At 39.9% G+C, this 263,098-nt stretch overlaps 3 protein-coding genes across 4 annotated transcripts; 1 reads left to right on the top strand and 2 right to left on the bottom strand.

The window, feature by feature from the left end:
* Window positions 1–85,932: 85,932 nt before the first annotated feature.
* On the bottom strand, window positions 85,933–222,259 carry LOC134625825 (carbonic anhydrase-related protein 10-like). Of its 2 annotated transcripts, XM_063471140.1 has the most exons (9): window positions 221,808–222,259; window positions 214,691–214,765; window positions 147,911–148,053; window positions 118,062–118,247; window positions 110,394–110,489; window positions 109,141–109,213; window positions 106,052–106,206; window positions 99,368–99,542; window positions 85,933–91,345 (listed from the first exon to the last, which is right to left on the bottom strand). In XM_063471140.1, the coding sequence occupies exons 1-9, from the start codon at window positions 221,866–221,868 to the stop codon at window positions 91,323–91,325; spliced, it is 987 nt and encodes a 328-aa protein (XP_063327210.1). In that variant the 5' UTR covers window positions 221,869–222,259; the 3' UTR covers window positions 85,933–91,322. The 2 variants fall into 2 exon arrangements, with proteins under 2 accessions (XP_063327210.1, XP_063327211.1); XM_063471141.1 differs by lacking the exon at window positions 99,368–99,542.
* Window positions 222,260–223,832: 1,573 nt separating this feature from the next.
* Window positions 223,833–234,600, bottom strand: LOC134625809 (cytosolic phospholipase A2 gamma-like). The gene is made up of 14 exons (XM_063471110.1): window positions 234,403–234,600; window positions 233,714–233,824; window positions 231,612–231,754; window positions 230,735–230,924; window positions 230,515–230,620; window positions 230,300–230,440; window positions 228,637–228,702; window positions 228,402–228,542; window positions 227,807–227,953; window positions 227,622–227,705; window positions 226,058–226,212; window positions 224,884–225,055; window positions 224,205–224,416; window positions 223,833–223,969 (listed from the first exon to the last, which is right to left on the bottom strand). The coding sequence occupies exons 1-13, from the start codon at window positions 234,514–234,516 to the stop codon at window positions 224,238–224,240; spliced, it is 1,749 nt and encodes a 582-aa protein (XP_063327180.1). The 5' UTR covers window positions 234,517–234,600; the 3' UTR covers window positions 223,833–223,969; window positions 224,205–224,237.
* A 2,149-nt stretch (window positions 234,601–236,749) lies between these two features.
* On the top strand, window positions 236,750–246,334 carry LOC134625687 (cytosolic phospholipase A2 gamma-like). The gene is made up of 14 exons (XM_063470942.1): window positions 236,750–236,836; window positions 237,254–237,364; window positions 237,708–237,850; window positions 237,973–238,159; window positions 239,244–239,346; window positions 239,454–239,594; window positions 240,277–240,342; window positions 240,437–240,496; window positions 241,303–241,449; window positions 243,709–243,792; window positions 243,918–244,072; window positions 244,155–244,326; window positions 244,415–244,599; window positions 246,048–246,334. Exons 1-14 carry the CDS (start codon window positions 236,750–236,752, stop codon window positions 246,135–246,137), a joined length of 1,731 nt encoding a protein of 576 aa, XP_063327012.1. The 3' UTR covers window positions 246,138–246,334.
* The last annotated feature ends 16,764 nt before the right edge of the window (window positions 246,335–263,098 follow it).

The following is a 263,098-nucleotide window of genomic DNA, read 5'->3' as shown; positions in this document are numbered from 1 at the left end:
CAGTTTGAAATTATTCACATGTTAAGTTGCATTTTTATAGAAATGTATCTATTTACATAAAAAGTGAATTAAAACTTGTAATAAAAAGTTGTTAGTTAGTTATATTACTCTTTATTCTCGCCTAAATTTACAGCTCTTGCACTGAAGTATTGTATTCAAGTTGCAGGTGTGTTGCACAATTGTCTTAACATTTTGCATATGACTGGGAAACATTAGCAATTTATATTAGCAATTTACACCTATAAGCCTGTGTTGTTTATGACAGTTTAAAAAAAACAAACATTTCCAAGCAAATATGTCACTTTCTCTTGTTTTTTGATTAGAGTGCAGATTTAAGATGGCTTTCTGACTTTTCTTGACCTTGGGGATAGCTACTCTTTAATGTTCTATGTATACAATTTGGACCTGTGTGAACAACAGTCCCATAATGCACGGTGTTGGTGACGTCTTGATCCCCAGTCCTATATCAGGATATTTCCACTCCTCCCACTCCAGTCGCCTTTACTGCTGAACAAATCACGAGACAGCTGATGAAACTCCACTTGAGCAAGGCTGTGGGCCCTGATGCTATGAGTCACAGGGCTCTCATCATGTCTTCAAGATAACAGTACAGGGACTCCAAATGGTCCCTGTACTTTGTAAGAAGTCCTACCTCATGTCTGTGGTAAAGCTGTCATGTCTGTGTGTACTCCAACCTGAACAAACAAGCACTGAATGATTTGTATGGCCGACTCCTTGGTTTTTACTTTTGGAAAGTATTACTATGAAATGTAGTGGGAAAAGGTAATTATTATACCTCTGGAAGTTGATTTTAATCTACTATTAACTTAAAATTAAAAACAAGTAGATTCAAATTTTGCAGCTTGATCGTTCACTGAAACATACAGAAACTACCAACATTGTTTCCAGGTACAAAACCACAACAATAACTATCACATGTTTACCTTGAATTTATATTTACCAAGTTATATTTCAGATAATTGTTTTCTAATTTTTTTTCTAATTTTGAAGGCCTCATGATAACCAACATGAATGTCTACATGTTTTATTTAAAATCTCAGATATTACAAAGATTTTACAGTTTTGTTGTTAACAGATACTATGTTCGTACCAAAACTGTTTTGTAGGATAGACTTCATTTTAATATTTACACAATAACTATATATTATATTTAATTGATTATTCTGTCATGTAAAATCATGACCCCACCATTGCCATATTATTACCAAATACTCATATTCTCAAATGATATATTCAGGAGATATTCAGTCTAATGAGTGATAGAAAGCAATACAGTGCAAAAGTCGTGCTGTAGTATAATATGTATGAGTGATATACTTTTCTCTATGCATTGATGAGTCATGCCAGCTTGGATGCTGGCAAACTAAACTACGGTGTCCTAAACTATACAATACTAAGCTGGATAATCAAAATCTATATTTTAATGGTGCATGTCTCCTCTTCCTTGTACTCTTCATTCTTCTTGTTGAAGATCGTTCCATCAGGCTGGTTTACCCAGTTCGGTTTCACATATCCAGCTATGTTTTGCTCCTTCAGTTTCTGAATAAGCTGTGAATCACAAACAGTTTTTATTATTCTCTCAGCGACTGAAATTTGTGTTTTATTAATTTTCACTATTTTCTGATTGAGAACAATCTGTAGCAGATTGATACATTAGTGGTCAGAAGTTTATGTACAATGATGCTACGTCCAGATAGTCACATGTTACATTATATGAAAAGTGCCAGTGCCATATGCTGAAAAACACCACAATGTTCCCACCTCCAGACTTCACTGACTTAACAGCCTACACTGTATCACTCTGTACCAGGGGACATTTTTGGCACACTGTTTTTTTGGGGTTTGAAAGCCACAGAGAAGTTTAGAGAAAATGCATCTCAGCTGTTCCCATACTCCTGTAACATAAAAGATCACTAAGGGTTCTCGCTTAGGCAGCAGTTGTCCTTCCTCTTTCCTGCATTGCCTGGAGCTTTCTTTAGGTGCCTTCCCAGCTTTAACAAATGTCCAGCTGAGATAACTGCATTTACTCAGGGCTTTCTTGATATGTTTTTCTGCTTCCCTAGCTGCTGTATCGCCAAGGATGGTATTCGCTCTATGCTGTAGTCTATGCTGATACCTGGTTTGTGCATTGAGAGTGTGTTGAGAGTTAAGCCTTTTAGTACTGATCCATATGCATTGGTTTATGGTACAAATCAGCTTTTAAATGCCCTCCATTACTGATGGAAATCTCGCAGTCTAAAAAGGCTATCCTGTCATTTTTTGCTGTAGTTCCCCAACTCTCTGTGAATGGTACTCATGGCCATTGACCAAGTGTAATACATACTAATTCTGGGTTTCCAGAGACCACCTCCATGATTGGAGTCCAATCCAGAAATAGTTGAGAGTCTTTGTGAACTTTCTTATTCTGAGCATGTCTTGGTCCATCTCTATTGTTGCCAGGTCTGTATATATGGTCTGGCACTGTCCCTGCTCTTGATTTGGAATGTATGTCCTTTTATATCAGCATGAAGGTTTTGTCCTAGTGAAGAACAGCATGACCTTTTGGTGGAGGTCAGCCATATTTGTTTACAAAAATAAGAAAATATTTGAATAATTACATCCTTCTAACCATTTTATAGAGATACAGTGAAAATTATATGTAAATATGACAACACTGTACCGAAAACATAATAGATAATGCAAATTTTTTGTGTTTTTGTGTTTTTTCCACTGTACATGTAAAACTTTAGTACTATTGACTGCTTATTTGAATATAACTACATGTTCAGATGGGGTTAATCATCATCATCATCATAATCTGTGTAGCACCTATTAGGAAACCCAAGGGTGAAGTTTGAGGACTGTTTGGTAATTGTTAAAGTTGTCAGGGTCCAGACTCCTGACTCCAGGGAAGACTTGGTGATGTCAACTGTAGGGGGACACTGAGCGGGTAGACATGCTTTGACCAATGCTGTCTGCATCGGAGAAGAGTGCACGTAGAGTCTTTGGCCTTGGTTATTCATATGAGAATAAGAGAGACCTGAGAATGTTATGTTAGTTAGGGCACACAACGGTAATTAAAAAAAATGGCATAAAAGCTAACAGAGCAACGAGAGCATAAGTGTTTTTGGAAAGATAATAACATGACAGAACACCTGTGGGAGTGAGAAGCTAACAGTAAAGTAAGTTTTTGAATTTGATGTTAGAAAAAAAAGTTGGGGTAGGGCAATGTCTGTCACTGACTAGCAAAGGAAATATAAAAATGATTTTACAGTAAGTTGGCTTTATTTAAAAAAAAATACAGTAGCTTTCTCTAAACATTAATGCATTGTGGCAGATTCTTTGACCATTAAATCAAATACACAGCCTATGTGGCCTAAAATGCAACTTTACAGATGCATTGTGGATTTTCTAATGTTGGGAGAGGTTTCAGCTGTGAGTGGTGGGATTTTCAATGTGGGAAGCCTTAATTGATTCAAATGTTATTTCAGTATTTATCAGTATGTGTGTACGACAGGAACCGCTAAAATTTGTTAATGGCAGCTTAAATACATAAACTGTGATCATTTTCATTTAAATTGAAGTTTGAAGTTAATTGGAATTAAATAAGTTGCTTGAAAATACATCTTTGTGTTTCACATGGTATATGTGTATATTAAAGTAAGTATACCAATAAGCTGGTCCTAGCTGGACGCTAAAATCCTACATGAAGCTGAAAAGAAAACAGCCCACATATCTTAAGTTCACTTGATAGCTAGCTAGAGCTAGAGCTATAGACAGGGTCATGGTCTTGGGTTTAGGACCCAGTGTTCTGAGTTTTAAGTCCTTTTATAGCACTTACTGTTTTTCATTATATTGAGCTTTATTGAGTCTGTTCTTGGTTTCAGTTTATATTGTATATCATTAGTTTCTATGCAATCCTAAGTCTCCTCCTGTGAATTTATCCCCTCAGTTTGCTTCTGTTCTTTGTCACATCTTCCTTCTCGCTGTCCTTTGTGTATCCAAGGTAATACGTTCCCAGTTCCTTCCCAGCCTGAGTTCAATTTTATTTTGCTTCCTGACTCCTGTAACTTCAGCAATAAAGCTGTGATTTGAGTTGAATTCTGCTTCCGAGTTATATCCACTGATAATCAAATTCAAACAATGTTTTTGAGTATTTTCTAAAATTAAAGGGACTTTTATTTTATGTATTAATAAATAACACAACAGAAAGACACCTGAAAGGTAATTTCATGACACAAATCAGTGGTGAGGATTTAAAGCACATTTATTCTGTATGTAAAATGTATAAAGCAAAAAAGCAAACTGTTCTGTATTGTAGCATCGTGACATTGCTTATAAAGTCTCTGCTTATGTATATTTGCTCACTAAAGTTTTTCCCCTCTGATAAACACGGCCGAATTCTCAACATATTGTTGGATGTTAACATGTGAATCTAGGTTTAGTCTGACAACACTGAGGTCACAAAACTGGCAAATCAGTTTAGATCTTTATGCAGATTACAGATGTTTGACCATTTTTAATCTGGTTTTCAATATCAGCACTCCACTGAAACTGCTTTTTAAAATATCCGCATTGATCTTCTATTGATATCTGATGCAGAAATGTTTTCATTACTCATATTCTTTGACCTCAGTTGTCCCTTTGATACCGTTGACCATAATATCTTTCTTAATAGGCTCGAGGTTTAGGCGGGTATCTCTGGCCCATCACTAGACTGGTTTTCCTCATGTTCGGATCTGTTACAATGAGCAAGTTCTCTTTTTACACTGCTTCTTAATGAGAGGGTTCCACGGATTGTTTGTGCATCTGTGTGGTGTTGTTGGGATTGCAGGAAGCCTTCTAAGAACTTTGGAATGTCCTTCAAGAAAACTGGAGATGCCTAAAAGAAATTACAGAAAAACCTTGAAAAGAGAGTTCTGATTGTGTTAAAGAGAAAGGAAAAAAAACCCTCAATTTTTATATGCTGTATTTACATTTATGTTTGCATATGTCAATGAACCACTTCATGAACATGCAAACTCCAGGACCTTCTTGCTGTGAAACAACAGCGCTAACTACTGTACTGTCCCATAATTAATTCTTATAGGAATTATGTAATAATATCTCTATATAACTATATAAAGTCAAGCCAAAGCATCCAATTAATGTATTACAACAGTTATATTCAGTAAAGTGTAATAGCATACATGACCTACCTACAAGTTATTTATAGGTGGCTTTCAAAAGCCTTTAAAAGATAACCTTACATTAGTACAGCAATTTAAAAACAAATACAGAATTAAATAAAATAAATGAAACAAATAAAACTGCAAAACCACAGAACAAAACTATCAAAACTGATCAACGTAACAATAGATTAAGGCCATGTCATAATGAAGAGATGGTTGCAATGTCTAAAGATATGGGTTTTGAGATCTAAAAAAGAGTGCACTGTAAGGAGAGCTGGTGAAAGTACATGCCAAAGTGTTGGGACAGTACAACTAAAGGCTCTAAGTCTCATGGTAGTGAGGCAGCAGTGATACGCGATACCACTGATTTCTATCCTGATCTGACACCAAGTAAAGTTCAGGCTGGTATCGGTACAAATACTTTGTATAAAAACTAAAAAAAAAAGTCAAAATCAAAAGTTGTGTATATCAGATTATAACTTCATGATGAAAGAAGACATCAAGTTACATGTTCTTATTGTTTAATTAACAAGTATTATCATACAAGAAATAAAAAAATCTGCAAGTCAATACCTACATTTTAAAATATTCAGTTAACAGTGACTCAAAACAAATGTGACTGACTGAATAAAATTAATACAGCTGAGAAACATTTTACAGATACATATTAGTATTTCTCTATGTATGAGGTATTTTGAGTTGTAGTTTCATTTTTGTACAATTGCACAATTGTTGTTTTACTACAAGTACCCTGTGTATTTAATGGTGCCTAGCCTATATAATCCACTTTAAATGCTCTACTCTAAAACCTTTGGATTTAGAATATTTGACTGTTAAATGCAGACCCATCTACATAACTCGTGATTTTACTGTCGTCCTGGTAACAGCTGTATGTACCACCAGATGCTAATGCTAACTCGGCCATGGATGAGCTGCACAAGGCAAAAAGCAGTCAGCAAAACTCCTGTCGCGACACAGTGGATGTCATAGCTGGGGACTTTATCCATGCTGACTTAAGTTCAATATACCCCAGATTTGAACTGCATTATTAAGGGGGAAAAACACACTGGACAAAGCCTACAGCAACATCCAAAAAGCTACAGAGCAACCCCACTACCACACCTAGGTTTGTCAAACCACATATCCATGCTACTGACACCTGCATACTCCCGTCAGGAGGAGAGCACGGTCAGCCACATAGACTGTGAAAACCTGGCCGGAAGGTGCATCACGACTGTTTTGAAAACACAGACTGGAGTGTGTTTGAACACCAGGACCTGGAGGAGCATAATACATCTGTGCTCGCCTACATCGACTTCTGTGTCGACAGTGTCACTGTGGACAAACGTCTCCAGGTGTATTCCAACCAGAAACCTTGGATGACTAAAGAGGTCCAGGTCCTGCTGAAGCAACGTGACGCCGCTTTCAGATCTGGTGACAGTATGCAGTACAGTGCAAAAAGATCTGAAAAGAGGTATCAGAGAGGCCAAGGCAGCGCACAAGAGGAAGGATGAACACCACTTCAGCAACAACAATTCATGACAGGTATGGCAGGGAGTTTAGCACCTAACCAACTAAGCCTGGCAATACCATGGTGACTGAGGGCCAGAGCGACGACCACTTCTTTGCAACTTCGAAGTGAAGGGACCAGAGGCAGCCACAGCTCAAACATCAGACAGCAGCATGGTGCTGGAATTTGAGAAGAGATGCACACTGAGGGCAGTAAGCCCCAGGAAGGCTGCCGGTCCAGACAGGGTGACCGGGAGGGTCCTAAAAGAATGTGTAGACCAGCTGGCCAGGGTCTTCATTAAGATCTTCAACGCTCCACTGTCCCAGTCCTGCATCCTTCCATGCCTAAAGTTGGCCACAGTCTAACACCTGTTATAATGAGGTCTTTTGAGAAACTAGTCTGACGCCACATCATGTCCTGCCTGCCACCAACACTCCACCCGCTCCAGTTCGCATACAGAGCTAACAGATCAACTGAAGACACCATTGTTATAACACTCCACACCACCATCTCCCACCTGGAACAACAGGGACATTACGCCAGGCTGCTCTTCGTTGACTTTAGCTCTGCTTTTAATACGATACCTCTGGACAGACTGCGGAATTTCAGACTCCTTTTGCCACCTGCTGCTGCGTACAGAGAGTTATAGTGGGTCCTCATCTTTCCTCAGCCTTAACACAGATTCTCCACAAGTCCCCTACTGTACACTCTGTACACACATGACTATGTCAGTACTCAGACAATGCAGTCATTAAGTTTTCGGATGATACCACCATGGTGGGGCTCATCTCTGGGGGCAACAAGATGGCATGCAGAGCTGAGGTTCAGAAACTGTCAGATTGGTGTCAGACAACAACTTGGACCTTAATGCCACTAAGACGGAAGAGCTGGTAGTTAACTTCAGAAGGAGGAATTCCGAGCTGCAGCCCATCTGCATCAACACGGAGTGCGTGGAAAGGGTGTCCAGCTTCAGGTTACTGGGAGTGCACATAGACACAGACCTCCAATGGAGCTCAAACACCTTTAATGTTGTAAAGAAGGCCCAACAGCGTCTCCATTTTCTGAGACTCCTCAGAAAAATGGACCTGAAGAGGGAGCTGCTGACTGTCTTCTGTTGCTGCATTGAAAGTGTGCTGACATATCCCATCTCTATGTGGTTCTCCAGCTGCACCGTGGCACACTACAAAGGGTCATTAATATGGCTCAAAAAATCATTGGTCATCCTTTTTCCTCCCAGATCTGCATTTATAGAGCTGTATATTACATAGCACTGTGACAGGCGAAAGAAGTAGTTCCTACCTATCATTTGGAGTATCACAATATTATTGTTGCTTTCCACTGTGTTGCTGTTAATGACAAACTAAAAATGAACCCCAAATTAATAAAATATCAATATTTCAATATGAGAATTGATTGTAGAACATAAATATCTGGTCTCGGAAGAATCAATATTTCAGTATTGATTCGCACCCCACAACTACACAGACTTCCTGGATCTGTTACAGCAGTCACTCTCAAACTGTGGTACACATACCACTGGTGGTACGTGGGTTCCCTCTAGTGGTACGCGAGAAGTTTCCCCCCAAAGTTTTAGGGACAAATAATATACCATGTTCTGACTGAGGGATTTCTTAAAAAATATAAAACGTACAGCTCTGTTATCACTTCCGACATAAATGAAGACAGTAGGGTTACTGAAGCTGAGCTAGCTGGTATGATGTGCTACGTCGTGGCTAGCTACACAACTATGGTTAGCATAACATAATCACATTAGAAGAGTGAAGCTGGAGAATGAACTTTTTTCCACTCGATAAAAGTTAACGTGAGGGTTCCCGATGGTTAGGGACAAATGCAGTCGCATGGTGGGATGCTGTAAACGGACCCAACTTCAGTCAGGAGAACAACTGACATAATTCATCCACAATACGAGGTTAGTCATTAATTTAGTGCTGCATGGGCTGGGCTGTAGTTATATCATAAGGTTTTAAAAACTGAGCTTTAAAATGAATAGTGATGATAAAAACCGAGAGAGGCCGACAGTGATCACTGACTGTTTTTAGGGGCTTGTTTAGATTAAATAAAACAAGAAACACAACAGCCTTAATAAACACAGAGTAGTTTGGACCCGGAAGCAGGGCTCATACGACATCACTTAAAGACCGGATATCCCACCTGCTGTGAATGTTTTAATGCAGTACAGTTGTTATTATTATCACTTGACACATCCTGTTTATGACAGTTAAAATAAATAATATTACATATTATTATAACATTCATATAAGAAATAAAATTGTCTCAAGTAAACTGTATATGGTGTCAAATAGGCCTATACTACTGTACTTTAATGTTGGTCATAAGGGTGGTACTTCAAGAGCCATATATTTTATGAGGTGGTACTCATTGTGAGAAGTTTGAGAACCACTGTGTTACAGAACTTACAAAGACACACAGAGGCACTGCAGCCTAAACACAAATATTAGGTTCAGTTTATGGATAGACTTTTTGTAAACTACTGAACTTATCTTCAGTGAATAGAGTCCCAAGGGTGTGTCACCATTGTCATACTGAATTCCCTAGACTCTGAGACATTCAGCTAATCCAGCTAAAGAACATTTTGACCCACCAAAATGTGTACATTGGTTTAACATAAGAAAACTAAATACATGTTGGGGGTTTATTTTTTATCTTTAAGGCTAATATCTCATAATTAGCATCACATGTTTGTTTTATACTTTATTACACACAGTAAGAATTGTAGAGTAGTATTAGAAGTAGATTGCTATAATCAAATACTAACAGACATAAACAGAGAGGAGCCCCCTTCTCTAAGAATTTGAGGGGGAGGGTGAGTCTCACTAGTGAAGGCACCAGAAGGTACAAACTTTAAGCCTGACTGCGCTAGAGGAAACATGGTCATAAATTTCTGGGGTTGGAGAAGCTCTCTTTATGTTTTCATGACATGCAATAAAAAAGTGTTTACTTCCTGGGTGCAGCAGCCTTTTGTCTCTGAGCCAGAGAGAGGAGGTGCATGGCGCCATGTAAAACTAATTCTAACCATTTTGCTAATAAATTGTTAAAAGTTATAATTGGAGCGTATTTGTCTTCTCTCTTATGGCATAAAAGTATAATCATAAACAACCATTTTGTGTTACATTATCATGAGATAGCTGTAAAGACTTTACAGGAACAAAAAACATAAAAGTAACATCAAAATCATGTTCATTTAACATATAAAAGTGTAGAGTTATAAAACAGAAAATTAAGGCTGACTAAACATAACTTTATTGCTTGCAATCGATGCAGGTTATTTTTTTCATTGAACAGGACAGAGAGATAGGACACACCACAGTTAACTGAAGTTGATGGCAGAACAGAAGAATGTACAATATTAGTTATAAGTGAACCAAGACAGTAAAAGCTGGGAAATGCTGGAAAATCAAAGTATCAGTGTGACAGCACAGATCTCCTCTTCAGTCTCCTCTTTCTCCTCCTCTTGTTCCTTTTTGTGGAAGATGTTTCCATCAAGCTGCTTCACCCATCTCAGCGTGAATTCACTCAGACCGTTCTCCATCAGCCTCTGATTAAACTGTGAAACATATTTATTATTCTCACAGAGTGCATTTTTTAACAGCTGTTTATCAGTAAATATCCATTAACAATTTCACAATCGGTTGTGGGAGAGTGACAGAAGTTTTGATATTATGTTGACTGACACATTACTTAAGGCTGCTGCTAGTGGGGAAAAACTATGAGGATCCATCTTTTGTTTGTTTGTTTGTTTTGTCTGTTTTGGTTTGTTGATATAAAATGGTATTCTATTTTAACTAGTTAGTTACCTTTTCCAAGATGTCGTTCTGCAGCACCTCCATGTCCACAGAGGCATCTGTTGTCTTCAGCTCCACCTTGAACAGTCTCTGGTCCTTGACATCTGTTATACAAAATGCTGTGTTATAAGAATTAAACTGCAGAATAAAAGATTGTACAAGAATTTCTGTAAATGTTAAATTGTAGCCAAAACAAATGAGAGCTCACCAGTGTAACAGAGGAAGTAATTGTAGCCATTACATGCACTGTTGTGCCACTTCTCTAAATATGTGGTGCCACAGGAGTAGTTGTCTTTACTCAGTGGCTCATTGGGAGCCCAGTTGGGGAATGAATATGCGCTCCCATCTGACCACATCCATGAATTTCTATAAAGACCGATCCACGTGGGGGAACTGTTCAACATCATCTTCAGCTGTTCATTCTCAGACTGGTTCCTCACACTGGCCAGATCTGTGTGCTTCACTCTGCAGTAGCTCTGAGCGTTCTCCCAGGTCTCACTCACATTCACATAGATGAAGCTCGATGTGTCTGGAAATATGTGACAATGTTTCAGTCAGTCAGTCTCCAAGAATATATCAATATCTGTATAACATTTGTGTAGCATGTAAATGTATTTGTTTTTTTTGGACTCTCGGTATTTGGGAAAATAACTGCGTTACCTGTCACAGACATATACGTACAGAAGTTTTGGTAGTAGTCTAATACAACAGATTGGACTGGTAACTACAAGATATGTAGCATTCATGTTGAAATAATCTGGTTACTAAATATATACAAATAGATCATTTATTTATTGCAACCACAGGAGAACCTGATATAGTAATATGGTAACTTCTTTTGTAATTTAAATTAAGTGTAATGCCATCTTTCTGACCAGATTTTATTCTGATAAAAGATTTAGTAATAAGGACTAACTCCTCCATCCTTAGTAAGATCTTCTCTTCAATCTCTTAAATCCTCATTCCTTCCTCTACAAAACTAAAGGTTGTAAAATCCTTGAACAAACCTTATAAATGAAAGATCAGAGTAACTACTAATAAAACAACATGGAATATGTTGAGGACCTGACCTGTACCAATGGCCGTTTTTTAATAAAATAGAAAGCTGACTAGATTTTAATATTAGCTTTAAGCTACGTATAATTACAGATATTCAAAGATCATAAAGCTAAAGTCTTAATAACGACATAACTCTTTTTCATTACTTTTGTAGTAGCAGATGAATGGGTATGTGTCACCGCATGCCTGATCTGCCCATTCCCCACTTGGGAGCATTGCCACACATGCTTTGTAGTATCCTGGACCAACATTGGGTTCATTACTAGCCCACATTCTGAACTCAGCCCCTCCTTCAACAAAGTAATTCTGGTATTCCAGAGACCACCTCCATGCTTCAGTGTCAGGTTGGAGTCCAATCCAAACGCTGTAAAGTCCCTTTGTAAGTTTATTGACCATTGCCAGGTCTTTCTCATTATGCACACAGGCCAGGTCAGTGTACTTATTCCTACAGAACTGTTTAGCGCTGCTCCAGTCTTTTGCCTGTGAAACAAGTATGTAGAGTCGAGGAAAACAGGCAGGCAGGAAACACAGTCCTGTGGTAAGAATAAAGAAACTCACTTTGAAGCATTTCATGACAAATGCAAATCAGACAGTTTCTGGATCCTCATAAGCTATTGAATATGAGACATTATATAGTAGATTGTTAATGTATGTTCATAGTGGCAAAATTAGGAGAGGCTTGTATAATATTGAACAAAGACTTTGTTTCACACTTTAGACCTCAACAAAAGTTACTCATTGATGTACTAACCCATTTTTAACAAATTTTTATTTCATAGAATTTTGGAAATAAATGATTCACACTGACCTGACAGGACCATCATCAGCACTGCATTCTGTTTCATGATGTACTGTTGGATGGTTCACATATACAATGAGTTGATAAGTGTTTGTTGGTGATTTTCTGTGGCAGAAAAAGTGTTTAGAGCAAGATACAAGACCACAGACATTACTCATTAAGTAATAAACTTTAAATGAAATCAATGAAAGTTGGTAGTAAAACTTAATTTTTTTATTTAAAAAAGGACAAGTTATTTTTTTCTTCTAAATAACACACAGTAGGTGAAGTTAAATTATAAATAAACAGGGCTGCACTCCACAACAGCAGTGTGGGCCAGCAGGAAGGAGGCAAGACACCTATGTAAGCTGATGCAAACATCAGACTCCAGCAAGATGTAAACATAACATTAAATGAACATTACACAATTACATATTATCAAAAAGCCCACAGAAGACCTCTGATGTTTGTTACATTTGTACTTACCTGGAATAAGTCAAATATGTGAGGTCCAGCATCTAGCAAACAGCTGAAACACGCTTTAAGCCTCGTCCCTTGTCATGTGTTTGGAACTGTGTTTATATTACCACGTGTCTTCTGTCCTAGAAAGGGATGACATGAAGAGGTGGAGAATGAGCCAGGTAGTTTTTGAATTACATTTGAATACTTTAAGCATTATTCCAGCCACTTTAAATGCATGTCACAGGAGTGAAATGGTGAAAAAATGTTTGTACTCTTTTTTTTTTCCCTGAACCCACCCTGTCTGGCAGTTTTAGCAAGCAGAATCATCATCTGCAACCTTTGTTGAGCCAAACACAATTGCTTTGCCAAGAGGAGCAGTATAGACTCTCTGTAGGGTCCTCTTGGTAATCTTTTTGTTTTATTTATTTAATTGAATTTATTATTCACATTATTGTCAGTATTGTGCCAGAGTGGACAGAGGGGGAAGGCCAAGTTGGTGAAAGACAGGAGAAGCCAGTGAAGGAAAAAAAAGAAAAGAAAAGGAAAGGAATGGAAAGAGAGAGAGTGAGAGAACAGAAGGGGGGTGGGAGGAAAAAAAGTTTAGGATGAAGCCTATGTAAGCTGATGCAAATATCAGACTCCAGTGAGATTTAAACATAGCATTAAATTAACATTACACAATTTCATATTACCAGAAAGCCCACAGAATACCTCTGATGTTTGTTAAATTTGTGCTTACCAGAGGCAGGGGGCAGCCAACCCCATCAGAGGCTGGCCATTCCAGGACAAGCCAAGGACAGGACCCCAGAACCAAAGACAAGTGGGGAGGGGCAGGAAGGAGAGCCCCCGTACCCTCAAGAACGATGTCCTACAGGAGCAAAGTCTTGAGAGCTGTTTGGTCTCGCCCGTGGTGGTGGAGAGGTGCAGTTTATATATATTATGATTTGTAATTAAATGATTGAGTTCTTTCCGGGGTGTAAGTGATTAAATACTATATGAATGCTAATCAATTTATAACTTTTATGTGACTCTATATTATATGTCCCTCTCCATTAAAATGACAGAATGATTAAAATTAAAACTACCATAAAATTTAGAGACTGTTCATTTCTTTGTGACTGAGCAAACTTACAATTCACCAGAGAATAAAAGAATTACTTCCACCACTGTTACTGTAAGCACAGGAAAACATGCGAAGCATTATGTTTCAGTCTGGTTACTTGTGTCATTGGTGTTGTAAATGGATGGATTGCTCATTAACATAAAGATGAAGAAAGAGGATGCTCGGTGTTGTTTTTCTTGCCACTACATCTTATAATAATTATTTCACCATGACCGTCAGCAGTGTTGGTACAAAACAAAAAACAAATAATCAAAGCATACTGTTTGTACTATAGTTCTTCATATTTGATTTAGTGTATGAAGTTTCAATGTTCCATGCTAAACAAGCAGTGGAAATAAGTAATTTGTCATTTGTGTATGTAAAGGTTTTATATTCTTATTGTTTTTTGTTGGGTTTTTTTCAAGGTATCTGGGGAAGGTAAAGGAATTAAGTCAACCAAATTAATTTGTTTAGGAAAATATATCCCCCTTTAGGTAAGGCCAATATTTAAATAAATAGATCCCACTTGAAACCCACATTTGAAAGCGCAGTCATGACATCTGTTGAACCATGTTGAACCCTGTTTAGATAGTGCTGCTGCTAAACTCATGTCAAATAAAATCTCAGTTCACCCTTTTTTTGAAAATCTTTTCTGCTTGTGGCAGCTGGAATAATAATTCAGATTACATTGCATGCGCATGGCTGCTTTATATCTTTTCTAGTTCGTGTTTGATTTTCTGTAGGGGAGATGTATGGTTGTAACACGGAGAGAGTTGTAACATCACCAATCACACCAATCAGGCATGATATAGGAGTAATATTATCATTTAAGTGTTTACTCACTTTCATTCCTGATTTCACATGGTGGTTGTCATGGCTACAAGCAACTGCATGTTGATTTCATTGAGAAAAAAATAATTTTGACGACAGAACTAAACTGTTACACAACTGCAGATAAAAAATTATGACTTAACAGTATATTAATTTTTAGTTTCTTAGACAAACTGTGATGGCCTGCTAATTTTAACCCACTATGCAGTTAGTGAAACAATGACTTACAAGGCTGGGGTGTGTTATAACATATGTTTTAAAAGTGTTAAAACCATCCCCTTGCTCAAAGTGTGAATAGTTTTTTGATGTTACATATACTCATACATATACTTTTACAGCATCATGGCTAGATAGTGGAAGAGAAAGACTGATAGAGGTGTGCCTGCTGATATAAAAGAAAAAAGCATCTGATGGGGTCTCAAAGAAGGGCAAGTGGGCTACCAACATTCGTCAACACTGTGAATGTGATTAAGAATATACATGCACGCTGCTATTGTTTGTTTGTTTTTTGATACAAATAGTATATATATGCTTTAAATGAGACTGTGGCAAGTATGACCCAAGCTCAGCTAGCGGTCTCCTCCTCGGGTCCCTCAGGTAACTACTGCAAGAATATTGGATGCATGATGATAGGACCCAGTTGTGCCAGCCAGCCTCCCACAACTAGGGATGGGTACCGGTGTCCGGTGCCATGATGGCACCGGTTCTGACATAAACGGTAGTAACCAGACCGAAAAGCAGCGCACATTTCGGTGCTTTATTTCGGTGCTTTTTTTTTCCTGAGCCAGTTCTAGCCAATCATTTTACGTTTCCGAGGATAGTAGGCGGGGCCAGGTACGTACGTTCTTTTAGAGCAGCGCTACAGATTAAAAATGCCCAAGGCGAAGCGATCAAAAGTCTGGCTGTACTTCACAGCAAAAGATGCAAACTCAGCAGCCTGCAACAAGTGCTTTAAGGTGATACTGTGATACTGTCAAAGGAGGTAACACCTCAAATCTGATGAAACACCTGGCGACGCATAGCGGGTTTTTTTGTGTTCTCCATTCTTTAAGCACCGGTTTGAGCACCGTTTAAGCACCGGCACCGTTTCAAAAGTACCGGTTTGGCACCGGTATCGGATAAAACCTAAACGATACCCACCCCTACCCACAACACGTCACCCTGAATCCACTGGTCCACAGATCCCACACCCCCACCACACAGACCTATATTTTTTTCATACAGGTGTATTGTACTAACATGTTTATTAAGTAGTCATAGTGTTATGAAAGTGTCTAAACTACACACCCTCACACACCAGAGTGCATCTGTCACGGTTCTGGGTCAGTTTTGACCCAGTATTTTGAATTCTTATGTTTTGGTTTATTTTTGAATGATGGATTGTTTTCTATTTCTGTGGATTATGATTTATGTTCTGATTACTTAGTGATACTGTGTTGTTGGTCATTATAATAGTAGGTTTAGTTCAGTGTCAAGTCTGTCTCTCTGTGTCTAGTCCGTGCCTTAGTAAAGCGTGTCTTGTTTCCTGTTTTACTTTGAAGGGTCATGTTCATGTGTGATGTCAGCGTGTTCATTTTACTTCTCCCCTTGTCTCGTTAGCCCTTATTACTTCCAGCTGTGTTCCCCACCTGTGTGTAATCCCCTTGTGTTCTCTGTATGTATTTAAGTCGTGTCTTCTGTTGCTGTAGTTGCTGGTCCGTCTGTGAATTTACCGTGCTTCAGTCTGTGTGTTCTCCCTGCTATCAACCTCCATATGCCTCTGCTGACTCTCCTTCATGTCCATGTTCATGTTTGCTGTTCTATAGTTTAGTTTGTCTCAGTATAGATTAGTTTTGTACCGTTTTGCCATTTCCACCTTTGTTCTATAATAAACCACATTCACACCTTCAGCGAATGCCTGCGCGTGGATCCTCATTTATCTTTCCCCACACGGCTCACTCTATTCGCCGTGACAGCATCTGAGTTATGGTCAGAAATAGAGACACAGACTGTTCTTTCATTCCAATACATTTTTGAAGCATGTTGTCTGATGTGGACTCCACACTTTTGTCTAATTGTTACAATTCTCCCCAACATGAGTTACAGTGGAGTAGGTTGTAACAAGAAACACAGCCATGTATTTAACATTAACACACAAGGTCTGTGTTATTCTTCCAGGGTTTTGAATAGATGCCATTTATAAGATGTAAAAGTGGGAACTCTAGTCAAAAAATTGAGTTACAGGTGCGGAAGCAAAAAGTGTTACAAACATAGTCAGTCTCTCCTATACTGCAGTAGTAATTTTAGTATTTTATTTTGAGGTAGGGTTTGCTAAACATAATGATCTGTGCTCGCTTGCTTGTCCCCAAATAAATACTACTGTCAAATTAATAAGTGGGTTTATAATCATTATAAAAGCTACTGTAAATTTTCAGAATCGTGTTTATTGACCATGTATATGCGCAAACACATACAAGGAATTTGGTTCTGGTAGATGGTGACGCTCAAGCACAGCAATGTATGGACTGGTTCTTATATAGCACTTTTCTACTCTTCTGAGCACTTAACACAACTTTTGCATTCACCCGAGCACATTTTCTTAGTGCTTTCTAACTAACATTCATTCACACACTCATACTCCAATAGAATTTGGGGTTAGTATCTTGCCCAAGTATATTTGGCAGACTAGGGGAAGCCAGGAATTGAACCACCAACCTTCCGATCAGTAGATGACCTGCTCTACCACCTGAGCTACAGCCACCCCAAAGTAAAATTGTGTCGTTTACACAACAATATGTAAATGACGCAATACACACATACACACACACATATACACACACATATATGTGTGTGTATATGTATATATATTTATGTTTATATACATATATGTACAAATGCACATATGCACACATACATACACAAAGGCGTATAAACCAACCATAAATAACCAATCTAAATCTTATATACATAAAATACAGGATTACAGAAATGAAATGTAATGAACACCACAGAATGTACATAAGGTGCAGCTGCAGTCTAGCAGTGCGAGCAGTGTGACAGTTCAACCGTTTAGGAAGGAGATGGCGAGGGGAAAGCATAGACTTTCATATTAACTGTACATAGAAATATTGTACTTTTTATATATTAATGTGTTATAGTGTTAATTGTTATTACCGTAAATTACAGATTGTGCCATTATACATTGGTTGTTCAGATATTATTTTACATAACGAGTTGCAATATTAAATTTACTTTTTACAAAGTGAGATCAGAGCAAAAACAAAATGTGCTGCCTCATTACCAGCTGCGATACACTGTGTATTCTGACACCTGTCTGCCACAACCAGCATTACATTTTTCAGCAGTTTGAGCTACAGTAGCTCATCTCCTGTATCAGACCACATGGGCCAGCCTTCGCTTCCCATCACTGAGGCTTTGCTGTCCATGACCCTATTGCAAGTTCACCACTGTTCCTTCCTTGGACCACTTTTGATAGATACTGAACACTGCAGACTGAGAACAGCAGATCTACAGTTTCGGAGATGCTCTAGCCCAGTCATTGAGCGTTCACAATTTTACCCTTGTAAGACTTGCTGAAATCCTTATGCTTGCCCATTTTCCTGCTTCTAACACACCAACTTTAAGGCCAAAATATTCACTTGCTCTCTGTTATATCAGACCCACTAACAGGTGGAATAATAAAGAGATAATCAATATGATTCCCTTCAGCTATAATGGAAAATATTATGACAGATGTATGACTGGGCAAATCCAAGTTACACTTGATATGATTACAAATTAACAGTAGCTTCTTAAAAATTACTAGTTTGACGGCATTATTTATTCAGGGACAAGCAAGGGTGATGGCATCAGTAAAGAACAGCTCACTATGTTGCAAACATTATGTTGCATGCATAAACATACGCAAACTATACTTTATTTTCCATTAAGTTGCCAAAACTCCACTGTACAGAAAAAAGTAACAAGATTCAGAAAATGCAGATGCAATATAATCTGAATTATTATTCCAGCTGCCATAAGCAGAAAAGATTTAAAAAGGGTGAAATTAGATTTTTTTTTTTTTACATAAGTTTAGTAGTATCTCTTTCAACAAAGAGTTCAACACAGTTTTAGAGTCAAAAACAGATAACTGCACTTTTAAATGAGGATATCAAGTGAGATCTATTAGTTTAAATATTGGCCTTACTAATAAAAGGATATATTTTACTAAACAAATTAACTAGCTTAAATAAATTTGTATTTGATTGATAATTAACTGTAATAATGTTAAAAAAAAATATTTCCTAGACACTTTTCAAACAATAAAGCCATTATAAACCCTACAACAGTATGTATTCAGGGACAAGCAAGAGTGATGACATCAGTAGATTATGGACTATTATGTTTAGATCAGCCTACTTCAGACCAACATGCCAAATCTACAACAGCAATATACTGAAAATAAATTATGATGTAGAAAACATACAAGCAGCCTTGCACATGGCTTGTTATTCCACCTGCCACAAAGAGCTGGAATAATGGAGAAAATTGTTAACTGAGATTTTATTTTATCTCAGTTTAGCAGTGACATTTTCAAAACAACACAGTTCAAAGCAACACAGAGTCAAAAACACATGTCATGACTGCGCTTTCAAATGAGGATTTCAAATGGGATCTGTTTATTTAAATATTGGCCTTCCCAAAGAAAAAGGGATTTATTTTACTAAACAAATTAAGCTGGAACACTCATATTCAGACTGGATTCAGGGGAAACAAACTAACTAGGCTGAGAATGCACAACCTTTACACACACACACACACACACACACACACACACACACACACACACACACACACACACACACACACACAGACACAGACTAAGTACTGTGTACAAAGAGTTTCCTCTTCCATTTTTGATTTGGAACAATTTAAAGTGAAGTAAAAATTGTCCAACAAACAAATTTGCTAAATTGAATGTGGAGCACTACAGCACATACCATCCAGGCTATGAATCTTTTGTGTTTTATTTTACTGTAATAAAAAACAAAACAAAAACAATTATTTACAATCATGGTTTTACACCTTCATCTTAATAAGCAATCCATTAATTTAGAGCACCAAAGTTACAAGTACATAATGCTTTAGCATTTTGTTGTGTCTGTCTTTCCTGTGCTGCCAGGATACAGTGGGAGAAATACTCATTTGATCCCTGCTGAATTTGAATGAAATTAACTGTCTCGAATTTTAACGTTCATTTGATTTTAACGGAGACAGAATATAAACTAAAAATCAAGGAAAAAACACATTACTTAAAAGTTAGAAATTGATTTACTTGTCATTAATTGAAATCAGTATTTGATTCCTTACAACCCTGCCAGAATTCTGTCTCTCACAGAATGACTGTGTGCGTATGTTGCACACAGATTACAATTTATTTAATCAATTACACATAATCCTGATCACAACTTATTATGCGTATAAACCCTAAAATACCTATCCAAAGAATCAGTTGCTTCTATTCCAATCTCTCCACCACCACTGGAAGGATCAAGGAGCTCTGAACAAGGCTGGAATGGGCTACAAGACCATCAGCCAGAAGTTTGGTGAGTATGTGACTCTTGGCAACTGTTGGTGCGATTATTCGGAAATGGAAAAATATGAAATGACCATCAGTTGCCTTTGATTTGGAGCTACATACAACGTCTTGCCTCATGGAGTGAGCATGACCATGAGAAAGGTGTGTGGCAGGGGCGATTCTAGGATCAGAGCTTTGGGGGTGCTGAGCACCCAGAGAGCTGCCCAGCCAGGCAAAATAAACTTTACACGTCACAATGAGACTTCTTCCCTGTCTCTGTCAGTCCCTGCATCCTTAAATGCCTCCAGTTGTCCCGAGTTCTCTCTGACTGTCTCCTTGGTGCATTCAACCCCACCTCTCAATTTTAAATCCATGTAGACATTGAGGGTTCTCGGGAGGGGCCGTGCTAACACCTGCTGCTCTCTGGCAGCAGCACCATGCCCTCCCTTGTTTTAAATGCACTTTAGAACAACACGCAGCAACACTACACATGAGCGGGAGGAGGGAGGTATGGGGTCTTCACACACCCCTGTTCTCTACTAGCCATCGGGGCGGGGGACTGGGAGGAGGTGTTGGCTGTCCGATTGGCCTCCCTGCTGCTGCGGAGCCTGGGGCGGTCTGCTTGCCTCCACCCCGGGGGAAAGGGTCACATCTCTTGGGTCTGGGTGCCGTTTCCCCCTCTGGGGGTGAGGGTACCTGGACCCGGGGTATAGAGTATGTTTGGGGAGTGTGATTGTGTGTACATGTCCATGTATGTCTATCCCTACGTTGGGTGAGTGCTGAGTGTTTGTATATGTGTGCATGAGGGTGGGAATGCATGTTTGTGTCTGTGTGTGCCTGTTTGTCTGTGTCTATATGTCAGGTCGGGTCTTAGACTCCACCTCCCTTGGAACTCCCAGGCCCTCCAAAGTGTGGAGGCCTATCTCCCCTCACCACACTCCCTGCCGGTAACTGATGCCCTCAGGGGTTGGTGCATTGGTGGTTCTTGGTGTCCGGGGCTGGGCGCTCAGGTATGCACCAGCTCACTCCCGGTGGCTACTTGGCGGGGCCTGGTGCCTGTCGCTCGGTCAGGCCTCTTCCAGGGCAAAGGGGGCCCTCGGGCCTCCGGCCTCGGGGCCTGCGACTCGGTTCACTCTGGCACAGCTGACTGCCGGCAGAGCCGGCGGGCACGCCGGTGCAGCCCCCTCTGGCTTCTGCTCCGTGGCTACTGGGTGACCCCTCGTCTGGGGATCTCCTCAGCCCTTCCCAGGAGGGTGGCACGGATGCCCCTCCGGTGGTCCTCCTTGGGCTCTCGCACTCTGGGGCCTCTGGATGTCTGGAGCCTGGATCTCCTCCATGCCTGCTTCATGCCCTGGGGGACGGGGCTATGGCCCTCCACACCCTCTAGCAGACCGTTACATGGAGAAACCTTTTGTATACAAGCGCGCTGATCCACACAGGTGTGCACACGGGTGTTCACTGTTTATAGACATAAACTACACCTTTCTTAGCTGCTACTTCAAAGCACATTGTGCGCTGTCTGTCCTGCGTGCTGCACAACAACATTCAATATTTAGTATTTACTGCTGTTCACACTTAGCTAGATTAACGTGATGGTGTTGTGTTTAGTATGTTGCTTTGTTGTTGGTTTTTTTGCTTGTTTTCTCTTCTTTTTCTCTCAACAGGTGATCCAGGAGATTTTTTTTTCTCTTTGTCTTTGTAAGTGCCCTTTCTCACTGTCCCTTTTCCCTTCTGTTTTTCTTTTCCTTCCTCTCTTTCTTTCTCCCTTTCCTATCCCCCAGTCATGTCTGTCCCATCTGTAACAACTGAAAATAAAATAAATAATAACAACAAAGTTTGATCAAATGGACCAATACGGCAATGCCATGATGATCCATTTGGCAAAATAAATCCATTTGGTATCCTTGTTGGTCTTCAGACAACAATTCTGACGGCTAAAGAACCAAATGGGACAGACAAAAAAAAAAAAATAGATATTTAGGCAGAATTTTGCAAATATCTATTTTTCATTTTTCAGCAGCATAGTGCTTTTTTTCCAGTTATTTTTTAAAAGTCAGGTCAAGGCTCCAAAAGCCTAAGGGCGATATAAGGGTGGCAGCTCACAGCAGTTTTTGTTTGCTACATGGATCATTTTAGTTCAGCTGGGTGTCTTTCCTTTTGTTATATTTCTTTAAGAGTTCAAAATGTGTTAATTACATAAATAAAATGTAATTTTCTCTGTAGCACTTCATGGATTTAAGCAACACACCTTAGTGGTTTACACAAAGCATAAAGGTAAAAAAAAACAATATATACAGTGTTATCTTCATTTTAGATGTCAAAAAGTATTTGCGGCTCCCAGTGTTTTCTTTTGCGTGGAAACCGGGTCCAAATGGCTCTTTGGGTCTTAAAGGTTGCCAACCCCTGGTTTAACAGTTTCTGTTTTGCCCGTCACTGTTTCCTGTCTGTTTTCTTACCTGGTTCTTCCTGACCTCGTACTTTCTCCTCACATTCCCCTCTTTCCTCCTCTCTCCCTCTTTGGACTGACAATCATACACAAATAGATTGTATTCAATTAGATGAAAAAATTACATTAATATGAAAAAAGTACTATTAAGATCACTAATGAAAAGTCCTCTCTCAGTGTACTTTCAATCAAAAGGCAACTAACCAAACCACATGAACATCTAATAAAAGATATAAATATTGAAACAGTATTGATCCAACATAATCCTTTATTGACGGATCATTTGTTCTTACACTTTTACCTGAATGTTGCTCCTTTTTTTGAAAAAAAAACTTCCTTATATCCATTATGAACCTGGCTGTCTCTCTGTACACAAACACACACACACACACACAACAGGAGTTATAAGGTTAATGGGCATCCAGTCAGCATTCAGTTAGCTAGTTAGTATCCATTTCAAACAGGACAGTGGTAACAACAGCAGGCTACGGACAATTTTAAGTTTTAGATTTTAAATAGGCTATATACATTTCAAAGGGAGCAACAGGACGGTCAAATGTCGCTGAATTTACTACAGAGTAGGATGGATTGTAGGGTAGCAAACATCGTCGGAAAACAAGTTTTCAACACTGCAGGTTACCTGGGTGTAATGTTTTTCGGCTAAAAAGAAACATGGTCTGACTCCTACCTAACTATATAAAGAGTAACTGCAGGTTAAATGCAGCTAACATGTCCTGTTTTCAGCCAGGCACTTATACCTCCGCTCCGCTGCGTCTCAGAGTAGGGGAGAGGCGAGCTGGAACAAACCATTTTGGGAGGGGGGGGGGGGGGGTATCTATTGTTTTGTTGTTAAAATGTTACGTCTCAACCAAGTACTGTATGCTTTTTATATTTTTAGTAGTGTGTCACAAAAACAGCAAATATTGTCAAAAAAGTTAGAAATCTTTGGGGGTGCTTTGATTCATTTTGTGTAAATGTGCAAATCTCCATTGTATTTTGTGTAAATGGGCTAAAATCGCCCCTGGTGTGTGGATAAGTCCAAAACTACACGGGAGGAACAATAGAGATTGAAAATGTGACGTCATTCAGGGGTAAAACCGCAAAGGATTCTGGGAAGTAGTGGCAAGAGGTACTAGCGGGCACAGGCTTTCAATTGAAATCAGTTACACAGCGATAAAAAGAAACAAAAAATGTCAAGAAGCTGTTGTATTATTAACTGCACAAGCCGGGCGAACGACAGCCGCGTGAAGTCGACGGGAAATGCGATTGGTTTTTATCGGATTCCGGCGTGGAAGAGAAATTGTCCAAGCCATGTCTCCGAAGTCACGAAGAGGCGACGGATGGCCTGGATTGCCGCTATCAGAAGACCTAATATAACGTTCGAAAACACTCCACCTCACATGTTAGTCTGCTCCAAGCATTTCCACAAAGGTAAGTGTTTTGTGGTAGTTAATACGTCTTAATTGGTGCTGAACAGAAATCATCGCGCTATGCTCCTTTGTTTATTGTGGCTGTGTGTAATGTTTGCTGTCTTTTGTAGGCAAACCAGCCTACGAAATGCTGGAATGCGATCCAGACTGGGCATATAATATATTATATATAATAATTGCCATGTACGATTACAGCATACAATATTATTGTCACTGCTACATTTCTGTAATGCTACCAGAAATTCTTTTCACTACTAATTAATTACCGTTGAGCTCAAAGGTCCTATTAATAAACGGTTAACGAATGTGTATTTATGAAGACGATTTGTGAGACTGGTAAACTTACCTTTGTTTGTATGATGGTCTTTCGTTCTACACGGTGCATTTCAAGGTCCTGTACCCATCCGTCGGTAAACTGTACCTGGGCTTGTTGCAGTGACCTGAAGTTACTAAAAACTTCATGAGTGTATGCACTCACTCCAAGAACCATATAATTATAAATCTGAGCGTGGTGAAAGTTGGGCAGCACGCTGACGTCTTTTGTCCACTCTGTGTGCTCGTAAGGGTCTGACCCTTTCACTCCTTTGATTTTTTCCTCGTATCTTTTCTTTGCCTTTTCGTCTGTCTTTGTACGGTCCAGCATTGTTCTCCTTCGTTTTGTACATTACTTTTTTGGTGAGGAAAGAAAAAGCAAGACGGTATTGGAACCAGAGAATAAACGTTTTGCGGTGCTGCAAATGCTTGCATTTAATGCGGTACTTTGAATGTTTTGCCACTACCTCCCGGCATGCAATGCGCAAAAGTCACGTGGTCTGTCAATCTCTATTGTTAGAAGGCAGTTGGTCCAACTGTCACCAAGAACACCACTAGTAACACGCTACAGCTCAACAGATTGAAATAAAAGGTTTGGGAGAAAATGCTGTGCTTTGATAAAAGAACTTTGATAAAAGTTTTTTGGCATCAACGTGAGCTGCCATGTTTGGAGGAAGAGAAATGCTGAGTATGACCCAAAGAACACAATCCCCAAAGTAAAGCATGGTGTTGGAAACATTATGCTTTGGAGCTGTTTTTCTGCTAAAGGTACAGGATGACTTCACTGGCTTGAAAGGACAGTGAATGGGGCCATGTAACATATAATCTCTGATGAGAACCTCCTTCCACTACCAAGGAAACTAAAGGTGGGTCGTGGATGGATCGTCCAGCATGACAATGACCCCTCAAAATATTGTCAAGGCAACAAAGGAGTAGCTAAAGAACAAGAATATTTAGGTCATGGAGTAGCCATTTACTTTTACTTTTTCTGTTGTGAATGTCATTTGTTGTGAATCATTACTCGTGAATGAAGCGAGGTGGGATTTAGAAATCGATCCTGTAGGTGTTTCTAATAAAAGTCTCTCATGAGTTTAAATCCTGGTGATTTATGTAAATTTACACTATGTGCATGACACAGTGGTGACTGCATCAACAACTTGCAGTTCAATTTAACTCAGTTTAATATCATTTTTTATAGCACAAACATCACAGTAACACAGTGGTTCCCAAACTTTTTTTGCTAGGCCCCCCTTTGTTTTATAAGAAAAATGTTCGCGCGCGCACGCACAAACACATCCTCCAACCACACACACCCATATTTTGCTCCATTGCGGTTTATTTCACACCTCAAACATTTAGTAAACAATTAAGCAAATACAAGTAATCTGCAATAAATTACAGGTAGTAATAAAATAAACTACTAACTCTTTTACGCTACGTCCGCACCTACACGGGTAATTTTGAAAACGCAGCTGTTTCGTCCACACGTAAACGGCGTTTCGAATCACCGAAAACGGAGATTTTTTAAAACTCCTTTTTTGCATTTACGTGTGGACGAGGAATACAGAGTTCGTCACACAACGTCAAAGGTATGTGCCTTTTTTCACGTCATGCTGTGCGCCACGTTATTGTTTACGTGAGATGAATTGCAGAATGGCAGATAGAGACAAAATACTGTTAATCTGACTATCTGTAGGTTTTACACGCTTACATACACACACGCAGTTACTGTCCCTCCATTTAGAAAGGCAGAGGCGTCACGGTGTAATTATTTTACATGTAGTTGTTTTTTTCCTGTGTAATAATATTCAACATTGCTATCAATACATTTTTCAAAAAATGCCTCTCTGTGCAAAATGGGTTCAAAAACATAAACAGCTGTGGGATACTGTTTGTCCGTGATTTGAACCGGGGGAACAAATCGTGGCAGGATCAGCCTGATGTTATTTGTATCCCGCTGTAACTTTACTGTATAAAGAGCTAACATCTCCAAAATGTCAGGAGTAGTTAGTCATTACAACAAGTGTTTGTGAACTAAAAATCAAGAATGTGGGATACTGTTTGTCCGTGATTTGAAGAGCCCAGCGTGTGCTCCCGACGCAGGGAAAACCAATTCTGCAGGGGAGAGCTACCTTGGCACTTGTGCAGGTGAAACCAAAGGGCAGATATGCTTCACCATATTTTCTAGTCTTTGGCTTAGAAGGAAGTTGGTTTGGAAACATATTCAGCGATGCTTCATCTCCTGCTTTGCGTTAGTGTGGGAGCCCCGTGCTAGCAGTGTCCAAGCCTTTTTTTTCCCCTTTTCACACCGCACCCCCCCGCACCCCTGCAATCAGTGTTGCCAACTCCTCAGTAAGGAAAATCGCTATTGGCTGTCCTAAAAGTCGCTAGAAATCGCTAAATGATGTCATCGCCTAATTTGCATAATTGGTCATGCTAATATAATTGTAACCTACATTGTTGGCGAGAGAAATAACATCGTGGAAGAGACATAAAGTGAGTAAAAAATGTCCTAAATGCATTTAGAATTTATTTAGAACTACAAATTAAATTTATTTTAGCAATTATTGTTTTTTTTAATGTCACAATTCCAACCCTGCTCCTTTATCCGGGCTTGGACCGGCAAAAGTGACCCGAAATAGGCAGTCTGGTGGAGTTACTTTGTGTGTGTGTGTTTATAAGTAGTTTTAAACCTCGTGATTCACAAAACAGCATAACAGTAAAAAAAGAACTGACTGCGTTACAGTCAGTGCGGGAGCAGCGGCTTCGCTCATGCACGATTCATTTGCATTTCGGACGCATAGGTGTGAACATCTCCTGATAGCAGCTGGGGGAGGACTATCCTCCGCCCGTGAGCGCTTTGGAACGGGCGAGGTGCCCACGGCAGCACCCGCTGCTTGTTGAGAGTAAAAGCGATACGCGCTTTCACGTCAAAAAGTCGTCATGAATAAGTCTCCAATAACACCAGAAAAAGTCGCCAGATTTGTCGCTAGTCGCTAAGGGGGTCTGAAAACTCGCTAAGTTGGCAACACTGCCTGCAATGGCTCTGCCCCCCAGGGGGCGGGCCCCACACTTTGGGAAGCTCTGCAATAACAGTTGCCTTTTTATTGCAAAGTAAAAACAATCCCCTAAAATCTTATGACACCCTATAAGCACTTTGGTGACAGTGGGAAGGAAAAACTCTCTTTTAACAAAAAGAAAACTTCTGCAGAACCAGGCTGAGTGAGTGACAGCCATCTGCCCTGAGTGGTTGGGGTGATGCGAGGAAGACAGGATAAAAGACACTAAAATAAAAGACACTGAAGAAGAACGTCAGATATTAGTTAAGTAGCCATACCATACCATATTGTCACTGCCATTATATTATGCTACTATTATTATGCTGCTATTCATACTGTCATACTGTCATTATATTAATGCTGCTATCCTGTAAATATCATACTTACTTTTGTTTGAGTACTTATGTTTGTTTTATTGTACCTTTTATATCTTACTATTTTTTTATTATATTTATTATTGCATTTTGCACCAAGGGAGTGGCACTCCAATTTCTTTGTACCCTGTACAATGACAATAAAGGCTATTCTATTCTATTCTATTCTATTCTATTCTAAGTATTAATTAGTAATTAAAGGCTTAGTGATGTATAAACACACAGTGAGTGAAAATATTATGAGTAAAGAACTTTGAAATAATTACAATCAGAAAACAGTCCCTGTGGTTTTCAGTAACATTACAGGACATTGTATTTGCCAACCAGAGTGCTATATTGTTATGTTTTTCTTGTTTTGTTTTGTTTTTAGAAAACTTAAGCCTAAGTCAGAGTCCTAATTTGAGCATTAATGTGGAATGTCATTGTCCAGTGTGTGCTTTCCAGCAACTATTTGCTGAGAGGTACATATTTGTTCATTTGAGTAAGCATTTAAGAATGAAGGAAATGGTGCTCTGTCCATTTAGGGGGTGCAATTTTAAGACAAATGTTTATTACACATAATACATACAAATGCAGAAAAAATTAAAAGGCATCTGACCATAATGTCATAGTTGCAGTGCAAGATCTCAAATATTTCCCAGGACAGTGACATTAAACATTATCTAGCAGAGAGTTCTGATGATAATGAAACTGCCTCAGTAGCAGGCAACCACACTGATGAAGAAACACTCAATCCCCCAGCAGCTTAAACCTATTGCAGCGTAATTAAAGGAGGATTCAGGGTCACCTGATCCAACTATATGCTTTAGCAAAAGGAAAGTTTTAAGTCTAATTTTAAAAGTAGAGATAGTGTCTGTCTCCTGAATCCAAACTGGAAGCTGGTTCCACAGAAGAGGGGCCTGAAAACTGAAGGCTCTGCCTCCCATTCTACTTTTAAATACTCTAGGAACAACAAGTAAGCCTGCAGTGTGAGAGCAAAGTGCTCTAATAGGGTGATATGGTACTACAAGGTCATTAAGATAAGATGGGGCCTGATTATTAAGACTTTGTATTTGAGGAGCAAGATTTTAAATTCTGGATTTAACAGGAAGCCAATGAAGGGAAGCCAATACAGGAGAAATCTGCTCTCTCTTTCTAGTCCCTGTCAGTACTCTTGCTGCAGCATTTTGGATGAACTGAAGGCTTTTCAGGGAGTTTTTAGGACATCCTGATAATAATGAATTGCAGTAGTCCAGCCTGGAAGTTATCAATGCATGAACTAGTTTTTCATCATTACTCTGAGACAGGATATTTTTAATTTTAGAGATATTGCACAAATGAAAGAAAGCAAATTTGTTTAATTTGCACATTGAAGGACATTTCAACCACTCCAAGGCTCCTCACAGTGTTACTGGAGTCCAAGGTAATCCCATACTATATTTCTATGAATTTTAGCTCCGAGTACAATAATCTCAGTTTTATCTGAATTTAAAAGCAGAAAATTCGAGGTCGTCCAGGTCTTTATGGCTTTAGGACATTCCTGCAGTTTAACTTATTGGTGTGTGTTATCTGGCTTCATGGACAGATAAAGTTGTGTGTTATAAAAGATGTATGTTATGCTTTGTAATGATACTGCCTAAGGGAAGCATGCATAATGTAAACAGAATTCGTCTTAGCACTGAACCCTGTGGAACTCCATAAAGAACCTTAGTGTGTGAAGAGGACTCTCCATTTACATGAACAAATTAGATGGATATAAGTCTAATCTGACTCTAATTGTTGTGATAAAATATTATGCTCAACAGTATAGAACTGTGCACTGAGTTCTAGCAGGACTAGCAGGACAAGGACAAAGATGGCCTACATATATATATATATCCAGTGTTGGGGAGTAACGGAATACATGTACCGCCGTTACGTATTTAGAATACAAAATATGAGTAACTGTATTCCGTTACAGTTACCGTTTAAAAAGGTGGTATTCAGAATACAGTTACTTTGTTGAAATAAATGGATTACACGGCGGTACTTTCCTGTTTCATATTGTCGCCGGTCAGGACTGTTTGGGTTTGTTTGACAGCTACGCTCTGTTGTTCCAGGCGGCAGCGTTACGGTTGCCATGGTTACAGGGTGACGCTCTCTCTCTCTCTCTGCGTGTTTCCTGGGTGAGAGAGCGCTTTGTTGTTGTTGTTGTTGTTGTGCTAAGCTAAAAGGCAGAATGCTACAGGCATGGCCCTAAAGAATGTAGCCTCATGGGCAGTGTAGTCCGTGCTGCAGGGAGAATGGACTACCATACACGTTATGTGTCTGTGAGCGAGGGAGGGAGAAAAAGGAAAAGTCCGAGCTGTCACGGAGCAGAAACGGGAGCTGGAAGCATGTAAATATAATAATAACCACTGCAGCCAAGAAGAGTGCCTGACGAGCCCATTTGTAAGTAAGCTATTAAGACTCAACTGTACACTGTGTTCGTGTTTTCCTCCGGAAAAAATAAGTTCCGTTGGAGCAGCCTTTCAATGCCTGTCTCTCGCTAGCAAAGTTGACCCAGACAACAAAGTAAAGCTAGTTTTCAGCTACGAGCCCAACATGGAACCCACCGTATTAGCCAGAGGTCCCTTTACTACGGTTCGGAGCCGCGGACCTTCAGTAACAGTAATAAATCACAGCAATAGTACATTCACGTAGTTGTAAACAGCATGATAATATATTAAGTAATCCAAAGTATTCAGAATACGTTACCCTCATTGAGTAACGTAACGGAATACGTTACAGAATACATTTTGGGGCATGTATTCGGTATTCTGTAATGGAATACATTTTAAAAGTAACCTTCCCAACACTGTATATATCTAGAGAGAGATGTGAGATGTGGCATTGGAGAGGCCAGACTTTACACTACTGTAATTTTTTAAAGTACACACAATATTATAATAATTAATAAACCTAATGAAGTGCAGCTGTTTGGGCTTTTGTTTTGTTCTGGGAAATTTGCAGCAGGACTGAGCACAACCTTCCATAAAATATGACATTAAAAGACTACGAATGAAATGGCGTCTAGAATGCTATGTGAATTCCATAAATTTAAGGTTTTCCTACTTGATATTCAGTTTGTTAAAACAAATTGTGTGTGTCAATTTCTTGTGAGGAGAGTACACTCCCTCACAATTCTTACTATTGACATCATGCTGCAATAACATACAGCTTTTCATCAAGGTGTTATCTCTCTAAATACATGTTTATTAGTTTGTTTAAAGAAGTGTATTTAATAATCACAGTTTAGTTTGCATTACATCCATCGCTGTATTGTCAGCCTTTAGTGCTATCACCGATTCATTTTACTTGTGCTCGGTTGTAAAGGCTCGGGGCCCTGACCCTAGTTTGAATGAGTGAAAGCTGGAAAGACATTTACTTGAAACAGAATTTTTTTTTTTTGACTTATATACGTTCTTCTTTCCTTAGAATTCAAACATTTGTGAATTCAAACATGCTGCTAATTTATATGAGCTGCATGAAACAACACTGAACGCATACCAAAGTAATGTGTGAATTTTCTAGTCAATTTTTTGTACATTTTCAACACAGCAGATGTGACATTTTGTGGACTATTCTTCTTCTTCTTTTCCCATGTCCTTCTAAATTGTACCTCACACCTTTCATGTTTTTCATTAATGTCAAGGTAAAGTGATTAGGACAAGGATATAGGATGAACTCTACTATTGGACTATTTGACTAAATAGATAGAGTGACACACATTCACTGTTCACACTATCACGTCTTTCATGAGAGACTACATGGACAATGGACTGTTAATGCTCTTCCACCCTCATGTGGCTGTCTTGTAATACTACAAAAACATTTGCATGCAATAAAAACAGTAACAAACAGCACATCTAAAAAATTTGACAATCCTCATTTTGTGTAAGAAAAATATAAAAGAGGGAACTTTCACAAGGAAGAATTGTTTAAAAGCTGAGTCTCTATTATCTTTGTATAAACAATTGTTAGAGTTACTCAAGTCAAGCCTAAGGAGCCTAAGACATCATCATCTTTAGAATATAATCGAAATGACAAAAAAAGGAAAACCGGTAACAGTAAAAACTGAGATAGTATGAACTTACATGTGACTTAAGCCAAAATATCAGTTCTCAGAGCTTCATCTGTTTTAGCAGAGCTGTTATTTAATTTTACACAAAGGAGAAAAAATTTGAAGTGGCACTCTGCATGAGTCTCAGGGTGTGTGTGGCTCAAACAACAGCTTTTAGTTTTTACAGTTATAGGATACAAAAATAAAGAAGATAAGGGCCTTAAGAACAAACTGCTTAGTGACAGTGCTAGGACTTAATATAAAATACAAACTATATTATTCGTCACATGAAGGGTGTCAGATTCACTTTCAGTACGGGCCACAAAATGAGAATCATATGAATCACTTCAGGGTTCATACAGTTGTAGTTATATATACATTAATTTGAATGTGAAAAGCATGTACCAAGCAAACTTTTCACATGTAATTTTGTCCACATAAAAAATAGCTTTAAGCATGTGAAACGTGCTCATTCATCTAAAGAAGTTTACATCTTTGTAAACTGATTAAATATTATTTTCTTGTTATTTTTATGCCCTTTTAAACACAGCCAATCTAAATTATAAGTACACAGTTTAGATCACTGGGCATTTTGAATGCATTATCATATAAAAATAAAATCCAAGTCAGTGACTCTCTGGAAAATAAGACGGCAATCAGGCTGTCAGCCAGTTCTCCTCTACAAACACTGCAAGAGCTTAGTCCGCATGGCTGGGAATAAGTCAGACATACATGCCAACCCTCCTGATTTTTCCGGGAGAATCCCGAATTTCAGTGCCCCTCCCGAAAAGCCACCATTCTCCCGAATTCCACCTTATTTTCCACCCGGACAAGAAAATTAAAAAACCACATCCCTGATTTCATAGCGCGGCCCAGCCAATTCCAGTTTCCAACAATGATGGCAGCTACTTAGTTTTAATATTACTTGTATTACTCTTTCTTGGTCGTAAAATAAACTTTTAACATATTTTCAGGCGAGAATGTAGCTGTGTAAACTTCAACTATCTGAACTGGCAAGAACAGCGAAGTCTCAGCACATCGTTTTCAAACCCCCGTGGTCTTGCATTACTCAGGTTAAACATGATATATAAGTCACTTAGATAACCTAAAAACGTTATAGTTTGGCTTTTTTCAGTGTTTTATTTGTTTGTGAGTGAATCGGTTTGGCTGAGATCTAAAATTATTAGTTTAGATTAAATTTAACTTTATTAATCCCTCGGGAGGATTCCTCCGGGGGTTTTCACACAGCTGAATAAACATCAAACAAAAAACTGATTAAACAGAAGTGTGAGATGGTCGAGAATTTACAGCAGCGTACAGTCATATTTTAGATAGCAAGGAGCAGACGGCAGAGAGAAAGAGCTCGGGACGTAATTCTGAAGGCTAGACCGTCCAATTTCACAGTCGCTCACTTCCAGCCTGAATGCAGGATGCAGCCTGAATCTGGACATCCCCACTGTTTCCGGTTGGACAGTAATAACGGCGACATTTAACTTATTTTATCCGATAAATAAACACTGTAAAATAGTGTAAATATATGAAACACCCCCCCCCCCCCCCCCCCCCCCCCCCCCCCAATGTTTCCCTAATTCTGAGGTCTTAAGGTTGGCAAGTAGGTCCTATGAAGTATTCTTTTGGGGTGGGTGTTGGACTTTGGGCTCTTTTTTGTCACAAATTTTGTTCATAATTTTAATGGAATTTCTGATGGAACTAATTGGCAAAAGGCTTCCACTTTGATGGCCTCTGAATTTTATCTCTGGTAAATGGATTGATTCTTCTATAACACTTTTCTACTCTCCCGGAGCACTTGAAGCGCTTTATATAACCTGCCACATTTGCACAAGTGCTTTCTTCTATGCTTTTTCTAAGTGTTCTCTAGCTAACATTCTCACACATTCATTCACATTCATACTCTGATGGAGCAACTTGGGGTTAGTATCTTGCCCAAGGATATTTAACATGTAGACTGGGGGAGCCAGAAACAGCTTCCTTACTTTTGTTTGTTTTCAATCAGTTCAATTTTATTTATACAGCGCCAAATCACAACAACAGTCGCCTCAACATGCTTTATATTGTAAGGTAGACTGTACCATATTACACAGATGTTTGTACCACTCTCTCCAAACCATCCATCACAGCAGTTCTCAGTGCCATCTTGTAACCACCCCTTTGACTCTTACTGCTATCCTTCTGTTACAGCTCACCCCAACACTCCTCTCCACACTCATCTAGCTTTGCATGGTTGACCGCATATATTTAAACCCAACTTCCGTTACTACCTCTGCTTCTTGCAGTTTCACTATTGCACCTGTCTCCTTCTCATTTGCACAAATTTATTCTGTCTTGCTTCGACTGACTTTCATTCATTCTACCTGTCCATGAAGACTATTGCTTGACCTCCTCTGTCTACCTGTCAATCACCACGGCAAAAAAGAAGGGGCTCAGAGCTTATCCCTAGTGTAATCCAGCTTAAAACCATTTCTCACTCCTATTGTACACCCTTTTACATCAGTGTTCTCATACAGGCCCTGCACCATCTTGAGTTCAATTCATCATCATGGGAAGCCTTAGGGGGAAATTTAGGGTTACCTGATCCAGCTCTGATTATATGCTTAGTAAGAAAATACATTTCATGAGTTTTAAATGCACTTAAGAACAACACGCAACAACACTACATATGAGCAGGCGGAGGGAGGTATGGGGTCTTGGGCCGTCTGGGTGGGGTCTGGGATGCGGAGCCTCCCTGCTACTGCAGAGCCGGGGGCGGTCTGCTTGTCTCCACCAAAGGAAAAAGGGTAACATACACACAGGTTAGCAAATTTATTATGAAAACTATGAAGTTTCTTAAGACACAGCTGTCAAGCTATACAAAAAAAGGATTTGTGTACAGCTGAGCAGAACCTATTCAACTATGAATGATTTTTTACCTGTTCCAGAGGCCAAATTTAAACAAACAGTCAAGTACCCATTAGAGCACAAAGGCAGCACTGTGAAATTATAATGCTGTTTAATTAAAATGTTAAACAGTGAAGTGGTAGCTCATAAAAAAAATTCAACCATTGCCTTTATCTAGGCTCGCTGTCAGACTTGGTTGCATACGGTCTGCTGCTGATCCTGACCAGAACTCTTGTCTAATTCTTTCTCGTCATCCTTGTTGAAGGTCTTCCCATCAGGCTCCTTCAACCATCTTAGCTTGAATTCTTCATTCGGGCTGTGCTCATTTAATCTCTGACTGAACTGTGAAACACAAACACCTCACTTTAGTCAACCATAGCTGTAAATATTGGGAGAAATGTAATAGAAATAAACAGAAATAGAAATAACAGAACTAGATGTAGCATTTTTTATTATAATGGTGAAGTATTGCTTCACACTCAGATATAATTACCTTTTCCAAGATGTTCTCTTTTAGTCCCTCCATATCCACAGCAGTGTTAGTTGTCTTCAGCTGCACTTTCAACACCTTCCTCATAGACACAGCTGTTTCATTAGCAAAACAAATTAAAACTGAATTGTATCAATTAAGGATTAACGAGTTCTGTGAAGATTGCTTTCAAAAACTGAGAGGAGAACTCACCAGTGAAACAGGCAAAGTTACGGGTATATATACAATTAGAGTTGACCCAGTTCACAGAGGATGAAGCACCACAAGAAGATGTCACTAACGTGGACGGTGAACTGGAAAACCAATTGGTAAATGAAAGTGTGCTCCCATCTGACCACTTCCAGGAGTTTCTGTAAAGACCGATCCAAGCAGTGGAAGCTGCAATTGCCTTCAGCTGTTGACTCTCAGATTGGTTCCTCACACTGGCCAGGTCAGTGTAGTGGTCCCTGCAGTAGCTTTGAGCATCCCTCCAGGACTTACTCACACCCACAAAGATGAAACTTGATGTGTCTGAAAACATTTGAATAGTGTTTTACTCCAAAGTCATTACAAATATCCAAACAAGTAATAGAAACCATGTTGTCATTTCTCAGCATGGTGTAAAACTGCAATTATTTATGTGTGTCATTTAAACCAGGACTATAGCAGAATTAAAATATAATTTCAAATGATCTGGCTCTGTTACAAATAGAATCACTTATGGTGATTCTGAAAATGAATACCATGTGCATTTTTCCTTCTTTTCATCTTTTCTTTGTATTTTAGTCCCTTCCTTTGAAGATGTGAAAAGAGACACATTTATGAGCTCTAAGAGACTTTTAAGGTTAATTTTTGTTTGGATCATTGATAACATATAAAATGGCCAAAGAAGTTCAGCAACGATTTCCTTTACGGCTGCAAACACAACCTTAAAGGGAATAATTGATAGTAATAATAATAATAACACTCATAATTTGGTTTTCATTACTTTTGTTGTAGCAGTAGAATGGTAACAGGTTTTCACACAACTGGTCATCCCAGTTCCCATTTTGAAGCATTGCCACACAAGCCATGTAGCTGCTTATTCCATAACTGGGTTCCCCATTATTCCACATCCTGAAGTCAGCCTCTCCTTCATCATATTGATCCTGGTTCTCCAGAGACCATTTCCATGCTTCTGTGTCAGGTTGAAGTCCAAACCATACATAACTTGATGATCCAATGACTTCCCTGAGTCCGGCAAGGTCCTGAGCATTATGTACAGTCGCCAGGTCGGTGTATGTCTTCCTGCAGTAATTTTGAGCTTGAATCCAGTTCATTGGAATTTTAACAAGGTGATAGATGTGAGGTAAACATGCAGGTAGGAAACACAGTCCTGTGTTAACAATAAAGATATTTTACAGCTCACTTCATACAGTATTTGACATATGTCAAAACAGAGGTTGATTAATTCATCAGCATTTTCAATTCACATATACAGTTTACACATTACACATTACATTATAATTTTTTTTTTAATTTAATTTTTTAAATGCTGTCTCTCCCAGACATGGATTCATACCAAAATACATGTGGAGTTTAGAGATTTATACAAAAAAAATAACACTGACCTGATAGGACTATCATAACTGCAATGCCTTTCATCATTTTGGACGCCTCACTTGCACCAAGAATTAAGTGTCAGCATATCAGTGTTATTTTCAGTGTTCAGGGACAAAGAGTTGAAATGCTCTACTGTAAAAAATGACCGATACAATAAGTGCTGCAATGAAAATAAGAGCAAAGTAAAATAAATCTAAGTAATTACAAAATATTAAAGAAAAGCACTTCAGTTCAGTATTTATATCCCAATGGTTATTCATTTAAAATTAAATACTATATATAATACTGCCTAAGTGTGCAAGATAATATATATATATATGTAAAAAAGTTTAATGTTTAGAAACCATATGAAATCCCATAGAAACATACCCCACTAAGGTAATGACACAACATTACATCAATATATAAACACTTTTTACTCGGTATTAAAATGACTTTACCAACAAGAGATTTAACATTTTGAATAAATAAATGCAATACATTAAATACAAAAAATATCTGTAGCTACGTGTGTGTTTTTTAAAAGCAAATGTCCTGTTGTGTTTGTGCTTACCCGAAATAAATCCAGTTGCTATTATCTAACAAACGGCTGCGTAAACGTATTCTCAGTGCAGTCAGTTGTTTGATTAGTGCAGTCCTCTGACTATAAAGAAATGCTCTCAGTTTGGAAGTGTGCGTGTTACTAAATTACCATGTGCTTCATGTCTATATTCTTAAATGAGGGGCACGGGATCAGTCAACCAAATTTTGTTCATCACTCCAGCAAAATATTTGCATAATTCAATCTCTTTTCCAACAAGCTTTGTAGAAATGAGAGTGACTAGGCCTGTTGGGCTCAGTTGGTCACACCTGTAAACTTTTAAGGCACATGTTTTTGTGATTTGGTGCTATATAAATTAAACTGAATTTGGCTAAACTGAATAAAATTTTTGTGGCTATTACACGGGATTTAGTTTAATTATTAACCAAAATAAAGTGTCCTGGAGTTTGGCGAGGACCTGTTATAAGAAGTCTGTACTTCCAGACGTCATGATAATGATATTAATAATAATAATGATAATAATAATAATAATAGTAATAATTTTGTACTTACACTAAGCCTATGTTTTTTATATTTAATCTTTATTCTCAAACTCTTAAACGCTACCAAAACAATACCTGAGAGAATAGACACTACTGAGAGCAGATAATGTCCCCAACTGACCTAAGTTTCAGTTTAAAATCGCATGTTTTAAGAACAATATTGGTTCTTTGCTTAGGGATTATGTTTTAAAAGTGCAGTTTGTTAAACCACTGAATAAACCACAAACTGTCCATCTCTTTATATTGGGCCAAATCCAACATATTCTCATCCCAAAACTTAACATGCCAATGCTATGTGACAAATCATCGTATGTTACGTTTTCGGCCACCCAACCCACCCATATGTCACACGTTTGGAAACATGAGAACCGTTTGGAATGACTCTACACATGTACATTTATTTTACTTTCTCATCATCAATCACTTTGGAAAACACTATGTAATACAATTAAGGTGAGGTTAGGGCTGGAATTTAAGGCTGGAACGTGTGTTATCGCCGGGAGCATCATTCTATTGGATTCCATCCACAATCTGGTGCGTATCTTAGGGACGCGAAAGGTTACCTTTCACGTTCCTCTGTGACGCCTCAAGAAATGACAAATCGTCTGTATGTTACGCGTTGGAATGGGAACGGTCTGGCCAAATCACAACAACAGTTGCCTCAAGGTGCTTTAAATTATAAGACCCTAAAAAATACAAAAAACATAATCAGACAATCATCTATGAGCATTTTATGGGTAATTGAAACCAATAATATATCCTGGTTTTCGTTTAGTTGAAAATCACTTTTAATGCCCTATTCAAATGCAGTTGATGTTAGTTTGATTGAAGTGCACTATATTGCAAAATGTATTCGCCTTCACATACATATAAACTTGAGTGACATCCCATGAATTATTCTGTTAGGTTTAATTCTATTAGCTGCACCCTCTGCAGCTATAGAAGCTTCAACTCTTATAGGAATGCTTTCTACAAGCATCCCAAAGGGGTTCTATCAAGTTGAGATCAGGCTTCTGTGCAGGCCAGTCATGGTCTTCCACACCAAACCTGTTGGAACAGTAAGGGGCCAAACTGTCCTCCATGAAATTGTCCAAAATATCTTGGTATACTGAAGCATTAAGCATTCCTTTCACAGAAACTTAGGGGCCAAGATCCATTCCTGAACACTAACCCCACGCCATAATCCCCCCCGTGCTCTGCATAATGCAGTCAGATCCAATCTAATCCAGGACACAAGAAATGCCTCCACCTGCATCGCTGTCAGCTATTTCACCCTGGAGGTCCGGCCTGATGGTATTGAATGCACTGGAAAAGTCCAAAAAGTATAGTCAGGCCTCATCAGGAGATGTGGTCTTAATATAGGTCAGAGCTTGTCAAGGATGAGTCTTCCCAGGGTCTTCACGAGGTGGGAAGTCAGTGCCACAGGCCTGTAATTCTGGGGAACACTGGGATGTGGCATCTTTGGTACAGGAATGAGGCGTGTATCTTCCACATCATTGGGACCCTCTGTAGACTCAATCTCAATATGAACAGTTTATGAGAGACTCCACAAAGCTGGGGAAGACAGTCCTTGAGGACATGGGGAAGACAGTCCTTGAAGACATGGGGACTCACCCCTTCTAGTCCAGCAGACTTGCCTGAGTAGAGTCTTCTGATTTATCGGTAGGTCTAAAATTCTCTGCTCCCTGGTGGGACAGACCATATACTGTGTGAACGTTGGCAGTGGAGTGAGGGTGACATGACTGAAGTCACCCAAGATAGCCATGAAGGTACTTGGGTGCTGAGTCTGTAACCGGGCTATAGCAGAGTGAATAATGTTACATACAGCTGTGGCCTTAGCAGAGGGAGGACCATCACAAGGGTAAATTCCGTGGGCAAATAATACGGCCAACAGTGCAAGTTCAGTGTCGGGTCTTTAATTGTTATGTGAGCAGGGTTACACCACCGGTTGTTAACAAGAACGGCAAGCCCCCCCACTGACCCAAAACAGTGGAAGCCTTCCACAGTTGTATTGTCATCAGGAATATAGTGGTGCGTCTATGATTCGGTAAAGCACATCAATCCACACGCCAGATATTCCCTCTGACTCTGTGCTAGCACTGTTAGCTTGTCCATCTTGTTTGCTAGCACCCGAAAATTCCCCATTTATAATAGATGGCAGCTTGTACCTCCTTCTTTCTTTAAGCCTTCGCTGTCTCACCTTTTCCTTCCTTCTCCCTGTCTGTCCTCCACCTTTGCATCCATGGTGTGTTTTCCTCCAGATTTCAGCTGGTACTTCTGTGACAGACAGTGTTGGGTGTAATGCGTTACTAAGTAACGCGTTACTGTAATTAAATTACTTTTCCACTGAAAAAGTAGAGTAACTAATTACTGTTCATTTTTAGGTATTTTAATTACAGTTACTTACAATGTACTTGCTTTACATTGTAAAATAATTAAACTCGCTGAATATCATTATTTAATTTCAATAATTTATCTTCTAAACGTAGAAGTAAACTCTGCCGCTTTAACATCGCTGTAGTGCAGGTGCACGTCATTTCGCGCCAGTTTGCTGCATAGTCGTATTCTAAAGCGGAAGATGTAGGACTCGGCTGAAGCGTGTGGCTGTTTTATGAAATGGACATATTCCCGTCTCTTCACTTTTCTGAAACACGCAGACAAGAATATGTAAGCTATGTACTGGGGAGAAAAAACTATCAGCCACTGTTAATAGCGAGAGCACGAGAGCATAGACGAACACTTCTGAGTGATCCTTGTTCATCATCCATGGATAACACCGCGGCAACTCCTGCTAAGCAGGCAAACCTTGATTTTACTTCAGCAGCACAGAACAAAGTATCTGAAGGTGAGCTTAAAAAAATGTTTGCAGGCTACATTGTGGAAGACATGCTACCGCTGCGTACTGTAGAGTCTCTGTCTTTAAAAAAATTTATTTATTATTTATAGAGTTTAATTTCTATTGTTTGCCCACTCAAGGTTTATAGGGATTTTAAGAAGTATTTAGTTAAATTACTTATTTAGTAATTAAGTTACTTTTCTGACACAGTAATTAGATAAGTATTTTAAATACAATATTGACTAAGTAATTAGTAATTAATTACTTTTTTAAAGTAACTTACCCAACACTGGTGACAGATGAGCCAGCTGGCATCAGGGTGATCAGCTGATCTCTGGAGTAAACAACGCTGCTGTGTGCACCGCGGTCCCATTCCGCGGTGGCAACAAGGAGAAAAAAAACTTTCTCGATCCACATGTTTGAAGTACTTAGTAAAGGCCAAAGGAATAAGTAAAAAAAAAAGTTAAAGTAAAGAGAAAAAGCAGGAGCAACTGAAACAGGGTGCATGCTGGTCGACGCATGCGCACTTACTCTGAAACCTTTGGGTCTTAGCATCAGTAGCATTGTTGGATTCTCCTCTCACAAGGTCTAAAGTCCAGGACCTTGGTAAGCTAAATGTGATAGCCTCAAGAGCTTACTTACATGGAAAAAAGTTTAAAACATTAAATTGCCAATCTATAAACGTATACTGAAAAATTCAAAATGTCACACTTTTTTTTATATCTTGCAGCTGGATCAGACAAAGCAGTGAAACCATAGTGAACACATTTAACTAATGCCCATTATGTCAGTTGAATGGCTCAAAATTCTTTTTTAGGTTGATTGGGGGGAACTCTACTTACAGTTAGCAAATGCTTGTATATTTGCAAGAACTAAAGCAAAATTTGTTAGACATAACAGCCTTGGGTCAACATAAGATGAGTTTATAGATATAGATGCATAGATATATATGCAGGGGAGCAAAACACCAGCTACTAGCAGACAGATAAGTCACTCTAAACTGCAAGACCAAACTGACCAACCTGTCCACTGCCTAGATTCATTACAAAAAAACTATGACTAGATGCCTCACACCTGGATCCTGGAATGCTTAGAACTGTACAAGATCAAGGAAGCAATCATCAGCCACCTCCTCTACATGAATGACATCAAGCTAAGAGTAAATGAGACATCGATTCATTGATTCACACCACCAGGATATACAAAAATGACATCAGAATGTCATTCGCACTGTTGTTTCAGTTTTATTTGTCATATGCAAGTTAGCACAGGGTCAACATTGCAATGAAATGTGTTTGACGAGCAGAAGACAGTCACTCAACAGCATGGTACAGTAGAAGAAAAAACTAAATAAAATAAAATAAAAATAAATACAAAAATAGTAAGAGCAAAATATTAGAGAGACGTAGTAAAAGACAAAAGATGACTAAATATATATGTATATATAAATATATGTACACTAGTGATTAAATAAAGGAAATCTTGAAAAGGAATATGACGGGGGGGGGGGGGGGGGGGGGGCAGATGGGATATTGCACAGGAATGAGCAGCAGTACAAACTGAACAGTACAAAGTTTTTTAGTGGTAGTAAATTATTACAGTATTGCACTTTTTAAATATAAATATCAATAAAGTGGAGTAACCAGTGCAGATTAAACAGAGTACTTGTGAAGCTGCAGGGTAGCTTCTGAGTGCGTCCTGTGGACTGTGCTGTGTGTGTTTAAGTGTTGTGGTTGAGGTGTCGTATGGCTTGGTGGTAAAAACTGTTTTTAAGTCTTGTAGTCCGAGCAGACAGACTCCTGTGACGTCTGCCAGATGGTAACAAGGAGAACAGCTGATGTGCTGGGTGGCTGTGGTCCTTGATGATGCTGTGTGCTTTACGGAGGCATCGCTGAAGATAAATGTCCTGAATGGCAGGAAGCCTCATGCCAGTGATGTGCTCTGCTGCCTTCACCACCCTCTGTAGTGATTTACGGCTGCTGGCAGAGCAGCTTCCGTACCAAACTGTAATGCAGCTCGTCAGCAAGCTCTCGATTGCACACCTGTAGAAGTTTGAGGTGATGTTGGCGTTCATGCCAAACTTCCTCAGCCTCCTCAGGAAATAAAGCCGCTGGCGAGCTTTCCTGATAGCAGTGTCTGTGTGAAGGGTCCAGGAGAAGTCCTCGGTGATGTTGACTCCAAGGAATTTGAAGCTGCTGACCCTTTCGACCTTGACACCGTTGATGTTGATGGGCTGGTGTTCACTGACTGGTCGCTTCCGGTAGTCCACTATCATTTCTCTAGTTTTGCTGATGTTGAGAGTCAGGTTATTTTCCAGACACCACTCATACAGTGCCATCACCTCCTCTCTGTAGGCCGTCTCATCGTTGTCTGTGATGAGGCCTATGATGGTTGTGTCATCCGCAAACTTGATGATGATGCTGGACTCGTGTTTAGCAACACAGTCGTGTGTGAACAGGGAATAAAGGAGGGGGCTAAGCACACAACCCTGTGGCGTACCTGTGTTTAGGATGAGTGATGAGGAGGTGTGCTTACCAACTCTCACCACCTGGGGCCTGTTTGTGAGGAAGTTTAGAATCCATCTGCAGATTGGTGTTCCCAGCCCAAGGTCGATGAGCTTCGTGGCAAGTTTTGAGGGGATGATGGTGTTAAATGCCGAGCTGTAGTCGATGAAGAGCATCCTTGCATATGTATTCCCTTTCTCCAGGTGAGTGAGGGTGGTGTGCGTTGCCAGGGCGATGGCATCCTCTGTGGCTCTGTTTGTCCGATAGGCAAACTGAAGAGTGTCCAGTGTGTCAGGGAGGGAGGAGCAGATGTGACCTTTGACCAGCCGCTCCAGGCACTTCATTGTCACGGTTTGGCATGGCAGACCGTGGGGATGTGGGGAAGGAAGGACCCAGTCGCGGTGCTCTATGTACAAGCAGTGCGTTTATTTACAGTGTGTGGTACCAAACAACAATAAATCCCCGTGTTCTCCCCAGACTCCCGTGTCGTGTCCTCCTTGTGCTCTCTGCTCCCGTGTCTGCACTCCCGGTGCTCGCTGCTCTTCAGGCCTTCCACGCTCCTTCTGCGGGAAACAATAGCAGCAGCTGTCAGGACACTAAACAATAGCAGGCATGCACTAAACGACTAGACCTAAACTGGGTGACTAACGTGGAGTCTCACGAAATGATCCCGCGCCGGTGGGAGCTCCAAGACTCTCTTAAGTAGCTCCCCCGACGAAGCCTGATCAGTAGCAGGTGTGTGGCTTCGGGTGTGGCCAGTCCCCTAGCAGGGCCACACCCACCAGGCCTGAAGGCGCCTATAAACGAGTGCTCAGACACACACACATACACATACAAGCAGGGAGAACGAGGGACAGCAATACAAAATATATATTATAATATTAGTCCATAACTGCTCAGGGATCCTGGGTCGCTCAGACTCAGGACCCTGACACTTCATGATGACGGATGTCAGTGCAACAGGACGGTAGTCATTCAGACAGGAGACCACTGATTTTTTGGGAACAGGAATGATGGTGGATGCTTTGAGGGACGTGGGGACCACTGACTGCCTCAGGGAGAGGTTGAAGATGTTGGTGAACACCTCTGCCAGCTCGTCTGCACACACCCTGGGATGCCGTCCGGTCCTGGAGCTTTGTGAGGATTGACCTTTTTGAAAGTCCATCTCACAGCTTCTGTTTTCAGAGTTAAGGTTACAGCCTCACTGTCCTCCTGAGGGTAGAGGATCTGCTCTTTGTTGTCTGCGTCAAAACGAGCATAGAAGTTGTTAAGCTCGTCTGCGAGAGATGCAGTGGGCTGAACACTGACAGTGTTGTCCTTCTTGTAGTCAGTGATGCAGCGCAGTCCATTCCACAGTCGCCTGGTGTCAAAGCTGTGGTAGCTGGACTCCATTTTGTCCCTGTAGTCCTTTCTGGCCTTTTTTATGGACTTTCGGAGGTCATACCTGGCTGCTTTATATGCATCAGCATCCCCGGAGTTAAAGGCAGAGGTCCGCACTTTTAGCTTGGCATGAACGTCTTTATTTACCCAGGGTTTCTGATTTGGATATATGCGGACAGTGGTTTTTGTGATGATATCATCCATGCACTTTCCAATATATCCAATGACAGAGTCTGTGAGTTCATTGACGTTGCCATCAGCTGCATCCACAAATATCTGCCAGTTAGTTGTCTCAAAGCAGTCCTGCAGGACCTCCTCAGCCTCACTGTCCCATTTGTAGATGACCCTGGAAGCTGGTTTTTCCTGTTTTAGTCTTTGTCTGTATGCAGGCAGCAGCAGTATGGAACAATGGTCTGCCTTACCAAAAGCTGGGCGGGGGAGGGGTTTGTAGCACTCTTTGAATGGAGTGTAACAGTGGTCCAATGTTTGATCACCTCTTGTGGGGAAGGAGATGTGCTGATAGTATTTGGGGAGAACCTTCTTCATGTTGGCTCTGTTGAAGTCTCCCAGCACAATAAAGGCAGCTTCTGGATTTTTGTTCTCGAGTCCAGTAATGATGTCATACAGTTCGTCCATAGCCATAGCTTTATCAGCATGTGGGGGAATGTAAACAGCTGAGAGGAGAACTGAGCTGAACTCCCTCGGGAGGTAAAAAGGCCTGACTTTAATGGTCAGTAGCTCGAGGCTCTGAGAGCAGTAAGTTTTTAAGATACACACATCTCTAGCCCACAAAGAGTTAACCATAAAGCACACCCCTCCTCCCCTTTTCTTGCCTGAGTCCTTCGTTCGATCTCCCCGGTAAACAGTGAATCCATCCGGCGTGATGGCGCAGTCGGGGACGCTGGGCTCCAGCCATGTCTCTGTGAAGGCCAGAACGCAGCAGTTCCTGATGTCTTGTTGGTGTTTAATCCGTGCACGCAGCTCATCAAGTTTGTTGTCAAGAGACTGGAGATTCGCGAGCAGGATGCTGGGGAGAGGTGGCTTGCTGTTTCTCTGTCGCGTTCGGCACAAAACTCCGGCGCGTTTCCCCCTCTTTGTTTTCCCTCGACGTCGCGGAAGTAAACAAAGGATCCCAGGCAGCAGAGCGTCCACGGAGTCGAAACCCGCTGTAAAGTCCGAACTGGCTGACGAACATAGCTCTAAAAGCGTTTGTCCAAAAGCAGTACAAAATAAATAATAACATTTTTGCTGCGATGACTGGGAGCTCTCGTCGGTGCAGCCATCTTACGGCGCAACCGGAACCGGGTCATATGGAGAAGTATAGTCGGATGGTAACAAAGAGAGGGAAGGTAGTCAAAACTGAGAGGATCGAACTACCAGAAGGCAACATTGTGGACAATAAGGACAGCTACAGGCAAATGGGAACCATGAAGAGGCCGCTTAGAAAGCTGCAACCACCAAATACTTACAGAGGGTCAGACAAGTCATGAGGAGTTAGATCCAAGCTATCAACATCTACGCCCTTCCGGTGATCAGTTAACCTGCTGGGATAATAAGCTGGCCAGGGGCTAGTGAGTATCAGAACCACTGTCCACCAAATCCAGCACCCTGTATGCTAAACGGAAAGAAGGGCACTGAAGACTACTCCTGATCTACAGCTAATCATGTGTTTAGTGAATAGCTAAAATAAATAAGAACAGGAAATATCATGGATGGAAAGGCTCCTGAACGACATGTACACCCAGCAGATACATGTAGAAGACGTGGCTGATATCAAGAAATCCTACCAATGGATAGAGAAAGCTGGACTGAAAGACAGCACAGAGGCACTAATCATGGCAGCACAGAAACAAGGCTGGGGCCTACCCCACCAGGCAAGACCCCAGGTGCAGGCTGTGTAAACCTACCCCTGAGACAATCCAGCACATAACAGCAGGTTGCAAGATGCTAGCAGGCAGGGCATACATGGAACACCATAACCAAGTGGCTGGCATAGTATACAGGAACATCTGTGCCTAGTATGGCCTGTCCAAGGTCAAAATGGGAGACGCCCCTAGGGTGGTTGAGAATGACCAAGCTGATGTAGCCGGAGGAGCTACTCGCTTTTCCTCTCTCTCTCTCTCTTTCTCTCTCCTGTGCTTGCTCCCACTGTGCGCTTACGTCAACTAGGAGCCCACCTGTATATTGATTACAGGGCGGCGTTTACCTGTATAAAGGGAAGCCGGGTTTTCTCGTTGGATTATTTCCTCCCGAGCTTCTGGTACGCTATAGCGGTAGACGCTGGCTGTTGGTTAAATTACTGAGGCGATCAGGTCGTGCGATTGCTACAGCGCGGCTGTTTTTCTTTCCTTTGCTCCAGCCGTGGTGAGGAGACGCGTGAGTGCATCCGCCGTGCAGTACAGTGCCTCCAAGTTCTGGGGGTTTGATTGCTGCCGTGCCCTCTCGGGGACCAACCGCCTGCTTTGATTATGCAGAGAGTCGGGCACCTGCCCTGCTGCTGTCTTGTCTTGTTGACTTTGTTATATTACGGTTAATCTGCGGCGGCCCAGTTTTCCCTTGTAGCTTGCTTTGCCACGCCCTTTTGGACTATTGTTCGCTCCAGCTTTCGTGGCTGGCCGGGGCGATTCTCGGCCGTATATTGGGCCGGTTATATGAACTGGTACTGCCTTTCCCCTTTCTTCCAGCTGTGGGAAGTTGTGTGAGACCGAGCAGACCAAGGACAATCGGACCCAGCACCAGCTGTGGGCTGGTTCGCCGAGCGAAAGTATTTTTAATCAGTGCTCTGTGGTGTATAACTGGGTGTGTTGTATCACCGACTTTTGTTTTCTTTTAATTGTTTCTTTCTTTTGTTTTGTAGGTTGAGAGCCTGTTGATGTCCCATGTTTTTATCCTTTTTAATGTGTTATCTTGTGCTTTTATTTTAGCGAACTGTGGATCTACCAGCGGCCGTGGGACCTTAGGTGGCGGGTCGTTTTCCACACTTCTTTTGTTGTACAGCACCAGGTGAATAGACTATAGTAGGTTTTTTTGTGTGGTTTTCTTTTGGTCCACCGCTGCTGGTAAGTCCCAGTTGTATTTATTTTTATTGTAATTTGGGACACCGTTTTAGATATTCAGTGCGCTGTTGTTTTGTTTTTCATTTTACATTAATAAATAAAATTGTGTTCATATTTGAGTTGGCCTCAGTGTGCATCCTTGAACCTGTGCGAGCGTTGTTTTAGTTACATTTTATTTTTTATAGTTCATATTTCCTGGGGGCTAGAATTTCCCCCCAGGTGGCGTTGTCATTTTTATTATTTCTTTTAGAACCCCGCCGACCACTTGGTCACATACTTGCCGTTGGTCGACAGGATGCACATTTGAGGTAGATTTTTGGTTTGGTAAAGTGTTTTTTTTGTTTAAGGGCTCTATTTTTTGTGTGTGATTGTAGACAAGACAGCAGCATTCAGGTTGAGGAGCAAGGGTAATTAGCCCCCTTACTGATTTTAATTTTCCCTGTTTGGCTTTAAAATTAGTATGGAGGAGGAACTGCAGCAACTTAGAGATGTGGTAGCGCAGTTAAGAGCAGACAATGAGCGATTGCGCCGGGATGGAGGCGCTGCGCTGGAGTCTGATGGAGGCGCTGCGCTGGAGTCTGGTGGGGGCGCCGCGGTGGCCTCCTTCGCACCAGCTGGTTGCATACCAAATGTTGGTAGCCAGGCCGCCGTTACAGAGCGTTTTGTTGTGGTGCCTAGGGACCGTAAATGTCCCATGTTTAATGGCAGAACGGGCATCAATATATCTGAATGGGTTGAAGAGGTCCAAGCGTGCATGCGCGCCCGCCACTTGTCTGTTGCTGATCAGGCATTTTTTATTTTTGACCATTTAGAGGGAGAAGCGAGGGAGGAGATCAAATTTCGTCCTAGTGCAGAGCGAGGGGATCCTGCTCGGGTGTTGACTATTTTGGAGGAGCTGTATGGTAATGCGCAGTCCTATGTCACCCTGCAGCAGGCTTTCTTTTCCAGGAGACAGCGGGAGGGAGAGACTTTGCAGGAGTTTTCCTTAGCGCTGATGGCCCTGATGGAGAAGGTAAAATAAAGTGCACCTGATGGCATGCATAACGCAGAGGCGCTGCTTCGAGACCAGTTTGTGGAACATGTTGTTGACAGTGCTCTCCGTAGAGAGCTTAAACAATATGTTCGCCGTGTGCCTACTGCCACTTTGTTAGAGGTGCGCGGAGAAGCCCTTAGATGGGAAAGAGAAGGGTTTTCAGGTGGTGTTCGCGACCGTGGCTATTCCCACCCATCAGCGTATGGTTTCCAGTGTGGGGTGCACACTAGCACTAGGTCTGCCCCTGTGGGTGCACCTGAGTCCGAGTGGCGTGAACTAAAGGAACTCTTACAGCGCCAACAAGAACAGCTGAATCAGCTTACCGCGACAGTGGCTTCTTTACAGAATCCCCGAGGAGGTGTCCGGCCTTTACGGGTTGGCTCGGTAATTTGTCGCCGGTGCCAGCAGCCAGGACACTTCGCTAGAGAGTGCACTGGGGGGCAGGCTTCACGCCGCACCAGAGTGGGTTCTGCTTCAGGCCCAGCTCATACTGCAACCGGCAGTCATTTTCCTGCTACTCAGCCGGAAAACTAACACCCTCTGAGCTGCAGAGTCACAGTTCAGGTGGGGAGACTATTGGCTCACCGGAAGATCAGATGGGCAGGCTAATTTCGTCGTGCCCAAGGATGGATGTGTTGATTAGTGGGGTGACGGTTCCTTGCCTGGTGGATACCGGCTCCATGGTTTCCACCATTACGGAGAGCTTCTTTCTGGAGCATTTTGCATCCTGGGGACAAGAACGCCTTCAGTCATGCCATTGGCTACAGCTTCGGGCTGCCAATGGGCTTGCCATTCCTTACATTGGCTATTTGGAGCTCAGTGTACTCCTGTGTGGCAAGGAAATGCCCTCTTGTGGGATCCTCATAGTGAAGGACCCTCCTGGTGCCACGCCCTCTGTTCCTGGTATTTTAGGAATGAATGTCATCCGTCGCTGTTATCAAGAGCTGTTTGGGGCTTTCGGTGGCTCCTTGTTTAATTCTCCTTCTGTGTCACAGGCACCGAGACCAGTTTTGGAGGCCTTACATCAGTGTCACCAGTCTGCAGCCCAAGCCCCAGAGGACCGTGTTGGTACCGTCAAGGTACAGGGCCCGCGGGCCGTGCGGATACCTGGTGGTGTCATGCAGCTGGTGGCCACCACCTGTTCACAGCAGTTGTCAGGCCAGTCTGTGCTTTTCGAACCTCCTGAGTCCGGGCTGCCAGTTGGGTTGCTGGCCTCTCCATGTTTGGTCCAGGTGGATAAGGGTGTTGCCTATGTTCCAGTCACTAATGTGGGAACAGCTGAAGCTGTCCTCCACCCACGGACCCATTTAGGAGTGATAAGCCAAGCTACTGTTGTTAGCCTCCCTGCTGGTGTTAGCGAGGAACACTCTTTTCCCATTACAGTTTCCTCCCATACAACCAGCAGCCCTGCTCAAGACATGGTGGATGCGATTGACCTGTCCGCTCTCGCTGAGTCAGAGCAACATGAGGTACGGTTACTTTTGCAGAAGTACCGCTCTGTTTTCTCCACTCATGAGGGAGACTTGGGCTGCACAAACCTCATTTCGCATGACATACCGCTGCTTGATGACGCACCTGTCCGGCAGAGGTACAGGCGGATTCCTCCTTCTGATTATGAGGCCGTCAGGGTCCATATTAATCAGTTATTGGAGGCCCAGGTAATTAGGGAGAGCAGCAGTCCGTATGCCTCCCCCATCGTGTTGGTCCGCAAGAAGGATGGAAGTCTCCGTTTGTGCGTTGACTATCGTTTGCTGAATAGCAAAACGAGGAAGGACGCCTTCCTGCTACCTCGCATTGAGGAGAGTCTGGATGCCCTTGCTGGCGCACGCTGGTTTTCTACCATCGATCTGGCCAGTGGGTATAACCAGGTGCCAGTCTCTGAGCAGGATAAGCCTAAGACCGCTTTTTGCACGCCGTTTGGCTTGTTCGAATGGAATCGAATGCCATTCGGGCTGTGCAATGCTCCTGGTACCTTTCAGCGCCTAATGCAGCGGATGTTCGGGGATCAGCAGTGTCAGTCGCTACTGCTATACCTGGACGACATCATTGTGTTTTCCTCGTCCGTTTCTCAGCATCTGCAGCGGCTAGAGATGGTGATGAAAAGGCTGCAGCAAGAGGGGCTTAAGGCTAAGTTAGAAAAGTGTACCTTTTTCCAGCCAAAGGTCAACTACTTGGGTCATGTCATCTCTTGTGAGGGCGTCTCCACTGATCCAGCTAAGGTTGACGCAGTAGCCAAGTGGCGGTGTCCTCGTTCTGTGTCGGAGCTGCGATCCTTTTTGGGTTTCGCTAGCTATTACCGGCGTTTTGTGGAGGGGTTTGCCACGTTGGCGGCCCCCCTGCATCAAGTGGTGGCTAAATTGGCTGGCACTAAGACAAAGAAGGGCTCCGGGCAGAGTTTGAGTGCTATCTGGACACCTCAGTGTGAGGAGAGTTTTGAGGCCCTGAAAGCCAAACTTGTGTCTGCCCCTGTGCTGGCGTATGTTGATTTCACACGTCCATTCATCTTGGAGATTGACGCCAGTCACAGTGGTTTGGGTGCAGTCCTCTCCCAAGACGTAGAGGGTGTTGTCCGGCCAGTGGCTTATGCCAGTCGAGGTCTACGGCCCCATGAGCGCAATATGGACAATTACAGCTCTATGAAGCTGGAGTTTCTTGCGCTCAAGTGGGCCATGGCCGAGAAGTTCCGGGAGTACCTGTTGGGGCATAAGTGTGTGGTTTACACCGACAACAATCCACTCAGTTATCTCTCTTCAGCTAAGCTGGGTGCCACCGAGCAGAGGTGGGCCTCCCAGCTGGCGGCATTCGATTTTGAGATTAAGTATCGCTCAGGCCGCAGTAATAGGAATGCTGATGCGCTCTCCCGACAGTATGAGACGAGCTCTAGCCTGGTCGAGGGCGTGTCACTTGGGACTCCCATCCCGGCCTCGCTTCAGCAGGCTCAGTGTCCAGTGGTACGGCCCGCCGTTACTCAGTTAAAGATTGGGGCTTTCCCGTCTCATTCTCCGGGGGATATCCGTGCTTTACAGGAGGCTGACCCCCTCCTGAAAGGTTTCCTGGTATACTGGAGGAGGCAGTCCCCGCCCTCTTCAGAGGAAAGGAGTCAGGTCCCCAAACCAGTCATGGCTCTGGTGCGTCAGTGGGATCGTCTGGTGGAGAAGGATGGCATCCTCTATCGCCGCATTTTGCGTCCGGGTGGAGGTGAGGAGGCCATCCAACTTGTGCTTCCAGAGGCTCTGAAGCCGGAGACCTTGAGGCAGCTGCACCAGGACCATGGGCACCAAGGTATTGAGCGTACCACTGAACTAGTCCGGCAGCGTTGCTATTGGCCCGGGATGTCCTCTGACATCAAACAATGGGTTCAGCGTTGTGAACGCTGTCAGGTCACGAAGGACTCAGAGTTGGGGCCTCATAGTTATATGGGCCATCTGTTGGCATCCAGGCCGAATGAAATTCTGGCCATAGATTTCACACTGTTGGAACCTTCTCGTAGTGGAGTCGAAAACGTCCTGGTCATGACTGACGTTTTCAGCAAATACACTGTTGCAGTCCCTACCCGGGACCAGCGGGCCTCTACTGTGGCCCAGGTCCTATTGACGGAGTGGTTTTTTAAGTTTGGCGTTCCTAGCCGCCTCCACTCTGACCAGGGTAGAAATTTTGAGAGTCTGGTGATGCAACAGTTATGTGAGTTGTATCGGGTAGCTAAGTCCCGTACAACCCCCTACCATCCAGCAGGTAATGGGCAGTGTGAACGATTTAATCGGACCCTCCACAACCTCCTGCGGACCCTGCCGTCATCTCGGAAACGCGACTGGGCTGCATGCTTACCACACCTGCTCTTTTGCTATAATAGCACGCCCCATCAGGGCACGGGAGAGTCGCCCTTTTTCCTGATGTTTGGCAGGGATCCTAGGCTGCCCATTGATTTTCTTTTAGGTCGTGTTCAGGACCCAGTGCCTGGAGAGGTCCACGACTGGGTGGTTGAGCATCAAGCCAGGTTAATGGTGGCTTTTGAGGGAGCTCGGGCACGGTTGCTGCTGGCCGCTGACCGTCGCAAGGCGCGGCATGACCAAAGGGTCCACCCTGTTCCTTTCAAAGTCAGTCAGTTGGTGTATCTTCGTGATCACAGCGCCCGGGGCCGGCACAAGATTCAGGACCTATGGAGCTCAGTCGTCTATCAGGTGTTGAGAGCACCCCAAGACAATGGGGCTGTTTATACCATTGCCCCTGTGGGAGACTTGGAGAAGGTTCGACATGTCCATCGTGACATGTTAAAGGCACAGGTCAGCCTAGGGCCTCCTACACCTGGTCCACAGGTTCCACCCCCACCTGTGCCTGCTGACTCAGAGCGGACCTCTCTGAGCGACGACGAGTTGTGGCTCCTTGTTCCTGAGGTATCCTCACACCCTGTAGCACCCGTGGCGTCACTTTCCGATGCCTCTAGAGTTCCATCGGTGGAGCTCAGGTCTACTCCCAGTGTGATTGTAGCACCCTCGACCTCTGCTCCCCCAGGTTCTTCCTCAGGCTCTGTTGAACAGTCTGAGGTGAGTGGGCCACACTTGCGGAGAACAGCACATTCGACAGCTGGTCAGCACTCGAATGTACATCACTTGCCACGTCCTGTTGAATCTGTCCCAGTCGCCAATGCTCAGCTTGCCATATTCAGGCCATGGTGTTAGCTCCCTCGAGTTATTGTCGGGGCGCCAATACAAAAAGGGGGGGTAGATGTAGCCGGAGGGGCTACTCGCTTTTCCTCTCTCTCTCTCTCTCTTTCTCTCTCCTGTGCTTGCTCCCGCTGTGCGCTTACGTCAACTAGGAGCCCACCTGTATATTGATTACAGGGCGGCGTTTACCTGTATAAAGGGAAGCCGGGTTTTCTCGTTGGATTATTTCCTCCCGAGCTTCTGGTACGCTATAGCGGTAGACGCTGGCTGTTGGTTAAATTACTGAGGCGATCAGGTCGTGCGATTGCTACAGCGCGGCTGTTTTTCTTTCCTTTGCTCCAGCCGTGGTGAGGAGACGCGTGAGTGCATCCGCCGTGCAGTACAGTGCCTCCAAGTTCTGGGGGTTTGATTGCTGCCGTGCCCTCTCGGGGACCAACCGCCTGCTTTGATTACGCAGAGAGTCGGGCACCTGCCCTGCTGCTGTCTTGTCTTGTTGACTTTGTTATATTACGGTTAATCTGCGGCGGCCCAGTTTTCCCTTGTAGCTTGCTTTGCCACGCCCTTTTGGACTATTGTTCGCTCCAGCTTTCGTGGCTGGCCGGGGCGATTCTCGGCCGTATATTGGGCCGGTTATATGAACTGGTACTGCCTTTCCCCTTTCTTCCAGCTGTGGGAAGTTGTGTGAGACCGAGCAGACCAAGGACAATCGGACCCAGCACCAGCTGTGGGCTGGTTCGCCGAGCGAAAGTATTTTTAATCAGTGCTCTGTGGTGTATAACTGGGTGTGTTGTATCACCGACTTTTGTTTTCTTTTAATTGTTTCTTTCTTTTGTTTTGTAGGTTGAGAGCCTGTTGATGTCCCATGTTTTTATCCTTTTTAATGTGTTATCTTGTGCTTTTATTTTAGCGAACTGAGGATCTACCAGCGGCCGTGGGACCTTAGGTGGCGGGTCGTTTTCCACACTTCTTTTGTTGTACAGCACCAGGTGAATAGACTATAGTAGGTTTTTTTGTGTGGTTTTCTTTTGGTCCACCGCTGCTGGTAAGTCCCAGTTGTATTTATTTTTATTGTAATTTGGGACACCGTTTTAGATATTCAGTGCGCTGTTGTTTTGTTTTTCATTTTACATTAATAAATAAAATTGTGTTCATATTTGAGTTGGCCTCAGTGTGCATCCTTGAACCTGTGCGAGCGTTGTTTTAGTTACATTTTATTTTTTATAGTTCATATTTCCTGGGGGCTAGAATTTCCCCCCAGGTGGCGTTGTCATTTTTATTATTTCTTTTAGAACCCCGCCGACCACTTGGTCACACTAAGATTCTGCTTCCAGACTTCCAGATACAGACCTCAGGTGGTGGTGGTGGTGGCCAACCAACCAGACATAGTAGTGGTCGACAAGCAGAGGTAGCGATATGGAATGACAGCAACATCAGGAAGAAGGAACACAAGAAGCTCGAGAAGATGTGGAGGGTGAAGGTAACAGTGGTCCCCGTGGTAAAAGGAGCACTCGGTGCAGTGACCCCTAAACTAGGCGCGTGGCTCCAGCAGATCTCAGGAGCAACGTCCGAGGTCTCTGCCCAGAAGAGCACAGTCCTAGGATCAGCCTGGGACCCTCACGTCTTGTTATGCTGTGTGGCAGGCAGGATGTTAGACCCAAGTGCAGCACTTGAATGAAGAGGGTTAACTGAGAGAGGCAGCTTTATTTAGGCTGTACAAAAACACGAACATTAAACCAGAAAGAAGAAACAATGAACTAAAGTAGGAACTGAGAAACTAGAACTAAGAATTTCAAGGTTACACTGAGGAAACACAGCTACAAAGGGCACGGAGGAAAATACACAGCACAGAGAGGGTACGGCACAACGACAGGGAGAGGAAAACACAGAGCTTAAATACACAAGGTAGTAATGAGGGAATGAGACACAGCAGGAGAGCACAGCTGGGAATAATGAAAGATAACAAGATGTGGAGGAAGCAAAACTGAGTGTGACTAGACATGACACGTGGAACACGGGGAAGGCAAAGTAACAGAAACCTAGAGACTAGAAACTAAGAATATAACATAAGCAGAAAACAAGAACCAAAACCATGAATAACAAATAATCAAGGAATATAAATTAACAAAACACTGGGTCACAGATCCAGTACCGTGACACCTCAAGCTATATTATTTCTTTTACGTTTACTTTCAGTTTACTTTGAATAATTAAAAATGGAGCAAGATTTCAAAAACATGAAAAGCAACAACATGTTAAATGAATCTAAATTAATCTCAACTGCATTAATCTAGGTGCTTCTGGAAGAGTTGCAGAATTTAAAAAAAAAAATAACTGAGCTTTATTTGAAAACACACATGTGATAATCTCTGATGGTATAAGTTTAAAAGCAGAATTTTCTGAGCAGAATTAAATATTTGTGTTGTGTGAACAATTTTTCAGAACTGTGCTTACAAGCAGGGATTTTAAATGTGTCCTGTTTATTTCAATATTCTCCTAGCAACAAGAGAAGGACTTGTTTTACTAAACAAATAAACTGGATGACCTAACTTCTTTGCATTCTTGGAAAAATGATGACACTCACACAAAGCACACAAACAACAGAAGAACTTGTTTTACTAAACAAATGAACTTAGATTACTTAATGTCTTTACTTACCCAGAAAACAGCATTTAACACAAAACATCCTTGTGCCACTAAGAACACACAAATTTATAAAATGCAAACAAAGTCCTTGTTTCTGCTAGCTGTTTGATTTAAAACGAGTAAATGTAATTGGAAAAAAGAACAATTATAAAATATTAAATTATTTAGTACTGACACTGTTGTGTCAGTGTACAATAATTTAAAATGCAGTGGTGTGCAGTGACTTTTTATATACCCAAAGGAAAAGCTACCCACCATCCCCATTCAGTTACCATCTTAATAAGTCTTGCTGATTACAACAGTAATGACACAAATGGACATGATCTAACATACCATTAATTTTGTCCTTTTTTTGTTTGTTTGTTTTTTTTGTGCTGACATCTCTCGCTACACCCTGTCAGCAAGACTGATACTTCAATTTTCTGCCATTTGTCATGGCCGTGTGTATGTATTTGTGTGTGTTTCCATAATATATAAAAACTGGTGTCAGTTCTAATTGACATCGGTTTGATTTTGTTGAAGACGCTATTAGCAAACCAAGGTTCTTGAAATAGTTCAAGTAAAGAGACATGAACTGACATGTTTGCCCACCTTTAATGTCACTGGAACTGTGTTAAGGGTTTAATTGTCTTCATGAAAACCAACAAGTGCCTGACTGAGTTTTGAATTTATCACCACAATGATAAAACAGTAACAGTTAAAACATTTAATAACACATATGAGCAGGCATTGCTAACTAGCTTAGGCTATAAATGCTGTATGTTCTTGTAACATACTTGTGCCTATGTAATAATAAACTAAAAATGTCTTTTGTGGCAAAACAAAAGTCAGATATCACTTGCTTACCTAGTAAGTATATCAAGCGGCACATGCTCTGGATGAAGACTCTAAGGCACTGCCACCTTGATTTCCTGCTAAAAGTACTTTATTTTCTTCCTCCCTCTAAAACAGCCTTTTAAAAGATTTTTTTTTGAATACATGTTTTTTTTTGTTTCTCTACAAAGTTATGGATAATTGAACATTTAACATAAATTATTCTGTTGTGTACTAGGGTTGTCACAATGCTAGTATTTTAAATTCAATACCAATACCATTTTTGATACCATAGGGAAGATTTTGATCCCATCCTCTTAACAACAGAAGTAGTTGCTAAGAAGTCATAGCTTGAGAAATGTCTTGAGAACGTGTTAATTTTCAACCAGTATTTTCGAATTTGAAGATTTCTTTGTTACAAAATAAGTGGTAAGGTTAAATATAGAGGCTCTATTTGTGTATGTATGGAAATGTCATAGTTTATACAGATGTGGGCACATCTTTTTAATCATTTATTGATTAGATAAAGGCATATACTTCACAAATGGCCACAGACACAACCAAGGGGTTAATTTCACAAAATGTCACTCTTCACACTGGGACTAGGCAAGGATGTCTTCTCTTTCCGTTCTCTTTTTGCTCTACTGATAGAATCAATTACTAAAAGCGGTATAAGATTATTTGAATTGCTGGTCCAACCTCCCTATCTCACTTAGTTACATTATTATGAACTGATTGCTTTAATAAAAATTTCAGTCTTTCCTAGATTTAATAATTTATTTTCCATGATCCCAATTTGTCTAAACAAAATCAGGTTCAAATCCCTCCCTTCCGCTCTGTCAAAAAACCTAAATCTCCCTGTCAAATCTCCTACAAGAATTTAAATCTCAGGAAGGATTAGAAGCACCAAGGTTTGAATTTCATTATCTTGCAAATCAGCTCGCATAGATCGCCCAGTGATTCACCACTTATTCCAATGTCACTTCAACCCATAGGTCATCAATCTGGAATAAGCCAGACCTTACAATCCATAAATGTAATCAATAAACTGAATATAACAAAATGAAAAGACAAAGAAATTACCCATCTTCTACATTAATTTCAAGATGACTTTTCAACATTTAATTCTCAATTCCTAGAATAAAAATCATTAATATTATAGAAATATTAATTATAATCTAAACTAAAAATAACTCCCAAAAGGTCATATTTTTATATCTCAGTGGAGAACATTCTGAAACTCACAGGTATTAGGAAAATTACACACACACACACACACACACACACACACACACACACACACACACACACACACACACACACACACACACAATGTAATAATGTATACTTTATTGATTCCCATGGGGAAATTCCTCTCTGCATTTACCCCATTCACTTGGTGAAGCAGTGAGCAGCCATTGGGCTGGCCACCGGGGTTCCCATCGGGGAGCAGTGTGTGGGGATGGTACCTTGCTCAGGGGTACCTCAGGATAGCCGTTCAGTAAATTCGAAACCCTGACCTTCTGGTCACCACTCTACCTACTAAGCTATCTCTACTCCCCCATATATCCTCATATGTCCTTGATAAGACTATATAGCCTTAATAAAAGCATGGTTTTGTGCAAACTGTGGAAAAAGGAGTTTGCATACCACCGAAGCACTTTAACCTTATGGTACCATCTAAATGCAAAACATGTCGAAGCGAGCACAGAAACTGTGGGAGCTGTTAGCGCTAGCTATATATAATGTGTGTATACATATATATATGTGTATATATGTGTGTGCGTGTGTGTGTGTGTGTGTGTATCATGCATACACATATTTCTGTATAGATTTAATTTGAAACAGGTTTTAATCAGGTTGTTTTGGGGTTAGTTCTTAGGTCTTCATTTTACATGAAACCTTGAATCTCTCACTGCTAGCAGCAGCAACCTCCTGTGACTGTGAGGCCTGGTTACTAGTCGTTGCTGGTACTACTGATCACGATGCAGCAGCCCCGACAGCTAACACGTTGGTTAATTTGACACATTTTGCTTCATCTATTTTTTAGTCTGTTTTTATTGTTGTCTCTTAGCTTTCCATTTCCACCTTTTCACCACTTCTTCCACACTAAAGTTGAGTATTATTCCAAAAGCTGCATCAGTGCACAGTGGAGGTAGGGGAGGGGCTGGTCGCCTTAAGAGATTTGATTGGGCAATTCAGTGTCAGTGATGAAAATTAAAGAATGGGCTGCTGTCAGTCCTTGTAAGGCTGGTAAGCAGCAGCCCTTTGGGCTGGCCTATCAGCCCAAAAGTGCCCACCAGGAAAATGCCCAGTATGCCAGTTTACCAGTGCAGCCCTGTCCCTGAGTGCTCCAGTCCATAGTCCAAATATCCTTGAGCAACGTACTAACCCTAAGTTGCTCTCTGATGTATTCATTGGAGTGCAAATGTGTGTGAATATTAGAAATGAGAGAAAACACTTATGTAGATAAATGTGTATGAATGAGGTTATACAAAGTGTTGCTCGAGTATAAAAGCGCTGTATAAAAAAGAGTCCATTTACCAAAAAGATAATCCTCTGGAAATCAAAAACTTAAAAAAAAATAAAGCAAAACTCTGAATTGACTATATACCTCTAGATAAACTGTCAACTTCTGTTAAAAAGAAAAACACTGAATTAAACCTTGACTGGTCATTAGTCATCAGTAAACTAACCCATGATGTTGCTGCCTGGTTCCAGGTCTTTGACCATGCTTTTATTAGTTATTTTGGATTTATGATTCTTTGCATGAAGTTGATTTAATTTCAACTTTATTTGGTTTAGTCTTGATTGTTTCGGTCTCTTGAGGATTTTTTGTAAGTTCTGGCTTATGTTCTCTTGTCTGTCAGGTTCCTTCGGTGCCTTTGTCTTCATTTACATGTCTCCTGTGTGAGTCTGTCTTGTCGTGTGAGTTTACATTTCCGTGTGCTCCCTCGCCCTCTGTGTGTCCTAGTCATCTCCATGTTCTCCTCATTTAAACGAGCTCCCTCCCCAAGGCCTGGAGGTTGTTTTTCCTGGTGGTCAAACTCTGAGTCAGTTCCCTCTGATGAGGTCTGGGTGCAACTCAGCGCTATATGGAAACAGTCTAAGGACAATAAAGATGGTGTCAACCAGCCACGTGGACTGTTTCTACCTCCTCTTTGTCTTCCCTTCCTTTTTTGTGAGTCATTTCTTTTTTCAAACTCAGCCAACATGTTTTTACCCCTTTTGTTCTTTTCTTTGCTAATATTGGTATTTAATCACTTTATCTCATTTAACTAATTATGCAACTACATGCATACCCATTCATTTATTTTATTTCTATTTTGATATCTTCAGTTTACACATATGTTTGTATGATTACATGTGTGTGTTTATGTGTGTGCACAGGCATATACATATGTATATATTTGTGAATGTACCTATCTGTATACATATTAATGTAGATGTGTGTGAATTTGTCCACATTTGTGAGTTTGTATGTCTGCAGATGAACACATATATCTGTTGTGTCTTAATTTAAATAAAATAAATAAACACACAGTGTGTGTCAGGTGACAGTCTGGGTTGACCGATACCAGCTATGTCACGATCCTGGGTTTCTGACCCAGCGTTTTCAGTTTACGTTTTGAGTTCTTAAGTTATCCCTTTATATGTTGAGTAAATTGGGTTATCTTTTGGTTGCCTTAAGTTTAGTTATGTTTCACTTAGGTCTTCTGTGTTAGTCTGTCATGTTTCTTGTCTTCTTGTCCATGTTGTCAAGTTCGTGTTGTCATGTCCGCGTTCCATGCATGTTTCCTGTTTTATTTTGAAGGTCTGTGTCCTATATCAGTGTAGTCGGCTTTGCTTCCTTTGTCTCGTTATTTCAGATTAGTGTCAGCTGTTTCCCGATGTGTTTCCACTTCCCCTAATCACCCTTGTGTGTTTTTAGTCTGTGTGTTTCTGTTCATTCTTTATCAGGTCGTCTGTTTTTCTTCGTCATGTCTCCATGTTGCCAGGATTTTCCACGTTTAAGGTTTTGCTCTTTGTGTTTTGTGTTCAGCATTTAGTTTTCCCAGTTTAGTTCTAGTTAGTTTCCCCCCAGTGTCCGTGTGCCTTTTGTTTTGTAATGTTTTTTATCACCCTTATTAAACTGCTTGCTTTTTGTTAACATTCAAGTTTTGTTCCACGTTCCTTGGTGTCTGCATTTTGGCTCCTCTTCACAAATTCATACAATGTGCTGCTGCACACTGTGACAGGCTAGATCTGATGTCAGCGCACACAGTCTGTTTTAACATTCAGATTAACTGTTCAGTACTTCACTGACCTTGAAATTCTTCATAAAGTGTTATTTAGTGAATATTAACTGCTTCAGCTGTTAATAAAGGGAGTAGCTGTGTGCCTGTCTGTTTGCAGCAGTGCTGTGTGAAGTTGTGAGTCAGCTGAGGGAGGCACTGTTGGCACAGACACTGTTGCGAATGAGTATCTTTATTCAATATTAATTTTAGTATGGATTAATATTTGAGTATCATATTACCTACTACTGAGACTCACTGCAGTTTCCCACCCCAATATCCCGAGCAGTCTGTCAGACAATCGTGCATTGTTCAAAGCCTCCATTTTATCCTTTTTTTTTTCCCTCTTATGTAGATCAATCTGCACCCACACAACTGCTGTTTTATTCTGGTCCACTTTGCATGGTTCTTCTGCTTTAACTTCTCTATGATCCCCTGATTGTTTCCAACTATGACTCCTCCTCACCTGGCTCCATCCTTTGTGATTATCTGCCGTACCTTAAGGGGTTGAATTAAGAACCAGTGAAGCTAACAGGTGGTCTGAAATTATTAATTTTATTATTGCTAATTTGTGAAACTGTAAATATACACATTTATTTAAACAGTTTCAGTTTCAACACATCACTCCTAGACTAAGATTTCACCAGTTTCATCTCCATAAAAGATGCAAAGCATCATGTTGAATTGTTGGACATGAACACACTGATTTCAGAACTTTTATACAGTTATACAAGACATTCAAAGCTGAAGAACCTGGTGCTAATTTGTTTACGTATGCTATACTGATGCTATCACTATCCAGTTGTGAGTGTGTAGGCATCTGCGCTATTTACTTCAGGGTAAAGAGGAAATGATGTCCTTCATGAAGCCTCCTGATTGGCAGAGCTAACTCAAAATTTCGACTTATTAGCTTAAAATTATGAGATACCTAACTCAAAGAGAAACAAGCTTCCATATTTATGGAACTGAATGAGTCCCCAGCATCAACACTTTGGAAAACTTGTCTTGTGTTGTCTTTTGTCAACTTTGCTGTTTTAAATAGGAAATGATTAACATAAATATGGCACAAATTAATTAATTTTCAACAAAGCCAGAGCTGAACTATAGACCTTATGCTGCTGTAATATGCAATATAATATGTCTTTCTAAAGAAATATTTCAAGTTATAATATTTCAAAGTTTTTTAGAGTCCATTATAGTTCAGTTTGGATTATGCCTATTGTTGTATTGCCAGCTTTTATGATTGTTATTCATTCATTTTTACTTCAGTTTGAAAAACTGAAGTAAACTTTCAGTTTTACTTTCAGTTTGAAAAACTGCAGCCAATGCATGCTTTTAACAGCATTGACAATGTGTTTGGGATTATTGTCATACTGAAAAATTAAGTAGTTGCCAGTCAAATATTTATATAACTTTTCTGCGTTCATAACTCCTTTAATTTTGACAACATCCCCAACACCACTCGCTGAAATCCTCCCCCAAACTATGACAGAGGCTCTACTGTGTTTTACAGATGGTTGTAGGCACTCTCTCTTTTTAAGGGCAGTTATGGTAGGTTGTTAGCTATCAATTTTTGTGAAGGAATAAACTTGTTGATATAAAATTTCAATTTGGTACCTGTCCAATAAATTTAGCTTATGAATTGGGAACGAATTGTGTATTTATTTTTTTTTCAAGAAAGCCCCTACTGACCCTATTTAAAATTGTTTTTTTGTTATTTCTTGAGTCAGGTGCGTTTTTCCTGCTTAAATCATTCATAGGTCAGTCTTAAGTGCTTTTAAAACATCCCCTGAAAATGGATAGAGGATAGACTGAGCTGGAAATAAATGAAAAAGTAATCAATGTCCAAAGACAAGATGTTGTTAAGGAGTTCAGAAAGCCTGGAAAGCCTGGAAACTATTGTTCAAGACCACGTTATAAAGTGCAAGAAATTCTGACTCCTTGGAACAGACTAGTGCACAGTACTACGACAGTAAAAGAGTGAAAAGAACAGCAATACTATGCATTGACTACACACTGCATAGAAAACTGCATAAAAAACGTTTAGCACATAAACCTTCAGATAAGGCAATGTTCTTCCATGCTCATCTGGCTGTCTTGTAATTGTACAGGAAGGTGTAAATGCCATAAAAAACTGCAACTAATCTCCTGTGCCCTGTCAACTTTTACATACAAATAATAGGAAAAAAATAAGAACAGTGTATAAACACAGGCATGGGCTGCTCAAGTCATCTTTGAAGGTTCTTTGAAGGAAAAGAGATCAAAGGATCTTTGTCTGTTTTAGATGAGTTTTTATTTCACTTTACACAGAGGAGAAAAGTGACAATACACAACTGGCTCAAACAAAGGCTGACAGTTTTACAAGTACGGGATAGAAAAATTGAGAACATCAGAACCATAGAAAGAAACCTAAGCTTCCTTTTATACTTGATGTGTCTGTGTTAACAGACGGAGCTGTTACCGAGACAGTGAGCTCAGGTTGAATCAAAGAAAACCTGTTTCTAGCATCTAAAACAGCAGCACTGTTCCTGTAACCACCATTAAAACCTTTAAAAGCTAGTCCGTCATCAAACACACTGCTGCTCTATCCACCACTCTTTGTGTTACACAGCAAAAAAAACCTGAAGTTGTATTACAATATGCAGATGTACAGTTAACTTATTCTGATAATATGTTTAAATTATACAGCTTGGTGAAGGCTGGCGGCAGCTGTTTACGTGATGCACACCTGCAGCAAACAGGGGTGAGTCTAAATCAGGGCATGAGGTGTACTAGACCAGATTTATTTCAAGGTGTTTCATAACATTTAACAGATTGAAAGTGAAATAACAGAAATCACTGCCTCAATTAAAGTGTGTTAATATTTAAAATATACAAATGAATGAATTTTTTTACAAGCCAATAAAAATGTACATGGGCTTGTAAAACTCTGAACCACTGACCTGAGGGATTTTAGGTTGGACACAGGAATTATATAATATAATAACATCTAAACCATCATAACATCTTGTGTTCAGCAGCACAAAATCTTTGGATCAAAGCACAGGGCAAGGCTCACTTCTCTTCATTGTAGCCACCACATTCTCATTTAAAGGCTTACAGACACAAACTAACACATTCACTCATTCACACATTCACTTAAACATGCAGAAACACATGTACAAAAACTCATGAAGCCTTCCGAGAAGACAGAGTGATGATTATTTTTATGCCTTAGTTTGGATTGTATATTTATCTTTCAGTAGACTCTGAGTCTACTGGAGAGGATTTATATATTTTTGCATTTAAAAAATAAAATTAAATATGGCACAAGTTTTGATTTTTTTTTTTTCTGACAAATGAAGCAGATGGTAAACAACCTTCCTTGAACAGGGCACAGACAAAGAGGCCAGGTTCACCTTAGGAAGGCTCACACTACCTTGGGTGAGCCTTTTCCCTTATTGTGTCTCTGTGTTGCTTTTCAGGTTTGTGGTAGGCAGAGGTAATCAGTGCAGCTGGACAGTCTCCCAGGAGAGCTGACTATCTCAATCTTTGCTCTCTCTCCTCCCACCTAGCACTGTGCTATTTGTTCACTAGACTTCAGCCTGGTTATTTAAGGTTTTAGTGTAGCAGCAGCATACACTAAACATTTATCCAACTGCTGACATGATGAGCAACACAACTCGTAAAGTTAATTATAGTTTTGATTCTTTTTGGTTAATGAAATTTTGTATTTTGGGTTAAATTTAATTTTTCCCATTAGCTGTGACTTATGAGCCATGACCATGAGTGAGATAAAGAGAAGGAAGTGACTTGGTAATTTATATCAAATTATAGAGCAGTGTGTGATTGGTTGATTCATCAGCAGCTTTTAACTTGGGTTACACATTGCTAATATAGGAAATTCCCCTTTTACCAGTAGCGAGAATGTTTAATAATTACTCCCTAAAGTCACAAAAGATGTCTTGTGATCGTGTGTTATTACCTTATACAAATTATTTTCTGGATGATCAACAATCAGCTGATGATAAATAATTAATGAATTTCATCTACTAGAAAGATAGCAACAAAACAAACAACAGACATCAAATTTTCAATGTTTACGTCCTATGGGTCTGATGGCTGATGCCTCCTTTCAGAGAGCATGTTTGTAATGACTTCATGTTCCACTAGATGGCAGCAGACTACCATTAGAGTTTGTTGCTCTCCTGTTCCATCTCAGAACTATAAGTACTAAATACCAAATCAGCTGTTTCTTTAAAAGTCTTCCTGACCCAACATTTACATGCATTGTGAGTTTTTTGTCTTTTTTAGAGCAGTACTGAGGATCATATATGGTATGTGTGGTATTGATGATAGTACGCTGCATGACAAATACACTGGACTGAGATTGAGTTTGGGTTGAGTTTGCTTTCTTTCATTCAGAATTAAGGCAATGGTGTCATAAGGCTTTGATGCAGCAGTTTTGATCTCTGGTAGCAGAAAGAAGTACGCTGTTTTTTATATGTTCTGATGAATTTTTAATGTTTGAAAACTATGTCATCCATTCTAAACTAAATCTGCTACAGAAATGTTATCCAACTCCATCAATCTACAACTGGATGTGTAAATAGAAGTTGACATTATCCAACAGAATTCTTTTACAGCCAAAATAAGAATTTGTTGATGTATTTTCTACACTTGTAAGTAAGAAAAAGTTTCATTTTGGGATGTTTTGTTAATGTCGGGAGTCTATAACAATTTACATGTGTAACAATTTTGTGTGGTGCCCACAGAAACACTAATCGGCCACCTGTGGGTTAATGCAGGAAAGCCCAACAGTGTTTTTTTACCCCATTGGGCCCCCGTGATGCTTTTCTGTGGACAGCCCACAGTCAAAACGCAATGGGGTTTGCCCACAGGGCCTTAATTTGGGCCTCACAGTGTGAGCCCCACAGTGCAGGGCCCATATGTGCTCTACGTTGCATGCTGGTATTGTGGCCCACAGAGAGCTGTGCCCCAAACACAGGCCCCAAGGGGCAGTTTTGGCTCCTAATGTCGTCAAAACTTGTTAAAAGGGGGTCATATGATTGTTGGGGTTTCTCTGATTTCTCTGTATTATTGTGGGATCTTTACTTTACAATATAAAGTGCAGCTGTTGTTGTGATTTGGCGCTATATAAATAAAATTAAATTGAAATGATCAATTGCTTCCTCATAATCTGTGTACCACATGGGCACACAGCCAATCTGTAAAAGTAAATGTTTTTTATGGAATCTTTGGTTGATATTCTCTCTCTGGCTATTAAAATATAAATCTTTCAGGAAAGTTTTTACATGACTATATGCAGTCCTGCAGACAACTAAGTACACCACATGAGTACACAGTAGGGTAGGAACCTTGTAGAATCACCTTCGCTAGCAATAACTTAAAGTAATTGTTTGTTCATGTTTCTGTATGACTTTATTGGTCTGTCATATTGCTGTGGATTCTTTTTGGCTCGTGTGAAAACAAGGTTTGAGACCTGGAGTGTTTAAGTTGGGTTGAAGTCTGGACATTGGCAGAGCCATTGCAACCCCATGATGCTTTTCCTTTTCAGCTGTTGAAGATTTGTTGGTGTGCCTGAGATAATTTTCTTGTTGAATGTCCTAATTTTGGGTCACAGTCTGACCAGCTGTTGGACAGATGGCCTCCCAATGCGTTTTTGACCTTAGGGTGAGCCCTGCTAGAGACTGGCAGCCTGTCCAAGTTATATCCTACCTCACACCCTATAACAACTGGTATAGGCAGTCACAGTTAGGCATATAAAGTAAGGCAAGTCTGTAAGGTATATGTGCACAATCAACGCCTACAGTCTGCCCTGCTCATCATACCCTGCTGGGATAATAAGCTGGCCAAAGGAGGAGATAGAAGTCACTGACATCAAGACAAGAAATCTTCTTACCAGGTGTGGGGGGTTTCACACCAAATCCAGCACCCTGCATGCTAAACAGAAAGAAGGAGGCTGAAAACAACTGCTGATCTAGAGCTGATCACGTGTTTAGTGAATACCTAAGATAGGAGAAACTCAAGAAAGAAGAGTAGTAAGAATGGGGAATCATGGAGCGAAAGGCCACTTTACGGCATGTACCCCCAGCAGATCAAGTCAAGTCAAATGGCTTTAATGTAATTTGAACCATGTGCAGTGGTACAGTACACTGCACAACGTTCTTCCAAGATCATGGTGCTACATATAACATATAACAGACAATCAACACTCTCATGAACCAGTGGTTCATGGCTATGGAGCATGGAAACAAGAGTAGGAAACACTTGCCCTAGGAGGATGGGTCACAGAGGGAGTCGAGGTGAGGAACAATGGGACGAGGGGAATTCTGCAACAGAGGGAGAAGAGGTTACTGGTTGGGTAAGGAGCAGGTAACTGTGGTGAGTACGTGGGAGAGTATGTTTTCCTTATTTGCAGGTCAAGGCTAAAAGGCTCCGGGGAGGGTGTCCATGGGAGTGTCCAGTGTGAGAATTGTAATGGCAGAGGGTGAGGAACTGTTGCCAGTGTGTCTGGGGGTGTTATGGTGGGCTGGAGGGCAGCCAAGCAGTCAAAGAGGCGAGATGAGAGAACCAGTGCTGAGGAGTGAGAACACGACCGTAGGTGAGTCCAGTCAGTGGTATGTAAACAACCTCTAAACACAAGGAGAACGAGTTTAAACAGAGGGAAATTTTGACAGGAGAGGTGAAAAAACCCAGCCCCTCCCATGGACCATGACAAGCACAGGATTACACAAAGTGCAAGAGTGTAAAAATTGCAAAAGAAAACTAAACAAAGACAGTGCAACACCAGACAGAACAGACACAATACAAACACAAGACAGTGCAATAAAAAAATGTAACAATGACAGTGGGTTGCGCAAAAGAGTGAGCATTGTGCAAAAAGTTTGATGTATAAAGGTTTGTGTGTTTGTGTGTATGAGATTGTGCAGATAAGTGCTTGGTAGTGACATGTATGAAGGTGTGTGTGTGTGTGTCGGTCCAGTCACTGAGTGTTCAGGAGTCTAACAGCTTGGGGGAAGAAACTTTTTTGCAGTCTGGCAGTGAGGGCCCGAATGCCCCGGTACCTCTTCCCAGAAGGCAGCAGGGTGAAGAGTGTGTGTGAGGGGTGCATGGGGTCTTCCATAATGCTGCTGGGTTTGTGGTTCACTTTTACACTCAGCTCTCTCTTCACCACAACAGACTGGGACAGCGTCTGCATCACTGCTGCCGCAGCACCAATCCGTCTGTCGATCTCCCGCTCCCTTCTCCCATCACTTGTGAAAAAGACCCCGAGATACAAGAACTCGTCCCTGACCTGGAGTGGGCACTCCACCCTTTTCTGGTTTAGGACTATAGTCTCAGATTTGGAGGTGCTGTTCTCATTCCCACCGCTTCACACTCAGCTGTGAACCGTTGCAAGGCGAGCTGGAGGCCATCACCCGATGAAGCCAACAGAACCACATCATTCGCAAAAAGCAAAAATGAGATTCTGAGACCACCCAAGTGAAAGCCTTCCGCCAGTTGGCTACACCTAGAAATTCTGTCCATAAAAATTATGAACAGAATTGGTGACAAAGGGCAGCCTTGGCGGAGCCCATTACCCACCGGGAAAGAGTCCGACTTATTGCCAGGTATGAGGACCAAGCTCTTGCAACGGTCGTATAAGGATGGAATGGCTCATAGCAATAGGCCAGACACCCCATACTCCTGGAGCACCCCCACAGGACACCCTCGGGGACACGGTCGAATGCCTTCTCCAAGTCCACAAAACACATGTAGACTGTTTGGGCAAACTCCCATGCACCCTCGAGTATCCTTGAGAGGATGAAGAGCTGATCCAGTGTTCCACGGCCAGGACAAAAACCGCATTGTTCTTCCTGTATCCGAGGTTCGACCAACGGACGGACTCTCCTCTCCAGCACCCTGGTATAGACCTTTCCCGGAAGGCTGAGGAGTGTGATTCCTCTGTACCTGGAACACACCCTCCAGTCCCCTTTCTTAAAGATGGGAACCACCACCCAGGTCTGCCAATCCAGGGGTACTGCCCCTGATCTCCACGCAACATTGTAGAAGCGTGTCAACCAAGACAGCCCTACAACATCCAGAGACTTCAGGAACTCGGACATCATCCACCCAAGGGGCTCTGCCACCAAGGAGTTCTTTAACTGGCGGGTCATCCCCTTTGTCCTCAGACTCTGCTTCCTCCACGAAAGACATGCCAGTGGGATTAAGGAGGTCCTCGAAATATTCCTTCCACTGCCAAAGTTCCCTCTAAGCTGCGCGCGTGCGCAATTGCGCACTGCTGGCACGGTCTCTGCGCACAGAAAATCTGCGTTGCGCACAAAAAAAATCTAACCTGAATTGAAATTAAAATTAAAACTTTAACAATTCTGTTTTGCAGTGTTAGTCAGTAAGTGACTGGCTGCTCCCGTATGGGATTACAACGATGCCACCTTATCCCACAGTCCAGCCAATGATGCGATTCACATTCGTACATGCGCAGCTAATCAACGTCGCTGACAGGCTATGACAGCATCCTTAGCGTGCCGACACCGGTGTTTTAGCTAGCAAAGCGGCGTGGCTGATGTGGAGTGAAGCCACGTTAATGACAACGTGTACAACCATTGGAGATGTGAGCAGGACAGACGGAACAATTGACGGAAAAAGTGTGGACTTTATACCAGTTTTTAAATTGTGTTGATCGGCCACGTAAAACCAGAGTTATGATAAAAATATTTGCAATGTTTGGTTTTCTTCCTGAATACTATTGTTGTTTATATTTACTGCGGGAAGAAACGGTAAAAACGGCGTTTTATAAGGAAAACACTTGAAAGCGCTCTCCACCTGTGAGAAAAGCCAAAACCAAACAACCCCCCACCCTTTCCTATTGGTGGAAAAATGAACCATGTCGACCAATCAAAAAGTGATATGGCAACATGGCATTTAGTTGTTTAGGAAGGGGGAAGTTTTAGGAGTGACGGCGGTGTTTTGAGATGTGAGACATTTGCGAGGTTTAGCGCAAATCTTGTGTAGTTAGTGTGTAGTTAGTGTGTAGTGTAGTCAATAGTTTTGTTGTGTGTGTCAGAACAATGAGGCGACTGCTGAATGTTACAGGTGTTACAGGAGTGATACATCTCCTGCTGTCAGGCCTGCAGGTATCAGGCTGTTGTTCTCCTTTATCTCATAGTGGACAGAAATTATTTTTTGGAGCGGCACAAATAATTTGTGTGGAATCAGATTTGATGCAGAACAGCTGATTGTTCTGTAAATAGTTTGAAATGTTTATTTAAAAAAACGCCTTGGCTGCATTTTTAGGTAAACAGCTGCAAAAAACTTTGTTGTTTGCATAACTCATTTACTTTTTTGAAGAACTAACTATATAATTAATTGCCCAACATTGGTCATTATATACTGTATTTTGCAGACAGAGAGTTACAGGACTCTCTCCCAGACCACAGACTCATAATACAAGTCAGAGCTTTATTTAAAAAAGAAAGAAAGAAAGAAAGAAAGAAAGTTGTGTTTTCAAAATTGGAGTTCAAGTTATTTTTACTTCCAATAGTGTTAACATCCTACACAGGTCATGAACAAGATTTTTTTAAGTTTTCATTGTAAGTGGGCTAAAGCAGTTAATTAAAAGTAGTCTAACATAAATGTAAATGCTGTAATTTGATTATTTTAATAAACCATGTAACTTGGATGGATTCGATGCTGGCGTGACCACAGTGCACACGTCTACTGTTGGTCACAGTGGTCCAAGGGATCGCTCAGGGAGTTTGTGTGTTCGCTCAGACACATGAAAAATTAGAGGGAACATTGTCCACCGCCAATCAATTTTCTCAGTTGAAGTCAGCAGCGCTCCACCAGCACTATACACAGTGCAGGTAGAACACTGTTTTCCCCTCCTGAGTCGCCTGACGGTTTGCCAGACTCTCTTTGAGGCAGTCCGAAAGTCTTTTTCCATGGCCTCCCACACCCGAGGTTTTGCTTCAGCCACTGCCTGCGCCGCATTCCGCTTGGCCTGTCAGTACCTATCAGCTGCCTCCAAAGTCCCACAGGCTAACCAAGCCCGATTACCAATATTACCACACCAGACAGTGATGCAGCTGCTCAGTACACTCTTGATAGTCCCTCTGCAGAAGCTAGTGAGAATGGATGATGGGAGATGGGCTTTTCTCAGCTTCTGCAGGAAGTAGAGAAGCTGAGGGGCTTTCTTAATTATGGAGCTGGTGTTGAGGGACCAGGAGAGGTTCTCTGCCAGGTGAAAACCAAGGAATTTGATGCTCTTGACGACCTCCACAGAGGATCCATCAATGTTAATTAGACAGTGATCTCTCAGTCCTCTACTGAAGTCAACAATCATCTCTTTTGTTTCGGCAACGTTCAGAGACAAGTTGTTGACTCTACACCAGTCCGTTAGCTGTTGCACCTCCTCTCTGTATGCTGATTCATCGTACTTGCTGATGAGACCCACTACAGTCGTGTTATCGCCGAACTTGATGATGTGGTTCAAACTGTGCATTGTGGCAAAGTTGTAAGTCAGCAGGATGAAGAGCACTGGGCTGAGCACACAGCCCTGAGGGGCTCCAGTGCACAGTTCTAGCAACTTTGATCTAATCCACCTTTTCTTTGCGTTTCGCTGGCACTGCAATACAGCTGCAATGAACTCCTGAAAATCATTTGGAAGCCACACCAACTTTCAGCAGCTACACTGATCCTTCTTGAAGTCATCAGACCACTCAGACAATCGTTGGCACAAACAAGGCAGCAAAGAAGACATTGTGAGCAGAGTCAGAAAAGAAGCCAATGGACCGACAAATGCAGTTGGCTAAAGAGTAATACATTTAAACCTCCACTCCCCTTAATCTTTATAGCTAATGCCTGTTCATTCCAGAAGCTAGAGGGACGAAAATAGACTCTGACTCACCTTACGGAGGATGTTGACCAGGTGCTGTGACATGATTTTAATGGAAAACAGCTAGACGGCACCTCATTGCCTTCACTGTTTGTACTGCATGCTCTGTACACCTGACCCGATAAGGAAAAATCAAAAACTGCTCCTCTCCTCTACCTTTCTGCACTACCTCATTCCACCTCAAAGTCTCATTCGTCTTTCCAGTGGATACATCAAACACCTTCTTTAAAATTTACCTCACCAGAACTTTGGAAATTCTTCTTCAATTTTCACAATTTAATCATTGCTTCTGCCTTCACTTGCTTCCTATTGCAGATTTCTAAAGTTATTCTACAGACTAACATTTGATGCTGTCTAGCTACATTCTCCCCTGACACCACCTTGCAGTTTCCTATCTCTTTCAGATTGCACCCTCTGCACAAGACATAGCCTGACTGGTGAACCTTTTCTCTATTTTCATATGTCACCCTATGTACACTCCCTTTTCTTGAAGTGAGTGTTCATCACAGCCATTTCCATCCTTTTTGCAAAATCCACTACCAACTGCCTCCTTACCATTTCTCTCCTTAACATCACACCGACCCAACACTTCCTTATCACCTCTGTACATGTCTATTGAAGTACGCTCCTAGTGTGCTTTCTAACTAACATTCACACTCCAATAGAAGCTTGGGGTTAGTGTCTTGCCCAAGGGTATTTGGCATGCAGCCAAGTATCAAACTACCAACCTTTTGATTAAGTAGTTGACCTGCTCTACTTCATGAGCTATAGCCATTCTTCTTCTGGAACATGTGTTGCAAAGTAGGTTATGTTCACAGTATGTGTTACCATTGCGATATTACCTTGTAAGAAGTGAACCAACTTCATCCTAAAAGGTTGATTCTGTTCATCTGGACGGAGGAGCAGTTTTCGATTTTTCCTTATCGAGTCAGTGTACAGAGCTGGTGGTCCAGATGAACAGAATCTTAATTTGAGTTAACTCAAAAGTTACCTGGATAGGATGTCATTCTGCTTCATAGTATAGGCTTCTGGAGCTGTGATAGCTAGACAATGATGTTGACATTTATTTAGGAAAAAATATTCCCTTTAAGGTTAGCAGTATGACCTAGGTTGCCTTCTTTTTGAGAAAAGCTACAGTTAGGTTAGAATTTGAATTTTGTAGGATGCAGCACTCAGAAAAAGGCATCTATAATTTATAACAGACTAAGATTTACCATCTTAAATTGCATATAAATGCACACACTGCTTTTAAAGGTTCTCTGTATTAGTAAAATACTTTAATTGTTTATACAACTTTGCCCTCTCTAGGATGAGTACAAGCAGTGAGACAGAAGATATTTGAGGTCACAAAAATAAGGTGTTTGACACTAAACAATGATTTAGTGTATGGAGAAAGAGATTATATTATTTTGAGGGTGAAAGCCCTATATTTTCAAAGGTAAGCATGAAATATTGTGTTTTTGTCCTTGTAATAACAAAAAATGTAGTAATACATTTAAAATCCATCCATCCAAATGTGAACCTGAATACTGATATTTAATACTGACCTGTCAGCCTGCTTTCCTTTAGCCTGCAACTTTCTGCTCCTTGTTTTCTTTCAACAGTTAAGGAGTTGTTTAAGCTATGATTTTGCTTTGTTTTTCTCAATCATTTGGGAGTCTAGGGCAAATGTGTGCCTTTATTTTAATAGTTATCAGGGCTTTCTTTTCATTTTTTTGTGTTGCCAAGTGTATTTCATTTATTGAGCACCTTTCAGGGTTCCCAAGATGCCTTACACATCATGCTAAAATAATTCTAAACACATGAAATGCATGATGATGTGAGAGTGATGCATCTTCACACACCCACTAAGCATACCCTGAATTACTGCTTGTCTCAGTTGGAGGCCATTTCTGGTAATTAAAGCTCAAAAAATCTTCCCAGAATCCACAGATCTTATTTTGTGTAAAGCTGGAGGAGGGATTATGTGTTCTAATTCTGATGACGCTTAATTCCAGTGTTTAAATAATACAATGTTCAGCCTGGTTGAGGCGTTACAATTTGCTGAGAAAAAAATGCCAAAACTTGAATGGAATATGCTTGAATCAAAGCTGTGTATCATACATCTTGGATGATGTGTTCATAAAAATATTTAAAAGATGCTGCAATAAAAACTTGAATTCAGAGAATATAACTTTCTTACTGCTTGAACGAACTGGATTATTTATTTATTTATTAATTTATTCCTATTATTAATAGCAATGCTATTGATCTGCACAAATTCAAATGCAAAGTGCAGAATATCCAAGCGAGTTGATGGGAGATGCCAGACTGATGTTACTACTACTACTAAAGTTAGGTTGCTAGGATACAATGACAGACTGGAATGAGAGGAAGGGGTGCTGGATGCTAGTGCGTGTTGGGGGCTGGGGACTGGGGGTGTGAGACTGAATCAGATGGTACTTCCACTGAATTCTTATTACAAATCAAGGACAGACAAAAGGAGGTAGGTAATATTTAAAAAATGAGTCTCAAAGCAACAGAGAGACTGATAGAAAGGAAGAGGGTGGAAGCTTGTGAAGGTTTCTCCTGACAGTGGAAAGGGGAGTATAGGTGAGAAAAGAAGGAGGCAGAGGAGAGAAAATGTGTGCATGTGTGTGAATCTGAAGGTGTGTGGGAAAACTCCAGGGAATGAAGAAGGAAGAGAAATGTAGGCGGAGAAGAAATGTGAAATCAAGATGCAACTGTGTATAAGAGAGAGTGGGATACAGTACGTGGTTAAGAGTATATTACACCCAATCACCGATGTGATTGATGAGCACGTCCTATCAAAAGGCATCCCATGCAGCCACGAGTGCTTTCAAGAGCAAGTAGTTTGAAATTGGATGACTCAGCAAATCCACAGACTATATTGGATTGCTACAGTTTTGAATCCTTAATGTCAGGGGTTTTCCCCTAACAATATCAGTTTATATGTTTTTGCAGGGACTTGGCTGTAACGACTGATACTGATATAATATCAGCATATGTACAACTAGCAGCCATTTAGCTGAGATTAGCTATTTCTCTCTTGATTTTGTCTAACTCTTCTTTACTTGAGGATAAAAAAATTATATCCTTTTTATTTAATACAATTTCATCTTCATGCTACTTTATGGGCTTTGTGGTCAGAGATATTAATAAATAAACAGCTAAATTTTTTAATCTAATCTTCATTAGAGAAGGTTGTAGATACAAAGGCAAACAATTAGGTTTTTATTAATGCCTTTAAACACATTTACAAGAAAGCACAGGACACTGCATGTCTTCCATGATCACACTGGAGTTTTAAAAAATTAATATCTGAATTAAGTGTTGCAGTGACTGTTGCCAGCAACCTCTATATTCAGGAGACCTTAAAGCCAACAAGTGGTCCCATCGTGTCTTTGGTGTTGTGCAGTTCCATATTTTAGGAGATGCCTTCAGTTCTGAAGCCTACAATAGTTACAATGTAGCCCTTAATAGATATAAATCAACCGTTATTTCCCATAAAGAAAGGATTCCTACTTGTACTTCCTGCTGTGGCAAGAGATATTGATATTGGACATAAATCATCCAGGTGTGTTTTCAACACTGGGTCACACTGAAGAACTTTTGCTCAGTGCATTTACCCCTGTTATTCAAAACCAAAAACCTTCAGGGGTTAGTAAGCTCCAAACAAAATGCAGGGTTGTCAGAGACCCTTTTTGCCCACTGTCAGCTTCCAACCACAGTGTGACACACTTGCCGCACTTCTCACACAGACTGGCCAGATACACAAAGGGAAAAGTGGGTAGCTTCTTGTTTTGTTTTGTTTTTACAGATTTTTTTTTTTTCATGATTACTTCCTTAGTTTTTCACACATACAATCAGTTTAACACCATGGATACCTTCAAGGAGAGTCTATACACAAGTGTATCTATTATCCCCACTTGTGGGATTCATTATGCTGAGACTACAAAGGCATGAAAAAGCCTCTGGACCCTTGGGGAGAGATCACAGAGGCAGTGTGATGCAGCCTAGAGGAGGCTACAGTGGTTGGGTCATTTGGGACATTCAGGCGTTATGCAATGACACAGACATGCTGCTTTGTTTTAAGAACCCCCTAGCTTACTATACCTACATTTACATCAATGTCCAGTACAGAATTTTGGTGACTGAAGCAAACAGAAATGTCTACAATCATCCCACAGGACCTGGATATAAAGAAAAGTATCCTGAAAATTGAAGAGCAAGGCATTTATTGTGTTTGGCAAATAAATGATATACTGTATATAAAACAGGTCAGTTTGCTTTGAGCTGATAGGGAGACAACCGTAACATTAAAAAAACACTCCTTACAACCAAGATATGCAGAGGAGAATCTCACACAACACATCAATCCCGGAAGCAGATAAACTACCACAGCAGAAGACTGCACAAAGTTCCACTGCTGTGAGTTAGCAACAAAAAAATAAGACTACAGTTTGCACAACACAAGATTGGAAAAATGTTGTCTGTTGTGATGAGTCTCAATTTCTGTTGCAGCAATCACATGGTAAGGTCAGAATTTGAAAGCACGTTGGCTCTATCAAGCTGCATGGGGCTTGCCCTACCTTTAGCCTTGTGAAAACTGCGATGGGCTCCAAGTGCTCCAATAGAAGATGGTTGGTCTTCCTTTTGATTCATTTTGACATAAATGTTTTACCATGTCTGTGTTGTTCTGGACCTATCAGTATAAATGATAAATTGTTTGCACTGTACTCTCTTTTTGGTTGTGATGTCATTTTCATAGTCATATAATCATCCATCCATTCGCTTCCGCATATCCTTCTCTGGGGGGCTGGAGCCTATCCCAGCTGTCTTATGGCGAGAGGCAGGGTACACCCTAGAGAGGTCACCAGTCTGTCGTAGGGCTAACACATAGAAACAGCCAACCATTTGCACTCACATTCACACCTATGGGCAAGTTAGAGTTTCCAATTAACCTATCAACGCTAACTGCATGTCTTTGGACTGTGGGAGGGAACCCGGAGAGAGCTCACACGAACACGGGGAGAACATGCAAACTCCACACAGAAAGACCTGGGTCTGATGGTAGAATTGAGCTCAGGACCTTCTTGCTGTGAGGCAACAGTGCTAACCACCGTGTCACATAATCATCTCTGTATGTATGTAGCAGGGCAGTGCTAAAAGAAAAACAAAAACAGGTACTAAAACAGCAGTTGCTTTTTTATTATGATTAAAAAAAGACCAGCAACTGTCCTTGAGGGCAGCTTACCTGTGACTGCCACTGGCGAGCCTGATGCTGGTGTTTGAATAACTCCTGCAGTCTCCAACAAAAAGACTGATTCATGATTGTTGTACATGTGTCACCATTTCAGTGCTGCATCTCTAAAACTACTTTTCCTCATGATTTAGGAGCAAGGAGGCAGACATGATAACTTTACAGTTACTTCAGTGCAGAGCTGACTAACATTACAGAAATCTATTATGTTGCAGCATTAACAGTAAGAATAAAATGTTTGAGTTTAGCTTTTACAAGTTAGTGAAAACTAAACAGGTGTGCAGCCTACTGTACATTTACCTCTAAGTGCACTGTCATTATCTTCGTACAGTAGTATCTGTAGCGTCTCCTCCACTATGTAACCAGCAGGAATCCTTATTTTCAGATAAGGATTTAACTGAGTAGTTTATTTGACATTATTGGCCTCACCATGGATTTTGTGGAGCTCTCCATAAGTTTATGTCATAACCTGGCTACACCCTATAGCATTCACCGTTTCCTTAATTTGACAATATAAGATCTCCATTAAAGAAATAAATGTATAAATCTGCACCAGACCAAAGGTACAAAAGATTATATCAGGCTATCTGCGTATTTTTAGCTCTGCTGTTGGAGATCTGAGCTGATATCTACATTACTGCACAGTATTTTGTCAAAAAGAAACAAAACTGAAAGAGATACACTGGTTTGCCAGAAAGAGAGTGTGATAAATAGACCCAAGACAGAGCAGAGAGCGAGTGAATTAAGCAAAGTAGCAGCATGCCTCTAACCTGAGGGCAGAGCAGAGTGCGATATTCCCATGGCTACTATTGTGATAGACACTGAAACCAAACCAGACAGGGGGCTGCTTAACACTCAGCATCAGACCCTCTTTAATCTGACAAAATACAGCCTAGCCAAGAGCTCGATGGATGGATAAGAGTGCACACACATACACGCACAGACGCACAAAAATCAGGATGGCACATGTTCGTACACACACTCGCAGACTCCTCTTCACAGATACAGCTCTGAATCCAAAATGAGGATAAATATTTGATAAGGAATGCCTTGTGAGCTGAATTTGCAGACAAATCACGTTGCTTTCTGTGTCCATGGAAAGAAAAAAGAAGCTCCATACTCTTTAAGAGAGGATCTAGGTCAAATACACTGTAGCTTCTCTAGGCCTCTCTGTCTGGTTCCAGACCTTCACGCTGGGACTACTCAATCATTCAGGAAAAACACCTTTCATTCTTTTTTAGAAGCAGGGGCACCAATATTCTTTGACACTGCATGTCAAAAGTTGTTCTTTATTAGTTTATATATTACACTTGCTGCATACATGAATATTTGATTTGCAGCGGAAATGTTATTTGATTTAGTATTGCTAGTTCCAAAAGGGAAGCGAAGAGAAACAGATCTGAAAAAAAAAATCACATTGTAGCAGCAGAGAAATTCCAACTTCAAGTTCCAAAAATGCTGGATGTAGCATTTCTCAGACATCAAACTGTAGTAAATTCTTGTTACTGCTAGACTCATTATACTGTCTTTGTAAAGGGGTGACTACCAGTTTCAACTAAAGTCTTTCTTTAAGACTTTTATAGAATGGGAAAGATGAGTTATGTGGGAATGGAATCTGTTACACCACAGGATGCAGAACCTTCTTCGTGACAACTAAACAGTCTTAAAACTATTCATAACTTTATAGTAAAGTTGAGGCATAGCCATGCCTCATCAAGTGACCTTCCACTAAAATATTTAGCTACCTTACCTGTTATCTTGCTAGCAATGGTAAAGTTATGAAGAATCTGAGATGTTCTTATTAATAATGTCTGGACGCATGCTCGGTCATCCATGTTCTCATCCATCAATTCTAAGCCTTATTATCTAAGCCTGGGACGTTCTGTTTGGACTCCCTCGGCCCAGAAAATATCACCCTGACTTGGCCAGTTATGATGTGTAAGCATGTTTGCAAAAATCCCTTCTGCGCTCTACATGTCAATCACAAGAATTCAATTCAGTCATAGCGCTGAATCAAAGCTTTTGACCCTTATTACATTGAGTGCCAACTCTTTAATGATAGCACATAGCAATTTCATAAAAAAATGTTTTTATTTAATCATTTGATTCCTAACAAAGGAAATCCCAAGAAGTTGATTCTGTTCATCTGGACGTATCGTTTTCAGTGGAAGAAACGTTTCATCACTCATCCTTTTTCAGTCTTATTATATCAATAATGGTTATAAAGTTGATTATAGTTTATTAAAAAGGATTAATCACAACTCACATATTTTCAGTGAGAGCCTCATAATACCATAGCAACGCAGCACTTGCTAATGCTAAGCTAATGTTGCAGCAGAGGTAAATGAGGTAATGTTCCCTAAATATGAAGTTATGTCCAGCAGTGGGATGACTTATCATGTCTTGAATGTCATTTATGCAGTAAAATGCTTTGACCGATCCAACACACCATTTCATATATAGGTCACAGATGTTTACATGTTGGGTAGCCTATCTAAGGAGGAGCATAAATCTGCCATTACAAAGTGTCACAGTGCTGGTACCGACCCTTATAGTTTTTGGTTTTTTTAGCTGCATTGAGCCTCAAATCTATCCTTGCCAACAAAAGCATTTATCAGTCACTTGTAAAGCACAGTTCATATGTACTACATAGATTAAGTTTGAGTGATTTGTTACAAGTAGACCCATGAAACTCAAACACTGAATGCAAATACAACAAAAGGCTTTGTGTTCTCATCATAATTTTCTGAAATCGCAAAGCTTCTCTCAAGCAAAAGGGCACTTTTAAAAAACAGTTTTCCCAGAGTGAGCAGTGCCTGTGATTATTAAAATAAGCTTTAGCTACAAAATCAAATTGGATCTACAAATTTCATTTTGACTTTTCATCAAGACTACAGGCAATCAGTTCTAACAATTCGATGAACATCACTGTTGTGATGCCATTATGTTATAAACTCTCTCACATCCAGACATACAAATAATTGCCATAGTATTATCATGCAGGTGTCTTCAAGACCATGTTTTGCTGTAATAATATATAACTACACAAAAAAACTTACAAGGTAAAAACAATACAAGTCCAGCTGTTAAGACTATAATCACAAGGAAACAAAACTGAATGGTGAAATGTCTCAACTGAACCCTTCAGAAAAGGCCATTTCCAATATGCTTCATAACCTCTTAACCACAAACACTAAAGTGGAAAGACAGATGTTCTATTAAATTCTGAAATAGAAAAAAAAGTGGCCCTAATCCTTTTCTGTAGCAATGGCATCACTTATATCCAGACAAAATATTACAGCAGCTGGATGAGATGAGACAAATGGATTAGTATTCAATTTTTTCCCCTTTGTTTGTTTTATAACAATTATTCATAGATATTGTTTATTTGATTCTGACTGAAAGCCTGTAAAAGATGGTGGCTCGAGAATGCAACAATGGTGGCTCTTGGAATCTTTCCTTCGTGATGTATTCTGATAGGGTGATGGCATGCCATTTGTTACAAAGTATCTTTTGGCGTGAGAGAAAGAAAGTCTGTAAAAGAAACTGGATTGATAGAATTTCAGTTTAGTCATGCTGTGATGTTTCTCCCTCCGTTGGTTTGACTTACTCTGAAAAAGCATCGCTTCTCTGCAACTTTTCTATCCTCGTGCCATTCAAGAATTACAGCAACAATGATGTGCTTGTTACATCATCCCAGCATACACAATCACACAGAGTGAGACCTCTTCACCCAAACATGTAACTGAACTTGGATGCATTCTTTACTTTTACTGGTAGTCAGCCCAGCCTGACAACCCATCAACATTACTCAACAGCAGAGCAGGGGCCTGTGCAGCTTAAGAAAGCTTCACTGTTTTATGTACTTTAACTAAATTCTGTTTCAGTATTGCCATGCCTGTCATGCATTAAGAAATGAAATTACACTAGGAACAAACAAAACATAGAAATAATCAGATTTGTGTATATCACTTGTGTGTTCCACTGTATCATGCTTTATTCTAATGGCGTACAGGTTCTGTTTTGTAATACCTCTGAATGTGACTCACACAGAGTCTGAGTACTGAAGCTATCAGTTACATAATGTGGGTTTTCCTCTGGGTTTATATAGGTAGCCTTCCAGAGCAGCAGTTCTCACCTGGTGTAATGGGACATGCTTATGTAACCTAGACAAAACTTGCTCTGGCTTTGATATATAGGAGCAGATGTGGCCTTGAGCTAAGAGCAGCAGTCTTGCAACAAGAAATTTTCTATTGCTTTTTTGTTTTTCATTTTCTTTTATTTTAGAGTTTTGTGCCTTTTATTTCCTGGGCACTCTCAAAGCAATGTTTCTACAGATGAAAGGAGGATGACGTTTGCACTGCCCTACACACCGTGCTAACTTACCTTTAGCTTAATTTTTAAACTGTAGTTCCAAAACAGGAAATTCAGAACCTATCTTCACTTGACATATGTGCTCAAACCAGCAACAATTATATCATATGTGGAACCCACCATAATCAGTCACTGTCAATAACGAGTCAGCCTACAAGCAGAGTTGCAGCAAATGTTGTGCTCATTGCATCACACCTAAACACAGAACTGACCATCAGTATAATTAGACACAATTTACTAGAGCATATCTAACGACAGTATTTTTATACATTGGATTTATTAGACTAAGGATTAACAATCCATGTATATCATCAAGTGCAAACAAGTTGTTTAGGTGATTTCTTGATGATTTGTTAAGTCTAAATAAATCATCAGCAAAGTATTTAGATGGATGCTTACAAATACACAGATTATGATATGAGCCAGTTGTTTGTGTGTGAATGGAGGTTTTAAAACGACTTATTTCATTATGTAATTCTTGTTTAATTGACACAGTAATTATTTGTTAATGTGTAGGAGAGGTTTGAGACAGATAGACATTTACATTAATCAGACTGGCCAGGGTGTACCCTGCCTCTTGCCCTGTGACTAATTTACTATAGATTAGTGAAGATAAGATAACGAATAAATTGTGAGCATCTCTGTATGTACAATAAAAAAAAACTAGTTACAAGGTTTTGAAGGTTGGGAATGGAGAGAATGACTTGTGTCATTGGAAACTAATAATGACAATGCATATTTTGCTAATGCTGACAAAGATATTTTAAAAATCATTTTTACCATTACCAGTAACTGTTTTAGTAAGTTTAATGTTTCAGCACTATGGGAATGCCACTAATAGTTAGGCTATGAAAGGGAAATTCACAGAGCACGTTGTAAAGTGGATTTAAAACAAAAAACAAACAAAACAAAACAAAAAAAACAACAAAACAACTGGGGTTAGAGTAATGGCTAGTAGGGTCACAACAAAGCCAGTCTGTATACCCTTCTATTTGGCCCTGACTGTGCAGCTGGTTACTTATGTGTTGCATATACCGCGTAGAGCCACAACTAAAGTTGACATACTGGAAAGAGTCTGGAAAGAGTCATAAGGGTATTTATCTTTGAGAAGATGTGAAACAAACAGCATAGTTAACCTCAGAACACAAAAGAGACCTCATCTTCTGATGTAAAAAAGTGAAGATCACCAAGGATTTGCTGGTGACCTTTTGCAGGTGCCCTATTAAGAACATATGGATACACTGCATTCTTTTAATACTGCATCACCAACACTGCTGCCAAAAGCATTTGGTTAGGTGTACCATTAAAAATACTTGTACCTAGCTGTCTTCTAAAGCTCCAGTTTCCACCCTAAGGCAAAAGCATTAGCTACAGATCTGAATACTATAGCCACCCCTTGTTTGCGCTCACCCACTGCTGAATTTGTAAGTTTGTTCACTTACAAAGAAATGAACAGTCAGCAGCATCGGTGGAGCGGCGGGGGGGCGGGCTTACTGGGCTTAAGCCCGGGTTGTTTTTTCAGAACCCCGGGGTCTTTTGCAGTGTCATTTGTTATTTGTTTCATAGTTAGATGCCTGAATGACAAGTGTATAAAAAACACAAAACTACACACATTATTCATAGCGCACAGTCATAAATTCCCCCTAATTTTGGTATGATCCAAGCTCAGGCACTAGGCGACTGAGCACAGCACATGTGAGCGAGGGGGGGGAAAGCAGTGCAAAAAGGCAGACAGAGGTACCAGCTACCAAAGCAAATCATTCATACTGTACAAATAATGTAAATATGACGGTGTATCACAAAAGATTGATATCAAACTGATCACTTGACCCATATTACGTTACTTGCTCTTCAAGTGAATCAACAAATGGCGAAATGAAAAGCCGAACAACAACAATGCTGTTTCTTTAGAGAGTCTTAGCTTACATGTGTGTTTATTTCATATTTTCAGTTGTTTCCCTCCACGGCTAAATAAAGCACTCTAAATCGGTTTCAGTTATGTACTGATGAACACAACAATGGACATAAGGGGCTTCTTTCAAAGAAAAAACTCAGGTAGATGTTATTTTATATATTATGCTTTGTATGTTGTTCAGTATATTTCTATGCAAAACAAGAGGAACTTCAATACACAGCAGTATATTCACAGTTGAAACCAGATATTTACATACACTTTAGGGAAAAAAACAATAACTTTTTTTTTACTGTTAAACATGAATTTAGAGTAAACTTTTTTGTTTTAGATAAATAAATATTGAAATATCTTTTGAATTAATTAAATGTCAGAATAAAGAGAGCGAGAGCTGTCTATTTTTTGTCACTTTCATCAAATTTAGGAGTACATATACACTAAGTTTATTGTTCATTAATAAGAAAACTCCAGACGATTCCATTCTGAGCTTATGAAGCTTCTGATAGGTTAGTAGAGTCCATGTGAGTAAACTGGTGGCACACCTGTGGATGCATATAAGGCAAAACACAGAGCCTGTTTCTTTGACATGGGAAAATCAAGAGATATCAACCAAAACACCAGGAAAAGAATTGTGGAGCTCCATAAGTGTGGCTCAATTTTGAATACAATTTGGTGCCATTTGCAATTAAGAAATACAGACAATTTCTCTCTTTACTCTTAAATTTAACAAATATGTTTTTTATATTTATCAATCTAAAAAAAATAAACATTTAGTCTGATTTGATGTTTTACAATTAAAAAATTGTTTGTGTTTTTATCTGAAGAGTATGTAAATATCTGGTTTCAACTGTATATTTGGTGATGTTGGTGTTTGCCTTGATTGTCAGCACAAAGAGGGAGAGAGAGGAACAGAGAGGGAACAAGAGCAGGTGAGACAGACAAGTTAGTCAAATGATGATTTTTAGTGCTACTATCATCTAGTTTTGATTCTGGTTCTGTCTTGATTAAGTCCTAAGTAGTCCTGATTGTGAACTGTTGTAGTCCTGTTTTAATTCCATATCAGTTCTGGGTCTGGTTGAATTGGGGTTTAGTCCTCGTGTCTTGATACAGCCCTGATTTTGTTCTGCCTTGCTGCTTAATTAAAAAACTATTTTAAGGTGTCCTGCACATGTGTGATATATATTTTTTTCTTATATGAAGTCATTCTTTTTCGAACAAAACTCAAAACACCCCCCCCCCGCCCCCCCTCCAAATCCCACATGCATACTACTCTTATATCAACCAAAATTCCAGAAAAAACACAAATTATGAATTTATTTGTGTGTAATGTAATAAGATTAGCATTTGATTCCCAAGTAAAACATAAATTAGAGGTGCTGCAGTCAGCTGGGTACGAGTCTGGCCTGTAGCCCTTTACTGCATGTCTTCCCCACTCTTTATCCCCAATTTCTTGTCAATCTCTCCTTACTATCCAATAAAAAAACAGAAACCAAAGAACCTTTTTAAAAAAAAAAAAAAAAAGATGACTTAGCACTTGATGAAGACATGCAGACCTTTCTTGTAGCAGTTCTTCAGGTCTGCACACATCTCAAGAGTGATTTTGGGTCACTCATCTTTACAGAAAGTTTTGGCTCCCTCCATGGACTTTCTATAGCTTCGAGGTCTGGAAACTGCCTAGGCCACTCCATAATATTAATGTGCTTCTTTTTTAGTCGCTACTTTGTTACCTTGACAGTATATTTTAAGTCACTGGCATCCTGGAAGACCCATTCACAACCACCTGGCTTGGGTTGACATTCTTCGTTTTATTCCTTTAAATATCCACTTCATGACCCTGATCAGGAATGACTGCCATGTTGAAAGCCAATAGTCATTCATTCTCAATGCTCCGAAAAACATACGACAAACTTTTAAACTGGGAGTGCTAGTTGTTACACACTAGCTGTGCTGGGGTGATAACTTAACAGAAAATGGTAGACAGCAAAATAACTGTAAAAAAATAACAGCAGCAAGCTTGTTGGATTTAACCAACAATTTTTACAACTTTGAATAATTTAATTCATTTATTATTATTATTAGTATCATTATTTATTATTTGATGTAGTAGTGCACTTTTTTTGTACTGTACTTGTATAATGGCAATAAAAGAATTAAACCTTAAACACTAAACGCTTCCCAGCCAAGAAGTCTCATAACCTTCTGTGAGACTACAACACTTTATTTAAGACAAATAAACAAAACAAAAATGACCAATCACGTGGCAGCAACTCAATTCATTTATGCATATGGACTTGGTCAAGAAGACCTCCTGTGAACCAAACATCAAAATGGGGAACAAAGGGGATTTTAGCAACTTTGAACTTTGGCATGGTTGTTGGTTTAGCTTGTCTCAGTATTTGCAAAAAATCTGCTGGGATTTTCCAACATAGCTATCTAAAGAGTTTACAGAAACTAGTAAGCAACACAGAAAATATCCAGCGAGTGGCAGTTCATTTAATAGTTGGTAATAAGAAGGCAATGGTAACTGAAATAACTGCTTGTTACAACCAAGGCATGCAGAGAGCCTCATCTCTGAACTCACCACATGTTAAAGCAAATGTGCTATAGAAGCAAAAGACCAGATAAGGGGTCACTCCTTGGTGGTGGTAGTGGTGGTGGTACGGGGATGGAGAGTTTCTTGTTACACTTTGTGCCACTCAACTGAGCATCATTTAAATGCCAAAGCCTACCTGAATATCATTGCTCACCTCGTCCATCCCTTTATGACAACAGTGAGCATATAAACACCATGTCACTGCTTTTTTGAACATGAAAATGCACTTCGCTGTTCTCCAATGGCCTCCACAGTCACCAGATCTTGGTCTAATAAGGTACCTTTGGGATGCGGGGTAACAGGTGATTTGCATCATGGATGTGCGTCATACAAATCTGCATCTACTGCATAATACTGCATTGTTAAATCTATGTATAACAGAATTAAGTCAGTTCTGAAGGCAAAAGAGATTCCAACAGAGTATTAGCAAAGTGCACTGTACCTAATAAAGTGCCTGGAGCATGCATGTTTACAGGAAAGTGCATTATTTATCACATTGTTGTTTTCCATAGTCCCTGCTTTTAGTTTGCCCTACAACACTGGTACTCTCAATTTCCAGCAGAACAGACTCTGGAAACCTTTAAATGTTGTTCCCACAAAGGTTCTAGACTGTGTATACTCACTGTCTATATTTTTCAGCATCATTCAAACAGTCTGGATCTTACTATTCTCTATGCCTGTTTTCATTTCCTATTAAATCCAGACAGTCACCGCTGCTCATTCTCATTAAACGCTTTGTTACACTGTTAGTAGTTTATGACAAAGACACTCAATGAAGCTTCTACTAATTTCAAAATAGATGAACTAATTAATTATATGAGTTCCACAATCTTTAAACATAAAACAATAGCATTTATTTTGTCCAAAAAGGTAATAATCTCCACTGTAATCCATCTTAAACAAAACTCATATTTACATTCAACGTACATGAGTATAATTTCAAGTTACCTCAAATGAAATATAGCTTTTATAATTGTAAATTCCTTTTCCAGATGTTGTAGCACATAGCTTCCATAGCTCATCACAGTTCTTTTTTTTTTTCATTACAGTTACATATTAAAACTAAACAAACATAAAGAGTCAGTTTTTTTTCTTTCATGAGATACATCATCACAGCAGACTGAAAGGTAAAAATGAAAAAACAATCCCACGAGTTGACCAGTTCGGTTAGTGTCAATCCATGATGGGAAACCATTACATAAATTGTCTCTATGATGGGAATCTTTATCCAACAGTTTTAAGATCTACAACCATCAATGCATGTTAAACCTGAATGAAACAAAGAAAGTCTTTTTGATTTGATGGTTTTGATCAGGCCTTGAACCCATGAAGATCTTTAATGTGAACAGTTGTTGCTACCTTATTACTCTGTGGTGTTTTATTTATAGAGCAGCTGTTCAATGACTTTGTTCTAGTTTTATCATATTGTTGTAGTTACAATATGATTCTCAGTCCTGCCAGTGTTGTCACACAATTGTACTGATCTACAGGTGGTGCTTGAACAATCAGCTATCTGCATCTTGAGAAGGATGGAAACATATGAAAAGCTTAAATGTAAAAACACAAATCAAAAAAAAAATAATAATTTAAATGCCACAGAGAAAATTGAATATTTCAGACATTAGTGTCTGTATCTTGAATATATTATTGGAGACGGTCGTACTTTCCCACTTTAATAACAACATGATCAGTAATGTCATTTACACTTGATAATAATTATCAACAACATGATTTCACTGGCAGAAATGTTGAATGTGGAGAAATGTAATCTTGTTGTATCTCTCTGTGTTACTCTGGATAAATTTGACCCTTTCTTCTCCAACTAACCCCAATCGCCCAGTTATCTTTGTTTTCATTTCTCTCATGGCACATAAACAAATTACAATAACTACTTTTCATTTTGAGAAATGCAGATTAGTTGGCTGTAATGGTTACAGCCTAACAACTTTATTAGGTAGGTAGCATCAACTAATGTTTACCGTAAAACATGCTGGTTGAAAACCTCTGAAATCCAGTATTTAGCATTACCAACTTTCTGTATTGAAGGTACTTTGTAAAATGATTTGCAAAAAGGTCAAAGCTAATACTGTGTTTAAATAATATTGGAGTTGCAATAACTGCCATCGTCTGAAAATAAATGTCAAATGTGAGAATTATAGCTGGGAAATTTGTCTTTTTCTGATATATCTGAGCCGGCAAAAAAGGGAAATGACAGGAAATGTAACGACAGTTAAATATAATTATGCCATAAAATGTGACCGATTTTTTTCATGGATTGAAAAATAATACTGTATATTTAAGAAAAAATTATCATCACTCAGTCATTACTCTTCAGACTGGTTCTGTACAGTATCATTCATGTTTTTAGTTAAGATTTCGCTATAGACTGCGGGAAATCTTAAGTGAAATGGCACCAGAATACTGACAGTTGCCACTTTGAGTCGTCTAATGATGTGAATGTGGGACTCTTTAACTTAAATATCAAAATCCCCACATACTGTGAAAGTGATACAATGCTTACAAATTCAAGTCAAATAGTCACTATCCTGATTCTTGGTGAAGAAAATAAGGAAATAGCATTTTTTGTACTGTTACAGCAGTATTAGTAAGCTAGGTACTTGAATAACAAGAATGAACCTTTGGTGTCACGGTTAACGCTGACTATCAGCTTTGTCCTGTGTTCAAGACTAATATATTTTTTGACCCATTCATCTCTTCTCTGTGTTTTTCCTACACTGATTTAGTGTTTTTCCAACATCATCACACTGTTCTTTGTTCTCCTTTTAGCTGCTCCCTTTAGGAGTCATCACAGCAGATCATTTCCCTCCGTCTCACTCTATCTCTAGCATCCTCTTCTGTCACACCATCTGTGTGCATGTCCTCGTTTACTATATCCATGAATCAACTCTGTGGTCTTCCTCTATCCCTCCTGCCTGGAATCTCCATATTCAACATCTGTTGTGCAATATACCCACCGTCCCTCCTCTGCACATGTCCAAACCTCTCAGCCTTGTCTCTTTAATTTTGTTTCCAAACAACTCAACCTGAGCTTTCCCTTTGATGTCCTCATTTCTAATCCTGTTTATTCTTCTCACTCGAAATGAAAACCTTAACATCTTCAGCCCTACCACCTCCAGCTCGACCTCCTGTCTTTTAGTTAGTGCGACTGTCTCCTAACCATACATCATAGCGCATCTCACTAGCATCATGTAAGCCATCCCTGCTCATAAATCACCCAATACGCTCGTTTCCATCTACTCTTCTTCACCTCTCTTGTGTACTGCTCATTGCTTTAGATGGCTGAGCCCGGGTATTTAAGCACATCTAACCTCCTTGTCTCTGCTTCTTGGCCGTTTACCTTTCCATCTGTCTCCCTCTCCTTCACACACATATTCCATCTTACTTCTGCTTGCTTTTATTCTTCTTCTCCTCACCAAAGCATACCTCCACCTGTCCAGACTCCCTTCCACCTGCTCCTTACTCTCACTATAGATCAGGTAGTCTGAAAAGGTCACAGTTCATGGACACTTGACTGGCCTTACCTCATCTGTCAACCTGTCTGTCTATCTCCACTGCGAAATGGAAGAGACTCAGAGCTGATCCCTAATGTAATTCTAGCCACACCTTGACCAATCTGTGACTCCTACCCCACACCTTACCACTGTCCTGCTGTCCAGTACCAGACTTACATACTTCTTTGCCACTCCTGACTCCATAATGCAGTTCCAGAGTTCCTCTCTTAGTACCCTTCCAAATGTTTTCTTTAGATCCACAACTGCATCTGACCTTCTTTATACTTCTCGAATCACTTTCTTTCCCCAAATCCTAATTACAATGACTGCAAAGTGGTGCTTTTACTTCAGTTACAACTGTACAAGAAAAACCTTTTGTTATTTTGTTTTGTTTTCTCCCCCACACTCCTTCTACACCAATTTGGGTGGGGGACAAATCCAAAGCCAGACAGGCTTGACATATCTCATTACAGTTGCTAGGCTGATTGAAGAGCTTCTATTTAATGCAGGGATTACTAAATGGTTAATTTGCACAGGGCAAGCTTTGCAGAGTAAACTTTGGTGAAAACAGTCTTGACTGTGTGTGTATCTGTTTGCTCTTGGAGTAATGGAAGGAAGGTCAGCTCTTAATACATCGCTGTGAAAAGCAGGGACTTGATGTGAGATGAACTCTGACTCCACTTTTTAATTAAATACCATGAAGACGAGTGAACATTTTCAAAATCATGCAAATTGAGTGACCTATCTCTTTCCAATCTCCAGTGGCTCCATCTGTTCAGGTCTGTAAACTGTCAGAGATCCAGCTTCTACCTCCCTTTAGCTATGTAACCTCATTTCACAAGTTCTGCATTCTCTTTTCAAAATGATCATCTTTAGTCATTATTTGATATCAGGATAGGCATATTATCGTGTCTCATCATAACAAAGCTGAGGGTTTCTTTAATGGCAGGGGTATCGATCATCATTGGGAATGCAAAATGAACTGAAGAAGCTTGTTGGATGAGAGGTGACATGTCTTCAAGACCAAGCTCCTTAGACTACCATGACCTGGATGACTGAAAACTCTGGTGAATCAATGAGGTTTTTTTTATAATTGCTTTCTGTACCAGATTTGATAAGTGACTATCACAGCCAAACCCCAGGAACTGGCATTTTTAGCTGCATCCACACATCTATAAATTAGCCATAAAATGTTTGGATCATTGCAACTTCAATCGTCGTGACGTCACAAAACAAATAAACAGACAGTACACAGTAGACATCAGAGTCCTTATGGGCTATTTCACACTTTGTATTGATTCGTACCATCGCTGCAGGCCCCGATGAGTATTGTTAGACAGTGGAAGAGTAGGAGGCCAGCGTAGCAGTTAGAGTTTTGTCATTTGAGCTTAGCTAATATCAGTTTGCTTAAGCTGTCTTTAGTGATGTGCAGCTTTTGTGCTTTTTATTGAGTGCATGTCCCATTTGTTCTTCTCAGTTTGGTTCGGCAGTGGGAAAAGGGCGCCAGTGATTCCTGCCTCTCCTGCTGTGGTACTGCAGCTTCACCTCTACTTCAGGAGCCACTGGTTCACTGGAGAAGAGGAGAGAAGAAAAACCAGAATTTATTTTTTTTTTGCATATTTCTCATTTATGTGTTTCGGATCATCAAAGAAAAGATAGTCTGAGTAAATACAGAAGGGAGTTTTTAAATGATGATGTCAAACCTTCTTGGGCCTATGTGAAAGCGTAACAGTTCTAAACTGGTTCCACAACCTGTTGCAGAGTTACTGCTTCTGCAACAGTAACTCAAAAAACCCTCATTACAATCAAGTATGCAATAGAGCATCTCTGAACTCACATTCATCACACATTGAACCTTGGAGCAAATGGATTACAGTAGCAAAAGACCAGGCCAGGAGTCACTCCTGTCAGCTTAGAACAGGAAAACGAGGCCTTAATTTGCACAGCCTCACTAGAATTACAACACAGAATATTTCAAAAACAAAGAGTCCAAATTTCTGCGGTAACATTTAATAGGTAGTGTCAGAATTTGGCAACGTTTGGAAACGTTTTGGCATGAAAGCACAGATCCATGCTGCTTGGCACATTATTTCAGTTCAATTCAATTCAGTTTTAGTTATACAGCACCAAATCAATACAGCTGCCCTATTTTATAAGGTAATGATTCGACAGTATACAGTATTATTTATACATTACTGTTTAAACATCACAGCTTACCTATTGTTGTTGACCAACCCAGTCTCACATGCAGTCATGACCTTTAACCTATTAATTCATGTTGCTGAATCAATACATCGATCTATGACCTTTAATCTATTGATTCATGTTGTTGGACACAAATTTCTTTAAATTCTCTTCAACACAAATTTCCCATTTTGTATCCCTGAACACAAACGTTTATCAGGCCGCTATGGTATGTCCAAGTCCACAGCTAGAAGTTATCTGGACTTTCAGTGACCCAAGTCTGACTCATGCACATCATGTTTTTTTTCTACACATACTTTGCATGACTTTTAAATAAATGATTACAAATATCTTGTTGCATCAAATTTAAACATTAAAAATTACTGAGTTGGGCTTAGAACAGTATGATGCTTTGGGTTAAAATGCACTGCTTGCCATATCTTTTCAAATACTGTTGTCCTGGTTGCCATGGTGACACCCCCCTGCTTTTTCTGCAAGTATAGTTCCTCAAACAAAATATATTTCCTAATGAAAAGCATTACTCACAAATTCATGCTCACTGACACGAAAACACTGAACAATTCGTGTCCATGAACATGAGAAGATGCATTCATTTATCGTGACTATTTCACAAACTGCCTGAAGACCAGGCTGTACCATCCCTCCCCCATCAGCCGCAGTGTACCGATCCTCTGATAGCTGCTTTTAGCAAGATAACAATAAAGTCAAAAACATGACTTTTGCCTTTCTTCAGAATAATAATGAACTGGCTCCACTCAAATAGGCTCCACATTTACTAAGTTCTCAGTTCCATAGAGAACCATTTAAAATGTGATTTTTGCAACTACATCCCAACAGCCAACAAATCTGCAACAAGGGTGTTGCTGTCATGCTAACATGGACCAAAATGTCTGAGGCACCTTTGCGGCACCTTGTTGTGTCAGGAAGAGGACTATAACAGTATATGCTTATTGATTGTTGAGGAAAGAAATCTCATGCACAAAACTATCTCCCCACCTGTGTAATACATCTGACATGACAACCCCCTATCCTCCTACAAATCACCTGGTTACAATTCAGCTCAATTTTATTTGTAGAGTGTACAGTGTTCCACTAACAGTCTTCCCAAGGTGGTCTATATTCTTAGGTAAAAACCAGACAATATAGGAGAAAAACAACCATCAACAATCATTCTTCTGCGAGCAGCCACTTGGAGACAGTGGAAAGGAAGAATCCCCTGTTATCGGAAACAAGAGAACCAGGTTCAAGTGGGCACATCCATCAGTCCAACCCAAGTGAGTTGTGTGGAGATAAAAAGGAGAAAAAGCCTATTAATCTACTAAATTACATTTAGGAGATAAACTGTTTAATAATCCAATTAATGTCACGCAAACTGCTTTCTTTTAAAAGTTGCACCTCTCACCGATGCTTTAAAACATCCGTCATTTTTCTATAATTCCAATTTACAAAACTGACCAATCAAATTCAAAGGTTACTTGAACTGCACAGTTAAATTTCTCACTTATTTGCAGTTGCAGTTGATCAAAGGTATTTAGCGTTTGTGTTAGTTTGCGTTACTGTTTTGCAGTTTCAAGCAATGTTTTGGTTAGCCCTATTTAGCATGAAAACCAAGAAAGCCAAATAAGATGAATACTGTATATATTGTATACTTGTGCTGAGCTGTGCATAGTCAAATTAACTTTGTAACAAGGACAGTAAACAGACACAACTAAACAAAAGTCCGCTGGAGTGCTGAATACACTCCTCACAGGTTTCCAGTGGATTGCCAGCTATATTTTCTATCACCTCAAAAATCCTGCTAAAGCTGTCTCAATGCATCTTGTCTCTTCTCTTTCCTGTTATCTTAGACTGACTCCATGATGTTAAGATCAGGGCTCTGTTAGAGCCATATGATGCAGAATTTCAGAATTGCTTGCTCTTCTTGGCTGGAGTGCATTTTGTCATGTTACAGAATAAATATGGATGACATAAGACATTTTTCTGATTTTACTGCATGATAGATTAAAAAAAAATCTACAATCTTGTTTTGTTGTTTTTGTATTCTGAGCACATGAAAAGTCAAGCGAAATGTAAAACTGGTATAAGTGGGGTATGAGTGGGGAAAGGTATTTTTATTTTCACTTTGGGATAGATGTACATGCTGGTTGGCAAAAGGCCATAGATTATAATCAAATGTAACTTTTTTAATGCGAGTTGCAAAACAACATAAAGCTTTTCATCAGCAAAAGGCAATCGCTGACATCTGCTTGGTACGTCAAGCAGATGTCAGCCTAAAAACCTAGCTGCTATCAATGAAAAAAGGGGGGAACAAGATAGTACTAAAAAGATGTAAAGTGCAGGGAGGAAATCAGTGGGTATGAGTAAGTGCAGTTAACTGAAAGAGGGAATTTCAAAGTGAATTAGTCTGTGGAGGAGAAAAAGAGATAACTCCTGCCAAAAGCAAAATCCATTCGTTTATTTCCCACCAGGATCCTCTCATTGGCAGAGTGCACTGTGTTTCTATACTTTCACTGGATGTTGGGGAAAGTACAGAAGCTTTTTTTTTTTGCAATATTATCTCAGCCTTCTTGCCTGTTACTGGATCACCTGACTTTATATTTTCTACAGAGAAAGAGATCATGTTTGATAGCTTTCAGAATTAGCAACTGCAAGTATAGGTCAGGGCTTCTACATAGTTTATTTCAGAAGATGCAGTATTCACAGTGCAGAGCATGTTAACCTCATCTTTCAAGGAAGGACATCCAACTCTAAGCAAAGTTTTTACTCCAACTGAAAGCCAGTTTTTCTGTCACTACAGTGCAAGGAAAATGCATTTAAATCATTTTCATTTTCTCTTTGGATCTTTTACTAAACAGTCAGATTTTGAAATCAAATTTAACATAAAGTAAAGATCTCCTGATTTAAAAACTAAATAAAATGTTCAACTGATGAAAAGGTTTTCCAATACCGAATCACCAAAGTACTGCCTCTCCTGACCTTCGTTCAGTAACAACAGCTGCAACCAAACATTTTCAAAACCTGGAGCGCAGTCTCTCACATTACTGTGGAGGAATTTTGGCTCACTCTTATTTACATAATGGCTTCAGCAAAACCTTACTGATGGGTTTGCAAACGTGAACTGTTCTTTTCAGGTCCCACCACAGCGTCTCAGCGCCATGACTATTCCACTGCAAAATTTATATTTTATTCCTTTTGAGCCATTCAGAGTTGGACTTAACACTAAAGGGACAAACCTAAAGGCAGAGGCTTGCATGGATTTTCCTGTCAGAATGTTGGTATGTCAATGAAATCTGCCAACCAGCAATGACTTTTCTAGCACTTTTCTACTCAAGCACTCAAAGCACTTTATACAACACGGCTCGTTCAGCCAAGCACTTTTTTAACATTCACACCTAATGCAACCAACGCCTGGAAAGTCTGCTTGTAAACTGCTGACTGTCTGAATAATTCAGATTCATAATTCAGATTATGACTTCAAGGTCTTCTGTGTGAGACCAGAATCGTGCAACTAATCAATAAAGCCACATCTGTGCTGTAGGTATAATGTTCCTTTTTTTGAATTCGAGTTTGCCTTTTGACGTATCTAAAATTTTAGATTGTCAGTTTTGTTTTGGATTAATTCTTTAACATGAAGGCTGTTTGAGGTGGGAAAGCTTGAGCATGAGTTCCTAGATGACTTGCCCCGTGTGCTTGAGGGAATTTTAGAAAGTCAGCTTCAGTGTTGGTATGTGGAGTCCCAGAGCTGTGTATCTAATAGGGATTACCAAACTGCTGGTGCTGTGTCTCTTAGCATTTTTAGATGCAACTTATTTCCTCTTAATAATAATATTTCATTTACTTTCCTTTCAGGTCACTCAAAGCAAAAGTACCTCAGAGTGCAGAGGTTAAACCTTTAAAACCTGAACCATCAAATAGTTGCCAGAAATCTTTAATTTTTTGACAATGGACTGTTTGTTGAACCTTTAGACAAAATATATATAAAATATATCAAATTTTAATCTGCATATATGAGTTTTAATTTGTATCAAATTTGCTACATTAGCCATATTTTTGCAATTTAGTCATTAAAAATGTGTCATGCAATTTATATCATTTTTTGAGGGTAAAAAAAAAGGTCACGCTGATGAAATAGAAGTCTCAAAAACTCACAAAAACACATGTATCAAATATGATAAGCTGGGCTTTAAAAAAATGTAAAAATAGCTTTAGAGTGACACTGGGTCCCTGACCAAATAAGAATAACACATGAACAGTTGTTTACATTGAAAAAAGTCTGCATTATGCATTAGTTGATTTTTTCTATCATTACTTACTATGGCTTTATATCAAAATGTTCATCATGTTCATGATGATCATCATATGTTCATCAAAAAAAAATGTTGTAGTAAATTATAAGTGCTTTTCAAATAAAGAGTAGAAATGGAAGCTGCAAAGCAAAAGAGAAGACAAAAAACCCCACTGAACAAAAGTTTGTGGAAAAAAAGACTTTTACGATGACCTTGTTAAGAGATCTGAACTGTGTTGCAATTTAGTTCAACGATTAAAGTTAAAATTCTTGGGAAATTAGGTTATAATGGCTTGAAAAAGACAATTTTTAACATTTCACTTTTCAACCAAAAGGGACATCCACGTAAACAACCATTACCAGAAAACCAGATTCAGACTAGAAAATAACACTGATGCATGTCTGATGCTTGAGAGGAAAACGTTTGTAAGGAACCAAAGGTCAGAAAACAAAGACTAAAGCCAGAGTGAGCCTTCTTGACTACAGCACTTCACTGATGCAGCCCTGTCCTTTCACACAAAGCAATTTATCCTAATAATGTGATAATACTTGATCCTGGTAGTACTGCCATTTCTGTGGCAAGCAGAAAAACACTTAGAAGAAGTGATAGTGTACTAAAACCTTTTTTTTTCATTTACGCATTTGTTTTTTGTTTTGTATTTGTTTTTTATGATGATGATGATGAAAAATACAGGAGCCACAACAGCTGGAAAACACTAGGGGTAAACTGGTGGAGAAGTGGTTCACTAAAAATTTAGGAGCCGAGTGCCTCAGTCTCACACAGTGGAAGTGGAACGCATTTAATAAAAGATCATTGGAGACAGTTTTTGAAGTTTAACCTTGAGTTAAAAAAAAAAAAAAGCACAGAAACTGAGATATTTTGTCTTGTTTGATAGCAATTACTGGCAACCTGGCAAGTCTAAAAAAATACTATATTCCCACATACCCCCAAAACAAAGAGCAGCCATTCTGAGTGTTTCTGGTTTCTGGAGATCACCTAAACAGTCTTCCAGGGGACTTCAATTGCTTCAAATGCATTGCCAGAGAAAGACAAGGACCTGGCTGCAGCGTATAAAATTGCCAGTTGAATTTTGCTGAGGCTACTGTTGATCATATTTTCTCTACTTTGTGAGAGCATTAAAGCACTGAAGCATACCATCTTTCTTTTGGACAAAATTAATTAAAGGAGAACAGAATTCCATCTGGGAAATCTTATAATCCTTCCACATGGCCAGATGGGCCCGGAGAACTGGGAAACAGACCTCTGACACAGGAATTCCTAACTGTGAAGCCCAGTTCTGTAACACTGAGAAGAAAAGGCAGGAAGACAATTAGATATGGAGAATTTCTGGTGTCCATCTTTTGTCAGACTAAAGTGTGGAGAAAAATCACATCTGACAGCATTTGCTGGAGAGGAAAGGTTGTCAGCGCTTCTTTACTGGGCAATCAAGAAAGTTTATTCTTGATAAATCGCAGAGACATTACAGACATTTCTTAGAAAATGACCGACAGAAAGCTGCTGTGAATATAACCATGAATTCAACAAAGATTTAATCCACTATAAAAGCTTCATTTGTCCTCCTCTTTTTATTTTTGAGCACCTATCTTCTCAAAGGTATCTCAACAATCCAATCGCTTCCATTGGTTGGACTAACACTGTTGTCAAGGTGTTACCATTGGAATTTCTAAAAGCTCCTCTAGGGAGTGATTAGGGAAAAATCAAATGCCCACACGGTTCACAGTTAAGATGATGTCAAATTCAAGATGGAACCCATTTAATCTGATAGAAAATACTTTCAGGATTTTCTCTTGGAGACTGACGCTCATTATTTGACCTCATTTCAGAGATGCTTTGGTTTACATGTAGTTTGGGAGTTGATCACTTTTTGACAAAAAAGGGGGGACAGACTTGTTCAAAGGAAACTTCTGACATTCAGCGTAAATGAAAAAAAAATACTTATAAAAGTTAAATGAATGTGATCATTGGGCCCACCTGTCATTTCTCTATATGTGCTTATTCAGTCTGCTGGTCTACTGCTTTGTGTTTTTTACTCTGTGCCTACAATCTGGCTGTTTGTGTTTTTTTGCTCTTTGACCTTGAGTGTTTCGGTTCTATATTCCAACAAGCCAATATCAAAGGGGTAGTAGAGAACATGACATTGGTTTTAGTTGTGGAGAGTATCGTGAACTTCACTGGATTCACAAAAAAGAGAAGCTGTCAGCTGTTATTATTCCTGAAGGATGCAAGGACATACTTCCAAGTTTGGTGTATATTTCTTGGTTGGACCAGTTTTAATTTAATTTAATGCTTCCAGTGTTACATTGGTACAGACAACACATTTGCACTTTTTCACACATACACATTAATTTTGATGTCCTTTCTTTTTGCTCCTGTTTTTTACCTATTGTTTATATTCTCACAAAGCACTGTCTGATTTTCTCAAATTAATTTGTATAAACAGACCAGTGCATATTATGCACTGCATGTGTGCCTTGGACTCAGATAATAAGAATAAAAAAGTGCAGGTGCACTGCTGTCTTAGCTATTTTGCTACAGTACAACACCCTGTTGTAATTTGTTGTGCCACCACTTTATCATGTAACTAATTATCACATTTAATGGGATTGTTTTCACTACATTAATTAATGTATCCCCCTGTGAAAAGCACCAACAACCACAGAAATCATGCAGATCCTCATTTTTTATCATGATGTTTAAGCTTATAACAAATTTAGCCATCATTGCTGCTTTTATAGTATGTTGTTTATATAGTACGCTGTTTTTATAGTAGGTTATTCTTCATTTCAGTACACTACACTGGCTGAAATGTGTCTAGATCATCTATGTGTAATTTTCAAAACCACCTCTATTACTACCCATGATCCACAGGGTTTAAAAGGTTTCCCAGATAAGTGAATGAGTGGGGCCTGATGAGCTTCAATGACCTAAGCGACCTAAATATATCCCCAGTCTTGGCACAAGCTTGCGATAGCTGCCTTGATTAGCTTAAGAGGCTGAAAAGGAGGAGCACAATCATACTTGGCATTTTCTTCATGCAGAAACAAAACCACCGCTCCCTCTTTCTGTACCCTGTGAGTTACCTCTGTATTGTGGGCGAAGGGCACGGTTGTTGGGGCAGTCACGGCCCTGCTTGCTAAAGTTGATATTGGTACGGATGCAGCGTTGCAGCAAAGGCTGGGTGGGCCGGGTGTTGTCGCTCATACTAAGGAATATCTTGTAGGGCTCATTCTGGCTGAGGAGGCGCAGGGAGTGCATCTGTGGGGGACACAAGATCAGCTTCGCTTAGTTCAAGAGCTAGCTAAAATGTCCTGAATTCATCTTTAGCTTCTCTAGTGGCACTATGCTAGTCTATCCACCCATCTTCTGCTTATTTGTAGGTGGTGGGGACAGCTACCTAAGCAGGAACTGCTGCTGCTCCCCAGCAGTCCCATTCTCAATACTTCACCCCAGACCTTAAACTTGGCCATAGAGAAGGGACAAGAGCTTCATTTTGAAAGAGTGTGGAGAATCATCGCTGGTGATAAGAACTAGTATCAGTGAGGAGTTTCAGTGGAAGCAGTGCCCCAGCTCAAAACATTTAAAAGAAAAAAAAGTGTCCCACATGTTGAAGTGAAAATGCATACGTTTTTTGGCCACGCCTACATCACATTTCAAAAGGACAACCTGCATTTGGGAGAGATCATCAAAAACATAATTCAGAGTATTATTTGTGGAACACACTAAACCTTGAATGATTTATAGACTATGATTTCGATCTAGTCAATATATAATTGGAAAAGAAAATCAGTCAGTCAACACCACAAGACTAGAACAACACGAGTGAGCACACATGTAGAACCACACAGGGCTGAGTGGAAGGAGACATACACTGTTCCATCTCATTCTTTGTATCTTGTACCACAAATCTTTTTCTGTTTTTCACCTGCCTCCTCAGTTCTTTTCTCCCTTATTTCCACATCGTGCTCTTCTTCTCTACCTCAAGCATTCTGAACTGAGGTCAGAGCTCTAACATAAAGAAAAGAGCACGAGCATGCACAGATTATTTAGTCACAACGGTGAGTGGTGCTTCGTTGACTCATCAACCTTGAGCATTTTAAGTGGCTAGGAGAAAAAATGCAAATATTGTTAAATATTTCATTGATACATATTTGTTTTAATCCAGATTTATGTCAGTATTATTCACATCCATAAATATAACATATAGTATATAGAAAAAAGAATTCTAATGCAGACAGTATTTGAAACTGGCAGATCATAGGTGAGTTTTTTCTTTTTATTCTTATTGACCTGCTCTCAAAACTTTTTTTAAACACCTTAAAAAAATCACTTTTTAAACCACAAGTTTTTGTCATTAAGCTAAAGATATGACGAATTTGATACAATTTTCACGTACCTACATCAAAATAAGCCTCAAATATTGCTCAACATATTTAAAAGAATCAGAGGCCAAAAAAATGAAAAGTGCCAAATAACTTTGGTGCAACAAATGAGTTGTGAAGCAATCTTGTAGTATTTTTCTGGTGGTGGCAGCTCATTAAATGGTGCAAACACTCAAACCCAGCCACGGGAAGGCCACAAGCCAGTTTATTCCTACTGCTGGTCCCAAACCGGGAATGGGGAGGTTCGCTTCAGGAAGGATCATTCACCCTAAAATCTATGAACATCATAAAGAATTAAATTCTCGTGCAGATCCGGTGCTGCTGGTCTTCAGGATCACCCTCCAGGGTGATTTGTGGCATAAGGAGAGCAGCAAAAGTGATTCGTGAGACCTGGTATGATGAATGGTTTGGAGACAGTGATGCCAACAAAAAGACGGAGCTGGAGGTGGCTCACAACCAGTGAATGCGACACCGTGAGGTAATTTTGCTGTTGCGGGTTTTGTTGCTGTCAGTATTATATATACAGGGTAGGATTATAATGCAGACCAGCCCAAAAAGATTTTTCCCCACACAGAAATAAAATCCTGCATCATAGTTCTGACTGCATGACTTTTATGAAACCATCACTGGAAATGGTATGGTTATAAAGGAAGGGGCTGTTATGTGAGAGTTTGTGTGTGTGTGTGTGTGTGTGTGTGTGTGTGTGTGTGTGTGTGTGTGTCAAAATGAGTCAGGTCTAGCAACAAAAAGCAAGCTTTAATTACGCTGCTAAGAAAAGCCCGAAAGGCTGGCCCAAAAAAACAGGAAACCAAGAATAAAAGGAGGGCAAACTGATGGAGACACAAAATGGCACACAGGGCTGATTGAACACAGAGATGAATAGATGAACACATCTGCAAAAGCAAACCGCACCAAGGGGGACGAACCAGCACAGGTGTGAAAACACCCTAAGTGTTAGCGTGTCACCTTTTCCCCTCTCACTGTTGTTCCTTTTCCTGTTTAAGCCAACTTTTCCACAAATCAGCATTCTACCTACGCTAAACATCACTGCCATCAGCCTACATGTGGTAAGAAAGGATGCTTCTGTACCCTTGTCAGTTCCAACAATCCCGCCTCTCTGTGGTTCCCTATGCAGGACAATCAATCCCACATAACACATTAGCCAAATCTCCCATAGGTGTTCACTTTCCTAATCACCTTGGAAAAGACCACATGAAAACAAAGCGATCACACAGAACAGCTTGGATTTGCAGTGAGCCTTCCCTCTCATGAAAAGACTACAGCAAAGGGTTCCCAGCCAAAGTGATTTCTTCAGTATAGAGCTCAATGGTTCAAATCTTTCTGTTCATGCTTTAATTTTTCACCAGCCTTTTAATGATCAAATTATACATTTAGTGTTTATACTGAATGTATCATTCCCTTGAATCGTATGTTGTTGATATTTTAATCTGAGCCTACTATTCAATTCAGTTCAATTCAATTCAATGTAATTCAGTCCAATTCAGTTGTATTTATATAGCCCCAAATCACAACAACAGTCGACTCAAGGCGCTTTATATTTCAAGGTAGATCCTACAATAATACATACAGAGAAAACCCAACAATCATATGACCTCCTATGAGCAAGCACTTCGGCGACAGTGGGAAGGAAAAACTCCCTTTTAACAGGAAGAAACCTCCAGCAGAACCAGGCTCAGGGAGGGGCGGGGCCATCTGCTGCAACCGGTTGGGGTGGGTTGTGGTTGGGGGCTGTTACTAAGGTAACAGTGTTGGCTGTGACACAAAGGTTATTGTTCATGAACTTTGCCACTTCAGTTGTTATTTAGATTTTTTTTTACATACTTCTATGATAATTCTGGTAAAGAATTATCAAAAGGATTTCATGATTTTATTCAAGTTTGCCGGCAGTGCCACTGTCAAAACCACTGGCTTCATCTCTAATTGTTTAAATACGCTATTTGAATGATTAATCATTAGAATTCATATTTTTGCTGATCTCTCTCAACTTTTTACTCAACAAATTTGGACTTGTCACGTTGTCTTTCCCTTTGGGGAGCACTCACTTAGTTTTTTCACTGTCATGGCTCACTGGGTCACCTAATTAAACGGAGCCGTCGTTAATACATTTGTTCTTTCTCTATTGTGTCAAATCAAAACGTCCACTATATTACTAATATCCCTGTTAATCATACAAGAAACACAATCTTCTGGTAGTTGAAGAGCATGAACAATTTTAACAACTGTTCAATAATAAGATTTTGGCTCCTTTAACTTGATGATATTTTTAATACTACCTTAAAATACTTTTTAATACTTACCTTGTATACTTTAAATTTTAATTTCACAAATTGGTGTAAAGTAATTAGTTCATTACAGTTTTACACATACTGATGATTAACAATCTTTGTCCCCAAAGGAGTGGTTGTGTTAAAAAGCCCCCAAACTATAGCTATGCAGGCAGTGCTAAACTACAAAACAAAATGGTCTCAGAGACACTGGATGGGTTCAGATGAAGACTATTATCACACTGAAACGGGAACAAAGTGTTCTTGGAGGTTTCTGCCGAACATCACATCTTTTTCAACAGCAATCTTCCCCTGTGCTGCCCCTGCACAGACATATCTCTGAGTCCAACCTGCTTGCCTCACACAAGGTTACAAAAATCAGGAGATGCACAATAAGAAAAAAAATGACACAACTTCAGCATGTGCCACCAATCGAGGAGTCACTTTTGCCACATGCCACAATTCACAATGACAATGGTGAGCCTGAACTGAGTCAGCTTAAAGGAGTCTCCCCAATTACCCCCTGCAGCCTACACTGAAGCGATGGAAAGGAGTAAGTGCTCACAAATGAAAGTCTGTATGTATTACTGAAGACTGTGCAGAACACGTGTCAAACTCAGCATCCATGAGACAAATCCAGCCTTTCGTAAATTTTAATCCAGCAGCATGTCAGTTTTGGTCCGCTTGGTTGTTACAGCAGTGTGCACGGTGACTGCTCAGCTACTCTTAATATGTTTTTAATGATATTTCCTACACCACCACTAAGTTGTCATGTTCAGGCGTGTGAAACATTCGATTTAAGACCCATAGAGATATGTGAAACGAAAAACTTAAAGATTCATTATTATGCTTTACCATCAATGTGTATTTGTTTTTTCCAACCAAATCACTGCCAGTAGTTGTTATGTTGGGCAGACGAATGAGGTTGTTATACACTGGCTGTATGATAGCCTACTTGTAAAACTGTAATCAGGATGCATTATTAAATGTGTGATTCACATTTTCTACTGTGGGCCTTAGTGAAACTGAGTGCGAGAGGCATGATGTGGAAAGATGGATGAGTGGAGAGGGAAGATGGATGGACGGGGGGTAAAAATGCATAAGAGAAAAAAAAGGAGAAGATATTGGAGAGAGGGAAAAGAAAAAGCAAGTGAAAATAAAGATAAAAGGCAGAGAGATTAAAAGTGGATGACAGGTAAGTGAGAAGACAGGACAGGTGAGTGAGAACAGGGGGAATGCAGTAAGAATAAATGGCACATAGTGTGTGGGATTTCACTGATGCATGCAGGCGCTTGCTGTGCTGGACTGTAATGTGCTGCACTCTGACACAGAGCTTCTTGGTCTACAGATTGCATATTTGATTTGAGCTACAGTATAGGGCAACTATTCTGACCAAGCAGAAAAGGTCAATGTATTTAATTCATATAGTTTGACCCTGTAAATCTGAATCATCATTGATTATGACTCTAAGCTTGCACTGTCATAATATATCATTTTTCATGTGATTTGATTTTAATTAATCTCTTGACAAGTCTTGACATTTGTGAGACAAAAAAACAACAACTTGTTTTTGCTTTCCTGATAAACATAGGCTTAGACTTCATAGCTAGGGCTGGTTTAACCTCACAGGTTAAAGTTACTTTTTGTAATTATTGTGTGTAATTAAAATTGTTTTACCAAATATTTTTGTTTTGCTGCCCAGCTCTGTAGTATAATGCAAAAAGGAAACAGGTGATCATAGGTGTTGATGTGAGAGTGTCTCTCTCTATTAGCCCTGTGAGCTATTCACAGTGTGTTCAAGGTGACTATCAATGATCCCACAGTTTACAGCTTAGCACCTGGATATAAAGCACTAATCACATACAGTAATTATATTTGTCCCACAGCATTAATAAAAAGCTAACCAAGAAAACATCTCAGCACTGTCGGTAACAGTTGGCTCCATTTATCAGGGTTCATCGCTTTTACCTTACCAGTCTAGCAGAAATGTTGTAACTTGAGTGCCAACACTCTTTCCAGCAGTGAAATGATTCTGCTGGAAATGATCAATTCAATTCAATTTTATTTATACATCGACAAATCACAACAACAGTCGCCTCAAGGTGCTTTATATTGTAAGGTAGATCCTGCAATAATACATACAGAGAAAAACCCAACAATCTGATGACCCCCTATGAGCGAGCACTTTGGCGACAGTGAGAAGGAAAAACTTCCTTTTAACAGGAAGAAACCTCTGGCAGAACCAGGCTCAGGGAGGGGCGGGGCCATCTGCTGCGACCAGTTGGGGTGAGAGAAGGAGGACAGGATAAAGCTATGCTGTGGAAGAGAGACAGAGATTAATTTTTACCATTTTCTTTCTCAGCATAGTTTCTTTTTGGGATGTGGTGCTTGTGGTGATACGCGTCACTTTCCAGGTGCTTTAGCCATTGTTTGCTTTTATATTAACTAGAATAGCATAGGGCATCCTGGATTCTGCATTGACAAACATCTTGTAGGACAAATTCATTTTGCAATATATCTCATCCCTGGTTTATCTTGCATTGATGTCTCTGTAACAAAACTGATTTTTTTCTTCTTTTATTATCTGATCAAGAGCAGACGTGGTTGAAAAAGTACTGCTACAGTGAAGCAATGAATAGAAGAATTGGAGTTGTGCAGCTGTTGATTTCATTGCGTACGGACTTTGTGGACATGAAGTCATGGTGTGTTTTTCCGTTACATTGTGTTTACAGCTTTAGTTAATTTTTGAAGGTTTTACTCTGTTTTTAAACAAAAGGATTTTCAATGACTTGAGGACCTTGTAAAAAAAAACAGCACAGTTGAATGGAGCTTTTATTTTAGACCTTAAGATAAAGAAAGTGGATTTGTTTGTTTTCTGTCGTTTCATTATGTTACTGTTACAACAGCCTGCTTTATCTAAACCACTTAGGGAAAAACAGACGGTTTGAAAATTGCAGGTTATGAAGGTGTAATTTGCAGTTGAGGCATGTTTGTACCCCATGCCAGCAAGAAAATTAGAAATCAAGTTTCTTCCCTGATCAACACAATACAAGTCATTTTTTTCCGCCAGACGCCGGATACCTGTGCTACACTTTCATACCTGCATCTGTGTCACGTAGACTGGCTTGTTGATGAGTATCCACGTGGATGTCTCATAGCAGGGAGGAATGGTGATGGAGCCCTCGTAGGTGATATAACGTGTGGTGTCGGGGTAGAGGTCAGCTATGTTCAGACCCATCAATAAGAAGGCATCGTCTAGAGAAAAGAGAAAAATGGCAGGGGGAGCCCGTTAGGCTGTGTGTGCAAGTTCGCTTATGTTCCAACCTATTAACAGAGACACCAGTCAAATGAAAAACAGAAAAATGTGCATCTTTTAGTGCATTCGTCATATTACCACAGTTAAATTAGAACTTTAAAAATACAAGTGCTGATGAGATACATCTTTACATTTTAATATAAAGACTCATGCTTTTCCAGTTGCATATGTCTATACCAAAACTCCACTATTTTGAATGTGCAAGTGCTCTGAGTACCCAGGTGGTGTATTCATAGCACTCAAAATGCTAAGTGCACACTTGTGTTGGCCATGTAATAGAAAGAGAAGGACCAACAAACAACTTCACCCGGCAGAAGGAGGCTATATGTCAACCTAACATCTGCACATTTTTAGCAGGTATTGTTGGTACAAATAATGTGCTGAGGCATATTTTATGCATGTTAAATTATCAGCTTCACTGTGTGCTCAGAGGCACTATAACTTACAAATCTCATATTATATAAAAGCAAGTATGACAATCATGGTCAAACATTGCAAACCTAAGTATGCGGTATACATAGAGTACTACATGAAAGTGAATCAGCAGAAGTATCCATACTCAGACTCCTGGTGTAAAGTTGGAATAAAGTAAGGGTTAGGGTTGGGTAAGAAATGGTTAGGGTAACTCCTCACTACATCATTAAACCCTCACTGAATTTAAATAAAGTGTTGACTGGCAAACATGGCCTACAATTGGAGGGTTGCCGCATGGCCCACACCGGCACTTTTTGGGCAGCCGGCCAATCTGCAGCAACTGTGTGGTGCTATCATGTCAATATGGATCAAACATTTGAGGAATATTTCCAGCAACGCAAGAACCACATAAAAGGGAATCAAACCCAGCATTGGCGAGCTCTAACTAATAAAGAAGCTGGTGAGTGTAAGTCAGTGTAAAACCTTTCTGAACTGACTGATCCATGATGTCTCTGCTTGCACAGGGTTATTTCAGGACCATTATTAGCTTTTAAAAGAAGTAAAGCAATTGCTGGTCTTTTCTTTCTGAGTCACCTTCAAAGGTTTGTTTTAAAGTATTAGGGTTAGGGTTAAATGAGAATAAGGTTTGGTTTAGGTTATGGACTTTGATGTTAATAGCCAGGGTGGGTAAAAAGCTCAGGAATGCATTTATCAAAGGTTAGGATCGTGGTGTGAATGTACAGCTCAGATCTATCACATGGCCAGATTACCATGCAACTTCTAAATTTTGGAATAGCCTTTCTAAGACCATCAGGTTGGCTGAATCGATACTCATACTGTTTCCTTTTCCTTCATTTGCTCAGTTTTTGGGGAGGTATATGACACCATATGTTTGAAAGCATGTCTGCATCCTGGGACATGTACACAAATTTTTAATGTTTGTTTTTGTCCAAACAACTGTGCTTTTTATGAAGTGCTATTCAAATGTAGTTATTGTTCTTATTATCAGTTACATTAGTCACATCTAATTTAAGAACTCACTGCTGGTTCCCACAGGTAGTCCTCAACATTAACTTGAATTGGATCTTGGTTTAGATTAGTATAACCTAAGTTTACGGAGAATAAGGATATGCATATGGATGTCTTGTGGTTGGTCTGTGTGGTTGTTATGTAGCTCTGCTATGTTTAGCCTCATTAACAGGAAGACAGTTCATCAGAGGACTGTACATCTTCACAGCAGAGGCTGGAAAACAGATTTTGGGCAATATAGCACTGATTCATATGTAATTAATGAAGCTTTCTTTCTGAAGACAGATTTAACTATTAGGGAGTATTGTTATGTAAAACAAGATGTAGACTGATTTTGTAGTGTCAGAATGAACTGTTGTGTAGCAGCTTTAGAGGTTCAAGACAGGCTCCTAAGTCTGTCGTGGTGTATTCAGACCAAACAGTAGTGAAGCTTTGCTTCATGTTACTTTCATGAATATAATTAGTGGACTGTTTCCAGACCGTTTCACTTTCACCCAGGACAATGAAAGAACAATTACCTTTACTTACTCCGACCAATAGCTGGAATAAAGAATGAAGTAAGAGGCTAAACTGAAGTTGAAGCATTTTCAAAATTTACCTCTAGAGTGCAGTGAAAAAGTATTCGTCTTCCTGATTTTATCACTTTTTGTATATTTACTTAAATGTTTCAGATCACTGAAAAAATGTAAGTATTAGACAAAGATAAATAAATACAAAATGCAGTATTTAAATGTTTATTGCATTTATTCAGAGAAAGAAGTCCAAACCTACGCACCGTCCACCTGTTAAATCATTCATAAACTGTGAATAACCTCTTTTTTTTGGAAAACTAAGTTCAAATTCATTAGCCACAGCCAAGAGTTATTGTCAAAAGACCTGATGAATCAAGAAATCACTTACACTGAATTTGTCTATCAAAGTGAAGAAAGTTAAAAGATTAAAAAGCAAAACATATTATGCCACAATCTAAAGAAACTGCAGAGAAACAAAGTCATTTGCTGTTTATCTACATATATGTACAAATGTACAAACTGCAATGTAGACTCAAGTCCTCAGCTGGACATAAACTTCAAATCCAAGATCTGCTCGCAAAAGAAGCAAAAGTCCTAACCACTACATTGTGCCACTTGTTAACACTCTGCTCAAAAACTTTGCCTTGGTCTGAACACAGCATAAGATTTGGTGCAAGTAGAATGATGATAACCTAAAGTAAAGTGAGGCCCTATGTTTCTGTTTATATGGTTATATAGAGACGAAAATTCAAGAAGCAAACATCATAGAAGGTTATATACAGTACATATAAAGATTTCAAGATTTTATTTAGTCCAAGAACCAGAGGTTTGTAAATGTTCTGAACTGAATTAGCTCATCTAAAGACAAAAAGAATAAGTGTGTATATGTGTGTGTCAGATAAAGACTGTGCATCTTACGTTTGTAGTTAATTCTGGTGATGGTGTCTCTATTGAGCATACGGTTGAGGAAGGCGTTGGAATTTTCAGAGAGCTGAAAAGGAGAATCACAGACAATCACAGACAATCACAAACCACACATAATGCTATAAAACATGTAGCAAATGCAAGGTTTTTTTTCTTCCATGCACTATGACTATTTCATTTAGATAATGACAATAAATAATCCACAACTGAGAGGTTTTAAAACTGTATGTTAGAGAGTACATGGTAAAAGCTCTTCTGCAAGTTTAATTCAATTCAGTGTTATACATACATAGATACATACAGAGGGATATAGATGATAGTCTGATTCTCTGACCAAATGCTCAGTGTCAGGATAAAAGCTCACAGTCATAAATTGTTCTTCTGATTTGGCCAAGATTCATGAGCAATTACACCATTAAGTCAAAACAGCCATCTTTCATCTGTGTGATGTCACTGGAAAAGAAGTGGATGAAGATGCAAAGAAACACTCTTGGTTGTTTTGTTTTTTCAGAACTTCATGATGCATCCCATCAGATTGTGTCAGGTATAAAATACTACATATGACAAACTAATTTGTCGTTATGACAGAAGCTGCAAATCAAGTGGTTAGCTAGCACAGAATAAAACAAAAAGGAAAGTTGAAAGCAGATTTCAGCTGAGACGGGAGACTGAGGAGTCAGACACTCAGTGAGTTGCCATGTTTAAGCCTGTGAAAGAAGCTAGGACAGACTTGCATAAATGTGTGCAACAACAAAATTAAAGATTTATTACTTTGCTTTTACATCAGGACACATCTCGTGTTATTACGTGCACCGTACTAGTAAGAGCTGTCAGGCTGGAAGAAGCTGTTGTGAGCCGGCTGAATGGAATGCATCTTGTAGAACTGTAGTCAGAATACATTATTCTGCATGACTAATGTTATAAAGACTAATAAGCCTGTTCTGTGGACTAGTTATGAGGGCTATATGTTGATCAAACTCTGAAAGGTTATATAACACACACACACACACACACACACACACACACACACACTTTCAATTAAGTTAAAGCATGTCAATAAACTCTATACTGTATATCTGGCTCTTAATGAGATTCTCTCTGTGTGGCCCTTAGTGAAACTGAGTTTATCACCCCTGCACTACACCTCTGTATTCTGGCTGTTTTTTGTATGAGTCTTGGGGTGTCTGAGACCAGCATTAATTGCTTTTTTACTCTATTGCCCTGTATTCCCAGAAGAACAAGCAGACCTTTATGAAGATGGAAACAACAGCAATTCCATGAGGGCTCTTAGCTGCCTCGCTGTAGTTGGCATACAGATCTTGATTATAATGGATCAGCTGGACCTGAAAGGAAAAAACAAATTTACAGCAATTTATAGAATATTTCTAGCAAAGATGCAGCTTTTACAGCTTAAATTTCACCATAATACAAAAAAAATACTTTTTTGCATACTTTCCTTGTTTGAAGAAGGTGCTTGACTGACTGAAGGAAGGGGAAAAGAATTCTGAGGTTTGTAGCATTAGCAACAGCCTTCTAACATATGTTTTGGAAAACTTTTAATTTGACAGAGGACATGGTAGGACATGGATGACTGAGAACCTTCACAGACATACTGACAGAGGACGTTAAAGTATAATGATCGTGCCACTAGTCTTCAAAAGTCAGGGCTATCTAGTCATAGTCAATTTTCACAAACTTTTAAATGCAGGTATAACAAGGAAGAAACAAACACAAAAAAAGAGGGAAGGCGCTGTGCAATAAATTAAGCAGACATATTTATTTCCTAAAACAAAAGAGGTATATCTATCAAGGTCTCCTGGGAGCAGAGTGAAAAATGAGAAGCAAAGAATGCGTCATAACATTTATTTAATTTTATTAGGAAAATAGCATATCCAAGCTACAACTTACAGTATACATTGTGATTTTACTAAAGTTTCAAAGCTTGCTGGAGAATCTTTCAGTTAGTGTTTTTCTGCTGTCTGATAACGAGGCAGCTTGCTAACCTGGCTTGCAAGACTCTAAAAACCAACAGAGTTTCAACAAAGATGCTATTATTAAAAAATAATAATTTAAAAAATGACAGCAATGCCCATGTTTTATGCAATCTATGCTTCCTTTCCTTTTTAATTCCAGTTTTGATGTAATTCCTCGAGAGACTCTTGGGTTGGTCCAAATGTCTGAAAAAACTACAAAGAAAGGCTTCTGGGGGCCAAACAATATCTGATGTGTGTCCACTCAGCCACCCTGTAAAAGCCATTTGACCGCCTGTATTTGTGCTGCCATTTGTTTGGCCCTGACCCGAAAATAATGATCAAAAGTGAAGACTGGAACATAAGCTGACTGATAAATCAAGAACTGCGCCTTCAGGCTGAGCTCCAGTTCAATCCCCAGTTAATACTGCCTGACCGATTCGATTTTTGACTCACAAACAAGAATCGGAAAAACTTTTTTTTTTTTTTAAAGTATCTGGGGGTGTGTTACTCTTCACTCCTAAGGCAGAGTAAGCAGGTTCTAAATTATGATCAAAACTTGATATTGATATGCTTTAAAAGTATATCAATATATGTAACTCTGACAAGTTAATGGAAAGCACTTCAAATCACGACCTCCACAGTTACACCTTCCCTCCGATAAACCATAGGGAACAACATCAGATTGTATAAGCGATGAACTAAATTCATTTTAACCAAATAGAAAGACAAAGGAATTACTCATCTTCTTTGTTTATTTTAAAATAATGCTTTTGTTGTTTTTCAACATTTAATTCAAAAGTTTAGCATTTGAAATTCTTTTTTGGAATTCTGAATTTCTGGAATAATAAATCAAATAAAATCAGTCATATTATCCAAACTTATAAGAACTCCTGTTAAATTCAGTTTTTCAGTTATAGTAGAGAACACTGTGGAACTTAAAGGTCTTTGGAAAATTGCATCAAATATTTATAGAATTCTACCAACACAGAAACTCATTTTCTCTTTCTCTCTATTTTAGACCTTTCTATCGGTACCGATGCTAACTTCTTAACTCAAATTTGCATTAACATCTCTTCAACACACATTTACATTTTATACAGCTTACAAGTTCTAGATAGAACACACTACACAGGTGATAGATAACATATTAGTGAATTAAACAAATCTACACACTGCTTTCAGTACACCCCTGACAAGTACTGGCATGTTATTTGTCACTGTTTCAGATCACCTCTCACACTTATTGGGCTGCTGCATCCCCACAACTCTGCATGTCAGGCGACTTATTATCCATCCAATTCCAAGCTTCGTCTGCTTAGGTTCTCCTTACAGTTCTAAGTATTGCCGTGAATGTTTTTTTAAACAAACGAGGCATGATCATTAGTTATTGATAAATCAGCCTACTGTGTGATGTTGCCTGATTCTTAGTGCCAATTAGAAACAATTATCTTTCATTTTTACTAGCATCTCTAATTTCATTGTTACTATTATTATATAGTTATTATTACAAGTACAATTTACATGTTCTTGTCATCATCAGTATTAGTATATCCTAATCCTTCTATTTGCCATCTTCGCACTACATGAATATTGTGTCTTGACTACTAAAACCTGTTGTTCGTAGGTTGTATAAACACTGGCTTTTCTCCTGAACAGTACTTACAGTTATTTAGAAAGAATAGTAGTAGCTCTTTTGCTCCGAGTTTTGATTTAGTGAGTGAGATTACTGATTCTTCCAGAACATCTCTGACAGAAGTGAAATCACAAATAAAATTTGCATAACAGAACCGAGAAGTGTCTCAGAAGTGTACACTTTCATCTCTGTGGACAGGGTGGATTTACAAAACAAATGCACCATTGTTATTACTGTTTGGTTAAAGACAGACAAGCTTGGGGTCTCTCCACAGAGCCCCAAACTGAACATTTTCAATTTTGGCAACAAGGTTTGAATTTCCACTGAGATGGATTACTGGCTCAGTGTTCAAGTCTAAGGTTTTATGTATCATGCTGTATCATGTTCTATGTATCAAACATAGAAGATAGTAGGGCTGCACGATTTTGCATAAAATGAGAATCACGATTTTTTTGCTTAGAATTGAGATCACGATTCTCTCACGATTTTCTTTATTTATATATATATTTTATATTTATATTTTATATTTATATATATATATATATTATATTTTTCCATATATTATATATATTTATTGCACTTATTAACTGCACATCAACTTCGTAACAGTTGAAACTGAACATAAAAACAATAAATAAACATAAAAACAATAAATGCCTCACATTTTGTGGTTGCCGCAAAATGTTGTACTGCTTGAAATTCCTCCTCCACCGTTGCTCGACACTGCGTGTATAGAGCAGGTAGTGCAACAATAGAAAAATAGTTGCGGGACGGCACTGTGTAGCGTTTGTCTAGGGTGTTGATCATTTTCCTAAATCCCTCGTTTTGCACAGTGTTGATATATCTTTGGTCAGGTGATAAGTAATAGCCTCCGTAATTTCTTTGTGCCTGCGGGAGTTCGACAGGTATGGGGAAGCGCTGTATAAGGTTCCCGTTATTGATGTTTGGGTGGTTGACCGGGACGAATTTTCTCCTGTCACTTTCTCGTCATCCCTGACGTGTTCACCGTTGTTTTTTCCCTGCCAATTTGAGCATCACGGCACAGCTTGTGTATCACGTGGTATAAGGCTCCGCCCTTGTCATTTGTTGAGCAGGAAGAGTGAGCGCTTGTTTTCATGCAGATTACGTCCCGGATCAAAATGCGGTACAATCGTCGTCGTCTATTTTTTTTTTTTTTTTTTTTGAAATCGTTGTCATTTGGAAATGAGATCGCACATAAGTATGAATCGAGATCGCGATTTTCTAACGATTAATCGTGCAGCCCTAGAAGATAGCCTTCTTTTAATCAGTTTAATACGTTTATTATTACAGAAACATCATCTCAAGTGAAAGTCCACCCAGGTCAAAAAGAACTTTACAAAAAATGTTGCCAGTCTAATATAATAAAAGTTACAATAGTAATATTCTATTCAAATTAATAACGAGAAGGATAAAAACAACATGTTTAAAATGCTTAATAGTTTACATTTAATGTGTAAACACTAACTCTCCAAAAGTTGATTCTGTTCATCTGGACGTAGCGTTTTCAGTGGGAGAAACGTTTCATCACTCATCCAAGTGACTTCTTCAGTCTCAGCTGACTGCAGGTTTCCCCAATCCTATAAACAAAACATCACATCAAGAAGGCCCTGAGTAAATGTGGTTATCCCAGCTGGACTTTTGTCAAAGCTGGGAAGGCGCCAAAAGAAAGCTCCAGCCGATCCAAGAGAGAAGGACAACCGCTGACTATGCAAAAACCTGTAGTGATCCCATATGTGTCAGGAGTATCGGAGCGGTTGAGATGCATTTTTTCTAAACACCGTGTCTCTGTGGCTTTTAAATCCCAAAACACGCTGCGCCAAAAACTGGTCCACCCCAAGGATCGGGTCCCCCGACACAAACAGAGTAACATAGTGTACGCTGTTAGGTGCCAGGAGGATTGCCAGATTTTATACATCGGGGAAACCAAACAACCTCTGGCGAAGCGGATGGCACAACACAGAAGAGCTACCTCGTCAGGCCAGGACTCTGCAGTCTATTCACACCTACAGGCCAGTGGACACTCTTTCAATGATGAGGATGTACACATCCTGGACAGTGAGGAACGCTGGTTTGAGCGCGGAGTCAAGGAGGCCATTTACGTGAAAAGGGAAAGACCATCTCTGAATCAAGGAGGGGGCCTAAGGGTACATCTGTCACCATCTTACAATGCTGTGATTGCAGCCATTCCCCAACTCTCTGTGAATGGTACTCATGGCCATTGATCAGTGGTCTTTGATCAGTGGTTGTTGATCAATGGTCATGAGAATTTGCATAATTATGAAGGTGACCTCCCAGCCCATTGTTCCTTCAGTGGGCTGGTTTCAGTCATTATGCAAATGTACTGTTTATAAGATTGAAACCTGCAGTCAGCTGAGACTGAAGAAGATCTGATAGTGTTACCTGTGTGTCGTACAATAAGATAGCTATAGAACAACCCTGCATCTAAGAGGTGTGATAACATCACTTTTAATGGAAACTCATGCAAACTTCAAAGTGTAAATTACAAAGTCGACTGCATACAGGCCTACAATCTTATATTCTTTATTTATAGGCATATTTCACTAAAGCAGTATATTTACATTTTACAGCATTTACACAAGTACTGGGAGAAAACACAAAGCAAATATGTTTAACAAGTTGACAGGTGCAAAGTGCGACAGGCAGACAGGAGAGACATGTTCTGATAAAAGCGATGCATTATCACTGAGACACATGATCCCTTTAATAAGGAAACAATACAATAAAGGGATAGTAGTCTGAATTCTAGACTGAAACTGCGAAATCAGTTAAACAATCCTATCAGTTATAGCTTTTATAGTTCATATAACAGTAGGCACACCTGGACATTGGCTTCAGGCAGACCAGGTGTCATCTGAGAGAGCCCATGTTGCAGCATCAGTGTCTTAGAGATTTCCAGAGTTGGAAGCTGCCATAAGCTATCCTCACCTCGGAAAATGTCCAAAGCCACAGTGAGTGGTTTTATCAGCAATATTAGTAAAGGAACCAATACACAGTGATGGAGTCAACGGCTAGTCGGCTACAGAGATTGTTCAAAGCTTGCGTGGGAATGTCTGTAACGTAGGATGGGGCATCATGACATCTGATTTCCATCTCGTTGTTGTCGGCACAGTGAGTTTTTATCCAGTCCAAAGGCCAGAGTATTTTCCTGTTGCACTTCTGTACACTGATATGGACTCTGATATGTGTTTGCTGTAAGCCATTCGTCAACATCATTACTTGAAATTAAGTTTAGTGTGTATCTCAGGTAAAGGGGGAGAGAAAAATGTCCTTGGTCAGTGTCAGTGGAGCGCACGTTTCCAACATCTGTGAATGTCACAGCTTGTTCTTCATCCTCTTCATCAGAACCTGACGCTGTGGGCTCATACGTCTTGAAAGCCTTCAAAAAATTTGTTCCATTGTCAGTGACAGTTGCCGTGTCTTTGCGTAACAATCCACAAGCTGAATGAATCAGTTCAATTTCACTAGCTATAACATCGTATGTGTGTCGTTCTTTCAGTTGCTTGCAGACAGTTGCAGCTTTGTCATAGTGAAAGTTATTTGTGTTAATCCAGTCACAGGAAGCTTTTATTGTGGCAAGTCCAAATGTCAACAGTCATAGACACACATGCAGAGCTCTGAAATGTTTTCTTTAACTCAGTTTCCATTGCTAGTCGATACATCTGGAGAAACCTTTCCTGTCTGAGACTGGTCTTTTTCCTGTTTTTGGTCATTTGCTAAATAGCTTTCTGAAAGATGGCCATTCCATCATAAAATATTTCCTCCACTATGTATGATGCCACCGGCCTGTTCATCTCTGCTTGGGTTACCTGCTGAAAATCAAGCTTTGGTTGCTACTTGGGGTCACCATACACAGTCTGAGTGTCACTCTCCCTCCTGCTGTGGGACTCTTTGATACCAGCTTAGTGTTAGTGTAAGTGCTTGGAGAGATCGGAAGTCATGTTTGCAGCAGTGGAGAGTTGCTTCTTACCAGGGCACAGTTTACATCTTGTCCTTTCAAGCAATAAATTATAAAGAGTAGTGTGCATATCTCCCTCCATCAATCTCAGCCATTTTGGGCTCCCAGGAATCTGTTCAAGATATTGTTGCACAAGTGTGGATATGAAGTGGATTTTGAACTTGGGCAACAAAAGTAAGTAATATATTTTTTCAAATTAGTAACTGTAATATGATTACTAGGGGTGATCGTGGCTCAAGAGTTGGCAGTTCGTCTTGTAATCGGAAGGTTGCCGGTTCGAGCCCCGGCTCGGACAGTCTCGGTCGTTGTGTCCTTGGGCAAGACACTCCACCCATTGCCTACTGGTGGTGGTCAGAAGGCCCGGTGGCGCCAGTGTCCGGCAGCCTTGCCTCTGTCAGTGCGCCCCAGGGCGGCTGTGGCTACAATGTAGCTTGCCATCACCAGTGTGTGAATGGGTGGATGACTGAATGTGTAAAGCGCTTTGGGGTCCTTAGGGACTAGTAAAGCGCTATACAAATACAGGCCATTTACCATTCACAGGCCATTTACTTACTCTTGGACAGTAATGTGTTACATTACTGTGTTAAAGGAAACTGTAGTAACAGTAATGAGTTACTTTGTAACAACCATCACTTATGCTAACAATGAGACATCAGCAATGATCCTAAAAAGGTGTTGCCCATCAGTCTGGGAATCGTTAACGGAACATTTCCAAACAAATACAGGGAAAAAGATTATTCACATGGAATATTCAAGAGAGTTGCCAATCTTCCCAGAAGTGGACATTCCAGCAAGTTCAATCAAACCATGAAAGCCTCCAGAGTTAATGTGAGGTCTTATGTCAGACAGGTAAACTTTTTCCAAAATTACATCATACAATGATTCCAAGCACATAAGCAAATCTACAAGAAAATGACTGAAAAAGACAAGAATCATAGTGTTACAATGCCCTAGGCAAAGTCAATACTGCAATATTGTGGTGGGATCTTAGGAGAGCTATGTATAAACAAATGACCACAAACCTTGAAGAACTGAAGTGTCGTGAGAAGGAATGGGCCAAAATTCCTCCACAATGATTGCTCCGACTTATTGTTCCCTAAAGTGGTTCTACAAACTATCAGATCCTGTGGTGTGCCTTGTTTGCCCTTCAATACTTCTATATTTTTCTTTATCTTGTTTAAATAAACAATAACACAGTGTAAAATCAGGTTGTATTGGCCTAAAATTCAGGTTGTATTGACCTCATTTTAAAATGTTAAAGCAGTGTAATTTTTCTCTTTTCTTTACCATGGTTGCATGTCTTGTCTCTTACCTCTCCAGGAAAGCCCTGTCCATTAAGAAGGTGCTCTGAACCTTGAGAGTCTTCACTGCCAAAGTGGACGCGGATCTCTTCCAGACGATAGCTGTATCCCAGTGGGCCCCCAGAGATGTTCACCAGGTGGGCTTTGTCTGGCCGCAGGGACACATGCTTCCCAGTGTTGTACATGGTGCCTCCCATCTACAGTGAAACAGTCAGAGGGGGATAATTAGATAATAAGATGATAGCTGTCATTTCACCAGTACATTTTTGTTAGATGGGAGCACACGACAGAGTAGAAACTGACTGAAAAATAATGAGTAGATCAACATAAGGAGTCTTAAGCCCTAAATGGCACCATTCACAAAGCTAATGGATATAAATGGTTTGTTATTAACAAATCTTGAATTGCATTTGAGCTACTAGGATCCAGTCAGTGCTCTGAATTGTAATAAGGTGGTAGGTAGGATTTTTTGTACAGACACAGTACAGTAGAGGTGCTAGTTTTTATGGCTTGTTAATGAATATCATAAAAGTCTGTCAGGCTCTTTCCTGAAATCTCTGGTTTAATCTGTTTGACACATGTTTTTGTGTGTAACTTGACAGAAGCTGAGAAAAGCAGCAAAGGGATGACATTGCAAAATGCATTACACACGTAATTATTATGGAACCATGTATTAATGAATACGTAAATCCACGACTGTATCAAACACAGTCATTTCTAAAATACATTAAGACTGCTGTAAAAATACATTATGGCAGTAATAAGTACCAGGGTTACCTGCATCCTCCTCCTGCTCCATCAGTGATGGGCTTGGCATTGGCCCAGTCTCAAACTAATCTGTTATGAAAGCAAACAGATTGCCAGCGCTCACTATTTTTGTTAATATTTATTGTTCAGGTATGAACCATATTTTGGGGTTGATTTAATTCTGTTGTGTTTATATCCACTTGTGATTCTTCGGTCGTAATGTTAGAAAAGTGTCAAATGTTGTAAAAGCAAGACAACGCAACAACCTGCAACATGATTTGCTACTTTTTTACAACACAAAAATCAGCACTACTTAAAATTATAATGACAGCACTGGCAATGAACTGTAAACCATTATGGAGTTTTAATGTGGGTGTTGCTTTTATTATTACTTTCATGATTTATAGATACATATGCTACCTCTTAACTCTTTCAGTGAAACTGTTAATAAGCCACTTATGTATTTTTAACATGGATAATCCCATTGTGCGTAATCCCCCAGTGCGTAATCCCCCACCACCTGTCATTTAAGGGTCAAGCTAACCCTGGAAAACAGCCGCCCCCCTTCTACTTGCAACTTATTTGTTGTTAGCAGATATCAGGACAGCGATTCAGGTTTGGTTTTTTTTTCACAAAGTAATAATAAGTCTTGAAATGTCAACAACACAACTGATCATAACCACCAGCAGGGGTCTGCTGCTCATTACTATATCAGGCCTTTTATCACAGTTTGGCAGGCAGGGAGCGGATCCAAGTGACAGAGGGTCACTCAAAAGGTTACTTTACTATAATATATATATAAAATATAAAAGCTCAGAGACTACAGAAGAAACACAAAACACAAGGGACACAGAAGGAAAGAACATGAAAAATGACTTGAAAGAGGACAAGGGGACACAAAATAAATACGTAGCAGGTAATGTGGGAAGATGGAAAACAAGTGGGAAACACCGCGGGAGCAAATTAGAATTAATGAGACAAGTTAAACTGAACAAAAACCACATGAGACAACAGATTTATCTGTTAGTAAAACAGGAACCATAATGTACAGGAAACATAACTAAAACCGAGACGGAGACTAAGACTGTTTAAACAAACATGGAGACGTGACTGACTTCACAAAGGAGATGCAAAAGGACAAAACACAGAAAGGGAACAAAAAGAATAAATAAACTAATCCCCTAGTCAAAAGTCATCTATAATTAACCTGGAGACACAAACTAAGCCACTTCTCAAAACCCAAAATCTAATAATTATATAATAATAATAATTATAATAATAATAATTTTCTTTGTGCTTGTGGTACATTTCTGTACATGTTTGTTAATATTTCTGTAGTTTTGTTGAAACCAGAGAAGAAAATCTTCCAAACAAAACTTTCTTCTTGCCTTCTGCCACTTCAGCCTCAAATCATTCTTTCGCAAAAAGTGTCCAATGTCCACAGATGCATATTTTTTCTGTCTGGTTAACTGTGCCTCAGTCACCAAACCTTTATATCTTGTGCGTGCTAGGTGCCCTTATCCCTTCCTCTGTGTATGAAGAATACAGCGAATATGTTTGTGTGGATTAAAACAGCTTTTCGTGTTGCTAAAACAGCCCCAGAGCTGTATGTTGTCAGCTCCTCACAACACCCCTGGCAACACGTAAAGTATTAATGCTCTTTACCCGACTCCCAACCATATTTATCATACATATTATATGACACTGCAGCAATCACATATTCATTACCGCTGTTTGTATATAATAAATGAGGAGAAAGCACTCAGCTTCAGTTTAATTGTGACACACCACTGCTGGGGTAGTATAAAATTAAACAATTACTCACCAGCCTGGAATCTATTCACGGCATTAATCCTCGAAGAAAAGCACGAAAAGGATTTAGAATCTAAAAATGGATGATTTTCACTCTTCTACGTCACTCGACAGGTTCAGGAAGCATAAAGACAAATGCATTTTCATTTACACATCGTGTGATATGTACCAGTATTGTGCTGGAAAATTTGCATAGTCTAATCTTAAATCTCCAATTTGAATTCAGCGAGCTACGTCGAAGAATGGCCTGTTTATAAGAAGGTGTGTGAGTTACATCAGCAGACTGTTGGCTACTGGCCCAAACATTTTCACAGTTCACCAGCATGTTGTCTTAATTGAACCACCCTCATCAGGTCATGCTACAGCTAGGCTGAAAATGATTTTCCAACCATTCTGCTGTTGGTTTACATGTGTGATTCTGGTCCTGTGGCATTAACCTTTCCAAAGCTCCAGGTCTTGGACTGCTGCCCGGACATTATTTTGTAAAATGTCTTCATAAAGCTTTAAATTCCTTGTTTATTCCAGACGTGTGACAGTGTCACTGTCGGTCACAAAGTGCATAGCTATGGCTGCAGTGAACTAGTTACTGAAAGGAAAGAGAGCAGCAGTAAAGTGGATAGTGGATCTGTAACAATAAAATTACTGGCAGGTGATTTTTTAGCATGTTTGAAATGTTAATTAATACTGGTATGCTATGCTTAGCATGCATAGTGTGCTGCAAATTTACAACAAACCATTTTGAGATTCAGTTTTGGTGTACAATGCCTTTTCCTCCCCCTAACCACAGTGCTATATTCTTGCTAAATAACTTTACCCTTTGTCTAATCTGTCTAAACACCTTGTAGTACTTGGGAAATGCTCCTTCAAGTAGTCTGCAGCATCTGCAGTGAGGTGGAAACTGTACCTCTCTGCTGAGGCAAAGAGAGAACTGAGCGTAAAGGTGAGTAGCAACCCAAAGATCAAAGATACAAGGGGCAGAAATGAGCTTTCTCCAAAAGGTGTCTGGGCTTAGCCTTATAGATAGTGTGAGGAGCTTAGTGATTCGGGAAAAGCTCAGAGTAGAGCAAATGCTCTTCCATGAAAGGAGCCTATTAAAGTGGTTCCGATATCTCACTGTAATTCCTAGTGGGTGAATCCAAACTAAAAAGGGCATGCCTGACCCCCAGACAGATCAAGAACACACTACGGACATTACATCTGTTTGGCTGGCTTGGGAACACCTTCATATCCCCAAGAAAGGATAGAGGAGTGCGATCTAACCATCTCTGCTTCGACTATGCTGCTGTGACCTATACAAGTGGTAGAACATGGATGGTTCAAAGTATCAAGATAAGACCAAGTTATCAACAAAAAATGCAGAAATCCTCATAATTTCAGACTTCACAAACTTTTTCTGTCTTTGTATGTTGGTGAAAAATCCTTAAGACACAGAGGGCTCTGATGTTACAGCAGAGGAGAGGCTGTGTGTACAGACAGACAAGCTAAGATCTCAAGTCACTTCCACATCTTTTAACAAATCTGCATTAGACGATGGTGTTGTTGCACAGCAACTGGGACTTGCCAAATGCATGTAGGAGTTCCTTGTACTGGATTGATGAAAACCAATCAAACATACTTCAAGTAATTCTGCACAAACAGGTTACCGCTGTTTGATGTGTGGTCTTAGAAAATCAAAACAGCATGAGGAAAATCTTCAAAGCCTTTTTGTGTTTTCCATCAAGCATACGATTGCATCAAATGTATATACAGGGAGAAGAGTTGGGGTTAAAGATAAAAATAACATGAAGTGACACAGAGATATTAAAGGAGAACTTGTAGGAAATGGAAATATGAGCGGAAAGGGGGAGCATTTTTGGAAATAGAACTAATGGAACGAAGCGAAGAGAATGGAGATGGTTTGGTAAGCTGAAACAGAAAAAAGAGAGATGCGATGGTCGAATGGTTAAGGCACTGGACAGGAAATTTAATGAGGACCTCGGAGCACGCTCAATCCCCACTAACAATGAGATGAAAAGGAAAAAAATTAAAAGTTTTTGGTTCATTATCGGTAAATGTTCTGAGTGAAGTGGTATTCATGTGAAACATCAGAACTTTGGTTGAATTGAACAGATATATAAAGTTGGAGCCTGATCTGAAAAGAATTAACATCATAACTCAGCACATATTAGAGATGTGTTTTTCGAGATTTCAGCATTTTTCAATTATCTACTTAAAGGAAGTCGTTTTAGATTTGCTCTGATTAAAGTAGCATTGTTACAAATGTCAGTGAATGTTTTCTTACTTCTGAAAATGAACCTCTCTGCTGTGAAGCTGAAATCCAAAATGGGAGAGAAAATTAACATCAGCTTTTTTAATTAAAAAAAATAAATTCTCCTAGTTCCACAGCATTTTGTGCCTGTTTGAGGGACCAACTAACCAAGTATGACTTGGCTAGTTGGTGGGAAATAAGCCCGGTACAAGAAGAGAAAGAATGGAAAGCTGCAGTGGAGAACTGGGGAGAGTATAACTGCCTTTAATACAACTAAGAATTTCACAGATGATCATTTTAGTGAAAAAAAATTCTATAAGAGGGAGCAAATTGCATACCATTAGCCACATACATCATAACCCCTCAAAAATAATTACGAGATGATGAAAAAGACAGAAAATCAGAAATCATTCAGTCAAACAATTACAGAACCAACGAGAGAAAGACAAAGGAAGCTAGAATTACCAGGACTAACACAAAGAAAGGAAAACTGTGATGGAAAAGGAAATGGACAGAGTTGGGCACTGATTAGCCAAACCAATGATTGACAGAGAAAAATGGGTTGGAGGGAGAGTTTGAGAGACAGTGAAACACTTTTGGGCAGATAAAGAAATGGGTTAGGAAGAGCTTCAGTTCCTTGGAGCAGCACTAAGGGAAATGAAATGCTAATATTTAAAAGAGGAAAATGTGATCGGTCCCACCTGGGCCTGGACTCTAATAGGCCACTACATAATGCATGTAAACCCAATAAGCACACAGTGAGGGCTGAGGTTTTAATTTAAGTCCTCTGCTCTGCCAGTATCTATTAGAGACAAGCTCTCTGGCTATCCCTCTGTTGACACGATGGGCTTAATTATCACGCTGTAGAACGCTAAGTAGAAAGCTCTGCTTTCCTTGCTCTTTCACAGCATTATGCTGCTAGAGGCCTGTGATTTTCCAACCACTTTCTCCCTTAGGGATCTCTGCTACGCGCATATGATAAAGAGCCACAACACTGCAGGGCTGAGCATCTCTTACCAGGCTAATCCACACTTCTTCGAAAAGATGTTTACTGCTTCATCTGCAGCAGCCTGATCTCGTCTATTGTAATGCGAACTCTGAAATGTGATTAGCCGTTAACTTTGATGTACTCTAATTCCAACAAAAAACATTTTCAAAGTTAATTTCACTTCCTCATTTAAAGATTTATATAGTGTGATTGTTTACAGTGAGCCTAACAGTCAGTGAGCCACAGTACTAGAAATGAAAGCTACTGCACGATTTTTTTTGGCAAGTCATCTATTTTGAGTCTAGAAACTGGAGGCAGAATGTGCAACTATGCAAGGTATATTGGATTAAAAAGAAAATCCAGTTATAAAAGTTCTAAACTTTGCCAGTTTCAAATCTGAGATCAGAAGTTCAGCTTTTAGATTAAGCACTCTTCAGTCTACATATGAATATTTCTAAAAGTCATCACATGTGGTGGATGTAAAAACATCAAAGTGTTTTTCATCTTCCAAATCTAGCGTAGCATTCAACAAACGATGAATATACCATTTTTAAAATCCAGTATGGAAGTACTGGATTTAGGTGTTTCTTTGTATTACACCACTTTACAAAATTAAAATGTTAACCATCAATTTAGTACAGCTATGTAACTCAGTTTACATCAATATTGTGGTTGAAACTGACCTCAAAAACTAAATCTACAGATGAGGAAGTTCTTATATTGTTTCAGAAGTTTGTGCATACATTTAATTATATTTAATTTAATGAGCCATGGTAGTTATTTCAACTCAGTTCATTGATTGTTTTTAGATTTCACTGAATTCCATAAAAAATTCCATTTGTGTTTTCACATGCTTATTGAAAATACACTGAATTTCCCGGAGGAACCCACCCGAGGGATTAATAAAGTTTCATCTAATCTCTAATCTAATCTCTAATTTTAGAAATTGTACCACTTCAAAACTCTGTGACTACAAAAGTTTTCCAGACACTGAAACAAAGTTGAGATTTGGTTAAAAAGTCAAAAGTGTTGTTTAAATGTCTCTAGAAAAAGACTTTCATTTATTTGAACAATTATTAATCAGAATTTTTTAATGGGCTCGATGCTATGTAACAATTATGTATAAACTGCATCTTCACTTATTTTATAACTTTTCTCAAATTAGGTTTATTTTTAATAAATCTTGAATTTTTGTTTATATGAGATGGAAAGAAAAAACATTTATTTATTGAATTTTTTATTTTTTTTTTCAATTCAGAATTTATTCTTTGAACTGCCAGGGGAGTCGTTATGACCACCATTGAAAATTCTGCATGCAACAGTCGTGGCAGGCCTGGCTGCCCAGCAACACATATTATTTATGCACATTTTGATATAAAGTCTGCTATTTGATAAGCCAAAGCTAGCTGACTGATATATGAATAATTATTACAGGGCTGAATGGGTCAGAGATGGAATACTGAGCTGGGTTTCATTCCCATAGCTGAACCAGACTGTGCTAAACTAATCCGAGCAACTAAAGAGTAACTCGTGGAGCACACCGGCCAAGTCAGGCCTGAGAAGCAGAGCTGAGGAGGTGAAGGGCTGCAGATGCAGCAGAGCAAATTTTACGGTGGAAAAAGAGATGAGCCTGCAGGTCTGGTGGAAGAAGAGGCAGGGCTGGGCAGAGTGATGGACTGTCACTGTTCAACTTTCACAAAAACGACTTAATTGTATAATGTGTACATATTTTGTTAACTGTTACTGTAGTTAACTGTGTATTTATTTAGACAGTTCACTCTTTTTGATAGTGAGCACTCTGTTTTTTATACCTTCCTTATTTTAGCATCACTCAAACAACACATAATATAAAATTCATTTTTAACCTCTTCTTGCTCTATAATAATAAAAATATTTGGATGTGTTGGTTATTGTGTTGTTTTATTGTACCCATTGTTCGCTAGTAGTAAAATATATATTTGCCTTTATGACCTCTAACGAAATAGTTTAAATGATAAAAAATGAGCTACTTCTTCAAGAATTGACATACTTGCCATTGCTGCAATTGTTGCCTGAGGGGGTCAAACTGACCCCCGGGAAAAGCTTTTCTATCTTTTCTATTCAGCTCTAGATTTTGAAAGCTGGATGTCTTTATCATTTAGAGGTCTGTATCATTTTATCTGTCCTGATCTCCATGCTACATATTTATAGCCTTGTGTGTTCACCTTTCACAAATAATTTTTGAATTACACGTTTAATGTTTGTAAGCACCGGTGAAGCCCTTGTTGTTTGTTTCTTTTGATAAAAGCATTTTAGTTGAAGGAGATCACTGAATGAGTTCTGTGGTTAAGCTTCTTTATGAGTACACAGAAGCAAAAAACTAATTCTGCAGCTTGGAAACCTTGAAATAGTTTGTTTTTAATAAAGCCTTGCTTTATTCTATACATGTTGAAATAATTATTTGCTCAATACAGGACCCAGGACATCTAAACAGTGCTTTTATGTAGCCCTCATAGAAATGGTGTGTGAGGGAATCATTAATCTGATTGATTTCAATCAGAAGAGGAGCAATGGCCCATGTAACCTTCAGCCTGGGAGAGACTACCAACATCTGCTTTATTAGCTTTGAAGATTATACCTTTTTCAGTGCTTTTTCACATCCAAACAAGTTCCTCACCATCATCCAGTTTACCCTCATCTCTAAATAAATGGATATTAGTCTTTGACATATACTGAATGACTGTACTACTGCAAAATAACCCTCTCTTTGCAATCAGGATGATCAAATACTGCCTCTTTTTCATCTGCTCGTTTTATACAATTTCTACAGTTCTGTGCTCTGAAAACCCTGCATGCTGAATATCTGTGGCCTTGAAAAGCTTTAACTACTTTTTTTCAGATATGAAACTGCCTCAAGAGCTTTCAGTTGAAAGTTTACTGGTCAGTAGAATCTCTCGTGGTCTCTGGGTCATTTGGTCTCAAAGGTATTTCAGCCCACTTACTGAAAACTGGCCTATTTACTTTTTTAATGTAAGCAGATGTTTAAACTCAAGGAAGATCATAAACAACAAGTACTGAGTCCAACTTAGTGGAGGGTGTAACATTTTAGTTCTTAGGCTAATTTGTGTTGAAGAAGGATAAAGATCCACTGGCTGATTTGTCCACCATATCAAATGCAAACGTGCTGTTCAAGCAGGCTTACTGGAATTCCCTCAAATTTTCCGTACATTTTTTTTCTCCCCTGAAGTAGACATCATGCCTGTTGATCCAATCTATAATTACATGTTCTGTGTTCTCACAACAAAGTTGGAAAACAGTCACAATATCAGCATGAACACCTTGGAGCTGCTTCAATGTGAGGTTCTGCTAATCATTTTCTTTAAAGGTGCACATAGCTAGCTTAGATGACTCCTGCACTTTCCTGCAAATGTTGACTTCACCATTTTTCTCTTGTAGACAGAACTGATTTCCATATATTGCACATGGCTTATATTGAACTGCCATATATTTGGCCAGTATTTTACTGAAAGGCTTTATTAGGTAAACGCTGGGACTGGGACTTCATACAAAAATGTTCTTTGATTTATTTTTGTCCTCAGTATTAAGTGAGATCTAAGTGGGTGTAAAGGAGATTGAAGCCAGGCAACAAGGTGCCTTTGACATCTATGCTGTGACACGTCAGCCAATGACAGTCATGTTTCACCTCTGTAAGATTCTGGATATTTATAATTGAGCTATTTGTATATATTAGAGCTATTTCTTATATATATAGTTCAGTCTGTTACTGTTATTGTCTTGTAACCACAGTATTCTGACAATAATGAGAATGGTCTTCCACTCTCAACTCATGAGTCATCACATATAGACATTTGTAAAGTAATTTTTGCACTGGATAAATATCAATGCAGAGGATTAATGGAGCGATGAAGCACTTTTTAACCAAAACCATTAACCAAACCATTTATCACCTAAAACTACAAAAGCAAAAGAATTAGCTAAACTAACCACTGAGTGAAAGCAAAGTTAAAAGTTGGTGGTCAAATGGCAGCTTACCTCCAGTCTCCAGGCTGATAAAAGTCCAACATATTCGATGGCCAATCTAACTACATCTCTACATCTAAAAGAGGACCATCGCCAACGTCCAGTATCACCTTGGCCATATTGTGTTTCTCAGTGAATGAGCTGCGACAGAAACGTATAACTGCAAAGTTTAGCACTCGGATACATGGATGACAGCCTATAATAGCACTACATAATAAGAAGGAAAATCATTTATGTCAAGTCAAGGTTTTCCTTTGAGACAAGGGTCGCATCTTTAATCAGCAGCTGGATTAAATCCCCGTTAAACATATTAATTAATGCTAAAAACATACATTAAACATAGTGACAAGCCCACTGGAATCGCCAGTTTGGACCCTGCACTGACTCTAAAGAGGGCAAGACAAATATTTCTGTAAATCCAATCTAAGCTTACAGCAGATAAGCTGGGTTTGAGATCATTTAAAAACAGTGTCCCTTTTTTCATAGACCAGGTTATGTTTGCTAATATACTGTTTATCAAACAGGGGCAATGCAACATCATTTAATACCAGTAGACAAAGTTGACAATTTTGTGTGAGGTTGGTTGAGAAGTCACAGTTCAGTACATTCTGGAACAGCACAGAAGACTAACGTAATGCATATAAATGACATGTTCATCATTTATTTTGAAAAATGTAAACATCCAAAAGCTCTGACTCAGGGTTTCCCTTTATTCGTCATCTGTTTGACTGTATAAAGACCTCAGAAGGTTTACTGAACTGAAAGTCTCGAGTTTATTGTGTGTTAGTACTCTACAGCAAGGATTGGTTAAGTGGCTGAAGGAGAGCATGTGATTTATGTGTGTGTATAAATGGCAGAGAGAGGGAGACAGATAGGCTGTCAAAATGATTAATTCTCTGTGTGAATGACCCCCTGCTCACCTCTGTCTAATTCCATCTACTCTATTCCTTCATCTCCCAGTCTGTTCCCGTGTTTTTTCCTTTCTCATCTCTACCAACCTCCTCTCTAGTCGTGTTCTCCAAATCACTTTCTTTCTGTCTATTCTTTTGTTTTCTCATTTCACTCCGTCTGCTCTTGAAATTTCTCTTGTCTGGTCTTTACCTGCACCTTTTTTACTCTTCTGTGATCGCTCTCCTCATCACATGTTCAGGAAACTGAAGAAACTTTTATAGCTGATTACTCCTGAAGATTTCACCATTACTTCTTTAACAATTCCAAAATCAGGACTTTACAGGTGCAGTCTACCCACATAAAACTTGCTGAGTATTTTCTCTACAATTTTGTCCTTGCAGGTGAAGCTCATCTGCAATCATGGATAGGTGTTTTTAGAAGTGCCATGGGGCTTCTCCTACTGCACCTCACAATTACTATGCTTTACTTTATGCTTTATCTATACTTTATATTCAAACAAGTTATCCTATTTTTCTAGATTTAAAGATGTAGATTTTGGGGCACTCCCAAATTGTGATTTAGAATAATAATAATCTTCTCTTTAATAATAATAACAATAATAATAATAATAATGAGTCTTTAGTGGTAAAACTCACACTGTTGTGATCCATCACAAACTGCACAGGGCCTGCCCCACTCCACTGGTGTAGTGCACAGATGGGCCCGTTTATAATGATGAAAGAGGCTAAATGAAATGGAAGGACAATGGGAAATCTTTCCTGACCTTCTTGCCTTCTGTCTAACTTCACAAGATAGTATCTGAGATGTAAACTCATTAAACTCTGTATCATTTTTTAGCATGCACAAAGGAAGGAACACTTGTGATGTATTGCTATGGAGCTCAGGAGACATTAACAAATACAACAGGAGATATATAAATACAATCCATCATGAAAATGACCACAATATAACAAAAAAAAAACAGACTACAAAATTCAAATTAGGCATGCTTAAATATATGTGTTTTTCTCTTGCAATACTCATTCATATACTGGCTCACTAAACCGGTACTCAGTCATCAACACTGATATAAATGACCAAAGACATTTCTATAATAAATTAGTTCACAAAATGCACAAATCGGTGCACAGAAATTAGCCATAATGTAGGAAATAAAGTGTCTAACAGGTTTCGCTCAAACCAAACCTTTGCCCATGCAGATACTGACGAGCACTCAGGTGCTGATGTGACATAATTAATGTGATAACAAGATCTCATTTGATCTTGGAAGCTAAGCACCGTCTGGCCTGGTTAGTATTTGGATGGGAGTAATGTCACCTGCACAAACTCGGGGTGACTACGAGTCAGGTGATAGAGCAGGTTGTCTGCCAATCAGAAGGTTGGTGGACCAGTACCTGGTGCATACGATTAAAGTATCTTTTACAAAACTGAACCCAGGTTGTCCCTGATGTGTCCATTGAAGGCGGTGTGCAAGTGTTAAACAATGTGCTTAGGCACAGATAAAATCACTGTTTGATAAAATCACTTGTAGAAGCCATATTAGCACGTCTTTTCAGTTTTTTTAGTTATGATGTTCCAAGAATTGGAAAACTAGGATCCATTTCAGCTTTAAGATACAAGTTTGTTCCCGAGAAAAGCGAAGCCAATGTTAAGCCAGGTGTTTTTGTTGGCCCTGAAATCTGTGAACCGATGCTCAACAATGACTTCAAAGGAGAACTGAAGCTAACTGAATCAGCAGCATGGGAAGCACTGGTGCAAGTTGTCCAAACTTTCTTGGCAATCACAGAGCAGGGACTTATGCTGAGCCTGTGGATAACATGCTGAAAGCATATCTGCTAATGAGTGCCAGAATGTCACTGAAGATGCACATTTTACATTCTCATCTCAACTTTTTCCCACCAAATCTGGGTGATGTCAGTGATGAGCATGGAGAAAGATTTCATCAAGATATAAAAGTAATGGAAAGCCGACAGGAAAAATTCAATCAGAGCACGATGGCTGAGTTCTGTTAGTTCTTGCAAAGAGAGATGGATGTGCAGTATGCAAAAAGCAAGTGCCTCAAACATTTGTGAGCATACTAACTTTCAAACTGACAGAAACATGCTTTAACACATCTTTGGTATTGTTTACTGTTTTGTTTTCAGAATAAACGTAAAACAATTTTGGTGACAAGTAGTTTAAATGTCAATATTGTGGTGATATACCATATTGATATTGTGTCAAATATATATATATATATATATATATATATATATATATATATATATATATATATATATATATATATATAGTGTCAAAAATGCCAGTGATATATATGAACCTCTAAACCTAACGTGCAAGCTTAAATTGGATTTCATATCTGAAATCAGTGTGAAAAAACTAGATAAAAATCTGGTCTATTCCCAGTAAGCAAATTAAACATATTTTTGCAGACCAGTGTTGCTTTACTAAATACTGTTTATTTTTAATTAATCAACAAATCATTTAGTCTATGAAAAAAATAACAAATTACCTAAAATCTTACCAGAGGATTTAGCAAATGAGTGTACAGATCTCAGATTTTCAGTTTGTGTTCAGTGTCTGTCTGCATACCTGTCAGCAAGACTGCCCAACAACCACCACGCTAAATCTATTTATTACTTTCAACAAAGACGCTGGGTGAGCATCAAAGTGCCCTTTTATGCTGATTCACCATTTCTGCTTAAGAAATCAGAAAAAGATGAATTAATTATTTGTTCTGGATTATTTTTCCCATTTCTGGGACTACAGTCCCGGTTCACAATGATATTTGTGTTATTCATATAAACAAAACTGGAATGAATTTATGGAATTGTGCAATTTCACATAACTTTTGTTAGCTCTTTTTCACAGTTGTGCATTAAAGACATCTGCACAAAAACAAGCCAAGTCATCAATTATTAATTTGACCCCGTTTTCCTCAACTCGGAGCATGTTATAGCTTCTGCTTAAAGCAAGTTAAGTTCTGTGAAGGATGTCTGAATTAGTTTTAAAAGCATTTCCTTGAGAAATAAAGTATTTCAGAAGAGGATATGTGAGCACGAGGACCCACTCTGCCACACTAACAAACTCTTCAAGGCGAACTTCAAATCAGATCAAATGGATGATGCAAATGTACCACAATCACCAATTACAAACACAGAGGAGTTTAATTTGTCTCTTGGCCTCGAAGCTTAAACTTTGCATCTAGTTAAGGAGGACTTTTCATATTATTATCAATTAATTTTGCATCAAAATTGAATGATTTTAATAAAGTCCAAATTGTGCCAGGGTTTCTTAATGAGAGATTGTCGTCACTGATCAATTACTGTTTGACTGAGCGGGTATGTGCATGTTTCCCTTTACGTGCATTTATGCGGTGGAGTCAGAAAGGAGAAGACTAATGAACTGTCACTTCACAACCACATGCACACACACACATGCACACGCACATGTACTGTCTAATCTATTAGTAAAATGTCAGCATGCTGCAGAGCAAGTCTTTGTGAAGATAGTCATTTGTCATATTTGGAGGTCTTATCGCACCTTTCTGTAGCGTCTCTTTGCTGTGAATGTGAAGGTCACCCTGTCACTGCGTCGGATGTAATGAAGTTAAAGTCCTTTTCAGTAGAACATAGTCACAAGTTGACGCAAGATAGATTGCAAGGTAATATTGTTGTCGATTGTCCATTAAAGGGACAGTTCAGCCCCAAATCAAATATAGCCATCTCAGTAGAAAGAATATGCTTCATATGAATCAATTTTCAGTTTGGGTGCTTTGAGCACATGAGGCAAATGCACTCTGGTTTCATTCCAAGAAAAAGCAAATTCTGCGTCATGCAGCCATTATTTTACTGCACACAATAAAATGAGGAATATTTACGAATCATTAGTATAGCGAAATGCTAAATTTAGCAATCCATATATGGTTTACAGATATACTACATAGTGTTTGTTAACTAGTTTGAAAGCATCACTTTAAATTTTTCAATATTAAAAACTCTAAAGGTTGTCAACAAATCATGACAGAGTGCATTAATAATATAAGATATGATTATCTGATTGAAATTGTAGGACGATACAACCAAATTCCATTTGATGACTACCAACTAACAGCAAGGGATAAAAGCCGCTGTTTAAAAAAGAACAATAAGAAAGCAATATAAAGAGCTATATACAAACAAAACATTTTCTTGATTGCTGTGGCAGCTAATAAGGTTCAGAGATGCTTTAGCATCTTTACCTCACAGTGTAAAGTATTCCCCTGTGAGTTCTTTGCGACAGCGGGAAGAAAAAACTCCTTTTTAATAGGAAGAAACTTTCAACAGAAACAGGCTCAGGACGGGTCAGCCATCTGCTGCAGCCGGTTAGGCAGAGAGAAGAAGAAAGAGCGTAGGGAGACGGGACAAAAATAGGACCAAACACAGACAATAATTTAATGACATGCTGCAGTGGCGTCTAAACACACACATGGGTAAAAAGAGGTGAGCAGAGAAGCAGTGCTCACTGCATCACAATGTGTCACATGAAGTCCCGCAGAGCCTACAGCAGCATAACTAACGGCTGGTTTAGGGTCACTTCATCCACTCTTAACTATAAGCTTCATGAAAAAGGAAAGTCCGATCTTAAAAATAGAGAGGGTTGCTGTCTCCGCAGGTTTTTGTTTTTTTATCAACACCATATTGCTCAAAAGCTGACCAGTCACTGGATTTTCCTCCAATTAAAATCAAATAAAGTTTAAATGTTTTCAAAGCTGTGGAGCAGACTCATATCAGCCATGCGTAAAGTGATCCAGAGGTGAATAAGAAGATGATCCTGAATGACAGATTGCCCGCATTTAAATAAGGTAAACCTTTTTAGTAAGAAAGCTTTAATTTAATGAGAAATTCAGAATGCAGCTACCACAGAGCAGTGTTGTCTTGTTTAGCCTAAATGAAGCTAAATAATGCATTCTGATTACAGGATTCCATACAGACAACTGAATATCTCTTAATTTTCTTTCATGTCTCTTGCACATATTTCTCTGTGTCACAGAGCCTCTTTCAAAGTTCTGCACACCACAAATCAGTGGCTTTGTGGGACTTTTTAATAATAAAAAAGTTAAATATCTACAGTTGATCTGTTCCAGCCTTTTGACCTGCAAAAAAAAGAGCGAGAGAAAGAGAAGAAAAAAAATTCCAAATAAAGTCTGCAGTTTCTCTGTAAATCCCTGACTCAGCTATTTCCTTTGTAATGATGAAACTTGCCTTTATACCTCCATCCCTTTGAGATTTGGCTCAAGGAGAAAAAAATTATTTGCTGTAGCTGCATGGCTCTTTTCTGTAAGGTGACTTATTGAAGCCTCTGTTCCCCGCCCACCATTCTATATCTCTCCTGGTGTGTGGATTCAAAGCGGCCAAGCAAATCATACGATATTCTTTAAAACAGTGTCTAAAGGAGTACGCTGTCTTAGGAAGCGCTCTCATTAAAGAAGCACTCTGTCTCCGACTTCTCTTGAAATTGTAAACCCAACGTAATATGTGGACTGAACTCAAACTTTCAAAGGCTTAAATTCGGGCCTTGATTTAAACACATGCAATAGAGAATGGCGTGGATGAACAATTCCCAACAGGGAGCAGCCCTTGGGGGGGAAAAGGGTTAATGAGAGAGGTCAGCAGAGATTAGTTCAAGCAAACATAAATCAGTAATTTAAACTGTTAACATTTAGGTCACAACATAAACAAGCATAGGTTCAACTTAAAGTATGTCACCTTTTTAATCAAGTCTCTCACATGCATGTTGTTATTAAAGGTCTTCAATTACATGATTTCAGTTTGGTATAGATATAGCTTAGTCCTATCCCTAACACTACCCCTGGTGGTTGTTAAGAAGTTAACACAGCAGGGCTCTGCAGTGAATCTAAATGCCCTACATGGGGATGCTTGAGGTGGATCAGATATATCAGAAGACTGGAAAGAGGTCCACTTCTGTCAGTCAAGAACAGGAAGCTGCCCCTCCGGTGGTACTCCTTGGGCTCTCGCACTCTGGGGCCTCTGGATGTCTGGAGCCTGGATCTCCTCCATGCCTGCTTCATGCCCTGGGGGACGGGGCTATGGCTCTCTACATCCTCTAGCAGACCGTTACATGGAGAAACCTTTTGAATACAAGCGCGCTGATCCACACAGGTGTGCACACGGGTGTACACTGTTCATAGACATAAACTACACCTTTGGCTGCTATTTCCAAGCACATTGTGCGCTGTCGGTCCTGCGTGCTACACAACAACATTCAATATTTAGTATTTACTGCTGTTTACACTTAGCTAGATTAACGTGATGGTGTTGTGTTTAGTATGTTTCTCTGGTTTTTTTTGCTTGTTTTCTCTTCTTTTTCTCTCAACAGGTGATTCAGGAGATTTTTTTTTCTCTTCTTTCTCTTTGTAAGTGCCCTTTCTCACTGTCCCCCTTCCCTTCTGTTTCTCTTTTCCTTCATCTTTCTTTCTCCCTTTCCTATCCCCCAGTCATGTCTGTCTCATCTGTAACAACTGAAAATAAAATAAAATAAATAATAACAAAAAAAAAAAAAAAAAAAAAAAGAACAGGAAGCTGGGGCCGTCCCTCCTGGGTGGAGGGCCGAGGCCCATTTGGCTCTCATATAATTAATTAAGTCTGTGCTTTGGATGGCAAGACCTGAAGACGGGCAACTGCTGCCTTTTGTTATTATACATGTAATCCTCGACATGCCAAATGTACACATTCCTCAGCTGACTTTTCTCCAGTAATTAATTGGTGAGTCTATAATATCTTTTTGCACCTATATGAATGTGTGGAAACAGTGAGAATTATACAGTAAAGACTTATGTAAATGTGGTTTGTGTATTTCCAAGCAACAAAGAAATCTGCTGCTCACAGCAGGAGCCAAAACAACCAATCTGTTGTGCACCAGCTTCTGAGGAAACTCTGCTTACAAGGAGCTAGAGGCTGAAAGAGAGGCTGGCCCAGATAACTGGATAACATACTACACACACGCAGACACACACAGACAGACACACATACGCACTGACAGACACACACATAGTGTCAAAGTTGTCCAATTTTCTCTTTGACTCCTTAACCTGCACATACACCCAGAAGCAATCTACTGTCACACAAACACTCACGCTCACATTTCCCCTCAATCTTTGATATAATTTTCTCACACATAAATTGTACGCATGCCTCTCTCGCTCTCTCTCTCTCTCTCTCTCTCCAGCATATTTCCAAACACACACACACATGCACACGCGCCAGCGCAGATGGCCATGTTATGTGCTCTCGCTCAGCAGATGCACAAGAGCATTAATCATGAAACAAGACTCAAACAGAGGATTTAACTCTTACTACAGTTTTTAAAGACCTCTAATTTAGTTTTCCTTGACCATCAGAGAAATCCTGCCCGTCTCATATGGTTAGACTGGAACGTCACACAGTGTAAGTAACTGGACAGCATTGTGCGTAATGAGTCATTGTTGTCAGATGTCAGGATTTGGTGAGGGAAAAGGCAGACACAAAGCCAAATAATGGTTTGAATGCTTCTGTCACAGCTTGGCAACCTGTCCAGGGAGTCCGCTGCCTTTCACCATCACCAAATCCAAGTGACAGCAATGAAGGTCTTAAGTAATAATTATGTGGCTCACACAGCTCACAAACACAAACTACTTTGTCTAAACATGCATCGTGCTATCTACAGATGACAAAACTTTGTATTTAAGATCCTCTTTGTACAAGTCGTCATATTAAACTATTCTTTAACAATGCAGCCTAACACCAGCCTTACTAAAGTTTTAAAAACTGTAAACCAGCACAAAAACGTCAAACCCTGATATAAAAAAAAACCATCCTCATCACAAACACCAGTACTATCAACGATTTTCTTAATCAGATTACTCTGTACAAACGACCTCCCACAGAAAATCATCACCAAATCGAAAATACATAGCACATGTTTGTAAAAGTGCTACAATAGAAACTGTGTGTGTGTGTGTGTGTGTGTGTGTGTGTGTGTGTGTGTGTGTGTGTGTGTGTGTGTGTGTGTGTGTGTGTGTGTGTGTGTGCTTCTCCTGTGCAGCTCAGGAAACCTAACCCTCAATCATACACAGTTTCCCATAAATGGCACTCAGTCATCAAAACTCTGAGAAGTGTAATAAAGAACTGTAGCATTGTGTTTATCCTGGGGTGACATGCAGCAGCAATAATAACAAATCACATTAAGCAGCTCTGTGGTCCTGCGTAGCTCTGGCAAGGTGAACGGTATTTCTCACCAGGTACCACTGCTGTTAAATTTATGCAATAAGATCCAGACGTTTTTGGGACAATGACCCATTATGGCTTTTTATAAAAACAGCTACAATTTTGAAATAGTTAATGGCATGGTTTTATTAAATTCCCTGCAAAAGCCAAAAGCCACATTTCTACTGTTTAATTTAAAAAGAAATCCAGTGAGTTGGTGCACAAAGGCAAAATTACTAAAAAACGTGTACCTGTCCAACATTGATGGTTTTGGGTTAATTTTATTATTAATTTATTGATTATGTTTTAATTGATGTGATTAGCTCACTGTCGGACAGTAGCCTTATTGGCCAACACTCACTGTCCATCAGAGTATTGTGATAAATAAAACATGGAGAAGGGTAAAGTGGCCGAACCTCAAAACAAATTCAGAAAAAAAAGGTTTGTTTTCTACCTTGTTGGTCTGCTAAAACTGTGTTTACAAAAACATTTATATGGTTCCATACACCACTCAGAGGATGAATCCTATTAACCTTTCCTTTGTTGTTTTCTAGCACCTCCAGCAGTTTGAAAAAAAAAAAAAGCAAATAAACAAATAGACGAACAAAAAAAACAATAAAAATATGAAAGAAGCAGAGGACACACCGTTACTCAGGCATGACTGCCTCTGACAGGGAGAGGCGTTTTTATTAGCAGCAGGTCTGTTTACGCTCCCAAAATGTTAATATGAATTATAAGAGACAGGCAGTGAGTATTTTGTTATAATTGTAATTTTTCCTACCACACACACATATGCATTCACAGTGGTGTGATCTCGACTGCAGCTGCACAGCCTGTCCTCCAGCTCCTGCACATGCATGCAAACAGGAGGTTCAATATTGGGATTTTTTTCTGCCTGAAAACCATGTTGTGAGACAGCCTGTCTTTCAAAGTGTTCTTCTAGCTTATTAAGTATTCTTAAGGTAATGTCTCCTGTCCTCTGTGTTTTCAGTTAGCCTCGATATAACAGACAGGAGACGTCCATTAACACTTAAAACAGGTGACGATATGTGGGATCTGTTTTAAACATGCAAACAAATCTTGCTGAAACAGAACTAAGCTATTACGGGTTTAATAATTAATTCATGAGGAGTTGACACATAAGCATGCACAGCATTTTGCCTCCCTAAACAGAAGAAAGGTAGCAGGAAAAATAGAAGAGCAATATAGTGATATCAAGCAGAATTGTCATCTCATTTAATTCTAATTTTCTCATTTAGAACCAGGAAAACACAAGAGAGGACACAAGAGTCTACCTGTCTGTGTAGACAGCAGTAATAACATTAAATGAGGAAAGTTGTGAGTAATTATCTGATAGCAACACAGAATGCCCAAGAGCTTCACAGCGTTCTGTTCAAGTATATACTGAAATGTCACCTGATGCCAGAATTTAGTTTTTCCTTTACTCAACTGAAGATTTTTCCAACATACCTACAAGTGAAGATGCAGAAAAGGTTAAATGAAAAAATAATAATGTATTATATTTGTTTTATTTTATTATAAAACATAAAACATAAACTGCTCTAAGTTATTTACAGCTATATTATTTACAAAATAATGAATCCTGTTTATCTATGAATTATATTCCCTCACAGCATGACAACAACAACAAAAAGCCCCGAGCAGCAATTCAAAGAGATTCTTTCTGCCACACAATACTGTCTTGGGATGCACTGTCACAGGTCCACATGCTTTAACTTTTCAAGATTCCACTGTCACATCTCCCAGTGTTAAAGTGAATTGTATTTTTAAACCAGAGATTTTATCACATCCCCCCTAAACTGGCATATCGCCTCTATCAGCTCATAGAGGTGATATGCCAGTTTAGACATATCACCTCTAAATACATATACATATTTTCCAAAAGTAATGAGTCACAGATTCAGTTACTCACACAACACTTTTAAATACTTACCATGTTAAAACCATATGTATTTTTTGAAAGTGTTTGCATGAATGATTGTCCAGTAGGTGGTCATGTCATCTGCCCATTTCCCTGTTTTTCCTCTGGTCTGATACTCTTTGTTTAGTGTTTAACCTTTTTATTCTTACCTGAGCTACAGCATTCACTACCTTGGTTACTGTAGCCCAAGCAGTTTTTTTTTCTTTTAAGCCGCTGTCACTCACAAGGAAATGCATTGGATAAGTGTGCTATTTCTTTTTTCTTCCTCTGACATTTTTTCTTCTGCAGTCATGGAGCTTTTTGCTGTAACTACAATGCTTCTCTCCTACAACAAATACAACTATTGTTTTCTCAGTGGTCCACATAAAGGTGTTTGCTCATATGGAGAAATCCACACTGTAGGAGAGCAAAGCTTGTGCCTGTCACCATAAAATCATTCTGATTCACTTTTATGTTTAAAAACAGAATAAAACTGAAATTTAAAAAAAATGAAATTTGTATGTGGCCTTATTTTATGAGCAAAATAAATCTAGTGTACGAACATATAACCAGTCTTGTGGAGTAACTGAATACATGCACTGGCGTTACGTATTTAAAATACAAAATATGAGTAACTGTATTCTGTTACAGTTACCATTTAATCTAATTTTGGTAATTCCACGCATTGCCGGCAACCCAAACAAAACACACATTAAGAGGCTCTAATGTAAGTGTCCTATTAATGTTGGTGTCGTCAGTTACACAACGGACCCGCCAGTGCAACAGAGACAGCAGTGCACGGGCAGGAATGCATTTCTTACTTGGAAATTCCGACACCGTTTTACATTTAAGAAGAAAGGGATGGGCGAAATCTGACCGTGAAATGCAAACTCTGTTTGCCAGCAGCCGAGCTGCTCTCAGCGTCAAAAGACTCCAACCTAAAGAAACATCTGGAAGTAAGTTCTTTTTTAAAAGCTAAGGTTAGCCTACCACAACTACCTTGTTGTAGTTGTGCTACCTACCTGGGTTATGTGTCACTTCAGCATCTTCGATGTACTATTGCTGTGTGATTTATTACTATTAATGAAGGCTGCATTACAACCTGCTAGTTGCGAATAATCATGTGCAGTTCTGAAAGCAGACAGAAAGAAAACATATTACTGATACAGAAATAGTTTTCAATACGAGATCACTGCAAAAAGTGCAGCCTTACCTACTGGCCACCCTACTGTTACTCATTTTATATTAAGATTTATAAATCTAGTTGGTATTGCTTTCAGAACTGCACATGAATTTTTGCAGCTAGCAGGTTGTTAATGCTTTCCATCAAGTCTAACAATCTGCAGTCTATGAACTAACCTCAGCTAACACCAGCTAACACTGTTAGCTCGGTGGCGAGTAGCCTTGAGTAACAGTAATAAATCACACAGCAATAGTACATTCATGCAGTTGCAAAAAGCATGACAATATATCAAGTAATCCAAAGTATTCGGAATACGTTACAAACTACATTTTGGACCATGTATTCTGTAACCTGTAGTGGAATACATTTTAAAAGTAACCTTCTCAACACTGCATATAACACATAACATATGACCTCAGTATAGGCCATCAACAGCTTTGAAAATATCTGAAGTCATCTGACAAATCCAGCATGAGCTTCCTGTGATACAGATCACTACTGTCACAGGACTGAAATCTAAGAAGACATTATTTGCAACAAATGAATGAAAAAGAACACTGCCGACTGCTAAAACCATCCCACACCAGAAATGTAGGAAAGCCAGAGCACATGGTTTCACAGTTCATCAAGCAGCTCTGAGAAAATCCTGCATGACTTTCCTATAATACAGCTGGCCTGGCTGCCACAAAAGAACAGAGAATTCTGATCTACTGTTAAATAAGGAAGCAGAGAGCCTGCAATGAAACATCTGTGTGCTAAAGCCATCCCACAGGACAGGTCCTGTTAAGCCTAGTGTGGTAAGCAACATGGATTGTGGATTTGATGCATGGGTGGATTAAGGCCCCCTGGAACCTAACTGTACACACACCACTTTGTCTGAAACCATTTCGAACAACAACACCCGAGGGATCTAAAAGGTGCTAAGAGTTTTTGCAGCGTGCTGTCACAAGCTGTTAATGTCTTGATCCCCGATTCAAGCAGAAAGCTGAACATATTACATCGTTATAACACCCAGTTTTAGTGAGGGATCGCCAGCACTGGAATAAGAAGCTGTTGCTCATACCAAATGCTGTTCACAACCTAATGGATGCTGCTGTTTTTCAAAGAGTGGTGGAAAGCACATTCAAGGCACTTGCATTATGCTGAAAATGTCAGTTTTAGACTACTTCATACCTGCACATTTCAGATGGAAATATTGTCCTTAAACCTAATTTATTTGTTTGAAAGTCGGCATAACTTGTGGGCCTGCCTTAGTCCACAAGTCATTACTTGTGCTTGACATAAGTTAGAGTCACATTTGGGGGTGGCAGGTAAGTCACTAGCAAAAGCTCCTTATACCTCCTACAAACACCAATTGATAGGCCATTAATTGAATGCTAGTGACCCAGTTATATAAAATGCTGAACCTGCACAACTTAATGAGGACTCCTTTTTTATTTGAGTTCAGTTAGAATAAACAGTGATTGCAGATTGTAAAGGAAAAAAGCACCACTGACATTTAGATTAGTTCCATGAGACTCACTCTGTCTATATACTTCTGTCTACAACGAGGTAAAAAATGTCCCAGGAAAATGAAACAACAAACAAACAATGAATGTCCTGCTTTGCTCCTTGTATTTGGTGGTAACGCTTAAGAAGACAGAAAGCAATAAATCTGAATGAAAAGCTTACCACTGCCACTTTAAGTAAGCACTTTAAGAAGTAGTTACCTGACAGACAGGTAAGACAGAGTAGTATCGCTTGTCCACCCCCATGGCACTTCTGCTCATTATTATTTTCCCTTTCCCGTAGTTTGTGATGTATCCTTGTATCTCAGGGTTCCACTTCTTGTTTATTTCTGGGCAAGATAGGGCAATAAAAATGATTTTTCCTTTTTGATCAATAATTGTAGAGGATATTTGCACGATTAGCTGTGTGCTTTGTCAAAGTTTCAATCACTTGCCTGTGTTAAAAAGAAGAGAAAAAAGAAAACACAAAATAAAAAGCTCTATTTTTGTCACAAATTAGATCACGAAGGGACTGATATGCGCATTTGCATGCATATTAACAAAAACTCCAACAAATTTATTTCAGATGAGCCCTGGCACAGTGATTCAGTAATCCTGATATTTCATTAGCCCAGACGACCTACATTCCCTGGTGCTTTGGATTAGCAGAGCCTGAGCTACTACTGTCAGTCATCTGATCTCATATCATATTTGTCTGAACCACAGCGTGCCACAGTGACTGTGATTAGTGGTTGACACTGCTCCTTCTGGGAATAACATGGGGGCTCAACCCAGTGACACTTCTTAGCCCTCATCACAGTGATCAAGTCTCGTGTGGAATTATAAGGATAGACCTTTTAAATAGAGCATTATGGGGTTAATGTTTCTTTAAGATTTCTCTGTGTCCTATAGTAAAATGTTAATCACTATAAATTGAAATAAACAGAAATGAAACAAAAGGACCCAAGAGACGTAACGCATGCTTTGTTCAGATTTAAACAGTGTACGATCCTGTTCAGAATTTACACATAATAACTTTAAACAGAGCAAATTCCAAAGGGAACAATTTGCACTAAGCTGACAGGGGCTTGAAAGCTTGATTTTAAAACTTGCAGGATTAAGTATCACTGCTGTCAATACACAAACCTCAGATAAGAGACTAGCGATAATGTAAGAGCTAAGTGGATGAGTGGCCTGGCTTTGTTATTTACCAGATGAAGTGGGCACTTTCTGTTACACTTGTTGTATTAAGAGTGTAATCATCCCTCTATCTGTCTCCGCTCGCCTACAGTCTTTGAAAGACTTAGGAGGGTGACACATACAGTAACAAACATAAAATACACTGTAATGCAGTTATTAGTGTAAATTTAAACATCCCAAAAAAGACTGTTTTGCACAGTAAAATCAGAGACTAAAATTGTCATCGTGCAAAAATGAAAATGTATTTAATAGGTAATAGATTACACAGTACCTATCAGAGCATAACCACTGTAATGCTCACTGATCCTAAAAAATATGATCAGGGTGTCATTATTGATCCCTGCAGGGAAACCTCTTCTCTGAATTTAACCCGTCCCAAGTATCAGCAGCAGCTATCGGACCGCTACACCAACTCCAGTATAAGTGCACAGAAAGATGCAAGTGCACACAGAGGTTTTCTGCCATGACCCAAGCATAATGAATCTGAAGTGATCAATGGTTATCAAATAAATTAGTCTAACATGCTTTTAAGCAAAATATCCAAGAGTAGACAAGCATAAGCATCTCACCTTCATATATATGCAGTTTACATCTATGTGTCAAGATGTGTCATCACTCCATTTAATTATATTTAACATTAGTGTGCAACATTGCCATAACTAGTACATTAATTCATTTTTTGTGCACAGACTGAATATAGATTCAATTTCATCAATAAAACATGATAATTCCAATTTGTAAATTACAGTAAGGCTTCGTTTAAAACAAAATACGTAAAGCAAGATATGCTTTAGGGTGGAAGATTAGCAGGAGCAGGTATTACAGACAAACAGCTTTGTAGTCAGATTCACCGCCTGCTAATCACGTTTTGCTTTAAAGCTTGAAAATGACAACAGACAAAAATCCATTAGCACCTTCAAAACTGGAGGTACACGCGTCAGTAACTGACGTCTCCACGGCGACATCCATCTATGCTTCTGTACGTCACACTTGTCCTGATCTTTAAACCACGGAATTTTAAATTAGTGTATGTTTAAGCCATATGTAATAAAATCTCCTGAGGTTCCTGAGGTATTTGGTACGCACAAGAATGTCAGCCCAATCTGAAATGCCTGCGTTCATGTTAAGCTCCATGATACAGTACAAAAATCTTGGCAGAATTTGGACTCCACATATCCATTCCTTTTTAACCTTTAGCCATGCTGGGGCACAATAACCAAAAATCATCCTTCAGAAAATAATACTTGGCAGAGGCTGACGCTTGGGGCTAATGCTGTATCCTTATTCTTGATTTAAACCCTGGTTTCTGTGGTGGAAAAGAGTCTTCTTCTGGAAAGTGTCTGGGAACAACACAAATATGCTGACTTTGATATTTTCTGGAGGTTTCAAAGAACACCTACAAAAGCTTCTTTAAAAGGGAACATGATGGGTGAGCTAATACAAGAAACAAGCTAAATGGATATATGTTTAAAAATATTATATCAGCAGTGTTTAAGTACCAAGCCCAAGTAGTGCCACGGAGAAAGAAAAAAACATGTAATCAATAATTTGTGCCCTTGAATGAATCATTATTGGGCAGGATTCAGCATCTTGTGCTTTTAATTAACCATCCCATTTGGCCTCGATCGTGTAGTTTCTACATACAGAAAAAGAAACAAAGCTTTTTATTTGAAGTAAATATTTTAATCAGTTTAAACCATAAACAAGTTACACCCGTTGGTAACCTCAGTAGGTTATAGACATATTTCATTTGTCCAATCATATGGACATACATAGAATACCATCATCATCATCATTATTATTATTATTATTATTATTATTACTCAGCATTTCTCAAGTTTGAAAGTTCCAGAGGAAAATGATCATTATTCCTCACGTAAACAAATGTGCGTCATATGCTCCTAGAGAAAGCTTGAAGGCAGTCAGTATTCAGACATTAAACTGTGGATATGAATCACCAACAGTCATCATCACATCAAACCTTAGCAAACATTAAATCCATTTTGAGCTAGCAAAGCATCTGGATTTTGGAAGGGAACAATGAAATGTAACAGCAAAGCACCATATTGTTCAAGATCAAAGCAGCCTTTGGCAGTGAAATTTTCATAAAGACATTATGTTGTGAAATAATGACTTATGATTCAGAACAGACTATCTCCTGAATCAAAGGAAGATATGTTAAAAATGTACATTACGTTTGAAGTCGGACTCATTTTCAGGATGGATTATTGAAAATAAAGGAAATATGCAAGTCCCACAAGAACAATTATTTAATGAATGCTGGTAGTGAACTGCTTTCAAGGGAAAAGTGAAAACCAACGATGTAGATGTCAAATATAATTACATTACAGGTTAAAGCAAGAGAAATTTGTAAAATTCATAGTTCATCACCAATGATTTGTGCAATGTACTTTCTTTGCTTATTTAAGGATTTGCCCATAAGTTACACCTGTTATGTTGGCTAATGTATCTTATTACCCTGTATTCATATATATACAGCTAAAAAGTTATGTTTTTGTTTTGTTTTTAAGAATAAGGAACAATGTTAATGTCAAATAGTTCTGAGAACAGGCCTATAAATATTACAATCCTTACATGTTTTAAATCTGGCTAATCTCACATTCAAGATCACTTTCTCGTGAACCTCTGGACAATTTTCAGTGTAGCTCCAGTTATTAGATTTTCTAACAGAAGTTCCTTTATATCACTATTCAAAAGGTTTTCTCTGAATTTTTATTCCTCAGATCCCTCAGGATACTACAGTAGACCTCCATGTTGACAGTTTCCCCGAGGGATGAATTCACAGTGTGCAATCCAATGAATGTTGAAATAAAGGCATTGTTCCCCCAGTGTTGTTTCTGGGAGAACCTGCCAGTTTTCAGTTTCTTTGCCCAAAGGCAAAGAAACTGAAACTCAGTCATAGCTGGAGACCAAGCTCTCAACACCAACCTTGACAGAAAATTCAGGTCAGTTTAAAAGTCAAGTTAATGCTTTCTGTCTATCCCAACATATCTGAGTAGATGACCTTGAACATGAGCTTTCCAAAGTTCATGGAACTTTTACAGCTGAAAACTGTCCACTTTTATCCAGTAATAACAGATTACCATAGGCTGGATCACGCTGAGCTGCCTCTTTCAGCTAACCTGAACATTTTGGGAGCACAAAAGCTTCCTCATTTCTAATGTAATGACAAATTTGGCTGAAAAAGACTAAAACTAAATACCTTCAGTATTCAGTATTTGATATTTTAGTTTATTTTGTCATTACACACTATCATTTAAGATTGCTTTTTCTCCCCAGTTTTTAACTATAATGGTTTTCTGAGTTACTATAGCAACCTATGGGCAAATTGGACTGTCCTAATTTAAACGAGGAGTTAAATTGTTGTCCTGCTTCTCAATACCTTTTGATGACCTCACATTACTCTCTTTATTGCCCCTGAATAGCTACTTGTATGTCATTCACAGTGGCAACTGTAACAATGTTCTGCTATAAACATCTCATTTTTCAAGTCTTGGCCTCTTTTTACGAATCACAAGGAAGGAAGTTTAAGAAAAATTCACTATCTGGCCTTATGGGGGTTTGTTGTCCCAGCCTAAATTTCCTACACTGCAACTCAAATATAGTCCGTATCCCTTTCAACCCCAGTGGTCCCTGTAGCAGGAGTGAGCCTTTTCTGTTATTAAACTGCAACCAGCTGCTGTTATTTGAGGGTTTCAGAGTGTGGCACACTGAAGTGAAAAAGTAGTCTGGTATTACTCTGACTGAAATGAATGCAGCATTTATTGTGCTTTCATTTCTGATGTATTACATTTGGTGGAGTTACAGGTGAGAATTTTTCAGAACAGATTTAGAAGCATCACCACGGCTGGCTTGTATTTTCACTCTAATTTACAGGTTTAACTGGGAACAATTTTGCCTCGAATCTTTTCTGCCGGAATCACTCCAGCCTGTAGAGGTGGTCAGATTTGTTTAAAGTGTCTCATTTCTATAGACCCTGTAGTTGTGCAGTTTGTACTTACAGTTCTGTAACTGTTCATGATGACTGAATGGGAAATTTCAGATCAAATTTCTATAAAAAAATAGCCTGGGCTTATGTATTAACACATAAGCCCTTTCTCTGTTTCTGTCAGCTGCTTTCACAAAATATGTCCTTGTTCCGCCTTCAGACAGAACCTTAAATTTCTTAGCAGACGGCGATGTCTCAGTATTAAATTATATACATATAAGGCCCCAGAACTGAACAGGAACCATCAAGTTCCAGGGAGTGCTGCCGTTCTGGGGGAGCAGGCAACCCTCCACAACCATATCCCAAGGTTCAGCAGGGGCCAAGGTGCAGAAAGACACAAGACCCCCGCACAGCAACAAACACATACAGCCGCTCACGCATTCACAAAGACACACAAAGAAAATGCAGAAAGGTTCACACCCATCCACATCAATCCGACGTGCAGGCAGATTGACCACCCCCCACCCCACCTCCAAGGCCAGCTGTGACCCCGGGACAAGGCCAGTCCAGCCCCCGAACCACCAGCTAACCCCCACCTGAGGCAGGGTGTTGGAAGTCTTGCCCACTCTAAATTTGTGACAAAGCTAAATTTGCACTCTTGTAGCCAGACCCCTTTCCCTCACACTGACATTATTATGGCCAATAACTAAAATACATTTCCAAACTGTCATAATGAATCCAGGATGAAAAGTACAACATCCCACAAGCTGTGTTTAACTGTGATTTTAGGTGCTTTAAAAAGGATTTTTCCTCCAAAGATTAACTGTGATTGCTGTGTAAAGGGCTAAAATTGTAATGCCTCCTGAGCCTTGGTGCAGCAAAATGCAGCTGGGAATTTTAAAGCCTTTGGATATAGATGAATCATTGTCTCTGACCAAAGTTTCTCTGCTTCTTGATTTAGAGGCAGTGTCCTGGTCTGTGTTCTTTCACCCTGATGAATTAAAGCCCAGCGACTGTCACAGAAGGACAGTCCTGCTTGTGTCTCGACATTTGATGAGTTTTGTCTCAAAACATGAGCTAAAGCTCCTCGATCGCTACGTGAAAACCATTAAGGAGCCTCGAGGAAGCATTTTCATTTTGTGACCCTTACCTTATGTCCTCCTGTATTGAGCCTGAGAGGGGTCAGGTACGGGTCAAAAATCATGTGACTGGTTTCGATGTCGATAGGGGACTGCCTTTTCCCAATGGCACACAGGTTCCAGGCTGAGTTCACCAGACCCCAGAAGGATGGAACTAGTGTTGGAACGAGAGGGAAAAAAGAAAGCAATTATTGTGTGAGCGCCTGTGCATGCCTGTGCACATGCAGGCACAAGATCAAACCATAAAAACAGAAAGAAAGGGAGCAGATGAGCTTCATTATGATGGGACAGAAGTGCTGGTGGAGTTTAGGGAGATTTAAATTTACATATGGCTTCATTAAAATCCAACTAAAAAAAGAACTTTCATTAAAGTCTCCAGGTTATTATCTGCAAGTACAAGTAAGGCGGAGAAATGGACTTCTTAAAAGTGACTCAAAAGTTCTCTCCGTCGTTTTTATTGCACATAATTTACAATACCAGAACTTGGCAGACCCACAGGCTAAGCTCAGCCTTGCAACAGAAATATACCTCCCCGGAATAAAGTAGTACATCTTACTTTTACATTTAAAATATTTTCATGATGGTTGGTGAATTTTCTGTTGATAACATAATAACAGCATTAATTAACATTGTAAATATGAGGATCCTGTAATTGAGTCTGTGTTTACTGTGTGAATGCTGAGTATTAAGCTCATTCTCATTCCCAGGGTGTCAGTTTTTGGAAGGGGTGCTTCAATGTTTTCCTAAAAGTAACCAAGTCAATTTCAGCACCTAAACGTAACTCTTTTTTTTAGTGTATTAACTTGGCAATATAGTTTTCTTTGCCTAAAGCTGCCCTAATACTTTAGTGCCAAACCTAGCCAAGACGTTTTTGTTGCCTGTATCTAATAAGTGAATCAAAGCCACAATACAAAGTTAATAATAAAGCTAAAATAAAAACAATTAGCGAGGAAAAAAATCGCTAACTCTGTTAACTGAACTGTAAAGGAATAAAACACTTTTGACATTCACTAGGGCACAAAGGCTTGTGTTTCATTGGTCCTCTAATGAACTGGAACTGAATGCTGAAAGGCATCACTGATGTCCCCTCATACCCAATATACAGTGCAGACCACAAGCAACCATTTTTTCTCCCTCTGTGCTCGAGCACGTACACTTGGAAATAAAAGAGCAGATACTCGACTGAAGTGGCGAGACTGAGCTTCATTTGGTTTGGTTTCCATTAATGAACAGTGCTGTGATAAAAATCTTTGCCCCTTCCTGATTTCTTCTTCTCTTCTTGTCATACTTGAATGTTTCAGGTCATCAAACAATAATAGTAACATTAGACAAAGATAAGCCAAGTTTAAAAAAAAAAAAAAAGAAGATTTAAAATAAAGATTTCACACTTTAAAAAAAGGTATCAAATAAAACTGGTCCAATGGGAATATCTCAAACATTTAATTGGCTCAATGATATACTCTGATTAAAAAGACACGGCATACTTTAAGCACTTAGAAGTCTGCTGTGTCTGATCTTATTTAGCACTGTAATGATATACTTGCATATTCTACCTTGTAGTTGCATTAAATTGTACTGTGAATTTTAAAAATCAAAGTCATTTAGAAGTGAAGTAGTTTTATGCCTTTTATTATGACACAATATTTCATCACAATACTTCGTACACCTCTCTGCAGTTAATCATTAGTTATTATTAATCTCTGGCTCTCTTCCACAGCGTGTCTTCGTCCTGTTTTCCTCCCCTCACCCCCAACCAGTTGCGGCAGATGGCCAGCCGTCCCTGAGCCTGGTTCTCCAAGAGGTTTCTTCCTGTTAAAAGGGAGTTTTTCTTTCCCGCTTTTGCCAAAGTGTTTGCTCATAGAGGATCATTGTGAAGCCTAGCCCTCAGTAAATCACATGATAGGGTGGGGCTAGGCTTCACAATGGGTACACCCAAAACCTTGGCTGATTGTGACCCACACCCGTTTTCACACCTTGGCTCGTGTGATTAGGTAGAGGATCAATCGGAGGTCCATGATTTTAAGCTTAAAATCATGGACTCTCCACCAGTTGCTCTTAGAACTGAAGAAACTTCTTGGATGAGAAGGTGAAACGTCTTTAAGGAAACTTAAAGAAGTCCAGACGCTTATCTTTCCAAGCTCCTTAAACAACTAAATTGAACGTTCCTGTGTAAGAGAACAATTTTCCTCTTTCCATATTTTTTAAATTTTGCAATACCTGTACTGCAGGATCCCTGCAGTCTGAAACGTTTAACCTCTAAAAGTTAGATTGTTCATTTTAAAAGGTGTTTTTTAAAAAACAAGAGCATGAATATTTTCTTTGATTCTTGTCAAATTGCCATGTGGCTACCGCCATGATAACTGCCATATCCAAGGTTTATAATGTACCAACACATAGTAACGTGTAATTATAATGTAACAATATGATGATGTCATGATGACACAAGCATGTTTTCTGAAATATTGCACCTGGGAGGGAACAATTCTGAACTTTATATGGTTGCTACGGGTTAATTAGCCAAAGGTGAGGAATTCGACTACCAGTAGATGTTCTTAATATTTCTTTTGGCTTCAGCGCTCACTTTAACCAAAGCACATGTCAGTGATAAATTAGGCTTTGTTGTGTTATCTCAACATGTAATGAAGGATCGTTTTAAACCCAAGACTCTTGTAGGATTAGATGTTCAGATAATCAGAAGAGTTTTGCTCTCTATCAGATAATCCTTTGTAGTCACATGATTACTACTATCCAGAACAGAACAAGCTGGGCAAAGAATGGGACTGGAAATATGGTAATGATAGCTGATGTTTAAGGCAGCCAGATGGGGGCAACATGTGTTAGCAATGCAATTGACAGATAGGGAAAGGATGCGCACATGCTCACAGGCATACAGAGCCTTAGATGACATTACTAAATCAACTGTAATTTTGACACATGCACACAAAGTCTTTCTCTCGCCCCAGGGCTTATCACTAACTGTCATAATGCTTTTCATCTCCAGGCTTAATGACAATTCAGAGTGTGAAACAGCTGTCATTTTGCTCTAAAAAGTAATCAAGTCGTCTAAGCTAAGACCCAGCTAAATGAGTAAAGAAAAAAAATTGAAGGATTGAAGTTTTGGTCCACAAAATTTAGATCAGAAAACTTATTTATATAACTTTCTCCAATTGCATTCCATTTTAAAATTCATGCACACTGATTAACACCTGGGAGCTGTTCCTGACAGCCTCTACTGCTATCCCCCCACCCTTCCCTTCTTACATTCTGTTCGCCGCTCTCTCCAGCCTCATCCATTCTTCCATCCCTCTCTGACCATATTCTGGGGAGAAGTGGAGTGACAGATGTGGCAGCCCTGACCTGCAGAGTGCAATCCTGACCCCTGCTTGGCACATATCCGCACACTGTTATATCACCAAGCTTTGTTTTTTTTGTGTAAGTAGGTCTGTGTGTGACACACAGACACCCACTGTATTTCAGGAAACACATCAAGCTCTGTAGGAAACAAATAATTACTTGGGTCTAAAAAGTGGAATATGTCTATTGTGTTGTGTATGGGATTTAAATAATGGTGGCAGCTATTAGTCAGGACTCCTATAGTTTCATTGTATCTAAAATCCAGATTGTAAACTGTGTTAGATTACATCATGTCGGTCCAGGTCTCTTTTAATCTTGAAGTGCTATGATGTAAATACAAAAAAGACTAAACATTAACACTTTATTGTTTCAATTTCAATCTAAGGTGAAATTTATTATAGAAATGGACAGCTCACAAAACAGAACCAGAGAAAAATAAATAAAGGCAAATATAGAAATCATAGAAAAAAGAAACCTCAGAACCTGCTTGAACAATTACGCACCCAAGTATTTTACAGTATCAAAGTAAGCCATTCATACTTTTCTGTATGCCCATGGGTAAGTTACAAACATACTTATATTGGTGAAAATATGTATGAATACACAGAACTGCCTCTGCAACAGCTGGCGGCTTTAAATTCATTTGATTGTTATATTGGTTTTCAAGTAGGTCAAATAAAACTTTTCCTCAAATTTCTGCTATTTTAGCACAAGTAGAGATTCCCAACAGACAGATAAAATACAAAAAGATTATCCCACAGAAATAGTTTAGAGATCATCTTTAAAACACAAATATGCTGCTCTAGACTGGTTATGAAATACAGGAGGAACAGCCTATTTTCTAAATAAACAGAGTTCATTTTGGTTTGGCAGAAAAAAAAAAGGAATCTAGACATACTGGATTAAAGTTATTGACCATGGCGCCACCCCCAGAGAAATAAATCTCATCCGAATGGCTTAAGTCAGTGGCTAAGCTAATGCTTCTATGCAGCTGTACTTAAGCATGTTGATGTTTTAAGCTAATTGCTGTAAGCATGCTAATATGTATGTTTAACATGCTCACCATGTTGGCATGTTACAACGTTAACACATTTGTTAACAAACCAAAGATGAAGAACGTCCTAAATCCTAAAATTATTTGAAAAAAAACTAAAGCTTTTCACCAAATCTCTACAGGCCATGAGTTCTACTCATATACCACAAACTTCAGTTCTCTGAATATCTTTTAGTTCACATGTCACTGGCATTTTTCAGGATTTGCTAGCAACTGGACTAATGTACACTAAGGATACAGCTTTGCTTGTGGCAACAAATTCCTCTTGAACATAAAAGGGTTAAGTGGCAGCACAGAACAACAACTAAGTTTATATAAACACAAAAAAACACTCATTAGAACTGTAAGGACTAAGTTTTGATACATTTCTGTCATTATATCATACTACTTAGCCTTTTGGTCTCAGGTATCAGTCTGAGCTTTTGAACCGCTGACATCCCTTAAAATCCATTTAAAACATCATAGGAATGTTAAAAGACAAAAGACTATTTAAAAAGGAAAACTGTGGAAATCAGTGAAACCAATGTGTGATGTCACACACACACACAAAGTCCGTACAATCGACTAATAAAGAAAAAAAGGACACAAAGACTAAGACAGATAACGAGAGAAAAGAGAGACAGAGACTGGGACGGAGGGAGGAAGCCCTGAGGACCAACCATCCTTTTTAATATTAATAAATGTAACCGGGTTCAAATGGCGGGGAAAAGAGAGAGAGACAAAAACTGAGAGAGAAAAGGGAGATAAAGAGTCAAAATGCACTGCCTGGAGATATGTGGAGCTTAAAAAGAGAAGAGCTTTCTGGAAACGTGCGTGTTAAGTGATAAAGACTTGTTTAAATCTGCACTGTAGCATGGGTTACTGTATGGTGGATGATAAAAGTTGTCGGATACTGGGTTAATCTGTATTATCAACAATCAAACTGAAAGAATGCACAACTAGTAAAAAGTCTGTCTTACTCTTCAGTGCTAAATGGGCTCCATTGTTGTCCAGGAACTATTAAAATACATCAATGAGCCAAACAGCTTTTATGGGTAATGTGTCCCTTCATTACCACGAACATTTACGTTCCCACATACACAATTCTGCTGCCCCAAATGCTCAATAAAGCATTAAATATGGATTATTCCGCCACAGAAAGTAGAGCTTGAGAAACACTCTAACTCTATCTGATTGAATAACCCTTGTTAAACATTATAGTAACCAGCAGTTTATGGGGTATTACACAGGTTTTGTTTTAATGTAAACAATAATCTTGTTGACAACAATTTAGAGAGGTAAACTATGGAAAATATTGTTTTTGCTTGTTTCTCATCTTTTATTTAAACTGAAATGAACTCATGGCATGTAAGCTCCTGTAGCTCCATCCAAAGATACAATCTCAAAGTCACAAAGATTTTGAACAACCTATGAAAATATTCAAAAGTAAGGCAAAGAGATATTTTCATCAAGGGATTATTTGCTGGACTACTTTTGGTTGGATGAACGACTTTCACAAGTCTGCTGGTAACCTGACAACCCCAGTTCATTTTCTGTGTTTCTGTGAGCGAAAATACGTAGCTCACGGAATAAACCGAAAACACATTTTACACCTATAAGAGAGACAGTCAGAAGATTATAATGAAAAATTGAATAGCAGCTGTGAATGACCAAGGCAAAAAGAGAGAACATGAGCTCTTAGGGAACAGTGGAGTGACTGCTGTTCTGAATGGAGGATGGAGTTGCTATCAATGTGCCAAAAATGGAAGCTTAAGGGTAGATAACTGGGAGCAGAACAAAGCTGTCAGGGGTGGAGCTCACTCATGGGGATGAGGTGTAAGGCTGTTCTGAAACCCCTTCATTCAATCAAATCAATTTGGAGTGATCCTCCTCTCCCAAATAACAATAGCCATTAAGTAGATTGGTTACTTGTACAAATATGAGTTTTGCTACTTTCAGAATTGATGTGTAACAGCGGGGAACACACAACTCAGTCACAAAGCCTGCAAACGCTCACATTAACCTTTCTTGTTCTTTACAAAAGCAATTTATCCTCTGAAATGATTTCATTATCAGGTCCTGCTACAACGGAAGCCATAATGAAAGACCCTTATCAGACATACATTCTGTATCAGTACTGCAGTTTGTCGGTCTCTTTGAAATTCTACAAACATAAGCTCAATACGAGTACTTATCTCATTCCAAATTTTGAAGCACACCTATTCCTACTCGTCTTACTTTCATCTAAACGTATGTCCTTTACCAAGCATTCATGTTGCTTGCTAAACCCCATCACAACAAGCTTCCTAAAAGGGTTGATTTGGACAGAACAAAGTTAGCTTCACTTGGGACACTCTAAAAGATCACTGGAATTTTAGATGGTTGGTTGCACAGTTGTCATATCAGAAAAAATCTGTTACATATACACATAAAACAGAACGGAAGTTTAAATCAAGCTCAAAGACTGCCTCGTAGTTCGTGCTAGAATACATTCAGGGGCTCTGGGTGAGATAAGAGCACCTAATGAATCTTTTTATCTGTATTTTTCCTGCTTTCTTTTCATGCTTTGCATTTGTATTGACAAACATTTTCTAATCACCAATGAGTTCATAGAAATCTGATTATTTTAGTTGAATGTCCCCAGAAAGTAACAGGTAAGCATTTAAAAAATATTCTTAGAGTTATGCTGGTGGTGACACTAGTAGCAATCTAGAGAGGTAACTATGAACTGAAAGAGAAATGACATCAATAACATAGAATCTGATACTCTGGATTCAAATAGCCACATTCGTTACAATGACAAGATAGCACCAAAGGCCCTGGGTTACACTGCCATCTTCTCTGTGCATGCTCGAATACATGCAGGAGCCAGCAAGAAAGAAGATTATCTGCACCTTGACGATGGTTCCCGAGTACTTTCTCATCTAAAGTACACTGAACACATTGTACAATGGATGAGTTAAGGTTTTTAAAATTTCAGTAAAGATTTCGCTACATTTAATGAGGCGGTCTCACTGGGTCAGTCTCATTCTGAGACTCAGCTTTGAAGACCCCAACAATCTCATTGGTAACAGCAGATGTTACAGTCATGGCTACATCTCCAGGTTCAGCCTGCTTCACCACAGACTATATTACTGGCCCATCCGCATCCAGCTATCCTATGTAGTCTAAAGTCATTAAAGGTATCCCAGACAAATACATAACGGAGCAAAAGCTTTGACAGATGCACCTGAGGGGTTTATGGTGAATTGCTTATTCCTCCTAAACCAGCCTGTGCAAGCTGTTCAACCATTACATTCTCCTGGGAGAGATGCGATGCGCATGCCAACATAGATTCACCAACCTTTGGTAGTCCCATGCAAGTGTAGAAGTGTCCTAGAAGGATGTGTTTTGCTATGGTTGGAATGCTGGATAAACCTAATCAGAAATGATTCAACCACCTACTGTGTGACTCCTGGTCAAGTAATCTGTGAGTAAGCCTTTCCAAAAAGGCAAGCCTCTAAGTGATGGAAGAAACACTGGTACTGATGACTCAGTAGATGTTTTAGGTGAAAATGCTTTAACATGGAGTTGTGTTTCTTGTTTAATTTCAGAAATGCATCATTCTGCACCCTAACCCTACAACAGATTGGGTCTATCTCACCTTTGCTCTATGTAGTATCTAATGGAGAAGTGTGACACCGAGATTTTTTATTGTATTAATTAAGCTTGTCAAGCTGTTGTAGGAGAAAGCATATGTGGTTCATTCCTTTCATGCCCAGGGAACACTGGCACTTGATACATTTTCATAGCTGTTTAGTTTGCAAAACTGTGGCCTAAGCCGCTTATGAAAATTAAGCTACAATAACAGCACGTTTGTGATCATACACTTGTCACAGAGTGTCTAATTAGTAGTTTAAGTATGAGCTGAGGGAAGATGTGTGCATAGGGATGCTGTAAGTAGTATATATACACCACCTTTGAATGATAATAATATACCAAACAAGGTGGTATATTATAGATTTGCTAGATTTGGTTTAGACTTTAAGCTGAACATGACCCTAGCTTTCAATTTACTACAAGAACCACTAGTAGACCTTGAGGACAGCATTTAACTTAGCATGAATACTTGAAACTCGAAAAAGGCGGGAGACAGATACACCTCTGCAACCAGAATCCACCTACATATAAAACTGACTATAGTGCTGGGCGATATGACGTGTGGACGATAGAAAAGTGTCTATCGTGCCATTTGTCTTCTATCGTTTCTATCGTTTCTAACCCGAATTTTACAAATTATTACATAAAATATATCATTAACCCTTTACAACCGGTCAGAGCAGGCACACTCCGTTTTCCCTAACTATTTTTAAATCCCTGTAGAACTGGAACCACGTAAGGTAGCGCAATAATGGGTTTTTTTTGCATATGAATCCGTAGGAGTTGTACTTACATCTTATTCCATTAGCTTGCCCTAGGTCACGGTTTTCTTCCACATATAGCTTTGCAAAAATTGCATAAAAAACACTTCCAGCAACAAAAACATAATATTCCAGAAACAGGCTTTGCCGATCCGATCAGCTGTTCATAACACTTCCTACTTGGAATATAAGTCAGCGCAACTATCGCATGTCCGCCATTACCTTTCCGAAACCGGAAGTGACGTCATTTTCGCAGAAAATGTAGTTTTTTAAGCTTCAAAGTCTATGTTGGTGTTTTTAAAAGTCATGTTTGACTTTATGCTCTTCTGTATCGTTTCTGGGATGCTTAGAAGTCAAATTACACTGTTGTAAATAGTTTATTTTGATGCACATGCTGTTTTTTTGCAAATTTGCATTTATTTATTTTCATTTTTCCTGTAGTATATAAAAATTTGTGTATCTCAAAAATAAAACTATGAAGACACTCAAAATAAATAAATGTAAACATAAGCTCTGGCGGACTTGGTTCTATGGTAGGTCTTAAAGGGTTAAATAGCCTGTGCAAATATATTAGTGTTGTCTTCTCACTATACATACTCTGAACTTTATGCAAGAGAAAATAAAGTATAAAAAAAATATGATATTTTTCGCAAAGAAACTCTGTCTTGTGGTTTTGCAACATGGTGCTGCTTTACATGCACCCGGATTTGCGACATGCTTTACGGTAACTCAAAACAAAGACTGCACCCTCTCCACTCGCTGTTTAAAGACTGCATACTTTCCAGATGACCACAGGTCAGGTGGTATATCGTGATATATATCGTTATCCTGATATAAAATAATTCATATCGTGATAAATATTTTTTCCATATCGCCCAGCACTAACTGACTATGTAAATAACACATCTGTTCCATGTTCAAAGTATAAAAATACTTAATTGCTAATTTTACAAAAACAATTAACAGTTTTATAATTTCAGTAGATACAACTTATAGCCACTATATTGTTAAGATAACCAGTTGCTATGGCTGTTGGTACACATTTACTCAGCAAGCAAGCTTAAAATCTACAACTAAGGAGGAATTTTTGGTATGTTGGTAGCCACAGATCTTAGATGGATTGCTATATCTTTAGATTCACTAACCTTTTCAGCAGGCTTTAGCATTATTTCTAGGCTGCTGGGATTCAAAAGCACATTTTCTTTGTACAGGTGGAAATAAAATCACCAACCTACTGCTTTATTTTACTTCTCATTAAGTCTACTGAAAAAACACTTCAAAGAAGTGGATTTCTAAGAGAAATTATCTTGAAAGAACTGCTTTAACTACATAAAAGTTGCTGAAAATGCAAATGAGTATTGGAGGTGAAGGAGTGACTCATGACCTCAGTGTGTCTACAATCCTCGCTACATTTTCTGTTATCAGCAAAGAGGGTAGTTAAAGTAATGTGAACCAGGTGCACATGTTTCATTCAGAAGGCATCCTGGTATCCATATATTAACCCAGCTCAAAGCTTGAAAGCCTGTTACATATGTCTCAGTCACGGGTACAGAAAGTTTTCCCTTTGAGTGTATTGACGTGTTATATGTTTAAATGGAGAGCAGAGATTGAGATGCACTGCATATACGATTTCCTAAAGAGTATGAGCGATACGGCTTTGATGTGCTGTTGGCACGATGTATGATATGTGTGTGCCAGAGAGATCAGTCAAAGCTTAAATAACTTGCACATCATGTACGGGGGGTCGGTGCAATAATATTAGAAGATAATGTTAATGCATTTGTAGACGTTACACTGACTGTGATTAAGTGGATGAAATGACCACAAGCACAAAAGTCAATGTCAAGAGTTCTGCCTCTGTTTTCAACACAAGGCATTAGATTTATCATTTTGAATATACTCATGCACGACAGTATATATACACCTATATAAACAAATAAAATATTAATGATGTATCTTTCTAAACCTGGAACACAAGCTACCAGGATTATTGAACCTGTTCTCACCCAGAGCATTCTCATTCCCAACGCGCAACATACCGACGATTGGTCACGGCCTGACACGAAAGGTACCCCTTATGAAGCGCTCTTGGAGACTGAAGCACGGCTTTCTATGTGCTTCCCTTTTTATTCGCTTTGCGGCTTTCTATTGCAGGCCTAACCCTAACCTTACCCCTAACGTTATATTTGTAGATTCATTCCAACCTGCTTTCGTGCCTCGAAACACGTAACATAGTGACGATTTGTCACATAGCGTCGTTATGTTATGTTTTGGGTTGAGAACATGTTGTCTCACCTCAGAGTGTCAATTCCAGCTGTTCTCTCAAATGCTGCTATTCTATCAGTACACAAAATGTCTCATTTGGCATTTCCTTGACCCACAGGCTGCCTAAATATTGGACACCAGGAGATTATTAACAATCAGCAATGCTTGTCCGCATGTGGAAGTTTGAGGGACGGTGGTAGAATATCACTTGATTTATTGCCACTGACATAAATGCTGTTGTGTACATTTGCACTTGTTCACTGGTGTATAGGCATTGCTCCTCTCTCACAAGCTAATAAATCCTGAACTAAGAGCTGTTGCATTTAGGAATATTTCCTTTGTTTTAATCATTTCACAAAATGCTAACATCTTTCCTTACTTAACTGTCAGACGTGCTAATCATACCAATCTAATGGGGTATGGTTTAGCCCACACTGGAAGAGTATTAGCTGCATGAGGACTGTAAGCAGATAAAATACCAGTTTGACTATGTTACGAGACATTATTCTTAGGCTAATTAATGTAGCGTGGTTGCATGGAATATTATTAAAAGTCAAAAGTCCTGTGCAAGATCAAACATATTCACAAGAAAATGATTTAATTTCATGGGAGTAGGTGTTCATGCAATTAAATCCTTTGCTCATAAATTCATCAAACCAAGCATGTAGATCTTAGCAGCACAAAGCAGCTATCAGGCTCCTGAGACTGTCTGCTTGGCATGGTTCACAATCCAAAATCTCACCCCTACTGTCAGTACATTAGGGTTCCAGTTTGAGTTTGGTTTTCTTACCCCTCAAAATTTACATGTATAATCCTATTATTCATCTTTAGTGAGGTTTTTATTATTCAGTCTGGAGGAGCCTGTAATTCAATAAGTCAGTGAAGCTCAATTCTGTCCAGTGACAGTGATACTGAGCTGTCATTGGACAGGATTGGAGATATTTGAGGATATCCTGGACTGTCAAGATAGCAGATTCCACAAATGAGCGTCGACTCCTGTGGATTTTTAGAGCCCTTTTTCCTTTACTGGCCTCCACCTTCCAATTTGTCAAAAGTCAAACTGATTCAAGCAAACAGAATTCGGCTTTAAGAACACTCGCGAGAGCGTAAATCTGCTGCGGAGCTCACCAAGCAGTTACTCTCACAAGCATGATAGCTTGTGAGCTCACTTGGGGTGAGCAGCACAGATTGTTGAATGTATGCTCAATGAATTGAACTGCACGAGTGGCACTGCATCTGTGAAATTAAGTCATTTGCTTGTGATTATGTTTTAACTTCACAGGATTTTTGACATGCATGTAATTCCATATCACTGGAGTATTGGCTCCTGTTTCCACCTGTGAAACTAGCCACATGTAACTATCTACAGGATTTACCTTATTAAAAGCTGTGATATCATCTCATGTTTGCACAGGACTGGAAGCTAATTCCTTTTTTTATTAAAATGCTGAACTAAATTAAACAAGGCAAAACCATTCAATGGTAGTGAAGCCTGACATCTGTGCTTATTGCCCATATTTGAATAATACTCATTCACAAGCATTCTGCAATGAAACGCACATGCTATCAGTACTAACTGCATTCTTGATAAACGACTGACCGAGCCACAGGCAGCATTAAAATTCTTTGTAGCTTTGGCCTGCAGTGGCACTGCAGGTCTCAAAGAATGTTTGAACTAAATAACTAACTGGCAGAAAAGTTTGTGTTAGCTTTGGGTTGCTGCAGAGAACATCAAGGAATATTTAAGAATGGCCTTGCAGTGTTTGGACATCTGCATAGCGGCACAAGCTGTGCAGGATTTTCTCACGACATTTCAGAAATGTTTACGATGGGAAATTTTGTCACTGACAGCAGATGTCAATACAAAATTATGATAATAATGTGTGTCAAATAAACTGCCGTGCTGCATTCAAACAATGATGTAACTCCACTGTAATCCACTTTGTGTACTCTCCCCCTTTAGTGTCTCTCTGTTCATCTGCTGTGCCCTGTTCTGTATCCGGCTCACCAGTGTCTTTACCTCTGAGGACAGCGGTAGGCACAGAGTAGACACAGCATGACAGACATTGACAAAAACGGACATGAGAAGATTTCTGACATGCACATGAATATATTGTGTCAATAATATACTTATCTGACATTTTTATAGCATGTTGATATAAAATTACCAATGCAAACACTCCTGTTTATATTTTTCTTTCTTTTCTTTTTTTTAATTCTAACCATGTTCTGAAGAGAACATGCTTTAGTTGAAAAATAGTGAAACCTCCCATTGTATTATAAAAGATGGGTGCAGCTTCTGGTTCTGAATAACAATTGTCCCAGAAGTGGACTCCCCAGCAAACTCTCCCTCATACACTGTGTGTCTATACTTGGTGTTGTACTAGGGTTAGGGAAAGGTTTACATACATATATATTAATTAAGCATTGTGCATCAGGGCATTTCTGATTGGTCCCAATTTCATCCCACAGCATGATGATGACTTCAAACATGATCTAGGCGTGCAGCATAAAGTTTGGCACCAACAAAACAGAAAAAATCAATTTAAGAAGAACACCAAGTTCTCCAGGATACTTGGAACAACACATCTACCAAGTTCCTTCTAAGCTTCCTAAAAGTGTACTGAGAATAACTGGTTTTCAGAACAAACACAGAATTTTTTTGTCTTTTCACTACACCCCTAAACTTAAAAAGAATAAATACATGAAAACTCTTCATGCCATTGTTTTTGAAAGTGATTTAACTGTACTTTTAGAGCCTACAACTTCTGCATAGACCCTCTTCCTAGCAAAAAACCCCAAAACAATCCGCAGGCAGTTCATGGAGAAGTGTACAGGCTGTACGGTTTCTTTTAACAATTTCTAACCAGAGTTCAGCCTTATATAAAAACATATCTAGTCACCTCCAGCTGCTTGAAAAAAAATCAAATAATAGTCACATTATCTCTGCTAGTAATTTTCTTGTTTTGCTCGATTTTATATTCTACTGAGCCCAAAGCAGACTGCGCACACAAACACAGTGCACACTCACAGCACTGTGATTTCTGAGCCATCTCACTCGGCCTTCTGGAGCACATTTACAATGCCCCACTCTCTAACACAACATAATAATTTTTAATTCATATTTAAAGTTAGATTTTAGTTTTACATAAAAACATTTTCTGTTACATTAAATAATCTGTTCAGAAATCTTAATTAGCAATAACTGCAGGCTGTATGTGTCACTTTCTGCCTTCTGGCTCATTCCAAGCAACCTCTCGCTTATATTTACTGCAAACTAGTATATATTAATGTTTTACAGCAATGTTCAGCATTATGAGTGCATGATAATTATAGAAACCCTGACAAAATTTAAAATGAATGAATAGCGGGCAGTAAATATACAAGTTTCCATTATGGCTGCTCCCGCTGAAACACAATACCTGATGACTGGTTTACCTATATGCTGCTTAGAGGTGTACTACTAGAGCTGTGTTTGATCCCTGTTTAGCTACACTGAGAATATAATTGGCAGGTGATCTCGTATGGACACATATCTGCCAAGGATCCACCATCATCCTGTCATGGACTAGTGGGCCATTTTAAGCAACTATATCTGTACATTAAAAATATGAACATAGTTCAAACTTATTTTTATTATTTCTAATAAAATTATTTGTGATTATTTGCGTAAGACATTGAGTAAAACAATGTATTTCACTGTATGTTATCCTGTCTTCCTTCTCTCACCCCAACCGGTCGCAGCAGATGGCCCCGCCCCTCCCTGAGCCTGGTTCTGTCGGAGGTTTCTTCCTGTTAAAAGTTTTTCCTTCCCACTGTCGCCAAAGTGCTTGCTCATAGGGGGTCATCTGATTGTTGGGTTTTTCTCTGTATGGGGTCTACCTTACAATATGAAGCGCCTTGTGGCGCCTGTTGTTGTGATTTGGCGCTGTATAAAAAAACATTGAATTGAAAAACATAAACATTTAGTTTGGGATAGATTTTTTTCTCTTCCTAAATCAATTAACACTGAAAACTGCATTTTGTATTGTATTGTATACTCAAGTTATCTTTATCTCATGTTAAAATTTGTTTGATGATCTCAAACTCCTGCTGTGTGATACTGAAAATTTGGTATTGATCAGATACCAACTAAATTCATGGTTAGTATTCCCAATATCAATGCTGATACTCATACTTTTAACCTATAAAGTCAGCCTATGTAGGCGGGGCAGTGTGTCATGACATATGAGATTAATCATCATGAATTTGCTCATTCTGAACACATTTTAATGACGACTAAATCACAGTAATTTTTATTTTCCAAATGAATCATTAATACAACAAAACACACCTTTCAGCTATTCATGTATTTTGTTTTTTGGAGGCCTGGAATGTAAATGTGTAAATGTCTCTAATAAAGCACTTTGAAAGCACTTTCCACTTCTATTCTTTAAATGTGCCGTTAGCGCTACACACAATAGATGTGATAGACAACGCAAAAAGGTTCAGACATTTTTCATAGTGCATGTTGTGCAGGTAAAAAATTTTAACACAATTCAGTGGGCTACATATGTCACAGCGGGGTACACCGGTGTGTTTTGACAATGGACCCAAATTCAGACACTGAGAGAGGAACTGCAGTCTTAAACAAAAGCGTGTCGTTTATTTTGGCTGGTAGACGTGAAAAAAAAAAACCCTCAACCAAAGGCAAAACAGGAGCGACAACTAAACTGAAACCTAAACTGTAAAAAACTAAATCTATGAAAACGGTGGTGACTATGAAACAGCTATGACGACTGTGAAGACTAAGATGACTATGAATACTGTGACGAGACGAAGGAAAACAGACGACCTCACACCTAACAACGAAAGACAGAGGACTTTAATACACACAGGAGGTGATCAGGGGACGTGGAAACACACGAGGAAACAGCTGACACACATGAACATAACGACAACACAGGCGAAGTGAAACTAAAAACAATGACAAAGACACACAGTCTCTTTCAAAATAAACCAGGAAACACTGAGAAAATAACAATAATCAAAGAATAAAACTAAAACACAAAAAACACTGGGTCACAGACCCAGTACCGTGACAACATACTGAACTTAACGGATACAAACAGTGTATCAATACTATGGTGCTATTATCGATCCAATACCAATATCAGTATTGGTATTGGTATTATCGATTTAGTAAGTATGACAGTCAAAAACTAGGAAATCAAAACTACTTTTTCACTGTATATGTCATTTTCACCAGGGTCCAACCACGAGACTCATAATTAGTTTTCTACTCAAGTCAGATCAAATGGATTTAAAACTTTTGAGAGACAATGGAAAGATTGAAAGAAAATTGGAATCAGGGGTCCTTGATTGATGTGGCTATGAAAAAGGAGTATTTTCACAATAATAAACTAAGATAGGTGCAATTATTTTTTAAATGAAGGTGAAACAGTCTTTTCTCACTGTCTTTTCTAGACAGTGAGAAAAGACTGTTTCACTCCTACAGCAACCAGCATGCTTTGAGATCTGTTCCTTCCAAGGCCACTGCCCAGACCGTTGTCGTTTTGATATATGACCCAAGCATCTAAGGAGGTGTGCCAATAAAAAGAAAGGCGGTACAATAGTGCATTTTTAAGACAAGTCTAAATAAAAGAAGGAAGAAGCAATAAAACATATTTTGTGAAAATAGAAACGGTGTTAAAAATCAAGGAATTTGCCATTTATAGCTGAATATTCACTAATATTAACAATGTCATGTTAGGATCACAAAGTAACACATTGAAGGGGTTTAACCCTTTTTTGGTACTATTTCTTAAGCCTGTTTTAACACATGACAAAAAGCTTGAAGCATTAACCACCGAATCACCGGCCCTTTTCAAGACACACCCCACCATCCTCACACACATCACTCTTGGTTTGTGTTTATACCTAGAATCAAAAACAGAGGGTTTGCGCGTGTGTGTGTGTGTGTGTGTGTGTGTGTGTATCAGTGAAAAAAGCAGGTGCAGTCCTTTGTAGTTCTTTGTATTTCTGACCCAGGTGTGCATGTTAACATTATTATGACCCAGAAATTCCTCTGATGATTTTTGCAGATGACATGAAGTACAATTAAACACACTAGCAAACACCCTCTCTGCAAGCAGCTGTTGTCAGGCCTTTAATTACATAAAGGTGGTGTACATTTACATTACATGTTAAACAAGGGGGTGATGAATATGAAAATGTAAATAATTGGAACTTATAAGAATGTTTTCACACATATAGATGTTGATAATTGCTGTATGTGTGACAATAAGTTTTGTTCAGACTGACCCATTCATTACAGACATACATATGGTGCACTCATTATAGTAAGATACTCATCACACATATGCAATATGAAAGAAAAAACAACAGACTTACAGGAAACACATTATATAACATCAGAAAAAAGGGATGAAAAATGATCTGTGAACCCAGTGTTATCAGCTGACTACTGATAAACAGTTAGATGCTCATTGTTAAAGCAGAACCTTATTAATCTTTGAGGAATAAAATCCATTCCCATCACTGGAAGACTATTATGCACTGCTACTTTACAGCATCAAGTGATTAAAAAAAACATACCAACAAATGCAGACAAGTGGCTGTGCTGTGCTTTAATCCCTGGTTAGAATATGAAGACTACATGTGCTGTAGCTGCAACAACCTCAAGCTATAAGGACCAACACTGGCTGAAAGACAAAAAGCAGGTCCATAAAGATTATCAAAATGTATTAGTCAGAGCAGTTATGACATCACAGAGTGAGATGAAATGGTTTGAAGTGATTTTAGTGAGTAAATGAAGCAGAATGTTTAAAGCGGTATGACAAGATCTAATAAAATTATATTACTGCCAAACATAAGTGTATTTACACCACAGTACACAGTACATCTGAACTGCCCAAGTAAAGGCTTTTGTTTGAAAATTAAGTCTTACTCAATTTGCTATTTAAATAACAATCTTACTTACCAGCTCAGTTAGCCCCTACACAGATGGGGGTTGAGTAGTTTAGCTTTTTCCAGCCCTCAACTATCTAAAACTAAAATTTTAAAAATTTAAAATTAGTCATTAGTCAGAGTCATTATCCAGTGAAATCTAACAATACACATAAATTAAACTGTACCAAAGTTAGAGCTAGCAACACTCCTGTGATTTATCATCTTACATTATATATTACCAGTTTTCTCTTTCTGATCACCTTGGTCAACATGAAATGTAGAGTTCATAAACAGACAAAGATAACCCAGGTAATTACAAAATGAACTTTTTAAATGATGAAACTCCCACCCCCTCTTATGATGGAGAAAATATGGAACATGGTGAACCTTTCCAAGAGTGGCTGACCTTCCAGCATGTCAATGAATCATCCAGGAGGTCACAAAAAAACACAGAACAGCATCTAAAGAACTGTAAGACAACACTTGCCTCAGTTAAGTTTATGATTCTGCAAGAAGAAAGAGACTGGGCAAAAATAGCATCCATGGGAGACTTCCAAGACAAAAATCACTGCTCACCAAAGAGAATACAAAGACTTGACACATGTTTTCCCAAAAACATCCTGATGAAATTTTCTGTGGACTGACAATGTAAAAGCTGAACTGGAAGTTTTGTGTCCTCTTTACCTGGCATAAAACTAACACAGCATTTTATAAAATGTACATCATGCAAACAGTCAAACATGGTGGTGATAGTGTGATGGTCTGTGCTTCTTTTGCGGTTTTCGGGACACATACAACTTGTTGTAACTGATCACAACAATGAATTTTTCTTTCTACCAGAAAATCCTGAAGGAGAATGTTTAGCAATCCGTCTGTGTCCTGAAACTGAACTTCATTCAGTTTATGTAGCATGACAATGATCAGCAAGTCTGGTCTGAAAGGCTCAAAAACATGTGGCAGGATTGAGCAGGATATTGGCTCACCGATCCACCGTGCTAGGACCTACAGTAATGGTATCAGAACGGCAACACCCTGAGGCTCTATAAGCAAGTGAAAGAGGACGGGTGAGGATTAGTAAGTGTCAGAGCCACAATCCAGAATGAGACAAGGAACATTTACAAATACATCCGAAAGATTGTCTCTCAAAATGAGCTGCTCCAAAAATACCTAGGCAGGAAGACGGTAAGAGGAACATGAGGAGGAACAATGATGAACAACCAAGCCCCATCATGGGATGTAACATCAACAGAGGAAGTGGCTGATTAAAAAAGCCAGTGGGAGAAGAAAAGGCAGGCTTAAAGCACACCACACGGACTCTGATCATGGCAACACAAAAACAGGGCCTAAGTACCAGATTCACCTCAGACATCAGGACCCAGGTTGCAGACTGTGCAAAGGTGCCTCCGAATCTAGCCAACACAATGCAGCAGGATGTAAGATGCAAGCTGGGAGTGCATACACTGAGAGGCACAACTAAGTGGCTGAGATAGTATAAAAGAATATCTGTGGTGCATACGCAGGGCTCGCAAAATCGCTAGCCCGACGTCCCGGGGCTAGCGATTTTTCCAGTCGGCCTACCAAAATCCATTTCAGCCCTGCCCGTCGGGCTATCATAGGAAGGAAACGTATAAATGATGACACTGGACGCAGCACGTTCGGGTGATGCTTACCAACTTTACTCGTAACCCCGGAAGCTCCCCCCCCCCGCACACAGCCTTATGGGAACAGTAGTCTACCGCTACACCTCCTCCTTTTAGCTAAAGACATACTTCATAACGACTCAAACAGCTTACTAGAACAGAAATGCAGAGCATCAAGAAACGTGAAAATTATACACATCCCTCATTTGTTTACTTACATTTAAACGAAACACATTATTGTAAACATCTCTAACAGCTTAACCCATCTTTGAATAGGGCATGAATGGATAACTTCAGAGAATTACACATCCAGTCTTTCAGGAGGTCTCACCACTCGACCGGATCTGGTAATAGTCCCTGTTGGTCTGAGGTGGCTCCTATTTCTCCTCAGAAAACCCCTGTCTGTCTCTACCACATAAGATCTGGGAGCATTGGCAGGTCCAACTACTGCTCCAGTAGTTCCTTCAGTGGTAATCCACACTTTCTGTCCTGATGATAGTTCCGGAAGCGGTCTGACTCTATGTCTGCGGTTGTAGTGTTTTGCCTGCTCATGCCTCCCCTCCTCATCTTTCTTGCGAAAAGCCTGCAGGTCAGGCCACTTTGGCACCAGCTTCGCCGCAGCTTGTGGCAGCGAGGTACGCAGGTGTCTCCCCATAAGCAACTGCGCCGGCGAGAGCCCATGTTCCAGTGGGGTGGCCCTGTACGCTAGCAGTGCTCTGTTGTAGTCCCCGTCCTTTTTCCACAAGTTTTTAATGGTACGAACAGCGCGTTCTGCCTCCCCGTTGGCTTGGGGGTACCTAGGGCTGCTCGTTTCATGTGTGAACTGGTACTCTTTGGCAAAGTGCTTGAACTGTTCTGACGAAAACTGCGGCCCGTTATCCGATACCACAGTCTCGGCAACTCCATGTCTTGCAAAGGCCTCTTTTATAGCATTAATAGTGACCTCTGCAGTTGTGTGTCTCAGTTCAGCTATCTCAATGTACCTTGAGAAAAAATCAATAATCAGCAGGAAGTGTTTCTTTGACCACTCGAACAGATCCATGCCGACTTTTTGCCATGGGCGGTCGGGAACAGGAGTTGCCAGCATTGGTTCACGGCACTGTAACCTATGTTTTTGACATGTTTCGCACCTGTCTACCATCTGACGTATCTGAGTTGAGATGCCTGGCCACCACACCGACTCTTTTGCTCTGGCCCTGCATTTTGAAACGCCCTGGTGCCCTTCATGCAAACGTGACAAAACCTCCGTTCTCATTTGAGGTGGTATCACAAGTCTCTCCCCTTTCATGAGAAGACCATGGGCTACATTGAAGTCCATTCTATATTGCCAGTACCCCTTTAACTCGGGATCTAGTTTGCCTTTTTCTGGCCAGCCTGTCCCACATTGATACACCACCTTTCTACACAGGTCATCCATTTCCTGTGCCAACTTAATCTCCTCCAGCCTTTTATCTGTGGCTGGGAGATGGGAAACCACACAGTCCACGAAAACCTCCACCTCTTTTTCCAGCTGAAGATCCCCAGCAGAAGGAGGTCCCGCTAGCGGTGCTCGTGAGAGGGCATCAGCAGTGACGAGGTTCTTCCCTGGAACATGGACAATGGTGAAAGTAAAGCGCAGCAGCCTGAGGCGGAATCTCAGGATGTGTGGAGGCAGGTCGTCCAGGCCTCTTGTGCTCAGAAGAGGGACCAGGGGTTTGTGATCCGTGATTAGAGTGAACTGTAGGCCCATGAGGTAAGATGACAGTCGTTCACACGCCCACGTTACAGCGAGCGCCTCCTTTTCTATCTGCGCGTAGCGTTTCTCTGTGTCTGTGAGACCTCTTGAGATATATGTGACTGGTCGCCAGGAGTTGTCAGACTGTTTCTGAGTGAGAACAGCCCCGATACCGTATGGCGATGCATCTGCTGCGACTCGTGTATCTGCTGAGTTGGAGTACTGAGCGAGCACTTCTGGAGAGCTTAATATCCCTTTTAGTCTCCTAAACGCCGTTTCCTGTGGCTCCGCCCACATCCACTCGTTTCTGTCTTTTAGCAGTTCTTTTAATGGTGTGGTGATTGTGGCTAGTTGTGGCATGAACTTGGCAAGATAGTTGGCCATGCCCATGAGACGGCGCACATCTTCCACACTCTGAGGCTGCGGCAGCTGCTGGATTGCTGTTACCTTGTTGGGATCAGCCTCAATGCCTTTTGCTGACACTTTGTGTCCCACAAAGATTATTTGACTTTTAGCAAACTCACACTTCTCATTCAGAGTGAGACCCTCCTTCTGAAACTTTTGGAGCACACAGTGCAACCTCTGGTCGTGCTCCTGCCTGTCTCTGCCATACACAAGCACATCATCGGCGTGACAAATCACCCCTTCAAAATCTTCCAGCATCTGTGACATTCGCCTTTGAAAATGTTCCGGCGCCGATGCAATGCCAAAAGGAAGGCGGTTGAATTGAAACCTTCCAAAAGGCGTGATGAAGGTAGTGAGTGGCCTTGACTCTCGCGTGAGCGGAATTTGCCAGAATCCAGACCGGGCGTCAAGCTTTGTGAACACTTTTGCATCTTTCATCATCGCTAGTGTTTGATCGACTCCTGGGAGGATGTGCCTTTCTCTTTTGACTACTGTGTTCAGGGGTGTGAGGTCCACACATATTCTGGGGGGCTTTCCTGCTGGTCTGGGGATCACTACCATGCCAGAACACCACTCCGTAGGCTCAGTGACTTTGGAGATAACACCCATTTCTTCCATTCTGTGCAGCTCATTTCTCACTGCATCTCTGAGGGGAAGAGGAACGCGTCTTGGGGCAGATAGGGCTATCGGTACAGCTCCTTGCTCTATCTCAATGTGGTAAGGCTCCCTCAGCATGCCTAAACCTTTAAAAACGTCTGGGTATGCTGCCCTGAAATCTGTCACCGATTCCGTTACTGTGCTTACTCGGTACACAAGACCCAGAGCCTCACACGCTGGCCTGCTTAGCAGTGGCTGCACTAAACCTGACACAAGGTAGACGTCTTGAGAAACACTGCGCCCTTTCACTGCTAGCTGTGCCTCGAAGCAGCCTTTAACATTGAGTGGGCTACTGCCTGGCCCTAGTAACTTCTTTCTGGGTCTCTGCAGCTTACCATCTCTGTCTGGACTGTACAAACCCTCTGGAATAGATGTAACATCCGCCCCTGTGTCGAGTTTAAAATATACATTTTCCCCATTTAACTTGACCTTTTGCACCCAGGGCTGTGACCTCTCAGACTCTACTTCTCCCAAGAACACACAATCCTCGCTGTCCGTGTGTTTTTGTTTTTCTGTCACTTCGCGTAGCGCCGTAGCTTCACCACTGCGACAGACCACCGCAAAGTGTCCTTTTTTCTGACACTTTCGACACTGTACCTCCTTGGCTGGACATTCTTTCCATGAGTGTTTGTTCTTGCGACCACAGCGGCCACATGCCTTTTCACTTTGCTTGTTTGGCTTTTGTTCTTTCTTCTGCCACGTCTGCGTTTTCCCACGTGTTGTATTTGTCCGTATTGTGTCCATGTTCAGTGTTTTCTCCACTGTCGCGTTGCTGTGAAGTATTGATTGTTGTTTCTTTACCGTTTCGCTCTGCCTAACTTTCTCAATGGCTTTAGCAAGAGTCAACTCTGAGTCCATTTGCAGCTGCTCGGACAGTCTTTTGTCTTTTATGCCAACCACAATTCTGTCCCTTATGAGTTCGTCTTTGAGTGCTCCGAATGCACAATTTTCTGCAAGTTTGTGCACAGCAGTGATGAACGACTCTGTACTTTCCCCATCCTGTTGCCGTCTGGAGTTAAACTGTGCTCTTTCAAAAATTACGTTGTGTTTTCCTACGTAATGTTTGTCAAATGCCTCTTTGACAGTTGCATATTTCTTTTTATCTGCATCGCACAGTGGCAAAACTGCCAAAACATCATCAGCAGCATCTCCCATAGCGTACAGGAGTGCGTTAACTTGATACTCGTCTGATTTGTTATCAAGAGCGGTTGCAATACGAAATCTTTCAAACCTTCTGATCCACTTTGGCCATTCGGCAGGATGAGAAAAGTCAAATGTTTCTGGGGGTGTTATTTGTACCGTGGTCGCCATCGTGACGTGTGGATCCCTGGCTTCCTCGCGTTCAGAATCCGAGCTTTCCGGTGCGCTGACCCCGTCTCCTCCCTCCGACATGTGAGGCTCGTGCTCGACCGAGCGCGCACACACGCCTTGTTGCTAGCGCCGGTAACAGCCTCGGCCGCGCTTCACCTGCATGCCGGTCTTGTTCGGGTTACCGATGCGAAAACTTCTCTCGCAGTTAACTGCACCGTACTGTACTCAAAAAATACTGTGGAGACCGCCGTTCGCACTTCTGACACCACGTATAAATGATGACACTGGACGCAGCACGTTCGGGTGATGCTTACCAACTTTACTCGTAACCCCGGAAGCTCCCCCCCCCCGCACACAGCCTTATGGGAACAGTAGTCTACCGCTACAGGAAAGATATGTCAATGCTTTTGCATTCTTTCACAAATGTAGCTGAGTAATTATGTCATCGGCATCGATGAGCCACTGTCAATATTGGACACATTGAAATCGCGTTTGAATTTGCGCTTGTTTTTTTGCTTTCACTTTCACTTTGCGATCGCGCGAACTGTGTATAGAGAGCAGCAGCACTGATTGGTAAGTCACAGATTAATTGCGCACCAATTCCTCTGGCATCGTCCTATCAATCGTTAGTTTACTATCAAACATGACAAGTGAAATCTCCTGCAGCAAGCTTAAACATGCGATAGAGGTTGATGTGTGTAAAAGCAGATGGATTTACGCAGGTATTTTAGTTCTGCAGAGCCAAACAAGACAGGTCAGGGTGAAGAAGGGGCAGCCAAAGAAAAGCCTTCCACAAAACGGAAAAGTTATGACAAATCAGACTATGAGGCAAAAGGAAAGCGCAGCTTTTTTGGTTTCATGGACAAAAGAATTTATATGGCTGGAATATGATGAGCTAAATAACATAATGTTCTGCCGGGTGTGTTGTGAGTTTCCCTCGATTTCTGAGTCGACAAGCGCCTTTGTTACTGGGACCAGTCATTTTAAGAAAGACCCCATCAGAACCCATGAGAAATGCAAGAAATGCATTACTGCTCAGTCTGCAGTATCTTTCCCAGAACAAACACCAATTACAAAAAACATACTAAAAATAAACCAAGCATAACAAGAAGTCCTGAAAAAGCTGTTTAGAACAGCGTGCTATGTTGCAAAGAGTGAACTACCATTGGCAAAATTTAGCAGTCTTTGCAAACTTCAAAAATCAAATGTCCTAGATCTTGGTTCCACTTGCCTCTTACCGGTGATTTCAGTGGAAATTTCAAATTCAGGATCTGACACAGACTGATTCATGTTCTACACAGTTCTTGCAAGTTCATAGAATTTCTGTTCAATTAGAACCAAATATTTGAGTTGATGATTGTAATTTGTTGTTGTAATTTGTGTTTTAAATATTTTTAGATTGATGTTTTGTTTCCTTTACAATATTATACTTTAATGTATAATATTGTAAAGGAAACAAAACATCAATCAAAAAATTGTCCTCTTTTTTTTTCTTTTTTTTTTATTCGGGCTACTTAAATTTATTTTGGGCTACCAAAAACTGAAGAGTGCCTGCCCGAAGGGCTACCAGGGACTTTGAAATTTTGCGAGCCCTGATATGGACCAGAAGATCTCAAGATCCAATGGGAGACACCACCAAAGTTGGTTGAGAACAACGGGGTTAATATCCTGCTGCTGGCCAACCAAACAGACACAGTGAGGGTCAACAATGAAGAAGACTGCAGCTGTGACAGATGTGGACAGTTGTGTACATGAGCACACTATCCAGTTTGAAATCAGTTGAGAATCAGTTTTGTGGCATTTAAAGGCCTTAAAATCTTGATGTAAAATCTTGCCGTATGTGTATCCTTGTGTATGCATTAGAAATAAATGCGATACAAACTCTTAAAACTCAATTTTGAAGCACTGCCAGTGGTAAAACCTTCACACATTTGCCAGCTTGAAAAAAGGAAAATATAAGTTCTGTAGAATATTTCAGGCAATTTCGGTTACCCATTTTGATAACTAGTGGCAAAAGGTAGTTGTTTTTCATAGAATATCTAAAATATCTATTTCATTGCTCATTCACTTTTTAACTAATGACCATTTGTTTTACTTTGACATTGTTTTTTTCATTTTGCATGAGAAATACATTAACACTCAGCTGGAAGGATTAGGTATTCCAATTTTCCAGACAACAGTCTGGAAAGTAGCACTCAAAACTGGGGCAACTTGGTACTTTTGAACCTGTGTGTCTGACTGTCAACACTGCAGACAGGAAGCAGGAAGAGGGACTTTTAGCTCCTAAAGTTTCTGTTAAAATATAGGTTGGATATACCACTTTCTTGCTTTCAGCCCAAGACCCAATTTTTTACTGACATGACATTCAGTCGCATTCTTGGAGCTAAGAACCCAGAGAAAAATGTGGGTGCCTTTGGCATATGGAAACACTTAGACCTGCAACACATTTTTCATTCATAGCTCAGACAATTATGCAAAAGTTGAACCAATACATATATTATGAGACAGTGTCATAAAGCAAGATTAAGGTTTTATACATGAAATATATTAAGATAATCAGAAAGTGTGAATCCTGGTTTGGTGAACTCAGACTCTATTTAAACATTACAAAGTGTGCAGACTATATGTTTCCCAGGCATTTTAACTAAGCATTTTAGCACACTACTGTAACCATTAACATTTAAGACAAAGTAAAACCAAGTGCTAACATGAAGGGCATCTAATGGTCACCTGATACTGGCCCCAAAAGCAATATGGCCACTTCTGGTTCGGAAAAACTGGCATGATGGCCAGTTTCAAAAAGTTTAAGTTTCAAAAAGTAGAGTCCAAAAGCAATGTGTAATCTCTTAGTGGTTATTTCCATTAGTTGAGTACAGCTGAATTAGAAAGCTGCTGAAGATTTAAAAACAATTCATCTAATGTTTATCAAAATAATTCAAAGATAACAGAAAAAAAGGCAAAGGATGGACAAGATAAGAAATTAGTAGATGAGAGGGACAACTCCAATGTACTATTTGGACAGAGTATAGTGGATATACTGGATAAAGGGTGTTGAATACAGAAATGAAAGAAGGAGGACAAGAGGAAGACAACAGGGAAGACTCACAGATGTAGTGAAGAAGGTGACAGAGGAGAAAGCTAGGGACAGGGTGAAATGAAGGCAGATGATCCACTGTGGCAACCCCTAAAGGGAGCACCCAAAAGAAGAAGACATCTGGTAAATTTGAATAGAGTCTATCCAGAAAGTATTCACTTCACTTCATTTGCTACACGTTTTGTCATGTTACAGCTTTATTCCAAAATGGATCAAATTCATGTTTCACCTCAAAATTCTACACGTAATACCCCATAATGACAAATTCTCACCCTGTGCACAATATTTTTTTGAAGTACATTTGGCAGAATTTACAGCCTCGAGTTTTTTTCAGTATGATGCTACAAAGTTTGGCAGACCTATTTTAGGGAAGATTTCAACTATTCCTCTTTGCCGAATCTGTCAAGCTCCATACGGTTGAATGGGGAGAATGGGAGAGTCAGTGCACAGCCAATTTCAGATCTCTCCAGATATGTTCAATCAGATCCATGTCTGAGCTCTGATTGGACCACTCAAGAATGTTCACGGGGTGGTCCCAGAGTCACTTCTTTGTTATCTTGGCTGTGTGTTTAGGGTAGTTGTCCTGCCAGTCCAAGATCCAGAGCACTCTGGAGCAGGTTATCATCAGGAATGTCTCTGTATAATAATGCATGTTTCCCTAGACCATGACTAGTCTTCCAGTTCATGCTGTCCAAAAAAGAATGGGAGTCATTCCAGTGCCTTTTGGCAAACTCCAGGCAGACTTTCATGTACCATTTACTGAGGACTGGCTTTCATCTGGCCACTTCACAATACAGGCCTGATTAGTGGAGTGCTGCAGAAAAAGCTGTCCTTCTGTAAGGTCCTCCTCTCTCCAAAGAGCAATGCTGGAGCTCTGTCACAGTGACCGTCAGGTTCTTGGTCGCTTCCCTGAAAAAAACACCCCTACCCAGATCACTCTATTAAAGTTGGTGGTTCCAAACTTCTTCCATTTATGGGTGACGGAGGCCACTGTGCACATTTTGACCTTCAACGCTGCAGAAAGTTTTTTGTCACCTTCCACAAACTTTTTTCACTTTGCCATGATGGGGCAGTAGGTGTAGAATTTTGAGATAACAAATGAATGAAATCCATCTTGGAATAAGGCTGTAACATAACAAACTGTGGAACAAGGTAAGCGCTGTAAATACTTTCCAGATGCACTGTAGGTTATTGTATATTACACTATTCAGGGTCACTGGGAAACTGGAGCTTATTACAGTAATCATAGGACAAAAGATGAAGTACAACCTGGACAGGATGCAGGTGTATCACAGAGCTAACACAGAGACAAACACTGACATTTACATTTATATTCACATCTATGATCACTTTAGAATTACCAGTTTACCTGCATTTGGCTTGTGTTTTCTTTCTTCTTTTTTATTTTCTCATAAATCCACTTCACACAACAGCATAATTTATTATTATTTTTATCACCACTACAACATACAGGAATTCTTTTATTTATGTTGTTTAGGCTGAATATTGTCCAGACAGTTAACTCTCAGATGAGAGATTAGACTGGAAACAGAAACAAAAGTCAGAAGTAACATTTTAACAAGAGGGGATATTCTATAAATTTAGTCTTACATTTGACACTACTGTGCAAAGCACTTTTTGTTCCAAAGTGGAGGAAAGCTGGATCAAATGCCACACTCCTTTTGTTGTGTGCTTATAAAGATCCAGTTGCAAAGGAAATCAGAAAGGCCTGATGGGTGGATGGACAGCTTCAGAAACCTCCTCACCCAAACAGCTATATAATATTTGACAAGAAAAGCTCTAAAAGCTTTATTATACAGAAAACGCATTTCCTACATCTTCTTTGCAGGTGGTTGTTTGTGAAAATTTTGCACAACCCCCCTTCTCCCTAGTCAGGAGAAGGGTCATGTGCAATGTTGATATAAAATAACCTGAACAGGAAAAAAAAATTGCCAAGCTTTTAATTATTCGATTATATTTTTCATCGTTTGGATGATGAGAAATGATGATGTCTTCTCCTTATCCATCTCATCTATTTCACATCTGACATTACAGAGATAGACTTAAAATAACACTGTCTTGGGAGATTTCAGGGTGCTGTGTGTCATGTGGTAATCTCACATTCTTAAGAAGATATAAAGGGGGTGGGAAAGTAGTGTGGGTGTTGTGAGTGCTTGTGAGGATTGTTGAGGAATAGCTAAACTGCGCTGTTCAATGGGAGTCTTTACAGACTGCTATCAGCAGCTCTATAAGGGTGATACAGGTCAGATGCTAATCCTACAATGCTTGGTGAGAAGAGACGGTTCCACATAGATGACATAAAAAGGATAAGTCAGGGGTCAGGGCTCTTACAGCTTTATGCCTTTTATTTCTGCTTTACTGAACATATTATACCTGAATATGAGTGTGCCAGCCAAAATATACAACTTGATGCTCTGCCTAATTCACATTTTCATCAAAGGACTTTTTGTAGCTACTGGAGTTACATAGTTAAAATTACAAAATAAATGAAATCCTAAATCTAATCCTACACTATAAAAATGGAATTGAATATGGATAATAAGTAAACACACAGACCAAAAAGAATTAAAGGTAGAAAATCTAACTGTTATTACCTAAAATGTGCCGTTCTGTCATACTCTGTTTGTTGCTCTATTTTTATTATTACTGTAAGTTGCTTGGGTTATATTTTCGCAGTTTCTTTAGGAAATGGACAAATTGTGGAATGATTTATTAACATTTGAAAACATAAAAATAAATACACTATATAAAGCAAAAACAGAGTCTGTATAGTTCTACCAAGCTTGGTCCTCAGCCAGAAAAGGGTGGAGTGCCAACTCTGGGTCAGGGACAACTTCCTGCCCCAAATGGAGGAGTTTAAGTATCTCGGAGTCTTGTTCACGAATGACGAGAGAAGGGAGATCGACCGACGGATTGGTGCTGCGGCTGCAGAGATGCGGACGCTGTACCGGTCTGTCGTGGTGAAGAGGGAGCTGAGTGTAAAAGCGAAGCTCTCAATTTACCGGTTGATCTATGTCCTTACCCTCACCTATGGTCACGAGTTGTGGGTAGTAGGGATGGGTACCGGTATCCGGCTGACATAAACAGTAGTAACCAGACCGAAAAGCAGCGCACATTTCGGTGCTTTATTTCAGTGCTTTTTTTTTTCCTGAGATGTCATACACTTTGGATTCTAGCCAATCATCTTACCTTTGCAAGGATAGTAGGCGGGCCCAGGTACGTACGTTCTTTTAGAGCAGATCTACAGATTAAAAATGCCCAAGGCGAAGCGGTCAAAAGTCTGGCTGTACTTCACAGCAAAAGATGCAAACTCAGCAGCCTGCAACGAGTGCTTTAAGGTGGTACTGTGATACTGTGCAAAGGAGGTAACACCTCGAATCTGATGACGAACCTGGCGATGCATAGCGTTTTTTAAAAGTCGAGAAATGCATCGTATTTGATAGCTTGCTGCGAGGCCTCACATCGAGCACATCTACTGCGGGTGTGGTGCCTCGGACCCGGAGTTAGCAACGTCCCCCAAGAACCCGAAGAGTAGAGTCCTGGCCCCTAGCCCTGCCAGTTTATGATGTGTATGGTGTATGAAGAAATGATGACGGATGATGATGGCAGCAGCAGCCGTTCTTCTCTTGGCGAGTAGCTTAATGTTGTTTGTGTGTAATTTACGTTGAGTAGGCTAACCACGCTATTAAATTAATGCATGTAGTTACATGTCGTAGTTACATGCGGCTGTCTTCTTGTTTGATGGCAGATGCTCCCTTCACCCTGGCCAAAAAGGCTAAAATGACCAAAGAAAAAGTGGAAAACAGTTAAATATGAGAGGTTTTTGGACAAAGTTGGTGTTTTTTCCATTGTTTAAGCACTGCTTCCAGCCAAGAGTGATACCATATATGCCCTATAGCTGCAGAAAAGGCTAACATTGTTATCTTTTTACAAAAAAACAGCTAAACATGAGAGGTTTTTGGACAAAGTTTGTATTCTTGATTCTTTAAGCACCGGTTCGAGCACCACTTAAGCACCGGCACCGTTTCAAAAGTACCGGTTTGGCACTGGTATCGGATAAAACCTAAACGATACCCATCCCTAGTGGGTAGTGATCTAAAGAACAACATCGCGGATACAAGCAGCAGAAGTGAGCTTCCTCCAAAGGGTGGCTGGCCTCTCCCTTAGAGATGGGGTAAGAAGTTCAGCCATCCGGGAGGGGCTCAGAGCAGAGCCACTGCTCCTCCACATCGAAAGGAGCCAGTTGAGGTGGTTCGGGCATCTGACAAGGATGCATGCTGGGCACCACCTGGGTGAGGTGTTCCAGGCATGTCCCACCGGGAGGAGGCCCCCGGGGCAGACCGAGGTCACGCTGGAGACATTATATCTCTCAGTTGGCCTGGGAATGCCTTGGTGTTCCCCCGGACAAGCTTGACAGAACTATACAAACAAATATGATTACACAGAACTATATTAACTATATTATATCTTGTAGGACATTGCAAAGGTCTTCTTTAGATGTTGGCAGCCTGTTGTTCCGTTCTCTGTCAAGCTGATCCAACACTTGAGCCCCTTTTTCCATTTGTAACTACTCGGATCGACTCATGGATCACCACGACTCGACTCGGATCGACTGGTTTTCCATTACAATCCAGTACTACCTAATGTGCGAGGTTGTCATTGTAGCAGCATGTCCGAGCATCCACACGAACACTACAAAAAAGGTGGACATCGATGCAAGAATATACCTGCTGTTCAGTCTGTGGCTTTTCGTCAGACTCTGTGATCAATGCATTGTTTGTTGTAGCCATTTCATGACTCATTGAGTGAAGCTACTGACCAGCCAATCGGTGGCATGCAGCCTGACGACGTCACATTTTAGTACCTGCGTGGACTGGAACCCCAGGCGAGCAGGTACTAAAAAAGTACCTCGGACCAGTTACTATGACCTAATGGAAAACCCTGAAGCGCATGTCAGACCCTGCCGAGTTGATCCAAGTAGGTACTAATGGAAAAGGGAATGACGTCCAGTAATGCTTTTACTTAATTGGGACTCTGCCTGGTTTCATTGTCAAGCTGAAAAATGAAGCCGTTACCAATCAGATGCTTATGGTATTGCATCTTAGTCTTTGTTGGATTCCTTTCTTGTTTCTTAAGGACTTTCAAATACTTTTCACCTGCTTTACACGTTTTCGTACTCCACTTGACCAGTTTGCTCAGATTTTTTAAGGATACATTGCACACCAGGAGTTTCAGCTTATAACCCTTTTTGAATGATCATTTTGTTACAAAAATGCAATTACACGCCTATCACACTGTATCATATTTGGCTTTTTTGTTGTGTAATCTCAACTAAGGAAATAGGAACAGATGATGCACTTTTGCACATAGCCACAACACAAGTTTATCCCTTCATTTAGATTGTTTTTTTATGCTTGAATGATTCATAGGTCAATGTTAAGCAGCTTAGCAAAAAACATATGACTTATTAGCATCTAAATTACAAAACTAGGAAAGCTAATTTATGTGTGTAGGTACAGGTACTTAGACGGCAATGGATTATTTATCAAAAGTGACAAATAACTGTGATGACAAACAAATAAACATTCATTTTTTTCAGCTTTGTATCTTTTCCTTTTGTAAGAATTTGCCATTTTGTGGAGAACAGGCGTCAACAAATTCAGGACAAAATGCAAGTGCCACAACATCAAAATCATCAGAATTTACAAAGAACTCTCTCAGCTCTGTATGCCATCTTTATTTTAAAGGTTTCATTCATAAATTCATAAAGTTTAAAAAGAATTTATTAAGCAAATTTCAACCATTAGCTTTAAAGAGTTTTTTGTTTCGTTTCGTTTGTTTGCTTTTTTAAAAACCAGAATTGCCTCTTATCCGAAAATCAAATTAATGAATTCTCCTTAATCCTTAAAAACCCACGGGAGCGCCAGCGATCCCATTTGCATAACTATTTTTCAATCCTGGTAGAATTGCATTCAAATAAGCAAATAAGCTAGAGCAATAATTTTGGGGGCATTTAAAAACAGAGTTTTACTTACATATCTTGCATGCAACTTGTCTTAGGCTGCAGGTTTCCTTCCACTGTTTCCAATGGCACTAACTCATATTAAAACGTCAAGATGAGGTCTGGCAGACCTTAGTCTGCAATGACAAGCCAGCCGCCCAAGGCCATATTGTCGAGTAAGAATGCCTTTCAGTGTTAAAATTCAATATTTTCCTACTGAAATCAGAATAGGACTCTAATATTACTGCACAATGTCAAGCTTGTTAAGCAGTGCAGGAAATGCTGCCGACACTGAATGCAGGGACAGAATGGGTGATAATGAAATCCCATCACTGATGGCAATACTAATTAGCTACTATACATGGCTCAGATGATTTGGCAGGATGAATCATATCAAGCAGTATTACAGTTACAAATATCAAACAACACACAGGAGCTGAGAGAAGGAACACATTTACTAAAACAGATAAACTTTACTACAAGCAAATAGGTCATCTATATGTATGTCTAATCTATGTCTAAAGCAGGCCCAAAAGACTACTTAATATAGCTAGAGCTGTATTAGAATAGTTAATTCAGCCTGTTAGTCTGTCTCTGTGTATAATGTGTGTCTGTGTCATTCTACACTGTGGAAAAAAAAACATTTTTCCTATAAATTTCACAGAATGTTCCTGTTATTTTTAGATTCATGAAATATGAATAAAATACAAAAAATAGTATAAGTAGTTTCTAAAAATACATCCAGTATCAATGTTGAGGTTGCCAACATCTACCTCGTCACTCATGTCTACGCCCATCAGCCGGCGAGCACTGTGAGGGTAATAGACGATGCTCAGGATTTGCTACAAGTCTGTTGTGGTCAGTGTCATCCTCTGTGCTGTTGCACGCTGGTGCAGCAGGTTGAAGATGCCAACAGTCTCAATAAACTGATCAGCAAGGCCAGTAACATTATTGGGATGGATCTGGACTCTCTTAATGTGGGGTCGGAAAAGCAGATGTTTTCCAAGATAAGGACAGTGCTGGACAATGCCTCCAACTCACTCCATGACATACTGACCAGTCACAGGAACATGTTCAGTGAGAGACTAAGATTACCTAAATGTACCACTGAACAACACAGGAAATCACTCCTGCGTGTGCTGTACTATTCATCCATCTGAAGCGCAAGTACACACTGCAGTAGTTTCTCACTCAAATATCTGCACATTCTCTACAGAGAAAATATCAAATTATACTATGATAATAGAGGCACCTCAATGTCATTTATGTTTAACTTGTGTAATATACTGGGATATTTATAATTAGAGCTATTTGTATCTATTAAAGCTTCTTTGTTATATTTTGCAACTGCAGTTTATTGTATTATTTAATGTAGTTTAGTAAGTTACTGTTTTTACTGTCTTGGAGTAACTGTAAACAGATCATTTCTTCAGGGATTAATAAAGTATTCTCATTCTGAAAGTATATTACAGTGGACTCCAAATTTCATCACTGATTACTAATTGTTTGGGTTTTTTATTATTTAATTCATAAGAAGATAAATTCCAGCAAAAGATCAAAAAATGAACGACACTTCCAGCTGGCTCCTGGCAGTCAATTTTACCTTGATTAATGACATTGTGTGAACCTGCTCCCACCTGAGAAGAGAACGGGAAGCCAATGCCGGACCAGCTAGTTCTGTTTGCCCCTATCTCTGGTGTATGATGATCAATCTGGATGGCTACAGGCTATAAGCATGATTCCAACTAATTGGCTAACAGTCTTTGTTCTGTTCTTCCTCGCACAAACAACACACAAGTCACATGTCTTCTACAGCTCTATCCTGCTCTCCACGTTTAATCTCCTGGCATCTTTACCACACTCTTGAGAATGTGCTTGGAGACACTGCAAACCTTCTTGCAACTGCATTCTGGTTGAGCTGGACTCCTTGTGCAGAGTGAATGGACTGCTTGTACCTTCTCATCCTACCGGTACGTCAAGGACACAATCAAAATGCAAAATTAGATAAAAATCAGTCAGGATGGATTAGGATAGAGCAATGGTCTTTTCCTTTGCTTGAGTGTGGACAATCGTTTCATGTTTCCCAGTGAACTGTACTTAAAACATAACTTTACTGTCTACAAGTGCTCAAATACCTTCATGTGTCTCCATTTTATTTATCTAGCTCATTAAAAGCGATTTGGAACACAGCACTTTCATAACAAAATGTTAGGAGCTTTCTGTTATGGTTTATTTATTAACAAATTAAATATTGAGACACAACTCTTAATTGTTTAAGAGTTGTCACTGAAAAATTAAATCTTCTTATTATGTAATTTTTGGTGAACCACAGTTTAGGTTTAAATAACTTAACATTTATATGAAGTGATGAAGGTTTTAAGGAAAAATATGTGGTATTACAGCAGTATTGTGATATTATTAAGCAAAATAACAGTAATATTTTACTAAATGCAAATGTTCATATGCATTAAAGACACATGATTGCACGTGGAATCATATCTAATCAATCAGTATGTACTTGCATCACAGGTGACCAGACATGAAAGCAGTCAAGCAGCACCTTCATTATAAGCTCCTAACTAGTTGGTGAAATAAACTGTCAAACTGGCCTGGGACCAAAACGTCCAGTGTCATTGTAGTTCAATAATAAAATCAAATAACTTTTTTCCATTTTTTTTTTCATTGTGAGCAATGAACAAGATCCAGTCCAGTAGTTATTGTCAATATGATTAGTGAGTCAGTCTTGAGTTTTGATAGACCGGCATGTCCAGGTTGTACCTTGCACTTGGTCCAGTGACAGGTGGGATATGCTGTATTCTGAACTGAATTATTATCTAAGAAAATAGATGGATGGATATTAGTGTTGTTTAAAAAATTATTAAACAATTATCTTTTGTCCTGATGAGTCAGATCAAAGTCACTGACTTTGTTCTCAAAGCATGGTGAATGTTTGAACCAAATTTCAAAATCTATCCAGTCAAAATAGCTGACATGAATCTAAACTGAATAACCAAGAACCCATTTCTAGAGCATTGCCGCTAGCATGCTAAAAACTCTAATCTCCATAAGATACCATGGCTCTAAGTAAATCCCCTGCTGCAATACACAAACTAATCTAATCACAAATCTAAACATCTAACATTAAGATCAAATAAATGGCCATGTGCAAAGTCCTAAACTAGTAAACAACTTTACTCAATGTCTCAATGTCTCTCTTTCTTGTGACTCTCCAATTTCCTTTTTAGTCACAGTGTTGAAGATTCACACCCAACTAGGCTACATATATCCTTCCTTTATCACAGTTTTCTTTTCATCCTTAAATCTAATCTGTGCTATCCAATTAAGCAGAAACACCCCCTCCAAACACACAAACAATTAGATTGAGGAAGGATTATCCTGTGATAATGTGAGCAGGATGCAAGATGTCAGTTCAATTGAAATATCTCTTGAATATTAAAAGAACCAAAATGATTGTCCCAGGACAAATCAAACACCAAGGCCTCAAAGACATTTGGTAGTTCGTTAGCTTGTGTTCGCCTCGATTTTTACCAAAGAGATCCACACAGTTTAAAATACACTTTAAAATAATAACTGAAGATGAGCACACATTTGCCTAAAATGTGTAGATTCCTATTGTCCACCGATGCTCTATAGCAGCAACTTGCAGTTTAGCATACTTATCAGAATCAGAATAAGATTATGAAGCTGCACAGAGAAACTGGATTAAAGAGTGAGACATTTGTTAGCGTTTTGATATTTGGTGTCGAAGGAGGAGGCGTCAAAGACTGAGGGAAAATAGGAGAGCTTCATTATCAAGTGACTCAATCATACTGAGCTTGAGTCATTTGATAATTAAGGATTATTGTAAAGTTAAGGTAATTAAGTAGAGCTTTGAATTCATAAAAAAGCAACATGCAAAGAGTTGTTGAGACAAGTTACATCACTCTCATAACTGTAAAGTATATGAAACAGGAGCCGTTGGCTGATTAGTTTAACATCAAGAGGGGAAATGAGGAGCACTGCTAACTCTTCGTAACAGGACATCTCTAAAATAAACCCACCAGTCAACATATTACACACTGATCCTTGTTTTTTTGGCCGCTGTACACCACAGCAGAGGATTTTAAATCAAATGATGAAAATGAAGACTTTCAGGAGCAGATAAAATTTATTCCAAAACTTGAAACTCTTGACATGAGATGCAAAGAGATACAGATGCATGCAAAGGCTGAAAAAAAAACAATATATCTCAGAGAGAGGCAACAAAAGCTTTTAGTGCTGTCAAATCAGCAGCATAGTGAAACTGCATCAGTAGTGTTTATTGATGACGATGTAGCAGAATGAATTCTGAAGTATACAGGGTTATACTCTCTGCTCAGATTCAGCCAAATGCTGCAAAATGTTTGGACATTGCCACGCAGTGCAAATGAATAATGACCTAAAGCATGCTGCAAATGTGACCCAATAGTTTCTAAAGCTTTTAAAAACAGCTGTTTATAAAAATGGCTGCAATTCTTTAAGCTATGCTACAACAATGTCAAACACCTTGAATGAAACCTGAGATTCTGTGCAATCTTATGTTGATTATTTGATTTAAAATCCACTGTGGTAGTGAAATAGTGATAAACTGTGAAATTACTTTTGAAAAATGGCCGCACATGTCAATGCAACGTCTGGGATGATTATTTTTGGAACACTGGGGGAAAAGGTATTAAATGATCTAGAATGTCATTTGGGTGAGCCAACCCAAATCCAGCTTGCTTAACCAACAGAATTCCTTTATTTTCTGGAAATAGCCTTAAATGTGAATGCATGTAAGAATATAAGGAGGATTTTTACTGTATATGTGCCCAACGAGGAATTTCACAGTACTGAATACGATGCATACATCCATGAACATAGATTCCATTTTTTAAATATGTTGGGCTTAATTTTTCTTTAAATCTTAGCTGGCTTACTCTTTTAGTATCCAATAGGTCAACAGAAAACCTCTTTGGCATTAGGTTAGGTCTGTTATAAGACTTCCATTCAATGTAAACAGGTTGATGAGCTCAATGGTAGAATTTAACACTAAGGCAACCCCTAAAATCTCACCAGGTCTCTGGCAACCTGGTGATTTTAAGAGGTTGAGGTTAAATAAATAATTACATAGCAAAACCTCAAATCACCTCTTTAGTTAAGTAATAAGCTATGTTTACTTTTGCTCCTCAATCTTGTTTATAACAATATCATTACCCTCTACCAGTTAACAATCACATTTGGATACAACACTCATATTGCAAAACAGAAATGCAATACAAGCTGTTAGAGTCCATATTTTAACAGTGACTGCATGAGATGTCTAAAGAAAAAAGCAGTATATGTGAGTACTGTTGCAGACATGTGGGAGAGCTGATCTGTCCTCTAAGAAATGAATATATCCAAAGTCTTTCTACCTCAGCATATCTAAAGAAATGGCAGTGGGTCGTTGAGTTCACTGATGTGTGGAGGGCCATATCATTCCACTTACAGTGCAGAGCTCTGCTCTCTGCTGGAGTAAAGCAATTTGAGTTGGTTTAGAGGAATAACCTGCCATACCAGCTGTTCGCTCTGTCTCGTAATTGCCCTTATCATATGAAAGTCTACTCCTGACTGCCTTTAAGCTTGCAACTAGGGAGCCTCTGATTATCTGAAGGACTGCAACCTCATAGTTGGTTGTTGGACGTATTCGACTATGGAGAAGATTAGAAGAAGGGATTCCCTCCCTCAGTAAACATGGAAAAACTTTGATAGGTGTGCTAGTAAAGAGTCCAAGAAAAGACATGAATGAATGACAAATAGTTTGTTAAAAGGACATTTACTCTATGTTCTATGTTAAAAGTTATCAGGGGTTACCACACTGACTGAAGAAAGGAGGGTCAAATTTAGAATCTGAATGAGGGAACTGTAGAACTGGTTTCACAATAGAAAAAAGGATTTTCCAGCTCCCATACAACAATTCTCTGATTCAAGCTGGCTTTTGTCCAGTTTTCCTCACCAACATGTTTCCGAAACACTTTAACATGTCTATTTTACTGACGATCCAGCTTAGACTGCCAAATTAAATTTTCAAGCATACCGATCTGCTGCCAAATTCAACAACTGGAATTGACTGTGCAGGTGTCCAACAATAGTAATTACACTTTTTAGAGCTGTCAGTAAAACAGCATACTTCTACAAAGCTAACCAAAACCAAACGGCCTAACGCTTGAATACTGGCCAAGGAGTCGCTCCATGCAAACAGCTAAAGCTTGACATTAGACTGTGCTACACAGTCTGAGAGCCAGGCAGAACTAAAGTACTGATTGTCAGGTAGGTTTATGCAACTCTTACTTACTATTCATCTTTATGGGCACGGCACAACCTGATATTACAGCAGAGTGTGTAATAGACATGCCAGTCCACTGTGTCCGTTTCAGGCTTTGCCTCTCTAAGGCGTGAAATGGACACGCATGCAGACGTTGCAGTACCAGCAGGGGGAGATTTAAGGCCAGGAAGTTGCAAGTGACCAGGATCCTTCTAGGCCAGAAACAATTAAGGCTAATATGTACTTACATGCAATTATAATTTAAATAATGTCTGTTTAAAACATTTCCTGTGATTATTTTCATTCATTTTCTTAAATAAAATATCTCCCTCTGCTGGTACTGCAGCTTCAGGAGATTATACTACAACACTAAAAAGAAATAGTCTTCAGATGGAAAATGGATTCTGGTTTTTATTGTTTTTCTTCTGATCACCTCTTGTCATTAGTTTCCTGTTTTATGCTAGCTGGTGAAATAATAGTGGTTTTGGAGCCACAGGTGTCTGTGTCAAAATTTGGTCTATTCAGTAAATATCAAGAGATTTCACTTTATAATTCAACACTTTATCTTGTGATGAAAACAAATGAGTTGATGCTCAATGGAATTATTTTACAGAGTTTTGGAAGTGACAATGTAGCCCATGAAGCTGAATGAACCAAGCATTCAGCCAACCTCCCTACTGCCTATGCTGGATCTCTCTATATTTGCTAAAACATCTAGTAATAGAACAGTTTTTAGCGTGTTCACTTTTATATCATTATTTACATTTTTTTTCTTTATAATGTTGCAGTATAAGTTCTGAAGCACTGACTCTGATATAAACTTGACAGGAGGTTTTAAATCCTTCCCACACTGACTTCTAAATAATCTGACTCTCTGCAACCAGAAGTTATATCTCTGGTGGCGATGTGAAAGAATGCAGGTTTAAATTAGTTTGCATTTGCTTCTTCATCTCTCGTATACAGTGTATGTTTTAACATAAACTATAGGACACCACTGTATTCCCTTGAATTCATGAGCAAATCCATCCATCTTCTAAGCAGTGACACTGCCTACAGCCGAGGCCGAATCCTACGGGCATGGAGTGAGTGAGACTGTGAGAAAACAGTGAATATGTACAACATGTGCAGAATTATAAGCACCTGGAGATAAATTGAAAGCCCTAAACTGTCGGTAGGTGCTTATTGACATACAGCCTATCTGATGTATCAGAACCTGTGCCGGGACAAGTGATGATATTCCAAGGTCTTGACTTTCCAAGAGCCATCATGGGGGATTTACAGCCATCTGTTGCAGGAGCTTCTCTTCACCTCCATTTCTGGACGTGTGTGTGTGTGTGTGTGTGTGTGTGTGTGTGTGTGTGTGTGTGTGTGTGTGTGTGTGTGTGTGTGTGTGTGTGTGTGTGTGCGTGCGTGTGTGTGTGCAGATGGGGATCAGTTCTCTCTGACGACACTGTTGTCCCTTCTCTTTGTATTCTTGTCACTCATCCATCTTTACTACATCTCGTTTATCTTGCTGACTTTGACTCATACTGTGATGATGCTCAACACTAAGACAAAGGTCATATTTAAAGAGTCAGTGAGACAGCGTGACTGTAAAAACATCCCGCATGATCTCCCATGTGTGCTGGAAATATCTCAGCTCATCATCCATCAACGATTATATCAAAACAGAAATGGAAGGCAATTTTTAAAAATGACCTGATGCTACTCTACATTACACAATCTACAATAGCACAGCTCGGCTCAAATGCAGTACTAATGACATACATCTAATTAACATATAGTACTGTGGACTCTTCAGCCACTGCTAATTTCTTTAAATATATAATTTCCAAGGAGTTAGGCTTTCTTGTATGCTCTATTGTATACTATATATATACTGAATATGAACACCCCCATCCTGTCACTGCCACAAGAATTGTTAACATACCACAGGCAAGCCGGCACAAGTATTATTTGACTGAAGCAGCCAAATATAAACTTATGAAGTAAGCATGTTATATTTTTTTTTACTTATCACAAATCTTCCTTACATATTTAGTCTCTGAGCGTTTTTGTTAAACTTGTAATGTTTTGTGATGAATGTTGTAGACAGAAATTATACTTAGAGTTTGTTTAAACCCCCAACAAAACAGTTAACAGAAACCAGCAAAATTCCCGTCTAATAACAAATTTGGACTTTTCCTGTCTTTTAAGAACAACTTTGCATCTTACAGAAGAACACACATAGCAGAAAGTAAGCCCTCTGTTAACTGAGCTGCTTGTTAACCATCTTCACAAGCTGTTATCCGGGACAGCCAGTGTCTCACATAACTAATCTCCTCATAAGATCTCAGATGGAACTGAGGGGGGATTAGAGCAGAGACTGGATCGTGATGTACATTATGCACACCTGGAAGTGCCGTAATATCTGTGTGGTAATCAGCAGAGATAACAGTAAGTATAATTTCTTTGATACATCGCTTGTTTTATGATACGTGCTACAGAGCATCACTTTACACTTGCAGTCTCTTCATCTTTACAAGGACATTGTTTGTGCAGCAGCTGCCTTCTTCAGGTATGTCTCCCACTGTTCAAACTACAAGCAGCAGCTTCAGTAAACAGAACTGTGATGTAACAAGCCAGTGGGCTGCAGAGGAGCACAGCACAGAGATAGAGGCAGAGCTGCACTGCCATACATCTAAACCAAGCAGCAAGTTCAGTGCATTGTCGATTCACTGCAACCCTTGAATCCTTTTTACACTGTGGGTAATAATAGAAAGAGAGCCTTTTTATTAGCACCCATCATGCAACAGGAAATGCAGTGCAGAGCAGACGAGACACTTAGAAGAAATAAAAATGGTGAGATAATGGCTGGTGCGGAGGTAGAAATATAGCATACGTAAAATAGAAATGGTTCCCTGTTACTTAGGTTTCGTTTCAGAAGCTGTTGGAACATTAAAAAAAAGAAGATTTTTCAGTGTGCTCTTTGGCAGTAAGAAATGTTTAAAACTGGTTAAGTCCGTCTCCCTCCCACCTTTATATTTACATCTACGAGTTTTCTCAAAGGTCGCGCTTTTAAAGCTGCTAATTTAACAGTTCACACATGCACACACATCATTCCACTATCCCGACATGTATCTGACGATCGCTCGAACACACACACAGTGAAAAAGACACATTGTTCTTCTCTTTATTACACCTGTGGTTCAAAGTGTGGGAGGCAGGAGGACTGCTCTGTTTTTATGTTAATGTACACTTACTATGAAAATAAGTTTGCTGTGTGCAGGAATTAAAATATGTAAATTAGCACCGATGCTAAAGAGCAGACTAGTTGAAGATGCTCGAAGTCATTTGACGCGGACTTTGAACTGCAACAGAGACATGACAGCGTGGTGGTGCAACTGAAAAGCAATCCAGCTACATCAAGGGCATATACAGCATCCTAACATCTGGGGCCTGATCAGCCTAGTCTCACGGCAAAACGGTAATAACTACTTTGGTCCACATTGCAAACGATAATATTTCAGTCAGGACTGCCATGGTAAAAAAAAAAAGCTGACATTTCTATGCGCAGTAATTCATATTTTGCAGCATGAGTCATTGCCGGACCTGCCCATCCTTCTGTGTGCATACCTGGAATTCATGAGATCGAAAGAGCAGCAGCAGCAAGACCCAGCACAGAACAAAGCAGCCAAGAATGACAGGACTCTGATTAAGTTAGAAACAGAATGAAGAGGGGGAGTGAGGGTGGAGGTGGGTTGCAAAGCATGTTGTTGATACACATAGACTGAGGGCAAGCTAAAGCAAATTAAACAGCACGGACTGTTGAGCCCGACTTTGACACCTGGATGAAATGCTGAAAAAAACGATGATCTCTCACAGTGATTGAAAATCAAACCAAAGAGTGAATGAAAAGAAACAATGAGTAAAGCATTGCAAAACAAAGTTCTAGGCTGACCATAAACCCTGGTGTAACTTGATGAAATTCATGCAACTTCACTTTTTAATTCATATTGCAAATTAAATATTAGGTTAAAACATAATAGATGACAATAGAGTTTTGGTCTGAGGATGAGTATAAAACATGGGTATATAGAAAACAGCTGGTAGGAGAAACTTCTAAACTCATAAAGCTCCTTTAAAAACAGAAAATGGACAATTTTGTGACAATATTGTAAAAAGCACGAGTGGGGATCAGGTAGCCAGGTTGCAATTGTTAAGGGGACTGTGGATTTAGGGGAGCCGCCCTACTGATCAATAACTGCACACAAAGAGCATTTCAGTTGTGATGCAGCAGAGGGCACATGTGAGGTAGTCCTCAATGAAAAGGAGTGAGTGGAGTGGCTAAAATAAATAATCACAACACCCACATTTTATTTTCATTTTTCTAAATACAGTATAATGTGTGCAAATTTGTACTTTACTTTTTCTTACAGGGAAGACCATCTATTTGGACACACACACCTCATTGCATCTCTTTCCAAAATGTTAGAAGTTGAGATAAAGGAGCTTACTTTGATAACAGGTAAGTATTATAATAAATATGTGTGCCCTAGTGCGCTTTACTAATGAAATGTGTAGGATAATCTCTTCATCATTAGGAAGAAAAATCTGTTCTAAATATATTAAAGCAGCAGGTAGGAAAATGATTTGTCTTAAATGACGCCATTCCTTCAAATTAGTCTGTTAAGAACGGGGAAACACAGCAGGTTGTCTGAGTGTGCGGTGTTGTTCAACTAGAAAGATAGATACAGTATGTCATGTGCAATACAGACTCAAGCTGACATCAATGGTGCTTCCTGTCAGTGTTTTGGCAGCACTCATACACAACCCAACAGACAATCAGCAGTTCACTGTGTAAAATGAAAAGGAGAAATGCTTAAAACATTTTTGCTTTGGGTTACACTGTTTCTGTAAACCAGATTGATGATTGATGATTGGGCACTCCACAGATTTACACATCAGGGTTCGTTCACTCGCCTCGAGCAGCACTACTCAGCCTGTGGTAACGCTGAAATCCTAAAGGAGCTTTCTTAGGTTTGAAAAAAATCACCCCATGATGTTAGAGATCCAATAAAACGCACTATCAAGTTAAATGACTTTCCCCACATTCATTCTTTTCTACTTGAGTTAATTTAATTCACATTAATCACATTTTCCAACTCCAAAGTGAACGTGTTTTTAAACAGCCGGTGGTGTCTGCGGCAGCAAGGTGTGCCAACGTCACGGCCGCTCCACAGTCAGACTTCTGCAGTGGTCTTGCCACTTTGACTTTAAGTTGCACTTTGAGCGTAATTCAAATTCTGCTCTCCTATGGGTGTCTCTGGCGAGCAGCTAGCAGGATGTTCCCTTCCAGCATCTCAAATAAGCAGTGGGACGCTTTCCTTTGAGTCAACATCTGAAGGGCCATCTCAAAGAGGAGTGGGGGACACTGTTCCATCTTACGTCCATCAGCTTGTGCTCACTGACTGAAATGAGTCCCACAAGTGTCTGATGGTGCACAATTTTCAGCCTTCAGCTCTTTTCTGCCTTCAAAGACTCAGACATCCTCACAGTGACATTGCTGTTCTAACGGAGTTAATACTATGATTATATTTCTTCCAAGAAAGAAAGACTAAAGGCAAACTGAACCAAAATATGTCATGGACACTGTAAGCCCAAAGAAGTTAGCAGAACTTTAAAAAATTAAGGCAACTGATTACCTGAAGTGTTTATGAACTTAAAGGTTGAAGCTTATCAGAACTCCAATGTTTTGATTACATTTGACATGTACCTTTTGACTAAAATAAAAGTAAACTGTTCTGTTTTTCAGCTACGTCACCCATAGGAATAAGTTGATATAACTAAAAGGAATGAGTACAACAGAGTCACTTTTTCAGTTTAGGAAAACTCCGAATTTATTGTTCACTTTTGCCATCTTTTTTAAATAAACAAAAGTCAAACATCAACTCTTAAAACTCAAACAAAGGTTGCAAATCATAAAAAAAATTAAGGTGACTAACTGCCTCAATTACATCGAGTACTGCTCAATTAAAATGCTTATGTACATTTCCTCAGCTCAACAGTTTCGTGGCCTTCACCACTAACACACTACACTGTTATTATTCAACAAATATTAAAATAAGTCTTTATAAAAAGAATTCCAAATGCTAAAGACATGATACACACTCTTGAAGATCTCAATAGCACATTTGATTAATTTCAACAATTAAACTGTTGAAACTAAAATTTGCAGCTATTGACAAATCCAACATTTGTCAATAGCTGCTTGGCTAACTTACATGTTCAAAACAATGTCTATCAGAAATTTCTTGCAGTCCAGTTATTGCAACAAAAAACAAAACAAGACACTGTGTCTGATGCAGCAATACGGCAAAATACTCCATACAGTGGTTTTTGTTCTTTCATACAAGTGTAAGGAATACTCTAACTTTTGACCTGCCAGCATCTTTGCTATGTTGAGAACAAATTGAGTGAACTGGCTCGCACATCTGGTTTCTGGTAATATTAGATGTTTTTGCAAGAGACTGAAACAAGAATTCTGACTTTCAAAAGGCTGAAGTGCAGCAAATTATTCCTCTCAAAAAAGGTTCAAGTTATATGGTCAAATAACCAAAGGTTAACTTCTCTTTCACCAGCTCATGTCACTTACCTAACAATTACTCCTAGCCTTTTTCATCAGTTCTGAAATCTGATTCACTTAAATTTGAAAGGCTTCGTCATAATGTCTGTATACAGTAGAGAGCAATTTATCAAAAAAGGAGAAAAAAATACCTCTGAATAACACATTATCTGTAGTTTAAAAACTTCAGTCTGTCTCAGGCAGCACGGTGAACTCAGTCAGCTAACTTAGTGAAGTAGATGTGTTAACTTGTTAACTATTAGTTTATTAACTGTTAGCAGTACTATCACTGAATGCAGAGATGGGCACTGTAATCCGATTACTTTTTTCAAGTAACCAGTAAAGTAAGGGATTACTATTGCAAAAAAGGTAATTAGATTACTGTTACTTTCCCGTAAGCACGCTGCGTTACTGCGTTACTAAAACCGTGATTTGATGTGACAATGATGTAAGCGAGTGCGACGTTCGTGGCAACAGCTGTGTGCAGATCAACAATGGATAATATAACGGGAGTATGACCGTGCAGCGTTTAAAGCGCGGAAGTACTGACCTTACTTTGAGTTTGATTCCGTAAAAAGTGACAAAAACATTAGCGCCTGCTGTGGGAAGAAAACTTCTTTTTACAGGATAAAAACCCCTAAACTTCCGAGCAAGCACCGACAGTACGCTGCCACGGGAATGTGAAACTCTCAGATCCTTCCACTGACCGCTACGACACACCTGCACCAGGGCAAACCTCCGCCTGCCCAACTCCTGCTATATAGGTGAAAATAGAGCAACAGGACCGCTGAGTCTTTGATTTTATTTATTTTCTGCTGTGTTTTACATGCATTTATTTAAAAGAGTGAGTGTAAACGCAAAAAACTATTTTATTTTATATGAGGGAATATGCAGAAAATAGGTTTAAATGTTAAACAAATTTCTTCCAGTCAGAGAATGTTGCATATAATTTAATGTTTGCTTCATGCATAAAGTTAAAAGATTAAAACTAATAAAACTAGTTTTAAAAAGAGACTTTTCCATTTGATTACATTTTATATGATGGATTATGCAGAAAAAACAGAATTGGGCTGAAAGATCTATTGCTTTATCACCTATTCAGGTTGTAAATCATTTTTTTAAAGTAACTAAGTAACTAAGTAACTAATTACTTTTGAAATAAGAAATCAGTAAAGTAACGGGATTACTTTTGGGGGGAAGTAATCAGTAATTAGTTACTGATTACTTTTTTCAAGTAACTTGACCAACACTGACTGAATGTCAATTGCTTTGCTCGCATTTCACTCAAATGGCTTGTAAAAATGAGAACTCTAAAGAAAATGAGAATACTTACTGTGATAGAAACAATGTTGGTAACGGTCAACGGTGCAGAGCCACCTTACAGCCGGTGTTTTGGCTTTTCAAAGAGTCTTCAATCCCGCCTGCACAAATTTCAAAATGAAAGAACTGCAGAGAAGCGGGTGGACCTCCATATTTGACAGGAAATGAAAGGACCAGAATTTTTAAAAATAAAAAATCTAAATAAAAAAGTCAGGTGACTATTTTTAAAGCTTGCATTTTTACTGTAAATGCCCCAATAAATTCATTGCAATAAATTGATTATTTTTTAAATCCAATTGTTTTTTAAAATGTTTAAAATGTTTATGAAAAAAGAAATAAAAGCAACCAAAAATAAAGCAAAAAAAACGCCAAAACAATTTGTTTAACTTTATGCTCACAGATTCTTGCACTTACGTTGTGTAAGTGCAAGAATCTGTGAGCAACTGATAAAAGACAAGGAACTTTTTCTTTTACTTTTCATTGTCTGTTCTCCGAATTGAAATCCATCTAGCTTTCATATCTGACTAAGATATATCTTTTACACTACCGGTTTTAGTCAACTCAGATTTTTCCAGTTATTTATTGCAAATCGTTCAAGTCGTCCAATGAATAGCTTGAAATGGTACAAAGGTAAGTGATGAACTGCCAGAGGTTAAAAAAAAGAAAGGTTATCCAAAACTGATAAATGATGTACATTTCAGAATTATACAAAGGGAACACCAAATGAGTTAACAGTTTAAAGCTGCAGCAATGGAGGTTGATCAAGCCTTGAAACCTGGTGCTACTAATTCTTAAATGGACCGATTCATATATAACGCTTTTCTACTCTCCCGGAGTACTCAAAGCGCTGTATACAACATGCCACATTCACCCAATCACACCCATTCTCACAAGCACTGACTCTAAACTGAGTGCTTTTCTAACGACATTCACACTCCGATGGATGCATGAGAGAGCAACTTGGGGTCAATATCTTACCCAAGGAGACATGCAGACCGGAGGAGGAGGAGGAGGAGCCAGGGATCGAACCACCAACCTTCCGATCAGTAGGTGACCTGCTCTACCTCCTGAGCTACAGCTACCTCTTACAAGTGTTCCATATTTTCTGGATTACTTACTACCGGATTACCCTCGTGAGCATCAGTTGAACAGTATTGTACTGCGGAAAGTTCTGTGTTGCTACAAAAACGGTGAGAAAAAGGCAATTAACAATGGAACAGAGACACATCGTCATAATACTTAAAAATGTCTTTCCTACAGAGAAATTGCAAAGAAAGTCAAGGTGTCAGTGAGTACAGTTTCCTTCAACATCAAAAGACACTCAGAAACTCAGACAGGAAGAGGTGTGTAAACCCAAAGACACAACTGAGTCAGAGAACAAGTTTCTGAGATTTAACAGCTTGCGTGATCGGCAGCTCAGAGGACAACAGCTTCAAGCACAGCTTAATAGTGGTCGTAGTAAACAAGTCTCAGTTCAACAGTGAAGAGAAGACTTCGAGCTGCAGGTTTGATAGGACGAGTTGCAGCAAGAAAGCCATCGCTAAGACGTCAGAATAAGACAAAGAGGCTTGCCTGGGCCATAAAACAGACTGAAGACTGGAAGTAAGTTGATCAAAAAAATAACTTAAACTAACTCAAATGGAAGAAAATGTTAGATTATAATTTAACATAATTAAGTAACTACTTATTTTATTTAAGTACTTTGAGGAGTTTAGTGTAAAGCAGGGGTAGGCAACCTTTTTGATGACAAGTGCCATCTAAAATTTCCTCAGAAGTCAATGTGCCATATAATTGCATTAGCAATAAATTTTATAACGCTCTATATTAACAGTTGCTGCGCTGAGCGGAGAGCTCCTGAGGCATTTGAAGTATCAGAATGTGGAAATTTCAACATCGCTTGAAAAAACTGACAGCTAGCAACGTCCCTCTCACCAGTAGGCTAAGTGATTTTTAGCCAATTACAAGTTGAATCTGGTAGTTGGGGTTGTTAGCTAAGATACCGTCATTAAGAAGTGGCACAACTAATGTGTCTATGCAAGCTAATTTGCAATGTGCACCACATTTATTTTTTAATGCACCCTCTCAGATTAATTCAAGGTTCAAGGTTCAAGGTTCTTTATTTGTCACATGCATAGTTATACAAGTATAACACACAGTGAAATGTATCCTGACACGCTCCTCAACATGTGCAAAAAAAAGGGGGGGGGGGGGGGGGTAGAGGAATAACATTATAAATATATATATATATATATATATAGTATATACATTGGGTGAATGTGCAGTAGTAGCAGCAAGCAGGTGAATTCTGTACATTAATATGAATAGACATCTGACTATTTTACAGAATGGACAATATAAACATATTTAAAGTTAAAGGAATTGAGTGTCTGGAGGAGAGTCTCAGTCAATTATAGATGATGTGAGAGGGCGGGTGTGTGTGTGTGTGTGGGGGGGGGGGGGGGGGGGGGGGGGGGTTTGGTTTAGGGCCCAGATGGCTTGAGGACAGAAGCTCCTCTTGAGTCTCTCTGTCCTTGCCCGGATGATGCGGAACCTTCTACCAGATTGTAGAAGTTGGAACAGTTTGTTGCCAGGATGGGACGGGTCCTTCAGTATCTGCGTTGCTCTAGTCCGGCATCTCCTGGTGTAGGCGTCCTGAAGCGGGGGGAGAGCAATCCTGCAGCAGCGTTCCGCTGTACGGATCACTCTCTGGAGAGCTTTTTGGTCCTTCACACAGCTGTTTCCAAACCACGATGTCATGTTCTGTGTGAGGATGCTCTCCACAGCGCCTGTATAGAAGATCCTGAGGATCTTTGGAGAGACCCTGAACTTCCTCAGTTGTCGTAGGTGATACAGGCGCTGCCTAGCCTTTTTGGTCTGGGCCTGAATGTGGGCAGCCCATGTCAGGTCTGAGGAGATGTGGACGCCAAGATACTTAAAGGACTGCACCCTCTCTACTGGAGCTCCATTAATGATAATGGGCTTGTAGTCTCTGTGCTGACTCCTTCTGAAGTCCACCACCAGCTCCTTGGTCTTGCCGACGTTCAGCTGGAGGTGGTTGTCCTGGCACCATGATGCCAGATTCTTCACTTCGTCCATGTAGGCCGCCTCATCGCTGTTGGAGATGGCACCCAACACCACTGTGTCGTCAGCAAACTTCACAATGGTGTTGGAGCCGTGGGTGGCCACACAGTCTGAAGTGTAGAGGGAGTAGAGCAGTGGCGAGAGGACACACCCCTGTGGTGCTCCTGTGTTGATGGTGATGCTGTCGGAGACACACCTACCCACCCTCACCACCTGAGTTCTGCCAGTGAGGAAGTCCAACACCCACGCACACAGACGGCTGTTGAGTCCCAGATCCCTCAGCTTTGTGAACAGTCTGCAGGGCACTATTGTGTTAAACGCTGAACTGTAATCAACAAACAGCATTCTCACATAGTTACCCTGTTTCTTGTCCACGTGGCTGAGGGTGGTGTGCAGGACGTGGGCGATGGCGTCCTCAGTGGATCTGTTGGGTCGGTAGGCGAACTGGAGCGGATCTGTGGTGTCTGGGATGGAGGAGGAGATGATGTTCTTCAGCAGCCTCTCAAACACCTTCATTACTACCGAGGTCAGCGCAACTGGCCGGTAATCGTTCAGGGATGAGGGTTTGCTGTTCTTGGGCACCGGGATGATGGTGGATCTTTTGAAGCATGTGGGGACCACAGACTTCGCCAGGGACTCGTTGAAGATGTAAGTGAACACACCTGCTAGCTGGTCAGCACAGCAGCGCAGCAGACGGCCGGTGATGCCGTCTGGCCCCGCCGCTTTCCTTGTGTTCACTCTCCTCAATGCCGCTCGGACGTCATGCTCCGCGATGCTGGTCACCGGTCTCTCGCTGATGACGTCACTGTCCTCGGTAGTCAGGCGGTAGATGGCATTAGCCGCCTGGCTAACCTCGAAACGGGCGTAGAACTGGTTCAGCTCATTGGTGAATGCAGAGTCGGCGTTGTTAGGCGCAGTGTCCCTGGGTTTGTAGTCCGTAATGGTGCGTAGTCCGTGCCACATACTCCGTGTGTCGCCCTGGGCTGGACTGGACTGGGCTGGACTGGGACAAAAAATCGGCCCGGGCATTTTGACTAGAGACCGGCCCACCAGGAATTATAGGAAAAACCATAAAGCCTTTGAATGAAAACAAATGCTGTTGTGACAGTGATGTACACTGTCTTGTTGGTATATGTATGATTTCTATACGTTGCACATCAGATAAAAACTTTGGTTGTAAGATTCAGATAATTATTTAATAAAAGCTAGAGATTTTAAATGAGAATAAGAAAGTATTTCTTTGTGCCCCCCCTTTCCCTGTTAATGCCCTACCTGGCCCCCCTGGCAAAACTTTGCTAGACCCGCCCCTGCACACTTACCAGCTGTCAGCTACATAGAAAAGGATCCTGGTGTTATTTGTCTCTCAGAAACAGTTCATAACTTCCCTTCAACTCATTCATGTCACCTAAAAGGTAAACCTGTTTCTCCATCACCTGTTCAGCTCTGATGATTCAGTAAGGACATCTTGGTTTCATCATAATGTTTCCCTCTCACCACATATCAAACCGACATCATGAGCAGCAGCAGCTGTGGCTCCAGCAAACATCAGCTGATACTAGAAAGTAATATTAAATAAATTCTAACAACAGCTGATCAAGCTTAAATGTGCTGCTGTTGTTTAGCGCGACATCCGCTGGTTTCCACTTTCTGGTGCAAAGTGGGCGATAAACAAACGAGAGAGAAAAGCCGATCAGCTGATCATTAATCAGTTTCATGATTGAAGTAGAAACAGGAGAGGGAGGGGGAGAGAATGAGAGAAGAAGAGGCAGCTGACAGCGTAAAGACACAGAATAACTTCAGCTTTGTGTCTTTGTTTGATTCTAGCTGAAGTTCGGGACAAACTGTGTTCCTTTTCAGCTCAATACGAAACACGTAATATTTTCTCTGAATGCGGGACGATTCCGTTTTTTAGGGGACGGTTGGCAACTCTACTAACTAACCTTATGAATAAAATAAAGTTCACTATCAGTAACATAGCACCCACCCAGCTGTATAGAAACTCCGTCATGCTAGCTAGTACGCAGTACGAGTTATTGTAACTGACTGTAAAAACTCAGTACAACGAAAATAAACTCCACCTAAACTTGGTTTATATCTGAGCCAGATAGACTGCAGGTCATAACTTCTTACCTGAAGTTCAGTTCACCTGACACTCGGACCGGCGGCCGCCTCGGGTCTCTGCTCCTCCTGCCTCCCCTTTCCCTCATCCACCCGCTGGCCTCAGTGGAAGCTCCGCCATAGCCGCCACCAAACAACTGAGTTATTTTTACACATCTGCCAGCATCTGGACAATCCACCACCTTTAATTGTTTTTACGGTTATAAAAATAAAAAATAAAAAAAAAATCATCGGCCCATAAAAACGAAAAATTATTTGCCCGGTGGGCCGATGGCCTGTCCAGCTACGGTCGTGCCATCAGTTAACCCTTCGCGTGCCAACTGTGGCACGCATGCCCAGGGTTGCCGACCCCTGGTTTAAAGTGTACAAACTGTCAAACTATTTGTTTTGTGACTACTGGCATTTGTTATATAAGACTGCATTGTTTTCAACAATCCAACCAACAGTGGACTGGACTGGACTGGACTGCCATATTGGCCACCTTATTAACCATTTTAGTGACACTTTATAATAACCACAAAGAATACCTTTGAATTGGTAATTCATTAAAGTTTATTCAATAAATATTTTGCACTTAACAACTAGTTAATTAATTATTTTTATGTTTATGTTTATTTATGAGTTTTCATAGTAAGTATGATTGCTAAATGTTACCGTTCCAATAATACAGTTCTAATAATAAAGGCTTTATTGCTAATCCGTAATATGTTCTTTTATTTTTTCATTTACATTGACACCCTGTTAAAGTTTAAAATCTATAGCTTTTCGAAGCATCTGGATTAAAGCAGGCCATTAATTCAATCCAATCCAGTTAAATTCTATTTTATTTATATAGCACCAAACCACAACAACAGTCATCTCAAGGCACATAATGTTATGAAGGTAAAGATCCTACAATAATACAAAGAAACCTCAATAGACAATAGACAACCCCCTATGGGCAAGTATTTTGTCGGCAGTGGGAAGGAAAAACTCCCCTTTAAAAGGAAGAAACCTGGCTCAGGGAGGGGTAGCCATCTGCCACAACAGGCTGGGAGCAGGACAGGACAGGAAATTCATGACCAAGTGGATAATGGAAACCAGACCAGTCAAGGCCTCATTCACCCATGCTTACTCCAAGCCAAGCTAAGACATTATGTTTGTTATATAAAATAAAATTAAAAAGGGTTTCTCCATCTCTCTGGCAGCCAGCTTAACAGCAACTAAAGTTTACAGTCAGGCATATTTTTTTACCCAGTTCTTTAAAATTCAGGCTTCTGTGTTTCTGTGACTAATCTTTTAATCAGTTAAACAACTGAAGATAAAAATGGACTAGCTGACCACTCTAAAAGAAAATTCTCAGAAAACATACAAAACTGAGCACACTTTAAATGTACGAAGTTAAAACAAATATGTATTTTAATAGCTATAAAAACACTTAATTACATTACTAATTAATCAAATCTTGTTTTAATTGTTGATATCAGGTTAGTTTCCAAAGTCTGGCTAACTTTAGCAGTGCTAGTAACAGTAGCCTTGGTTTCTTCCATGCTAGCAGCCATATCCATGTGGAAAATATTGTTACACCTAGCTTGAACCGCTTGACTGTATTCCATTATTGTGAAAAAGTGACAGTTTTTATTTATTTATTTTTAAGCTTTAAGGTACTGCATTGCATTAACCCAAATAGTCAGTAAATTTTCACAAAACAGTATAAGAACAAAAGACAATGTATTTAGTGGGTTTAGGTTATTTTTCTATCTAGAGTCGGGTTGAACTGTTGAATTTTTATACATTCAGTGTGAGGCTTAACAACATCCAATATGATCTGTGTTTTAACCATCCCAGTTACATGAGATAGCTTAGATATAGATTTTAGTTTACTTGAAGACGTGGAGACGTATGAAGACCAACTAAATAGATCAACCCAGTGGTGGTTTTCAGCTACTAAATCATTATTTCTACAGACAACTTACTTTATTTATAAAACCTCTAGGGTTATGCATGAAGTGACACATTTTTTATACTATATTTAGCATATTTTAGCTTTTTTTTTTTAGATTTAAAATGTCATTTACAAGAATGCCCTGGCCCACCACAGTCAGCAGCTCAATCAGCAATAGTTACAATACACACAATATGCACACAGCAAATAATTTATAGAATATTTAATGATGTGAAGAAACATCAGGATTAAAAACCAAACAACAAAGCCCATTAGAATGAAAACAGGAGCAGTAGTGATCAGGTATAAGATGTGCAGTCAGATGTGATTAGAGCTGACTGCATTCATTCAGCAACACCGTCTCCACGAGACTTAGTCAGCCTTTCATTGTAATTTTTTCTTACAGTATTGCAGGAGGGAGAGATTCAAAGTATGAACTACGAGTACGTAGTTATAGACTGATTAGGCTAAACTTTCCTTTTCAACAAAGCAGATAGACTGGATCAGGTGACCCTGTATCTTCCCTCAGCTTCGCTGAAACAGGCCTAGGCTTCTGGGGGCTGATGCACTGACTGCTTCTTATTCACTGAGTGTTTCTCCTCCTGTCCTGCTCCCATCACTCCCAACATGTTGTGGCAGATAGCTGCCCCTCACTGAGCCTGGTTCTGTCAGAGGTTTCTTCCTGTTTAAAGGGAGTTTTTCTTTCCCACTGTTGCCAAATGTTTGCTGAAGGAGGATCAATTGATTGTTGGGGTTTTCTCTGTATTATTGTAGGGTCTTTTATAATATTAAGTGCCTTAAGGTGACTGTAGCTGTGATTTGGCACTATACAGAAAAAAACTCAAATTCAATTGAACTGAACTGAAATAAATTATTGATTCTTAGCAGATAATACGATGTTTCATGTTACGGTACCTTTGCAGTGACAATGCTAATGTTACTATCTGGACTGACATATGCTTTTGATGTCTGTGCCACTTAACTCTATGGTTAAAAAGTCTATATTGTGTTTAAGTGCTCAGACAGTTTTGTATCTTAAAGCAAATAAAGAAACTAATTGCACAACTGCTTCATGGATCCCGCAACTAACGACTGGAATTAAACTTTAAACATATGCATCAGATTTTCTGGTTAAACCTAATTTTAAGTAGTGCAAAACAATTTGAGCATATCATCTTTAATTTGTTGCAAGGTCACAGGTTCAAGCCCCATACCAACCTGCACATTCACCATAAGATTACAGCTGCAGCTATGATGGAAAATGGTTCAGAAAATGCGCCATAATGACACACTTTGTACCTGGCAAGCTACCTCATCTCATCTCAGCTCTGCTGGATTACACTATATTATATTAGATGATGAATCCAGTGAAATCTTTAACTACGGCAAACAGGTCGTCTCAGAGAGCACATGCCCGTCCATTACAGCGGCCTGCGGCAGCCCAGCTAAATAAGAACAAATAGCAGTGGTGCCATAATCACCCCCTGCATTAGCTCTAATGTTGTTACTGCGGTGAGTAATTGCAAGAAATGTAGCGGGCAGCCATCAGGCATGGAGAATGTGGATATGTAATGATATCAGGAGATTATTGAGATTGAGTAGCATAACTTCATTCCCATACTCAGTCTTTTATGTCTTTTCCCCCTCTCTCTCACACCTCTCTCTTTCCCTCTCTCTCGCTTGCTCACACACACACACACACACACACAGCCTGTCCTTTAGTTCCATCTAAAATTGCTCATATCTCCTCTACTGCGTGAGAGAAATGTAGTTTCCTCCTCCACCTCCTCCTCTTCCCCTGATCTCGCTACTTCGCTTCATTTTTCCCTCTTCCCCTTGTCTCTTGTGACTCTGAGTCTCTGCACTGTGTGTGAGAGACAGATTTTATGAAGAAAGAGTAAGCAAGAGATAGGCAGAAGTAGGAAAACTGCATGACAATGACATCGACAGAAAAATATATGAGTAAAAGCAGTGTTTGTGCATGAGGGTGAAAGAAAGAAAAACGAAAGGGAAAGAGAGGAAGAGAGAAATAAAAAGTGGCAGGGGCTCCTCTGATCACTAGTGTGGTGTCCTACTTACTCTGCAGTACACCCAAATAACAACCCGGAACTGTGATGTTACAGTATATAACCAGCATACACACTTACAAACACACACACACTGAACATCATTACATCGTGTACAGGCACACGCCTCCATCTTTACAATACTAAAATAACACAAGAGGTGTGACATATATATAAGTTGCACAAACACCTCAGTGGAGGTGACACCGTCTGTTTTGTTTTGTTCATGTTTTGGTGACCTTTAAGTCACTCCAACATCGTACACTTTATTTGAGTAAATAACACCCTAATTAGAATTAGAAGAAGAAATGTTGTGGCGAGTCTTTGTGACAAAGGAGCACTCGGGTTCCTATTCCTTATGAAGCCGCAGCTACAAAGATGCGTTCATAGACGTGTGATATGCATATTGCTGATGTATCCCAGTGAACATTTTTCCGTGGCTCCATTTGAAAAACTTGAGAAAATGCAGTGGGGACTCTTAAACCGGTAACCTGCTCTGTTGGCAATAAACACTGAGAGAACAAAGAATTTGAATGGCAATTATTTTTTGATGGCTTTGCTTTGAAAAGCATTAGCAGATAGACTGTTGCTATGAAGATGCAATAGAAGGGATTTTTTCCCTCTGCTGTGATAAATGGAGTGCATTTGGTGGTTGACAAATTCTGACTCCATACAGCCATTTCTACACAGCACTCATTTATTAAGGCACCTCACGCATTACTCCTCTTACGGTTCTGTGGAACCGAATACTGTTGATTCATTAGTCAAGGTGTTGCTAACTGGCAGCATAAGTTGATGATCTCGTGTTGCCAGATTTCACCTACCAGCAGCTAAAACTCTGCTACTTGCATGCAAACCCTGCCTGTGGTGAACTTGTGCAAAATGATATATCAAAGATGTGTTTGCGTAGGCCAACTTAAAGTGACTAATATCTCGGAGTGGATACTGTATGTGTTAGTGTGATCTCCTTGCGATGGACTGGTGACCTGTCCAGGGTTTACCGGTAAAACAGATATGTTTTATGACCTGCATGGAGGAGAGATCCAAACCCACTAAATTATATGACTAAATATATTTGTTATATTTCAGTTCTGGCGTATCATCATAGCACAATACTCATCTCAAGGTTCTTTAGGCTCGGGCCACACGACCAGAAAACCCTGCGTTGCAAGCTCCAATTATAGAAATCATGCATGCCCTCTAGCAAGCTCTGTGACATTTTGGGGGATTTAGTCTGAAGTTCCGCAGCCGTTACCCAAGACCTTCTAGTTTATTTGAAGTCGCAGTTGTAACAGGTACCAACTGGAGCTGCTATAACTTCGAGCTCCACCTGGAGATTCCTAGCAGTTCCTGAGCCAGCTGAGAAATATAATTCCTCCAGTCTTGGGCTGGTTCTGGGGCCTTCACCCAGGTGGATAGACAAGGGAATTCACATCAAGTACTTTGTAGGCTTCCTCAATGTGGAGGAGAAGCAGTTTTACTCAGGGCTCTTATAGTGGATTTTGAAGAATAAGCTTGGTCAATCTAGTTATCTAATTTGATAACTTGCTCATGTTCATGACTCTGTTCTTGTAGTTGTTACCATAATATGCCATATGCTCCCCGTTTTATGAACAAAATTCCAAGAAGCTTTAAGTCCTTCACCTCCCCACCTTCATCTGAAGGAAACACACCTGCCTCTTTCAAGTAGAGAAGCACTTTGGTGATGTTGAGCATTCCAGCTGTATGTCTGTCAAGTCAGCACTGAAGGACCTTGTGCGATGATGCCAAAAGGACATCACTGCATCCCCATCATGTTTCTTTCCTAACTTACACTAGACCTTGAAATTCTGTCCATAAATAGGAAGCAGAGTGTTTTAATCGCCTCACATTGTGCCTGCAGACAGCCGTGTTGATAATAAAATTATTACAATTTAGACTTCCGACTCAGATTTCACTACAACTGCAGAATGCCTTGCTTAAAGTGCTGTAAGAATTTATTTAGAAAAGAGACACCATTTTAAGGTAGAGGTAGTCAGACAGGTTTCTATAATATGTCATAGGCTTTATGGAAAGCTGTAATTTTCCTGGAACTTTAAATGTGACCCAAAGTGCAAAATTGTAAAAATATACCTTTCATTTGTTCTTTCTCTCTTTCCCATTGTAAAATTTGCCTTTAATCACCTCCTGGCTGCAGCTACCGAGAGCTAAAAGGTAGACTCTCAATTCCCTGAGCTCTCCTTTCTTTCCTCACCCCCCGGCCCCCTCACTTTAAGGTGGTCTCACACACACATGCGCACGCACGGTTAGAGCTACTGTTGAGATCCATCAGCAGGAAAGGGCAGCTCCCCTGAGCTTTTGCTTTTCTTCTTTCCTCTATTCTTCACCCGCTCCTCAGACTTTTTTCCCTGTCTTTCTTCCCTCCGTCCTTTCAGCTCCTCATATCAAGGCAGGCCCAGAAACACATACAATGACAAAGTGAGAGAAACCACACGAACATGGCGTCTCGCTAGCTTCCTGTCATGTTGCCATAACATAATTCAAGTGTCATCAAGACCTCACAACACTTCATTTGCATTTGCTTGATCTCTATTGCAAGCATAGAGGAAGCCAATCAAAACATGGCCGTGGATGGGCTCTTCCTGAATGAAATGCACACAGCAAACCGAACAAAGAAGGGGACTGCAGAGTTAGCAGGGGAGACACGGCACTCAACTTATTCTCCTGACTCAAATAATTTACCTGACATTTGCTTAAGAAAAGACCAATTATTATTTAAAGGTCTTCCTTGACTTTCTGTATGTCTAAAGCAAAAACAGATATTGTTTGCTATGTCCTCTTAGAGGGATGTAGCAAAAAATGAGGTACTTCACAAAGGAAACACACACGTTGCCACTTCTAACAGAAAATATGTGTGTTGGAGAATGGCAGCTTGACAGTTTATTCAGTTTGCTGCACAGAGCCAAGGAACTCGAAGTTTAAAAGGAATACAGAAACCAGTCTCACCAGTTTGCAGGCAAAAAAATAAATAAATACACATTTATAGCATCTTTCCAGAGCGTTTTGCAGTGTTTACAATCTGCACAGCAGATTCTTTTTGAAGAATTCAGATTTGAAAAAAATGAAAGGATTTAGTACAGGTGTAACGAAGTTTGAGTTTATTTGAAGAAGGTTCAAAATTGCAGAGCTGAATGTAATTTTTATTTCTTATTGCAAAGGAATACATCAAATCAAGTGTTTACCTCATTTATCCTTCCACTGTAGAGTGTATTCACATAAACAAGACATTTAAATAATTTGAGACTGTGCTTAAATCTTCCAAAAAGACATACAAGAGAATAACATGTGGTGTGTGCTGTGTGATACTATGCTACTAAGAATGTTGAGCCTTAGTTATGTGAGTGAAAATTTAGTATTTTCAGGTATCGTCTGTTAATTTACATTAAATTGCAATAAAAGGTGGCAGACGTTGATGCAGTGTTCCATCTTTTATATACAGTCTATGGTAACACCGCAGTGATAATCTTATAATGCTGTACCACTAAAGGAACAATAAGGTACTTTTGTATCTGGGTTCGCTGTGCTTACATGTTCAAAAGGTTTTAAGTACAACACTGTTAATTATTCCATTGGATATTCTCTTATTTGTAGCAGACTGTAACTGAGAATGATGGGAATGTCCTAAGTTATTAACCTAAGTGGGCAGAAGAAAAAAGCTCTTCTAGTCTTTGGAAGTTTTTCAAAGAATGAGATAAATTAATGTGATAAACTACTTTTCCTATGGTATCCAATTGAAGTTCAGAAATATACTGAAATTTGAAATGATTAAAATAAAAATGTCAACCTCAGAGTGGAACTGGAGCAAAGGTCAGAGATTTATCAGAGATGAACAAAGAATATCTGCTTTGGTGTGATGAAAATCTGTTATACACATGTTTAAATATTTTCCAAAGATCAACAGACTCAAACTTTTAGCCCCAGAATCAGTCGACATAGCTAAGAAAATTAACTGAAGTAACACAAGCAGAGATTTCCTGACTTAGTCTGCAGTATGAGTCATACTCCAAAAGTCTTCAAATCTCATAGTTCTTATAACAGGTTTCTCTCCTTGGACTGATAAAGGCCCATTTCAATTACATGCTTGTGTTTGCAGACTCCAATCCACAGCGCAGATAACCCTGACGAACTCATACTCAGACTTTAGGAAGAACGACCCCAGAGCCGCAGAAGATAAATGGGACTCACCATGGCTACAAGTAGTCATTTTATAACATAAGTAGCTGAACACAAGTTTCCATTCACTGTTCACTGAGTTTCCCTTATTTACCCAGGATGAGCATTTAGTCATATTACTGTTACTATTTTACTGCACTGTAGAAAGATCCGAAATCATTCTGACATATATACTGCACAAAATTCAAGATTCTCACAATGACACTCCCTGACTAAACTAATAATATTTTATTCAGTATTTTTGATATGAACCATAGTTTTGACTGCTGCTGTCAAAACAAGCCTTAGTTAACATTAAAAAGGTCCACATTAACCTAAACCAAAATCCAATCAAGTCATTTTCATCCCCAAACAAAAATTAAAATTACTTCAAAATAAAATCAGAAAATAAAGCTAACAGTAGAAATCAGGACTCTGACATTTTGTTCCACGCAGGATACAGACATCAGTCAACTGGTATTTATAGACCTACAAAGTCTGTATTAAAAAGCTGGAGGTGGCATTAAGTAGCAGCGTTACCCGCTGGGAAAACCTGCGTTTTGCACTTTGTCTTGCTCTTTTCCCCCACCTGCTTTCAGGCACAGTATATGTAATAAAAACTAATTGGTCAGCGTTTGGAATGGAGATACAATTTACATGTGTATGTCCTATGGGTAATTATCTGAGGGCCATAAAGGTCCATATGTGCCCCTAAGCAGTAAAAGGTAAATGTGTACACCATCTTCACTACATTTTAAGGCACCCCTGCACTAGATGGTCAGAGTTAGCAATTAGCTGGAGTACAGGAGTATTTGACAAAACAAAAGGTTATGCTATGAATTCTGCTGAGTGTGCAAAATGTGTCATTTTTTGTTAACACGTTTAATGTAAAATCTTTAATTTGATACTTGCTACTGACTTTAGCTACAGTACGTCTTCTCTGCTACCACACAAATTACAGTATCAGTTGGATCATTAATTTACAACACATTTTGGGTCATCTCTGTTTTCTGCATTGCTGTCATAGGTGAAAGTCTGCTCTGTTACTCTTTAGAAGAATAATCTTAAAACTTGTGATTTCAGTTTTTGTTCAAGCTCAGACAGGCTGCTTGAGTCTGTTTGCTTTTAACTTATTGCTAGTCTTCCACATTAAAGATGAAATACACCAAGACATGGTGTTTTCTGTTACCATGACATTTTAGGTTAGTGTGACCTACAAAATATAACCTCTGTCTATTTTCCACATGTCCACTTAAATGTTCACTGAGGAAACGGCCTTATCAGCCATCGTCAACCACTGCGCACAGTCCAGGTTTCCTCTGGATCTGAATGGCCCTCAAGATGTGAGCAAATTCAAATGAATGACAGCAACATCTCTTGGCCACTCAGGCTAGAAGGAAGACTGAGCTGCAGGGAACAAGCAAAAGGAGAGAAATGAGCAGGATAACAAAGAAAGAGATGGAGAGAGAAGGGTGGGTGACTGGGCCAGAATGTGGATATGCTGGAGAAAAGGAGACAGGAAAATAAGAGCAGAGGCAAACGAAAAGTAGACGAGTGGACCAGCCATAAGCATAGGGGAAACCAAGGAATGAAGGAGGAGGAGAGAAGCTGAAAGGGCAGAGGAGATGAGAGAGAATAAAGCCAAGGGGAGGGAGAAGATGAAAGGAGACAGGGAGACAACCAAACACAGATGTGATCAAATATATATAAGAAATGTACAACGAAAGGATGAACCTGGCGCCCCTTAGAGTCTGATGCAAGGAAAGAGAGATGGGGAGAGAAATAACAGCATGAGAGAAAGTTGAAGCCTAATGCTCACTGAATAACTAATGCAAATATCAAATTGACTGTTAAATGAGTTCATATTTTTAGGTTGATTCAGAAGCACATTGTAAAACATACCTTATCATTATATTAAAGTGAAATCTCATTGTTAGATCACTTTGAAACCTATAAAAATTAGTTGTTCTAACTTGACGTCCTTTGAATTGAAAGCATAATTGCAATGCAAAGACACTGCGAGCAGCTTAAAGCCGTCTTTGTAATGACTGGTATAAAAGAAAGGAACGGCTGCAGCTGAAAATCCTTCAAACATAATTAGTTTTTCTCAGTTGGAATCAGTATAAGTGAAAATACAACAGCTTTACACAACTGGCCATATAAACCACTCAAGCATTACAGCAATATCAACTGTGATATTGGCTCCCTGTGTGAGGCCAGATCACCTTTGACCCCTTGGAGGCAGGAACTCTGAGGACTGTTTTGTCGTGCCATTGCAGCAGATTCTTTGGATCCTGTGGGTTGTGGGGTGGATCATCCTTGTTATGCCACTTCTAAAGAAGGCTCAGTCACCCTGGGCTGGGTCACCCACCTCGGGCTCTCTTTCATGTTTCTTGAGTCGCGCTTTAACAGTTTTTGCGGCATTTTGGTACATATCGTCTTGCTGGGGGAGGCTGCTGTTGCCATGGGTGTGTTTGTGTGTGCTTGGCTTGGAACTGTATTTATGTGGGTGGTAGGTGTCAAAGTAACTTACACATGAATGCCAGGACCCAAGGTTTGCCAGCAGAACATTTCATTGTAACTAGGTAGTCAGTATTTTTCTACTGCAAATGTGCTTTAATGTTAAGATTGATTGGTGTAATTGGAACTGAACTACCAAAAACAGTGGCACAAGTAGCATATTTCAAATCAAACCAAAAACTAGAATGCTTCAAAAATATTTTAACTAGGCTAAACCACCAAAGAACTATCCAATCAGAATAATGCTTAATATTGTTAGAAGAAAGTAAAAGAAGATAATTTGTTACAGTTTATCATTATTAATGCTTTTTTTTTTCTCTGTAGTTTTTTCACACTAAAAACTACTTTTGGGTGCTTGGTTAGCAGAGACAGATGTGTCTCACTTTTACCATAACCAGGTCTGAAAAGGACGCCTTGTACCACCAGTGCAATAATATACATCCTGGGAACGAGAACAGGCTCTTGCTTTTTTTTACTCCAAAAATCGATATAGGGTAATTAGTTTACTCAGGGGTATGTGAACATTTGCTTTTTGCTTTAACTTGGAGATCTAGCGGGCTACGCCAGTTAACCAAACTCCAGCTTCGAATCAGTCACATCTGATGATTCATTAACTGTTCATTTTGACAGTCATTACTAGCTTGCTGAGCCAAGTATGGATGCAAAAAATAAGTACCGTTTAAATTATGTGACATCTTGCTGGCGTTCCTGGTGGATATGAGATTATTTTCTCAGTATAGGTGCTGTTGGTTGAACCTGTGAAGTGAAGTGGAGGACCAGAGATACTTGTTGCCATATACGTCTGCCAAAGGCTCACCGGTGTTGCATGGTTTCTGCGGTGCGTACTGTATCTCGTGTTATATTTAGTTTTGTATTTTACGGTGCCAAAGAAATAGCTCATGAGCTAACCACAGTAGCAATGCCAGACTCCTTCCTCTCTGCCTCCTCTTATCTGTTATTCTGAAAATCTCAGTGTTTACGACAAAGTAGCCCAGAAGTTGGCTCATTTGTGCTCCCTACAAAATCTGGTGGAGCATCTCACAGTAATCACGCTCTAGAGGCTATATGAATTTGTGTTTCTCTTTAGAGGTTGCAGACACCCATCTCAGTCCATTTTCCTTTTGAAAAACACCCACAGCTGTGTCCCTCTCTTATCTCAGCCTGTGTATCTCATGAGGGTGCAAAGGTGATCACAGCAAATACGCACAAGATGACAGTGAACTGAGTTTTGAATACCATTCCATTTTCTTTCTTTTTTTCTGCTGACTACATTCCCACTTTACTCTCCAAAAACAGCTTGAAGCAGGCATTTTTCCTGTGCTGGCACAGCACTCACACAAAGCAAGAAGAAAGGTGCCATATGAAAGTAGATCGAGGGTGAAAAAGCAGTAGTCAAAGTCGGGCTACGCTCGGTGATGTGATGAGCCTACTGACAGTCTCAAATTTCCCAGAAGGCAATTCACACATGCACACACACACAATCACACTTCTTCATTTGGAATTATTTCAGTCTCATTCTAAAACAGGAGGCGCAGCATCTAAAAGCACGACTCTTGCACTAGCATGAAAGTCCAACTCCAAATTAAACTCAGCTGATTTCAAAGTAATTATAAAATTATCCCAGCTCCTTCTACACGTGCAGCGGCACAGCGAGGAAGATCAGCTGCAGTGCCTCGGCAACTCCATTACCTTGGCTCGAGTTAATTAATTGCATGTGACAGGCAGAAGTGCAAAGGTGAATGAATGTGCCCCTCATCTACATCATCTCCCAAGTCATTTTCTAATACAGTCTGTGATCGCTGCCCCTGATGTCAACACGAAAAGAATGTTGATGTTGAAAGATACTGCAAAACCCTGCATCACGTTGAGTGATGAAATCTCTCCAGTAGCTACGGACAGCATCGACACCACAGTGAAGAAGAAAAAAGGGAATGTATGACTACAAGGACAATAATCTTCAAACCCCTTATTTCTGGGTCATGTTAGTAAATCATTGGATCGTACATATAGGTGTGCTTTCCCTTTTACATTCTCACGTTACAGAAAAAAAATCACTTACTTGCATTAAGAACATTTGTACCATATTCAAAGAAAAAACACCACATGGGGCTGCTCGAATCTTTTAAAAAGGACCTCAAATCAACACGTGACTCTTCATTATTATGTAGAACAACAACCAGTACATATTAAAATTCTTCAAGACCTTTTTTGTCATTATTGTTAATGACTATTCTGTTTGTTTATGATTTCCTTCTTTCACTATTGTGCAGTCAAACACAGGCAGCCCCTTTTCTTTGACTCTTTGCAGCGACAGTAAAGGCATTCATTCACTCATTATACATATTAAAGACACAGCAGGCTTCCGTCATGAATGCGTAAAAATAAAAGAAACTGTAGATTTCAGTGTGTGCTTGTTTGTCGGAGTCAAAACTTAATAAATTGAGTGAACTCAGCAGGTGCTATTCAGACAGAAAGACACAAAGCAAAAGGACTGCAGGAAGTGAAAGGAAAGCCACTTGTTGCTGCTGATTTAGCGTTTCAGCTGTGAACACGATCAGCAGTGGCACAAATGCTATTCCAACTCCATCGATGTGCACTTCTATGAGTTATGTCTAATCAACACAGAGATATATTCCACTTTTTTTTAAAGAGAAAACAAGTTATTGCTTATGTTAACAAAAAAAATAGTAAAAATGTAACTTACAAAAAAAGGCGCTCCTTCCTACCCAGCGTAAACTTGAAAAAGATGTTGAAAACACAACTTTGCTCAAAACAATGTGAAGATATGGCTCAAAAATTGAAAAGTAAAAGGCCATCTTTTAAGATCACCAAAAAGACATTTAGAAAAAGACAGCCCTTTTCATCCAAGTTTCTTTGAAAAGATAAAGGGCACACTTCCTCCTCAACAGCTCTGCAGACTCCTCAGGCAAACAGCAGATTCAGCCAAAGACCTTCCTGTGATGTGACCTTGTTAAACACTACATCACAATGCTGTTGTAGCATGTGGGAACCATAAGTTGTGATTGTCCCGAGGCTTGTATAAATGAGCTCCCCGTCCAGCACACACTGAGCAGAACCACATCAGAATAAATGTACACATGCATTTAATATTTTAACAAATGCTGCTGAGTAACATTGCCTTGTATAACTGGAGTGGATGTCTAACACCACCTCAGAGCCAAAAAAGCTTGTTCTTTTTAAAAAGAAGGAAACATAAAACGTGTTTGTAATTTTATAAAAAATATAGTTAGGTGTCTAATTAAATATAGCGTTACTTTAGTAGCCCCCAAAGTCAAGCTTAGCATCAATCCTGGTGGATCAGCTGACACCTTTCTCCATATCCAATTGATAAATTTCATATATGGCCAACTCTTTGGCCTGCTTTAGCTTGCCTATGATTACTCCACACTCCAACCACTATGCAAACCACCACCACTCCAGTCTTTCATGCTTGGTTAGGCCCAGTCACACCGGCCTAGAGACCAGTCGGCAACTGTCTGGAAACCACCTGTAACCAGGGAAACGCCTATGGGTACATCACTGTTGCTAGGTTCTAAAGACTTTAATGAAGCCAAATTTTGATTGGGTCTAAAATGCAGTGTTAACAACATACATGCATGTGTGGTACACAAATATGCAACTTAATAATCAGCTTCATTTGTTAAATTCAAAGATTTTGTATTTTATTTAACGAACTATGATCCAAAAAATGAAACCCTTGTGTCAGTGACTAACATCTTTACACATTTGATCTGGTGTTGAACCATTGTATTTGACTTTGATGGAGATCATTTACCTGGAACAAAGCTCCCCTGGACAACATCCTTATATGCCCACCAACCCTCATCAAGCTTGGATGTAATAGGCTGAGCTGCAGGAAAAAAGAGAAGGAGACAATATTTTATAGCACTTTTACACATCAATCCCACATCAGTTTGACTCTGCTTAACTTACAGACTGGAATGAAATAGGTTACGCAAACACTGTTAAAGCCTCTGCAGCTGTAACACTGCAGACAATGACAAGGACGTCACTACCTGACGCAACTCCCTCCTCCCTAAATAGTCCACAACTTTAGTAAATTTAGCACTACTATAAAAAAAAGTGTACCCCTTGTTTTGTACAAAATGATCTGTATAATATGGAATCTGAGGATAAAAAGATGGAGTAGTTAGTGCTGTTCCCTCACAGCACGAAGGTCCTGTATTTGACTCCACCACCTGCATGTAGGGCTGTGCAATGTGACCAAAATCTCATATTCCAATATATTCCATTTCTCATCCCGATAACGATATATATCACAAAATTGTGCTTTTTCTGTCAATTCTGTGAATCTCAGGCAACTCAATTTGTGTGAAGTGTTTTCAGCGGGACATCGTGTACCTGGAGTCGAGTGTTTTGACCGATGCGTGAAACTATATATTTTTAGATATAAGCTGTAAAGGCCGCCATTTTCTTTGTAAGTATTTATTACACAGCGTGCTACTGGTAAAAGCTTGTTCTAACATTTGAGTCTAAGGTTTATTTTGAGCACCTGACAGCTCTTTTTTGCTTCTCATCCATAAACTCTCTCCATACTCTTCTACAGGATTCTTGCGTAGATGGTAGAAGAGGTTTGTCATGTTTGAGTCTGTGGTGGGGACCAGTTTGCAGCAAAATTTGCATAGTACAGTTTTCTGTCAGACTTTTCATAATCAAACCATGTCCATGCTACAGAGGTAGCCCCTCGTTTAGGAATAAGGTCCTTGATTTGTTTTGACTGGTCCTTCTGTTTGGAGCTAACTAAGGGTGGGCGGTATAAACGGTATACGGTAGAAACGATATAAATTTGGCCAACGGTAGAGATTTTGACTATACTGCTCTACCGTGATAGCGTATGTTGATGGTGTCATCAAGCTGTGCCTGTTTTGGTCGAAAGCATTGCAGCGGCTGCAAACAACATCATCTGCAAATTATGCCGGGCGACAGTAATAGCAAAGAGACGAAGCACTTTTGGGGAAAGCCAAAAACTGCGCTTCCTCCACTTCTGTACCATTGATCCATTAATGCTGAATTCTCTCACAGCTGCTCTATTCCCATGTTGCAGCAGTATATTAATGACTAACCTCGTATTGTGGATGGATTATCTCAGTTGTTCTCCTGACTGAAGTTTGGTCCGTTTACAGCATCCTTCCATGCGATTGCATTTGTCCCTAACCACCAGAAACCCTCACGTTAACTTTTATGGAGTGGAAAAAAAGTTAGCGTTCATCCTCCCGCTTAACTGTGCTAATGTTATGCTAACGTAGCTGTGTCGCTAGCGATCACGTAGCACATCATTATATACCAGCTAGTCCAACTTCAGTAACCCTACAAACGCCACTGCTGTTTAGTTTCCTGTCTTCATTTATGTTGGAAGTGATAGCAAAGCTGTACGTTTGAATTCTTTTAGAAATCTCTCAGTCAGAACATGCTATATCATGTTTAGGTGGAAACTAGCGAGCTAACTTCCTGCTAACTTCTAACTTCGTTGAATTTAATAAATTCTGTTTTCATGGATGCCTGGATGTTAAACTTAATTGTTACACCTGGTAAAGCAGCAACGCTGATCATTTTATTAAAGATGAAAGAATTTAGACAGTGATGCCGCAGTGTTCGTTTGACTTTGGGACCTGAAGAGTTTAGGACCCAGATTACTCCGCAAGGCTCCTGACTACGGCAGCCATAATGCTCGACAATCCATCAAGCAGTGCGCCTTCATAGCTTACCAAAGTCGTACTAAAACATTTTTTGACAGATTTCTGCGCGCCATGTGCTGCGTAAAATCGGTTCGAGGTAAGTAAACAAAACCATAATTCATAGATAAGGCACACTGTCGATTTTTCAGAAAATTAAAGGATTTTAAGTGAGCCCTATAGTGTGTAAAATACGTTATACAGAAGAAAAGAATATATTGCGATATATATTGTTACCGCACATGCTTCAAATTATACCGTGATATGGATTTTAGGCCATATCGCCCAGCCCTAGAGCTAACTGGTTCTGCCCCATCTTCACTGGCCATGCTGGTATTCTCTGTCCCTGCATCCACATAGTGACCCATCCAAACGATGAAAAATTATTGCCGTAAACAGTGTATTTTGCAACACCACGAAACAAACGATAGTGTATAATATTAAACGATAAATGTTTTCATTTCATCATCCAATATATTTCGTCATATCGCACAGCCCTACCTGCCTGGGTTCTCTCCAGGTACTCCGGCTTCCCCCCACAGTCCAAACACATGCAGTTAGTGGGGTTTGGTTAAAGGGTGATTCTAAATTGCCCATAGGTGTGAATGTGAGTGTGAATCTGTGTTGTCCCTACATCACATTGGCAGATTGTCCAGGGTGTACTCTGTCTAATACTGAGAACTGAAGACATGAATGGGAAACAAACAGTGCAGAGAGACAACAGCAGCCCAGAGGAAGGTATCTAAGGCACAAACAGATGTAAGTGTTGCAGCAGAGGCTGATGAGAAACAGGAAAAACAGGAAAAATAGTAAGAAGTGAACTGCAGTTTTTTTGTTCATCCAATTCCCTGCATCACGAAAAAAGAAAATGTAGTATGGTCCCAGGATAAAAAAAAATGGCTTCACTCTGGCCCTGGCTTCTGTCATTCGAAAAGAACTGCATCTGATCATGCCAGCAATTATTTGGCACCTATATGTATAACTTGGAAAACTAGAAATGCATTCATTGTAATTTTTAATTTTCTTGGCCAATCCTGGTTTCCTGTTTTGCTCCTGCCAATTCCAGTTTTGGCTGATTTAGATCTTTCAAGAACTACAATCCACTGCTTACATAACTGTAAGATTTCGTTAACAGAATTTTCAATTCATGTACACAATAAAACAATGATTTCTATTGTTTTCTATGACTGCACCCAATTACAGTGACTATCAAGCAAATCTCACGAGTTAGTCCAGGTTACCGGAAAGGGCTTTTCATATAAATAACGTCCAGTGGCAGTGAGAACACTATCCTTTGGTTTGAGCTTGTTTCTCTGCTACTTTAACTTTTTATTAGCTAGCTAGCTTTGGCACTCCATCCTCTTTTCCATGTATCGCAGCAAAAATGCCAAAGTTTAAGCCTTAAAATCACACTCCAAAGCAGGTTTTTGACATCATCGTGGCTGCCTCCATCTTTTATACTTTCTGTTTATTATCATCTATCATAAGAATCGCATATTCTTCCTGTTTTAGTAAGGTCTCAGTCACACAGGTCTAGAGACCAGTCAGCAATTCCCAGCAACGTCTCCTCTCAAGGGAAAATTGTATATCAACCAGTTAGCCTTACCACTGAAATCAACACATTTCAAAAGGTGGAACTTTTAGTTTGGAGGCAAATGGACTCCAGTTGCACTTTGTATCAGTCTTTTTCAAGTTTCACTACGACTCAGTGGTTAGTTACCGAACATTTGCAGATAAGTTGACATCCTCCATGCAAACTGTGTAATCGCAATCGCAAGAAGGTTTTCAGTGCACTACCTCTTTCCAAATGATTTCACCTAGCAACAGCAACCACTCTCCCAGAACCACTCACCAATTCCTCAGGGAATACTCATTTTTCCCTAGCAACCACTGGTTGCCAGGCGGTCACTAACCGTTCCCTAGGCCTGTGTAGCTGTGCCCTGAAGAGTAGCTACCTCCCAACATGTGTGCCAAAACTACCACATCTGTTCACTGAAAACACTGGCACCAGATTGATGTCCAGTCCCAGGTAGACAGCAAACAAGTTGGCCCAGCTGCGAACAGTGTTGTGTTCAATATTATTAAACTGGGAAACTGGGAATGCATACAGACGAAGTAAAAACTCAAATTATCCTTTAAAGCTAATAGAATAAACAGCACACATTTCTAACAAAATTAATGCTAGCAAACTGACGTGTCCTAATCTAATGATCACATTAGGAGTAAAGGTGACAAACATGCTGCATAAACAAGTTGAAAGTAGTAGAACTTTGACAGTCTGGCAGAAGGTACAGCAAAAATAGCTGATATTTAAACTAGAAGGCTAAATGAAGAAAGCAGGTGCAGGTGTGCAAAGAGGGTGCAGTCAGCTGTTTGAAACACTGAGGATGTCTCGGGCACCTTCAATCTAACGTGCAATGTTTGGCTACAGTTAAATGGTGTGTTTTAAAGTAAGCATGAGAGACAGGTAGGGAAAGAAATAAGGGATTATGTCACCATGACAGATAAATGAACTAGAGTCCTGTAAATGATTTGAGGAAATATAATAACTACAAGTACAAGAATTTCATTCATCCAAAACTCTTGAGACCAGCCTGCAATCACAACTCATCTACATATATATATATATATATATATATATATATATATACATATATATATATATATATATATATATATATATATATATATATATATATGTAGATAGATAGATAGATAGATAAAAGACTATCTATCTATCTATATATGTATTTATATATATATATATAAATACATATATAGATAGATAGATAGATAGATAGATGTGTGTGTGTGTGTGTGTGTGTGTGTGTGTGTGTGTGTGTGTGTGTGTGTGTGTGTGTGTGTGTGGAGAGAGAGAGAGAGAGAGAGAGAGATGTAATTAAGCTTTCAGTGTAAGTCAAACTGGAGATTTGCTTATGCATGATACATTTATTCCTATGGAAGTTGGTGGTGCACAATTCCTCACACCGTGTATTGTGTGTTTCTAGCCTCAGGCTACCTCTGACTGGGGATTTGCTCAGTTACCATCCAGCTAAGCAGGTTGTGATCAACCTACCTGGCAGCAGCAGCACAATTAAAACAGGGCTGCCAGGATGTGATGGCTACTTCAGAATAGCAGAACCAGGACACTGACATGTTACAAATGAACTGCAACATGTCAGAAACAGTCGACGCAAACACAAGCCACTGCAGTTAACTACTGAGTAGGTGTGCTATCCTTTCCAAGGACAACTCACATTCCCCATTCTAATGACCTGCATGTCTTTGGACTGACAGACATATTCTTCAGATCTGAACACTGATGTAATAATTCTATTATATTACTACTAACTGGAATCAGATGCTGTAACTAATAATATTATTATTATTATTGAAAAGGTGTGCATACTTTCTTTAAGAAAAATGCTCGGGCCTGATTTTAGCACAAAATTGAGTGCCCCTGACTGATTTCAGAATTCATTTCAAGCACAGTTGGATGCCTGATTAACTCCTGAAGCAGTCCCCTACTTTAAAGAACATGTATCAGTCAGTACTGTCCCCTTGCACCAAAAATATATTATATTTATATTTTATAAATATAAATTATAAAAGTTTTTTCTGCTAGAACCAAGTGTATGCCACCACTACTCTGCACACATCTGTAGAGATGTCGACACAGAGAGCCGCAGCCAGTAGCTGTCTGCTAGGCCTCACCTTCATTAATCAGCAGGTGCTCATACCTTGTATTTTGTATTTTGCATTTTAATTAAATTATCTGACAAATAATATGACCTAATGACCTGTGACAGAGACCATTCAAGAAGTTTGTCTTTCTGCTTTGGTGATTTCATTTTCTTTGCATTTTTTAATCTGTAACTTAGCATTACTTAGCAGGTACATGTGTCAGTTGCATCCATAAAGTTAACAGATACAGCTTGCTAACAACCCCGAATGTGGTCATTTGTCAATATAGAAGAAAAAAAAACATGGGAACAACCAAAATGCTATCATTCATGGTTTAAAATGCAGTTTCTAGGAACCAATGTGGCATCCACTGTTGAAATACAGTCTACAGTTTTTTCCACTTTTAAATGCAATCAGTCAATTAAAGAACCTTCCATGCAGGTTAGTTCAGTTGCTTTACAGATGACTATTGAAGTGAGACACTAAATCACTACTACCTCTTTAAAACTGATCATTTGAGAGAAGAATGAAATTAAAATATTTGACTCTGAGCCACCCGGTTAGCCCATTAACATGCATGGCTTACAACTCAAACGTTTCTCCTTTTTTGCCATGTTTTATCACCGTGTCTCCACCGAACTGGGTAATTTATACCAACCTAATTTGAAATGAAATGAAACATGAAAAGGGTAATGTGTGGAGTGGTACTGATCAGAATGGCCTTTATTGGGGAATCGACACTGTTGTTAGCCTATTCTTTGAGCATCTTTATAGTTTCATTCTGATTTGGAACTATTGTAATGAAGTTATGATACATTATAACGTGTTTATTTGCATTGTTTTTCTTTTGAAGCCTGCAAATCAATGTGAAAATATAATTATGACCAGGCCAGCCAGTCATGTTTTGTTAAGAATCTAAGGTTGGCTGCCTCAACACTGATGAGTAGGAAGGCTTGACTTGTGGGAATCTTGACTAAATGGGTGGTTACCCCCGCTGACAGCACCGCACGGTAGAGCTCTCTGACACAGTGAAATTCATGAGCTATATATACTCACGGAGCCTTTGTAGTTTTGGTTCAGGCCACTGTGAGTAGCCTAATCTGAGCTACTACCTCTGTAATGTGCACGTGTGTGTGTGTGTGTGTGTGTGTGTGTGTGTGTGTGTGTGTGTGTGTGTGTGTGTGTGTGTGTGTGTGTGTGTGTGCTGATCAAAGTGCTGGGTTTTGATGAGAGTTCTGCAGCATGCATTTCATGGTCAGACTCACACCAGCGTGCTGCCGTATGTCTCTGTGCGAAGAGCCTGTTGACTCATAAAACACACTCAAAGATGAGTAGGCGATGATTTACCTAATTGGCAGATTACTATAGGTCTTTTATCAGCAGCCTAAGTCACTATTATGTAACATTTCAGCAGAGTCTATCTTCTATCACACATGAATGTAGTGTACCCATGCTCCCTTCTATTCCTCATTTGTTAAAAGCTGTGAAGGATGCTGGCTTCCTTCGCTTCCTTACCTGATGAAGTGCAGATGATATATGTTTGCAAAATCACAGCTATATCCCAAACGACATGCATTCTTCGTTTAATTCCTGCTCATTTTCTGATGCTGCTGCGGAGTCGCACTTGTAGATAACAACACGGCCAAACTTTAAGCATTTTCCCCCTCCTCTTCTTCTTTTGGAGCTCGTTATCCCCGTCTCGCTCCTCCCGTGGAGCGCCGTGATGGTTTCAAGCCTCGTAGGACAGATCCGTTCTCACAGCTTCGTCCTCCTTCGCTTTCCGGTTTGGTGTTCGGGCAACATTTCGGTCTTTTATTTTTAACAAAATTATTTTTACCAGCGTTCGTCATACATTTATCTCTTAGTCAGTGTGTTCTGTCCTTATAAAATGTCAGCCGTGAAATCCGTTCATGATGCACGCTCCGCTTGTGTTTGGGGCGGGTGGGTGTCTGTGGCGCACCGCCCGCCTGCAGCAGATCAGCAAAACTTCACTGACTACGCAAAACGAACCAAGAGCGCACAATCTGACAGAGAGAGACGCACATTCAAGATAAAACTACATAACAGGGTTATGTCTGAAAAACCAGTGCTCTGTAAATAACTGCTTAAAGAAGGATCATTTAAAAAATAAGCTGAAACATATTTGGTCTCACTGGCAATCCGTGCAAAGTGCGTTAGAGCAGGTCCACATGGATGGATGAAGAAAACTTAAAAAACTAACAGAAACAATAACTTTCACATTGTTTTATTCCGACTTCCACGTTTAATAAGTCAAATTCCTGACTGACATTCTGCCACAATAACTGCTGACACTCACTAAATTAGACCAAGATACAATAACATGCCACAAAGCATCCAACTGGCTGCAGCGTGCTGTCTGCAGATGGCCTTGCTAGATGATACCTTTGGCTGTACTGACCTACATAAACACGCTCTGACTTTGTCCCGTGGAAGTTGTGCGACCTCTGGCGTTAGCTGTAAGTTACTATAACTAAACCCCGTCTCGATCCACGCCTTGCTCCTCTCATACAACAAACAACATGGCGACGGAGAAAAGGCTCAGCGTGTGGCTTCATAATAAAAGTTCGTTAATCGGCGTGATTTCAGGATGGAGCAGGGAAGGATTGAACCACCAAGTAGTTCATCCTTTTTGGACTACAGCTTAGATAAGAGTTCATTCTCCTCAAACACATGGCAGGTTGTGAATTGTATAACTTAGAATTTATATTACATTTTCATTAAGTGTCTTAAAACTGCCATCATGATATTGATATCATCAGTATCAGTGATCATACATGGGTAGCATGTATCAGTCACTTTTTACTAGCATATATTATTAAAAATGTAACATAGTGCACCAATAAATATTAACAAGAGCACTTTGAGAAGAAGTTTGCACCGTGTGATCAGCACCACAACATTTTACTCACTGTTTTACTCTTTACTAATTTTCCCATTGTTTATTTAGCAGGACAGTCTGGATTGCTAAGGTCAATTACCAGCTACAAGCCAGGGGAAAAACACACCAAGGTCAGAAAGATGTTCACATTACTATTTAAAACTTCTGTTAAAAAATAGTCACGTTTTTTGGTTTGTTTGTTTTGTATTTATAAAGGTTTTACACGAATGTGAACTTTGTTTCTCTCATGATAAATTATGTTAAACTAGTCAGCTAGTTATCACTGGACTGACTTAAATACATGCATCTTTTATTAGGACTGTTCATTTCACAGGTTGTAGTTGTGATGCATATAGTTACTTGTGTAGCACAAATTGTTGGGCATTTTAATTATGTATGTTAAACTCAGTGATAGCATAGCCCAGCTCTTTGGAAGTCCCACTGTGGGGTTTATTTGTTTTTGTGGGGGGGTCACGTGCATACTTTAATGCATTTTAAGATGAACACAAGGATCAGACTGAATTCTTCCATCCAAATACTGATATGAATAAGAGCCGCTCCAGATAATGGTGAATAGTTGGAGTTGAAGAAAAGGGCTGTTGCTGCTGTAGCATACACATTGCACATTGGTCAAAAAATAAGACACATAACACACTGCCAGTACTTTAAATGATGATTTATATATGGGTTCTGTTTTCATGTAGCTTCAGTAGTATCATCATGAACCAAAGATTTACGCTGCCCGAACAAGAAACCGAGCTATGGTTCGCCAGCCTTCCTATAAAAGAGAAAAAAGAAGGATGTGTTAGCTTTTCTGTAAGTCACACATTTATCCATTTTCAATCCACATCTTTCTGTAATACACAGATATGACTTTTTTAACTTCTGTTACGAATCAGCCTTCTCTACAGAGACATACAGTGACCTCATAGATGACGTGCTGAAAGATATGTGAGAATAGTGACCTACATTGACAGCAATGCAAGATTATGCCTATTTCTTTTACGTCTCACTCTGTCTAACTTGACACTCCGTCGCACTCGAAGCTATCCCTGCCACTTATTATGTCGGCGGAGAGCAGCTTTGTTTATCTCCTTCAGCAGAGTTTCCTTGTTGTTCTTCACATTTTCTTTCGCCGTCTCCAACACAAACTTGATTTTCTCCAGGCTGAAGGGACGCTGGAAGGTGGAGAACTCATCCATCTTTGCTTTGAACTCCTCTGCATCTATTAAAAAAGCAGTAAAGTGCCTCAATCACCTGTTCTGTTTATCACAATAAGCTTCAGTTTGCAGCACTGTGTAGGTTCCTCTTCCTTTTAGACCTTTTGGACCTCTTTGGCAACAACAAATAGCCAATAAAGCTATATATTTTTTATATATCTTTAAAAGATGTTTGAGCTGAGTAAATTATCAGTAAAATGAGATACAAACTGCTAACACAGTTGCTAACCTTGGCCCACCATTTCTGCTGTTCAGGAATTCTCCCTTAGAGTGTGGTGTGTCTGTCTATGTTTTTACAAGTGTTTGAAAATTGTTTAGTCAGTTCAGTGTTTTTGTGTCTCTTTGTTGACAAGCTGCCATTTCAGTAATTCCTTTGTTGATGCTTAATACCTTTGGATACACCCTGACACCTTTTATTTTTTGTCTGTAGCTCAGTTACAATGAAAACACAGCTGCGCATTTGGAAACAGACCTTTGCAGTTCCGTCTGTTGAAGAGCGGCATGTAGATGATTGTGGGCTCCTTCTCTTTCCCCTCCAGCACATAGCAGTCCTTCGGCCAGTCTCTGTCCTCCAGGATCGTGTCATTTATCTCAGGGAAAGGCTTTTCCATCTCGGCCGCATAGTCTCGAGCAAGAGTCAGAGTCTGATCACAAAGCAGCAGTTGAACACAGTTTCAGATGCAGCACTAAGTACTATGTGGGCAAAAATAACACCTGAGGGATTGTGGCTGCTTTATTTTTTATCCCTCACCTTGAAACTTTCTAATAAGGCACACTTGAAACAGAATTTTGAAGTTTTAATTAGCGGCTTAATGGTTAACAAATTCTTTAAAGATCGTCAATAAGCTATTTCTCAGAACGAAAACAGTTCATTAGGACTTATCAAGAATTCTAATTGTCTACAAGGTCTCCCTCAGGTATTCCCATTACCCCCACAGTCTATAGACATGCACATCAGATTAATTGGTGATTCTTAATTAATCAGTTAGCTGTAATTAGTTGTCTAACTCTTTGGTGATTTTCGATAAATATTTTGCATCTCTTTTGCATTTGAGCATAGCTTCTTTCATCACTGCTTCCTCTGCCTTTCCATTCAGGCCACACTGTGGTGCAAATTGGTCTTACATGAAAGTATGGCCCAGCCTTAGTTTAAGGCTGATACACTTTGAAGATGAAACATTTGGGAACTAAATCATTGGCAGTTGTTTCTTCACAGTGAACATATCAATTAACAATGCATTTATTAAAAGAGGATAATTTAGGAAATTTATGTCCAGGTTTTGGTTTGGATGCTTTGCAGTTGATAAATGGTGTTTAAACAGTTAAAAATTAAATAAATAAATAAATAAAACCTGTTTTCCCGTAATAAATGAAAGCATCATATATAAACTGCATTTGTATTTACTCAGGCTATCTTTGCCTAATATTGACATTTATGTGATGATTTGAAATATTTATTAAGAAATCAGGAAAGGGGGCAAATATTTTCCCACACGGCCTCGTTCCACATGGCTGTGCACAGTTATGGCTGTTCAGTAAAGGGCTGGTTGCAGTATATGCACCACGACACAGTTTCAGGAGAATATAAATATTTGTATTAAACTAGAAAAATCATCGATTAGTTACACACACACATCTTACAATACCTCAAACATATTTCCAGCACTATACTCCGGGGCTATGATGAGGTCAATGTCTCTCTTGTCTCCTAGAAATGAAGGGTACGGTACGTTGATCACCAGTCCAGCATCTATGAGCTGGAGTCTTTCGTTAGAGTAGAGGCAAGCTGGAACAGAGGACTCTGCCCAGAACCAGAGACAGAGAGAGAATCAGCTTTTCTTTCACTAGTTTTCTTCATTTGATTTTCTTCATTGCACTTGCAACCATTATGGATGTCACTGTGACCATTAACACTACGAGCTAACACAAAGCCGAGGGCTGCAATCAATTTAAAATGACCAGTTAACCCAACTTCATGCATGTATTTGAACTGAAAAAAACATGTAAACTGAATTCTCAGTGAATTCAAACCCAGGGGTTTCTTCCTGTGATGCGACAGTGCTAGCAATCCATTTTCTTCTGCTTATCCAATTCAGAGTCCCTGGACACCTTCAGCTCTGTCACCTCCACCTCCTGTCTTTTTGTTAGTGCCACTGTCTCCAACCCATACATCACTGCGGCTCTCATCACCTTGTAGACCTTCCTTTTCATTCTTGTTTCTATCTCTGTGTCACAAATCACCACTGACACTCGTCTCCTCCCACTCCACTCTGCTAGCACATTCTTTTTCAGCTTGTCCTTTGTTGTCTTGTCGATTGATTCGTATGGCTGACCCCAGGTATTTATTTCACTACCTGTAATCATTGACTGAGCTTTAGATGTGTTTAACTGAATTTGGCTTGTCCAAACAGGCATTTGGGTTATCCAAGCTCCTGTGTACAGCTCTAACTACTTTTGTGAATGAGGTGGTCTGGGCTGCATACAGCCTCATTCATTTATTAGTGTGTATTCCAGCATATCCTTGGTCACATTACAGGTCCACCTACTCAGCTGACATGTATGTCACTGGAAAAAGTGCAAAGTGGAAAGTGCAGTAGCTTCTGGACCAAGACAACCCATCAGACCAATTACAATAAATAAAAAAAAACCCAAAGTTAGTAATGTTTTTTAAGGTTGGAATTCAGGGTAATAGGTTTGTCTTGGTAGCCTCTTGAGCTTTGTAGATGTAGATAGATGCAGGTTTATAAAAGTGGACAAGTCCCAGATTCATCTACTCCCAGAGCAGATCGTGGGGCGATCGTGGCTCAAGAGTTGCGAGTTCGCCTTGTAATCGGAAGGTTGCCGGTTCGAGCCCCGGCTTGGACAGTCTCGGTTGTTGTGTCCTTGGGCAAGATACTTCACCTGTTGCCTCCTGGTGGTGGTCAGAGGGCCCGGTGGCGCTAGTGTCCGGCAGCCTCGCCTCTGTCAGTGCGCCAGTTTTGTGTGGCTACAATGTAGCTTGCCATCACCAGTGCGTGAATGGGTGGATGACTGAATGTGTAAAGCGCTATACAAATACAGGCCATTTAACATAGATGAGTCCTAATGTTTGAATTTCTAACCTTAAGTGTCACATATATCCAATAGGAATAGTATCACTAGTAGTCCTTATGACAAATGACTCATTCAGTGGGAATGGGTCATAACTGTTGCTTAAATTGTCTGACTCACCTTGGTATTGATAAAGGAAGTTTCCAGTTGTTCCCCACTTCCATTCAGCAATCAGGGGAATTACTTGCTTTATTAGGAAAGAAACTGGGAGAAATACATTGACATGAATAGAGTACAACAAAAACTGTCTTTTTCTCTCCAATACTGACAAGACTGTGTGCTTATCAGCTATACTGTACACTGACCGTCTGTTTTGAAAGCTCCATCATCCAAACTTTGGCTCCACGTCTCAACTGCTGCCAGCAGCTCCTGACTCCACTGGTTAAAAAGAGTTTTTCTTTCCTCCATACTCGCTGCCTCCACAGACTCAGTCTTGCTATGATTTACCTTGTCTGGGAAAGATAAGAGTCTAATAGGTACTGCGGCATTTTCAGATAGACATTTGCTGCATGATTACGGCATTACAAAGAAATGTCATAAATTTTTCACGTTCAGTTCTATTTTCCAACTTTTATTTGGCTTGTAAATATCAGTAGCTACACTCTATTAATTCAGTTCAATTCAATTTTTTAATATCATGCTAAATCACAACAACAGTCACCTTAAATCACTTTATATTGTAAGGTAAAGACCCTACAATATTAAAGAGAAGCCCAACAATCAGCTGGCCCCCAATGAGCAAGCACTTGGTGACAGTGGGAAGGAAAAACTCCCCTTTATCAGGAAGAAACCTCCGGCAGGACCAGGCTCAGGGAGGGGCGGCCATCTGCTGTGACTGGTTGGGGTTCTGCTCACATCTACCCAGGTAATATTCTTTAAGACATTCTTGGAAACATTTACCTTCTAGGATTTTCTGCAGCTTATCCAGGTACATCAGAGCAGTAGTGTCCTCAACAGTTATTCTGGTCAGAGCTATCACTTTATCAAGGATGATCCATACACGCAGGTACTCCTTAGCAGCACTGTCCAAATGCCCAGGCACTAAAACACACGCACACACACACACACAAGCTGAGCAGGTTAACATGACACAGTCAACATACTGGTGCAGGTATGCTTTTCAAACTGTGATTACCATTCAGCCATTGAGGGACAAAGTCTCTGAGAGTCTCCTCATTAGCTATCGCACAGCCTAAAATACCTGTACAATGAGAAAATGATTTTAGATGTTTGTATTTTACACCAGACACTGAAAATCTTCTGTATTAATATTTAGGAATGAAACCTATTTCTTCCTACAGATGAGGAAACATCTACATTGACTCGTGCTTTACATTATATTCCTGGCAGTGGAAGTCGCGTACACCATTGTTCAGTGCAGGCTGCCTCTATGCAATCATACTTTCCAATTAGTTGGGTTCATAGTTCTGTTTTTGGCTGGTTTCCTCTAATGTGTTTTTAGACGTATAAAGAATGACAGTCACTCTCACAATATTTTACTAGTATTTGTCCCCAGACTGATTAACTGGAAAGTGCTGTTGAGTTTTCATGCAATAATTTTCAGAAGGATCTAAAGTTATCAGAGTAGTGTGAAAACTAGTCACTATTTTGTTGGCTCTGACTGCTGCATTTGACATGGTGGATCACGATCTGCTGATCTCTTGACTAAAGCATTGTTTGGTCATTTCTGGCTTGGCACTTTCGTGCCTCAGGGATCTATTCTTGGGCCACTACTGTTTTCATTGTATCTCCTGCCATTGGGAGCAATTTTTCCCAAAACACTTTCATTTCTGACGATTTGCCAGCTCTATCTAGCTTTGAATCACTCTGATAGCTCTTCAGTTGGACTCCTGCTTATTTGTCTTACCAATGTTAAGTCATGGATGGCTCTAAATTTGTCATTATGTGCCATTAATTAAATAAAATTGCAAATAAATAAATAATTTATTTAATTTTTTAAATGAAATGAATCAGCATTTAATTAATTATTTAATGATGTATTTATTTAATTCATTTTGTCACTCCTGGCCGTCCATATCCTGGCTCCATGCACTGGCTTCCAATGGAATTTAGGATCTATTTTTAAATCCTTTTGCTGGTTTTAAATCTTTAAATGGTCTGGCGCCTGTATATTTTTCTGATCTTCTGCAGCCATAAGATCAGACAAATATACAGCAGCTCTTGTTCTCAGTCCCTAAATCGTTTTCTGGGTTCTTCCTACTCTAAGTGCATGGGTAAATAGCATCAGAAAGATGTCTTCTCTTTGTTGGTTGGTTAATGGGCCACTAAATTAAACCACACCCCACTATCCTGAAGCTGCAGTTTAGTTTTTCTGTATAAACCCTAACAAATAACAGCAAAGATGATAAATTAAAACAACTTACATTTTCACTAAAAGTCATGTGGCCTTGTACCTTCCTGTTTTTACATAACCTGCGGCCCAGGTGTAGATATGCACATAAATTTTAGCCTCCACTGATATTTCTATCATGCATCAGTGTAGGAAATTAGGCATCTACGGAAGGGGCACATTGCTATAACAGTTGAAACTGTGATGAAACATTTGCAAGCATAAGAAGAATATATAGACTGCACAAAATTACACTGTACTGACTTGGCAACAATAGAAAGCACTGAGCCACCATGTTGCCCTTTTGATACTAACAGTTTTGGTGGTTCTTTTGGTGATTTAAAGTGAAAAGCTTCATCGCATCCGTACTTGAAAGTAAAATCAGCTACATATTCTAGGCATCATCAAAACAATCTCATATTCCCCTGTTCAGCCTGTAAACACTCACCCTGTAACTTGACCATGTCCATCTCTTTCTTTTTCTCCAGCAGCGTTCCATTTTGGAATTTGCTGCCCAGGAGAGATGTTTCGATAAAGAGACCCAACTCTGTGAATCCGGCCTCGTGGGGGCTTATCTCAAACCATTTTCCTAAAAGATGCGAGAGTGCATTATAAACCACTTAATAAGGAGCTAATCTAAGATGTCTTTATGTATGTATGTACCTTCTATAGGCCCTTGAGTAAAGCAGTGCTTTTCAATAGCACAGTAGATGGGATAAGGGTTTGTGGCATTCCTGTTGGCCTCATCTGAAAGACACCGTAGGTCCATCTGATGGAACACAAGAGATTTCTCTGAGAGCCTTAGTCTGTATAGCAGAGAGAGAACTGAATTTCAAATGAGAATTATATGAACTATAGTTTGTCTTTGTGCTTGCACTGGTACCTGTTTCATAATTCCAGCTGAAGTTAAGACCCCCCAGATATCAGCAAGAGAGAAGTTCTCTTCTTTTGCTCTCTCACCCAACCAATCCACAGCTTGCTCAAGTTTAACACTCGGGGAATCTAACAGCCTGGACACTGCCACATCCATGTTGGTGCTAAATTGTGGGTCATTGTACAAGGAGGCCATGGACCTAACAGATAAAGCAAGTCAGGCAGCTGTATAAGACAGACGTCAATAGGAAAAAAATTGTTGCAGATAAGGTGATTGCACCTTGTAGTGATCCCCTTGTTAATTTTTTTTCTTCTTGTCTTCTTTTTATGTTAGACTTGATAATGATGTGTCTACCTGTAAACCTGTAAATTTGTAAAAGGCTGTCCATGATTTAGTGTCTTGCTGTAATCAGTGATTTTACCAGAATAAAACACACTATTATTCGTTCACTTTTTATATTTTCACGACTTCTTTAGCTGATTTCTGTTGCATTTGCAGCCTGTTTCACAAGCACATGCTTGTGATTTGACAGTAAATAAATGATCCTGAATTGAACTGAGCATCTCTTTGCTCATTCTGAGCCAAAGAAATGAACCAGTAAAACTAATCATACTAAAACTAATCCCTAACTGGTACAAAAAGGGGTGTTAGGTGCATGGAGCTGGTAATCACAAGATAATCTAAAAGAAATATAAATCTTATTACGTCAAGCCAAAAGCTTATTAACATAAGCAGAAAAACATCCCATATATCAATTAACATGCATGTATATGCACTGTATATATATACTGTATATATTGTTTCTACTTGGCTACTGTAATGACTATTTTATCATATATTCTGGTAAATAAAGAATTCTATTTAATGTTTGTGTCATTGTTTATACCATGTAGACCCTGAAACTGCTCCTAGGTAGAGCAGCGTGTCCAGCAGACCTTCCTTTTCCATTTGATGGAGGGAACCCACCAGACCCAAGGCTGCTCGCTGACCCCCACCTGATGCCAACAGAGCAATGTGGGGAACTGAGTCCTGGATGAAAATATGAAGGAGAGATATTATTTGATAGCTGCACTGCAGTTTTTGGATGCAACAATTAATAACCCTTTCACATCTTTATAGTAAATCTGAAGCTACAGCCATCTGTCTGTAACTCAGTTTGTCATAAAATGTCCAAACAGGAAAACAGCTAGCGGTCCTCTGCTTAAAGCCAAAAAAAAATCACCTAACAGCATTTCTAATTAATGCCAACAAACCGATGTGGGGAACTGAATCCTGTTCTCATCCTGTATACTGTTTCTTATGTGTTTCACTCCTCTGACTTTCTCTCTTTACATACATTTTTGCCTTGATTGAGTTCATCTGTGTCTTATTATCTCCCTGGTGTGTATATAGTGTTGTTGTCTTTTCACCCTTGAATTACTGTGCCTTATGGTGCTTTTTCCTGCTGATTTCTTGTTTTTAGCTTTCCATTTATCTAGCTGTCACTCTGCCTCAGTATTTTGTCTGCATTTGGGCCCACTTTATGGACTATTGCAATGTGGCATCTATACATGTAAATTATATTCCTGACTCATTGAGATAAAAGATCAAGGCTTCAGGGGTGTCTGCTAGAAAAGCTTTCAAGAAATTTAGTTTTTCCTTTATGTTTTTGTTTGTTTGGTTTTGTTGGGTTTTTTCAGTTCTCTGTTATAGCTTGATTAGCTTGAAGCATGAAAACTACTTGGTCATATTTACCAAAACATAAATGGGTTTTTTTAAAGCCCATATATAAACTACACTCTTAAGAACCTCTTTTCTCTGTTGTTGTTTTCCCTTTGAAGCCCATTTATAAAATACAACAAAAGGTACTGTACAAGACTGCCAGGAGAAGTCCACAAATCCAACAGAGAAGGAAACTAACAAAATGCAAAGAAACAAATTGAAAAACAAATGCATGCTGAGAAAACAGCTTAAAAACACACGAGCATAAAAAACACCATCCTAAAAAAGTGAATGACAGAACTATAAATATACTGACGACTATTATAATTAACACAGATGAAGATAATTACACAAAAAGGAAGTAAACACCACAAAAAGACATGATAGAAAACCAGATATCAAAGCAAAACAGCTAAGAACAGAAACAGGAAGACACAACTAGGCCTAAACATGATAATAGTGCCCGGCAGACAGAAGGACAAACAGACAGGGTGACACTAAGGGAGCGCAAACTATTACTGCTACTGCTAATAATAATTCATCAAGACAAGGTTAGAAAACCAAAACAAATTGGATCCAAAGCTCCACATCAAAACCCATAACAGTTTTTATAATTTGCGATGAAAACAAGAGGCTATTAATCAGCGATGTCCTGTCAGAGAAAGCAAAGCAAGCAGTACTTGCTCAATGAAATCTAAAAATGTATATCAGTTAAAGCCAAAATAAATTAGTTTCTCTCTTTGTATCACTTTGCAAAAAGTGTTCTGTCCGAAAGCCTTCTCTCATCGTTGGCTCGTGTTAACTTTTCACTTACGTCCAAGTTACGTTAGCTTGACTGTAACGCAGGCTTGAATCTTCCTGTCTCCAATTCCCTCAGAATCTGTGGGCATATCTGGGTCCCATTAACAATGGTTTTAGCTGTGCAGCTGAGAGGTCAGCAGCTTTGTTGGCTAGCCTGGCATATGGTTTCTCATTGCTGCTCCAATGCTTTCAAATTAGAATTTATGAGAAATCACCTGGTTGACCTAATATTTATATTGCTGTTTTTTTAATAAGCCACCTTCATTTCCCATCATCATCTCTGCTTTCCTTACTATAAAAGACATCACATGCTTTTAAGTACAACAGTATCACTCACTGTATTTTCCTTTATCATATACTTTAAGTACTACACACATTTGGTGAAAAAAAATGTATGAGGTAAGTCGAGCTGGAGATTAAAGTGAAAGGGAAAAAAAGAAAGGGGAGGGGGGAAACAGAAGGATGAGGAGACAGTTTCTATCTTACAGCTGTGCAGTTGATTTCCAGAGTGTTGAGTGAATGCAGAACTATTTGTTTCCTCTTGTGAACATACTCCTTTTCACCAGCACACAGAGAGTGGGACTGACGGATAGGTCTCTGCAAAAACAATCAAGGACAGAGAAGCACTGACTTCAACCCAGAGGTAAGCTGACTCAGACACTGAAATGTGTTACACATATTGTGTATTGTACATTCATATGCTGCAGCAGAGTAATATCATATGAAACCTTATAAAGAAGGCATATTCACTTTTTCCTCACATTTCCCAGGGAACATGTTTATGATAGTATATATGAATGCTAATATGTTTCAGTTCATCCACAATGTATAAACGGAAATAAGAATAATCTAATAAAAGGCAATATAGAAATTTGACAGGATAGAAATGATATACATTTGTAAATGCATAATTTCTATAATAACAACTAGTTGACTTAATATTCTTCAGGCTAGCTCCTTATTTTAAGTCTTCTTTCTATATAAATATATCACAGATTATTTGTATGTTTTGTATTATCTGCATATGTCTGTAAAGAAACTACAGTTATGAATTTTATTTTAAAAAATACAAAATAGATCTAAATGGCACTTTAACATAATAATTTAGATGTTCAACTACTACATAGACCATGCAACATATAGTCAATTCAAATCTATTCTCATTTATGCCTCACCTCAGACAGAGCTACATTACCCTCCATGTTATCCGCTGCCTGTGAAAGAATGACAGAATTCACAAGGCAAAGACAAACCACTGCATTCATGAAACCTGTTAGTCCTGTTTGCATGTTGCGAAACCAACCTTCTTTTCAAATTAAAGGCCAAAGGTAAATTCACCCTGCAGGGAAACTTCTTGTTTCTGTCAGCTTCTCTCTAGCTAAATTTGTCTGTGCAGAAGAAGAAGTCAAACGAGCCCAAACACACAGAGGAATGTTAACTCCTACCATGTGTGGGACATTTACACAAGTATTGCCTAATATGGGAATACTATGATAAAATCAAACGTCAACTTTTTCTTCTTCACTCACATTTTTCACTCACTATGTGTTTATACACCACCCTGAAATCAATCATTATTTATTATTAAACTCAGTCTCTCTTCCACAGTGTGTCTGCTATGCTGTCTTCCTCCCATCACCCCCAACCAGTCTCAGCAAATGGCTATGCCTGGGTCTCCTAGAGGTTTCTGCCTGTTAAAATGGAGTTTTTCCTTCCCGCTGTGCTTGTTTGTTTGATTGTTGTGTTTTGGTGCTATGTAAATAAATTGAACTGAACTCCCACATCTCCATATATACCAGTATTTTTGTAGGGAAAATAAAAATGTTCAGGCAGCTTCACCAACATCTAGCCTTCTTTTTAATGGCTTGTAACATAGTGGAAAGCTTTATTTTTTTTCTGCTTCTTTTGGAGAACATAGCAGATAACCAATAACCTTGGTTAACCTTGATAACCTTGGTAACCTTTGTCATGTCCTATTGATATTTTACCCAAATCATTGTTTTGAAAAAGTTTTAATTCTGTTCGATCGTATCTAATAACTTTGATACATTTTTCAAGAATGTCCCTGTTGAACCATTGTTTTAAAAGTCTCATCTACACACTACCTGCAAACTTCTAAACGGCCCCTGTGGGGCTCCTTAGGGGCCTCTGCTTTGCTTGCTATATATTTGCCAAGTTTTCATAAGATTTCCTAAATTTTTTATGCTGATGATATTCAGCTGTGTTACTGTTTTAAAGCACATGTCCTTTCTACCGTATTACCGTGTTTGGAGGTATTAAAGATTACCTAGCTGTAAATTCTTTGCAGTTAAATGAAGAAAACCTGAGATTCTGCTTATTGCTTCTGATGGTTTGAGCCTAAAGATTAAAGCATCTGTTGGGTCCTTGGGTTCTTTTGTCTTTTTTCTGTTAGTAAGCTTTGTGTTGTACTGGATGGTTCTGTCTCTCTGGATGCTTTCAGTAAGCAGTTGACTCATTCTCCTTTTCTCCATCTGAACAATGTTGCTCAACTGAGAGATGTTGTGTCCTAAGCTGTAAAGGAAATGGTTATTCATGATTTAATTTCCTCTCATTTAGATTATTGTGTCATTGTAATTCTCTTTTTTCTGTATTAGGAAAACATCTTAAAATCTCCTTCAAATTGTTCAAAATGCTGCTGCAACAGTTTTAACCAGGACTAATAGGAGCTCACACATTACTCCCATTTTATTTGCTCTCAGTTAAGTTTAGAATACATTTTAAAATTTGCATCTTCACTTTCAGAGCCTTGCACTAACATATATTGCAGACCGTATACAGACATATTCCTCCTGTCACTGTGTCAGGTCTTCAGGTCGTGCTTCATACTCACCTAAAGACTCATGGAGACCATGGTTTCCAGGCCGTAGCACCTACTCTGTATAATGCTTTCCTTTTAACTATTCACTCTGCTAACACTGAGGTCATGTTTAGATCATAAAACATAAAGATGTTATTTTTTACACAGGCTTTTAGATACTTTTATATACTTTCTTTTATATTTTATTTAGCTTGAATTACAGTTTCTATATATATTTTCTTTCTCAGTTTGAAGCAGTGAACCTTTGTCTGACAAAAGTGCTATACAAATCTTTGAATAACAACTTGAGGCAGAACCCGGCCTATAAATGACTGAATAAATTCAAATGTAAAATAGTTAAAGAATTTTTTTCTCCAAAAACTTTACCCAACAAAATAAAGGCTTTAAATTACAACACAAGAAAAAAAAAGTTATGTTTTGCTTTGCAGATAAACGCACTGTTAGAGTGATATGAAGGACATTTAGATGTGAACATACAGAACTTGTTCTGCCTCCATATCATTTTCTGATATGTCTGTTTGACGTCAGCATTGTTCTAATTTACCATGAAGTTGCCTGATAGCAGGACATAAAAAGGACTTCTGAGCTAGACGAGAATCTTTAGTCTGCTCCGTCCACATCCAGCCATGTTGTGTGGATATGCCAGCCGGGCGACTGGTCTGCTCTGTGTTTGTATTGTGATGATGGGATCTATGGGACTACCTGTGGACAACAGGAGGAACCTGTGGACAGTCCCTCAGCAGAAGAATCCAGCTCTTTCAGAGTTCAAGGTGAAGAAAATCATTCAGTCCACAGAAGCTAAATGTCTTCTGAAGCAGGTCTTATGAGTCCTGATGTTTCATATTTAATCATGTACAGAGTGGTTTGAGGGATCTTGTTGTGTTTGCATTATGAATCAAACATTAAGATCCAAGAATGAGATAGAAAGATATGATGTTTGGCTTTTAATGGATCTGTAACTCATGATGTTCGTTATGAAACAGTCAATATCCAGAAACAGTCAAACATTAAAGAGAAATTCAATGTTTTTACACAAGTTTATCTAGTTTTTTGTCATTTTTTTTAAATGGCAAACCTTTTAAAGTGTATATTTAAAATGACAATTTATATACTTAATATTTGTGTTGTAGATCCCAACCTAAAAGTTTTCTTATGTGCGTCCTGTAATACTTCCTTGTGTGTTGCAGAAGTATGTACATCAGTCACAATCCTTATCTGTTGGAGAGCAGGAGTTTGTCCTGAGGAGGAAACAAGTAGTTCAGAAATCACTCAATAAACTGGGAATCACATGTACACTGGTGAGAAAACTCTCAAATACATAAGTCAGAAGTCTTTTTTTCTTCCTTCCCTTTTTCTTTGTCAGTAGCTTATTTTTCGGTGCCAGCCAGCTTTTCAGCTTTTTTATATATACAGCTTATATATAAACTACAGTAAAATGACATAAATTTCTGATCACTTTAAGATCTTTTGACTTGTCTGCTTGGCCATTTCCAGGAATTATTAAATAGGATAACATGCGCATTAGAAATCAGAGAAATCTGGACCAAACAAAGCACTTCATTCTCATTGGACTGACTCATCTGTCCACTGGGTAGCTTTATTTTTCCATCACCCACCTATTTTTCTCTCTCTTTTCACCAGGATATGGTTCCTCACATTGCACTGTTGGGGTCGGGCGGAGGTCAGAGAGCAGCTGTGGGTCTGATGGGATCCCTCTTTCAGATGGAAAAACACGGTTTGCTGGACACTGTGCTCTACCTGGGAGGAGTTTCTGGGTCTGCCTGGTAAACAAGTACAGACAGAGTCACGCCATACATAACTGGTTAGCTAGACTTTACTAGCTAGAAGGCTGAATAGTTCATTATAATGTGCGTGGGCTGAGTATTTTGTGGTCTGTTTCCCTCAGGTCCATGGCCACCTTATACAGTGACCACCAGTGGAGCACCAACATGGACAATGCTGTGTCCAGGCTGTCGAAGCCTGGGATTGGGCTTACAGATGTTCTGATCTTTTTGGCCAAGAGGGCAAAAGATGGTCGCTTCTCTCTCACTGACATCTGGGGGGTCTTAACCTCTGGTTTCATCATGAAACAGGTAAGGCCAAAAGAACTCAACTGGACTCATTTTATTCTGGAAATCCAGAAACACGGTAATGTGGCTTCACACTGCAGGATGCCTGTGAACTGAATAAATGAATGAATGCAAACATTATGCTAATAATGACAGAAAGGCTTGTGTCTCCATACAGCATACTAAAAGCCTGCGCACCACTAGGTGTCAGTGTACTCGCTTTATCTACCTATCACTACCCACAACATGATAAGAATACACTGTATTATGATGCTTTAAAAAAGACATAAATATTGTTATAACTTGCCCTTAGGTTACATCATAGATTTAACACAGAAGTCTAAATTAAGCTTCATGAGGAGCAGAGACTTTACGGTGTATTGGGTAATGCTGTGAGCTACACAAATGCAAATCAGGGAAGTAAGATTACAGCAGAATTCCAGAAGACACACCTGATGACCTAAAATGCACCGACTTCCTTCTAAAATCCTCCCTGGTATAATTTGATTACCATAATTATATTATCCAGATGAACAGATGAAGAGCAAAACTTCAGTATGAGCCTAAACCAGAATCAACCTTTTCTAACATTAAAAAAATCATTATGGGAAAACAGAATGAGTAGGAGTGACAGGTGAGATGGAATCCAGTTCAGCAGGCAGTTCCTCTACTGGTCCAGGGTGATTTTCCAGCTAAAAAGCCCATCTTCACTTTGTGACCATGTTATCACATGCTCCATGTGACATACATACTACTGCATCCTTTCCACTGTGTCATTCCTGATTCTTCTGTCTGTTCAATGCATTCTGGGGGCAACCACTGATGCGTATGAAGTGACGCAATGCTCTGCAATGCAGCTGGCGTGGATTGCTCTCAGGTCATTGTTAGGTTATTAGGCAGTTACAGCAAGAAAAATGCAATATCACGTAAGAATTCAATAAGGTTTTATCAGACTTCAAATAAGAGAGGTCTTGTTAGTTTTCATAATTTATGTTCCTAAAGCAACATGATCCATCCCGGTCTTAATTTTATATTTGTTTCATTTATTCATTCATTTATTTATTTATTTATTTATTTATTTATTTATCTGGTTCGTTGTTTTTGTCAGTTGGATGTCCGAAGTCTTTCTGAGGATGGCACAAGCATCACCAATCCTTATCCCATTTACAGCACAGTGAACAAAAACTGCTTGCAACATGATTCTGAAAAAGGTACTAAAAACAAACAATTACACAAACATATATCTCCAAATGTTATTCTTGTGTATATTGCTCTTCTTTGAGTCACTGCCTCAGTTGTTTTTCTGTGTTTGTCTCAGGCAAATGGTTTGAGATGACTCCTCATCAGGCTGGCTTCATAGATCTGGGTCTCTTCATTAACACTCCAAACCTGGGCAGCAGAATCCATGGAGCTGGCTCTGACGTTAAAGGGCCAGAACTAGACATGGTCACGCTGCAAGGTGCATCCATCTCTTTGTCTGCTAGAAACACCAACTCCGCCAAACAAAGGAATGTAATAATAATAATGATAACTTTTATCTTGTGTCATGAGCATTGTTGCGAAGGTCACCAGCTGTCACTTTAAGCCTGAGACAAAATATACTTGGCCAACAAACACTAAATTCATGTATTTTGTTTATTTACAGTTCAAATAGAGATCAAATAATAATTAAATGAACATTTGTTATTGCTGTTAAGAGGTCATGCAAGATGCTTTATGCATTGCATGACATTTTCAATGTTTCTACTAAATAATTTAATCATCATTGGTTTATTAGTAAATCATATTATTCTTGTCATTCTTTAACTGAGGTAACTCAAATATGTCACACATCTGCATCACACTGACAAGTAGATGCTTGTCAGTGTGATGCAGGTACCTGCATGTGGCTCTCTGTGGAGCCTCAGGAATATCTGTACCTGTATACAACTGCGCTGCTCATGTGATGATACTGGATCGTGCAAAATCCTGTCCTCAGACTGCTGTACAGTGCCAAGAACCTCCCACATGTCTTCCACTATTCTCTTGCCCTAATATTCTTTTTATTTACAGTTTTTCTCATAGGTATATTGTTCTGTTTTTTTTATTAAAATTAATGTTTTCACAGTGTGTCTCCTTTATGTGTCTGGTCTGTTCTGCAGGCTTAGTGGGGAGTGCTTTAGCAGACGATGACAGTGTGGTGACCTATATTCTTGACTGGTTAAAAGGTAGAAATCTGAATGTGTCTTGTTATGAGAAAGCATTTGCTAAATGTATTTAATATGCAACAGCAGAACTAAACAACTGTTTGTGTGTGCTCAGTTCTAGTGGGGAAGGAAGCTACTGATGAAAACAACCCGTTGGAGTTTCTCTGGACTAAAGGTACAGTCATTACATGTTACTACAGCTGGATCATCCATCCATTTTCTTCCCTTTATCCAATTCAGAGTTGTGTGGCAGGTCACGGAGACAGACAACTATTCATGTTCACATTCACACCTCGAGTTTCTTTAGAATCGCCAGTTCACCCCATGCGTGTCTTTGGACTGTAGGAGGAAGCCGTCGTACCCAGAGAGTGTCCACACAGACATAGTAAGACCATAGAAAGTGTGGATTCGAACCCAGGACCTTCTGGTCACCCTAGCTTTTTTATTCCATTTGAAATTATTTTAATCTGAGAAAAAAAAAACAGGAAACATTTGCCAAACTATGTAAAACAAACAAAAAAAACTGCTTTGTTTATAGCAGTTCGTTTATGTTTTAGAGGTTATATCCTGAGTGTGCACTTCATATGAATATCATGAGCAACCTGTAAACAGTGTTTTATCACAAGTATATTAAGTTTGGCTGGTGCCATAAAATCAGTCCAGATCAAATTAAATTTAAATCAAATTAATTTAATTTAAAGAGTCAACAACAAACCCAAAACATCTATATTGCTGGTGTTTGCCCAAATAATATGTGCCACAAGACAACTTCAGCTATGACAAAAAGCAATGGATAAACACCTGAAAGCTGTTTTATTGTACCAGTACCACCATTGCAGCTTTTGGACTCGTTACAAGTGATAACAACAGACTCCTGATCTACAGACGTCCAGAAAACACTTTACTGTTTGCTTCAGTTAATACTGACTGTTAATGTGAAAACGATTCATCTAAAAGTGAACATATCATCTTATTTTTTAGAGGGCATCAAACTAAACTACACTGCATCATCTGAGATGAAGATCTTAGAACTGCATAATGTGATCTTTAAGGACTGGTGTCGGAAAACTTTGGCCTCCTTACAGTCGTGGAGTCAGAATATGGATGAAGGACCAGCCAGATATTACGGTCAGTAATATAAAGTTTGTTACTTGTTGATCAACACAGTTTTAGCAGAAAGAAAGCTGAGAGTGAGACGGTATGGGCACAATGTCTGCTGTGACTATTACTTTAATTCAATTCTATTCAGTTTTATTTATATAGCATTTCCATCTGTTTTTGGCCTTTACCAACTCCAGACTTACAGATACAATATACTTCTTACTTTCTTTAAAAAAAAAGTCCAAAGCTGGCACATTAATGATTGTAAAATGTGCCTGTGCAACAAAAAATGAATGAGAGCTTATGGGGGGAACTAAAACAGAACATTTATGAGTCATATATCCAAAAGAGTCAAAATCCAATACAAAACTGAGCCCCTGCTATGACATGCATTGACTCTGACAGCTCCATGCAGTTCACTGAAAGCGTCTTGGCGGTACACTGTCTGCCTGTAATGGTCAGAAAGTGTGGTATGGTGTATAAATGGTCAGCATTTTAGGTATATGATGTAATCAATACCAGTGGGACATTGCATGTCCTGAATCAGTGACACTGCTATCAAATTCACACTGATTTTCATCAGGCATTGATTTTACAATGGTTTGTATGCTGTTGTGTCGTAAACTGACATATTTACTGTAATAATCATTTTCTATCATGTGTGGTCAGAGGCTAAACAAGTCTCAAATATCTTTAAAATGTGTGATGCCAGAGGGGCATGCTGGGTATTTCCTGACCTCACTGCCTTTCACAAAATGTAACTATTTATTTTTCAGCATATGTAGCAGCAGTATTATAAATTATGTTTAGGATGGCAAAGCAAAATAGAAGAGAAGAGTACAAGACTCAAAAGATGGAATGCTGATGAGTGAGCAGTTTGTGTTTTGGTAAAAGATTCAAACACTGTCACCACTATGAAACTATGTAGTTATAGTCTAAGGAGCTTAGAAAGAAGCGTCTGGACTTCTTTAAGCTTTCTCGAAGACATTTCACCTCTCATCCGAGAACTTCTTCAGTTCTAAGAGCAACTGGTGAAGAGTCCCAGATTTAAACCCTGTGGGAGTGTCCCCAAGAGGGTCATGGACCCCCTATTGATCCTCTACCTCACAGGTGTCGAACTCCAGGCCTCGAGGGCCGGTGTCCTGCAGGTTTTAGATGTGCCCTTCATCCAAAACAGCTGATTTAAAGGCTAAATTACCTCCTCAACATGTCTTGAAGCTCTCCAGAGGCCTGGTAATGAACTAATCATTTGATTCAGGTGTGTTGACCCTGGGTATTATCTAAAACCTGCAGGACACCGGCCCTCGAGGCCTGGACTTCGACACCCCTGCTCTACCTAATCACACGAGCCAAAGTGTGAAAACGGGTGTAGGTCACAATCAGCCAAGGTTTCAGGTGGGCCCATTGTGAAACCTTGACCAACCCTATCATGTGATTTCCTGAGGTCAGATGGCCCAGGATGTGAGTGGGCATTAAGGCGTCTGGGAAGGATCTCAAAACTGGATCATCGATGGCAGACAGTTGGTGTCATAAACCACCGCCTCTGTTCAAAGATGGTCGTTCACACTGGACATAGATGGCCTCTTTCACTCCTCTTTCAAACCATCTGTCTTCTCTGTCCAAAATGTGAACATTGGCATCCTCAAACCTTTGACCTTTAGATGCAGATGGATAGCCGAGTCTTGTCCCATCGAAGAGGCTCTTCTATGTTGTGCTTCGCTTCTCAGATGAGAGGTGAAACATGTTTAAGGAAACTTAAAGAAGTCCAGACGCTTTGCTTTCCAAGCACCTTAGACTTATGACCCGGATGACCGAGAACCTTCACAGATATATGTACTTATATCATAATACACGTGTGATAAATAGAAACTGGTCTGCAGGTTTTTGAATGAGGAATTCTGCAAATGAGTGTGCTTGTTTGGTATGGTGAAACCATCCAGTCGGTCTGTGAGGACCTGTGGTTAATGGGTTTGTGTCTTTTGTTCCATGGTCACATTACAGTTTGTTTTATCCCACTTTTCCAAGGCCAAATCTGTGTTGGCTTTCTGGTAGGCTAGTTCAAGAAGATGGTGTGAGATAAGCAGTGTGTTTGATACCCTGAGCTCTGTTGTTGTCCACGGTGCAGCTCAAAAGCAGGAGTGATGTTACGATATGATCATGACCATCTGACAAACAGAAAATGACTCCAAATGACCACGATTGTCACATATGTGGTGCATGTATTAAATGCAGATAGCAAGTTGCAGCTTTCAGTTCTTCATTATGTTGCTTGGTTTGTTTCCCCAGTTTCTTGGTTTATACAAACACTCATCGCACAGATTAAAAAACTGGAATGGGGCAAAACTGAGAACTTCCTCTACCAATACCCAGGTAGACTGATGTTCTTAAACTTTACCATACATTTATATTTTAGAGTACTATGTTTAGCTTGATAGATGATAAAAACTGGCAACTCAATGAGAAGGTGCTATATTGTTATTTATGTTTTTTGGAAGATGCCAGCGTGCCATCATGCATTAGAATTAAAGAGTTTCTGCAGCTCATAGATGCTGGTGTGATGATAAACATGCCCTACCCCCCCTTCCTGGGAGAAAAGAGAGACACTGACCTCCTTATTGCTCTGGAATACGGAGCTGACGAAACCTTCAGGGTAAGGTGCGAGCATATGTGATATGTCACGTAAATGTATCCACACAGCTTCAGGAAACACTAATGTGAAATTCTCCACACAGACTCTGATTCTCGCCAGAGACTATGCAGCCAAACTGAAGAAACCTTTCCCAAAGTTAGAGGAGAAATTCCTGAAAGAGAAAGACTGGCCAAGGCCCTGCTATGTTTTCAAGGGGAAAAAGAAGGAGCCCACCATCCTTTACATGCCACTCTTCAACAGGCAGAACTGCAAAGGTTCATCAAACACACACCACACATAGAGAAAAGAAAAAAACATCCCATAATGTCAGCCATGATCATCAGCGCTTCTTTTCTGGTCCAGATGAGAACGAGTTCAAAGCAAAGATGAAGGAGTTCTCCACCTTCCAGCTTCCATTCAGCCAGCAGAAAATCGAGTTTTTGTTGGAGACGGTGAAAGCGAACATGAAGTACAGCAAGGACACTCTCCTCAGGGAAATAGCCAAGGCTGTCATCCGCCGACACATCAAGGCTTCAGACGGCGTCCCGGTGAGCATTTAGATGGTGGACACATCTTCCCCCATGCATGAGAAAAAGTACATTTATAAACAATGTTTGTCCTCTTTTAATTTCTCATCATCCCACCCCAATCTATCCATTCATCGTCTTCGTCTACTGTTTTGTCTTCTTTCTTCCATCCACCATCCTCTTATTCTCTTTCTTTTCATCTTCTTTCTGTCCTTCTGAGATTGTTCTTCATTTTTTTCTCTCAGCCTTTCCTTTCCTTCCTTTTCTCTGTTTCCTTGTAGTTAATTTTCCTGTATTAGATTATTATGATCTTTTTTATTTTCTTTCTTTCTCTCCTTCTTCTCATTCTCTTTTCATCATGTTTGTTCTTCTTGTTCCTTCATTTTCTTTTCCCTTTAATATTCTGCTTCATCTCATTTCTTTTCCTGTCATCCTCTTTGTCTTTTTTCCTTCTTTTCCCTTGTCAGTTCTTCCTTCTCCCTGTTTTCTCCCTTTATAGACTTTCTGTCTTCATTGTCTTCAGTATTATGCATTATCCGTTAAAATTCACACATCATGCATCACACTAGCTTTTACATTTTATTTCTCGATTACTGAATTACCTCAGAGGGCACTGTGAGAGTGCATACACAAATCTCAAGGCCGGTACCCAATTTATTCTTTGAGAGGAGACTCCAGATACACACCAATTTGAACAGTTCATTAAATTGTAGTTTTTGCGTTACCTTGCTGACAAGAAAGGCATACAAGGGCTAAGTCCTCATTGCTGTTATTTAAATATAATATTGTAGAGGAGACACTAGAGGTCCCCCTGTGTTCACTTATCCCTACAACTGTTCTAAAGTGCTGTTCTCTGTGGGGAGCTTAACACTAGTGAGACTAGTGCAGCTTTGTGTTCAGATTTGTAACACACGTTCTTGCACAAAAAACAGTGGATTCTGCCCCATCACTTGCATGAAAACAACCTTTTAATATCCAGTATGAGTTAAATGTCAACCTGTGAACCTTCAGCTCAGAAGTATGTGTAAACCTGCCCTCTGACAGCTAACAGGCCTGACCTGCAGCATCCAGTTCAGTTCAGTTTTATTCATAAAGTGCTGCTTCACAACAACAGTGACCTAAATGTGTTTTACATTATACACTCATAAAAGATTCTTTTGCAGTTATTTTGTGTAAAATGCAACTGATATGTTTGATATAAACTGAATCTATAACAATCAAGTAAATTTGAATTGACCAGATTTCATTAGATTTAACTTTTTATATTGTGTTTTTGTAAGAAATTTATATTTTATTTAAAAAAAAAAAACAGATGCAATCAAATTTGGGCTATGACTTCTTTTTGAGCACATTAAGCACAAACCTAGAGAGAAAATCCCATTGATCTAATAATCTCTGATGAGTAAACATTTGATGACGTTGAAAAAAAGAGCACTCTTCTAACCCTCTGAGGTCTGTTTTCTGTCCAGCTATGGTCACTGGCTTCAGATGTTCAACACTTTACTAGAGTTCTGAAAAGGAGGGACAAAGGTGACAAACAGGAAGCAGCTCAAGCCTAAACCTGATCCTACGACGGTTTTGAAGTGCTTCATATGTGTCTTTTTGTTTTAGCAATCACGACCACCAAGCAGGGGGATTGAAAGGGTTCAAGAATCCAACAATTCAGGGTTTAAATAGTAAATGTTTTGTGGCTCGATGTAGCAACTTCACATGTCCACAGAGGAATGAAATGCAATGACACTATTGCATTATTATGTTATACTGACAGTGCTTATATGACTTTGTGTAATGTCTTTCACATGTTTTGTTTTTCTCTGTGAAACAAGGTTTTTCACTTTGCAATTATGGTGGTTTTAGAAAATTATTATTGTGATATCTGTAAAAATATGTTTACAAAGTTGACTGATGCTAAAAGTAAAATGAATCTCTAACTTTGTGTGTAGTGTTTTTTAGTACATTCGTTAACCTAATGAAAAAATACCACAAGGGTCTCTAACTACAACTGTACCAAAACATGCAAAACAATCACAATTTTTTACAGTATTATCAGTGTCATACGTGCATTACTGCCACAGTGTTGGTGTTGTCTTTGTCTTTACAAACTGGATAGGTCACCCCTACTATGAACACATATTATACAGTATATATCTTTATGTAACTGCACTATTTGCAGTTCATTTGAGTTTTTGGTCACTTGATCACTTGAATCTGCACCTTTTTGTTCCTAATAGTGTGAGTAATATTTTAGATTTAACAACAGAGTGCCAATTGTCAGCTTAATTTTGAGTAGGCTTACTAAAAAGGTTAATTCAGAATAAGAATAACTCACAAGTGGTTCAGACCCAAAGGAGAGCTGCCATTCAGACTGAGGCGGAGTTGTGTGTCTGTGAAAAATGTCTAATATATGCTCTGGCCAGAAATGTTGAATGTTAATCCTCCAATGTATTTCAAGAAAATATCTTGACGATTTTGAGGTATCCAGAGCTGCATGATTTTTCATTCACTCTTTAACTCATACAAGAGCCTATGTATAAAAAATGATTGTAATGCTTAATGAGTTAATACTCATAACAATACTCACAATAATACTTTTGCACAAGCACTGTGTCCTTGTCCAAATGGACCTGACATGATAAAGTGCTGGAAATATACCTATCCACCTATCAGGTAAAAATGTAAAAAGTGTTTTTGGGGAGATAATAATATGACAGCCCAACTCCCAAAGTGCCTAATAGCATGGATTTATCTACAGTGCTATATGAACCATGCGATTAAAACACATGTCACTTCTGCAGCTGTTCTGTCACATTACTGCCTCCCAAAACCAACTATTCCAAGTGCTGAGTGCACAAGTGCATGCAAATGTTTTTGAGAATTGACATGTGTGTATTATATATGATTTATGTGTATGTTTATTTACAGTTAATTAAGCATTTAAGAACTTAAGCCTGGCTTGGTTTATTATGTGTAGTCACTGTATCATGTTATGTACTGTTTTATTTCATCTTATTTCTTTGTCTTTTAGTTTGTCGTTATTGTGGTTTTTAGATGCAAGATAACTAAATATTAAAAACTACGCACCGAGAAAAAACCACCAAAAAAGACATTCCACGGTCAAACTCAGCATTTGGACACACTCAGAAAAAGAAGAAGAAGAAGAAAGAAAATAGAATGCAATCGCATAAATTTATAAATATTTTGCATGGTGAAGGAAAATCCCTTTATGGCTGTGCAAGTCAACAATGCTCTCCAAGATGTAGGCCGACAGGTTTCCTTGTCAACAATCAAGAGCAGAACCTCAAAGAATTCGTCACATGATGCAAACCCCTGGTAAGGCTCCAAAACAGAATGGCTGGCTGCAGATCAGGACAGCATCCAAAAAGAACAAGTTATGTGAATGATGAAACATAAACCAACCTCTATCAAAGAAAGTGTTTAGAGGAAAAGGTGGAATATCCCCAAGTGGCCAAGTCTGTCACACAGTCTCAGTCTGCCTGAGCTCCACTCCACCTGCTGAACACCAGACAGCAGGAAACCCCTGGAGCAAGAAAGAGGTGGAGTTGACTACACGTCTAATATTCCAATTGTTTTTGAAGATATAAATGTGTAGATATGTGCAGTATGTCTTCAACAAAATCCAGTCAAATGAAACCTGGCTTTTAATAATAATATTAATGGATACTTTATTGATCCATGTGGGGAAATTACTCTCTCTGCATTTGACCCATTGAAGCAGTGGGCAGCTACTAAGCAGGCACACCAGGGAGCAGTATGTAGGGACGGTACCTTGCTCAGGGGTACCTCAGGGTAGCCGTTCAGTGGATTTGAACCCCTGACCTTCTGATCACAGGGCAACCACTCTACCTACTGAGCTATCCCTGCCCAAAGGAATGCACCGTTCATTATTTTATACTGTAATAATGAACAGAGCCTATGGTTAAGTATATATGTGTAATACAGGCTATGCAAAAAGTTTGTGACAGTATAAACTGAGCTTTACATTTGTTTGTATCATTATGAAACAGCATTCTGGCCAAATGTCAGAAAAGATGTGTGAACTATAAGTGTCCTGCGTTGGCTCATTTCCAATACCAATAACGTTACCTTTGTTGGCTCTCAGTTAGCATAGCTTTCTTGCACATATACCGCATTTAGTACTTCGCCACACATGTCTATACATATGTGGGGCCAGAGGCCTAATCCCAAACCATCCTCTACAGGGTCCCACTCCTTAATGTGTGTAATCTGGTGTGTAGTCACATTGCTGAAGGGTCTCAGAAGTCAATAAAAAAAAAGTCCCAGGTTTTGGGGTGCCTTTGTCATTCCCAGATGAGAGCAGGAACTTCCTATCATCCTCAGGACTGCATACTGCTATCAGATAGACGTATTGTGATTATGTCCATGACCTTTTAGAAATTTTGCATTCTGTTTCAGTTTCTTTCAGGCCTTTACAACATCCTTAAAATACTCTCGTTTTGTATCTGTTTTTCCTTCTTGTTTTTTATTATCAGAATTCATAACAAAGAAACGAAAAATTACACTGACAGTCCTTCTAAAATAATCATGCATCTTGTGACACACCAAATATGACAGTAATTTGAATCTGTTTGAAAATCTTTATTTTCTTTTGGGGTTCATATTTCATTTAGAAAAACAACACAAACAATCCATCAGTTAAGCAGATACAAGCAGCTGAAACAAAAAAAGAAGACATCAGGAACCGCAGCCAAGCATGGACACAGTTGTCATTCATCACCCGGCGAGTTTATGGCATTACTATAACCCACCGACAGCGATGAATGTGAGCTGGAATCATGCACTGGGTTAGAACTGGCCAAGGCAGAGCTTTATACAATGTAACAATAAGCAACAGTCAATCAGAAACAAAGTGATACATTATTCACAAAACAATTGGATACATGCTTCCTGTGTGTGATAAAAAGGGTGAAAAACATATGAAAGTACAACTTCACCTTTGATTATCACATTTGATTATCTTTAGTAAAGTTTATAAAACAAATTATTACTTTAAAAAATGTGGGGGAAACACAGATTTTGGTATACAAAGATACTGGAATAAAACCTAAATTAAGCACAGCTAAACACACCCACAGAACAAAAAATAGCTTTTTATTGAGGCTCATTGACATCATGGACACGGTGCTCAAGGGTTGTCCAACAATATTGTACGTTATGCAACCACACTTTGCTGCTGAAAAATGTTTTTCCCCAACTGGCTGGCATTGGACCCTTGGGTTGCTGGTTCTGGCTGGGTGAAACTGGTGATGCACTGAAAACCTTGGCTCCTAACACACCGCCACCACTGACTGTACTTTTTCATGTTTGTCTGCAAATACTAGCTAGCTACTAGCGCCGCGAAAATCCAAATTCAACACGAACCGGAAGTGGAGGTCGTTCGCCTTCAAAGTAAAAGTTGCATCGGCGCTGCAGTTTTCAACGGGCACATCTTTTAGTTAGAAGTGAAATGGTGTCCATTTCCGGTTTGTGTGGCACTTTTACATTTTGTTTTTACAGCTGGGAGAGTTTGTCATGTCGACATGTTCGTCATTTCCCCTCGCCTTTGATATATTAACTAATATGAATTTTTTTTTGTGCCTGATCCAGTCGTTTTTGTTTCCAGTTTTTCTTGTGTAAACTAAATCTGTGTACTTTTCAGCTTAAACATTACTAATTACCTTTCAGGGCTTAAATCTAGCCAAGTGGCTTCTATAGATGTGATTAAAATAGCACAATTGAGGTAAAAAGATCAACCTTTTTAGGTTTTAAATGGGGTCTGATGTGTGAGCTGAAAAAGCGTTTATGCCAACAACAATCGCTCCAGCCTCTAAATGAAGACTTTGTTAGCCTTAAAATTGTCAAATATTCATATTATTTACATCACTTAGTTGCCTAAATGCAGTATGAGTGCATTCAGAAGAAAATTTGTGTTTGGGGACACAAAAATGAGGAGGAAATTTTGTATCCAGAAACATGAATTAACAGAGTAAAAGTCGTGACTATTTAACAAGCTTTAAGTAAGTAAGACTGTTCATGGAATTTTGTGACACCTTAATAGACTGCAGCCATTGTTAATGTTAGTATTTACTTCTGTGTTTTGCTAAAAAATTACTATGTAATATCTGAGTGCTACACATTATGTGGTACGTGGTGTTGTGAGTTGTTGTGATCTCAAGTGTTAGGGTACACTCAACACTCGATGGTTTTCTCTGAGTCACAAACTCACCGACAGCGTTGAATGTTCTCCAAGACTTGAAAAACTCAGGCTGACAGCAAGCTAACAAACAGCCTGTCCCACAGTGCTGCAAGGGGTGGACAGCCATGACAGGATGAACCAACGAAGACGCTAAACAGAAAGTGACAAGAGCTCTGCAGGTGCACCCACACATTTTGATTAATGATGCAGCATATAGCAAAGGTACCTAAACCTGCTTTAATATCTCAAACAGCTACAGAACAAATTTAGACTGTGCAATGACGTTACGCTGAAGATATTTGGAATTGGGCAATAAATGGAAATGCTGAACAAATATCTAGGTAATAGATTCTACATTTTGAGGCATTAAACTAAATATAAAATATTAGAAGTCTGTCATTTGTGTTAGTATATCTATTCGAAATAAAAATGATGCAAAACTGTAGCGATCTGAAAGTTTCAAGTTTCAGGAAGCATTTTCAGTATAACAACAAGTGGGAATCTAATTACTGCAAACACTGCCCTAAAGATCAGTGAAAACTCAACCCTCTGACTTAATTACCAAGTTGAGTCAAAGCATTTGAATTAGTTGTCTAACAGAAGCAGCCATGTTGTAGGTTTCATGCTGTCTTCCACCATTGTATTTTTTCCTGTTATTGCTAGATCACTGGTTACAAATCAAAATGACTTACCTGCACCAGATTGTTCGTGACATTGTGACAGCTGACTGTGACACTGGACTCTTCTTACAGCTGCAGCTGAAAGACAAGGCCAAAGATGTGGGATAATTGGTCTATACAAGTAGAAATCAATCAATAATATACACAAAAAAAAGCTAGGGGGGAAATGTAGAGCGCTGTTTCTATGAAATATTTGAATATGCTTCAAAGATAAGATTATATACATATATATACATATATGACTGACATAAAGACAAGAAAGCTCCTGACCATGCATAGAGGGTTTCACCCCAAGTCCAGCTTCCTGAGGCTGTACGCTAAGTGGAAGGAAGGAGGCCGGGGACTGGTGAGTGTCAGCACCACAGTCCAGGATGAGACAAGAAACATCCACGAATACATCACGAAGATGGCCCCAACTGGCAGTGTGCTCAGTGAATATCTCAGGCAGCAGAAACCCAAGAAAGAGGAGGAAGGCGAGGAACCATCATGGAAGGACAGGCCCCTGCACGGTATGTACCACCGGCAGATAGAGGAGGTGGCTGGTATCCAGAAATCCTACCAGTGGCTGGACAAAGCTGGACTGAAAGACAGCACGGAGGCACTAATCATGGCAGCACAAGAACAAGCTCTGAGTACAAGATCCATAGAGGCTGGGGTCTATCACACCAGGCAAGACCCCAGGTGCAGGCTGTGTAAAGATGCCCCAGAGACAATCCAGCACATAACAGCAGGGTGCAAGATGCTAGCAGGCAGGGCATACATGTAACGCCATAACCAAGTGGCCGGCATAGTGTACAGGAACATCTGTGCCGAGTATGGCCTGGAAGTCCCGAGGTCAAAATGGGAGATGCCCCCAAGGGTGATGGAGAATGACCGAGCTAAGATCCTGTGGGACTTCCAGATACAGACGGACAAAATGGTGGTGGCTAACCAACCGGACATAGTGGTGGTGGACAAACACGAGAAGACGGCCGTAGTGATCGATGTAGCGGTTCCGAATGACAGCAACATCAGAAAGAAGGAACACGAGAAGCTGGAGAAATACCAAGGGCTCAGAGAAGAGCTCGAGAGGATGTGGAGGGTGAAGGTAACGGTGGTCCCCGTGGTAATCGGAGCACTAGGTGCGGTGACTCCCAAGCTAGGCGAGTGCCTCCAGCAGATCCCGGGAACAACATCGGAGATCTCTGTCCAGAAGAGCGCAGTCCTGGGAACAGCTAAGATACTGCGCAGGACCCTCAAGCTCCCAGGCCTCTGGTAGAGGACCCGAGCTTGAAGGATAAACCGCCCGCAGGGGCGAGATGGGTGTTAAAAGTTTTATATATATATATATATACATAATTCTCCGCTTCCCCCTGCAGGCAGTCAATCCTGGGAGCTTGAGGGTCCTGCGCAGTATCTTAGCTGTTCCCAGGACTGCGCTCTTCTGGACAGAGATCTCCGATGTTGTTCCCGGGATCTGCTGGAGCCACTCGCCTAGCTTGGGAGTCACCACACCTAGTGCTCCGATTACCACGGGGACCACCGTCACCTTCACCCTCCACATCCTCTCGAGCTCTTCTCTGAGCCCTTGGTATTTCTCCAGCTTCTCGTGTTCCTTCTTCCTGATGTTGCTGTCATTCGGGACCGCTACATCAATCACTACGGCCGTCTTCTCCTGTTTGTCTACCACCACTATGTCCGGTTGGTTAGCCACCACCATTTTGTCCGTCTGTATTTGGAAGTCCCACAGGATCTTAGTTCGGTCATTCTCCATCACCCTTGGGGGCATCTCCCATTTTGACCTCGGGACTTCCAGGTTATACTCGGCACAGATGTTTCTGTATACTATGCTGGACACTTGGTTATGGCGTTCCATGTATGCCTTGCCTGCTAGCATCTTGCACCCTGCTGTTATGTGCTGGATTGTCTCAGGGGCATCTTTACACAGCCTGCACCTGGGGTCTTGCCTGGTGTGATAGACCCCAGCCTCTATGGATCTTGTGCTCAGAGCTTGCTCCTGTGCTGCCATGATTAGTGCCTCTGTGCTGTCTCTCAGTCCAGCTTTGTCCAGCCAGTGGTAGGATTTCTGGATATCAGACACTTCTGCTATCTGCCAGTGGTACATACCGTGCAGGGGCCTGTCCTTCCATGATGGTTCCTCGCTTTGCTCCTCTTTCTTGGGTTTCTGCTGCCTGAGGTATTCACTGAGCACGCTGTCAGTTGGGGCCATCTTCCGGATGTATTCATGGATGTTTGCTTTCTCATCCTGGACTGTGGTGCTGACACTCACCAGCCCCCGGCCTTCTTCCTTCCGCTTAGTGTACAGCCTCAGGATGCTGGACTTGGGGTGAAATCCTCCATGCATGGTCAGGAGTTTTCTTGTCCTGATGTCGGTGGCTTCTATCTCCTCCTTTGGCCAGCTTAATATCCCAGCCGGGTACTTGATCACGCCCTGCCCGTGATCACGTACCTGGCTGGGTGCATATATATATATATATATATATATATATATACAACGATTTACTGTCTGTGCAAATCTAGAAGAAATGACCTCCACCAACTCCTTTTGCATGTCTTTTTCACTGTAATGTACTCAAAGTACTTTTTACACTCCAAGCCACCTTCACCTATTCAGACAGGGCTATATCTTTAGTTTTTTTAATCTATCTTTTAAGTGCTCTTTTTTGTCTCTCTCACACACACACACACACACACACACACACACACACAGCAACAGATGGCAATTTAGGTTTTCAGTATCTTTCCCCATGACACTTTAATATGAGCATTCAATGAGCCAACCTTCTGATTAACCACTCTAGCCATCTCAGATCCTTGAAAATACTAAATTGAGTTGTTATGGGAACTAACCTGACATTCTGTGCCAAAATTTTCTGTCCTACATTATGATAGAAATTATTTTTCACAGGGTGCTTTGAAGCCATCTTGAGCCAAGAAATCAAGTGGTGCCATTTGTGTAGACATGACATGCAAAATGACATTGACATGACACAGACATGAGAAGTGACCCAGGTGTGATGTCTCATTTCTGAAGTGTGACTGGTTTATATTCATCTGTTATTCAATCTGTTCGCCTCCCAGTGATGATGTGAAAAACATACGGAAACAAAATGTTTTCCTGGGTTTGTCAAAGATATGAGTAGTACTTTACATATTCCAACATGAGCGTCGTTTGCATGACCAGTAGGATAAGCACAGACTACACTGGCCCACATAGTGAAAGAGCACGTTAAGACGCAGCTGAAGACTAGCTTAAACACACAATGGCTGGATAAGCAGCATAACGAACCTTCCCACAATACTGTGATGTAACATGGATATACTGGATATAACATGTTACAACAGAGTACTTGCACTTTTTTTACATAGTTTGAGAAAAGTGACATATTAGTTATACAGTTTAGCAAATTTGATATTTAGTTACTTTTTAAAAACTAAGAAATCTGTTGTTGTTAAATGTGTTTGAACACATGTTATTTTTGTTGTGACAAGCACAAAAGAGAATAAGAAGTATTGGCAAAGGACATTTTTTGGTGTCCTTAGCATCTGAATGCATTTGGAAAATGGCAGAGAGGGCAATCATTACATTAATGAAGTATTCACATTATTTTGCTAAGGAGCTTTGCTTCATTTTTTGAAGAAGCACCTGCAACCTAAATGCTGTACATTAATGGTGGTGGGAATCTATATCACTCAAAAGGCATCATAAATCCACAGAACACAGATAAAAGAAATGCTCCAATGTGGCCTGTATGACTGCGTGTGTGGTCATGCTATAAGACCTCAAGGCTGTTATGCTACAAGTTCATAGCATAAATGCAGCGGAGCTGGTTGTGTGTTGATGGAGGACTAGAGGAGGTGGGAGAAGGGAGCCGGGTGGGGGAATTCAAGGGTGAGTGAAGAGAATAAGAAGGTGGTGGTGGATGGGGGTGTTGGCTGTCTGGGTGAGAGGAGTGTTGATCGATTCCAGGCATGGCATTTTCCAGACAGACTGAATGGTAAAGGTCAAAGGTCAGCCGCTTTTGTTTCCTTATGAAAGAGAGGTTGTGTGTGTATTTTCGAACTCATGTGCACCAACAAATATCATGCATGTTTGCTCTATATCGAGTTAAAAGAGCCATTTTTTTTGTTGTTTTGGGGGGATTTTGTTGTTCTTTTTGTTTCAGGTTTTTGGTTTTAGATCTCCAATCAAGCTAAAGCCACAAAACAAGTGCAAGGATCCTTCTGTGAGTATGTGTGGCTGTATGAGCACATGCCTGCACGTGAACATGTTTGACTTTCCTCACATTTTTTAAAGGGGAGCAACATTTAAACCTGAATATGCAAAAATAAAAAACAATCCTTATATATACAATTTGCAGACCAAACTTTCTGTGTCACCAGCACTTACTGGTGATTATATGACCTGAAGCTACATAATTAGACCTCTTTAACATTTGCTCCATTTTTGTCCGATTTTTCTCCCATCAGAGGAAACGCTGCAAGTATAAGAACTGAAAATCTGTTTCAAAAGCATTTTTCTCCACATATAAAAATCAGAGCATGTTTCAGTGCTGATCAGAACTGCTGAACAGCAGTGCGCACAGCTAGGTGGTTGAGTGTCTTGCTCAAGGGCACATGGGGAAAAGCTAAAAATAGTCTGTAGATGCTCCTGCCGTGATCAAATCTGACACCTTTGCCGTACTCTGCAGTGTGCTGTGAATGTGTGTTTGACAATTTTTCAGTTTGGGTTGAGTGGCCAGAGAATATACATCACAAATAAGCCTGAGAGCACGCGCACACATGCACACACGCACACACGCACACATATATATTCATTACCATGGAAATCTTAATAGCAGCCATACAAATAGTGGTGTTTTAATATTGGCCCAAGTAACAGATAACACATACAGAACAAGGATGCACAGAGTAACCTGCCACACGTGCACAAAAATACACACACAGCAGAGATTGCATAGTCACTTCCTGCATATTTCTGTGTGTGCATGCATGGCTGCATGTGAGCACATGTGTGTCTGAATGAGAGAACAGATTGTGGCAAAGGAACGGGGTGGGGGTAAAGGGGAAACGAGCAACAGAGTGAGTGGTGGGCCTTGTCTCTCCCTCCATACTTCCCTCCTTTAAAGCCACTGTCCCACTCGCTCCCCCTCCCCCACCTGGGACTTGAACCCATGACCCACCCAGTGAATGAGTTCAAGGGAGGCATTGCCATTACTGAGGAAGCCACTGCTGAGCCTGCGTGAGGTTTAGTGAAAGTTTGTTTCTGTGCTAGTTTAATTAGCCCGTGTGTGCATGTGTTTGTGTACAAGTGTGTTTATTTGTTTTTATAATGGACGTTGTGAATAAGAGTCTAAGCAATGTTTGTGCATATGGGTATCTTTGTGTGTGTGTTTGTGCATGTGCATGTGTGTAAGAGTGAGTCTTTCACAGTTGAACCATGTGTGTTTTTGTGAGTGTGTTCACAGAGTTCTGAAACAGAGGCTGACTTTCGCTTAAGGTCAACATTAGAAAAGCAAACTGCACAGATATTTGTGTTTATGTGCGTTTTGGAACGTGAGCGTGTTTTATGTTTCTGTTGAAGATGATTTGTTTTCCAATGGTACCTTTGAATAAGCAGCAGGCTTATGCTTTTAATAAAATTATTAATGCACGTATATATGTGTGTGTGTGTGCATGTGTGTGTGTGTGTGTGCATGTGTGTGTAATGGGAATGGTGATGGCCCTTCCCCCCAGTTTGCTGCTGGGTGTGTGACTGAGACGGCATCTCCCTACCTGGCCCAGACTAAATCAATACTTTAATCTAATTGTCATTCACTTCCACTGGGGTAGCCAAGTCCATGCACACATACATACAGCACACACAAAATATTCAACACATCTCCATGCACAAACCTAACAACCATGGATACTTGTAAAAACATGCACATCCTTCACACACACACACACACACATGCGAAATTATGAATGAAAAGCCCCACTGTGTGAACGCACTCACTGCTGTGTTAGCGTGCAGCCTCGCTGTCCTGTACTACATCCACTTCCATGCCCTCTCTGCACTCTTTCCCTGCCTCTCTGGGCGTTCCTCCTTGGTGTTGCATCATGCATGCACACATCAGTGTCGGCAAACATCCGCTGACACACTGTCACATCGCATTCATGTCCGCCGGCGAGCGGCCTCTCCCACAGAGCAACAATGGAAAGTAGATGTCAGGGCTGCTGTGGGATCAGAGCTCAGCCGCAGGCACAACAATCAGCCGGGAAAAAACATACAGATATTTAAAATTTAAAGGTCCAAACTGACTTACCTCCTTCATCATCGCCAGCAGAAGCATTCCCCTTCTTTTTCTGCATTCCTCTGTCTCTACACCTCCTTCTTTCCCCCTCCCACAGAACCACCACTCTGTCTCTCTCTCCCTCTTTCTTTCATCCTCCCGTCCGTCTTCTTTCTCTTACCACCTTCTCAACAAATCCCTGCTCTTTCCTTACTTCCTCTCTCCTCCCTTTTCCTGTTCCTCTTCCTCTTTGCCTGTCGCTTAAAACACTCTTTCTCTTGCTTTTCTTCCTCTCCGGTGGGCTCTCCGGTGTCTTCTTCCTACTGCTTTAAACTGCAGACTGTCTGGCGAGAGAGAGAGGGAGAGCGAGAGAGAGAGAGACTATGGAGCAATGGGAAGTGCAAACTGGGACACACACACACACACACACACAGTCTCTGTCAGTTTGAATGAATATTGTGCACACTCGGCTTGTCTCTCCTCCCCCTCTCTTTCTGTCTCCCTCCTTCCCTCTCTACCAGACACCCCTCCTCCACTTCTCTCTGGCTTTGCCCTTCTTCTCTCTCTCTCCTCCTTCCTCCCTTGTTGCTGCTGCTTTCAAACATGTTCACACTCCAAGACTGACTGACATTATAGAGCTGCACTTACTGACCCCCCACCCCAACGCACACACACGGACACACACACTTCTTAGTCTCATAGACCCAGACAGTTAACCCTTTTGATGCAGCTGCAGATCCCGTCTGTTTGGATTTATTTTCATCTTCACAATGTGAGCTGTTTTCCAACCACTCATAATCATACTTTCATGAATGCGTTGCCATTTTTAATTTTATTGTATAGTGACTAAAATAATCAAGAGTTCATAACAGTATAACTTTATCTGCATCTATAAAAAGAACTTCCTGTGAGTTTATCTGTGAACTATAAAAACTCATGTCATTGTCATGTTTGAACAGTCAATTCTTGGACTTAGTGAAAGTGAAATGTGTGGTGAAAGTAAGAAAAATGGACATGTGCAAGAATCTGAGTGACTTCAACATCGACCAAATGGCAGGGCCTAGACGACTGCAAAACACACAAGACTGCTCAAGATTATTTGATCTTGTGGGTGTTTGCCATTATGTATATATGAGGAATTAATATAGCGATCTATAATGAGCAGTGAGCCTTTTATCCAGTGTAAACAGGTTGATGTAGCGCCACATGAATGAACCAGTTCTCCACCTGTTGCAACTTTTGTTTAGTAGGCCTTTATGCAATAGACACGTAAGAATTTGCTTGACTATTTTGAGCATTAAAAGTATTTTTGGACTCCCTTATTCTCAATGCAGCTGTTCACACCGACAGTGTAATTTCACAACACAAAACTACAGCATTTATTTTTTCATATCATGCTTGATTTTTCAAATTTGTTGCATGCACATAAACTGATCTGACTAATCAGACCACTACATTTGGCAGCCAGTGCACTCGTAGCTCAAAACCGCACCGGTGCTGAATATACGCATATCTGTAAATGGTAAAGTAACACTGTTTTACCTCAAATACACAGCTAGATGCTCTCTGAAATTATTTCTCTGTCTCCTCGGATGTGGTACCAAGTCTGCCAAAAAGAGCTCAAACTGCCCCAATGAGATCATGAAATATATACTAAAGCAAACATGATACAGCTCCAACTCTTGGATCCAACCATGAATTTCTCACTGCTGTTGCCTTCTTGTGAGAATTGAACCCCAAATCTCAGTTTCTTCTTCTTGTTTACAAAGTCCAGATCACCATCGCTTGAGCTCAACTTCATTTTTCAGTGCATTTTTTAAGGATGAAACTTTCAACTATCATTTTTTTTTCAGGAAGAATTCAGTGTGTATATAGGTTACATAACAATATTATAATACATATTAAAAAAATTTGAATTCCATGTGATTTTTTCACAAGACACTGTAAAGGTCTTTGGAGTGGCCCACCAGCTTGCAGTGGATCTCAGAGAAGCAAACTGCAGTCCAAGGTGGTAGGATTTGTGTCAGGTAGGCCAAAGCAGGACCCAAACGCAGGACTGCCTAAGAATAACAAATGGTGCTAATAATCCTCAATGCGTGCTCTCTTCATGTGCTTGTTCCCTGCTCCTGTGCCGTGACTTCTCCCTGTGATCCGTGGTGAGTATTTCCGCTCCCTTCGTTGCCTATGTACAAACGTGTCCAGCTCCCTCCACTCATTTCCCCCGACTCTCCTGGAAACAGACGCTGCAGTAAGTACAGTTCCTACGACCTGCCAACACAAAACACTTTCACTTCAGCAGCTGGGGAACTGACTGCATTTCTCACAAAGAAATGCCCACCACACTGAAGCTCAGTGTGGTGGGCATTTCTTTGTGAGAAATGCCCACCACACTGAGCTTCAGTGTGGTGGGCATTTCTCACAAAGAAATGCCCACCACACTGAAGCTCAGTGTGGTGGGCATAGTTGTGGCGCGGCTGCTGTGGAAGTCGACGCACCAGAGCTGCATCGGCTCATCGCGCCACCCTGCATAAATGGTACTGGGTCCTGAGTGTGGTGTTGTTGTTGATGTGAGTATGGCTGGCAGCGGAAGAGCTGCTCCCGTTGTGTGTAGATCTTGTGACGAATAAAAGATGCTGGAAAGCATGAACATGTGGCCGGGTCTGCCGTGGATTCATTACAGTGTTGCCGAAACCCAGGACGGGCGCACGGCAGAGCCAGGACCGGGCCAGCCAAGGGAGGAGCTGGCCAAAATGGTGGCCGAGCAACAGGAGCAGGTGGTGGTGTCACGCTGCCAGTGGGAAGAGCTGTAGGACCAGACCGAGCATCATATGGAGGTGATTAAGAATCTGGCAGCTCGGAACCAGTCCTGGCCGACAGTGCCGCCACCCCCACCGGCGTTCCCCGGCAGCATGGGAGTGGAGGAGGTCCAGACCTTTCCAGCGCCCGTGCCAGCCCCCAGGGTGCAACCAGCCAAGGTGCAGCCCCCGCAAGACGGAGGTCCCCGTGCAGGGGAGCCTGCTCGACCGGAACCATACCCCTCCCAATCCATCAAATACTGAAAGCCACTACTGTGTAACCTGGCATCCATAATCCGTGTAATGGATTAAGCCAGGGCGCCGTCAATAACCCGGGTGGGTGGTGGGGGGCCTGAAAGGTGGACACTGGACTGGACAGGCTTCAGCTGGGAGACATGAAAAACATTATGAATCTTCATATTTTGAGATAAGTTCAATCGAGCAGTCACAGGATTAATCATAGTCACAATGTCTTGATGCATGCTCAATAATCCAGGTAAGTAAAAGTTGATTCTGTTCATAGTTCAATGTTAAATATGCCAATAAAGTGAGGAGAAAGCTTTTTGGACTCAGTACATAATGGGACATTTGCTGTAGACAACCATACTTTCTGCCCTGGACTGCAGGACGGCGATCGTGTGATCCTGCGAACAATTTCCACAGGCACCAGCAGCAACGGAGGTGATGCTGAACCGAGGGAACCTCGTGTTCCCCTTCAGTGATGGACAGGAGCAGAGATTAATACCCCAATGAATCCTCATATAGCAACAGACCAGTGGCAGAGTTGGTCATTGAATTATGAGCATGTTCCACTCTTGATAGGTGAGTGGAAGTGGGACTGCTTTGATGAAGCCACACAGTGGAGAGCAGACTCCAACTTCTGGTTGGCCCTCTCTGCCTGCCTGTTGGTGTAAGGATAAAACCCTGAGGATAGACTCACTTGGGCTCCCAGCACGGTGCAAAACTCCTTCCAAACCTGCGACGTGAACTGTGGACCCCGATCGGACACAATGTCTTGAGGGATGCTGTGTAGGCGGAACACATGATCAGTCAGCAGCTTCGCCGAGTCTAATGCAGTGTGCAATTTGGGCAGAGCAATAAAATGTGCAGCTTTAGAAAAACAATCCACAATGGTGAGTATGACAGTGGCTGTCCAGTTATGAAGTCCAGTGCGATGTGTGACCAGGGCCTTCTGGTTATAGGTAGGGGCCTGAGAAACACACAAGGAGGGGAGTTGGACGCTTTATTCTGCGCACAGGTAGGGTAAGCAGAGACAAAATCCTAGACATCTTGACCCAAAGACGGCCACCCAAACAAGCGTTGCATGAATGATATAGTGTGCTTCATACCAGGATGGCACGAAAACTTAGCAGAATGGGCCCACTGTATAAGCTTGCCATGAACCACAGGGGGCACGTATAGCTGGTTTGTAGGACACGTCCCACGGTCAGGTTTCTCCTGCTGAGCGCTTCTGATTAGAGCCTCGATCTCCCATGTGAGTAACCCAGTGATGCAGGCCGCAGGTAGGATGGCATCGTCCTTCTCTGAGGCCTTGACCGAGAGAATTGTCAGGAGAGTGCCTCCGGCTTCACATTACGGGAGCTGGGTCTGTATGTGATGGTCAAATTGAACTAAATAAAGAACAAGAGCCCACCTGACCTAACAGGAGTTGAGGCGCTTAACAGGTACTCAAGGTTCTTGTGGTCTGTCCAGATGACCAATAGCTGTTCCATTCCTTCCAGCCAGTGCCTCCATTCCTCCAGTGCGAGCTTTATGGCCAACAATTGCTGATCCCCTATGTCGTAATTCCGCTCTGCCAGCGAGAGAGGCAGAGAAACAAAAAAAAAAAAATGCACATGGGTGAAGCTTACGCCTAGAACGCTGTGACAACAACTCCAAAATCTGATGCATCCACTTCCACTTTGAACGGTTGAGAGAAGTCTGGCTGAACCAAAATGGGAGCGGAGGCGAACTTCTGCTTGAGTTGGATGAATGCTTGCTGGACCGCTGGGGAACACTGGAATGAGACCTTCAGAGAAGTTAAGCATGTGAAAGGCAGAGCAATGCGACTGGAATCTCGAATGAAATGTCTGTAAAGATTTACAAAGCCCAGGAACCTCTGCAGCTGCGTACGGGTCTGGGGCTCTGGCCATTCAACCACCTCTTTTATTTTAGCTGGATCTGCCCGAAGCTGGCCTTGCTCCAAGATAAACCCCAAAAAGGAGATCGACTGAAGATGGAACTCACACTTCTCTTCTTTGACGATTCTCCAACAGCCGCTGCAGGACCTGGCGGATGTGCTTCTCATGTTCAACCAAGACTTCAGAATCAGAGTATTATCAAGGTACACAAAAACACAGTGGTTAATGAAATCTCTCAAAACGTCATTAACCAAGGCCTGAAAAACTGTGGGAGCGTTGGTGAGGCTGAAAGGCATGACCAGGTAGAGTCCAGTTCACCATTAACTTTTTATGATTATTTGAACATTGAACATCAGGTACTCAAAATGTTGAGTATTGAAAGCCATCTTTCACTCATCTCCCTGATCCTGACTGA

The sequence above is a fragment of the Pelmatolapia mariae genome, linkage group LG4 (assembly GCF_036321145.2).
Source record: "Pelmatolapia mariae isolate MD_Pm_ZW linkage group LG4, Pm_UMD_F_2, whole genome shotgun sequence".
Classification (NCBI taxonomy): domain Eukaryota; kingdom Metazoa; phylum Chordata; class Actinopteri; order Cichliformes; family Cichlidae; genus Pelmatolapia; species Pelmatolapia mariae.
This window is presented reverse-complemented; position numbering and strand designations above follow the sequence as displayed.

Excerpts from the sequence above, each read along its gene's own strand:
- LOC134625687 (XM_063470942.1), top strand. The coding sequence starts at position 236,750 with ATGGGATCTATGGGACTACCTGTGGACAACAGGAGGAACCTGTGGACA. Across the intron at positions 236,837-237,253 it reads CAGCTCTTTCAGAGTTCAAG|AAGTATGTACATCAGTCACA; the intron begins GTGAAGAAAATC and ends TGTGTGTTGCAG. Across the intron at positions 244,073-244,154 it reads GAGCTGACGAAACCTTCAGG|ACTCTGATTCTCGCCAGAGA; the intron begins GTAAGGTGCGAG and ends TTCTCCACACAG.
- LOC134625809 (XM_063471110.1), bottom strand. The coding sequence starts at position 234,516 with ATGCAAACAGGACTAACAGGTTTCATGAATGCAGTGGTTTGTCTTTGC. Across the intron at positions 226,213-227,621 it reads CTTCCTTTATCAATACCAAG|AGTCCTCTGTTCCAGCTTGC; the intron begins GTGAGTCAGACA and ends GGTTCTGGGCAG. Across the intron at positions 224,417-224,883 it reads CAACAGACGGAACTGCAAAG|ATGCAGAGGAGTTCAAAGCA; the intron begins GTCTGTTTCCAA and ends CTTTTTTAATAG.
- LOC134625825 (XM_063471140.1), bottom strand. The coding sequence starts at position 221,868 with ATGCATGTCGTTTGGGATATAGCTGTGATTTTGCAAACATATATCATC. Across the intron at positions 148,054-214,690 it reads CCAGGGGAGCTTTGTTCCAG|TTCCATCCTTCTGGGGTCTG; the intron begins GTAAATGATCTC and ends TTCCAACACTAG. Across the intron at positions 110,490-118,061 it reads GACAGGGCTTTCCTGGAGAG|GTCCAGCTGATCCATTATAA; the intron begins GTAAGAGACAAG and ends TTTTCCTTTCAG.